Source organism: Oncorhynchus nerka, linkage group LG22, assembly GCF_034236695.1.
Source record: "Oncorhynchus nerka isolate Pitt River linkage group LG22, Oner_Uvic_2.0, whole genome shotgun sequence".
Taxonomy (NCBI): domain Eukaryota; kingdom Metazoa; phylum Chordata; class Actinopteri; order Salmoniformes; family Salmonidae; genus Oncorhynchus; species Oncorhynchus nerka.
Genome location: NC_088417.1, coordinates 86,164,686 through 86,453,043, shown reverse-complemented (window position 1 = coordinate 86,453,043; position 288,358 = coordinate 86,164,686). Strand labels below are relative to the sequence as shown.

Sequence of the window (288,358 nt, the reverse complement as noted above, 5' to 3'; positions counted from 1 at the left end):
TGTGTTACAGCCTGAGTCAGGGCTAAATGGCTAATGGTGTGTTACATCCTGAGTCAGGCTAAATGGCTAATGGTGTGTTACAGCCTGAGTCAGGGCTAAATGGCTAATGGTGTGTTACATCCTGAGTCAGGGCTAAATGGCTAATGGTGTGTTACATCCTGAGTCAGGGCTAAATGGCTAATGGTGTGTTACAGCCTGAGTCAGGGCTAAATGGCTAATGGTGTGTTACAGCCTGAGTCAGGGCTAAATGGCTAATGGTGTGTTACAGCCTGAGTCAGGGCTAAATGGCTAATGGTGTGTTACAGCCTGAGTCAGGGCTAAATGGCTAATGGTGTGTTACAGCCTGAGTCAGGTGCTAAATGGCTAATGGTGTGTTACAGCCTGAGTCAGGGCTAAATGGCTAATGGTGTGTTACAGCCTGAGTCAGGGCTAAATGGCTAATGGTGTGTTACAGCCTGAGTCAGGGCTAAATGGCTAATGGTGTGTTACAGCCTGAGTCAGGGCTATATGGCTAATGGTGTGTTACATCCTGAGTCAGGGCTAAATGGCTAAATGGTGTGTTACAGCCTGAGTCAGGGCTAAATGGCTAATGGTGTGTTACAGCCTGAGTCAGGGCTAAATGGCTAATGGTGTGTTACAGCCTGAGTCAGGGCTAAATGGCTAATGGTGTGTTACATCCTGAGTCAGGGCTAAATGGCTAATGGTGTGTTACAGCCTGAGTCAGGGCTAAATGGCTAATGTGTTACATCCTGTGTTATGGCTAATGGTGTGTTACAGCCTGAGTCAGGGCTAAATGGCTAATGGTGTGTTACAGCCTGAGTCAGGGCTAAATGGCTAATGGTGTGTTACATCCTGAGTCAGGCTAAATGGCTAATGGTGTGTTACAGCCTGAGTCAGGGCTAAATGGCTAATGGTGTGTTACAGCCTGAGTCAGGGCTAAATGGCTAATGGTGTGTTACATCCTGAGTCAGGGCTAAATGGCTAATGGTGTGTTACAGCCTGAGTCAGGGCTAAATGGCTAATGGTGTGTTACAGCCTGAGTCAGGGCTAAATGGCTAATGGTGTGTTACAGCCTGAGTCAGGGCTAAATGGCTAATGGTGTGTTACAGCCTGAGTCAGGGCTAAATGGCTAATGGTGTGTTACAGCCTGAGTCAGGGCTAAATGGCTAATGGTGTGTTACAGCCTGAGTCAGGGCTAAATGGCTAATGGTGTGTTACAGCCTGAGTCAGGGCTAAATGGCTAATGGTGTGTTACAGCCTGAGTCAGGGCTAAATGGCTAATGGTGTGTTACAGCCTGAGTCAGGGCTAAATGGCTAATGGTGTGTTACATCCTGAGTCAGGGCTAAATGGCTAATGGTGTGTTACAGCCTGAGTCTAATGGTGTGTTACAGCCTGAGGCTAAATGGCTAATGGTGTGTTACAGCCTGAGTCAGGGCTAAATGGCTAATGGTGTGTTACAGCCTGAGTCAGGGCTAAATGGCTAATGGTGTGTTACAGCCTGAGTCAGGGCTAAATGGCTAATGGTGTGTTACAGCCTGAGTCAGGGCTAAATGGCTAATGGTGTGTTACAGCCTGAGTCAGGGCTAAATGGCTAATGGTGTGTTACAGCCTGAGTCAGGGCTAAATGGCTAATGGTGTGTTACAGCCTGAGTCAGGGCTAAATGGCTAATGGTGTGTTACAGCCTGAGTCAGGGCTAAATGGCTAATGGTGTGTTACAGCCTGAGTCAGGGCTAAATGGCTAATGGTGTGTTACATCCTGAGTCAGGGCTAAATGGCTAATGGTGTGTTACATCCTGAGTCAGGGCTAAATGGCTAATGGTGTGTTACAGCCTGAGTCAGGGCTAAATGGCTAATGGTGTGTTACATCCTGAGTCAGGGCTAAATGGCTAATGGTGTGTTACAGCCTGAGTCAGGGCTAAATGGCTAATGGTGTGCTAAATGGTGTGTTACAGCCTGAGTCAGGGCTAAATGCTAATGGTGTGTTACAGCTGAAGGGCTAATATGGCTAATGGTGTGTTACAGCCTGAGTCAGGGCTATATGGCTAATGGTGTGTTACAGCCTGAGTCAGGGCTAAATGGCTAATGGTGTGTTACAGCCTGAGTCAGGGCTAAATGGCTAATGGTGTGTTACATCCTGAGTCAGGGCTAAATGGCTAATGGTGTGTTACAGCCTGAGTCAGGGCTAAATGGCTAATGGTGTGTTACAGCCTGAGAGGGCTAAATGGCAGGGTTACATCCTGAGTCAGGGCTAAATGGCTAATGGTGTGTTACAGCCTGAGTCAGGGCTAAATGGCTAATGGTGTGTTACAGCCTGAGTCAGGGCTAAATGGCTAATGGTGTGTTACATCCTGAGTCAGGGCTATATGGCTAATGGTGTGTTACAGCCTGAGTCAGGGCTAAATGGCTAATGGTGTGTTACAGCCTGAGTCAGGGCTAAATGGCTAATGGTGTGTTACAGCCTGAGTCAGGGCTATATGGCTAATGGTGTGTTACATCCTGAGTCAGGGCTAAATGGCTAAATGGTGTGTTACATCCTGAGTCAGACCTATATTGCTAATGGTGTGTTACAGCCTGAGTCAGGGCTAAATGGCTAATGGTGTGTTACAGCCTGAGTCAGGGCTAAATGGCTAATGGTGTGTTACATCCTGAGTCAGGGCTAAATGGCTAATGGTGTGTTACAGCCTGAGTCAGGGCTATATGGCTAATGGTGTGTTACAGCCTGAGTCAGGGCTAAATGGCTAATGGTGTGTTACAGCCTGAGTCAGGGCTAAATGGCTAATGGTGTGTTACAGCCTGAGTCAGGGCTATATGGCTAATGGTGTGTTACAGCCTGAGTCAGGGCTAAATGGCTAATGGTGTGTTACAGCCTGAGTCAGGGCTAAATGGCTAATGGTGTGTTACAGCCTGAGTCAGGGCTAAATGGCTAATGGTGTGTTACATCCTGAGTCAGGGCTAAATGGCTAATGGTGTGTTACAGCCTGAGTCAGGGCTAAATGGCTAATGGTGTGTTACATCCTGAGTCAGGGCTAAATGGCTAATGGTGTGCCTGAGTAAATGGTGTGTTACATCCTGAGTCAGGGCTAAATGGCTAATGTGTGTTACAGCCTGAGTCAGGGCTAAATGGCTAATGGTGTGTTACAGCCTGAGTCAGGGCTAAATGGCTAATGGTGTGTGTTACATCCTGAGTCAGGGCTAAATGGCTAATGGTGTGTTACAGCCTGAGTCAGGGCTATATGGCTAATGGTGTGTTACATCCTGAGTCAGGGCTAAATGGCTAATGGTGTGTTACAGTCCTGAGTTACAGCCTGAGTCAGGGCTAAATGGCTAATGGTGTGTTACAGCCTGAGTCAGGGCTAAATGGCTAATGGTGTGTTACAGCCTGAGTCAGGGCTAAATGGCTATGGTGTGTTACATGGCTAATGGTGTGTTACAGCCTGAGTCAGGGCTAAATGGCTAATGGTGTGTTACATCCTGAGTCAGGGCTAAATAGCTAATGGTGTGTTACAGCCTGAGTCAGGGCTATATGGCTAATGGTGTGTTACATCCTGAGTCAGGGCTAAATGGCTAATGGTGTGTTACATCCTGAGTCAGACCTATATTGCTAATGGTGTGTTACAGCCTGAGTCAGGGCTAAATGGCTAATGGTGTGTTACAGCCTGAGTCAGGGCTAAATGGCTAATGGTGTGTTACATCCTGAGTCAGGGCTAAATGGCTAATGGTGTGTTACAGCCTGAGTCAGGGCTAAATGGCTAATGGTGTGTTACAGCCTGAGTCAGGGCTAAATGGCTAATGGTGTGTTACAGCCTGAGTCAGGGCTAAATGGCTAATGGTGTGTTACAGCCTGAGTCAGGGCTATATGGCTAATGGTGTGTTACAGCCTGAGTCAGGGCTAAATGGCTAATGGTGTGTTACAGCCTGAGTCAGGGCTAAATGGCTAATGGTGTGTTACAGCCTGAGTCAGGGCTATATGGCTAATGGTGTGTTACATCCTGAGTCAGGGCTAAATGGCTAAATGGTGTGTTACAGCCTGAGTCAGGGCTAAATGGCTAATGGTGTGTTACATCCTGAGTCAGGGCTAAATGGCTAATGGTGTGTTACATCCTGAGTCAGGGCTAAATGGCTAATGGTGTGTTACAGCCTGAGTCAGGGCTAAATGGCTAATGGTGTGTTACAGCCTGAGTCAGGGCTAAATGGCTAAATGGTGTGTTACATCCTGAGTCAGGGCTAATGGTGGCTAATGGTCAGGGTGTTACAGCCTGAGTCAGGGCTAAATGGCTAATGGTGTGTTACAGCCTGAGTCAGGGCTAAATGGCTAATGGTGTGTTACAGCCTGAGTCAGGGCTAAATGGCTAATGGTGTGTTACAGCCTGAGTCAGGGCTAAATGGCTAATGGTGTGTTACAGCCTGAGTCATGGGGCTAAATGGCTAATGGTGTGTTACAGCCTGAGTCAGGGCTAAATGGCTAATGGTGTGTTACATCCTGAGTCAGGGCTATATGGCTAATGGTGTGTTACATCCTGAGTCAGGGCTAAATGGCTAAATGGTGTGTTACAGCCTGAGTCAGACCTAAATGGCTAATGGTGTGTTACAGCCTGAGTCAGGGCTAAATGGCTAATGGTGTGTTACAGCCTGAGTCAGGGCTAAATGGCTAATGGTGTGTTACATCCTGAGTCAGGGCTAAATGGCTAATGGTGTGTTACAGCCTGAGTCAGGGCTAAATGGCTAATGGTGTGTTACAGCCTGAGTCAGGGCTAAATGGCTAATGGGTGTGTTACAGCCTGAGTCAGGGCTAAATGGCTAATGGTGTGTTACAGCCTGAGTCAGGGCTAAATGGAGTTACAGCCTGAGTCAGGGCTAAATGGCTAATGGTGTGTTACAGCCTGAGTCAGGGCTAAATGGCTAATGGTGTGTTACAGCCTGAGTCAGGCTATATGGCTAATGGTGTGTTACAGCCTGAGTCAGGGCAGCTAATGGTGTGTTACATCCTGAGTCAGGGCTAAATGGCTAATGGTGTGTTACAGCCTGAGTCAGGGCTAAATGGCTAATGGTGTGTTACAGCCTGAGTCAGGGCTAAATGGCTAATGGTGTGTTACATCCTGAGTCAGGGCTAAATGGCTAATGGTGTGTTACAGCCTGAGTCAGGGCTAAATGGCTAATGGTGTGTTACAGCCTGAGTCAGGGCTAAATGGCTAATGGTGTGTTACATCCTGAGTCAGGGCTAAATGGCTAATGGTGTGTTACAGCCTGAGTCAGGGCTAAATGGCTAATGGTGTGTTACAGCCTGAGTCAGGGCTAAATGGCTAATGGTGTGTTACAGCCTGAGTCAGGGCTAAATGGCTAATGGTGTGTTACAGCCTGAGTCAGGGCTAAATGGCTAATGGTGTGTTACAGCCTGAGTCAGGGCTAAATGGCTAATGGTGTGTTACATCCTGAGTCAGGGCTAAATGGCTAATGGTGTGTTACAGCCTGAGTCAGGGCTAAATGGCTAATGGTGTGTTACATCCTGAGTCAGGGCTAAATGGCTAATGGTGTGTTACAGCCTGAGTCAGGGCTAAATGGCTAATGGTGTGTTACAGCCTGAGTCAGGGCTAAATGGCTAATGGTGTGTTACATCCTGAGTCAGGGCTAAATGGCTAATGGTGTGTTACAGCCTGAGTGGCTAATGGTGTGTTACAGCCTGAGTCAGGGCTAAATGGCTAATGGTGTGTTACAGCCTGAGTCAGGGCTAAATGGCTAATGGTGTGTTACAGCCTGAGTCAGGGCTAAATGGCTAATGGTGTGTTACAGCCTGAGTCAGGGCTAAATGGCTAATGGTGTGTTACAGCCTGAGTCAGGGCTAAATGGCTAATGGTGTGTTACAGCCTGAGTCAGGGCTAAATGGCTAATGGTGTGTTACAGCCTGAGTCAGGGCTAAATGGCTAATGGTGTGTTACAGCCTGAGTCAGGGCTAAATGGCTAATGGTGTGTTACAGCCTGAGTCAGGGCTAAATGGCTAATGGTGTGTTACATCCTGAGTCAGGGCTAAATGGCTAATGGTGTGTTACAGCCTGAGTCAGGGCTAAATGGCTAATGGTGTGTTACAGCCTGAGTCAGGGCTAAATGGCTAATGGTGTGTTACAGCCTGAGTCAGGGCTAAATGGCTAATGGTGTGTTACAGCCTGAGTCAGGGCTAAATGGCTAAATGGTGTGTTACATCCTGAGTCAGGAGCCCTAGGGCTAAATGGCTAATGGTGTGTTACAGCCTGAGTCAGGGCTAAATGGCTAATGGTGTGTTACAGCCTGAGTCAGGGCTAAATGGCTAATGGTGTGTTACATCCTGAGTCAGGGCTAAATGGCTAATGGTGTGTTACAGCCTGAGTCAGGGCTAAATGGCTAATGGGTGTTTCCTGAGTCAGGGCTAAATGGCTAATGGTGTGTTACAGTCTGAGTCAGGGCTAAATGGCTAATGGTGTGTTACATCCTGAGTCAGGGCTAAATGGCTAATGGTGTGTTACAGCCTGAGTCAGGGCTAAATGGCTAATGGTGTGTTACATCCTGAGTCAGGGCTAAATGGCTAATGGTGTGTTACAGCCTGAGTCAGGGCTAAATGGCTAATGGTGTGTTACAGCCTGAGTCAGGGCTAAATGGCTAATGGTGTGTTACAGCCTGAGTCAGGGCTAAATGGCTAATGGTGTGTTACAGCCTGAGTCAGGGCTAAATGGCTAATGGTGTGTTACAGCCTGAGTCAGGGCTAAATGGCTAATGGTGTGTTACATCCTGAGTCAGGGCTAAATGGCTAATGGTGTGTTACAGCCTGAGTCAGGGCTAAATGGCTAATGGTGTGTTACAGCCTGAGTCAGGGCTAAATGGCTAAATGGTGTGTTACATCCTGAGTCAGGGCTATATGGCTAATGGTGTGTTACAGCCTGAGTCAGGGCTAAATGGCTAATGGTGTGTTACAGCCTGAGTCAGGGCTAAATGGCTAATGTTACAGCCTGAGTCAGGGTTATGGCTAATGGTGTGTTACAGCCTGAGTCAGGGCTAAATGGCTAAAGGGTTACAGCCTGAGTCAAATGGCTAATGGTGTGTTACAGCCTGAGTCAGGGCTAAATGGCTAATGGTGTGTTACAGCCTGAGTCAGGGCTAAATGGCTAATGGTGTGTTACAGCCTGAGTCAGGGCTAAATGGCTAATGGTGTGTTACAGCCTGAGTCAGGGCTAAATGGCTAATGGTGTGTTACATCCTGAGTCAGGGCTAAATGGCTAATGGTGTGTTACAGCCTGAGTCAGGGCTAAATGGCTAATGGTGTGTTACAGCCTGAGTCAGGGCTAAATGGCTAATGGTGTGTTACAGCCTGAGTCAGGGCTAAATGGCTAATGGTGTGTTACAGCCTGAGTCAGGGCTAAATGGCTAATGGTGTGTTACAGCCTGAGTCAGGGCTAAATGGCTAATGGTGTGTTACATCCTGAGTCAGGGCTAAATGGCTAATGGTGTGTTACATCCTGAGTCAGGGCTAAATGGCTAATGGTGTGTTACAGCCTGAGTCAGGGCTAAATGGCTAATGGTGTGTTACATCCTGAGTCAGGGCTAAATGGCTAATGGTGTGTTACATCCTGAGTCAGGGCTAAATGGCTAATGGTGTGTTACAGCCTGAGTCAGGGCTAAATGGCTAAAATGGCTAAATGGCTAATGTGTTACAGCCTGAGTCAGGGCTAAATGGCTAATGGTGTGTTACAGCCTGAGTCAGGGCTAAATGGCTAATGGTGTGTTACAGCCTGAGTCAGGGCTAAATGGCTAATGGTGTGTTACAGCCTGAGTCAGGGCTAAATGGCTAATGGTGTGTTACAGCCTGAGTCAGGGCTAAATGGCTAATGGTGTGTTACAGCCTGAGTCAGGCTAAATGGCTAATGGTGTGTTACAGCCTGAGTCAGGGCTAAATGGCTAAATGGCTAATGGTGTGTTACAGCCTGAGTCAGGGCTAAATGGCTATATGGCTAATGGCTAATGGTGTGTTACATCCTGAGTCAGGGCTAAATGGCTAAATGGTGTGTTACATCCTGAGTCAGACCTATATTGCTAATGGTGTGTTACAGCCTGAGTCAGGGCTAAATGGCTAATGGTGTGTTACAGCCTGAGTCAGGGCTAAATGGCTAATGGTGTGTTACATCCTGAGTCAGGGCTAAATGGCTAATGGTGTGTTACAGCCTGAGTCAGGGCTATATGGCTAATGGTGTGTTACAGCCTGAGTCAGGGCTAAATGGCTAATGGTGTGTTACAGCCTGAGTCAGGGCTAAATGGCTAATGGTGTGTTACATCCTGAGTCAGGCTAAATGGCTAATGGTGTGTTACAGCCTGAGTCAGGGCTAAATAGCTAATGGTGTGTTACAGCCTGAGTCAGGGCTATATGGCTAATGGTGTGTTACAGCCTGAGTCAGGGCTAAATGGCTAATTGTGTGTTACAGCCTGAGTCAGGGCTAAATGGCTAACGGTGTGTTACAGCCTGAGTCAGGGCTAAATGGCTAATGGTGTGTTACAGCCTGAGTCAGGGCTAAATGGCTAATGGTGTGTTACAGCCTAAGTCAGGGCTATATGGCTAATGGTGTGTTACATCCTGAGTCAGGGCTAAATGGCTAAATGGTGTGTTACATCCTGAGTCAGGGCTATATGGCTAATGGTGTGTTACAGCCTGAGTCAGGGCTAAATGGCTAATGGTGTGTTACAGCCTGAGTCAGGGCTATATGGCTAATGGTGTGTTACATCCTGAGTCAGGGCTAAATGGCTAAATGGTGTGTTACAGCCTGAGTCAGGGCTAAATGGCTAATGGTGTGTTACATCCTGAGTCAGGGCTAAATGGCTAATGGTGTGTTACATCCTGAGTCAGGGCTAAATGGCTAATGGTGTTACAGCCTGAGTCAGGGCTAAATGGCTAATGGTGTGTTACAGCCTGAGTCAGGGCTAAATGGCTAAATGGTGTGTTACATCCTGAGTCAGGGCTATATGGCTAATGGTGTGTTACAGCCTGAGTCAGGGCTAAATGGCTAATGGTGTGTTACAGCCTGAGTCAGGGCTAAATGGCTAATGGTGTGTTACATCCTGAGTCAGGGCTAAATAGCTAATGGTGTGTTACAGCCTGAGTCAGGGCTAAATGGCTAATGGTGTGTTACATCCTGAGTCAGGGCTAAATGGCTAATGGTGTGTTACATCCTGAGTCAGGGCTAAATGGCTAATGGTGCGTTACAGCCTGAGTCAGGGCTAAATGGCTAATGGTGTGTTACAGCCTGAGTCAGGGCTAAATGGCTAAATGGTGTGTTACATCCTGAGTCAGGGCTATATGGCTAATGGTGTGTTACAGCCTGAGTCAGGGCTAAATGGCTAATGGTGTGTTACAGCCTGAGTCAGGGCTAAATGGCTAATGGTGTGTTACATCCTGAGTCAGGGCTAAATAGCTAATGGTGTGTTACAGCCTGAGTCAGGGCTATATGGCTAATGGTGTGTTACATCCTGAGTCAGGGCTAAATGGCTAATGGTGTGTTACAGCCTGAGTCAGGGCTAAATGGCTAATGGTGTGTTACAGCCTGAGTCAGGGCTATATGGCTAATGGTGTGTTACAGCCTGAGTCACATAACATTGCAGGCTGCAGCACATAGAACTAACTAACAGCTCCGCTCTGCTCTGTGTGTTGCACTGCAGTCAGATGTAGAAACACCCCATACTCTGAAGCAATTTGATAAATCATGTTATAACAACCAATTACACCTAGAACAACGCTGTAATTACCGGGATTAGAACCAAAGTACACAGCTCTCTGCCCTTGAACACCCCCTTTGTAACATAAATTGAAAAAGTACTTCAGAATGTGTTTATAAAAAACATTGGCACGCTGTTTCCCTCCGTAAAAACCCACAACAAAACCAATTAACCAAATATGACAACTTGGCACACTCCGGCAAGAAACACCGATTTGATAAATGCAGAGTGTGATGTCAAGATATCAAATACGTCTAGCAACTTACAAGATTACACTCCAGATACATTTCAGTTTTGTCCATTTTTGGTACTATTAAAATGGTCAGAGGCGAAACAGACCTAATTCAACGTATGATACTGTACATTTGGTCGCAGCAACAGTAATACATGTTTTTCTCCACGTAATTGTGATTGGCACAGAGGAACAGAGCTTTCTTCTTGTTCTGAGATGTTTCAAACTAAAAGAGGGGGATGAGAGGGGGATAGGGTGATAAGAGGGTGGATAATGTGGTATAAGAGGGGGGATAAGAGGAGGTATACGAGGGGGATAAGAGAGGGGATAAAAGGGGGATAAGAGTTTGGCCAGTCTGTCAGTGGTGAGTTTTAATGAAGACAGTCTGGCAGTCTATCAGTGGTGCGTTTTAACAAAGACAGTCTGGCAGTCTATCAGTGGTGAGTTTTAACAAAGACAGTCTGGCAGTCTATCAGTGGTGAGTTTTAATAAAGACAGTCTGGCAATCTATCAGTGGTGAGTTTTATTGAAGACAGTATGGTAGTCTATCAGTGGTGAGTTTTAATGAAGACAGTCTGGCGGTCTATCAGTGGTGAGTTTTATTGAAGGCAGTCTGGTCAGTCCATCAGTGGTGAGTTTTAACAAAGACAGTCTGGTCAGTCTATCAGTGGTTAGTTTTAACAAAGACAGTCTGGTCAGTCCATCAGTGGTGAGTTTTAACAAAGACAGTCTGGTCAGTCTATCAGTGGTGAGTTTTAATGAAGACAGTCTGGCAGTCTGTCAGTGGTGAGTTTTAACAAAGACAGTCTGGTCAGTCTATCAGTGGTGAGTTTTAATGAAGACAGTCTGGCAGTCTGTCAGTGGTGAGTTTTAACAAAGACAGTCTGGTCAGTCTATCAGTGGTGAGTTTTAATGAAGACAGTCTGGCAGTCTATCAGTGGTGAGTTTTATTGAAGACAGTCTGGCCAGTCCATCAGTAGTGAGTTTTAACAAAGACAGTCTGGTCAGTCCATCAGTGGTGAGTTTTAACAAAGACAGTCTGGTCAGTCCATCAGTGGTGAGTTTTAACAAAGACAGTCTGGTCAGTCTATCAGTGGTTAGTTTTAACAAAGACAGTCTGGTCAGTCCATCAGTGGTGAGTTTTAACAAAGACAGTCTGGTCAGTCTATCAGTGGTGAGTTTTAATGAAGACAGTCTGGTCAGTCCATCAGTGGTGAGTTTTAACAAAGACAGTCTGGTCAGTCTATCAGTGGTTAGTTTTAACAAAGACAGTCTGGTCAGTCTATCAGTGGTGAGTTTTAATGAAGACAGTCTGGCAGTCTGGCAGTGGTGAGTTTTAACAAAGACAGTCTGGTCAGTCTATCAGTGGTGAGTTTTAATGAAGACAGTCTGGCAGTCTGTCAGTGGTGAGTTTTAACAAAGACAGTCTGGTTAGTCTATCAGTGGTGAGTTTTAACAAAGACAATCTGGTCAGTCTATCAGTGGTTAGTTTTAACAAAGACAATCTTGGCAGTCTATCAGTGGTGAGTTTTAATGAAGACAGTCTGGCAGTCTGTCAGTGGTGAGTTTTAACAAAGACAGTCTGGTCAGTCTATCAGTGGTGAGTTTTAATGAAGACAGTCTGGTAGTCTATCAAGTCTATCAGTGGTGAGTTTTAATGAAGACAGTCTGGCAGTCTATCAGTGGTGAGTTTTAATGAAGACAGTCTGGCAGTCTATCAGTGGTGAGTTTTAATGAAGACAGTCTGGCAGTCTGTCAGTGGTGAGTTTTAACAAAGACAGTCTGGTTAGTCTATCAGTGGTGAGTTTTAATGAGGACAGTCTGGCAGTCTATCAGTGGTGAGTTTTAATGAAGACAGTCTGGCAGTCTGTCAGTGGTGAGTTTTAACAAAGACAGTCTGGTTAGTCTATCAGTGGTTAGTTTTAACAAAGACAGTCTGGTCAGTCTATCAGTGGTTAGTTTTAACAAAGACAGTCTGGTCAGTCCATCAGTGGTGAGTTTTACCAAAGACAGTCTGGTCAGTCTATCAGTGGTGAGTTTTAATGAAGACAGTCTGGTCAGTCTATCAGTGGTGAGTTTTAATGAAGACAGTCTGGTAGTCTATCAAGTCTATCAGTGGTGAGTTTTAATGAAGACAGTCTGGTCAGTCTATCAGTGGTGAGTTTTAATGAAGACAGTCTGGTCAGTCCATCAGCGGTGAGTTTTAACAAAGACAGTCTGGTCAGTCCATCAGCGGTGAGTTTTAACAAAGACAGTCTGGTCAGTCCATCAGTGGTGAGTTTTAACAAAGACAGTCTGGTCAGTCTATCAGTGGTGAGTTTTAACAAAGACAGTCTGGTCAGTCCATTAGTGGTGAGTTTTAACAAAGACAGTCTGGCCAGTCTATCAGTGGTGAGTTTTAACAAAGACAGTCTGGCCAGTCCATCAGTGGTGAGTTTTAACAAAGACAGTCTGGCCAGTCCATCAGTCTAAGATCAACACCTTTAAGAGTAACAATACCTAAGCTTTGATTAGCTGCCTCGTTAAGGCCCACAGAAAGCAACACAATCCCTTTCTTTATTTTTTTCACTGGAGAAACTCAAGCCCCGTTCATAACCTCCTTGTCCAGTCCCTTACCTCCAAACAGACACGTCTCATAGATCTGACACTACCAGATAGTCCTGGGCTGGGGCTGTGTGGAGCTATTACCATATCGCCTGCACTCATCCATCCAACCTCTTCAGATCTACAACAAATGCCTAGGGGTAAGTTAGGGGCTAGGGGTTGATTTGGGACTGGGCATTAGTTTATCTGGGGAAACTGAAACCTGAGGAAAAGTTTGATGCATCCCCAAAACAAGAGAGTTGGTCCTGACTGTTTAGTAAGAAAACAGAAAGACAGCCCTGCATGTTTACTGTCACGGTCCATTGAGAAGGATAGGTGTGGGGTACACTATGGTGAACTGACTGGCTGGCTGGCTGCCTGGCAATGTGTTAGGTTCTTTATAGTGGGCAGACTAACTGGTTGGCTGGCTGGTTTCTGGCTGGCTGCATATTAGGTTCTTTATAGTCGGTGGACTGGCTGGCTGGATGGCTTGCTGGCTGTGACTAAAGCTCTGATGATCCTGTAGAGAACTTTCCTCATCAGCCTTATCTTACTGTGCCCTATCCTAACAGTGTCACTGTTCCCTATCCTAACAGTGTCACTGTGCCCTATCTTAACAGTGTCACTGTGCCCTATCCTAACAGTGTCACTGTTCCCTATCCTAACAGTGTCACTGTGCCCTATCCTAACAGTGTCACTGTGCCCTATCTTAACAGTGTCACTGTGCCCTATCTTAACAGTGTCACTGTGCCCTATCCTAACAGTGTCACTGTGCCCTATCCTAACAGTGTCACTGTGCCCTATCCTAACAGTGTCACTGTGCCCCTATCCTAACAGTGTCACTGTGCCCTATCCTAACAGTGTCACTGTGCCCTATCCTAACAGTGTCACTGTGCCCTATCCTAACAGTGTCACTGTGCCCTATCTTTAACAGTGTCATGCCCCTAACAGTGTCACTGTGCCCTATCCTAACAGTGTCACTGTGCCCTATCCTAACAGTGTCACTGTGCCCTATCCTAACAGTGTCACTGTTCCCTATCCTAACAGTGTCACTGTTCCCTATCCTAACAGTGTCACTGTGCCCTATCCTAACAGTGTCACTGTCACTGTGCCCTATCCTAACAGTGTCACTGTTCCCTATCCTAACAGTGTCACTGTTCCCTATCCTAACAGTGTCACTGTGCCCTATCCTAACAGTGTCACTGTGCCCTATCCTAACAGTGTCACTGTGCCCTATCCTAACAGTGTCACTGTGCCCTATCCTAACAGTGTCACTGTGCCCTATCCTAACAGTGTCACTGTGCCCTATCCTAACAGTGTCACTGTTCCCTATCCTAACAGTGTCACTGTGCCCTATCCTAACAGTGTCACTGTGCCCTATCCTAACAGTGTCACTGTGCCCTATCCTAACAGTGCCACTGTGCCAGGTGGAGGGAGGCCAACATGCTATTTAGCAAACTACACTCTGTCTAATCCTGTAGAGCTGTGGGTTTGTCTGAGGTAAGCAGAGCAGAGCAGAGAGACGGCATAGTATTAACTCTCTGTGACTCAGACAGGGAGAAGACTGGTCAATGGGGGCCTCCTGGCCTCCTCACAAAACAGGTCCTTGAGTACTATTCAAACACACTCAAATATACACAAATACACTCAGACATACTCAAAACTAAAGTCACAGAAAGCTATGAAGGGGAGTAGAGTGGTGGTGGGTGTTCTACGAAACACAAAGATCAGGTTGTCCTCTCTTCCATCCCATCATCACACATTCCAATACTGCTTGGCTACTACATACAGCAACTTCCTTCCAACACAACGCCGAACCAAACACATCCCATGGTACTCACCAAGCCCTTACAGTTACTGAGCGCTACTCTGGTGGAGCTGTACTGATCCTGCAGGTATCCTACATAGTGGCAGTTCTCCACCATGTCATGTCTCCACTCCAGGCCCTCTCTCCCCCAGTACTCCACCGTGAAATGTTTGGACACCAGGTGGGGGTTGAGGGTCAGGTTTAAGTGAAAGTGCTTTCCGTAAGCCGACAGTCTGTAGAAGAGCCGGGACTGGACCGGGTCCTGTTCGGCGTGGTCGGTTGGCTCTGGGCCAATGGTTGTGTTGGTGGCGTCGGCGGTTCGTCTCCTGCGACCGGGCTTGTGATGTTTCACAGTGTAGCTGAGGAAGTCCCCGTTCTCGTCCACTCGCACTGGCACAGTCAGCTGGAAGTGCTGCAAGTAGGACAGGTACTCGTCTTTTACAGAAAAGAATGAATGGGGGGATGGAGGGACGAGCCATCGGAGGAGGGGTGTATGAGGAGGAGAAAGAGACAAATGAGAGGGATCTAGCCATTGCAGAATACATACAGGATACACACTACAGATAGTAGGACTCATAGAAAGTAGAATGTCAGTGTATGTCTATAGTGGAACTCAGACAGTGACAGGACAGACATGACCTCACAGTGTGCCAGAGCTAGCAGGTTGTGATTCATCCCTCTAAAACAACAGTGAGGTCAGGATCACCAGATGTTACAGATGTCTCAATGACTGACTGACCACTGACCATGTGCAGCAACCATGCCTACACCTGCCTCACTGCTTAGAGAAATCACTTTCTCTAAAGGAGAGCATTTCTAGTACCTTGATAGATGTGCACAAACCCCTTTTATGCAGTCTATCACGAATAGTGTCCTCTAGTGGCCACATGGATGGAATGTTATTCATAATTTTCATAATTTCATAATTAATAAAGGTTATAAAAAATAAAAATGGTATTTCTATGTCAAACAGTTTTGGTATATTTCAATCTTCTGTGATGTATATAAAGTGTAATATTGGGATGCAAACTCAAAATGGAATACATTTCTACTCTATATCTAACATGGTACAGGTGTCGTCTTTTTTTAAGCCAATAACCATTTGTTTGAGGTGTATCCTTTTGTTTCAAATTAGATCTGTTTAAGACGACCATGAATCACTGTATGAACCAGATTTAGCCCACTGCAGTAAAAGGTTATTAAGCAATGCGCAATCATACCTTGTGAGTTGTGCGAAAGTCTTTGAAATTCAGAGGAAGCCATGACCACCACCATACTCAATATCAATATCCAAGTCAGCGTCTTCCACAAAATGTCCATAATTTAGAGAAAGGTCTGACATGGGGTTGGGGGGAGGAGGGTTGAGGGAGGTGGTGGTGCTATTGATGGGCTAGGAAAACACGTTCAGTCTGGCGTGCCTGGCACCATAACAAGCCCATGGTTTTAGGTTCTCTGTGTGGGAAATGTTATCACTACTTCTCCTTCTCTTCTCGTCTCATCCAGGTCTCACACGGAGAATGTCTCAGAGACACTCAGCTTCTTCCTGAGGGCAACTGACACTTCCAGACCTCACTGGCGTTTCCCTCTGAGCTCATGTCAGCCACGCGGTGGTGATGCTAGAATCCAGCAGTAGATCAGTCAGTCTCTTCAAACACATCCCATGCAGCAGATCTATAGATCTAGATCTATATTGGAAGCTTGTCTTGACCAATCCATATGCATACCTGTGAATACATAATTTCATAGGTAAATAAGCATACCTGCTACAAAATAACTGATAAACCAGTACTGATAAACCAGCCTGATAAACCAGCCTGCTAAACCAATACTGATAAACCAGCCTGCTAAACCAGTACTGCTAAACCAGCCTGCTAAACCAGCCTGATAAACCAGAGGCGTGTGTTTAAGGACGTTTATGACACAATACCATCTCCACAACCTAAGGAGAAGTCAGCCTCTCAGACGTTCAACAGCAAGTCAACAACCACAACAACCCATTGATCAAGTACAAAAGTAGCGTGTGCTGATGTCCACCAGCCTCCCCAGTCAACACAGCACCTGTCTCTATAACAGGTTGCACACATTCATCACATTCATCCATTATTAACCTATCAAGCAATTGATCAATAAATCAATAAAAACATTTATATTTCAAATCACTTACCGGATATTCTTCAAGAAAGAGAAGGTCACTCACTCACACAGCTCATAAATTGCATGTCATACTGTTAGAACCAAGCGCAGGCGAGGTTCCAAGTTTAGGTCCTAGCGAAAATGACGCGTAAATTCCACCAATCACCTCTGATCTATCGGATGCGCGTAAAGACAGTACGGGTGGGTATCTGTCTGTGGATGAGATCCATATTGTTGGAAGCGGCGTGTTGTATCTTCTCTAAAGGCTATATAACCAACATAGCTGCACATATCCAGACAGCAGCGCTAAATCTACTTGGCCACTCCGTCTGACCCAGACAGTTGGCACTCGGCCCGAATACATCAGACTACAACGACCGACCAAGCGACCAACCGATCGCTCAAATAAAAACAAGTGACTTTACACTGCTCCTGTTAATCTAGGAGGCTATGTAATTCAACTACAACTGGAATGTAATACAAACAGTCAAGCGCTGTTCTTATTTTAGGGATTTCGAAAAGAGTTTGAAAATGCCGGGAATCATTATTGTTAGTAGCCTAGCCTAGGCACTCTATCTCGGCAAGTAATTTGGGTTTGTTTGACTTTGCCGACACAGACAGACTGTTCTTACAGATGTGGATCTGTTTCAGTGAGTTACAAATGTAACAGTGCAAGTTAAAGTAGCCTGGGCTATGCCAAGTGCTCATAGGCATCAAACCAGTTTTAAAAAATACACTGTTCTATAAAAATGATGGAATAAATAGTGGATGCAAGTTTGCAACTTTAACCAACATTTAGGCTACTCACCAAACACTGTGTCAGGAATTGTAAGCGCCTATAGGGTATACTTTTTCACTTTTGATCTATTTCTCGTGTTGTTAAAATCACAAAAGAGATTTTCCAAAATATGTAGTCCACAATGTGAAAGATGAGTCATTGCATTTTCTGTTATTTTCTAAAGATGGATAGCCTACAGGTTTTAAAGAAGAGGGATCTGCGTTGGCTCCATTAAACGTGCATGAGTTGTGTCTATGGAGTGCTGATAGACTTCAAGCAGATAGTTACCGTCTTCATTTTCATTGGCAGCGACAAAACCCAACTGTGGAGAGTAGAGTACAGATTGCAGACAATAGACTTCGTCTGCACTGAGTTCCGTGGTAGCCAGATCACTTCTCTCCTCTGTGCATCTCTTCTCGGTTTATGCCATTCTCTTTTTCTTGGACTCTCATACCGCTACTGCAGTGGCTCGCTCCCCTTGAGAAAACAGAGGAGCACAGGCTAAAATACAACCCACTTTGCAGAAAATAGTCTATCCCCAAGAATAAGGATACCTAATTTATAGCCCAACTGTCCTTTTTAAAATAGACTTGGTGTGTTTGCTGAGTTGTTACTTTTGGATAACGCAGGTAGTACTCTGCTTAATAATAGCAAATAGACTAGGTCTAGGACAGTGCATGTAACACAGCTAAATTGAGATGAAGTATAGCTCCCTTTAATACAGTATACCCGGTCTGGAACCACAGCCAAGTTCCGAGCTGCTTCAAATTGGCAGCTTTTTCAGGCTGGGCGGTTCAGTTTACGTCATTGCAGATGTGCCTAGTCTAACCATGTGTGCGCATGCTCCGATCTAATATCACGTGCGGGGGGGGGGGGGTAGAAATAGGGCGCAAGAACCGTCAGCGCAAAGTGTAGCTTTATTTTTATTTCACCTTTATTTAATTCTTATTTACAATGAAGACCGAACAAACGGCAAAAGGCCTCCTGCGGGAACGGGGGCTGGGATTGAAAAAAATAAAAACATGTAAATATAGAACAAAACATACATCATGACAAGAGAGACAACACAACACTACATAAAGAGAGTCATAAAACAACAACATAGCAAGGCAGCAACACACGACAACACGGTAGCAACACGTGACAACAACATGGTAGCAACACAACATAGTACACACATTGGACACAGACAACAATACATCACGCAAATCAGCCAAAACTGTCAGTAAGAGTGTCCATGACTGAGTCTTTGAATGAAGAGATTGAGATAAAACTGTCCAGTTTGAGTGTTTGTTGCAGCTCGTTCCAGGGGCTGCAGCGAACTGAAAAGACGAGCGACTCAGGGATGTGTGTGTTTTGGGGACCTTTAACAGAATGTGACTGGCAGAACGGGTGTTGTATGTGGAGGATGACGGCTGCAGTAGATATCGCATTGACAGTATATGCCAACAATCACAGTAAGAACAAAGAACATGTGGCATACTTAAAAGTATTTATTGCAACAAAGATAAACACAGACCTAGACCTAGCTAATATGTAAAGTGTAATGAAATTGGTCAGCTTTAATAGCCTGCCCTAGACCTTGGCACCTTTTGGTATATCCATCTATACACTGTAAAATATGTAGAATTCTATATGCCTACTTTTTGACAAAACTAACAATAACCTGCATTTAATCTTAATACTACACTGACACTCCAACACACATAACCTTTATTTAACTAGGCAAGTCAGTCAAGAAAAAATTCTTATTTACAATGACGGCGTATCCCAGAACAGTGGATTAACTGCCATGTTCAGGGGCAGAACATTTTTTTTTACATTGTCAGCTCGGGGATTCGATCCAGCACCCTTTAGGTTACTGGCCCAACCCCCTAACCACTAAGCTACCTCTTCTGATGATTAAACGCATAACTATTTGAAGGACTGTTGCGCCATCAAGTGTTCAAAAACTATATAGCAACTTTCACATTTCACAATTAACTGTCATCATTACCTGATTGAATTCCAGCCTAAATAGCAAAACTGAAATGTACATAATCCTCCAGGGAGTCTTTGATCAAAGGGAATCCCCTCCAGTTCTCTCTCTCTCTCTCCCACACACACGCACACCTGTAATCAGAGTATCCCTCCAAAAAACATGATCCACTATGCTTATGGTAGATATGTGACTAGGGTTAGGTGGTTTAACCCCAGTCCACATGTGTATTACAGACACCAACACATGGGGTGCAGCTGCCAGTTTGAACCTAGACCTCATAAATTCAAATTACCTGCCAAAAAATCAATACAGGGATCCTTGGGGATTGTTATCGGTTTGTAAGGTTAGCCCCTTTAGTCGTGGTCCTTAACCTGGTACTTACTCACCCTCATGCATATACAGTGCTTTTGGAAAGTATTCAGACCCTTTCCCTTTTACCAAATTTGGTTACGTTATGCCTTATTCTAAAATGGATTAAATAAAAAATAATCCTCTTCGATCTACACAGAATACCCCATAATGAAAAAGTGAAAACAGGTTTTTAGACATTTTCGCAAATGTGTAATAAAAAAATAAAGCTCAAGTGCGTCCTGTTTCCATTGATCATCCTTGAGATGTTTCTACAACTTGATTGGAGTCCACCTGTGGTAAATTCAATTGATTGGACATGATTTTGAAAGGCACACACCTGTCTATAAGATCTCACAGTTGACAGTGCATGTCAGAGCAAAATCCAAGCCATGAGGTCGAAGGAATTGTCCGTAGAGCTTTGAGACAGAATTGTGTCCAGGCACAGATCTGTGGAAGGGTACCAACAAATTTCTGCAGCATTGAAGGTCCCCAAGAACACAGTAGCCTCCATCATTCTTAAATGGAAGAAGTTTGGAACCACCTAGACTCTTCCTAGAGTACTCAACCAATCAGGCCTTTATGCTAGAGTGGCCAGATGGAAGCCACTCCTCAATAAAATGCACATGACAGCCCGCTTGGAGTTTGCCAAAAGGCACCTAAAGGACTCTCAGACCATGAGAAACAAGATTCTCTGGTCTGATGAAACTTTGAAAGTTTCTTCAAGTGCAGTCGCAAAAACCATCAAGTGCTATGATGAAACTGTCTCTCATGAGGACCGCCACAGGAAAGGAAGACCCAGAGTTATCTCTGCTGCAGAGGATAAGTTCATTAGAGTTACCAGCATCAGAAATTGCAGCCCAAATAAATGCTTCACAGAGTTCAAGTAACAGACACATCTCAACATCAACTGTTCAGTTGATGTTCACGCAGAATCAGACCTTCATGGTCAAATTGCTGTAAAGAAACCACTAATAAAGGGCACCAATAAGAAGAAGATACTTGTTTGGGCCAAGAAACACGAGCAATGGACATTAGACCAGTGGAAATCTGTCCTTTGGTCTGATGAGTCCAAATTAGACCTTTTTGGTTCCAACCGCCGTGTCTTTGTGAGACGCAGAGTAGGTGAATGAATGATCTCCGCATGTGTGGTTCCCACCGTGAAGTATGGAGGAGGAGGTGTGATGGTGTGGGGATGCTTTGCTGGTGACACTGTCAGTGATTTATTTAGAATTCATAGCCCACTTAACTAGCATGGCTACCACAGCATTCTGCAGTGATACACCTTCCCATCTGGTTTGCGCTTAATGGGACTATCATTTGTGTTTCAACAGGACAATGACCCAACGCACCTCCAGGCTGTGTAAGGGCTATTTGACCAAGAAGGAGAGTGATGGAGTGCTGCATCAAATCATCTGGCCTCCACAATCACCCGAACTCAACCCAATTGAGATGGTTTGGGATGAGTTGGACCGCAGAGTGAAGGAAAAGCAGCCAACAAGTGCTCAGCATATGTGGGAACTCCTTCAAGACTGTTGGAAAAGCATTCCAGGTGAAGCTGGTTGAGAGAATGCCAAGAGTGTGCAAAGGTGTCATCAAGGCAAAGGGTGAAATGCCTGGAAATTCCCTTGTCTGGAACAAAGGATCCCATTTTCAAACTCTCAAAAAATAGAAAATGGACTATTCAAAAAAATTGCTATTAACTGAAAAATAATTGGATGTAGTTTCTTGCAATAGTCCTTTGTGACTAGAGAATATTGATCTCAAAACTGTGATTCCTGAAAGATTTGGTTTACTCCATCAGATTTGTCTATAATCCAAATTGAATCAGGAATGAGCAGGGTCGGCTATACCATAAAGACCCCTTCTTCCTGTCCTCATTACATGTAGTGCAACAAATCAAATCAAATCAAATTTATTTATATAGCCCTTCGTACATCAGCTGATATCTCAAAGTGCTGTACAGAAACCCAGCCTAAAACCCCAAACAGCAAGCAATGCAGGTGTAGAAGCACGGTGGCTAGGAAAAACTCCCTAGAAAGGCCAAAACCGAGGAAGAAACCTAGAGAGGAACCAGGCTATGTGGGGTGGCCAGTCCTCTTCTGGCTGTGCCGGGTGGAGATTATAACAGAACATGGCCAAGATGTTCAAATGTTCATAAATGACCAGCATGGTCGAATAATAATAAGGCAGAACAGTTGAAACTGGAGCAGCAGCACGGTCAGGTGGACGGCAAGGAGTCATCATGTCAGGTAGTCCTGGGGCATGGTCCTAGGGCTCAGGTCAGTTGAAACTGGAGCAGCAGCACGGCCAGGTGGACTGGGGACAGCAAGGAGTCATCATGTCAGGTAGTCCTGGGGCATGGTCCTAGGGCTCAGGTCCTCCGAGAGAGAGAGAGAAAGAAAGAGAGAAGGAGAGAATTAGAGAACGCACACTTAGATTCACACAGGACACCGAATAGGACAGGAGAAGTACTCCAGATATAACAAACTGACCCTAGCCCCCCGACACAAACTACTGCAGCATAAATACTGGAGGCTGAGACAGGAGGGGTCAGGAGACACTGTGGACCCATCCAAGGACACCCCCGGACAGGGCCAAACAGGAAGGATATAACCCCACCCACTTTGCCAAAGCACAGCCCCCACACCACTAGAGGGATATCTTCAACCACCAACTTACCATCCTGAGACAAGGCTGAGTATAGCCCACAAAGATCTCCGCCATGGCACAACCCAAGGGGGGGCGCCAACCCAGACAGGATGACCACATCAGTGAATCAACCCACTCAGGTGACGCACCCCTTCCAGGGACGGCATGAGAAAGCCCCAGTAAGCCAGTGACTCAGCCCCTGTAATAGGGTTAGAGGCAGAGAATCCCAGTGGAAAGAGGGGAACCGGCCAGGCAGAGACAGCAAGGGCGGTTCGTTGCTCCAGAGCCTTTCCGTTCACCTTCCCACTCCTGGGCCAGACTACACTCAATCATATGACCCACTGAAGAGATGAGTCTTCAGTAAAGACTTAAAGGTTGAGACCGAGTTTGCGTCTCTGACATGGGTAGGCAGACCGTTCCATAAAATGGAGCTCTATAGGAGAAAGCCCTGCCTCCAGCTGTTTGCTTAGAAATTCTAGGGACAATTAGGAGGCCTGCGTCTTGTGACCGTAGCGTACGTGTAGGTATGTACGGCAGGACCAAATCAGAGAGATAGGTAGGAGCAAGCCCATGTAATGCTTTGTAGGTTAGCAGTAAAACCTTGAAATCAGCCCTTGCTTTGACAGGAAGCCAGTGTAGAGAGGCTAGCACTGGAGTAATATGATCAAATTTTTTGGTTCTAGGCAGGATTCTAGCAGCCGTATTTAGCACTAATTGAAGTTTATTTAGTGCTTTATCCGGGTAGCCGGAAAGTAGAGCATTGCAGTAGTCTAACCTAGAAGTGACAAAAGCATGGATTAATTTTTCTGCATCATTTTTGGACAGAAAGTTTCTGATTTTTGCAATGTTACGTAGATGGAAAAAAGCTGTCCTTGAAATGGTCTTGATATGTTCTTCAAAAGAGAGATCAGGGTCCAGAGTAACGCCGAGGTCCTTCACAGTTTTATTTGAGACGACTGTACAACCATTAAGAATAATTGTCAGATTCAACAGAAGATCTCTTTGTTTCTTGGGACCTAGAACAAGCATCTCTGTTTTGTCCGAGTTTAAAAGTAGAAAGTTTGCAGCCATCCACTTCCTTATGTCTGAAACACATGCTTCTAGCAAGGGCAACAAGACCCCTCATGGTCTGTATAGTTTTCTACTTTTGATAGATTTAAGCAAAACATATTGGAATCACCATGGTCACAAACATAAACTGTCAACTCCATCTGCCTGAGAGATTAAAATTGAATATGAATTTTGGTTTGAATATGTTACATTTAATTCGGTTTTAGAGATATAAAGCAACTGTGGAAAAACAAAATTGCTACTGTGTATACCACTTGAATGAAGAAGAAAAATTACATAAACGCTGTCAGATTGTTGTCTAACATAAACTCTGTCAGATTGCTGAAAGATCTTATAGAATGGTTATGTTTTTATTGGGGATTTTCAAATAAATAATTTTCCATATTTTACAAATATTTGTATTGAACTTTTATTTTTAGAGGCAAAAAATATGTCTGTTTTAAGTGTCTGTTGTCAACTCCGTCACTGATGGCTAACTCCTTTAAGATGTTTTTTTTGTGTCAATATTATGGAGTTGGCAGACAGCACAAACAGATCTGGTACCAGAGTACATATAGAGTACATATACAACACATCATAAACACCTGTTATTTCCATAACATAGACTGACCAGGTGAATCCAGGTGAAAGCTATGATCCCTTATTGATGTCACTTGTTAAATCCACTTCAATTAGTATAGATGAAGTGGCGGAGACAGGCTAAATAACGATTTTTAAGCCTTGAGATAATTGTGATATGGATTGGGTATGTGTGTTATTCAGAGAGTGAATGTGAAAAACATAAGATTTAAGTGCCTTTGAACAGGGTATGATAAAGGTGAGGGTTTTTTGCTTTGGGGAGGGTTGTGTGGTTTTTTATTGGGCACAGGGGAGGGTAGTGTGTTTTTTATTGGGCACAGGGGAGGGTAGTGTGTTTTTTATTGGGCACAGGGGAGGGTAGTGTGTTTTTTTGGGGCACAGGGGAGGGTTGTGTGTTTTTTATTGGGCACAGGGGAGGGTAGTGTGTTTTTATTGGGCACAGGGGAGGGTAGTGTGTTTTTATTGGGCACAGGGGAGGGTAGTGTGGTTTTATTGGGCACAGGGGAGGGTTGTGTGTTTTTTATTGGGCACAGGGGAGGGTAGTGTGTTTTTATTGGGCACAGGGAGGGTAGTGTGTTTTTTATTGGGCACAGGGGAGGGTAGTGTGTTTTTTATTGGGCACAGGGGAGGGTTGTGTGTTTTTTATTGGGCACAGGGGAGGGTAGTGCGTTTTTTATTGGGCACAGGGAGGGTAGTGTGTTTTTTATTGGGCACAGGGGAGGGTTGTGTGGTTTTTATTGGGCACAGGGGAGGGTTGTGTGTTTTTTATTGGGCACAGGGGAGGGTAGTGTGTTTTTTATTGATTGGGCACAGGGGAGGGTAGTGTGGTTTTTATTGGGCACAGGGGAGGGTTGTGTGTTTTTTATTGGGCACAGGGGAGGGTAGTGTGTTTTTATTGGGCACAGGGGAGGGTAGTGTGTTTTTTATTGGGCACAGGGGAGGTAGTGTGTGTTTTTTATTGGGCACAGGGAGGGTTGTGTGTTTTTTATTGGGCACAGGGGAGGGTGTTTTTTTTATTGGGCAGGGAGGGCACAGGGAGTGTGTGTTTTTATTGGGCACAGGGGAGGGTTGTGTGGGCACAGGGGAGGTAGTGTGTTTTTATTGATTGGGGGAGGGTAGTGTGTTTTTTATTGGGCACAGGGAGGGTAGTGTGTTTTTTATTATTGGGACAGTTTTTATTGGGAGGGGGTAGTGTGTTTTTTATTGGGCACAGGGGAGGGTAGTGTTTTTATTGGGCACAGGGAGGGTAGTGTGTTTTTATTGGGCAGGGGAGGGTAGTGTGTTTTTATTGGGCACAGGGGAGGGTAGTGTGGGCACAGGGAGGGTTGTTTGTTTTTTTATTGGGCACAGGGAGGGTAGTGTGTTTTTTATTGGGCACAGGGGAGGGTAGTGTGTTTTTTATTGGGCACAGGGGAGGGTAGTGTGGTTTTGTATTGGGCACAGGGGAGGGTTGTGTGGTTTTTTATTGGGCACAGGGGAGGGTAGTGTGGTTTTGTATTGGGCACAGGGAGGGTAGTGTGTTTTTTATTGGGCACAGGGGAGGTTTGTGTGGTTTTTTATTGGGCACAGGGAGGGTTGTGTGGTTTTCTATTGGGCACAGGGGAGGGTTGTGTGGTTTTTTATTAGGCACAGGGAGGGTTGTGTGGTTTTCTATTGGGCACAGGGGAGGGTTGTGTGTTTTTTTATTGGGCACAGGGGAGGGTTGTGTGGTTTTTTATTGGGCACAGGGAGGGTAGTGTGTTTTTTTATTGGGCACAGGGGAGGGTTGTGTGTTTTTCTATTGGGCACAGGGGAGGGTTGTGTGTTTTTTTATTGGGCACAGGGGAGGGTAGTGTGTTTTTTATTGGGCACAGGGAGGGTTGTGTGGTTTTTTATTGGGCACAGGGGAGGGTTGTGTGGTTTTTTATTGGGCACAGGGGAGGGTTGTGTGGTTTTTTATTGGGTCTAACGGTCTATCCTGCCCTCTATCCACCATTCATAGTGACAGTAGTGGTAGGTGGATCGTTTGTCCAGATATGCATTAGGCTAACTAAAAATATATTACCCATAAAAGCATTCAAAACTGCATCAATTTTCAATATGAATTCACAAGAACAAATACGAATAGCTGATAGGCAGTGGAGAGGCAAGGTGCATCATTGAGCATGAAAGAATATCAAAGACACAGAAAGGCACAGTAGCAGGCCAGTCTGGCTGTATTTTTATTTCTGATACTGAATGCGCTGTCTGTTGCAAATCATTATTCTCCCAAGCCCTATAATCATATGGCCACATAGATAAACAAAGATAAATCACATAAAGAATTATATAAAAATGTGAGTAAAAAGCTTAAATGAAAATTTGGGCAAAAAGGCAAACTCAGCTCCATCATTCAATTAATCAAATGGCTCATTCATCACAAAACCCACTGATATGACCAATTACTTTAATTACCTTTTTAATTGGGAAGATTAGCAAACTTAGGCATGACATGCCAGCAACAAACACTGACACTAAACGTTGAAGCATAACTGATCAAATTATGAAAGACAAGCCTTGTAATTTTGAATTCTATAAAGTGAGTGTGGAAGAGGTGAAAAAAATATTGTTGTCTATCAACAATGACAAGCCACTGCGGTCTGACAACGTTGATGGAAAATTACTGAGGATAATAGTGGACGATATTGCCACTCCTATTTACCATAGTCATAGTCTGCTGATGGAAAAATGTATGTGTTATGGCTTTACACCCTTGCTATATTGTGGATAAAGAGTTACCTGTCTAACAGAAAACAGAGTTATTTAATGGAAGCCTTTCTAACATAATCCAGGTAGAATTAGGAATTCCCCAGGGCAGCTGTCTAGGCCCCTTAACTTTTTTAATCTTTACTATTGATATATGCAGGTCAATCTCTCATGGCTCAAAGTGGAGGGGAGATTGACTTAATCACTACTTGTTTTGTAAGAAGTGTTGACATGCTGAATGTACCGAGCTGTCTGTTTAAACTACCAGCACACAGCTCGGACACCCATGCATACCCAACAAGAACATTCCACAAGAGGTCTCTTCACAGTCCCCAAGTCCAGAACAGACTATGGGAGACGCACAGTGCTACATAGAGCCATGGCTACATGTAACTCTATTCCACGTCAGGTAACTGATCCAAGCAGTAGAGTCCGATTTTAAAAGCAGATAAAAATACAACGTATGGAAAACCAGGGACTGTGAAGAGACACACATACGGACACAGAAACACATACAGTTGAAGTCGAAAGTTTACATACACTTAGGTTGGAGTCGTTAAAACTCGTTTTTCAACCACTCCACAAATTTCTTGTTAACAAACTATAGTTTTGGCAAGTCGGTTAGGACATCTACTTTGTGCATGACACAAGTAATTTTTCCAACAATTGTTCACAGACAGATTATTTCACTATATCACAATTCCAGTGGGTCAGAGGTTTACATAAACTAAGTTGACTGTGCCTTTAAACAGCTTGGAAAATTCCAGAAAATGATGTCATGGCTTTAGAAGCTTCTGATAGGCTAATTGATATAATTTGAGTCAATTGGAGGTGTACCTGTGGATGTATTTCAAGGCCTACCTTCAAACTCAGTGCCTATTTGCTAGACATCATGGGAAAATCAAAAGAAATCAGCCAAAACCTCAGAAGAAAAATTGTAGACCTCCACAAGTCTGATTCATCTTTGAGAGCAATTTCCAAACGCCTGAAGGTACCACGTTCATCTGTACAAACAATAGTACGCAAGTATGAACACCATGGGACCACGCAGCTGTCATACCCCTCAGGAAGGAGACGCATTCTGTCTCCTAGAGATGAACGTACTTTAGTGCAAAAAGTGCAAATCAATCCTAGAACAACAGCAAACGACCTTGTGAAGATGCTGGAGGAAAAAGGTACAAAAGTATCTATATCCACAGTAAAAACAAGTCCTATATCGACATAACCTGAAAGGCCGCTCAGCAAGGAAGAAGCCACTGCTCCAACACCGCCATAAAAAAGGCAGACTACGGTTTGCAACTGCACATGGGGACAAAGATCGTACTTTTTGGAGAAATATCCTCTGGTCTGATGAAACAAGAATAGAACTGTTTAGCCATAATGACCATCGTTATGTTTGGAGAAAAAGGGGGAGGCTTGCAAGCTGAAGAACACCATTCCAACCATGAAGTACGGGGGTGGCAGCATCATGTTGTGGGGGTGCTTTGCTGCAGGAGGGACTGGTGCACTTCACAAAATAGATGGCACCATGTGGATGAAAAATTATGTGGATATATTGAAGCAACATCTCAAGACATCAGTCAGGAAGTTAAATCTTGTTCGCAAATGGGTCTTCCAAATGGACAATGACCCCAAGCATACTTCCAAAGTTGTGGCAAAATGGCTAAAGGACAACAAAGTCAAGGTATTGGAGTGGCCATCACAAAGCCCTGACCTCAATCCTATAGAACATTTGTGGGCAGAACTGAAAAAGCGTGTGCGAGCAAGGAGGCCTTACACACCTGACTCAGTTACACCAGCTCTGTCAGGGTGAATGGGCCAAAATTCACCCAACTTATTGTGGGAAGGTTGTGGAATGCTACCTGAAACGTTTGACCCAAGTTCAACAATTTAAAGGCAATGCTGCCAAATACTAATTGAGTGTATGTAAACTTCTGACCCACTGGGAATGTGATGAAAGAAATAAAAGCTGAAATAAATCATTCTCTCTACTATTATTCTGACATTTCACATTCTTAAAATAAAGTGGTGATCCTAACTGACCTAAAACAGGGAATTTTTACTAGGATTAAATGTTAGGAATTGTAAAAAACTGAGTTTAAATGTATTTGGCTAAGGTGTATGTAAACTTCCAACTTCAACTGTGCAAATGATGACACGCACTCTACACATGTGCACACATGGACCTTGAATTGTAGATATGTGATAGTAGAGTAGGGGCCTGTGGGAACACACTTAATGTGTTGTGAAAAGTGTTATGAAATGTAATGTAATATTTTAAACTGTATATTATTATTACCTTTATTTAACTAGTCAGTTAAGAACAAATTCTTATTTTCAATGACAGCCTAGGAACTGTTCAGGGGCAGAACAACAGATTTGTACCTTGTCAGCTCGGGGATTTGAACTTGCAACCTTCCGGTTACTAGTCCATCGCTCTAACCACAAGGCTACCCTGCCACCCTGCTTTAATGTTGCTGCACCCAAGGTATCCTTAATAAATACAAATACTCCTGGCAGGCCCAGTTATTCAGGAAAGCTTACACATCTCTCCAATTCCCGAGCTATTCCTTGTGAACCTAACACTTCAATATAACCTAAATATGTCACGGGCGTCGTAAGAAGTGGACCAAAGTGCAGCATGGTGAGCGTACATTACTTTATTTCTAATGTCGCCAACAAAACGACCGTGAAGCTGAAGCAGGCTATAGTGCCACTAACAAAGTCAACTACCCACACTGAAAGGAGGGAGAAAAAAGGGCTACCTAAGTATGATTCCCAATCAGAGACAACGATAGACAGCTGTCCCTGATTGAGAACCATACCTGGCCAAAACATTCCTTTCACTTAGCTTATACTGTAACAGTCATAGGCTGCTCTAGGTCTGTTATTCTGTCACATGAAACATTCTAATCAGATGGAAAGGCTCTGGTGTATGTATGATGACGCTCTCCCTGTCTCTCCCCTGACCTGGACTAAGCGTCTTGTTTGGTTTGGTGTCTCCCTGTGTGGGGACTTCTGTGCCGTCTTGTGGTGTCAGCTGTGCTCTACCTGTCAGCTGATAAGAGACATAGATCTACGTAAGGAGCAGCGGATCTTCTGGGCTAAGGTACAACCACAAGTCTGTTCATGTTTCACAGAGCAATACACTGAATATCCCGTAGTTCTGTGGAAACTGTAGTGGCACCTGATTACATAGCTTTAGACCTACTGACACTTGAACCTTACTGTATAAAGTAATGTTTGACTATAAGTGTAAGACAGTGAGTCATTTTAGTACTTTGTGGTATGGGTCATCGTTGTACAGTAGAGTAGGTCAAGTGTTTCAGGCAAAAACGAAAATGAAAAAGAGTGTTGTGGTATTCATGTCTATTTTCCTCTAGATGGCGTCAGAGATCTGAAGAAAAAAATCTGAGATCGAATTCCGTTATCCTGAATACGTTTTTACTTTTGAATGATATTTTCTTGATGTAGGAAATACATTGCAATAAATATCATTTTTGCCGATTTGTTAATATGAATGCTATAGAAATGCTAAAATGGGACATACATTGTGGCTTGATCATTCAGTAATTCCTAGAAAGTGTATATCATCAGTAAAAGATATTCTGAGCATCAACATAACTCCAACACACCTCGGGCCAGGGTGAAGCACTGAACACATGTATTGGTTAACCTGGTAATGATTACTATAGGACTACTAGCTACTCATGGTTTGTCATCCAGATAAAGTCAGTGAGAAACTATGGAAACCACGTGTGGACAGGATGAAGCTGTAGAGAGCCCATTAGAGATAAATGAATCATTGACTTGTCAAACGGAGCCCTATACCATGCAGGTCTGTTTGAAATGTTCCCCTCTGTTGTGTGTGATTTGTGTACCCCTGACATGATCATACTCAATAAGTACAAAACTATTGTTTGTCCTTCTGAATATTGCCTTGAAGAGACATCATAACAGCTAGCTGAATGAATGAACAGAGAGTGTGGTTGTAACAATAGTAATGTTCAACATTGGTCTTCACAAGAGCTTGGATATCTGCATGGTGCTACTGTTTGACATTTTGTTTTAAGACTAGAGACAAAAATGTGTCACTGTCAATAGAACCGAAGGGGGACTTTGGCCAGAAATGAGGTCATTGAAGTTTCCCAAAACACTAATAGAGTATATAGACATTTATTACTAGGAGAAACACTCACTGTAGCGAACTACTGCAGTTGCCAATATGCCTGGAAAACCTACTTTTTTCCTTCTTCTCATCATATCTTGCCTCTCAAGTAAGCATACTTCTTCACCATTGAAATGTACTTTTAGTATGTATTGTTAATGTTGTGTCACTATATCAATGACAATGTTTTGTCCAACAGATGTGCAGGGGGCAAATTATAAGAAGGTAATGTATCCAGTTATTCATATTTTGACACAAAGAGTTAACTAGTTTTTCTTGTGTAACTGATCATAATGGTCCATTCAAATGAATTAAAACTGGGCGGAAAGACAAAGCTCACAACACTTAAACATCTTTCCTTTAGCCAGCGTGCTACAACTATCAGCAGCCTGGCTGTCCCTTCCACTTTGAGCCTGTGTGTGGATCCAACGGAGTCACTTACACCAACGAGTGTGTGTTGTGTGACACCGTAAGGTACAACAAAGAAACACTATCAGTCATTGTTGTTATAAAAGGAGTTGTTTGGATCCTGTATGCTGATTATAAAGAGGGACTGGAGATGGAAAGTACATGGTTAAATCTAGTTGTAAAACCTTATGTTACCTGATTACTATATGCAAGTCATCATCTATAAGCTGACTATCTCTATCCTGCTGATTCCAATCAAACTGGTGAGAGTACAATGTCATTTATACTGACAGGGTCTAAGGAAATTGCAATTCATTTTTCCTCTTGCAGAGAAACCAGGAAGAAGATACTTATTGTCAAACATGGACCTTGTTGAAGAAGTCAGATACGGCAAATTCAACAGTATAAACCATGGCTGAAACACAAATAGTGATGAAAAAGAGCTTTTCAGAAGAAATAAAACATGTACACCGACTTATTTTTTGATTTATTCATCTCTTTGTTGAAGTTGCACTCCAGGTCTGACAAAATGTTTCCAAACAGAATGTAACAAAATCATTGTACAAGAATACAGCAACAAATTAAGTGGCGGTAGGCATGGCCTGTGAGTCTTTCACATTTCAAATAGAATCACTAACACCTTCGTCGTGGGACATCAGTGTTTGCGTTCTCTGGTTTGTATTACATGAAATCAAAGTATATATGAGATTGCAACCACTGGTAACTTGATGAGCCTATGGATTCAAGTATCCATTTATTAGTCCTAGAAAGATTAATGGTAAACTCCAAGCATAATATACAGCAGCCTTCTTCTGAGAAACATGCTAGAGAAGTACCAGATTGGAACATGTCTCACACTTAACTGGGCGAGACAGTGAGAGAGTGAGAATGTGGGGAGGAGTGGCCAGTGTTTCCCCTACCACTACTAAGGCCGGGCGCTCGGCTAAACTCTATTAACCCCTGCCAAAATACAACAGAATTTGGCTTCAGCTGGTTTCAACTGAACAATTTCGTGTTTGCAGTCTTCAGTACAGTACGATCTTACAAAACTTTGCACTTAGCCCAGCCACCCAGCCAAAATCGCACCCTCCATAGTGAATAGGGAGTAGGGTGCCATGTGAGATGTGCCCTGGTGTGTGGGGTATTCCAGGCCAGGTGTGCCCTGGTGTGTGGGGTGATGTGAGATGTCCTAGGCCAGGGGGTATGCCTGGTGTGGGTGGTCATGTGAGATGTCCCAGGCCAGTGGGTGTGCCTGGTGTGGGTGGTCATGTGAGATGTCCCAGGCCAGGGGGTGTGCCTGGTGTGGGTGGTCATGTGAGATGTCCCAGGCCAGGGGGTGTGCCTGGTGTGGGTGGTCATGTGAGATGTCGCAGGCCAGGGGGTGTGCCTGGTGTGGGTGGTCATGTGAGATGTCCCAGGCCAGGGGGTGTGCCTGGTGTGGGTGGTCATGTGAGATGTCCCAGGCCAGGGGGTGTGCCTGGTGTGGGTGGTCATGTGAGATGTCCCAGGCCAGGGGGTGTGCCTGGTGTGGGTGGTCATGTGAGATGTCCCAGGCCAGGGGGTGTGCCTGGTGTGGGTGGTCATGTGAGATGTCCCAGGCCAGGGGGTATGCCTGGTGTGTGGGGTGATGTGAGATGTCCCAGGCCAGGGGATGTGCCTGGTGTGGGTGGTCATGTGGAGTGTTCCAGGCCAGGGGGTGTGCCTGGTGTGGGTGGTCATGTGGAGTGTTCCAGGCCAGGGGTTGTCAGTCAGTCTACTGGGTCATCTGAGCCTCCATGGCCTGGGCTGTCCACTCAGGAGCAGCAGCAGTGATCTTTTCCAGCAGGTTGTTCACCTGAAAACATAGAGACTGGATCTGCTTGTCCCAGGTGGGCAGGGGCTCCCGTGCTGAGAGACAGAGAGGAAGGGAGAAAGAGGGTTAGGTATCTAATTGAAAATAAATAACACATTTTAATAATAACATTTTAAAAAGCATAGGATTACATTAGCTAGAAAAGCAGAAACTTAAAAAGGAACCATGGAATCTTACGCTGACAGGAATTAACCAAGAGGAACCAGGCCCTAGCCTAGAGAGAGAGGCATTTCATCCTCCTAGAGCTAACTGAGCAGTGGGCATAGCCTTCTGTAAATAGAGGAGTCCATGCACAGCTAACGGCTAAGAACTCACTCTCAAAGTGGACGATTCCGTCTATCTGGTCAATAAAGCCGTTCATGCGTCCCTCTGTTATCATCTGGGAGGCGATCTTCTCAGCCTGGGGACAGGGACAGACACACAGGGATAGTTCACTGGCATCGCCATGTCACACACACTATACTACCAACTACACATAGCAACATGTCAGTAACAAGTTAACAGTCCTGTCCAGAAACAACCGTAGCCTCATGTGCTATTAGCCATACTGCTAAGTAGTGTTTGGTTTTTCTTCGGGACCCAAATTGAATCAGGTTGTTTGTCTTGACCCAATTTTTTGAGGTTCAAAATACAATCTGAATGTTTGTATTTTTATGCTATATTGATAGTAAATGTAGCAATTATATGATAAGGGAACAACATTCCCACCTTTTTTGTTGTCAATAATTAAATATTGAATTCAACTTATATTTTGTTAAATGCAGGTTCATGATAATTTCTACACACCTACCTGGTTTTAGTTTTTCTTTTTACTCAGACACCCCTGACCAATCGACCCAAATTTGGGTCACAACCCACCAGTTGAGAATCACTGGCTTATGGTACAATCCTTTCAGGTCCCCATGAAGTGGGTAGTGGTAGGTACTAGGGGTTGTTTCTGGATCAGGCCAGTGAAACATGGTCAAATTCATTTCAGGCCAATACGACAAGTGTTGTTAAGTGCTAGTTAGTCTGTGTACATAACTACTGTAATATTTCACAATACAGCCAACATGTACAGGTAACTGCCAAAATACAGGAAACATTTGAGTAAATTAAGTATATTGAACAAAAATTTAAAAAACGCAACATGCAACAATTTCAACGATTTTACAGTTCAGTTAATCTACATCTTTCACACCTGACAGGCGCAGCCATGAGTGGGCATAGGCCCACCCACTGGGGAGCCAGGCCCAGCCAAACAGAATGATTTTTTCCCCCACAAAATGAGCTTTATTACAGACAGAAATACTCCTCAGTTTCATCAGCTGTCCGGGTGGCTGGTCTCAGACAATCCCGCAGGTGAAGAAGCCGGAAGAGGAGGTCCTGGGCTGGCGTGGTTACACGTGGTCTGCGGTTGTGAGGCCGGTCAGACGTACTGCCAAATTCTCTAAAATGCCGTTGGGGGCGGCTTATGGTAGAAAAATTAACATTCAATTCTCTGCCAACAGCTCTGGTGGACATTCCTGCAGTCAGCATGCCAATTGCACGCTCAATCAAAACTTGAGACATCTGTGGCATTGTGCTGTGTGACAAAACTGCACATTTTAGAGTGGCCTTTTATTGTCCCCAGAACAAGGTGCACCTGCGTAATGATCATGCTGTTTAATCAGCTTCTTGATTATGTCACACCTGTCAGGTAGATGGATTATCTTGGTAAAGGAGAAATGCTCACTAACACGGATATAAACAAATGTGTACAGAACATTTGAGAGAAATAAGCTTTGTGCATATGGAACATTTCTGGGATCTTTTATTTCATCTCATGAAACATGGGACCAACACTTTACATGTTGTGTTTATATTTGGTTCAGTATATATTGAAAGCAGGTGTTTCCACACACGTTTCCTTAAATAATTAAGAAATTAACTTCCAATCATGCTTAGGGTCATGTATACCATGGCTAGAATAGATCTCAGTGACTTTGAAAGCAGGTTCCCAAAGGAGCATAGGGGTTTAAATTGTGTGCGTGTGTCAGTCACCAGATTTCAATCTAATTGAACACTTATGGGAGGTTCTGAAGCGGCAACAAGACAGTGTTTTCCACCACCATCAACAAAACACTTCTCGTGGAAGACTGGTGTCGCATCCCTTCAATAGAGTTCCAGACACTTGTAGAATCTATTCCCAATGCCCTTAAAGTTGTCGTTTCCTTTATTTTGGCAGTTACCTTTATGCGTCAGCAGTAAATGTATGCATTACCTACAAATTACAATGTCTTTTGGTCTAACCCAGCCCAATGGAGAACTGTAGTGTAGCGTCTCACTCCCGTTATAATTGACTAACACCATCCCACTTTTCAATTCAATATGTACACTAAGTCCACTGTAACCAGACATGCAGTTCACAATCTTTCAACAACAAATATCTCATAGGTTTACTCTTTATTTAGATGTTGTAACCTAGTGCACTAACACACAAACCAATGAGTAGTTCACATAGCTAACTAATATTTTCAATTCAGCAGAGTTGAAAAAGTCATACTGGGGAGAATAGCAACAGAAACGTTCTGTACTTGAAACATACTGTGGAATATAAGATATGCATGCAATAAATGACTGGGTAATAAGAATAAACTAAATATACAATAGGGTGGAATTCAGTTGGCGCTGTTCCATGATAATAGAACAGAAATACTAAGCTACCTTTCTAATGCCTGTATCATTAAACTTTAACAATCTCCACAGCTTTCCTATCATTGCAACACAGGCTATTTATTTGTACAGTACAAGGTTTGTTTTCAGTAGAAACCTAATTTACTACTTACCACAGAAACAATAAATTACAGATCAATGTCTTACCTAGGTGCCCCTTATCAACTTGATCATCAAATAAGACTACAATTTCACATGGTTATGAGTAATGTATCCCCAATCCCACTACCCGAAGTAGCCTACTTCCCTAAATATGACACAATATGAGTCTTTAGGAATTACAAGAACACCCTTTATGTTAACAAAAACATCAGCCACAGCATTTAGCTGGTATTATAAGGGGAGTGCACATTCCGTTCTGATTACCTCTATCTTCAACCAAGAAGTTGCGAGAGAGAGAGCCAACAAGGCTTTATTTCACTGTATTTTAGTTGTGTATTTTTGGTTTCACACCCCATTCATTAGTAAAGTAGTGATTATGTTCCCTACCAGACTGCATCTGTAACCAGGGACCTCACCATGGAGATAATCGTCCTGCACAACAACATGTATATTCAAAATACAAGCCTTCTAGGTAATGCTGCTGCTTTAAAACTGACACTTCAACTTTCATAATAACGGACCACAAAATATTATTCTGTTTATATTTTGGGATAAATACTGCATGCCTGTGAAAATACTATAAATCGTTTTTTAACTTCAACCTCTCATACTAAAGGTGTTGGTTATGCCCTCAAACGCTACATTCATCATAAATTACATCCCGAACTCTTTCCCTGAAAAGTGATTTTCTCCATCAGATACTTAACGTCTTGAGGAATAAGATGATATGCATACACCAACTGTCAATCTTGATAACAAATTAAAGAATAGTTTAACACCAACTATCATTCTTGATAACAAATTAAAGAATTGTTTAAAACGCACCTGATTTTCAACATTTACAAATACACTAAATTAAAGGATGCATTACCAAAACCCTAGACCTACCTACCTACACCCCCGGGAAAAAACGTACACCTGTGAAAGTGCTACTGAGTCTTGTATGTTGAAATCCATCTTACCTTAGCGGGAGGGATCTCCAGAAGCGCCCCTAGCTCTTCAAACGTGATGTTGTTGTAAAGTTTGCTAGCAGACAGCAGGTTGTGTTCAATAACAGCTCTGTCCAATATGCTGGAGCCTAAAAACAGAATCCCACAGTAATGCAGCAGAGCATATTTTCTTATTACACAATCAATTAAATAACTAGGGACTATGGAGAGGATGAGTTGGGAGACTGACCATCCCCAGTGGTGGCTTTCTGGTGGGGCATAAGCATGGCAGCAAACTCCTGCAGCTGGTTCCCCCTGATTATGCGGTCCAGGTACATCTTCTCTAGGATGCCGTAGGCCGCCAGCTGCTGACAGCGCTCGTCTTTAAACAGGGTGGCTAACATACGGGAGCGCTGCTGGCCTGGAGAGAAAGAGGAGAGGGAGGGAGAAGAGAGAAGGAAGAGGGAGAGTGAACTTTACTGTTAATACCTTGCAGTCCAAATATAGTGCAACAAAAAACTGGAGCCAAAAAAGCAACGACAGTTAGAGCTGCTTTGACTACACGCCTTTCACAATATTGTGAAAGACAATAGACAAACCAGTGGCAGGTACCTGCTGATGCCAGGATGGTGCAATGAAGAGCGTGCTTCAGGGCCTCTAGACGCTCTGTCTCGTGGACGATGGACTTGTAAGAGAGCTCGTTGTACCGCTGTGCAGCCTCGATAAACTTCCTCCTGTAGTCCAACACTCTGGCGTAGCACACTTTGTAGTGGACCTGTAGCTGTTCGTTGGTGGACTCGTTCTGGAGCAGAGAGGCTCTGTTGATGTAGGCCTCGGCCTGAACAGGGTCATCATCCTCCAGGTACAGACGGGCGATCTTCAGGTACGTGTCCAACTTATAGTCTACGTTGTACTGCCTGACCAAGAGGACAAGAGGGTTTATAAGTTGAATCAGACGTGTTAGTGCTCAGCTAGAACCAAATTGTACACTCCCGGCGAGTCGCGCAACATTATATTGGGGAAACACTGGAGTAAATTGACTTACTTCTGTCCTGTCTCCAGAGGAATGCCCACTAGAACCTGAGCAGCGTTTCTCCAGTCCTCCTCCTTCTCATAGATGGTGGATAAGTGCTGTCTGATGGAGGCCACCTGGGGGTAGACATGGGATTTAAACATAGGATAGACATTTGTGTTATTTATTTCAAACCAGTCTCTAGGCTAGATCTGGGAAACCAGGTGTGTGCAATGTACACAGTACTCACCTGTTCTTCAAATGAGATGACCCTGGGCTGGATCTTCTCTAGTGTGAAGTGGTAAACTGACTTGGCTGTGCTGTCAGGAAGACTGGGTATGTTTGTGCAGAAGTCTGTCAGCAGCTGTCTAGAGATCACTAAGCTGACATTCTCATTGACCACTGCAGGACAGGAGAGGATTAGTTAGAAAGGATATACAGTAATGTGATTTATGAGTAATGATTGTACAAAGGAAAAGGGGGACTTTATGTAACAGGTGAGTAAATGGTAAGCAGGATTTATTCCATCCTGTACTTTATACAGGATACGTACTTGCTTCGACGAATGCTTTTAATGATTCCAATTGTTCTGCATCTGTAAATTGGATGGCCTTCTCCAGAATCTGTCGATATCTACAATTGATCAAACAAGGGGTGTATTAGCTAGCTAACTATCTTAAATGAAAAATGATATTCATGACTTGAGAATTTACCATTATTTTCAATTACAATGGAAATGGAATAGCAAGCCTGCAATACCAAATGCAAATCAATACACACATCAAATCAAAAGCCAACTACAGTTAGCTAGCTATATTTAGCTATCCATCTACATTACCAAAAGCCATAGCTAGCTGACGTTAATAAACTAAACTGTAGCTAATCGACTAGTGCACACTGTTGACAACACAATATATTTGGCAATCATTTTATCCAGACACTGTCTAGCTAGCTTGCTGATAATTAACATTAGCTAACATACCGGTAGATAACGTTAGATACATACAGTACCGGTAAAACGTCTAACCTATGCTAGCCGCAGTGTGATGCTAATAGCTATTGCTAGCTAGCATCGGCGGGCTGCTCATTGACACTTTTATAATTCACTGTAAACGTCACACTCAGGTCTAAAGTAATGTATATCTCCACGCACATATATTTTCATCTATTTTGGCCAATACATACTTTCCAGCGAGATCTTTGTGAGATCCGCTTGAATTCATAAGTTGTGCAAGCTCCTGTCTCACTCCAGCCGCCATTTTCTCCGACGAAGTGTCAACGAGAATTATCAGCCGACAAGAGGGTATGCTGTCCACGATACACTGGGAACGCCTAGAAGGTCCTCCCAGACTTGTAACAGATCTGTACAGCAGATTTAGACGTTGGTCTCTAAAACAGATATTCGTTTGCTCTTTAGACTTTTCTGATATTACTATGCAACAGCGCAACGTCTAACAACGTTTTACTGAATAAAAAGTTATTTTCGTGTCTGTATTTTCCAAATAATTAGACTCGTGTGCCTGGTTACGTTTTATGCTTAGGCAGCTGTCATTTTATTATGTTAATTAACACAGGTGTGATTTAAAAATATATTGGTCAACCTTGACACAACACACCTTAAGATAGATAGAGCCCATACAGTATCTGTATCTGTACAGTATCTAAATGAGACATGAGAAAAGAATGACTGTATGCCAAAACAAACAATGTGACAAGGCACAAGAGTAATTGCCAGCTGAAAGGTAAAAAGTTAGCTCTTAAGTTATAACCCAAATGGTACCATATTCCCTATGTAGTGCACTACTTTTGACCTGGTCATAAGTGTTACACTTTATAGGGAATAAAGTGCTATTTGGGACAGACACTTAGATCAGGTGGCAGGTAGCCTAGTGGTTAGATCGTTGGGCCAGTAACCAAAAGGTTGCTAGATCCAATCCCCAAGCTGACAAGGTAAAAATCTGTCATTCTGCCCCTGAACAAGTCAGTTAAAACACTGTTCCTAGGCCGTCGTTGTAAGAATTTCTTCTAAACTGACTTGCCTAGTTAAATAAAGGTTAAAAAAAAATCTAATCAAAATGTATTTCCTGAATACAACCTTACCATGAAATGCTTACTTACAAACCCTTAACCAACAATGCAGTTAAGAAAATATTTACTAAATAAAAATAGTAACACAATATAATAACGAGGCTATATACAGGGGTACCAGTACTAAGTCAATGTGCAGGATACAGGTTGAGTGTGGTAATTAAGGTAATATGTACATGTAAGGGTAAAGTGACTATGAACAGATAAACAGTGTGTAGCAGTGTGAAAAAAACAACAATGCAAATAGTCCAGGTAGCCATTGGATTAACTGTTCAGCAGTTTTATGGCTTGGTGGGTACAAACTGCTAAGAATCCTTTTTGACCAAAGACTTGGCACGCCGGTACTGTTTTCCGTGCGGTAACAGAGAGAACAGTCTATGACTAGGGTGGCAGTAGTGCTTGACCATTTTTAGGGCCTTAGATGAAATAGAACAAAAGAGGGGCATCTTTGGACAATATCATAATCCATAATGCTTCAGGAAGGGTCATATTTCTGGACAACACAAGTATTACAGTACAGTATAGTGCTCAACTAGCAATAACCATAGTTTGAATTTGACAAAAGCATCTTCCCTGTGTTCTTTGTCTGAAAATGTCTTGTTGCAGTTCAGCAGAACACCATTTTTTTAAAATATAAACTAAAACCACACACATCTGAACACCCTCCCCATTCCCTGTATTTTCTAAAGAATCATACTAGGACGGACAAAATACATGCCTATGTGAACCCTATGTGCCCTGGTAAAGTTTCACTAGAGGCAAGAAAAAGTATGTGAACCCTTTGGAAATAGCTGTATTTCCACATAATTTGATCTGATCTTCATCTAGGTCACAACAATAGACAAACAATCAGCTTAAACTAATAACAAACGATTATATGTTAATGTCTTTATTGAACACACCGTGTAAACATTCCTAGTGCAGGGTGAAAAATGTATGTGAACCCTTGGATTTAATAACTGGTTGACCCTCATTTGGCAGCAATAACCTCAACCAAATATTTTCTGTAGTTGCGGATCAGACCTGCACAACGGTCAAGAGGAATTTTGGACCATTCCCCTCTACAAAAAAACTCTTTCAGTTCAGCAATATTATTGGGATGTCTAGAGTGAACTGCTCTCTTGAGGTCATGCCACAGCATCTCAAATCGGGTTGAGTTCAGGACTGACTGGGCCATCTCAGAAGGCATTTCTCTTATGCGTTTTGGGTCATTGTCCGGTTGAGTCACCCGACTTCTGTTGAGCTTCAATTGGTCGGACAGATAGCCTAACATTCTCCTGCAAAATGTCTTGATAAACTTGGGAATTCATTTTTCCGTCAATGATAGCAAGCTGTCCAGGCCCTGAGGCAGCAAAGCAGCCCCAAACCATGATGCTCCTTCCGACATACCTAGGGCTGTGGAACATCCAGGTGTAATTTTGCAAACTTCTGACATGCAGCAATGTTGTTTTTTTGGACAGCAGTGGCTTCTTCCATGGTGTCCTCCCATGAACACCATTCTTTTTGAGTGTTTTACGAATTGTAGACTCAGAGAAGTTAGCATGTTCCAGAGATTCATGGAAGCCTTTAGCTGACATTCTATGATTCTTCTTAATAACCTCATTGAGCATTCTTCACTGTGATCTTGCAGTCATCTTTGCAGGACAGCCACTCCTTGGGAGAGTCGCAACAGTGCTTTCTCCATTTATAGACAATTTGTCTTACCGTGGGCTGATGAACGTCAAGGCTTTTAGAAATACTTTTGTAACCCTTTCCAGCTTCATGCAAGTCAACCATTCTTAATCTTAGGTCTTCTGAGATCTCTTTTGTTCAAGACATAATTCACATCAGGCAATGCTTCTTATAAATAGCGAACTCAATTTTGTGAAAACATTTTTATAGGACAAGGCATCTCTAACCAACATCTCCAATCTCGTCTCATTGATTGGACTCCAGGTTAGCTGACGCCTGACTCCAATTAGCTTTCGGAGAAGTCATTAGCCTAGGGGTACACATACTTTTTCCAACAAACACTGTGAATGTTTAAATGATATATTCAACATAGACAAGAAAAATACAATAATGTGTGTGTTATTAGTTTAAGCACACTATGTTTGTCTATTGTTGTGACTTGGATGAAGATCAGATCAAATTTGATGATCCAGGTAATTCCAAAGGGTTCATATACTTTTTCTTGCCACTGTATATAAAGGGAATAGGGTGCCTGCCTGTAAATAGCCTCATTATAGTTATTTTATTGTGTTATTTTATTGTGTTATTATTTTTAAAATATTTGTTAATTTGTATACTTTTTAACTGCATTTGTGGGAAAGGGCTCGTAAAGTAAGCATATAATGATAAAGTCTACACTTGTGGTATTCGGCGCATGTGACAAATTTGATTTGAGACCCATCTCTCTATCTTTGTCACAGTAGCAGTGTGGTACAGAGAGCCTGCAAGACCATGAGGGCAGAGGCCCCAGGGCCCCAACCTGGGAACGCTAAAGATGGTGTTTAGCCTATACTGAATTCAGTGTTTTTACATTGACTACTGTATGTACATGTTGTTACATCAGCGGTTAAATGTGACCAAATAACTAATTATTGATTTATATTCCAAAATTGTTCTTTTTGTGAACTGTACAGCCTTACTGATCTACAGGTAACTGCCAAAATAAAGGAAACACCAGCATAGAGCGCCTTAATAGGGCGTTGAGCCACCATGAGCCGCCAGAACAGTTTCAATGCGCCTTTGAGACCCCTCTTTCAAAGTCACTGAGATCTCTTATTCTAGCCATGGTAGCCATAATATTGGGAAACTGTATATTTTTATACATGATCCTAAGCATGATGGGATTTTAATGAACTAAAACCACACCTGTGCAGAAGCACCTGCTTTCAATATAGTGAGGGGGTTAGATTATCTGTCCCAGGTTACCCTGGTGGGAGGCTAAACATCAATACATATTTATTTGTCACATGTGCCAGAAACAACAAGTGTAGACTAACAGTGAAATGCTTACTTACAGGCCCTTCCTAACAATGCAGAGAGAAAAATAGAGAAATAATTGAAAAATACTCATGTACAGAATAAATACAGAATGAGTAACGATAACTTGGCTATATACACGGGGTAGCAGTACTGAGTCAATGTGCAGGGGTATGAGGTAATTGAGGTAGATATGTACATATAACCAGGAATAGGGTGACTATGCAACAGGATAGCAAATTAACAGTAGCAGCAGCATATGTGATGAATCAAAAAAGTTAGTGCAAAAAGGGTAAATGCAGATAGTCCGGGTAGTTATTTGGTTAACTATTTAACTAACTATTTAGCAGTCTTATGGCTTGGGGGTAGAAACTTTTCATGGTCCTGTTAGTTTCAGACTTGGCATGACATTTCCACCTTTAGATTTTGTGGCATAGAGAAAGTTAAGATATCAGACAGGGGAGGAGATATTAATATTAATAAAAGAGAATGTTTTTGGATTTTCACCCTCCAGACATTATTTCCTAAAGGACTTAATGATGAAATGCATATGTATGTTATGTTGTGAATTTGCACATGAAATATGTGTCTCTTGTAGATTATTCTGATGTTTTTCGGATGATGTACCCTATGACTAATGAAAGCTTGCTATGTCGTCATTGAGATTTTACAGACGTGTTTAATACGCCTTATTTATACACTTTTGTAATATTTATGAAATGCATATTGTTATATTCCTCAGGCAGTTAGAAAAGCCAAGGCTAGCTTTTTCAAGCAGAAATTTGCTTCCTGCAACACTAACTCAAAAAAATTCTGGGACACTGTAAAGTCCATGGAGAATAAGAACACCTCCTCCCAGCTGCCCACTGCACTGAAGATAGGAAACACTGTCACCACTGATAAATCCACCATAATTGAGAATTTCAGTAAGCATTTTTCTACGGCTGGCCATGCTTTCCACCTGGCTACTCCTACTCCGGTCAACAGCACTGCACCCCCAACAGCAACTCGCCCAAGCCTTCCCCATTTCTCCTTCTCCCAAATCCGTTCAGCTGATGTTCTGAAAGAGCTGCAAAATCTGGACCCCTACAAATCAGCCGGGCTAGACAATCTGGACCCTTTCTTTCTAAAATTATCTGCCGAAATTGTTGCCACCCCTATTACTAGCCTGTTCAACCTCTCATTCGTGTCGTCTGAGATTCCCAAAGATTGGAAAGCAGCTGCGGTCATCCCCCTCTTCAAAGGGGGGGACACTCTTGACCCAAACTGCTACAGACTTATATCTTTCCTACCATGCCTTTCTAAGGTCTTCGAAAGCCAAGTCAACAAACAGATTACCGACCATTTCGAATCTCACCATACCTTCTCTGCTATGCAATCTGGTTTCAGAGCTGGTCATGGGTGCACCTCAGCCACGCTCAAGGTCCTAAACGATATCTTAACCGCCATCGATAAGAAACATTACTGTGCAGCCGTATTCATTGATCTGGCCAAGGCTTTCGACTCTGTCAATCACCACATCCTCATCGGCAGACTCGACAGCCTTGGTTTCTCAAATGATTGCCTCGCCTGGTTCACCAACTACTTCTCTGATAGAGTTCAGTGTGTCAAATCGGAGGGTCTGCTGTCCGGACCTCTGGCAGTCTCTATGGGGGTGCCACAGGGTTCAATTCTTGGACCGACTCTCTTCTCTGTATACATCAATGAGGTCGCTCTTGCTGCTGGTGAGTCTCTGATCCACCTCTATGCAGACGACACCATTCTGTATACTTCTGGCCCTTCTTTGGACACTGTGTTAACAACCCTCCAGGCAAGCTTCAAAGCCATACAACTCTCCTTCCGTGGCCTCCAATTGCTCTTAAATACAAGTAAAACTAAATGCATGCTCTTCAACCGATCGCTACCTGCACCTACCCGCCTGTCCAACATCACTACTCTGGACGGCTCTGACTTAGAATACGTGGACAACTACAAATACTTAGGTGTCTGGTTAGACTGTAAACTCTCCTTCCAGACCCATATCAAACATCTCCAATCCAAAGTTAAATCTAGAATTGGCTTCCTATTTCGCAACAAAGCATCCTTCACTCATGCTGCCAAACATACCCTTGTAAAACTGACCATCCTACCAATCCTCGACTTTGGCGATGTCATTTACAAAATAGCCTCCAATACCCTACTCAACAAATTGGATGCAGTCTATCACAGTGCAATCCGTTTTGTCACCAAAGCCCCATATACTACCTACCATTGCGACCTGTACGCTCTCGTTGGCTGGCCCTCGCTTCATACTCGTCGCCAAACCCACTAGCTCCATGTCATCTACAAGACCCTGCTAGGTAAAGTCCCCCCTTATCTCAGCTCGCTGGTCACCATAGCATCTCCCACCTGTAGCACACGCTCCAGCAGGTATATCTCTCTAGTCACCCCCAAAACCAATTATTTCTTTGGCCGCCTCTCCTTCCAGTTCTCTGCTGCCAATCAAATCAAATCAAATGTATTTATATAGCCCTTCGTACATCAGCTGATATCTCAAAGTGCTGTACAGAAACCCAGCCTAAAACCCCAAACAGCAAACAATGCAGGTGTAAAAGCACGGTGGCTAGGAAAAACTCCCTAGAAAGGCCAAAACCTAGGAAGAAACCTAGAGAGGAACCAGGCTATGTGGGGTGGCCAGTCCTCTTCTGGCTGTGCCGGGTAGAGATTATAACAGAACATGACCAAGATGTTCAAATGTTCATAAATGACCAGCATGGTCCAATAATAATAAGGCAGAACAGTTGAAACTGGAGCAGCAGCACAGTCAGGTGGACTGGGGACAGCAAGGAGTCATCATGTCAGGTAGTCCTGGGGCACGGTCCTAGGGCTCAGGTCCTCCGAGAGAGAAAGAAAGAGAGAATTAGAGAGAGCATATGTGGGGTGGCCAGTCCTCTTCTGGCTGTGCCGGGTGGAGATTATAACAGAACGTGGCCAAGATGTTCAAATGTTCATAAATGACCAGCATGGTTGAATAATAGTAAGGCAGAACAGTTGAAACTGGAGCAGCAGCATGGCCAGGTGGACTGGGGACAGCAAGGAGTCATCATGTCAGGTAGTCCTGGGACATGGTCCTAGGGCCCAGGCCAGTTGAAACTGGAGCAGCAGCATGGCCAGGTGGACTGGGGACAACAAGGAGTCATCATGTCAGGTAGTCCTTGGGCATGGTCCTAGGGCTCAGGTCCTCCGAGAGAGAGAGAAAGAAAGAGAGAAGGAGAGAATTAGAGAACGCACACTTAGATTCACACAGGACACCGAATAGGACAGGAGAAGTACTCCAGATATAACAAACTGACCCTAGCCCCCCCGACACATAAACTACTGCAGCATAAATACTGGAGGCTGAGACAGGAGGGGTCAGGAGACACTGTGGCCCCATCCGAGGACACCCCCGGACAGGGCCAAACAGGAAGGATATAACCCCACCCACTTTGCCAAAGCACAGCCCCCACACCACTAGAGGGATATCTCCAACCACCAACTTACCATCCTGAGACAAGGCCGAGTATAGCCCACAAAGATCTCCGCCACGGCACAACCCAAGGGGGGGGCGCCAACCCAGACAGGCTGACCACAACAGTGAATCAACCCACCCAGGTGACGCACCCCCAGGGACGGCATGAGAGAGCCCCAGTAAGCCAGTGACTCAGCCCCGTAACAGGGTTAGAGGCAGAGAATCCCAGTGGAAAGAGGGGAACCGGCCAGGCAGAGACAGCAAGGGCGGTTCGTTGCTCCAGAGCCTTTCCGTTCACCTTCCCACTCCGGGGCCAGACTACTCTCAATCATATGACCCACTGAAGAGATGAGTCTTCAGTAAAGACTTAAAGGTTGAGACCGAGTTTGCGTCTCTGACATGGGTAGGCAGACCGTTCCATAAAAATGGAGCTCTATAGGAGAAAGCCCTGCCTCCAGCTGTTTGCTTAGAAATTCTAGGGACAATTAGGAGGCCTGCGTCTTGTGACCGTAGCGTACGTGTAGGTATATACGGCAGGACCAAATCAGAGAGATAGGTAGGAGCAAGCCCATGTAATGCTTTGTAGGTTAGCAGTAAAACCTTGAAATCAGCCCTTGCTTTGACAGGAAGCCAGTGTAGAGAGGCTAGCACTGGAGTAATATGATCAAATTTTTTGGTTCTAGTCAGGATTCTAGCAGCCGTATTTAGCACTAACTGAAGTTTATTTAGTGCTTTATCCGGGTAGCCGGAAAATAGAGCATTGCAGTAGTCTAACCTAGAAGTGACAAAAGCATGGATTAATTTTTCTGCATCATTTTTGGACAGAAAGTTTCTGATTTTTGCAATGTTACGTAGATGGAAAAAGCTGTCCTCGAAATGGTCTTGATATGTTCTTCAAAAGAGAGATCAGGGTCCAGAGTAACGCCGAGGTCCTTCACAGTTTTATTTGAGACGACTGTACAACCATTAAGATTAATTGTCAGATTCAACAGAAGATCTCTTTGTTTCTTGGGACCTAGAACAAGCATCTCTGTTTTGTCCGAGTTTAATAGTAGAAAGTTTGCAGCCATCCACTTCCTTATGTCTGAAACACATGCTTCTAGCGAGGGCAATTTTGGGGCTTCACCATGTTTCATTGAAATGTACAGCTGTGTGTCATCCGCATAGCAGTGAAAGTTTACATTATGTTTTCGAATAACATCCCCAAGAGGTAAAATATATAGTGAAAACAATAGTGGTCCTAAAACAGAACCTTGAGGAACACCGAAATTTACAGTTGATTTGTCAGAGGACAAACCATTCACAGAGACAAACTGATATCTTTCCGACAGATAAGATCTAAACCAGGCCAGAACATGTCCGTGTAGACCAATTTGGTTTTTTTTTTTGCCAATGACTGGAACGAACTACAAAAATCTCTGAAACTGGAAACACTTATCTCCCTCACTAGCTTTAAGCACCAACTGTCATAGCAGCTCACAGATTACTGCACCTGTACATAGCCCACCTATAATTTAGCCCAAACAACTACCTCTTTCCCAACTGTATTTAATTAATTAATTAATTTTGCTCCTTTGCACCCCATTATTTTTACTTCTACTTTGCACATTCTTCCATTGCAAAACTACCATTCCAATGTTTTACTTGCTATATTGTATTTACTTTGCCACCATGGCCTTTTTTGCCTTTACCTCCCTTCTCACCTCATTCGCTCACATTGTATATAGACTTGTTTATACTGTATTATTTACTGTATGTTTGTTTTACTCCATGTGTAACTCTGTGTCGTTGTATCTGTCGAACTGCTTTGCTTTATCTTGGCCAGGTCGCAATTGTAAATGAGAACTTGTTCTCAACTTGCCTACCTGGTTAAATAAAGGTGAAATAAATAAAATAAAATAAATATTTGGTAGCACTTATTTATTTTTCCTTTGCCTCCAACTCCCTTCGATGTGTAGAACGGATGTGGGTGGGGCCAGATCCACATAATGGTGCAACTTTCAAAAAATCCCCAAAGCTCTGACGAAGGCCGTGTGGCCGATACATAAGCTTATTAAAGATCGGTGATACTATCAAGAGCAGTGTGCGGTTTCCTTTTTCCTTCAGTTTCAGACTTGGTGCATTGGTACCGCTTGCCGTGCGGTAGCAGAGAGAACAGTCTATGACTTGGGTGACTGGAGTCTTTGATATTTTTTTTAGCTTTCCTCTGACACTGCCTGGTATAGAGGATGGCAGGAAGCTTGGCCCCAGTGATGGTCTGGGCCGTACGCACTACATTCTGTAAAGCCTTGCGGTCAGATGCCAAGCAGTTGCCATACCAAGCAGTGATACAGCCAGTCAAGATGCTCTCAATGGTGCAGCTGTATAACTTTTTGGGGATCTGAGGGCCAATGCCTAATATTTTCAGCCTCCTGAAGGGGGAAGAGGCGTTGTCTTCAAGACAGTGTGGGTGTTTGTAGACCATAATAATTCCTTAGTGATGTGGACACCGAGGAATTTGTTAATTATATGACCATCCTACCTTAAATTATTGGGCTTGAGTTACTGTAATGATGTTTTCCGTAATGTTTAATTAGCATATTAACTGCCTAATTTGCATAATACCGCATATTCATTTAATACATTTGACTTGTATTTGAATCATCTCTGTGTTCTACTCCAACCCTGAAAGTGTCATAACAATATGACCACCCTATCTGGAAATATTGGACAAAAAGTGTTGAATTTAAGATTTCAGACAGGTGCCTTATTGATAACAGATTATCAATGACCTGTCCGCAACCTTTTCCGATCACTTAAAAAAAATCTCAGCAATGGTAAATCCTATCCTCATGAAATAAATTGTGTTCCCAAGAAGCTGGTCTACAACATGGAATACAAAGTATCCCCCTGGGAACACACTGGTTGAATCAATGTCTTTTTCACTTCATTTAAAAGACGTTGAAACAACGTGGAATAGACCTTGAATTGACGTCTGTGCCCAGTGGGATAACACCATAACCACATTGAGTAGGATTATGTTTTCACATGCAAATGTGATCGCTTTTGATAAAAAAAAACACGATTTTTCAGCCTTTCCAGTGAAAAAAGGACCGACAATAAGAACATATGTTTGATGGAAAATAAATGTTTGTTTCTGGACGATGCATCATGCTACCTTGATAACATGCCCAACTGGCGCAGATTACTGTTCGATTTGAGGATGGCCAACACCCTTACCGCTTTTACCCGTTTACGTCATGGGTCTAGACTGGTAAACCTATGATGTATGTAAACCCTGAATTGCTGAAGCTGTGTATTGGCTTTGGAGCCAACGGTCGGACATATTGGCACTCCCTAGTAAGAGTAGTTCATGTTTTAAGGACAAAATGACATGTCTTTTTTTGTTGCAGTTGGGCCTGTAACATTAGTCATCTCTAAAAATTATACTTATATTTTTTTCTGTTTAGCTCACATAATATCATTCAACAGTATGCATGAAGGTGTCTGTAATATAATACATGTGGCAAAAACGAATGTAAACGTTAACAAATGATGACGGCACTGTGGCTTCAACATAGCGCCCCTTATTAGAAATCTAGTCTATATATACATAATTTGGTGCACCGCGGCTCAGGTTAATACAATTTGCCTCGCTCTGTAACCCTCATTTATTCAAGTGTTTCCTTTATTTTGTCAGTGCCTACGGAGTTGTTGTGTAGATCTATCACACGCTGAGAGCGAGGCCGGAAGTACTTCGATTAATGACGCGCCATGTGGTTGTCAAGGAGTGCGTGACATTATTATGGGATGTTGGGGGTGAAATGGCGCTCGGCGCGGTATTTTGAACAATCGTCTACGTTTCTGTGCTTTTTACCGATATGTTGCTCCGCCTGTATGGACCGGTGAAAGAGTATGTGAGTTAAGGCGTTTCGAGACACTAAAAATCATAGCTTCAAGGGGAAAAACAAACCACGTAAGAATCTGTTCGCTGTGTGAAAGGGGCAATACTTTGTGTTGCTGCTGGCTAGGCTTGCTAGCTAGCTAACAGCTGATGATATCAATTTGGCCAGTTAGCAGACAGCTAGCAGCATATGAAGATAGAATATATAGTAACGTTACTTGTAGTATGTACTTACAAACTGTGGAAATACCTTATTCTAGTTAGCTAACGTAGCTTTGTTATAGGATTCATGTTGTTGAAGCAATATGAAGTTGGAAAATATCCATTAACTTTATTCACCATTCATTCGGATAAAGGAAACTAACGTTGCATATATTTCATAGATAATTATTATTTTACTGATGTTTGAGAGTTACATTGATTATTCAGCCTGTAGCTTTGTGTGATTTATAATGACCTACAATTCATTGCAAATGCAGCCCTCTAGATAGTTTCCAGCACTCCGACAGATGGACAGCAATTTCTGATTTTGCTAAGCCAGTTTGCCATTAGGGCCTGTCATTGTTTAGCTTCCAGAGGTTAATGCCGCTGTAGTAATCCTGTCTATTCAATATTGGCTAGACGGAAAAATACCTTCCTAGTATAGTCTGTGTGTCTGCTTTGTGAAATGACTTGAAGGCAGCTGGGGCTTTGACTGTCAAATAGTCAGATTACGTCGAGGGTTCCTCTCAAGGTTTCTTTCTTCCAAAAGGAAGTCATATCCCCATTTGATGTAGGTCTCTGGGGGTTTGTTATTTGACAAATGACTATTAAGCGTTGGTCTAATGAATGTTCTTATTCTACATTTGAATAGGTTTACCAAAAACACATAACAGTTAACCAGTTGTCTTCAAATGTGGACATTTGAGAGAATTTAGAATTATTATTCGTGACGTTATTTACGTAAGTTGTATAGTTCTACACAGTACACAGAGTATCATGCAATTATTTACAGGCTCATAAGGCTTGTTACAGTATGTGACACAAGGCGGATAGCTCTTAATATTATTACTGTTTTGCACTACCAGGTAATCTATCGCAAGCTGTGACCCCATTACTTTTTTGGGAAACAAGATTCCTGACATGGGCGTTCATATCTATTGCTCGTTCTTCCTCTCATCTCTTTAGTTGAACTCATGACGAGGTGAAAATGGCGGATATTTCGAAATCCAACCCGGCCTGAAAATAGAAACGTAGCTAGCAAGCTATAGCTGGTCGTTTTCACAGTGCTGCTCCTGTCACAAATTCATGATTTTGACAGGCTGCTTAATAGTTGAGAGAACAAAAAGCAGGCCCCGATCATATATCCTATCGAAAATTGAGGGGATGAACATCGACCCCCTCCCCCCTAGTTTATCAACTTGTATATTATCCTGTCTTATTTTGCGTATGCCGGAGGTAGGACAAAGATTTATTTTCTGGGATGTCCAAAGCGGCCTAGCCAAGCTAACTAACCAGCTATCTACACCTCCGCTATGCAATCCATGACATGTTAGCCAAACTATTTAATTGGCACCGTTCGAGATTCGGCGGATTGTGTTGCAAAGTAGGCTTTTGATCTAGTTGTGTTGCAATCAAAGTTAGGATCATAACGTCGTTGCATAAACATGTTTGTTATTGTTCTTGGTGGCTAGCTAAACTAACGTTAGCGTATTCAGCTTCGTTTAGCTAGCTAGCTAGTGTTAACAACTATAGAAAGCACTGTTAGTTACCGCTGCAGAGCCATTGCAACACTGCTAATGCTAGCTAAACAGATTATTTATGAATTTATATTGTAACGTCAAGTACTTGATTTTCTATTGCCTGTGTGTGTGTTCTGTAACACCCTTTTCATTGCTTATGAATTCATCGCTGTCTTTGAAACTATTTGGTGTATTTGCGCTTGTGTTTTTGATAGTAGATGTATAAATCTAATATATTCACTAATGTCACACACTGCATGTTTTGGCTGTGTATTGTGACAATAACATCATTCAAATCCATGGTGATTTGCGCCTTCCATTGTCTTTGCAGTGGTGTGTGTGTGCAACATCATATGCAGGAATTGGTCATTCTGTTTTAGGCTTCTCACTGTATTTTGTTCACATAGAAAATACTTTTGTAATTGTTCTTGGTTGCAATTGCTTATGGGCACTAACCAATAGGTATATAAACCTATTGTTATAAATGCACGTTTATAGCCCAAGTAGCAGTTATCTATATCTGTTTTATAATGTACTGGTACTTTCCTGTCAGTCATTCTACTGAAAGAAAAGTTGTTTAACACATCCAATGGCTTGGTGGAGCTATTGGACTGACATTCTGATGCTTCCTGTTCTGTTTCCAGTAGTGACTGAGCTGAGTGTAAACCTACAGACATGGACGTGGTGTCGCCAGAGCTGAACAGTCTGCTCCCTGATGAGATCATGGACACAGAGGCCATCATCATGGATGACGACCCCCCCGCCGAGTCCCCTGCAGCCTCTGGCCAATCACAGCCTAGTGACGACTCACCAGTCCCCATGGAAACGGATGTGCCCGCTGTCCCAGAGATCGTAAGCCTGTGTTCGGACGCCCCTCCAACCCAGCTGACCCAAGCCGGGACCACCTCCACCCCCACAGGTTCCACCCTCTGTAGCACCACCTCTGCTACCCAGCTCCTCCTCACCTCTTCCACGGTTTCATCCTCCTCCCTCACCTTGCGACCCGCCACAGCCTCCACCCTAACCTCAACCACCCCTAAAACCACCAGCAGCCTCTCCCGGGTTAGTCTGACCTCGGGGGGCTTACAGAAGCTCTCAGCCCCCTTCACCCTCTCAGCCAACCACCAGATCATCCTCAACAAGGTGGCCTCATCCCCAGGCGCAGACACCACCAGGTCTCAAGGCACCACCACCACTTCCACTACTCCAGGGGGCCAGCAGTTCATGGTGACGGCCATAGGAAAGTCTGGCCAGCCTATTGTGCTGCAGCTGCCCCACACAGGCTCCAAGTCTGCCTCAGTGCAGGGTCTTGGGGAGGCCAAGGCCAACCCGCAGCATTTCAAGGTGGTGACGGTCAGCTCAGCCAGTCAGGTATCCACCCTGCAGGCCCAGCAGCTGAAGACTGTACAGGTGAGACCTGTTTGTTTACTTGTTTATTGACTTGTTTACCTTTTTGTCTCAAGGGTCTGGATTCTTTGCAATTCATCAGAAAGTAATTCAGTGGCTTTGCTATGCTGTGCTCACATTGTGTAGTGAGGAGATTAATTTAGTTATGTGTTGTCTTGAAGAGCCTTATAAGGCTGGAAATCAATCCTCAACTGTAACCCCTCCACAAACACCATATGTGATCATCTTCATTTCAAGTACACTCACATGCATTTACTTGGTTGGTGAAAGGAGAGGTTTACACTTCCACATCATTTCTATTTACATGGAGAAAAAATACATTTATTGGCATGTCCAAACCTAAGTGTTGAAATTACTAAATAAACATTCTGAAGCAAATACTATAACAATTTTTTATGGTGGATGAAGTTGACGGGATTTATAGGTCTGGGCTTTATCTCTAAGCTGTAGTTTGTGCAGTGAAGGTAAATGAACATATTTCTCAATAGATTGCTAAGAAAACTCAGGTGTCTTCGGCTGGACCAATCAAGTTTGTCTTCACTAAAGCTGTCAACAACAAAGGTCTGACTGCCCAGACATCAGTATCCAATGTCATTACAGGTAATCCCCCTGACATGCTCTTCATATTGACATCTTCATAGAAAGAATGCTTGGTTTCCAATGTGCAACACACACCCATGGATAGCTGTGTAATTGAAAGTTCAGACTATTATAACTGCTTTGAGCCATAGAAATGTATATAGACTTTGATCCCTGCCCCAATTAGTTCTGACCTTATCGTTGTGATTCTGTGCCCTCCCCTAACCCCACCCACCCAGGTCGGGTCCTGTCCACAAGCAGCCCGGTGACCCCCCGCGGACCATCACCCTCTCTGAGACCCTCGGCTCCAGCAACAAGATCGCCATCTCCCCCCTCAAGTCGCCCAGCAAGGTCAGACATGCTGCCATTCAATCCCTCTGACCCCACTGAGTGAGGGAGAGAGAACAAGTGCAGTTTCAGGGTCTGACATTAGAGTGGCCTACTGGCCCAGGGCCAGTAAACGCATTTCCAGTCAGTGGATCTCCTTTTTGCGTTCCAGTTCAACATATACTTGCTCTGTTGCAGTCTACCATTGAAGACTACATACGTAAAAGTCATGTTATTTCTATTTGCGCAATATGATTATGATTAGCCATTCACTAAAGCACCACCACGCTGCCGTGAGTCACAACGTCTTGAGAAGTACAAGAGTTCGGCACACGCAAGCACGGCGCATGGTGTCCAGAGCAAAAACAAGCACCCATCAATCTACTCGCTCAGCTTATTTATTTTAACTAAGGAAAGTGATTTACAAAAGTGAACATACTAGCAATATACTGGCTACTGTTGATAGTCTGCAAAAGACACTTTAGCATTTGTCTTGGCTAGTCTACCGTAGCCAGGTCAATATCTTTTGAACCCAATTCTCTTAAAGGAGCATTGTCCTATTTTGAGATGATACATTTTTGTTAGAAAATCATCTCAAAAGTACATGCTTAAGAAACAAAAATGAATGCAGTTAATACATTTTTAAATTCTAAATAATAGAGTAATGACTTGCATTGTACAAAACGTTAGGAACACCTTCCCACTTGAGTTGCGCTCAGAACAGCCTCAATACGTTGGGGTATGTACTCTACAAGGTGTCGAAAGCGTTCCACAGGGATTCTGGCCCATGTTGACTCCAGTGCTTCCAACAGGTGTGTCAATTTGATTGGATGTCCTTTGGGTGGTGGACCATTCTGAATACACACAGGAAACTGTTGAGTGTGAAACCCAGCAGCATTGCAGTTCTTGACACACTCAAACCGGTGCACCTACTACCATACCCTATTCAAAGGCACTTAAATCTTTTCTTTCCCATTCACCTGCTAAATGGCACACAAACACAATCCATGTCTTAAGGCTTGAACATCCTTATTTAACCTGTCTCCTCTTCATCTAGACTGATTGAAGTGTATTTAACAGGTGACATCAATAAAGGATCACAGCTTTCACCTGGATTCACCTGGTCAGTCTGTCATGGAAAGAGCAGGTGTTCCTAATGTTTTGTACACTCAGTGAATATTACACCACTATTTAATACATTTACATTTACATTTAAGTCATTTCTAGCATATTTAATAGCTGCAAATAAAGAGAAAGCATGCCAACCTATAGGTCCCGCATGACCCCAATCCATTTAGAGACTATACCATGTCTGGGCCAGTGAGTGGGACCCTGAGTTTTCTCCCATTTTGTGTTTGGATGACAACTTGGAGCTATTGACATGTATTACTAAACATATCATTCTGTTTTCTCTTTGTGTGACAGTTGACGGTGGTGTCGGTGGCCTCACAGGTCCCCAACTCCCCTCAGAAGTCAGTGTCTCTGCCTCTCAACATGGCCCACCTGGGACATCAGATACTATTACAACAGTCTACAGCCACCTCCCCAGCCAAGGTAGTCTCAACCCATTCTACTGAGCGGCTACAACTAGCTTTTATAACAGTGTTTCTCAACTGTGGTCCTCTCTGACCCCCAGAACTGCACATTTTTTGTTTTATTCAAACACTGGAACACCTGATTCAACTAGCCAACTAACCACCAAGACCCTGATCATCAGGTATGCTACTGCTGATGCTCTTGGAAATAATCTTGACTGTTTTCTTCCCTCCTCACAGACCATGAAGCCTGTGCAGACTGTGACGGTGGGAGGGGTGGGCGCCACCCAATTTAAGACCATCTTTCCCCTGTCCAACCCATCCAACGTGCAGCAGATCCAGGTGCCAGGCAGCCGCTTCCACTACGTCAGGCTGGTCACTGCCACCACGGGCAGCAGCACGGGACATGCCGGCAGCCCCATCACTAACTCATCCATGACAGGTAGGAGCCAGACTCCCAACTCACCATCCATACAGAGTGGCAGGGAAAGGATTTTAGGTCCAAACAGTGCTATAAATATATAGTGTATGTACAACGGTATATAAGGACCTGTTTTCCTTCCACAGCCAAGCCCATGGTGGTTAACACAACCCAAGTCAGGATGTCTGTCCCCATTGTCCCAGCACAGACAATGAAGCAGGTGAAACACGTGACACGAACACACTACTTACTTACAGATTGAATTGCTCCCCTAATCATACATTCACTCAGCCACGACAACATGCACTATCAATAAGGTGAGTGTAATTGAACAAACCTTCATTGTTCTCCTCCTCTCTCAGGTGGTGCCTAAGCCCTTGACATCGTCAGGCCAGGTGCTGACCACTCAGACCCAGCAGAGGTTGATCATGCCCGCCACATCGCTACCTCAGATTCAGCCCAACCTCACCAATCTACCCCCGGGTACCGTATTGGCGCCTGCCCCTGGCTCTGGGAACATGGGCTACGCCGTGCTGCCCGCACAATACGTCACACAGGTACAGGGCTGGAATGTGTGTTGAATGCATTTTAAACGTGTGTGTTTGTGCTCTCACACTTCTCTCTCTCTTCTCCAGCTCCAGCAGTCGGCGTATGTGACTCTGGCCAGCAGCTCTGGGTTCTCCACCCCTACAGGCATCCAGACTCAGGCCAGACTGCCTCTCAATGGGTAAGCACAACACCACACAGGAAATCCCCAGCTGGAGTATGATCTGTGGTTTGATGGCAAAGAAGTCCTTGTCAGTAGAATAAGTCAGTACAATAAAGCACCTTTGTTTGAAGGTTTTAAATTCCTTTTGATATGAAATGTTATGACAACGTTGAAATAAACTCACTGACCTGACTAATTATAAGCATATTCCCTTCTCCCACAGCTTATCAACATCAGGCGCTGCTTTCAGACCACGGAAGCCCTGTAACTGCACCAAATCTCAGTGTCTCAAACTGTACGTACTATAATAACTTACAGGGAACGCAACCTACTCAACTATTGATGTTTAACAGGATTCCTGCTTTAAAAAGTAAATGTCCTGTATTTAGACGTGTAGACGTCATTTGAGATGGGCCTAACCTCTAGCTGTCTATGTTGTGTCTGAATGCTCTCTCTGCAGGTACTGTGACTGTTTTGCCAACGGGGAGTTCTGTCAGAACTGTAACTGTACCAACTGCTTCAACAACCTGGAACACGAGACGGACCGAGCTAAAGCCATCAAGGTGAGGAACAAGACCTCAGATTTGACTCAACTTTATTTGTCTCACCTTATTCTTCCTTTGTGTGAAAGAAAAGCTTGGTGTGACAAATGTACTCTTTGATTTGTAATATGATTTGGCCTTGTGTAATATATCTGACTCCTTGTGTACAGAGTTGTTTTAAAAGGAGTGTATCATTTCCCCAGGCGTGTCTGGACCGCAACCCGGAGGCGTTCAAGCCGAAGATCGGTAAAGGTAAAGAGGGCGAGTCGGACCGCAGACACAGCAAAGGCTGCAACTGTAAACGCTCAGGCTGCCTGAAGAACTACTGCGAGTGTTACGAGGTGGGTCTCTCTCGCTCTCTCTGTGTCAAGCAAGTGAAATGGTACAAGCAGTAAACATTACACTCACAAAAGTTTCAAAGCAATGGAGATGTCATATTATGGCTATGTACAGTGTTGTAATGATGTACAAAAGGGAAAATAAATAAACATAAATATGGGTTGTATTTACAATGGTGTTTGTTCTTCACTGGTTGCCTTTTCTTGTGGCAACAGGTCACAAATCTTGCTGCTTTGATGGCACACACTCTTTGTGGGTCTGTGCAATCTTTATTTTTTATTTTATTTAACTAGTCAGTTAAGAACAAATTCTTATTTACAATGATGGCCTTACCGGGGAACAATGGGTTAACTGCCTTGTTCGAGGGCAGAACACCAGATTTTTACCTTGTCGGGGATTCGATCCAGCAACTTTTCGGTTACTGGACCAACGCTCTAACAAATTAGCTACCTGCCACCCAAATCTTAGAGAAATATGTGTCTAATATGGTCAAACATTTGGTGGGAGGTTAGGAAGTGCAGCTCAGTTTCCACTTCATTTTGTGGGCAGTGAGCACTATGTGCCTACTGCGATCTCTCTGAATAGCAAAGCTATGCTACTGTCTGTACATAGTCAAAGCTTTCCTTCATTTTGGGTCAGTCAGTTTAGGGCCAAATAGCATTCTAGTTTGTTCTCTTTTTTGTAAACTCTTTCCAATGTGTCAAGTAATTATCTTTTTGGCTCTGTGGGGTGTGTTTGTGTTTGTGCACAGAGTCCCAGGACCAGCTTGCTTAGGGGGCTCTTCTCCAGGTTCATCTCTCTGTAGGTGATGGCTTTGTTATGGAAGGTTTGGAAATCGCTTCCTTTTTAGGTGGTTGTAGAATTTAACGTCTCTTTTCTGGATTTTGATAATTAGGGGATATCGGCCTAATTCTACTCTGCGTAAATTATTTGGTGTTTTACGTTGGACATGGAGGATGTTTTTGCAGAATTCTTCATGCAGTGTCTCAATTTGGTGTTTGTCCCATTTTGTGAATTATTTTTGTTGGTGAGCGGACCCAAACCGTAGAGGGCAATGGGTTCTAAAACTGAGTCAAGTATTTTTTTCCCAGATGGGTTGTTGGTTTTTATGTTCCTGGAGAGTCCAGTTGGTTCTGGTATTCTTTAATAGCTTATTCTAAGATATGTATTTGATCATGGACATGTTTTTTGCTGTTTGAATTTTGTTATAGAACCAAAAGGATTGGAGAAGTGGTTATCCATACATCTCCATTTTGAATAGATGCAGTGCATTCCGAAAGTATACAGACCCCTTGACTTTTTCCACATTTTGTTACGTTACAGCCTTATTCTAAAATGGATTCAATTGTTTTTTCCCCCCTCATCAATCTACACACAATACCCCATAATGACAAAGCAAAAACAGGTTTTTAGAAATTTTAGCAAACTTATAAAAAATAAAATGGAAATATTACATTTACGTAAGTATTCAGACCCTTTACTCAGTACTTTGTTGAAGCATCTTTGGCAGCGATTACAGCGTTGAGTCTTCTTGGGTATGACACTACAAGCTTGGCACACCTGTATTTAGGGTTTCTCCTATTCTTTTCTGCAAATCGTCTCAAGCACTGTCAGGTTGGATGGAGAGCGTTGCTTGTCGTATAATATTCTAATCAAGTGAGGGAGACTCATTTCTTCAAGAATCCCCCGATGGAGGCCACTGTGTTCTTGGGGACCATCAATGCTGCAGACATTTTTTGTACCCTTCCCCAGTTCTGTGCCTCGACACGATCCTGTCTCGGAGCTCTATGGACAATTCCTTCTACCTCATGGCTTGGTTTTTGCTCTGACATGCACTGTCAACTGTGGGACATAACGTCCCACAGTTGACAGTGCATGTCGGAGCAAAAACCAAGCCATGAGGCCATAGACAGGTGTTATAAAAACATCTCATGGAAGACCAGTGGAAACAGGATGCACCCGAGTTCAATTTCAGGTCTGAAAGCAAAGGGTCTAAATATTTATGTAAATACGGTATTTCTGTTTTGCAACAACAAAAAAGTCCATAAACCTGTTTTCGCTTTGTCATTATGGGTTATTGATTGAGGATTGTATTTAATCCATTTTAGAATAAGGCTGTAATGTAACAATGTGGAACATGTGAAGGGGTCTGAATACTTTCTGAATTAACTAACTCTTCGTGTTTGTTCCAATTTTCCCGGAAGTGGTTAGATTCCATGGATTCTTGAATTACATTGTGTTGATTTCTGACGTGATGTTCCTTTTTCTGTAGTGTTTCATTGATTCACCATAGTGAAGGTGTAGGCTCAGGTTTTCTGCATCTGTTTTTGGTTGGACAGGTTTCTCCATTTCTTTCGTAGGTTTTGCATTCTTCATCAAACCATTTGTCATTGTTTTTTTATTTTCTTATGTTGCCTGCTCTCAATTTTTAGGTTTGGGAAGCTGAAATGTCAAATATACTGTTTAGGCTTTCTACTGCCAAGTTTACACCTTCACTAAATACAGTGAAATGTTTTGTCCAGGAAGTTATCTAAAAGGAATTCAATTTGCTGTTGCCTAATTGTTCATTTTTTTTTTCGGTAGGTTTCTACAGTACTTTCATTCCATCTATAGCATTTTTGTTATATTGTGCAGTTCCTTTGGCTTTGATGCCTCTACTTGAACAGAGCAATATTCAATCATAACTATGATTTTGCTGATAGGGGTGTCAGTGGGCTGACTGAACACTCTGAGAGACTGGGTGGAAGTCAGTGATAAAGTAATCTACAGTACTACTGCCAAGGGACGAGCTGTAGGTGTACCTACAATAGGGGTCTCCTCGAAGCCTACCATTTACTATGTCCACACCCAGCGTGTGACAGAGCTGTAGGTGTACCTACCATAGGAGTCTCCTCGAAGCCTACCGTTTACTATGTACACACCCAGCGTGTGACAGAGCTATAAGTGTACCTACCATAGGAGTCTCCTCGAAGCCTACCATTTACTATGTCCACACCCAGCGTGTGACAGAGCTATAAGTGTACCTACCATAGGAGTCTCCTCGAAGCCTACCATTTACTATGTACATACCCAGCGTGTGACAGAGCTGTAGGTGTACCTACCATAGGAGTCTCCTCGAAGCCTACCATTTACTATGTACACACCCAGCGTGTGACAGAGCTGTAGGTGTACCTACCATAGGAGTCTCCTCGAAGCCTACCATTTACTATGTACATACCCAGCGTGTGACAGAGCTGTAGGTGTACCTACCATAGGAGTCTCCTCGAAGCCTACCATTTACTATGTACACACCCAGCGTGTGACAGAGCTGTAGGTGTACCTACCATAGGAGTCTCCTCGAAGCCTACCATTTACTATGTACACACCCAGCGTGTGACAGAGCTGTAGGTGTACCTACCATAGGAGTCTCCTCGAAGCCTACCATTTACTATGTATACACCCAGCGTGTGACAGAACTCCAGGAGTTGTTTTATTTTCTTATTGAACCTTTATTTAACTAGTTGGGGGGGGGTTGATTGGGCGGGGCCCATATAGGGTGTGGCCAGGGTTTGTTGGGGGGGGGGGGGGTCTCAGCTGGTTGGGGGTAAGGGCTGTGATCTGGGTGTATGTCCTCTTGGCGTGGCTTCTCTTGATGCAGGTCCTTCTGGAAGGGGTCTCGCAGGTCTGAGATGGTGTCTTGGCAGGATATCTGTTGCTCCTGTGTGAGGTGCTGGGGCTGCGGTTGAGGGTGACTTCCTTCAGGGTCCTGGCAAAAGTTGGCATTGCTGCCTTGTAGAGGTGGACCTGGTCGTAAAGACTGTTCAAGTCCAGGGTGGACTATAACGTTGTACTCTGTTCTATTATATGTTGCACGCCACTTTACATCAGGAGTGGCCAGTCTTATCCCTGAAGCGGTGGGTGCAGGCTTCTGGTCCGACCTTCTAGTAGCGCACCACGTTCTTGGTCACGCCTGCTTATTTATTGAGACTCTCTCTGCCAGGCCAAGATCATGTGCTCGTCTACCTGTAAGTGTGTGGGCTGTAAGAACTTTGAAGAGAGCCCTGAGAGGAAGACTCTGATGCACCTGGCCGACGCAGCTGAGGTCAGAGTTCAACAACAGACTGCAGCCAAGACCAAGCTGTCATCACAGATCTCAGACCTGCTTACACGGACCACTCCCGCCATCACCAGCGGAGGGGGGAGGTAAGACTCCCACCCTCTCTACACTCGCCCTCTCCAGCCTCACCCCCTCTCTACTCACCCCCTCTACCTACCCCCTCTCCTCAACAAATCTTCTCTAGATTTATTTTCTCTATCCTTAACGCCTCCTCCCTCTCACCCCCCTCTCTCCAGCCTCGGCTCCCCCTCTCTCCAGCCTCGGCTCCCCCTCTCTCCAGCCTCGGCTCTGTACTCCCCATCTATGCTGTATCTTGTTCTAGAGCAGTGGCTAATCTCTTCATCCTCTCTCAACCAGGATGCCCTATACGTTTGTGACGAAGGAGGTGGCGGAGGTGACGTGCGAGTGTCTGCTGGAGCAGGCTGAGCAGGCAGAGCTGAACCAGCAGCCCCAGGCCACCGCAGAGAGGATGATCCTGGAGGAGTTTGGACGCTGCCTCATGAGGATCATCAGCTCGGCGGGCAAGACGGACTGTCCCTCCATCAACTGCTAGGCTAGGTCCAAGGGCTCTCTCGATTTGCCTCTCACCCAGCGCAGAGAGAACTCGTTCCTGGGATACTGAAAGGGTGGCCCCCTTTCTCCCCAAGCCCCAGAGCTAAACATTGGTACTGGCGAGTGGTGGTGATCCCTGGGAGGTCCTTGGTTTCTCTGTCTCCCAGGCTAGCTATCCCCATAGACATTGGATTGGGAGGAGAGTAGACTGCCCCGTCAACTGTTATCTAGCTAGACCCAGCACCAGGAGGCAAGGAGGACAGCCCTGTGCAATGCTTACCCAGCCTCAGAGCTCTAGCATTGGGAGAACTAAGGGACATTAATTGCTATGGCGCTGGTGCTGCTCCTTCTTCACAGTTAGTGGGAACAGCCTTGGCTGAAGGGAGGGGCTGTCCCCATGCCTGCCTGAAAAAACAAGGATTGTGGGAGAGACTTGGCAGAGAAAGAGGTGCAAAGGTAGAGCAAACGAGCGGGACCAGGATTTGGGTTTTAACCAGTTCTTGGTTTCGGTGCACCCTCTGACTGAGTGGAATAGCACAGTTTGTTTGTGTTTTTGGAAGGGGGTTGTTTTAGACTTACCGTGCACACTTTTTGATAATAGGTATTTTTACATGTTTTGTTTTTTTCTTCTAATGTATTTTTTTCTACCATCCTATCATGGCTCTGTTTGTCCCTCTCCTTCTCTCTGGTGTGATATTAACATGTTTTAATCATTTCTGATGATTCTTCAGTTAGTAGCCCAGGTTCTAATCATGATGCTGATCTCTCTACAGTTGCTAGCTTTTACTGTAGCCCACAAGATACCCCCACTATTTATTTTCCTCAACCACCGTTTCAACTTGTGCTTATAAAAATGTCTAGGAACAAATTCTAAATTCCCGCTTTTGATTTTATCATGGATATGGATTCTATTTACCATTTTTAAACAAATAATTGGTAACTATTTAAATGTACATTCACCAGACTGGGTTTTGGGGTAGCATACAGTCCTGTTTCTGACACTTTCAGGTAGGGTAAAGTTTCACAATATCAAATCCAAGTTATTTGATCTGCTAAAGTGCTTATGGTACTCTAAACTCTAAATTAATTGTGAAGGTAGGAAAGTTGTCCACTTATTAGGTAAATAGGAATATTGGAATCTAAGTGACCCTACTTTAACTTCTTTGTGAATAACAAAGATGTAGAGTAATGTATGTAGAATAGTGCACACACATCCATGTTGGATCACTGTCAAGGGGCAGATTGTTTGATTGGATAATGAATCTAGCCATCGTATCACCGTATGTCAGGAGCACTGCAACTATTTTAGCATAGCAGAGTGCCTTTAGTCTACAGTGAGCTGATGATTGGGCATGGTAACATTTGTCTACAATGTCATCATGGATTAGGCTACCAGGTAACACATGATTTGGCCTCTGTGTGTCACACTAACTCTTCCCATCAGGTATGTGTTCAACAGCATCTGGGTGGTGTTTCTAAAACCCCTATTATCATGTCCACTCGTCTGGCTAACACACAACTCTCAAGTCCCCCTGACTTCAGTCTGGAATGGCTCCTCCATGTTGGCACAATGTGTCGATAATGAAGAGGGCTGTGTTTTTACTCTTCTGTATTATTCTCACTCAAACACCAACATGCATGGCCACACAGCCCCCTGAGCGCTGCCCCTTCCATTACAATGGTTGTATTTTAAAAACAACGAGAGGTCTCAACCTCTGAGGGGGAAAAATCACATTTGATTGAACCAATCAAAGCCATCGCTCAATTTCTGAGTGAATATTGCATTTAACGGCCTTCTTTCCAGACCAGTGTACGACAGCTGTCCCTGTGTTGTGAGTCGTGGGTCGCGCCAGGCTACATTTCCCCTCACAAAGCCAATCCCTCTCTGTTTTTGTATTGGGGTGAGTCTTGTGTGTGTTTGGGTGTTGTTTTTAAAATACTGTTATTAGTAGATGTATTTCCCCCCAGGATACCTTTGCCTTACGTTCCCCAGTCTGCTCAGGGCATTGAAGGACTTTTACTACGTTGTCAATTGTTTCCCCCAATGTTGTTGAAGACGCACACATCTAAATAAAACATAAATAAACATAAAACACGCTCAAGATCTATCAAAAAGCAGCCGTTTGTTGATATAGATATATATATATATATATAGATTGCCCTTGTCCAAAAGAGCATGACCATGTTATACACCATCACACATCCTTTTTAAAGTTGTAATCATCCCTATGCACTGAAAACTTTGTTTATTGTATGGATGATCTTGCAGGTTATTACAAAATTGCTGTACAGGAGCATCAACAATTGGTTTGAGCAGTGTGATGCATCCCTAATAAAACACATTTCTCTAGGCCCTGTTCAGGAGGGTGCAATGTTACAGAACGTTCAGATAGAAATGTATTGTGTAGAACTAATACAGTGGTATTTCAGGTAGAGGATTGGAATTATTGGCACTATGTAACATTTCTATTTGTAACATTTGTTGAGTCTCCCCTCATTGAATACAGCCCTAGTATCCATTGTCAACCCACAAAGTGGGATGTTTCAAAGGGCTTCCAATAGTTGAGCACAAACAGAACGCTGCTCTGAAAGTGCTCTGCCCAGCTCACTCCCTTAATCTGATGTTGAAAGGTGGTGGGAAATTGGTTTTACATTGTCTTCTAACAGAGAGAAATGTAACAAAAAATACATTTATATTATCAATAAAACTAAACAGCAAAGTTGTGCTCTGTCTGTGAACAGAAAAGTTCTTATCAAATCTATATATTTCAGGAGAAACCTAGCCTTCTATCAGGTAACCTAACCCATGGCATCTGGCAGTGCTCTGTACACTAGACAAAACAATAAACCTTCTTTGTACCTTCTCAATGTTTGCAATATCAGGCTTTTTTCACGGAGGGAATCTCTGTACTGAACTGATCTGTGTAAATCTGTTACCTGCTGCCCCTCCATGTATAAAAGCCCCTGTGCAACAGCTTAGTAGTACTACTTGGTTGTTTGATTGTATATCGTATGTTAAGTGACCATTGCCTGTATTGCTTTTTAGGTGAAATCATGTTTGTCTTTTTTCTTATGTCACCGTTCTTGTAAACATCTTTCTGTCTGGAATTATTTATCTCATGTTATCCTGACTATAACACAGTATCACCAAAATTAAAGTACTTTTAATTATTTTCAGATTTATATTGAGTAAAGCCTATGTAAGATGTTGTGACTGTAATGTAAGCAAAATACAAAGCAAATAAAATTTATACAGTTCTGTAAAAAAATGTTTTCTCAATCTTTGCACTACATTTACATTTACATTGCATTCATAATTTACTAATTACATAGAATAGGGCGCTCAGATATTTCCATATTTCTGATAAGCTAATTTTCTGATTTCAGATGTCTGATTGTTTTAGACAACATGAAGTTGATTTGTACGTGATTGATGCTATGCATTAACACTACACTGTAATTGTAACACTTAGATGTGTAAGATATTTTATGATCAGATGAATTGCAATTAATTGCAAAGTCCCTCTTTGCCATGCAAATGAACTGAATCCCCCCAAAAAAGATTTCCATTGCATTTCAGCCCTGCCACAAAAGGACCAGCTGACATGTCAGTGACTCTCTCGTTAACACAGGTGTGAGTGTTGACGAGGACATGGCTGGAGATCACTCTGTCATCCTGATTGAGTTCGAATAACAGACTGCAAGCTTCAAAAGGTGGGTGGTGCTTGTAATCATTCTTCTTCCTCTGTCAATCATGGTTACCTGCAATGAAACACATGCCGTCATCATTGCTTTGCAGAAAAAGTTCTTCACCGGCAAGGATATTGCTGCCAGGAAGATTGGGGCGGAGCTTCTGGAGAAAACACAGAGGAAGTACTTAACCAAGACTCCCAGCAAGATCACCAAGGTAACTAACACAGTAACATAACGTGACATGCTGGTGTGAATGACCAATGCAACGGTGTTGTAGCAAGGTGCTTCCCACTGGGCAGCAGTTGCTTAACAGGGAGACTGTATCCTAGGTGGCTGGTGGTAGCTAATGTGGAACATTTTGTTCCATACTCAATTACATTTTGAATAGTATAGCAGCCTACAGGAGAAATAACTTGTAATATTGGAAGTAACCATCTGGATGTCACCGTGATAGTCTACTGCTCAATGGGGAGAGTTTGCGCTGCAAGCCAGGAACACAACAGCACCGTGCAGTATCCTTCGCTCCCGGGTCCCGCTTGCCAAGGACTTCTGTCTTGCAGTAACTTAGAGGGAAGTAGCTAGATAGTGTAGCTAATGTCAGGCCAGGGTGACAGACAGCTAAAGCACATTTATTGCTTTAGCAGTTCAGTATAAACAGAATGATTCTGAACACCCCCAACTTCAGCAGACCAGTTTTAAATTGTCTCTGAAGTTTCTAGCCGCAAACCTAAACTATCTATCTTGGGAGGGCTCATCAGGATGACTGACTGAGCTGATTGAACCGAATCCGTTAGTCTCCACTTAACTTGTGACATACGTCATGAATTTTGGGTCTGTCCGTATAGCCTCTCCCATCATAAGAGTACCTCTATCATGATGAGTGCCACGGCCATGTGATCAGGTAGTTCTTAATGCATGGTATTGGCTACTGTTCTACTCATTGATTATTGACAACATATCATTCTTCAGCTGATCAGTGGGGGTGTTGAGGAACTGGCAGAGGGAGGTGTATTATCATATTGATAATTGGTTATTGATTTGCAGCTGATCAGTGCAGTGGTGATGAGGGCCTGGCGTGATGTCCAAAATCCCAGAGTATCCCTTTTAAAGGTAAATTCCACAACTTTCAACTTCATATTCATTATCTCCAGCACCATACCTGTGTCTACATGTGACATATCAGCATGTTTCTATAATCTGTGGTTGAAAATATATTTTTTTAATTCTTTAAAAATGTGAAGTAAAATACGGTATCGTCTTGCTCGACATGTCACCGCGAATCTGTGCTTGAAAATATATATTTGAACTTTTGTTGTCATTGGGTATAACCTTTGAACTTTATATATTTTTTATTACAAGATGTAGAAACGTGCACTTTTCACACATGTATACTCTGGTATTGTGCTGGAGGTAATGAATATGAGTTTGAAAAGTGGTGGAATTGCCCTTTAAGACATAGGAGAGGGAACGTCTCAAGTTGGGGTTACATAAAGATTCACCGATATGCATCGGTCCAGTGTTCAGATGCCAATGCAACCGATCCAAATGAAGCATAAGTCCGTTAGTTGAGTGACAACCAATGTTATTTGTTAGCTTATTTTCTATCAAATGAGTTGTTGAAAATAGTACATTAAGCTTCCACCTGGAGACCACTCTCATCTGGCTGTAGGTAGGCTACATGCTGATCGAGGCTTACATTAGAATTTTTGCTTGAATCAATCATTGTGTATGGTCATTTTTAGATATACAGAGTCAAGTTGATAATTTCATAACGAGGAGAGCAAACTTTTGCGAGGCACACTGCATGTTCGAAGCGGGAGAAGAAGAGAAGCTCACTCCAGCAGGGTTGCTAGGTCTAGTAAAAATTCCTTAACCCATGACCTTTCTGAACCCTCCCTAAATGCCTGAACTAGCCCAACATTTGTTTTGCAGCAAGAGAGGATGTCCCGCATTTATACAATAAACCCTTTCCCCAGCATGTTATCGACGTAACCTGTAACAATGTTAGAAACTAAATTAGTTTATTATCAAAATAATTATTGTTGTGACATAAATGAATTTTAATATGTTGCATGATTGAACATAATTCACCCTTTATAAAACTTGCAAAATCCTTTTCCATCAATGGATGTCGATTTAACTCGTTTGACTGTTATGATTAAGAAATAAGACACAAGGAGGTATGGTATATGTCCAATATACCACGGCTAAGGGCTGTTCTTATGCATGATGCAATGTGGAGTACCTGTATACAGCCGTTAGACGTGGTATATTGGCCGTATACAACAAACTCCCGGGGTGCCTTATTGCTATTATTAACTGGTTACCAACATAATTAGAACAGTAAAAAGTTTGTTGTCATACCTGTGGTATAAAGATGCTTTCCAGTGATTTGCCGACATTATTTCTTGAAGGACATCAGTTCTAGCATGTTAATATGTTTTTGGGGAAAAAAATAGGTGTGTCCAAAATGACAATCTAAATAGCCTACCTACAACTGTTAAAAAGTCATGACGCGTGCTGCTCTGTCTCCTCTCTCACTCATGTGACTCAGCCATTAGGGGACTAAGCTGCCTGCTGCAGTGATCTCAACACACACACACACCTGCAACAGTTTTCAAAGTAGCCTAATCTAACTGATAGTGGGGTGGTAGATGCCCAGTTTCCCTTATGGCTCAGGTCAGGTGCTTACAGTGCATACACCATAGACATACACTACATGACCAATAGTATGTGGACACCTGCTTGTCAAACATCTTATTCCAAAATCATGGGCATTAATATGGAGTTGGTCCCCCCTTTGCTGCTAGAACAGCCTCCACTCTTCTGGGAAGGCTTTCCACTAGATGTTGGAACATTGCTGCGTGGACTTGCTTCCAAAAAAAACTGATCGTTATAGTATAACAAAACAAAAAAACTGATCGTTACAGTGTAACAAAACAAAAAGCTGATAGTTACAGTGTAACAAAACAAAAAGCTGATAGTTACAGTGTAACAAAACAAAAAACTGATCGTTACAGTGTAACAAAACAAAAAGCTGATAGTTACAGTGTAACAAAACAAAAAGTTGATAGTTACAGTGTAACAAAACAAAAAAACTGATCGTTACAGTGTAACAAAACAAAAAGCTGATAGTTACAGTGTAACAAAACAAAAAACTGATCGTTACAGTGTAACAAAACAAAAAAACTGATCGTTACAGTGTAACAAAACAAAAAAACTGATCGTTACAGTGTAACAAAACAAAAAGCTGATAGTTAGTGTAACAAAACAAAAAGCTGATAGTTACAGTGTAACAAAACAAAAAGTTGATAGTTACAGTGTAACAAAACAAAAAAACTGAGTTACAGTGTAACAAAACAAAAAAACTGATCGTTACAGTGTAACTAAACAAAAGGCTGATAGTTACAGTGTAACAAAACAAAAAACTGATCGTTACAGTGTAACAAAACAAAAAGCTGATAGTTACAGTGTAACAAAACAAAAAGCTGATAGTTACAGTGTAACAAAACAAAAAAACTGATCGTTACAGTGTAAAACAAAAAGCTGATAGTTACAGTGTAACAAAACAAAAAACTGATCGTTACAGTGTAACAAAACAAAAAAACTGATAGTTACAGTGTAACAAAACAAAAAAACTGATCGTTACAGTGTAACAAAACAAAAAGCTGATAGTTACAGTGTAACAAAACAAAAAGCTGATAGTTACAGTGTAACAAAACAAAAAGCTGATAGTTACAGCGTAACAAAACAAAAAAGCTGATAGTTACAGTGTAACAAAACAAAAAGCTGATAGTTACAGTGTAACAAAACAAAAAGCTGATAGTTACAGTGTAACAAAACAAAAAGCTGATAGTTACAGTGTAACAAAACAAAAGGCTGATAGTTACAGTGTAACAAAACAAAAAACTGATCGTTACAGTGTAACAAAACAAAAAGCTGATAGTTACAGTGTAACAAAACAAAAAAACTGATCGTTACAGTGTAACAAAACAAAAAGCTGATAGTTACAGTGTAACAAAACAAAAAGCTGATAGTTACAGTGTAACAAAACAAAAAAACTGATCGTTACAGTGTAAAACAAAAAGCTGATAGTTACAGTGTAACAAAACAAAAAACTGATCGTTACAGTGTAACAAAACAAAAAAACTGATCGTTACAGTGTAACAAAACAAAAAGCTGATAGTTACAGTGTAACAAAACAAAAAGCTGATAGTTACAGTGTAACAAAACAAAAAGCTGATAGTTACAGCGTAACAAAACAAAAAAGCTGATAGTTACAGTGTAACAAAACAAAAAGCTGATAGTTACAGTGTAACAAAACAAAAAGCTGATAGTTACAGTGTAACAAAACAAAAAGCTGATAGTTACAGTGTAACAAAACAAAAAGCTGATAGTTACAGTGTAACAAAACAAAAAGCTGATAGTTACAGTGTAACAAAACAAAAAGCTGATAGTTACAGTGTAACAAAACAAAAGGCTGATAGTTACAGTGTAACAAAACAAAAAGCTGATCGTTACAGTGTAACAAAACAAAAAACTGATCGTTACAGTGTAACAAAACAAAAAGCTGATCGTTACAGTGTAACAAAACAAAAAGCTGATAGTTACAGTGTAACAAAACAAAAAGCTGATAGTTAGTGTAACAAAACAAAAAAACTGATAGTTAGTGTAACAAAACAAAAAACTGATAGTTAGTGTAACAAAACAAAAAACTGATAGTTACAGTGTAACAAAACAAAAAAACTGATCGTTACAGTGTAACAAAACAAAAAGCTGATAGTTAGTGTAACAAAACAAAAAAACTGATCGTTACAGTGTAACAAACCAAAAAACTGATAGTTACAGTGTAACAAACCAAAAAGCTGATAGTTACAGTGTAACAAAACAAAAAAACTGATAGTTACAGTGTAACAAAACAAAAAAACTGATAGTTACAGTGTAACAAAACAAAAAGCTGATAGTTGCAGTGTAACAAAACAAAAAGCTGATAGTTACAGTGTAACAAAACAAAAAGCTGATAGTTACAGTGTAACAAAACAAAAAGCTGATAGTTAGTGTAACAAAACAAAAAAACTGATCGTTACAGTGTAACAAAACAAAAAGCTGATAGTTACAGTGTAACAAAACAAAAAAAACTGATCGTTACAGTGTAACAAAAAAAAAAACTGATAGTTACAGTGTAACAAAACAAAAAAACTGATAGTTACAGTGTAACAAAACAAAAAAACTGATTGTTACAGTGTAACAAAACAAAAAAAACTGATCGTTACAGTGTAACAAAAAAAAAAACTGATAGTTACAGTGTAACAAAACAAAAAAACTGATTGTTACAGTAACAATCAGCTTTTTGTTTTGTTACACTGTAACTATCAGCTTTTTGTTTTGGTACACTGTAACTATCAGCTTTAGATACAGTAATTCCTATGATTTCATAACTAAAAGGTATTCTCATGTAAGAGGTGTTACATCCAAGTCAACAAATATGTAGAAATGTTGATGTATAATCTTTTTGCTGTGAGAGCTTTTCAGATGACAATTGAACAGCATGAACAGATTGTGCCTTTAAAGTGTAATGGCATCAAGTACTCTCCATGTCAGAAACAGCGGGCATCTGAATTGGGGGACTCGCTATACAACCAGGGTCTTGTTTTATAAGCATTTCTAAATTAAACCTGTTAAAAAGATCAAGTGAGGAAGTGTATTGATTACCTAAAATATGAATATATGGTAGGCAATATCCAGAACTAATTTAAACTCATTTAAAATCAAGTTGTGTTATCGTCTGCCAAATGAGCATATTATTATTGGCTACATCCCCATTTTGAACTATTAAGATATTAAGGGATTACCATAATCTGTCATTTGTTTATTTTCCTGGAAAGCGTTGAAGCTGAACCAATCCGTTTGTCCGGCCCTCTATGGGCAGTGTCTGTCTGGGTCGCACTCTGGATGGGTGTTTGTCAGTCAGTCAGTCATAGTGATGCACAGTTCCTGGAATCACTATTTTTAGCTGCATAGCCACCACTATATGAGGCCACATCAGAGACGGAAGAGGAAGCGAGACACCCCACTTGCTGTATTTTTTTTTATGGTTCAATGAATGTCAGTTAACTAAGTATACCAGACCCAGCTGCTATAAAGACATCCATTTAAGTAGACCAGAACCAACCATTTTTGTTCAATGACAAACTGCCTGAGTGAACTATCTTCATTTATCAATCATCTATGGCCACGTTATTCAAAAGCACCTATTTTTGTGACCTGTGTGCCTTACAGAGAGATTTGGTTAAGCCTAAACTCTCAGCCTGGTATCCACCTGTAACATGTAATACACTGCTGACCCTGCCTCTCTTGCAAAAGCGATTTAATTTCAGTGAGACTAATCTATACTGAACAAAAATATAAACGCAACATGTAAAGTGTTGGTCTCATGTTTCATGAGATGAAATCAAAGATCCCAGAAATGTTACATACGCACAAAAATGGTATTTCTCAAATTTGGTGAACAAATTTGGTTACATCCATGTTAGTAAGCACTGCTCCTTTGCCATGATAATCCTTCCACTTGACAGGTGTGGCATATCAAAATGCTGATTAAGCAGCATGATCATTACACAAGTGCACCTTGTGCTGGGGACAATGAAAGATCACTCAAAAATGTGCAGTTTTGTCACACAACACAATGCCACAGATGTCTCAAGTTTTGAGGGAGTGTGCAATTGACATGCTGACTGCAGGAATGTCCACCAGAGCTGTTGCCAGATAATTGATTGTTAATTTCTCTACCATAAACTGCCTCTAATGTTGTTTTAGAGAATTTGTCAGTACATATACAACTGGCCTTACAACCACAGACCACATGTATAGCGTTGTGTGGGCAAGAGGTTTGCTGGCTCACTTGAACCTGGTATGTTCTGGGTCCCGTTTGTGTCTGTACGGCCACATTCTAACAGACCCGTCATTGTGAACAGAATGCCCCATGGTGGAGGTGGGGTTATGGTGTGGGCAGGCATAAACTACGAACAATGAACACAATTGCATTTTATTGATGGCAATTTGAATGCACAGAAATACCGTGAAGAGATCCTGAGGCCCATTGTGAGGCCCGTTTTTGTAAGGTATCTGTGACCAACAGATGCATATCTGGATTCCCAGTCGTGAAATCCATAGATTAGGTCCTAATACATTTTTTTCAGTTGATTGATTTCCTCATATGAACTGTAACTCTGTAAAATCTTTGAAATTGTTGCATGTATATTTTTGTTCAATATCTATAGATACAGTGCTTAAATAGAAAGTCTACCCCCCCACCCCCCTTTGTCACGATCGTCGTAAGCATTCTCAGACCAAAGTGCAGCGCGATATGGGTTCCACATGTTTATTTAATGAAACGCACAAAAACAATAAAGAACAAATGAAGCATGACGTTCCAGAGTGCTCACAGGCAACAACACAAAAACAAGATCCCACAAAACACAGTGGCGAAATGGCTGCCTAAATAGGATCCCCAATAAGAGACAACGACAAACAGCTGCCTCTGATTGGGAACCATACCAGGCCAACATAGACATAAACAACCTAGATTAAGTACACCCCCCCTAGTCACACCCCAACCTAACCAAAATAGAGAATAAAAAAGTATATCTATGGTCAGGGCGTGACACCCTTGGATTTCTTCACATGTTATTGTGTTACAAAGTGTTACAAATTTTTTTTTTTTTAGTAATGTACACAAAATAATTTGCAATATTAAAGCGGATGTAAAATTAAACAATAATATTCCTCCCGAGTCAATATATGTTAGAATCACCTTTGACAGCGATCACAGCTGATTCTTTCTGGGTAAGTCTTTGACAGTGATCACAGCTGAGTCTTTCTGGGTAAGTCTTTGACAGCGATCACAACTGAGTCTTTCTGGGGAAGTCTTTGACAGCGATCACAACTGAGTCTTTCTGGGTAAGTCTTTGACAGCGATCAAAGCTGAGTCTTTCTGGGTAAGTCTTTGACAGCGATCACAGCTGAGTCTTTCTGGGTAAGTCTTTGACAGCGATCACAGCTGAGTCTTTCTGGGTAAGTATTTGACAGCGATCACAGCTGAGTCTTTCTGGGTAAGTCTTTGACAGCGATCACAGCTGAGTCTTTCTGGGTAAGTCTTTGACAGCGATCACAGCTGAGTCTTTCTGGGTAAGTCTTTGACAGCGATCACAGCTGAGTCTTTCTGGGTAAGTCTTTGACAGCGATCACAGCTGAGTCTTTCTGGGTAAGTCTTTGACAGCAATCACAGCTGAGTCTTTCTGGGTAAGTCTTTGACAGTGATCACAGCTGAGTCTTTCTGGGTAAGTCTTTGACAGCGATCACAACTGAGTCTTTCTGGGGAAGTCTTTGACAGCGATCACAACTGAGTCTTTCTGGGTAAGTCTTTGACAGCGATCACAGCTGAGTCTTTCTGGGTAAGTCTTTGACAGCGATCACAGCTGAGTCTTTCTGGGTAAGTCTTTGACAGCGATCACAGCTGAGTCTTTTTGGGTAAGTATTTGACAGCGATCACAGCTGAGTCTTTCTGGGTAAGTCTTTGACAGCGATCACAGCTGAGTCTTTCTGGGTAAGTCTTTGACAGCGATCACAGCTGAGTCTTTCTGGGTAAGTCTTTGACAGCGATCACAGCTGAGTCTTTCTGGGTAAGTCTTTGACAGCGATCACAGCTGAGTCTTTCTGGGTAAGTCTCTAAGTGTTTTGCTCCCCTGGATTGTGCAATGTTTGCTCAATTATTATTTTCTAAATGATTCAAATCATATCAAATCAAATGTAATTTTTTTTGTTACATGCGCCGAATACAGCAGGTGTAGGTAGACCTCACAGTGAAGCTTACTTACAAGACCTTAACCAACAATGCTTTAAGAAGTTAAGAAAAAATTGTGTTACGTAAAAAAGCTCTGTCAAAGTGTTGGGGATCATGGCTAGGACAGCCATTTTCAAGTCTTGCCATAGATTTTCAAGGAGATTTTATTTTAAAAAATGTAATTAGGTAACTCAGGAGGATTCACTGTCTTATGTACTGTATATACTGCTATTTCTATTGTTGTATTTTAATTAACATTTGAATTGTTTTATTTAACTTAGTCCTGCATGTTCGGGCTCAGAGCCTAAGATGTTCACTGTACCCTGCAATCACACATGCATCCCTGTACATGTGACTATTAAACACTGTCAAACTGAATCGAGTGCAGATTTGTTGTAGGTTGTTGTCTTTCTGAAAGGTGAATACCTCTCCCAGTGTCTGGTGTAAAGCAGACTGAAGCAGGTTATTGTCCTGCTGAAAGGTGAATACCTCTCCCAGTGTCTGGTGGAAAGCAGACTGAAGCAGGTTATTGTCCTGCTGAAAGGTGAATACCTCTCCCAGTGTCTGGTGGAAAGCAGACTGAAGCAGGTTTTCCTCTAGGATTTTGCCTGTGTTTAGCTCCATCCTGTTTCTTTTCCTCCTGAAAAACTCCCCAGTCTTTGCCGATGTCAAGCATACACATACCATGATGCAGCCAACCCCATGCTCGAAAATTACTCAGTGACGTGTAGTGTTCGACTTGCCCAAAACATAAGGCTTTTTATTTAGGCAAAAAAGTGTATTCCTTAGCCGTGCTTTTTTTTCCAGTATTACTTTAGTGCCTTGTTGTATACATAACCATGTTTTGGAATATTTATATATTGTTTCCTCTGGTGTGTAACAAGCTGGTATTCACCCTTTCGGTTTTTAAATGGCTCTGTTGTGTTTTCTGATGTGTGTGTTACAGCCTATGTGTGTTTCATCGTGACAGCCCTGGGAGTGACAGCAGGGGTCCATCGGCTGTGGAGCCACCGCTCCTACAGAGCCAAGCTCCCTCTCAGAGTCTTCCTCGCAGCCGCAAACTCCATGTCCTTCCAGGTTAGTGCAAGTTCATTTTCTTATTATTTCTTATTCACATTAAGTGATGAATGCATACAATAATAAAATTACAGCAGCAACCTAGCAACCCTTCAGCATCCAACCATAACAACAGGATGTAACAACAGGGTTTATTGGCTTAATCAACAATTGTTTTCCAAATCAAATACTGTCGAAGTACCTCTTCTCCTCCTTTATTCTACTCTTCCTCTTTTCTCAAGTGTCCTCCATCCCTCTCTCCCTCAGCTGTTGAAGTGTCCTCCATCCCTCTCTCCCTCAGCTGTTGAAGTGTCCTCCATCCCTCTCTCCCTCAGCTGTTGAAGTGTCCTCCATCCCTCTCTCCCTCAGCTGTTGAAGTGTCCTCCATCCCTCTCTCCCTCAGCTGTTGAAGTGTCCTCCATCCCTCTCTCCCTCAGCTGTTGAAGTGTCCTCCATCCCTCTCTCCCTCAGCTGTTGAAGTGTCCTCCATCCCTCTCTCCCTCAGCTGTTGAAGTGTCCTCCATCCCTCTCTCCCTCAGCTGTTGAAGTGTCCTCCATCCCTCTCTCCCTCAGCCATTCAAGTGTCCTCCATCCCTCTCTCCCTCCGCCGTTCAAGTGTCCTCCATCCCTCTCTCCCTCAGCCATTCAAGTGTCCTCCATCCCTCTCTCCCTCAGCCATTCAAGTGTCCTCCATCCCTCTCTCCCTCAGCTGTTGAAGTGTCCTCCATCCCTCTCTCCCTCAGCCATTCAAGTGTCCTCCATCCCTCTCTCCCTCAGCTGTTGAAGTGTCCTCCATCCCTCTCTCCCTCAGCCGTTGAAGTGTCCTCCATCCCTCTCTCCCTCAGCCATTCAAGTGTCCTCCATCCCTCTCTCCCTCAGCTGTTGAAGTGTCCTCCATCCCTCTCTCCCTCAGCTGTTCAAGTGTCCTCCATCCCTCTCTCCCTCAGCTGTTCAAGTGTCCTCCATCCCTCTCTCCCTCAGCTGTTCAAGTGTCCTCCATCCCTCTCTCCCTCCGCTGTTCAAGTGTCCTCCATCCCTCTCTCCCTCAGCTGTTCAAGTGTCCTCCATCCCTCTCTCCCTCCGCTGTTCAAGTGTCCTCCATCCCTCTCTCCCTCAGCTGTTCAAGTGTCCTCCATCCCTCTCTCCCTCCGCTGTTCAAGTGTCCTCCATCCCTCTCTCCCTCAGCTGTTGAAGTGTCCTCCATCCCTCTCTCCCTCAGCCATTCAAGTGTCCTCCATCCCTCTCTCCCTCAGCTGTTCAAGTGTCCTCCATCCCTCTCTCCCTCAGCTGTTGAAGTGTCCTCCATCCCTCTCTCCCTCAGCCATTCAAGTGTCCTCCATCCCTCTCTCCCTCAGCTGTTCAAGTGTCCTCCATCCCTCTCTCCCTCAGTTGTTGACAACCTCTGAAGATATTTGTTAATTAGTCCAGGTGGGAATCTGTCACGGTAGACTAGGTGTGAGAGGTAGGAATCGGGAGCAGAGAGTTCCAAGGGAGAAGTGCACTTTAATGTGGCACCAAAATACAATGCCCAAACACAGGGCGCAAAAATACGGACCAACCTAAAACACAGGGTACCAGATCCGGAGCACGAACACACCCAACAACACAACACGTAACACTAGAATAATCCCGCACAAAACAAGGGCGGGTTTGCTAGCCTTAAATAAGGGACACCCATCAGGAAAACATCATAGGACACAGGTGCAACTAATAAAACAAAACAAACAGAAAAGGGAAAAGGGATCGGTGGTGGCTAGTAGGCCGGTGACGACGACCGCCGAGCACCGCCCGAACAGGCAGGGGAGCCAACTTCGGTGGGAGTCGTGACAGAATCACTATAGAGAACCTTCATAAAGCACAGGGATGAAGATACAGCTTCAATGTAGTATCGCTGGTCTTTCTGCCCTTTCAGACACATAAAAGACATAAAAGAAACAGGTAGATATTAATTATTTACTTGTACTTCTACAAATCAAAGCTATTTCTTCCAAAATGTCTCTGAGAGGCGGCAGGTAGCCTAGTGGTTAGAGTGTTGGGCCAGTAACCGAAAGGTTGTGGGTTCGAATACCTGAGCCGACAAGGTGAAAAATCTGTCGATGTGCCCTTGAGCAAGGTACTTAACCATCATTTGCTCCAGGGGCACCATACTACTATGGCTAATCCTGTAAAACAACAACTATAGACAAAACTCCCCTCTGGAACCTATGACTCCATTTGATTTGAGTTTCAGGTTAATGATTCTAATTAAGTTGCTGACCACTGTGCTCTCAGTCTCGTCCCAGGACCTGAACTATATTACATCACTGGTTTCTAATTATGACAAAGCAATAGGGCCATCTAACGCAGGGAGACGATGGCTGCTGTGGGGGGTCTGCTGGACAGAAAGAATAGTAGTGTTGTCATGACTACCAAGGTGCACTGTGAGAGACTGTCCTCTTTATGGAAAATTTGCCTGAATGCAAGATTCAAAAAGTTCACTTCACACATTTCCACACATCTTTTTCCTCCTCTCTCCTCCAAAGAATGACATCTATGAGTGGGCAAGAGACCACCGTGTGCACCACAAGTTCTCAGAGACAGATGCAGACCCCCACAATGCAACACGAGGCTTCTTCTTTGCTCACATTGGCTGGCTGTTTGTGCGTAAACACCGTGATGTCATCGAGAAGGGAAAGAAGCTGGACGTTACTGACCTCTTGGCTGATCCCATCGTCCAGTTTCAGAGGAAGTGGGTCCACTGCCCCATTTCACATTGACCCCTAGCTCTAGCCCTGTTTGATTGATCAGAACACAACACCACCCTAGCTTTGCACTTGTCTTCCTGGAAGTCAGGGTTCCCCAACTGGCCCACGGGTGGTTTTATTTGGCCCCCCAATGTTGTTGTTTTTTGTAGAATTTTCATTGTTGGACATAAAAGACTATAAAAAAAATCACCAGGTGATTTTCCTTTAAGAAATCTGTTTCCAAGTATTCCCACGCATAATAGAGTGACATGACGTGATCGTATACAAATGTAATCGAGGTTTGAAATTATTATGTTTTAGTCAAACATAAAATTTGTTTGGGCTTCTTCCGGACAATTTGCAGTCTACAAATTATTTGTAATTATGTTCCGGTCCCCTGATTATCCGCTCAAGAAAAAATCATCCCATGGCTGAATCTGCTTGATGATCACTTCCGTAAGTCATAAGTTACTCTGGATAAGCCCTATAAGATATTCTCCTCTCCTCTCCGCTCATCTCTGCTCATCTCCTCTCCTGTCTTCCATCGACTCTCCTTTCATCTCTTCTCCTCTCCTCTCTTCTCCTCTCCTCTCTTCTCCTCTCCTCTCTTCTCCTCTCCTGTCTTCCATCGACTCTCCTTTCATCTCTTCCCTCTCCTCTCTTCTCCTCTCCTGTCTTCCATCGACTCTCCTTTCATCTCTTCCCTCTCCTCTCTTCCCTCTCCTCTCTTCTCCTCTCCTGTCTTCCATCGACTCTCCTTTCATCTCTTCTCCTCTCCTGTCATCTCTTCTCCTCTCCTGTCTTCCATCGACTCTCCTTTCATCTCTTCCCTCTCCTCTCTTCTCCTCTCTTCTCCTCTCCTCTCTTCTCCTCTCCTGTCTTCCATCGACTCTCCTTTCATCTCTTCCCTCTCCTCTCTTCTCCTCTCCTGTCTTCCATCGACTCTCCTTTCATCTCTTCCCTCTCCTCTCTTCTATCGACTCTCCTTTCATCTCTTCCCTCTCCTCTCTTCTCCTCTCCTCTCTTCTCCTCTCCTGTCTTCCATCGACTCTCCTTTCATCTCTTCCCTCTCCTCTCTTCTCCTCTCCTGTCTTCCATCGACTCTCCTTTCATCTCTTCCCTCTCCTCTCTTCTCCTCTCCTGTCTTCCATCGACTCTCCTTTCATCTCTTCCCTCTCCTCTCTTCTCCTCTCCTCTCTTCCATCGACTCTCCTTTCATCTCTTCCCTCTCCTCTCTTCCCTCTCCTCTCTTCTCCTCTCCTGTCTTCCATCGACTCTCCTTTCATCTCTTCCCTCTCCTCTCCTCTCTTCTCCTCTCCTCTCTTCTCCTCTCCTCTCTTCCATCGACTCTCCTTTCATCTCTTCCCTCTCCTCTCTTCTCCTCTCCTGTCTTCCCTCTCCTCTCTTCTCCTCTCCTGTCTTCCATCGACTCTCCTTCCATCGACTCTCCTTTCTTCTCTTCCCTCTCCTCTCTTCTCCTCTCCTGTCTTCCCTTCCCTCTCCTCTCTTCTCCTCTCCTCTCTTCTCCTCTCCTGTCTTCCCTCTCCTCTCTTCTCCTCTCCTCTCTTCCATCGACTCTCTTCTCCTCTCCTCTCTTCTCCTCTCCTGTCTTCCCTCTCCTCTCTTCTCCTCTCCTCTCTTCCATCGACTCTCCTTTCATCTCTTCCCTCTCCTCTCTTCTCCTCTCCTGTCTTCCCTCTCCTCTCTTCTCCTCTCCTCTCTTCTCCTCTCCTCTCTTCCATCGACTCTCCTTTCATCTCTTCCCTCTCCTCTCTTCTCCTCTCCTGTCTTCCCTCTCCTCTCTTCTCCTCTCCTCTCTTCTCCTCTCCTGTCTTCCATCGACTCTCCTTTCATCTCTTCCCTCTCCTCTCTTCTCCTCTCCTGTCTTCCATCGACTCTCCTTCCATCGACTCTCCTTTCTTCTCTTCCCTCTCCTCTCTTCTCCTCTCCTGTCTTCCATCGACTCTCCTTTCTTCTCTTCTCCTCTCCTGTCTTCCATCGACTCTCCTCTCTTCTCTTCCCTCTCCTCTCTTCTCTTCCCTCTCCTCTCTTCTCTTCCCTCTCCCGTCTTCCATCGACTCTCCTCTCTTCTCTTCCCTCTCCTCTCTTCCCTCTCCTCTCTTCCCTCTCCTCTCTTCTCCTGTCTTCCCTCTCCTCTCTTCTCCTCTCCTGTCTTCCCTCTCCTCTCTTCTCCTCTCCTGTCTTCCCTCGACTTTCTTCTCCTCTCCCGTCTTCCATCGACTCTCCTCTCTTCTCTTCCCTCTCCTCTCTTCCCTCGACTCTCCTCTCTTCTCTTCCCTCTCCTCTCTTCCCTCTCCTCTCTTCTCCTCTCCTGTCTTCCCTCTCCTCTCTTCCCTCTCCTCTCTTCTCCTCTACCTTTCTTTTGACACTATTCTATCCCACTATAAGACCACGGTCCTGATAATGTGCTTCCTGGTTCCCACTGTGGTTCCCTGGTACTTCTGGGGCGAGACACTGTGGAACTCCTACTTCCTGGCGTCCATCTTGCTTTACACCGTCTCGCTCAATGTCACCTGGCTGGTGAACAGCGCCGCCCACATGTACGGGAACCGACCGTACGACCAGAACATCAGCCCCCGGGAGAACCACTGGGTCACCTTCGGAGCCATCGGTGAGTCTGGCTATGACCTGTTATAACATGTTATTAACTCATAAACAATTTATTCTACTGTAGTGTCTCATAATGTTGTTATATCTATGGTCCCTCCTTTCGTGATTCTACTTTGTATTGTCAGATATTGTAAGATTCAAATTAATGGATTGAAATGATTGGAATTGAATGCAAAAGAATGCATCTAACATTTGTACTTCCACTCCCTACCCATCCCCCATCCACATCCCCCTAGGTGAAGGTTTCCATAACTTTCACCACACATTCCCCTTTGACTACTCTGCCAGTGAGTTCGGGCTGCGTTTCAACCCCACCACATACTTCATCAATCTCATGTGCTGGATGGGCCTGGCCAGCAACCGCAAGAAGGCATCCGTGGAAATAATACAGGCCAGGAAATTAAGGACAGGGGGTGGTAGCTACGGGCCAGTCAACACTAGACAAGAGAAAGAAACATGAGTGGTGCTTCTCACTGAACCAAGTTGTGGTTCAGAAGTCCATGATGAAGACGGCAATATTTTCTTATGCCCGCCATGCATTATGATTTCTAATCATGATTTGCCTGCTATATTTTCTACTTTGTTCTTTTTGGTCCCCACAATTGCATATTATGTTCTGACACAAAGGTGTAGTTTTTGACTCCCTGGTTAGTTAATCCAAGGATTGATGTGGAAACCAAAGACAACCAGACACCTTTTGAAATCAGAATATCAAATCCTAGCATTGATACTTACCTGTTGCAAGAGCTTCCACAAGCTAGGTTCTACAGTGCAATACCCTGTGGAGAAGGGTTTCTACTGCAGGGTGACTGGTGGTGAGACATGACCACTCCTGCATTTAGGAGACACGTGCTGTTTATTGTCAACATCTTGGTTGTCGTGGCTTGGAAAAAGGTCACAGAATGAAACGTGGACAGTAAATGTCACATGCAGAGGTAATGGTGTGTGGGAGTTTACTCCTGTCACCTGTACCAAGTCACCCCACCCCCTCCAATCCCTCATCACATCTAGAGATCAACATAGGTGGTGTGAAAAATGTGTTCTGGGTACAGCCTATCAGACACCCAGACATACAGAATACATGAACGTCTAAATATGTTTATTGCTAGTGTCAGCACTCTGACTGAGTGACTGACTCACTGACTGACTGGCTGATGACTGAGGACTGACTGACTGAGGACTCACTGACTGAGGACTCACTGACTGAGGACTGACTGACTGAGGACTGACTGACTGACTGGCTGATGACTGAGGACTCACTGACTGAGGACTCACTGACTGAGGACTGACTGACTGAGGACTCACTGACTGAGGACTCACTGACTGAGGACTCACTGACTGAGGACTGACTGACTGAGGACTCACTGACTGAGGACTGACTGACTGAGGACTGACTGACTGACTGGCTGATGACTGAGGACTCACTGACTGAGGACTGACTGACTGACTGACTGGCTGATGACTGAGGACTCACTGACTGACTGAGGACTGACTCACTGACTGACTGGCTGATGACTGAGGACTCACTGACTGACTGAGGACTGACTCACTGACTGACTGACTGATGACTGAGGACTGACTGACTGACTGAGGACTGACTCACTGACTGACTGACTGATGACTGAGGACTGACTGACTGACTGAGGACTGACTCACTGACTGACTGGCTGATGACTGAGGACTGAGGACTGACTGAGGACTGACTGACTGACTAACTGACTGAGGACTGACTGAGGACTGACTGACTGAGGACTCACTGATTGACTGAGGACTGACTGACTGACTAACTGACTGAGGACTGACTGAGGACTGACTGACTGAGGACTGACTGAGTGACTGACTCACTGACTGACTGGCTGATGACTGAGGACTCACTGACTGAGGACTGACTGACTAACTGACTGAGGACTGACTGACTGAGGACTGACTTACTGAGGACTCACTGACTGACTAACTGACTGAGGACTGACTGACTAACTGACTGAGGACTGACTGACTGAGGACTGACTTACTGAGGACTCACTGACTGACTAACTGACTGAGGACTGACTGACTGACTAACTGACTGAGGACTGACTGACTGACTGATGACTGAGGACTGACTGAGGACTGACTGACTGACTGATGACTGAGGACTGACTGACTGACTGAGGACTGACTGATGACTGAGGACTGACTGAGGACTGACTGAGGACTGACTGACTGAGGACTGACTGACTGAGGACTGACTGACTGACTGACTGACTGACTGACTGACTGACTGACTGACTAACTGACTGAGGACTGACTGACTGACTGAGGACTGACTGATTGACTGAGGACTGAGGACTGACTGAGGACTGACTGACTGAGGACTGACTGACTGACTGACTGACTGAGGACTGACTGACTGACTGATGGCTGATGGCTGAGGACTGACTGACTGATGGCTGAGGACTGACTGACTGACTGAGGACTGACTGACTGACTGACTGACTGACTGAGGACTGACTGACTGACTGACTGAGGACTGACTGACTGAGGACTGACTGACTGACTGAGGACTGACTGATCTTTACTAATACTGGTCTTTAACTGATCAGTCTTGAATGATAAGAGGAGTTGAACTATTTTTTCAGAGAATCTAACAGACTGTGGTAGAAGTGTTTGACAGATATTCAATATGTACTTCAGAGCAAGGACATACTGTAGTTTTAAGTTTTGCAGGATAACTTTTCTCATCACCAGCTGGCATAGCCACAAAGTAATAAAATATTATTTAAAACCTAACTTTCAATTTAACCACACTGCTAACCCTAATGCCTAACCCTACCCTACCCTAAATCAAATCAAATGTATTTATATAGCCCTTCGTACATCAGCTGATATCTCAAAGTGCTGTACAGAAACCCAGCCTAAAACCCCAAACAGCAAGCAATGCAGGTGTAGAAGCACGGTGGCTAGGAAAAACTCCCTAGAAAGGCCAAAACCTAGGAAGAAACCTAGAGAGGAACCAGGCTATGTGGGGTGGCCAGTCCTCTTCTGGCTGTGCCGGGTGGAGATTATAACAGAACATGGCCAAGATGTTCAAATGTTCATAAATGACCAGCATGGTCGAATAATAGTAAGGCAGAACAGTTGAAACTGGAGCAGCAGCATGGCCAGGTGGACTGGGGACAGCAAGAAGTCATCATGTCAGGTAGTCCTGGGGCATGGTGCTAGGACTCAGGTCAGTTGAAACTGGAGCAGCAGCATGGCCAGGTGGACTGGGGACAGCAAGGAGTCATGTCAGGTAGTCCTGGGGCATGGTCCTAGGGCTCAGGTCCTCCGAGAGAGAGAAAGAAAGAGAGAAAGAGAGAAGGAGAGAATTAGAGAACGCACACTTAGATTCACACAGGACACCGAATAGGACAGGAGAAGTACTCCAGATATAACAAACTGACCCTAGCCCCCCGACACATAAACTACTGCAGCCTAAATACTGGAGGCTGAGACATTACATTAAGACCAAAAAGCAATTTTTGTTTTCATGAATTTTTACAATATAGGCCATTTTGACTTTGCAGCTAGCCCATCTAATGGAAATTGCTCAGTTCTGCCTCAAGGACAAGACTCGTCCAAATAATTGTCAACCTGCTCAAGTTTCAAAGTTTCTTTGTCACGTGCAAAGGATGCAAGCTTTTCCCAACAATGAATGCAGTACTCAATTACAACGTGAGAGGAAATGTGTAACGGGGTGAGTGACTGGTTGCCGGGAAGTCAGGCACAGGAGAGCAGAGATGGGTGATAACAGTAGAACTTTAATATACACCCTGGCTCAAAGGCACAGGCGAGGCAGCACAAAGCACAACCACGGTAACATGAACCGGATTAAACAAAACAGGTTATAAACAAACCTAGCACAAGCCAGCCTGTAGCGTAACACCCTACACAAAGAACAATTCCACACACAGACATGGGGGAAACAGAGGGTAATGTACATTTAGTCTGATGAGGGAATGTGAACCAGGTGTGCGGGAGAACAAGACAAAACAAATGGAAAATTAAAGGTGGCGCGGCGATGGCTAGAAGACCGGTGACGTCGACCGCCGAACGAACAAGGAGAGGGACCGACTTCGGCGGAAGCCGTGACAAAATGATATAAAGTAATAATCTAAAGTAAACATGAGAACGCAAGCTACAGTGGCAAGAAAAAATGTGAACACTTCGGAATTACCTGGATTTCTGCAAAAATCAGTCATAAGATTTGATATGATCTTCATCATAGTCACAACAATAGATAATCACAGTGTGCTTAATAAACTGACAACAATAAATGAGACGAGATTGGAGATGTTGGTTAGAGCTGCCTTGCCCTATAAAAAACACTTACAAAATTTGAGTTTACTATTCACAAGAAGCATTGCCTAGTGTAAACCATGCCTCGAACAAAAGAGATCTCAGAAGACCTAAGATGAAGATTTGTTGACTTGCATAAAGCTGGAAAGGGTTACAATAGTATCTCTAAAAGCCGTGATGTTCATCAGTCCACGGTAAGAGACATTGTCTATAAATGGAGAAAGTTCAGCACTGTTGCTTCTCTCCCTAGGAGTGGCTGTCCTGCAAAGATGACTGCAAGAGCAGAATGCTCAATGAGGTAAAGAAGAATCCTAGAGTGTCAGCTAAAGACTTACAGAAATCTCTGGAACATGCTAACATCTCTGTTGATGAGTCTACGATACGTAAAACACTAAACAAGAATGGTGTTCATGGGAGGGCACCACGGACGAAGCCACTGCTGTGCAAAAAAAACATTGCTGCATGTCTGAAGTTCGCAAAAGAGCACCTGGATGTTCGACAGCGCTTCTGGCAAAATATTCTGTGGACAGATTAAACTAAAATTGAGTTGTTTGGAAGGAACACAACACTGTGTGGAGAAAAAAAGGCACAGCACGCCAACATCAAAACCTCATCCAAATTATAAAGTATGTTGGAGGGAGCATCATGGTTTGGGGCTGCTTTGCTGCCTCAGGGCCTGGACAGCTTGCTATCATCGGCGGAAAAATGAATTCCCAAGTTTATCAAGACATTTTGCAGGAGAATGTAAGGCTATCTGTCTGCCAATTGAAGCTCAACAGAAGTTGGGTGATGCAACAGGACAATGATCCAAAACACAGAAATAAATCAAGAACAGAATGGCTTGAACAGAAGAAAATACGCCTTCTGGAGTGGCCCAGTCAGAGTCCTGACCTCAACCCGATTTAAAATGCTGTGGCATGACAACGAGAACAGTTCACACTAGACATCCTAAGATTATTGCTGAACTGAAACAGTTTTGTAAAGATGAATGGTCCAAAATTCCTCCTGACCGTTGTGCGGGTCTGATCCGCAACTACAGAAAGCGCTTGGTTGAGTTTATCGCTGCCAAAGGAGGGTTAACCAGCTATTAAATGCAATGGTTCAAATACACTTTCCACACTTCACTGTGAATGTTTACACAGTGTGTTCAATAAAGACGTAAAAACGTATAATTGTTTGTGTGTTATTAGTTTAAGCAGACTGTGTTTGTTGTTGTGACTTGATGAAGATCAGATAAAATGTTATGCAGAAATCCAGGTAATTCCAAAGGGTTCACATACTTTTTCTTGCCACTGTATATACAGGCTCAGTGTCAGTACCAAAATTACAATGTGCAGGGGTAGTTGAGTAACTGTTGCTTCGATGGTGATGAATTCATCTCCAACAATAATTTAAAAAAGGAATATTTTTAACAGGTGCCCTTATACTTATAGATGTTGTACTTTCACTGATTATGCAAAATAAGTTAGTTTATCTACTCTGTATGCTGAAAGTTAATTCTCCATATTTACTTCAGCTTGAAACAGGTTGACAACTTCACATTCTTAAATTCTTTGCACTAATTGGTATTTTTTTTGTAATCAGATCAGATCTGCAATAGATCTGATGTGATAAGATCTAATGTTATTGGTCAAAATACCAATTAGTGGAAAAAATATCTGAATTTGTCTGCCTGCGTAAACTCAGCCATAATGGGGTTAGATTGTGCTTGGAATATTCTCAGTAACTATTCGTTTTTATCCAACTCTTCATGATGCATACTGATATAATAGAATGTTAATACGGTTTCCCTGTTTGAATCAGTTTGGTTTCCCTGTTTGAATCAGTTTGGTTTCCCTGTTTGAATCAGTTTGGTTCCCCCTGTTTGAATCAGTTTGGATCCCCCTGTTTGAATAACACAAAACCGCACCACTACTCTCAGGAAGACGTGTCTGTCATTCTGTCATGATGTACTTTATAGTGGGAGTAATTCAGATTTAATTAAATGCAAGACAGAATGTGACAAAAAGCTATATGAGAGCATCTACCAAACTTTTAATCTATCCATTTGATTCATTGGAAATATTAATTTCACTCTACTGTTATGTATAGTGAGAGTTAGCGTTGCCGTAGTGCTTCTAGCTATTACAACGGTACTGTGTTTATATCAGAGTATCTTTGACAATTGAGCTTGTGTTATATGCTTGTATTTTCCTGTCAGTTGTGGAGGGACTGTTTTGGTTGTATTCTGTACCTGTCTTCTGCAGGCTTTATACTGGGTCTATATCAATAGCCTAAACTGTATATTTCTGGTTTAGTTGTTTATACACTGTCTGATTGGGGGGACACACAGAGTATGGTGGAGTTTCCTTTGTGATGATTGGATCTGGCTGAGATGATGCATATGATTAATCTGATGTGACTGAATGTACGTACAGTTGAAGTCGGAACTTTACATACACCTTAGCCAAATACATTTTAACTCAGTTTTTCACAATTCCTGACATTTAATCCTAGTAACAATTCCCTGTCTTAGGTCAGTTAGGATCACCACTTGATTTTAAGAATGTGAAATGTCAGAATAATAGTAGAGAGTGATTTATTTCAGCTTTTATTTCTCTCAACAAAGTCCCAGTGGGTCAGAAATTTACATACACTCAATTAGTATTTGGTAGCATTGCCTTTAAATTGTTTAACTTGGGTCAAACATTTGGGCTAGCCTTCCACAAGCTTCCCACAATACGTTGGAGGAATTGTGGCTCATTCCTCCTGATAGAGCTGGTGTAACGGAGTCAGGTTTGTAGACCTCCTTGCTCGCACACGCTTTTTCAGTTCTTCCCACAAGTTTTCTATAGGATTGAGGTCAGGGCTTTGTGATGGCAACTCCAATGCCTTGACTTTGTTGTCCTTTAGCCATTTTGCCACAACTTTGGAAGTATGCTTGGGGTCATTGTCCATTTGGAAGACCCATTTTCGACCAAGCTTTAACTTCCTGACTGATGTCTTGAGATGTTGCTACAATATATCCGCATAATTTTCCATCCTCATGAATCCATCTATTTTGTGAAGTGCACCAGTCCCTCCTGCAGCAAAGCACCCCCACAACATGATGCTGCCACCCCCAAGCTTCACAGTGGGGATGGTGTTCTTCAACTTGGAAATTGCTCCCAAGGATGAACCAGACTTGTGGAGGTCTACAAATTGAAATACATCCACAGGTACACCTCCAATTGACTAAAATTATGTCAATTAGACTATCAGAACCTTCTAAAGCCATGACATCTTTTTCTGGAATTTTCCAAGATGTTTAAATGCACAGTCAACTTAGTGTATGTAAACTTCTGACCCACTGGATTTGTGATACAGTGAATTATAAGTGAAATAATCTGTCTGTAAACAATTGTTGAAAAAATGACTTGTCATGCACAAAGTAGATGTCCTGACCGACATGCTGCCAAAACTATAGTTTGTTCACAAGAAATTTGTGGAGTCTTGTGACTTCAACTATATGTACGCATGTGTATCATCATCATTATTATAGCCAAGATAAATTATTTTATAGATATACTTCATGTGTGTTAGTCGACTTTGTGCCATTCATTAGAGAGGCCTTTTTCAATAATAAACTGTTGGATATGAAAGTTCGGTGTTTATGTTTATTGCCTGGAAAATAAGCAGATTTTCCTCCCAATTCCTGTGAGGGTCGAGGTACATTTATTCATTTGCTTTTTCAGTTGAATCACAGAAGATCCATGATGTTTTTCTTAAATGAACAACATGCCAACGTAACATGATGCTATTATAGTAGCATTATTTCATTAGCATAATTGAATAACATTAGCTGAATTGAATAAACCAGAAATCCACATACAGTGCATTCGGAAAGTATTCAGACCCTGAATGAAGCATGGTGGTGGGAGCATCATGCTGTGGGGATATTTTTCAGTGCCAGGGACTGGGTGACTAGTCAGGATCGAGGGAAAGATGAACAGAGCAAAGTACAGAGAGATCCTTGATCCTTGATGAAAACCTGCACACCTTCCAACAGGACAACGACCCTAAGCACACAGCCAAGACAACGCAGTAGTGGCTTCGGGAAAAGTCTCTGAATGCCCTTGAGTGGTCCAGCCAGAGCCCGGACTTGAACCCAATCGAACATCTCTGGAGAGACCTGAAAATAGCTGTGCACTCCCCATACGACATGACATAGCTTGAGACAATCTGCAGAGAAGAATGGGAGAAACTCCCCAAATACAGGTGCCAAGCTTGTAGCATCATACCCAAGATTCAAGGCTGTAATCACTGCCAAAGGCGCTTCAACAATGTACTGAGTAAAGGGTCTGAATAGTTATGTAAATGTGATATTTCAGTTTTTTATTTTTAATACTTTTGCAAAAGTGTCTAAAAAACTGTTTTTGCTTTGTCATTATGGGGTATTGTGTGTAGTTTGATGAGAGGGGATTTAAAAAAAAAAAGTCTAATGTAACAACATTTGGATAAAATGAAGGGTTCTGAATACTTTCTGAATGCACCCTACCTCTTAGTGAAGTGTCCACAGCAGAGCAGCTACAGGTTGCCTACTATCATGTCACAGGTTATAGTGTAGGATAGGACAGTTTACATGCTGGAAACGAGGCTTACTGCTATTGCTCTTTCCTACGGTAGAAGGCTCTTTCCTCGCTCGCCTAAATATTCAGTGCTGCAAAGAAAAGGTTCGCCCATGGCCACAGTGTATGTTCGCGACTGCACACTCCATTTCACTATCTCCGGATTTAGTGCTCTCAGGCACATGTTTATATGACCATTTGTGACTACGACTGATAACAAAACTGCGTGTTTCAGTCAATTATGAAATTAGAAGAAGACTGAATCTAAATCCAACAGGCGCTGGCTGGCAACGAGGTATTTCATTTTTCTGTCTGACGATTGATCAGAGACAGATAGAGGGGGGTATTGGGATTGGGGAAGCCAGTTAGGGAAGGGAAGGTATCCTCCATTTTAAAGGTTGTGGGGAACAATACAATAAAACACTGTTTGGGAAAGTGAGCTGTTATCAGTGACCTACATGTCAATCTGTCGCTGTTGTGAAAGTATCATTGTAGAAATTACATAATATATTGACAGGGTAGGTGTTAAATACCTAACCGGCCCGCGGTAGAATGTAAAATGTAGGCCTACATGCTCGCTACATCGTTTTCATTCAAGGCTATGCACTAGGCAAACACATTCACCTATCTATGCAGTCATCACAAAAATATACATTTTCTTGGCTCAATCTGATGCACGTGCAAATTGAATGTCAGTGAGTGATTGTTGTTGCTGTTGCTGTACTGAGTGGCTGTAATAAATAGTGTTTTGTTGGTCGTCCTTGGCAATTTGCATTCCCCAGCTTTGTAGACACGGGAGCTGTCCAGTAGCAGTGGTGCTGAAATCAACGGCTGCAGAACATTGGCCCAATGGGCTTTTCGCCGCTATCCAGTGCTGAAATTATTCCGTTTACATGTCAGTTAATTCAAGGTTTTAATAAGTGCAATTAATTACACGAGCCTTACGTTAACTAATTGTTGTAAGAGCCTAGCAAGCTACTAACCATTAGGTTAATCCGGAAGAGGTAACTGCAGTCTCAAATTGTAAAAACACATAATATTGTGTTTTTCTTCTGTAGATTAACCCCCGGACCTGACTTTGGCTTGGGCTTATCATTCGTAAGTGTGGCATTGGAACAGAACAGCATTCCTGTACTTCTATTTTGAGTTACAGTAATTCCCTCAAACATCTCAGGACAGGTTTTACATGTTCTGCCGCAGGTGGTTCTAAAACAGTTCTACCTCCTTCCATTTCCTGTCTCACCATTTCCAGGGAGTGGAGAAGTTTAAAATGTTTTTTTGTTTACAGGAGACACCATGAGGAAGTGCAGTCCCTGGACGTTTCTCCCTATCATGTACTCTCTCTTCACAGCCGCTGGACTCTGGGTTGTGTAAGTGTCTTATTTTTCCAGATCAGTTATCTCACGCACCATTCGGCTTTACAGCTGTGTGTGACTTTAACATAAATTACTTTGGTTACAGGTATTTTATAGCTGTTGAAGATGAGAAGATAACACCCCTGAGTTCAGAATACAAGTAAGGTGGAATATAAATGAAGAACGTAGAAATATGTTATTCCAGTCATTATGACCATGCACTATTTCTAAACATTAGATGCAATTTTTCACAGGCGATCTGGAACTAAATCCCCTCCATATATAAGGTACACAGCCTATGAGTACCAACCTAATTGGTTAGTGATCTTTACCTAGGATTTGTGCTTCCTGTCAATACAATTCTCTCTCTCTCAGCATTGCAGGCAATGCTCCCCCAGCCAGCTGTGTTTTTAGCCAGGTCATGAACCTGGCTGCCTTTGTAGGTAAGCCTGATGCATGTTCTCCTATCTTCTATCATATAAAGTTTACATGTACATGAAAACATATTGGACATTGTACCATAATAATGGCAGGATATGAGATGGACGATAGAGACAAGAATAGAAACAACAGGATGCATATTATAAAATGGGGAAGTACTGTCTATTGATTTGGATGGATTTACAGTCAGCAGTTCCAGCAGCAGAACATGTAATGCTCATTACAAAGTTATTGATGAGGTTAGTATTGAGCAGAAACAAAAGCCTGCACACCCTGTGGGTCCCCAGTACAAGGAATGAAATGGCTAGAGAGACTGCCAGAACAGAGAGATCCCTTATGGGTCTTCTCCTTTCAGGGTTCATCATTGGTGTCCTCAGATACCTGCAGCTGAAGCCCCGGGTCCATAAACCCTGGCTCAATATTGGCAGTCTGGTGGCCCTGTCCCTGGCCTGCTTCGGCATGACCTTGGTGGGAAACTTCCAGGTAGGAGTCGCTGGCTCTGTCCAGATTATAAACCTTCAGCCCCTAGACACTTCCCCTTTCCCAAACTTGGTCCTCGGGACCCAAAGGGGTGCACGTTTAGTTTCTTGCCCTAGCACTACACAGCTGATTCAATCAATCAACTAATCATCAAGCTTTGATTATTTGAATCAGCTGTGTAGTACTAGGGCAAAAACCAAAACATGCACCCAGGGTGGGCCCCAGGACCGAGTTTGGGAAACACTTCCTTAACCGCTAGACCAGGGCTCTCCAACCCTGTTCCCAGAGAGCTACCCCCCTGTAGGTTTTCGCTCCAACCCTGTTCCCAGAGAGCTACCCCCCTGTAGGTTTTCGCTCCAACCCCAGTTATAACTAACCCGATTCAGCTTTTCAACCAGCTAATTATTATAATTAGGTGAGCTAAATTTGGGTTGGCACGAAGGAGGTAGGCACTCCAGGAACAGGGTTGGAAAGCCCTGCCCTAGACTGTCCCTGGCGTACTTTGTAGGAGTCACTAGTCTTACACAACCCTTAGCCCCTACATACAGACCCAAAACCTCATCTTGGTTTGCAGTGATAATCAGATTTTTATCAGTGTGTGTAGCAGGGTCACAGTAATGAAATGAAACAGATAACAGCCATGTCTGTAATGTGTCTGATCCAGCTGTCAAATGACGAAGAGCTCCACAACATTGGGACGTCCATGACGTTTGGCCTGGGGACGTTGTTCTGCTGGGTGCAATCTGTCATCACCCTGAAGGTCAACCTGAGGAACGAGGGCCAGAGGGCGGGCATCCCTCGCTTCCTACTGTCAGGGGCTGTCACTGCCTGCATGCTGCTCTGTATCCTTCCTCTGGCTTGCACCAGGGACTCACGGTACAGTGAGGGCATTACTATGGGTATGTTGGCTGGATACAGCTGTAGTGGTGGAAACCTTTCACTTATTCAGTTAAATTAGTGTTTACCATGAAAGAGGAAGCCAGGAATTACGCATTTTGAAAGTACATTTTGTAAAGTGTTTGTTTGACCCTTAACCCCCACCCCGTTCAGACTTTGCCCTGATGGCGCAACGTCTTCACATGCACGCGGCGCGGGCGCAATGGGCGCTGGTCATGTTCTTCCTGGGCTTCCTCGCCACCTTTGCCATCGAGTTCAGACACTACCACTTCGAGATTGTCTGCACCGACGACCGTGATCCACCTCTCAGCCTCTCAGAAACCTTCTCCGAGGTGTCAGAGTACCAGTCGGACCAGCTATAGGGCGGCTCCAGAGGACAGAAGCAGCTATAGGGCAGCTATAGGGCGGCTCCGGAGGACAGAACCAGCTATAGAGCTTTGGCGTACTAGAAAACAGTTAGCTTGCCTGTGGTTGTCAGTTGGGGGTCATTTACAAATTAACATATTTGTAAGGGCTCCAGTTTGTCTCTGTTAGTTACTGAAGAAGAGTTAGTCAAAAACTACTGCATGTCTGCCTGTTTGAACACAGCCTGTGAACGACTGTCTTTCTACTACTACTGTACCTTGAGGTGATATTTCAAAAGCAACAAACTCTTTCCATGAGCACAAAGAAGGCATCATTATCTTTGTCAACTCATCAACAGTAACAGGGATGTTCGCTAAAAGTTGCTAAATGGTTTAATTGAAGATGGATGTGCATGAAGATGGCTGTTTTATGTAGCTGTGAGTTGTAGAAGGATAGATAACTCATCTCAGATTGATAGTGACACTACCCCACTGACCTTCCTTTCATATGAATGCAGCCAAATCCTCAATAGAATGTGTGATGGGAGTCATCACCACTCCCATTTTGATTCTTCTCATTCTACCGACAGAGGTATTCTGCTGCGTTCTCTCTATTTCCTGTCCGTCTGTCTACCTCTATTTTCAACCTAAATTAAGACAGACAACAGTTTGTGATGAAGCAAATCTCAGCTTCTCTGTGAAGATGAGTAGTACAGTAGTATTATCATCCAGGTACAATGATGCCATTTTGAACCATATCACTGTTGCACCCATTAAACACTAGTCATGGGAACCTTTTTCAGTGTTCTCTCTATTTCACATTTCTTAGTACAACACTAGGCTTTATCATTACCATTCAAGCATAACAGACAAATGCATCTTAGTGTTGTACTGCTGTTTGTTAGAACATTACAATTATATTTTACAATAAAACTTGTCTTTGCATTCTGATTGATGGACTTGTTGAGTATAGCCCAATCCTGTTTCATGTACAAAACCCGCTGTGCAGTGATGTAGCACTCAACTTCCAAGAGCCTATTTAACCATATTACAGTTAAAGAAATACAAAGTGATCAACTTAAATAGTTTTTATTTAAAATTTTGAAAAAAAGAAGCCCTGTCATGTCCCTTAAACGTGCAGTCTGCAGACTGGTACGGCTCTTAGTGCTTGTTGCCCACCACCCACCCTGTGCGTAGCCTGAATACCCGACAGTTCCTGTGTTCAACAACAGAGGAGCGTCCATCACGTGGCTCTTACCGTTCCAGTCCTTTCATTAGACCTAAGGGCAGCAGGTGCTAGGGGAAGCGGGAACTTGATAGAACAGGGCCAGTGAGTGAGTGTATTCTCCCACTCTCTGGTTGTGTTCTGTTTCTCTACCCTTCTTCTCCCTGAAGTGTGCATTCGTTACTCCCCCTCAGATTTAAAAACAATGCAAAGGTGTAATATTTATGGTGAAAACTCCCAATCATTTTTTATATCCCCAAGGGGGAGTCAATGAGCATACACTTTGGGGAGGTGAAGGGGAAAATCAGACGGCAGCATTTCTACCCCCTCCCCCTACCCTCTTCTCCAGTGTTAAGCGCTGCCATTCACTTCCAGTTGGCTGAAGGTTGTAATGAGGTTATAGTGAGACCTTTCTTCCTCTGTCAACTCCATGTTCCCTGGCCGCACCACTACAGCCACGTTCACACCAGCATCCTCCGCTGCCTTGGCCTCTGCAGGGAAGAACAAAACACACTACTGTAATATCCTCCTCTCAGTCATCCATGTTCCATGAGCTACACTAGGATCCCACAACAGCAGGCTTAGTCAAGTCCCAGTCATAGTTTAACAGAATGTTTTAAGTTAACATTCTACACAACAAAGGAAAGTAGAACATGTGACATGGAGGCCTCATGGTGGTTGTGGTCCCAGCCCCTGAGGTAACTGTATGACTCTCTATGCGTTAGCGCACCGCTACACTAACATGATGGCATCTGCATTCCCTCAGGGGGAGGCCCTCGCTGCAGTGCAGTAGAGCACTAATACAGTACTGATTTAACTCTGATACAACAGCCTTTCCAAATGCTATTCTGGATTAGTGCAGGGCTAGCTACATGGCTTTGGATATAAACATCTGGTCAATGTATCATTTCCCTTCCTTCATGTTAACCAGTAGGTTATTGGGAACATGTGTGTACATAAAACAATTCATAATATAGTCAAATAAAAAAGTTCAAATATGCCTAATTGATATTCTATAAGAAGCAGCTCTACTGGCCTAATGCTGGCTGGGTTGTTGTAGTTCAGGACAAGCCCTTTGACTAGCTAGTGGAAAAATCCACTGTTGAATTCAGAGTAACAGCTAAGGCTGGTAAGGCTTCGGCGGGTGATCCTGCTAGGTAGAAAGGCTCTGGCTCAGTCTGATTTATGTAAATGTAATTCAGTGTTAAACTAATCCGCCTGCTACAACACTTACCTCGTGTGACATCTGTCAGGAACATGATTTCTTCAGGTGGGCAGCCCATTCTCTCTGCAATCCTCACATAGCTTTTGCTTTCTACTTTAGTGCCTATGTTGGTGTCGAAGTGGCCATCAAATAACTGAAAGGAAGAGAGAATCTGAATTTAGCTGGGAGTGTATTACAATGAAGATTAGTGTGTGTTCTAAACAGTGTATAAAAGAGAAGAGTTCCTTACATCTAGTACGTCTCCCTCTACAGAGTATCCAAACAGTAGTTTCTGAGCCTCCACACTGCCAGAGGAGTAGATATAAACCTTCAGGCCCTGCCGTCTCCACCTCCTGATGGATGGAACCACGTCCTGGTACACCCTGGTTCACACACACACACACACACACACACCTTAGTAATCCTGTGTTTTCATCGGGATGAGTCATCGGGTTTGAAGGTCACATTTGGAAGAAATGCGACAGTACAATAGGACTTGATCCTCCCACAGGCGGTTTAGAAGCCATCACCTTGAGTACAATAACATAGGGCTACACATTCATGCAGGGAAGAATCTAATCTTGCAATCTGTGCACACATATCTCTGATTTATGTTAACCATGAAGTGAGATTTGCACTAAGATTGATTAAGGATTCATCCCTCCTACAATAGTACCCTCAGACAGTAGTAACCTTTAGTCATTTTCAGCAGATGCTCTTAGGTTAAGTGCCTTGCTCAAGGGCACAGATAGATTTTTCACCTAGTTGGCTCAGGGCTTCGAACCAGCGACCTTTAAGTTACAGGCCCAATGCTCTTAACCGCTAGGTTACCTGCCACCAGTAACCTCCTACATCCCCATCCGTCCAATAGAAGGAACACTCCCAGCTACTTACTCGCCTTTGATTCTCCCGGCAGCGTAGGCCGCCCTCCACATGTGTCCCTGCAGCTGTTTCAGAGCCGTGGACTTCCTGTCCGAAGCCATCTGCCACAGCACGTTGTCCACCACCTCCCTGATGGCTTTCTCCTCGTCCGTGTGCCCAGACTGGTCCAGGGAGTGCTGTGCACAAGCCCGGTGCAGACGCAGGTCCTCCTCAACCTAACATGATGACCGGGACAGGACATGGTCAATCAGGTCATGTTCATTAGGAAGCAGGGTTTGATTACACATTGACAGCGCTTGGGGTTGTCCAACATAGATATATTGAACAACATTTCTGGGGCTTGTTTGGTGCAGTGATATTTCAAGGCTGGCCTCTGCCCTCCATCAACCACCCCCATCAAGGACGGAGACAGGCAGCTCCTGGCAGACAGGAAACTGTTCATTCCAGTCAATTACATATGGAAATCACCATGCTATAATGAGAACTGATCATCGTTCTGCCTTCTCCAATTCAGTAAGCTCATTGGAGAAAAGATCTCATAGCTCAGACCTCCTGGCTGCATATCTTATTGAGGAACCTAATAATGTTCACTAATTTACTTTAAAATCAGTTTGTCTATGAATGTAGATAGCCATGAACTATGTCAGTGTCCATCAACCTCCTGGTTCTGGTCCCCCAGATGACCGATCTAGTCAGCTTTCAAGTGAAAGTTTTGATTTTAGGCAAGTTGTCCTTAAAAAGGAGTTAAATCACCTTAGTTTGCCAGTCCCTGGTGAAAAAAAAGCAGCATCCTGTAGTAGCCAGTGAATATGAATGCAGCTCTGAAAGCTTGTCTCATCTCCTGCACTCACATCATCCCATATGACTTCTATGGTCGGTAGCTAATCAAATACACCCATTATCTGTGACCTACATAGCTATATACAGTGGGACAAAAAGTATTTAGTCAGCCACCAATTGTGCAAGTTCTCCCACTTTAAAAAGATGAGGCCTGTAATTTTCATCATTAGGTACACTTCAACTATGACAGACAAAATGAGAAAAAAAATCCAGAAAATCACATTGTAGGATTTTTAATGATTTTATTTGCAAATTATGGTGGAAAATAAGTATTTGGTCAATAACAAAAGTGTATCTCAATACTTTGTTATATACACTTTGTTGGCAATGACAGAGGTCAAATGTTTTCTGTAAGTCTTCACAAGGTTTTCACACACTGTTGCTGGTATTTTGGCCCATTCCTCCATGCAGATCTCCTCTAGAGCAGTGATGTTTTGGGGTTGTTGCTGGGCAACACAGACTTTCAACTCCCTCCAAATATTTTCTATGGGGTTGAGATCTGGAGACTGGCTTCAAGGCCACTCCAGGACCTTGAAATGCTTCTTACGAAGCCACTCCTTCGTTGCCTGGGCGGTGTGTTTGGGATCATTGTCATGCGGAAAGACCAAGCCACGTTTCATCTTCAATGCCCTTGCTGATGGAAGGAGGTTTTCACTCAAAATCTCACGATACATGGCCCCATTCATTCTTTCCTTTTCACGGATCAGTCGTTCTGGTCCATTTGCAGGAAAACAGCCCCATGCTTCTCAGTAGGTATGGTGTTCTTTGGATGCAACTCAGCATTCTTTGTCCACCAAACACGACGAGTTGAGTTTTTACCAAAAAGTTCTATTTTGGTTTCATCTGACCATATGACATTCTCCCAATCTTCTTCTGGATCATCCAAATGCTCTCTAGCAAACTTCAGAAGGGCCTAGACATGTACTGGCTTAAGCAGGGGGACATGTCTGGCACTGCAGGCTTTGAGTCCCTGGCGGCGTAGTGTGTTACTGATGGTAGGCTTTGTTACTTTGGTCCCAGCTCTCTGCAGGTCATTCACTAGGTCCCCCATGTGGTTCTGGGATTTTTGCTCACCGTTCTTGTGATCATTTTGACCCCACGGGGTGAGATCTTGCGTGGAGCCCCAGATCGGGAGAGATTATCAGTGGTCTTGTATGTCTTCCATTTCCTAATAATTGCTCCCACAGTTGATTTCTTCAAAGCAAGCTGGTTACCTATTGCAGATTCAGTCTTCCCCTGGTGCAGGTCTACAATTTTGTTTCATGTGTCCTTTGACAGCTCTTTGGTCTTGGCCATAGTGGAATTTGGAGTGTGACTGTTTGAGGTTGTGGAAAGGTGTATTTTATACTGATAACAAGTTCAAACAGGTGCCATTAATACAGGTAACGAGTGGAGGACAGAGGAGCCTCTTAAAGAAGAAGTTACAGGTCTGTGAGAGCCAGAAATCTTGCTTGTTTGTAGGTGACCAAATACTTATTTTCCACCATAATTTGCAAATAAATTTATTAAAAATCCTACAATGTGATTTTCTGGATTTTTCCCCCTCATTTTGTCTGTTATAGTTGAAGTGTACCTAATGATGAAAATTACAGGTCTCATCTTTTTAAGTGGGAGAACTTGCACAATTGGTGGCTGACTAAATACTTTTTTGCCCCACTGTATGTATTAGAGGTCGACCGATTAATCGGAACGGACGATTAATTAGGGACGATTTCAAGTTTTCATAATCGGAAATCGTCTTTTTTTACACTTTTATTTAACTAGGCAAGTCAGTTAAGAACACATTCTTATTTTCAATGACGGCCTAGGAACGGTGGGTTAACTGCCTTGTTCAGGGGCAGAAAGACAGATTTTTACCTTGTCAGCTCCGGGATTCAATCTTGCAACCTTACAGTTAACTAGTCCAACGCTCTAACCACCTGCCTCTCATTGCACTCCACGAGGAGCCTACATGTTACGCGAATGCAGTAGAAGCCAAGGTAAGTTGCTAGCTAGCATTAAACCGAACTACTTCCGGGTTGGAGCGAGCCGGTCGCATCCGCGCTTCGGTCTGCAGGTTGTATAACTTTTTCATTACATTTCATTACATTTCATTATAGTACAACGGTCTGATTTGTCTAATCTTAGCAATTTCTTCTTAGCTAGCTACATAGTCGTCGTTGTATCAAAGATAATTGCGTAATTATCGTATTTCGTCGTCCTCCTATCTGCCCAACACGTTCACCGTCTACCGTAGCACTGTAGTAACTATCACACTCAACTGAACGACTTGATTAGTGTAGTATTAGCTAGCTACATAGTTGTCTTTGCTGTCTTCGTATCCAAGATAATTGTGTAGTTTAGAGTGTGTAGTCTTAGAGTGATTATCTTAATTTACCGAGGTTAGCTAGCCAGCTATTTTGTCGTCCTTAACGTAGGAGACACTCCTAGCTAGCCAACAGCCAGCCAACGTCTACTGAATAGAACTTTCGCATTCGGTCGCATTCCGCTTCGCTCCACAGGTAGTATCACATTTTCATTTCATTTCATTACAGTCCCAACGGTGTGATTTGTTTGATCGTAGCTAGCTACATAGCTAGCTACATAGCCGTCTTTGTTTCAAAGATAATTGTGTAGTCTAGAGCGATTTTCTAGGTTAGCTAGCCAGCTATTGTCGTTCTCCTAACGCAACGTAACGTAACCAACACTGCTAGCTAGCCAGCTAGCCCCTAAAAGCAGCATTGTAGAAACTTCACACTCAACGGAACGACTTGATTAGGGTAGTGTCAACAACGCAGCTAGCCTACCTCAGCAGTACTGTATCATTTTAATAATTTTAGTCAATTAGATTCTTGCTACGTAAGCTTAACTTTCTGAACATTCGAGACGTGTAGTCCACTTGTCATTCCAATCTCCTCTGCATTAGCGTAGCCTCTTCTCTAGCCTGTCAACTATGTGTCTGTCTATCCCTGTTCTCTCCTCTCTGCACAGACCATACAAACGCTCCACACCGCATGGCCGCGGCCACCCTAATCTGGTGGTCCCAGCGCGCACGACCCACGTGGAGTTCCAGGTCTCCGGTAGCCTCTGGAACTGCCGATCTGCGGCCAACAAGGCAGAGTTCATCTCAGCCTATGCCTCCCTCCAGTCCCTCGACTTCTTGGCACTGACGGAAACATGGATCACCACAGACAACACCGCTACTCCTACTGCTCTCTCTTCGTCCGCCCACGTGCTCTCGCACACCCCGAGAGCTTCTGGTCAGCGGGGTGGTGGCACCGGGATCCTCATCTCTCCCAAGTGGTCATTCTCTCTTTCTCCCCTTACCCATCTGTCTATCGCCTCCTTTGAATTCCATGCTGTCACAGTTACCAGCCCTTTCAAGCTTAACATCCTTATCATTTATCGCCCTCCAGGTTCCCTCACAGAGTTCCTCAATGAGCATGATGCCTTGATAAGCTCCTTTCCTGAGGACGGCTCACCTCTCACAGTTCTGGGCGACTTTAACCTCCCCACGTCTACCTTTGACTCATTCCTCTCTGCCTCCTTCTTTCCACTCCTCTCCTCTTTTGACCTCACCCTCTCACCTTCCCCCCCTACTCACAAGGCAGGCAATACGCTCGACCTCATCTTTACTAGATGCTGTTCCTCCACTAACCTCATTGCAACTCCCCTCCAAGTCTCCGACCACTACCTTGTATCCTTTTCCCTCTTGCTCTCATCCAACACTTCCCACACTGCCCCAACTCGGATGGTATCGCGCCGTCCCAACCTTCGCTCTCTCTCCCCCGCTACTCTCTCCTCTTCCATCCTATCATCTCTTCCCTCTGCTCAAACCTTCTCCAACCTATCTCCTGATTCTGCCTCCTCAACCCTCCTCTCCTCCCTTTCTGCATCCCTTGATTCTCTATGTCCCCTATCCTCCAGGCCGGCTCGGTCCTCCCCTCCCGCTCCGTGGCTCGACGACTCATTGCGAGCTCACAGAACAGGGCTCCGGGCAGCCGAGCGGAAATGGAGGAAAACTCGCCTCCCTGCGGACCTGGCATCCTTTCACTCCCTCCTCTATACATTTTCCTCCTCTGTCTCTGCTGCTAAAGCCACTTTCTACCACTCTAAATTCCAAGCATCTGCCTCTAACCCTAGGAAGCTCTTTGCCACCTTCTCCTCCCTCTTGAATCCTCCTCCCCCTCCTCCTCCCTCTCTGCAGATGACTTCGTCAACCATTTTGAAAAGAAGGTCGACGACATCCGATCCTCGTTTGCTAAGTCAAACGACACCGCTGGTTCTGCTCACACTGCCCTACCCTGTGCTCTGACCTCTTTCTCCCCTCTCTCTCCAGATGACATCTCGCGTCTTGTGACGGCCGGCCGCACAACAACCTGCCCGCTTGACCCTATCCCCTCCTCTCTTCTCCAGACCATCTCCGGTGACCTTCTCCCTTACCTCACCTCGCTCATCAACTCATCCCTGACCGCTGGCTACGTCCCTCCCGTCTTCAAGAGAGCGAGAGTTGCACCCCTTCTGAAAAAAACCTACACTCGATCCCTCCGATGTCAACAACTACAGACCGGTATCCCTTCTTTCTTTTCTCTCCAAAACTCTTGAACGTGCCGTCCTTGGCCCTCCCGCTCTCCCGCTATCTCTCTCAGAATGACCTTCTTGATCCAAATCAGTCAGGTTTCAAGACTAGTCATTCAACTGAGACTGCTCTTCTCTGTATCACGGAGGCGCTCCGCACTGCTAAAGCTAACTCTCTCTCCTCTGCTCTCATCCTTCTAGACCTATCGGCTGCCTTCGATACTGTGAACCATCAGATCCTCCTCTCCACCCTCTCCGAGTTGGGCATCTCCGGCGCGGCCCACGCTTGGATTGCGTCCTACCTGACAGGTCGCTCCTACCAGGTGGCGTGGCGAGAATCCGTCTCCTCACCACGTGCTCTCACCACTGGTGTCCCCCAGGGCTCTGTTCTAGGCCCTCTCCTATTCTCGCTATACACCAAGTCACTTGGCTCTGTCATAACCTCACATGGTCTCTCCTATCATTGCTATGCAGACGACACACAATTAATCTTCTCCTTTCCCCTTCTGACGACCAGGTGGCGAATCGCATCTCTGCATGTCTGGCAGACATATCAGTGTGGATGACGGATCATCACCTCAAGCTGAACCTCGGCAAGACGGAGCTGCTCTTCCTCCCGGGAAGGACTGCCCGTTCCATGATCTCGCCATCACGGTTGACAACTCCATTGTGTCCTCGTCCCAGAGCGCTAAGAACCTTGGCGTGATCCTGGACAACACCCTGTCGTTCTCAAATAACATCAAGGCGGTGGCCCGTTCCTGTAGGTTCATGCTCTACAACATCCGCAGAGTACGACCCTGCCTCACACAGGAAGCGGCGCAGGTCCTAATCCAGGCACTTGTCATCTCCCGTCTGGATTACTGCAACTCGCTGTTGGCTGGGCTCCCTGCCTGTGCCATTAAACCCCTACAACTCATCCAGAACGCCGCAGCCCGTCTGGTGTTCAACCTTCCCAAGTTCTCTCACGTCACCCCGCTCCTCCGCTCTCTCCACTGGCTTCCAGTTGAAGCTCGCATCCGCTACAAGACCATGGTGCTTGCCTACGGAGCTGTGAGGGGAACGGCACCTCAGTACCTCCAGGCTCTGATCAGGCCCTACACCCAAACAAGGGCACTGCGTTCATCCACCTCTGGCCTGCTCGCCTCCCTACCACTGAGGAAGTACAGTTCCCGCTCAGCCCAGTCAAAACTGTTCGCTGCTCTGGCCCCCCAATGGTGGAACAAACTCCCTCACGACGCCAGGACAGCGGAGTCAATCACCACCTTCCGGAGACACCTGAAACCCCACCTCTTTAAGGAATACCTAGGATAGGATAAAGTAATCCTTCTCACCCCCCCCCCCCTTAAAAGACCTAGATGCACTATTGTAAAGTGGCTGTTCCACTGGATGTCATAAGGTGAAAGCACCAATTTGTAAGTCGCTCTGGATAAGAGCGTCTGCTAAATGACTTAAATGTAAATGTAAACTTATCTTATAAAAAAATCTATCAATCATAATCACTAGTTAACTACACATGGTTGATATTACTAGTTTATCTAGCGTGTCCTGCGTTGCATATAATCGATGCAACGCAGGGGGATGATTTAACAAAAGCACATTTGCGAAAGAAGCACAATCGTTGCACAGCTGTACCCAACCATAAACACCAACGCCTTTCTTAAAATCAGTACACAGAAGTGTATATTTTTTAAACCTGCATATTTAGCTAAAAGAAATCCAGGTTAGCAGGCAATATTAACCAGGTGAAATTGTGTCACTTCTCGTGTTCATTGCACGCAGAGTCAGGGTATATGCAACAGTTTGGGCCGCCTGGCTCATTGCGAACTAATTTGCCAGAATTGTACGTAATTATGACATAACATTGAAGGTTGTACAATGTAACAGGAATATTTAGACTTAGGGATGCCACCCGTAGATAAAATACCGAACGGTTCTGTATTTCATTGAAATAATAAAAGTTTTGTTTTCAAGATGATAGTTTCCGGATTCGACCATATTAATGACCAAAGGCTCATATTTCTGTGTGTTATTATGTTATAATTAAGTCTATAATTTGATAGAGCAGTCTGACTGAGCGATGGTAGGCAGCAGCAGGCTTGTAAGCATTCATTCAAACAGCACTTCCGTGCGTTTTGCCAGCAGCTCTTGGCAATGCTTCAAGCATTGAGCTGTTTATGACTTCAAGCCTATCAACTCCAAAGATTAGGCTGGTGTAACCGATGTGAAATGGCTAGCTAGTTAGCGGGGTGCGCGCTAATAGCGTTTCAAACGTCACTCGCTCTGAGACTTGGAGTAGGTGTTCCCCTTGCTCTGAATGGGTAACACTGCTTCGAAGGTGGCTGTTGTCGATGTGTTCCAGATAGGAGCGAGGAGAGGGACGGAAGCTATACTGTTACACTGGCAATACTAAAGTGCCTATAAGAACATCCAATAGTCAAAGGTATATGAAATACAAATGGTATAGAGAGAAATAGTCCTATAAATACTATAATTACAACCTAAAATCTCTTACCTGGGAATATTGAAGACTCATGTTAAAAAGGAACCACCAGCTTTCATAAGTTCTCATGTTCTGAGCAAGGAACTTAAACGTTATCTTTTACATGGCACATATTGCACTTTTACTTTCTTCGCCAACACTTTGTTTTTGCATTATTTAAACCAAATTGAACATGTTTCATTATTTGAGGCTAAATTGATTTTATTGATGTATTATATTAAGTTAAAATAAGTGTTCATTCAGTATTGTTGTAATTGTCATTATTACACAAAAAAAAAGAAGGTCCAATTAATTGGTATCGGCTTTTTTTGGTCCTCCAATAATCGGTATCGATGTTGAAAAATCACATATATATATATATATATATATTTGTGCTAAACCAAAACCAAAACCCACTGGATTACAGCAAACAATGAAAACACAGGAAATCTCAAATCCATGTAGGCCTCGCTCTTTAGAAAAAAATAAAAACATTGTTTAAATATTTTAAAACAGGCGACAATAATAGTTAACTACACGAGATGAGGTTGCTATGGCTGTTGACACCAAACTCTGAACAGCAGTCGTTTAATGTACTAATCTGTACTAATCATACCACACAAGCAATCATTAACTGGTTCAACAAATCAAAATGTACAGGTTTTCAACCTAAATTAATGCATGGGTGTTGCATATTCTGTCTGATATTGTGTGCAGTCACTGCTGACTGGTCATCATTGTCCACGGTTTGCAGCAAACCAGTTACCTGTTTCTTAAGGAGATGCACGTCTTGTTTGCATTCATCTTCTTCCCAGTGCGCCGACAGATACTCCTCGAGATGATCTTTGATGTATGGGAATAAAATGTCCTATAGTAGAGAAATAGCACCGTTATCATGTAGCTAGTTAACAGTCAAACCATCGGTCTACCAAAAGAAACACCACAAAAGCCATGCATATGTCTCGGTTTGTTGTCCTAGCTACCTTTACAAACGTTATTGGTGTCGTAGTTCCTTCAATATCCAGCAAAAGTGCGGTAGTGTTTTCAGGGATTGAAACACTGGCCATTTTCCTGTCTGAAGCCGTCTACTGTAGTTAGTAGCTAACTGTTAGCTTGGCTACCTAACGTTACCCCGCTACACAGGCTGGAGAAAAGCGAGCAAACCCTAACAGGGGATTACCAATTACTTTCCAAATATATATATAGTTTTAGGTTACGTTTCAATTAGCTATTGTTGGGTAGAGCAGACTCGTCAGCACACATAAAGCAGCCAGACCCATTGAACGTGCTCAAGAGCAAAGAAAGTCTTCTGTTTCCAGGAAGGCGTGATAATGACGACCACGAGGGTAAAGCACTGCTACTTATAAAATGTTAAATGACAAAACCAAACATTTAGCTAGGTTAGGAAAATAAAAAAGGACAGTGTGCTGCAATATCATAACATTGCCCATTTCGCTACAATAGTTGTATTTACTGGTGGGTGGGGCACAGGCCATGCGCAGTCGAATGTCCCATTCCACATATTCTAGAATGTGTGAAGCGTTGCATAACCATATCAAGAGATTCTCTGCTCTGTCGTAGCTAATTATAAGGCCAGTGTTTGGGCACAACATGTGTACAGTGCTTTCAATATCTTTGGCTGGTACTGTATGAGTATGACCGGTGTGAAATGGCTAGCTAGTTAGTAGAGCGCTAGTAGTACTTTATAAAAAAAACTTCGTTAGTAGCGTTTAAATCGGTGACGTCACTCACCCTTGAGACCTTGAAGTAGTTTCCCAGACCGCGGCTTTGGTGGCGACATAGGCAACGATGCTTCGAGCGCCACTGTCTGAAAAGTAAACCTAGATGGCGACAGAGCCACATGCGTTTGCGCAGATATCATACTCTCCTGGGTAAATATTACAGTATCTGACAGAAGTGTTTGCAGAGATGTTTGAAACCTCTGTTCAGTCTCTTTGGTGTTTGTTGATAATAATGGAAATCATATGCAGTATTTCGTTTTGAGTAAACAAAAAGGTCATTTACTGTGTTGCTTTTAATTTTCGAACCATAATGAAGAAAATAAAATCAGAGATTTTAGAATAAATTGACATTGGTAAAATTGTATTAAACCCAGGAAGTTGTTTGTAATGATGATCATCTGTGATCAGCTGTAACATTACCAATCAGTAATTTCCGTAAAAAAGTGCTTGTAGCAAAGACAACAGCGCCTCCCCCACTGAGCCGCCTCAAACAAACCACATCATCTGCGTCACTCCCCGCAACCCAGTCCGCCCTTGATGTCAGCCATTTTACATAGCAATCGCGACTGAATTCGTCCCCAAAAGTATTTAGCAATCAGGCCTAACGTTAAATACACATTTCTATTTAACAACCGGGTGACATTCGAAAATGGAGACCGAAGGCCAGGTTGACTTCAGTACAGACGAGTTTCCAGAGGGCTCCAAGATAAATGCAAGCAAAAACCAGCAGGACGACGGGTAAGCGGCTTGACGTTAGCCTAGCTGGCTACTTTCAGCAAGAGTAGCTAGCTAGTAGGTGTAGCTAACCAGCTACTGTTATTTCTGCCAGCTGGAGACAACCTACGTTATCTTTGATTCAAACGTAGCGTGTTATTGGAGTGGTAACACGCTAACGTGTATTCGGTTACTAGCCAATATTAGCCAGACCCTGTTGTGATCATGCATGCATAGCTAGCTAACGTTAGCAAACTAACTGGCGTCATGTCATTCAGGCCAAGTTCCCTAAGTGGCTAAGTGGGCAAACGGGGTTGGCTATGTGCTGTGAAACATGTTGTCACCGCGTTATTTGTAGTTAGCTAGTTTATCATCAGATTGACTTCGTTGGTTATTGGCGCTCTTTTTTTCTCTTACACTACGTTAACGTTACTGCTTGTTTTTCGAATACTGACAGACAGAACAACAATAGCTACACATGTCCTGTACATGCACTCAGTGGCCACCCAAGCTAGAATCAGAAGTGTGTGTGTAGTATCTAGTTAGATACACTTCACTGATCTAGCTGTTGCCTTTATAGCTAACCGTTCTATACAGTTTGAATCGTTAGGCCTAATCAGCTTGCTGGTGACAACCGCTTGACCTAAAGTAAATTAGGCATTTATTTAACTAAGCAAGTCAGTTAAGAACAAAGTCATAGCTAGTGACTCAGGTTGTTAGGGATGTATAACAAAGACGTAGTTATGACTGTCTGATAGACTGCATTTGTCTTCTTGATTCTCCATTTACAGCAAGATGTTCATTGGAGGGCTCAGTTGGGACACCAGCAAAACAGACCTCACGGATTACCTGTCGAAGTTTGGAGAGGTTCTGGACTGCACCATCAAAACAGACCTGATGACGGGCCGGTCCCGGGGCTTCGGCTTTGTTCTCTTCAGAGACTCAGAGAGTGTAGACCGGGTAAGCACTAGAACAGACTCAATGAGCAGAGAACAGGACAGGCTGTCTCTTCTTGTCTTGCTCTCTTAATTCTGAACAAAATCATTTCAAGACATACATAGTTGGCATCCACTCACATCACTTGATCACACACACACCCTGTTTTACTGACACATTATCCTGTATGCAGGTGTTGGAGCTGAAGGAGCACAAGCTGGACGGGAAGCTGATCGATCCAAAGAGGGCCAAAGCCATGAAGGGGAAGGAACCGCCCAAGAAGGTGTTTGTTGGAGGCCTCAGCCCAGATACCCCAGAGGAGGAAATCAGAGAATACTTTGGTGCTTTTGGAGATGTAAGAGTGACAGAATGAGTGCACTGTCAACGTATTCATATGTTTTATTTTACGTTTTTAGATATGGTAAACCCACACTTTTTTAGGAAGCTGTAAGTCCACTGAGCGAGTGTGGCAATGGAGCTAGAGCTGATGCTATTGTAAAATTTACCGCCTTCACATGGTACAAAGACTGAGGTACGCAGAATTATATGATTACTGTCTTCATTAGCCACTGAGAGAAACCTTGTTTCCAGATTGACAGCATCGAGCTTCCCATGGACACCAAAACCAACGAGCGACGTGGGTTTTGCTTCGTGACCTACTGTGAGGAGACTCCTGTTCAAAAGCTGTTGGAGTGCAGATACCACCAAGTTGGGAGTGGAAAGGTAGCTGAATTCCGCTTATTCACAATGACCATTTGAACGCTGTTACACATCTTGCGCTGATAGGCAAAGCTATTATTTCTATGCTATTTAACAAACTTAGTTTAGACAGCCATTTTGAAGAATGTTGGCAGTCAAATAGCATGTGACTGTAGGTACTTGAAGAAAGTGTCATCACTGTTTTCCACAAGTGTCTTGGTTAATGGGCTGATTTCTCTGCAGTGTGAAATCAAAGTGGCCCAGCCCAAAGAAGTGTATAGACAGCAGCAACAACACAGAGGAGAGCGGGGAGGCTACGAAGGAGGGAGAGGAGGTGGCGGATACAGGGGCCGGGGACGAGGAGGTACATCTACCCTATGACCCTGAAGAATGCACACACCCCCCCCGTCCGTCCGTATCATTATTTATTCTTCCAACAAGGAATTTCTTGTGTGGCATTTGACACATGCAACAATGACAGTACTGACAACTGAAAAGGACATGCATTACAGTACAAAAAAAAGAAAATCAAGACATACAAATGCCTTTGAAACTACAATATAGGCTTGTCACACTGAACCTCTCCATTATCTCTGTGCAGGTCAGAGTAACTACAACCAAGGTTACAACGGCTACTACAGCCAGAACTATGGTAGCTACGGCAATGGATACAACCAGGGCTACAATGGCTACGCGGGCTATGACTACTCTGGCTACAACTATAATAGTTATGGTTATGGACAGGGATACGACGACTACAATGGTAAGCTACACTATTGATGCCAACTATCGAAACAAGCAGTGCCTTTCAGCCCCCAACAACAACTCATGTACTTCTAGCTAAGACAACAACAGGCGGAAAAAAGTATCCTTGTATGTAATCAATAGCTCTGGAAAAAAATAAAACAGATGTCTGTAATGCTGCCTGCCTTGGGTCTCTTTGCTCTGGTGCATGTTTGAGGGGTCCTCCATATCCAGGCAATGCACTTTTATTTTACGGGGAACACTTGTAACATTAATGATCATTCAGCCCATGTAACGTTCTAAGATTACATTTGTATTGCACACACTTCTGAGAGTACTTGTAGTTCAATTCCTGGGTATATAATATAAAACACAGCTGAGCTTAGAGTTTTTGGTACATATGTCTTGACACATGATTGTGCATCTCAATACTGATACAATAACATTGAATTTGAAAGTCCAAGCAAAAATAACACAACTGGGTTAAAACACTGCAGACTACATCCCACTGATATGTGATTACTGCTCCCATGCACCGTGACTGCCATGTCAACTAAACTCCATTGATAAAACCTTGGTAGGATTTCCTTTTGCTACGTTTTTGTTTAGTTAGCCTGTGACACTCATCTTCCTGATCTCTAACCCTTGACCTTCCCATAGGCCAGCAGAGCAGCTATGGGAAGGCCTCTCGAGAGGTCACAACCCACCAGAACAACTACCAGCCTTACTGAGCTGATCTGATCCAACAGGACCTGCTTAGAATTCTGGTAAGACAACACTCCCACCCAAGGCTTGATTTTTAAAACAAAACTTCAAAATTTAAAGATCAATAGACACTAAACAATTACTCAAACCTATCATGAGAGAAAGCAAGTGGTTACTATTACGATGCACACCCCCATTTTGACAAAACTAAAAAGTAATGTCTATAGATCTTTAATTGCAAAAATGCTTGTGCAGCGTTTTATTTTTATTAAGCTCCAGAAAAAAAACGTATGCTTTTTTTTCTGTAGATTCTCCTTTTTCCCTTGCTTTTTAACAGGTGTTCATAAGGAAATAACATAAAGAGACTTGATAGCATTGTTAACAGGTAAAGTACTGCTAAGGGTACAGAGTAAGGACCTATCCTTAGTTTTCCTTTTCCTAACTCTGATGTTGTACCTTGTTTGTACCTGCCAGCGGGGACTTCATTGCAGGCCGTGTGTCGCCTGATCACGACAATCTCTGGGCGACGCACATAGCGGGCAGAGAGCACGGCATGCACAAGAAAACGCTGTCCTGTGGTATGGTCTCTTCACACTTCCTGTAACCAGCGATAAACAAAAAGAAACATAAGAGAAAGGAAATGAATCTCTTTTCAGTTTTTAAAGTGTTTGCTATAACGATTTGTCTGAAATTGATTTTTTACAGGATATTAATATGAAAGTGTAAAAATGTACGTTTGACTTGTATGTGTTTCTCTTAATTTTAGTGGTCTTGTTTCAGTTCTGGACCAACAGTGTTTTTTCTATAATGAACCCCTTTCTTAAATTGCTAAAACTCATAATGATTTCTTTTTCTTTATAGCCCTTAGAGAACTTCACTTGATAAACACCAAAACACTTTTTATTTTATTTTTTACTTAGGTGTTACCAAAGATCATATGTAAACCAGCTTTATGGTGCCATAAAAAGCTGACAACTCAAAATATATTATGAGCTATTTGTGTATCTGTCTTTAAATGTCCACCAAAGTTATCTTTTAGTTTAGATAGGGTCACATTTGGGCTTGGTCCTTAATGGTCCTTAAATTTACTCACCAATTCATTGGAGCTGAAGCTTTTGCTGGCCGGTGAGCTGTTACAGGACCGGTTACAGAACCTTGGTGAAGCTGAGTTCTACACATGATCTTTAAAACGGAATGGGGAAAAATAAACTAATAGTTTAAGTTGACGACACAAGCAGAAGTTAAACAGTGAAACATGGACGTGCAAGGTTCACTGTGCCCTGCAGAGCTCCAAAGTTGGTAACATCTACTGTGTTGTGTTGTGTCCTTGTTTGCAGACGGGCTGGCTGGAGAATGACCCTGTACCCAGGTGGAAGCTTTGGGGGCTGAATCCTGTCCTGTCCTCAGATCAGCTCATGTTTTAAACACCAGGCCCTCATTTCGTTGTCCTCTTCCTGAGTTGAAGCTGGCATGCTGTGTGTCTGACTTTGTAAATAGCGAGGTTGCTGCTTTTTGGTTCCAGTCCCCCCCTTCCCTTCATCTTGTAGGTCTAGGTTTCATGTAATGTGTTCTTATCACCTTGATTTTCAACCTGTCCTGCTTTTGTTTTAAACGTGAATTTTCTGCAGTTTTTTGGATAAAGGGATTATTAAAGAGGGCACAAAACTCAAGAGCTTGACTTTGTCATACTTGATATTCTGTTTTGCATTTCATAACACCGAACTATAGCTGTCGCGTCATTCTTTGACTTGAACATTTAGGCCTGTAGGTACTTCAGCCTAGGAGCAGTCATCGATACACACAACAGTAATGTACTAAGAGTTTGTTTATCGTGACATGAGAATAAACCCTGCCATATTTTCTAGATCTGTTTAGCGATATTATTGCGTATGTAACCTGTCAAATTCAGTCAGTGCGAAAAATATCAACCTGCTGTTAAACAAACCAGACGGTTATATAACATACTGCAGTGCAATACGTTTCAAAGCATAGCAAAGGTTGTTCTATTTGAGAATTGCTTTCAATAGTCTGGAAATACACCTCCCTGAAGCAAGTCCCACCATTTTATACATGACGCCATTATGTTTACGTAGCTGGCTAGCAAAATAGCAAGCTGCCAACAGCTGGTATCTTGCAAACATATAAAATAAAGTGGTACAGTTGGTCATTGTCAGCAAATGCAGAGTGGGTGGTTCTGTTGTGACTGTTTTATGCCTAGTGTCTGATCTTTAGCAACCTACTAACCTGGGGCAAAATAAAACGAGTCCCATTTCGAACGCAAACGAGACAGACAGCAGCTGTAGTACGCTCGCGTTAGCACGCAACCTCGACAGCAGCTGATTAGCTAGCTACCTTTAGCAATTTGTGCCACATAAAAAAATGTCGGACCTTGAAACCGGTGAAGATCCAACTGTGGTGAAAATGGAGGAGGACGGAGAGGCTAGCACCGAAGAGCAGACGCCGACTGTTGCAGAGGGCGGCCAGGCAGGAGAATCCGAGGGATCAAAGATTGATGCCAGCAAAAACGAAGAGGATGAGGGGTGAGACCGCTAACTAGCTAGCCTAGCGATAACTATCGTTCCCTATATGGCTAGCTAGTTAGCTCAGTTTTGAAGAAGGGACAAGTAGCTAATTGTTATAATTTTGACATTTCCTCGCATCGTTGGCAAGCTTAAATGAGGAATAACTTGAGTTGAATGCCGATACCTAAATATTACAGACAGGGTACTGATGATGGAGGGATGGATGATCCCTTCAGGGCAGGTCAGTCAGGTCAGCAGCATCACTGTCTCTCTGTTGTGGCTGTCATTCTTCAGCTCTCAGGCGACCAGAACCTTCCATTTGGCTAACATAGACAGACGGTGCTTGCTGGATTTAGAGTTGTGTATGTGAGAAATGGGTAGAAATAGGATACTGCTAGGCAGATGCTGGGGTGGCCTAGGGATGCTGTCTCTGGGTAAGTTTTAGTGGCGACCTGGGAGATGTTAGTTAAATCATCCACTACAAACATACAGCTTGTAAAAGCTACAGCATTATCAAATGATGTCTTTGCTAATTGTCATAATCATAGCTATAATGATAACGTTGACCCTAAACCAGGACTTTGGCTATGTTCCCTCTCTAAAGGTTTTAACTCTTTCTTTCCTTCTTTCCTACTGACGGGTGAAAGGAAAGCATATGAGAAAATAACATTATTAGAGATAATTGGAACACAGCTGCAGTCTGAGAATTTGTATGCAGAATGGAAATATCCGTATCTGTCTCAAAATGCAGGAAAATGTTTGTTGGTGGTCTGAGCTGGGACACAACAAAGAAGGATTTGAAGGATTACTTCTCCAAGTTTGGGGAGGTGGTAGACTGCACCCTGAAGCTTGACCCCATGACAGGCCGGTCCCGAGGGTTCGGATTTGTTCTGTTTAAAGCAGCTAACAGCGTTGATAAGGTATTCCTGATTGTGTTCAATGGTATTGATCATGCTGGATGATTGTGATATATTATTTTATATCTATCTCTCTTATATAGTGTGAATATGGTATTATGTTTACATTTTAGTCATATAGCAGAAGCTGTTATCCAGAGCGACTTACAGGAGCAATTAGGGTTAAGTTCCTTGCTCAAGGGCACATCAACAGATTTATCACCTAGTCAGCTTGGGGATTCGACCTAGCATTGTTCTGGTTACTGTCCCAGCACTCTTAACCTCTATAGCATGGCAGCAATGGGATGGGAATCTTTTTTTGCTCTATCAGTTTCTTTATTATAATGCTGTTTTATCTGTGGCTTGCCTCTGGTAGGTAGTTTTACAGAAGGACCACAAGCTGAATGGGAAGGTGATCGACCCTAAGAAGGCCAAGGCCATGAAGAACAAGGAGCCCATCAGAAAGGTCTTTGTAGGAGGTCTTTCTCCAGATACTCCAGAGGAGAAGATCAGAGAATATTTCGGTGCCTTTGGAGAGGTAGGCTACTACAGTAGACTTAAAAATATATATATATATATATATATTACGTTGTCAGATGTTCTGTAGAGTTTTCTAGCCTGGGTGCCATTCTGAATGATCGGATCAGACCAAACTAGTTAGCGAAACGAGCTGATATTGAGTGTTTGTTTCCTCACAAGTCGACAAGCCTTCTAAATACTTCCAAACTTCCAAACCTTAATAAGAGGTTATTATATTCCTGTGTTGTCTGTGTGAACAGGTGGAGTCCATTGAGCTCCCCATGGAAACCAAAACCAACAAGAGACGAGGCTTCTGCTTCATCACCTTCAAAGAGGAGGAGAGAGTGAAGAAGATCATGGAGAAAAAGTACCATAATATAGGATTAAGCAAGGTACAGTACATCATGGCTTGCCCTGCTAATACTTCCCACAGAATATGTTTGGTAGCTCAAAACTTTTCCTTCAATGCATGTTTTTCAGATGGCATTTCCTTGCCAGGTCCAGTTGGTGATCTATTAGTATTATTAATGAGAATACACTGCAGTGTAATGTCAGAGTTTGAAGCTTTAAAGCATGGTTATTGAAACGTTTTATTCCTGTCTTCAGTGTGAGATTAAGGTGGCCATGTCCAAGGAGCAGTACCAGCAGCAGCACTGGGGGGGAGGAGGCAGAGGGGGATACCCCTCCAGGCCTCCCGGCAGACAGGGTAAGTTGGCTGGATAGAATAGGTTGTTTCCTGCACCAATACTAGTACTGTATTACATTTGAGTAATGATATGTATGATGTTGTTTGTTAAATCATATGTTTTTGGTCAATTCAATAATACCAAATGGACAATTTGTTTTATTTCAGGACCCAATCAGAATTGGAACCAGGGATATGGCAACTACTGGAACCAAGGTTACGGCAACAATTACGGCAACAACTACGGCAACTATGGCTACAACAACCAAGGCTACGGTGGCTATGATTACTCTGGTTACAACAACTATTACGGCGGATATGGTGACTACAGCAGTATGTAATCTTTTTGGTGAAGGCACACTAAGAAAACAACTTATTAAGTATGTAAATAACATGTATGTATGGATAATTTGACAATGGATTTTTTTCTCTTTAATCTTATTGATTAACTGTATGGTTTATATTTTAGTATTTGAGTGAAGTTCCATCATGCTGTACATGCTGTAAATAAATATTTAAAAAATGACATTAAAACCAACAATATTGTTAAAAACGCATTACCTTTATTCATTGTTTTCTGTTTCCTAAATTACTAAATATTCAACACAACAAAGGAAATATGTAATGAAAATGACTGATTTAGAATATGTACTACTATCTTTACTAAGAGCTAGAACTATCATTTACTCATATAATTATGTTTTTTCTGTGTGTGTTTGTGTCCAATCAGCAGACCAGCAGGGCGGTTATGGGAAGTCCCCCAGGCGAGGTGGTCACCAAAACAATTACAAGCCGTATTGATGTAACAGAAGTACCACACCCACAGACAGGTATGTTTTATAAGTCACCTACAACAAGCCTAGATCATGTGCAATGTATCTACCTCTGTATAATAATAATAATAAACCCTCATAATGTTTTTCTCTTTATAGTTTTTCACAGCACCTGAAAAGTGCTTTACAGTAGTCTTAACATAGAGGCTACAGTCTTTTTTTGGTGAATTATTTCTGCTGCCTCTTATAAGCCATTTTGTAACTGTAAAGTTAACAGGTATAGTACTACTATTACTACAGTAAAATGGATACCAAGAGTTAAGGATTTACAAGGGAAAAGAGAGTGAAAGAGAGAAAATAATAATGTTGTCTCCTAACTCTGACATATACCTTGTTTGTACCTGCCAGCGGAGATTCCTTGCAGGCCATGAGCTGACCTCCCCGGTACTCTCTGGCCCGCTCAATGCGGACCGGGTACGAGAGGCGTACGCTCTCGAATGCTGCCATTTGGTATGGTCTTCCAACATCCTGTCTCAGCATTGTAAATAAAAACTAAGTGGGACATGTCCGGCTTTGTCCACTTTTTTTATTTTCATTTGTTTAATTTCTGTAATGTGTTTTTTTGTAATGTAAAACTTAAATACAAATTATGTAATTTTAATGCCATTTTTTACAGGCCCTTACTCCCCCGTCAAGTAATGGTAAATTACAACATGATACTGAGAAAATAACTATTTACTTTTCAAAGGACACGGCTTTCTCTGGACTTTCCAGTGTCTTTTTCATTCCTAATCATACCTGTAATTCTTGCTTTTCTTTATTTAGCTCTTGTAGCAGTAATAGCCAGTAGTCCATGAGCTAAAACCTGGTTTGTACTTGGATGCTACTGCGTTGGAGAAGTGCGTTATTTTTGTACTTGTATTGTTTGCTTGTGTTACTGACAGCGGTGGGAAAACTTCTCCTTTAAACGTTAATTTTCCTCTAACAAAATTCTCTTTTTAACCTTTTGAGAAAGTATCAAAGTATCTCTACGTTTCCTGGAAATTTGCATGTAATGCTTTCTTTAATGTGTATCTTTTTGACCAATTGAAGGCTTTACTCATTGGTTTTGTATTTGGGCTTTGAACTCTTTAATTTGTCACACTTCAGGATTTCTAGCTTATGGACTAACTTGTTTTTAATTCTTAATTGTAAGACATATTTTTATCTATTGTATTGTGTTTTCTTAATGGAAATGGTAAAGACGGGATTCCTTTGACATTTAGTTGTAGCCCTACTAGTAGTAACCTTCATCATTAACAGTTTGACTTGTTTTGTCTTTTTCAGGATGGAAGATTGAAGGATATCTTGTGAAGGAGCGTTGGCAGACGAAGTGACAGGTTTCAGTCAAGAGTTTCCTTTATTATGGACGGCTTGAGACAGGACACAATCAGACTATTCAGTTGATCTACGCACATTGAATTTATGTTCAGTGTTGTATTTCGTTGTTTCTTCTTGCAAAGCTTTTAAAAGTTTCCTATTCGTCTTGTATTGAGTTACACTGTGTGAAAGGAATATATGCAGAATTATATTTAAGAGTTGATTGTTCACTTACGCTCAGTGTTATCCCTTTTGTTAAATGTGTGTAATATTCTATGTAAATTGCTTTTTGTTAAGGCATAAATTACCATTATTGAAACCCAAATAGGACTAGGATACTTAATTGTCCCTGAGGTGGAAATTTGTCTTCGATAAATAAAATTGGATTGGTCAGGGCCAGAAAATAAATGATTTATATTGCGGTCAAAAGCAAATGGGCCCTTAAATAAATCTACATCCTTTATCGTAGTTATCACAAGTAAACATTTTGTTCATATATATTTGACATGGTACACAGAAATATAGAACATTCAGAAATCATCAAAACATTTAAATAAAAAAACGTATCTGAAATTGAAATGGATTATTTTTTTACAGTGTGAACTGTTTGTTACATTAAGCTTTACCCTTGGACAGTATTATATTGCTAGTGGAGTGTAACTGTATACTGTAATGAAGTGAACTATTGTGGCCATCATTTCTAAAGCAGTAAATCAGCAGTTGAAACAATAACAAAGCGACCCCCCCCCTGTTTCGGTTAAAAGTTGAGGGATGGGGTTGGAGAAATGTAACTACTCAAATTCATAGACGGTGCCATGGATGAAAGGACTGACTATCCATGATATAGCATTTGTAGTTTTAACCATGGTTTGAGGATATAGTGTTTGTTTACAAACATTGAAGTAAAACAAGCTAATATTTTGGGTTCTGATGGGGTACGACAGTTGAACTAAGCTCATGAGGCATTTATAAGTTATATTCTTCAAGAATCAATGGGTATAAATCATTAACTTATAAATCAGAAAATGTATGTAGCAACTGCAGATTGCCCCTTTAAGCACAAATATAAAGCATTCAATGAACCCTAATGCTGTGGGAAGAGGCTCCTTACCTGTAATGTTTCTCTTGGGACAAAAATACACAATCAAATGTATCTACAAAAATGATGAGATGTATGTTATTAAACATCAAATGAACAGATATAATCTAAAAACAATCAAACAAATTCCAGGATGCTTATTTACAGAAGTCATAATGTGAAATGTTATATTTTGTCACGATACTATACATAATCCACCTTGAGCCTTGGGGAGAAGACCAGAATGAAACTACAGTTTCATCAAATTCAAAACATGACTGTTGGTGATTGTGGTTCATCCTATTCCTTTTAGCGAGAATGTAGTACTGTAGGAGTCTGTGAGGCAATTTAACTGGGGATGACACCTGTAGCAAACAGGATGATGAGGATGAGGATGATCAGAACTATCACTCCAATGATGATCATCATCTTGGCGTTCTTCCACCAGTACTTCCGGGCTACCCGCGTAGATGTCCTCTGGAAGGAGTCTGCCTGAAAATTCAAGGAATTATGGAAGGTTAAGTCACATATAATTGGGTTTCAAGCAAGTTTAAGCAGAAACAGACAGGCAAACCAGAAGCATATGGGCTGTTCAACACCTTTCTCTAGACTAGAGGGACCACTACTTATCACCTCAAAAAATACTATTGTCTTTCTCTTATAATACTTACGGTTGCTTGTAGGTCATGTGTCTTGTCAACCAAGTCATCTAACCTCTCTCCCCTCTCCAGTACTTTGTTGATGTTGTCTTTGAGTATAACTTTAACTTCATTGACTTGGCCCTGCACTGAGTCCATCTTAGAGGATGCTGGCTGTTGAGAACTGTAGTCAGCCTACGGAGAGGAAGAGGAGAGAATCTGCTCTGAATATTATCAATATATTAGGTATGACATACCATAGTTTTCAGAATAACATGACACTTTGCTACTGTATGATGGGGAAATGTTAATCTGACTTAATCTGACGCAAAAAAAAACAAGACTCATTCATATCAATTCACACAAATACAGGAGCCAATACACAGGGCAGAATGCAATTCAACAACACCAGGATATACAGTATAATTTGAACATATCTGAAAGCAAATATTGCTCTATCGCTCAGCCTCAGCCATTCCTGTATTGACACATTCCCGACTAGACAGTTTTTTTAATCACTTCCTACAAAACAGCTAGGTCACTGCTTTCTTTAGTCCCAAAGGTTATTGGACTGTCAGACATTTACTTACACGGAAGTCACATGTAAATAACTATATTCACAGCCTAGCCTGCCTGATCCTGTTGTTTATAGTCTTTGTTCCTTTAATACCACTGCTCTACTCACTGTAGTGCTTATAGTTCAGATCATTAGTGTGCCCTCAAGGCATATGACTGCCTCACATTCACAGGTTCCACATGACAAAGTAAATACACTTACCATGTCAGAACAAATTAATTTATCCACAAAACAAAGAACTACTCCACTTCAGAGGGTAAATGTTTCACAAAGATGTATTATCCAGACGAATTACTAGCATAGAAAATAAAGAGACAAGTAAAGTATGCTTCAGACAGCTGTAGATTGAGACACAGGCGAACAGGCAGGTACAGACACAGGTTCCACACAGCGCTGCCCCTCCCTGTAGTTACACATTAACTACTTCTGCTGCACTGGAGCTCTACCATTGGCCTGACGTTAGTCACTCATCTCTTTACATAGAACTAGGATTAGTAGAATTGAGATTGCTCTGAAACCCCCCAGATGCCAATGGTCCACCCCATAGTGCACATATAGCACTTGAGATAGAAACAAGATTTGGAGAAATGACATGACAAGCTGAACTTCTGAATTTGAATGCCCATTCTACCTATTCTGATTCTATGTGTCTTTGGGACATACCATCAGCTGTCCTAGCACCTGATGCAGGTCAGCACTGGTCAAAGGTCACTTTATTTATCAGGGGGCTGTTAGCAAAGGAACTGCAGATCTTGAAGGCAATAAAAAGTGAAGTCACTTGCTTGCTACATAAGCTACATCTGATTTCATAAGACTGCTAAATAGTTAGTTAAATAGTTACCCTGACTATCTGCATTGACTCTTTTTGCTCTAACTTTTTTGATTCATCACACTCTGCGGCTACTGTTTACTATATGTTACTTTATTCCTATTCATATGTACATATCTACCTCAATTATGTACCTTGTAGCCTTGCACATTGACTCGGTACTGGTATCCCCTATAGCCACCTTATCGTTCCTCATTGTGTATCTATTATTACGTGTTTTATTTTATTATTTCTCTATTTTCTTTCTCTCTGGAATGTTGGAAAGGGTCAGTAAGCATTTCACTGTTAGTCCACACTTGTTATTTATGAAGCATGTGATTAATACAATTTGATTTGATTTCCATGGCTGGCCATGTTGTTCAGATCGCTCTGTTCCAAACATGAGGCTAGTACCAGGAAGAGGAGGGCATACACTTATTTATGGAAATAAGCTCCACTCTTGTTATTTTAAAGAGACAGATATTCCCTCCCTCAAAGCAGTCTAAATGTTTTGACATGTTTGAGTGTTACTGTATTTTATAGTAAAACTGAATCACTCTTCTTCTCTAAATAGGGTATAACTTGAAGAAAATAAACAATTTCACATGAAACGTTCCCCTTTCTTTGGCCATCAAACAGTAGGAAAAGACTACTGTAGGTATGTGTAACCCATATGATATCCCCTTGATTTGTGGTTAAATCTGTCCTTGTAACTCCATCTATTCCAGTACAGTATAAGGTTGTAAATGGATATTGTTAAGAAATTGATGGGCCCTACTGGACTCATACTGTAGCTGAGCTCTGTGACACAGATTTAGACACCCCATCCTCTGACAGGATGTGGTATCTGAACCTGATTGCCAGCACATGGAATTACACATACTGTAGTGTAGTAATAGTTTGCTCACCCATCCAATGGAATGGTTCTTCGATACAGAGCTCCAAACGGCAGTTGGGTTAGGAATAATTGACCCCTACACCCCCCCTCTCTCTCACACACACACACACACACACACACACACACACACACATAAAATATTGCACATCTGACAGCAAGGTCAGCAAGGATGATCTAGCTTCTAGCTACAATGCAGTACACTATTGGCATGGTCTTGGTTGATAGGCTACAACAAGTTAAAACTGCCGCATTTATGCTGCAATAGTTTGTGTCGGGGGGCTACGGTCAGTCTGTTATATCTGGAGTATTTCTCCTGTCTATCTGGTGTCCTGTGTGAATTTAAGTATACTCTCTAATTCTTCCTCTCTTTCTCTCAGAGGACCTGAGCCCTGGGACCAAGCTTCAGGACTACCTGGCCTGATGACTCCTTGCTGTCCCCAGTCTACCTGGTCGTGCTGCTGCTCCAGTTTCAACTGTTCTGCCTGCAGCTATGGAACCCTGACCTGTTTACTGGACGTGCTACCTGTCCCAGACCTGCTGTTTTCAACTCTCTAGAGAGGAGCGGTAGAGAAACTCTGAATGATCGGCTATGAAAAGCCAACTGACAATATACCATGGCTGAGGGCTGTTCTTATGCATGTCACGGAGTGTCTGGATACAGCCATTCGCACTGGTATATTGGCCATCAAAGCAGTAAAAATACATGTTTTGTCATACACATGTTATATGGTCTGATATACCACGCTGTCAGCCAATCAGCATTCAGGACAGGACTCGAACCACCCAGTTTATAATAATTACATAACCAACATCTCTAGTAATACCTGTCCAATAGGGCTATAACATAGCACATAATAGGGTTATCAGCGTGGAGTGCGCCGGGGGATCAGTCAAGGCTGAACAGCATGAATATAACTGAAATATTGTAGTTCTTACACATCACCTATATTCAAACAGGATAGGCCTTCTATAGACTAAATTGATGAGCAAATGGGCAGCATCATGCACGTGTCAGTCCTCCAGAACGCAAATGTGTAGTCTTCCTAGTAGGACTCTGCAATAATGAAGTGGTGTGTACGTGTTTGCACAACCGTTTCAACGTGTTTTGGGAGTCGAGCAAGAGTCGATTCCAACCAAAGGAGTCGGGGTCGACTCCAACAATCCTGGAGTCGTGCATCACTATACATTTCCAGTAGGCGGCGCTAGATCAGAAGCAGAACTTAAAATATTGTCGCCTACTGTAGGTTAATCATAAGTCGATACGATAGTAAGTAGCCTATTATTATAGCATCTGTTTCAGTTCTAACTTCAAATTCAACAAGCTTTTGATTGTAGCACTTGTTCAACCGACCAACTGAAGATGAATCCCAGCGGCAACAGACCCAGTGGGAAAACATTCCTTTTTACATCGGAGTCAGTTGGAGAGGGACATTCTGGTTGGTGGTTACTTCCCATGCGTTTGTAGGCTATGTTGTATCTAATGCTGTTGTACGAGTGTAGCACATTTAGCCGACTGAACTATCACACGTAGCTTTACTCGTGCATGACATGTGCTCTTTCTCTGTTATGGATGTCAGTTTGAGGGCTAATACCAGCATTGCATACTGTTAAGCATGGATAGTAGTGTCTGTTTTTATTATCGGATCGTGCTTACTGTTTAAACTGGGACACATTCTTTTCACGCCACCCCATATATGGAGGATTATTGCTAACCCTTAACCTAATAGCCCTAACCTGCTACGAAAAAGTCACTTCCGGTCGTAGCTGTATCGAAGTGTCGTGAAGCGAGTGTTTCTCACGTAAACTTTCACTTCCACATGCGCATCTGCAGTAGTAAACTCGCAAGACTTTCAGATGATTGTACGATGTTACATCATCTGCAGGGCTTTGGAAAAATGTCTGTCAACCCTCTTCAGTTGGGTCCATACTATCCGGGAACCTTGGGACGTCCCTAACCTTAACCCTACCCTTACCCAACCTTAACCATTTTAAATGTCAACTTCAATGGGGGTAGGGATGTCCTAAGGTTTCCAGATAGCATGGACCCTTCAGTTTCGGGTGGATTCACAATAGTTTTAAAGCTAATTTCCTGCAATTCTACACATTTTGCCATGATTTATGCCAGAGTGAGAGTGACTAACAAAATCAATGGGGGGCCCCATGGAGGTCATGGCCCCTGGGCACCTGTACTGCGTGCCTGGTTGGTATTTGGCCATGATTACTACAAGTTTAGATAGCTGGCTAGACACATTTACCAATAAATAAAACATTGCTTCGCTGACTATGCTAATTGAGTGACTGTCAGTGACTAAAATAACAACAGAAAAATTGCTGATGCACAACTACATTTCGAACTTGCACCTTGTGTATTTTACTATTCTAACTCTCAACAGTAAGTTGAGACCCCGACTGAGTTCCTAAAAAATATATATATACACTGCTCAAAAAAATAAAGGGAACACTTAAACAACACAATGTAACTCCAAGTCAATCACACTTCTGTGAAATCAAACTGTCCACTTAGGAAGCAACACTGATTGACAATAAATTTCACATGCTGTTGTGCAAATGGAATAGACAACAGGTGGAAATTATAGGCAATTAGCAAGACACCCCCAATAAAGGAGTGGTTCGGCAGGTGGGGACCACAGACCACTTCTCAGTTCCTATGCTTCCTGGCTGATGTTTTGGTCACTTGAATGCTGGCGGTGCTTTCACTCCAGTGGTAGCATGAGACGGAGTCTACAACCCACACAAGTGGCTCAGGTAGTGCACCTCATCCAGGATGGCACATCAATGCGAGATGTGACAAGAAGGTTTGCTGTGTCTGTGAGCGTAGTGTCCAGAGCATGGAGGCGCTACCAGGAGACAGGCCAGTACATCAGGAGACGTGGAGGAGGCCGTGGGAGGGCAACAACCCAGCAGCAGGACCGCTACCTCCGCCTTTGTGCAAGGAGGAGCACTGCCAGAGCCCTGCAAAATGACCTCCAGCAGGCCACAAATGTGCATGTGTCTGCTCAAACGGTCAGAAACAGACTCCATGAGGGTGGTATGAGGGCCGACGTCCACAGGTGGGGGTTGTGCTTCCAGCCCAACACCGTGCATGACGTTTGGCATTTGCCAGAGAACACCAAGATTGGCAAATTCGCCACTGGCGCCCTGTGCTCTTCACAGATGAAAGCAGGTTCACACTGAGCACATGTGACAGTCTGGAGACGCCGTGGAGAACGTTCTGCTGCCTGCAACATCCTCCAGCATGACCGGTTTGGTGGATGGTCAGTCATGGTGTGGGGTGGCATTTCTTTGGGGGGCCGCACAGCCCTCCATGTGCTCGCCAGAGGTAGCCTGACTGCCATTAGGTACCGAGATGAGATCCTCAGACCCCTTGTGAGACCATATGCTGGTGTGGTTGGCCCTGGGTTCCTCCTAATGCAAGACAATGCTAGACCTCATGTGGCTGGAGTGTGTCAGCAGTTCCTACAAGAGGAAGGCATTGATGCTATGGACTGGCCCGCCCGTTCCCCAGACCTGAATCCAATTGAGCACATCTGGGACATTATGTCTCGCTCCATCCACCGACTGTCCAGGAGTTGGCGGATGCTTTAGTCCAGGTCTGGGAGGAGATCCCTCAGGAGACCATCCGCCACCTCATCAGGAGCATGCCCAGGCGTTGTAGGGAGGTCATACAGGCACGTGGAGGCCACACACTCATTTGGACTTGTTTTAAGGACATTACATCAAAGTTGGATCAGCCTGTAGTGTGGTTTTCCACTTTAATTTTGATTGTGACTCCAAATCCAGACCTCCATGGGTTGATAAATTTGATTTCCATTGATCATTTTTGTGTGATTTTGTTGTCAGCACATTCAACTATGTAAAGAAAAAAGTATTTAATAAGAATATTTCATTCATTCAGATCTAGGATGTGTTATTTTAGTGTTCCCTTCATTTTTTTGAGCAGTGTATATATGTATGTGGTTTGTTTTTTGGTCAGAGGGCCCCCCTAATGGCCTAGGGCCCTAAGCGACTGCTTATGTCGCTTATGCTTGGAGCCGGTCCTGCTATAGAGAGCCATAGTAATGGTGTATTTTTGTAGGCACTAACTCCGTCACGTCTTGTTGCCCAAAGCCTATGGAGAAATTAATGGGATTTTGGGATAGATGCCCAAAATAAGGTCTGTGGTAAGCACAGGCTTAGGAGATCTTATACATTTTGTTCCATGAGCTAATCTTCATCAGCAAATGTCCCTTTTTTGTGCATTTTGAAGCATTTATTCAATCAAAACAAGCACATAAAGGCTTCATAGTTTATTAAGGTCATGTTAACTGACTGATATGATCTCATAGAACAAAATGTAGATCTCATAAGCCTGTGTGAACCTCAGACCTAATTTTCGGCATTTATCCCATAACCCCATTCTTGCCCCATTAATTTTCCCCATAGGAATGGCTGAACGAACCAAAGGTAACTAATTTCTGTTTTTTAGGACTACAAACTGGCGAGCTCTCAAGTAGCTCTGTATGAATGCAAATGACTTTACATTAATTACTGTCACACAGAATATATATTTATTTTTTAGCACATAGGATATCAATATTTATTAAACCATATAATCTTTCCCCAGACAAAATGTGTGACCAAATAAGTGATGCTGTCCTTGATGCATACCTAACTCTGGACCCTGACTCCAAAGTGGCTTGTGGTAAGTTTGTCCAGTTTTACATTCTCTAAAGCTCTTATATGTTAATAGACAAACAAGACTTTATCAATAGTTGTTTTTCATTATTTCATATCTGAATGACCTTTCACCTCAACATTACTGACCTCTTTCTGCACTAGAAACTGTTACGAAGACTGGTATGATCATGCTGTGTGGAGAGGTCACCTCCAAGGGTGTAGTGGACCTCGTGGAGGTGGTCAGGAACACCGTTAAGAAGATTGGTTACGATCACTCCTCCAAAGGTACAGTCACTCACAGAGCAGATTTAGCCTCAGCCAGGGTTACCAGCCTGTTCATGCATTTAGCAGTGGTACATCTAATCTGTGCAAGAGAACATCCACAATTTAATTAGAAAATACAGTAATTTGGTTTTGACAGATCCAGCATGAGGTGAAAGACTAAGTGAAAGCGACTTATATGTAGGGCTGGTGTTTCTTCCAGGATTTGACGATAAGATGCAACTGTGTAACTGTCTGCTTCTATTTGACTACTGTCTCCTACACTACATGATGTGACTTACAATGTAGGATCTTAATATTAGCCAATTTGCTACAGCAAGTTAATTGTCCTGCACTAACAAGAAATGTGAATTATTATGTGGAATATAATTAATGGATATGTTTGTAGGTGTTGATACATTTTTCGTTGGGGCATATTCAATTCTGAAATTTTGAAAGTGGAAATTAAAACTTTAGAACCTTTTTTAAAGCTAAAATACACTACAAGTTTGCAGCAACAAAAGAGTGATCAAATTAACATACTACATCTGTAAGGTCCATGTGCTAATGGATAATTCCTTTTTCTTATTATCTTGTCAAGGCTTGTGCTTGTCAAGGCCAAACAAGGAAATTAATAATTGTAGTTGAAAACGGAAATCGGATATCAGCTTATTTTTTCGTTTATGGTGTCCAATTTCGGCTTCGAGTAACAGAAAACAAATAACAACATTTATCCCATTTTTCGTTTAATTCATACCTGGAAGTACACACCGCCTAATATAATATTAACAGTGCATAGCAGGTATTTGCTTAGTCTGGGTTGAGCTGCAGTGTTGGCAGCAGAGTGCTAGGGACGAACAAAATCTGAATACAAGCTTTGGGTGGATAGGCAATGGCATGGCGAGAGAGCTTGGGGTTGTTTGGGAGGGAGTTTAGCCCCTCAGTGGTTCTTCCTGCTATTCTACCTTGGTTTCTCCCTCAGCCAGTGATAGATCTAAGGTTGCTTGAGAGGCTAAGAGTTGAGGAAGGAGTAGATTCAGTTGTAAGTGAACATTTAAGAACACAGTACTATGCTTTTTTAGATCCATCCAGACCCTAAAACAGGCAGGACAGGTGCAGCTTTTGGTGTTCCTGAGTTTAAGGTGGCAGTGACAAAAAGAGCCACAGATCATTTATCTGTTTACACAATGGAGTTGTTGGTCATACTATTGGCTTTAGAGTAGGTGGAGGAGGTGAGGCCAGACAGAGTAGTCATCTGCTCTGACTCCTGTGCAGCATTGATGAGCTTAAATTAATTTGTGTCTCAGAGCAGACAGGATGTGTTGTATGAGGTTTTGCAGTGTTTGTATAGGGTGAAACAGATCGTGGTATTTGTGATGTTCTTCTGGGTACCAGCTCATGTGGGAGTAGAAGAGAATGGTGAGGTGGATGTTATCACCAAGCAGGCTCTTAAACATCCTAGTGTTGAGATGGAATTGTCAATCAGTAAAGCAGAAGCCAAGGGGTTAATAAGAACAGTGGTTAAAAACAAATGGCAAGAGTTGTGGAATCAGGGAGAGAAAGGGAAGTCACCTGTATAAGATCCAGGAAAACAAATGGCAAGAGTTGTGGAATCAGGGAGAGAAAGGGAAGTCACCTGTATAAGATCCAGGAAAACAAATGGCAAGAGTTGTGGAATCAGGGAGAGAAAGGAAGTCACCTGTATAAGATCCAGGAAAACAAATGGCAAGAGTTGTGGAATCAGGGAGAGAAAGGGAAGTCACCTGTATAAGATCCAGGAAAACAAATGGCAAGAGTTGTGGAATCAGGGAGAGAAAGGGAAGTCACCTGTATAAGATCCAGGAAAACAAATGGCAAGAGTTGTGGAATCAGGGAGAGAAAGGGAAGTCACCTGTATAAGATCCAGGAAAACAAATGGCAAGAGTTGTGGAATCAGGGAGAGAAAGGGAAGTCACCTGTATAAGATCCAGGAAAAGTTGGTGGCAGGGAGGTCCTCAGGTCGAAGGGAGGAAAGTGTAGTCACAAGGCTGAGACTGTTGACAGTTGAAAACATGTTCAGTTTCAGTGCAAGGAATATGTGAGGAAAAGGGATGGATTGTTATTAGATTTGAGGAATAATGGGGTTAAATGAACTGGGGAAATCTTCAGGTGCTGTAGTATTTAATTATGTATTTCGTTTCATTAGGGAGATGAGATTATTGGGTATGATTTAGACCTTCACTGTCTCTGGTCCAAACTCCAGTCAATTTGGTGGCGGTAATGCACCTGAAAGTTGGTTGCCAACCGCCATATAAAATCCGCAGGAGTAGAGCGCTCGTCAAAGGAGTCAGCTCATGGGTGACGACTGATGGTCATGTTGAATACATGAAGAGAATTCCTGGTGCCCGGTGTCTGACCCGCTGGGTGAATGGGGAAAAAGAAGGAAGTCTTTCGGTCCTGTTGTTTTTTTTAATAAAGAGCAAATACCTACGCATGTGAAGCTTGGTTACGTAAGATACGCCGTAAGAACTTTCGTCCAAAAACCACTGCCGTTTAAGAATTGTAAAGGATTTTGCCATGTTTCAAGTGTGTGCAGACTAACAGAGTATAGTGAAGAACGGTGTGCAGAAGGAGAACAGTATTGCAATTGTGGTAGGGATCATGTTCCTGGAGTGCCATGTAAGGGTGAAGGAAATTGAGGTGGCAAGTGTTAAAGCGGTCAAATCGAATCGCTTATGCGGAGGCGATTAAAATAATTGAGGAAACAAGTGATGCTAGTGAAGATATGGTAGTGGAAACACCACAGCCTTAAGTAAATGTTTGCTGTCAGACAGAATAAACGCTGTGTGTCTTTTAAAAAGGTGATTTTTGTTTTTTTGAGTTCATTGCCACAGTTACAAATTGTAGAGCACAAGTCATAAATAACAAAAAAACAACAACTGGACATTATTGTGGCTGTGGCAGAAAAGTTTTTGGGACTCAAGGATTTTACATCTGAAGACTTGCAAGAGGTACTGGAGCGGGAAGACCTGCCCTCCCAGGTTCCCATTGAGCCTGTGTAGGGATCAGATCTGTTTCATTAATTTATTTTTAACAGAAAAGTTATATTTTTTTAATTGGGGGGGGGAATCCTGTTTTCCATCCCGTGTCGTTGTTGTCGGTATGCACATTAAATTGTGTGGTCGCCAAGATGCCGTAGAAACGTTTCGGGCAGGACAGAGAAAGGATTAAGCAATTTTGTGACAGCCAGGAAGATACAACTTGGAATGTTAGCTAAGATGCTTAACTTATCATGAAGTTAGCATGCCAATAGGACGAACTCCACAACAACTGAACATAGTTGCTTGCACCACCTGGATAACTAGCATTAGCCGGCTAACGTTACTGCTGACTGGTAGCAAGCTAGCAGGCTGGCTAGCTAGCCCTACCTGGCTACTGGCTATAGTCATGTTAGCTAGTAGTAGCTAGTGGAAGTAAGTTAGTCCCTCGACCAGCTACAAGAAGAGGTACCTGCTGCAGAAAGGTGAGATTTCTACAGTACTTTCTGTAGCTAATTTAGCTAGATAGTCTGTCCGGCTGGTGCTTATTGACTGAGTAGGCTAATAATGAACTGCAGTTATTGTGAATGGTTACCCATCTGGCCCTTTGCATAGCTATTTCTTACACATTCAATACAACTATATCCATTTAAGCTACAGTCAATGCTGATATTTGTGTGTGTGTGTGGGGGGGTGTCAGAACGTGCCTGCAAAAGGACAGTCCGCATCTGAACAGATCATCAACTTCATCCAGTTACATCAGCCAATACAGTAAGTTACAATCGGGGTCTGCCCTGACAGTCCTGAAGAACGACGGAGAGGACTACATCTTCACCACGGCAAACCGATCCCTCTGTCCAGACCTTCAGTTCTGCTACCGGTAAGTTAGGGAAGGTGCCTAAGAAACTGGGTGATAGTTTTAGAATTCAGGACAGTCTTGTGTTATGATGATCATCATCATTTCCTTTTGTATCCTGGTACGTTTTACAGTATTAGTAGTGAACTTGTGGACACATCATTGTGCTACTTTTACTTTTTGCACAGATTGTACCACAGTGTGTTCAGGCAGGCATATTGGGGAACAGAATGGGCCTGAGAGGCATGTTGAGGAGTATATTCTTAGGTGCTGGCGATATCTGTGCCAAGATTGAGAACCTCTTGTAGGAACACCTCGCGTGGCTATCTACTCCCCACTGATGAAACGTGTCCATCAGGCCAGACACAGTGAGAACCTCTGTAAGAACACCTCGCGTGGCTGTCTATTCCCCACTGATGAAGCGTGTCCATCAGGCCAGACACAGTGAGAACCTCTGTAAGAACACCTCGCGTGGCTGTCTATTCCCCACTGATGAAGCGTGTCCATCAGGCCAGACACAGTGAGAACCTCTGTAAGAACACCTCGCGTGGCTGTCTATTCCCCACTGATGAAGCGTGTCCATCAGGCCAGACACAGTGAGAACCTCTGTAAGAACACCTCGCGTGGCTGTCTATTCCCCACTGATGAAGCGTGTCCATCAGGCCAGACACAGTGAGAACCTCTGTAAGAACACCTCGCGTGGCTGTCTATTCCCCACTGATGAAGCGTGTCCATCAGGCCAGACACAGTGAGAACCTCTGTAAGAACACCTCGCGTGGCTGTCTATTCCCCACTGATGAAGCGTGTCCATCAGGCCAGACACAGTGAGAACCTCTGTAAGAACACCTCGCGTGGCTGTCTATTCCCCACTGATGAAGCGTGTCCATCAGGCCAGACACAGTGAGAACCTCTGTAAGAACACCTCGCGTGGCTGTCTATTCCCCACTGATGAAGCGTGTCCATCAGGCCAGACACAGTGAGAACCTCTGTAAGAACACCTCGCGTGGCTATCTACTCCCCACTGATGAAGCGTGTCCATCAGGCCAGACACAGTGAGAACCTCTGTAAGAACACCTCGCGTGGCTGTCTATTCCCCACTGATGAAGCGTGTCCATCAGGCCAGACACAGTGAAAACCTCTGTAAGAACACCTCGCGTGGCTGTCTATTCCCCACTGATGAAGCGTGTCCATCAGGCCAGACACAGTGAGAACCTCTGTAAGAACACCTCGCGTGGCTGTCTATTCCCCACTGATGAAGCGTGTCCATCAGGCCAGACACAGTGAGAACCTCTGTAAGAACACCTCGCGTGGCTTTCTATTCCCCACTGATGAAGCGTGTCCATCAGGCCAGACACAGTGAGAACCTCTGTAAGAACACCTCGCGTGGCTGTCTATTCCCCACTGATGAAGCGTGTCCATCAGGCCAGACACAGTGAGAACCTCTGTAAGAACACCTCGCGTGGCTGTCTATTCCCCACTGATGAAGCGTGTCCATCAGGCCAGACACAGTGAGAACCTCTGTAAGAACACCTCGCGTGGCTGTCTATTCCCCACTGATGAAGCGTGTCCATCAGGCCAGACACAGTGAGAACCTCTGTAAGAACACCTCGCGTGGCTGTCTATTCCCCACTGATGAAGCGTGTCCATCAGGCCAGACACGGTGAGGAGCTCTGCTTCATTGATTTCTCTGGGAACATGGAACAAGAGAACTGCAGAGGTTTACTTTTTTTCTTCTCTTACCCACATCTGTGCTGGTGGTCTCCCCCTTGGGGTTTCCTGATTCAATCTGAGGATGAGGCCACAATCCTCCTGGAGTGTCAACTGTTGAAGGACATCCTTAGGGAGGATGCCTTTGCAGGGAGTGGTCAGGCTGATCCTCGCTTCATTACAGATGACTGCAAGGCAGAGAGGGGAGCATTAGGGAGGCCATTTCCAGGGTCCAAACTGCTCCTCTGCACCTTCCACCTACTCCAGGCAGTGTGGCTATGGAGAGAGGCATAGACCTGAGAGACAGGCAGACCCTCTTCGCTGTCCCAAAGACATCATGTATGACAGGGAAGAGATGGTTGAGCCCCTCTATCAGCAGGCAGATCAAAACACATTTGTAGCCAGGTTAGTGTAGTATAACAGTATAATGAGGTGCAGTCAATTAACTTATGCTTTATTCTCAGTAACTATTCAGTTTTAGTATTTTCTCATTTAAATTGACCCAGTCCTTGTTTGGGATATGTTGTTATTTGGGATACATTTTCCCTTTATAGTTTGTAACCAGGATGTGATAGTTCAAGTACATATTTTACTCTAATTACAGGTACAAGAAATTCACGACCTACTTCCATTGACTGTTCACTCGTCTAGAGTGTTGGGCATTGAGCTGCCAACCTGAGGGAGTGACACCAATAAGGCAGCATGCGGATCCTTAAGGGTAAACTCTTCCAGAGGACGAAAGTGTTAAATCTCCCTGCGCCTGAAGGCTTACTATGAGGCACGGGTGACTGACATTGTCCTTGGCCGCTGGGAAATGTTCCAGCAACTTCCTCCTGACAACATTGGAGATGAGGGATTTGATGAGGGAGTTGCTGAAGACAACAGGAGGTAAAATAGTGGCAATTTTATTGTTGTTTATGGTTACACAATCATTTTCATGTGAATATTTGATGTACCGAAGCAGAGTGCTGAAGTTGATTAAATATCTCTTACAGCAGTAAAACCTCTATTTACTGCAGCCACTGAGACAGCCCAGTCAGTCACTAGGGGGCGAGAACAGCCCAGTCAGTCACTAGGGGGCGAGAACAGCCCAGTCAGTCACTAGGGGGCGAGAACAGCCCAGTCAGTCACTAGGGGGCGAGAACAGCCCAGTCAGTCACTAGGGGGCGAGAACAGCCCAGTCAGTCACTAGGGGGCGAGAACAGCCCAGTCAGTCACTAGGGGGCGAGAACAGCCCAGTCAGTCACTAGGGGGCGAGAACAGCCCAGTCAGTCACTAGGGGGCGAGAACAGCCCAGTCAGTCACTTGGTGGGCGAGAACAGCCCAGTCAGTGACTAGGGGGCGAGAACAGCCCAGTCAGTGACTAGGGGGCGAGAACAGCCCAGTCAGTCACTAGGGGGCGAGAACAGCCCAGTCAGTCACTAGGTGGGCGAGAACAGCCCAGTCAGTCACTAGGGGGCGAGAACAGCCCAGTCAGTCACTAGGGGGCGAGAACAGCCCAGTCAGTCACTAGGGGGCGAGAACAGCCCAGTCAGTCACTAGGGGGCGAGAACAGCCCAGTCAGTCACTAGGGGGCGAGAACAGCCCAGTCAGTCACTAGGGGGCGAGAACAGCCCAGTCAGTCACTAGGGGGCGAGAACAGCCCAGTCAGTCACTAGGGGGCGAGAACAGCCCAGTCAGTCACTAGGTGGGCGAGAACAGCCCAGTCAGTCACTAGGTGGGCGAGAACAGCCCAGTCAGTCACTAGGGGGCGAGAACAGCCCAGTCAGTCACTAGGGGGCGAGAACAGCCCAGTCAGTCACTAGGGGGCGAGAACAGCCCAGTCAGTCACTAGGGGGCGAGAACAGCCCAGTCAGTCACTAGGGGGCGAGAACAGCCCAGTCAGTCACTAGGGGGCGAGAACAGCCCAGTCAGTCACTAGGGAGCATATGAGGCGACAATACAGAATGTAATCTTATTATTTGATTTATTAATCTATTTAAGCGTTTCACAATGAAAACATGCAACTGGTTTGAAGAGTTTCATATCTCCATTTGAATCATTCATCAGCATCTGGACAATTTGGTGATGTCACACCCCAGCTGGTGACTGAAGTAGTAACGACGAGTGCTTTTTTTACTTTAGCATTACCACAGCTATGTTACTTATTTGCTTTATGAAAGAGTATTATAAGGTACAACATTTTTTAAAATGTATTATTGAATATATACAGCTACAGTTTAGGTGACGCAATGACTTCAACAAGAGGACCTTGCAAAAGGTTCGTTAACAGATTAATAATCTAATCATCTCTACATATCTAGATTATAGACCAGGGTTCCCCAACTAGCAGCCCACAGTGATTTTATTTGGTCTCCCAAATATTCTGAGCAAAAAATATATACAATTATTTATTTTTTGTTTTTATGTTGTTGAACATAAAATACTATAAAAACACTAGCAAATCAGCTCGAAGTGATTTTAATTGAGGAAATATGTTCCAAAGTATTCCCACGCATATTAGAGATACAGTTCCTTCGGAAACTGTTCACACCCCTTGACCTTTTCCACATTTTGTTGTTACAGCCTGAATTTAAAATGGATTATATTGAGGTTTTTTTTGTCACTGGCCTACACACAATACCCCATAATGTCAAAGTGGAAGTATGTTTTTCGAAATGGTTAACATTTTAATAAAAAGCTGAAGTCTTGAGTTAATAACTTTTTGAATGAGTACCTCATCTTTAGACCCCACACTTACAATTATCTGTAAGGTCCCTCAGTCAAGCAGTGAATTTCAACCACAAAGACCAGGGAGGTTTTCCAATGCTTCACAAAGGACACCTATTGGTAGATGAGTAAAAATTAAAACAGCTGATATTGAATATGCCTTTTTAGTATGGTGAAGTTATCAATTACACTTTGGATAGTGTATACATACACCCAGTCACTACAAAGATACAGGCGTCCTTCCTAACTCAGTTGCTGGAGAGGAAGGAAACCACTCAGAGATTTCACCAAGAGGCCAATGGTGAGTTTAAAACAGAGTTTAATGGCTGTGATAGGAGAACTGAGGATCGATCAACAACATTGTAGTTACTCCACAATACTGACCTAATTGACATGGTGAAAAGACACCCTGTACAGAATAAAAAAGATTCCAAAACATGTATCCTGTTTGTATCAAGGCACTAAAGTAATAATGTAAAAAAATGTGGGAAAGCAAATAACTTTTTGTCCTGAATACACATTGTTGTGTTTGTGGCAAATCCAATACAACACTTTACTGAGTACCACTCTCCATATTTTCAAGAATAGTGGTGGCTAAATAATGTTATGGGTATGCTTGTAATTGTTAAGGACTGGGGAGTTTTCCAGGATAAAAAAATAAGCACAGGTAAAATCCTAGTGGAAAACGTCTTCAGTCTGCTTTCCAGCAGACATTGGGAGATTAATTTACCTTTCAGCAGAACAATAACCTTAAACACAAGGCCAAATCTACACGGGAGTTGCTTGCCAAGAAGACTGTAAATGTTCCTGGGCAAATGTTGCACAATCCAGGTGTGGAAATCTCTTTAAAATTGACCCAGAAAGACTCACAGCTGTAATTGCTGCCAAAGGTGCTTCTACAAAGTATTGACTCAGTGGTGTGAATTATTGTCATTATGGGGTATTGTGTGTAGATGTTGAATTCAGGCTGTAACAGCAAAATGTGGAATATGTCAAGGGGTATGAATACTTTCTGAAGGCACTGTATTTATGATTATGTACAAATATAAGCAAGGCTTGAAAATGTATTATTATTGATTATCATCTTGTGGTCAATTTGCAGAATACAAATGATTTTCAATTATGTTCCGGACCCCTGACTATCCTCTAAAGAACAAAAAATAATATTCCCGCGGCTGAATCTAGTTGATGATCCCTGACATATTTTGTTGGTATGTCACACTCACTGTTTACGAACTGACTCGGTTGGAGTTGCAAAAGACACCCATTGGCCCACACCACAGAAGAAGTACAAACTTCCTCTTCGGAGTTCATACTGTTAGGTGACCTAAACTGGGATATGCTTAACACCCCGGCCGTCCTACAATCTCAGCTAGATGCCCTCAATCTCACACAAATGATCAAGGAACCTACCAGGTACAACCCTAAATCTGTAAACATGGGCACCCTCAGAGATATCATCCTGACCAACTTGTCCTCTAAAAACACCTCTGCTGTCTTCAACCAGGATCTCAGCGATCATTGCCTTCGTCCGTAATGGGTCCGCGGTCAAAATACCACCCCTCATCACTGTCAAATGCTCCCTAAAATACTTCAGCGAGCAGGCCTTTCTAATTGACCTGGCCCGGGTATCGTGGAAGGATATTGACCTCATCCCGTCAGTAGAGGATGCTTGGTTGTTCTTTAAAAGTGCTTTCCTCACCATCTTAAATAAGCATGCCCCTTTCAAAAAAATATACCTGCTGGAGCGCGTGCTGCTATGGTGACCAGTGAGATGAGAAGGCAGGGCTTTACCTAGCAAAGACTTATAGGTGACCTGGAGCCAGTGGGTTTAGCGACGAATATGCAGCGAGGGCCAGCCAACGAGAGCATACAGGTCGCAATGGTGGGTAGTATATGGGGCTTTGGCGACTAAACGGATGGCACTGTGATAGACTACATCTGATTTGCTGAGTAGAGTGTTGGAGGCTATTTTGTAAATGACATCGTCAAGGATCGGTTGGATAGTTTTACGAGGATATTTTTATTTTTTTTACGAAAAGGAAGCTGATTTTCTAGATTGAATTTTGGATTGGAGATGCTCAATGTGAGTCTGGAAGGAGAGTTTAGTCTAACCAGACACCTAGGTATTTGTAGTTGTCCACGTTAGAGGTCGGCCGATTAATCGGAATGGACGATTTAATTAGGGCCGATTTTCAAGTTTTCATAGCAATCGGTAATTTTGGACGATTAAAAAAAAGAAAATATAAATATATATATATATTTTTTACACCTTTATTTAACTGTGCAAGTCAGTTAAGAACACATTCTTATTTTCAATGATGGCCTTGGAACGGTGGGTTAACTGCCTTGTTCAGGGGCAGAACGACAGCTCAGGGATTCAATCTTAAAACCTCACGGTTTACTAGTCCAACTGTCTAACCACCTGCCTCACGAGGATCCTGCCTGTTACGCGAATGCAGTAAGAAGCCAAGGTAAGTTGCTAGCTAGCATTAAACATAATAAATCATAATCACTAGTTATAACTACACTTGGTTGATGATTTTACTAATTTATCTAGCATGTCTTGCATTGCATATAATCGATGCAGTGCGCATTCGCTAAAAAGGACTGTCGTTGCTCCAACGTGTACTTAACCATAAAGACCAATACCTTTCTTAAAATCAATACACAGAGTTATATATTTTTAAACCTGCATATTTAGCTAAAAGAAATCCAGGTTAGCAGGCAATATTAACCAGGTGAAATTGTGTCACTTCTCTTGCGTTCATTGCACACAGAGTCAGGGTAAATGCTACAGTTTGGGCCGCCTGGCTCATTGCGAACTAATTTGCCAGAATTTTACATAATTATGATATAACATTGAAGGTTGTACAATGTAACAGGAATATTTAGACTTAGGGATGCCACCCATTAGATAAAATACCGACCGGTTCTGTATTTCACTGAAATAATAAACGTTTTGGTTTTCGAGATGATAGTTTCCAGATTCTACCATATTAATGACCTAAGGCTCGTATTTCTGTGTGTTATTATGTTATAATTAAGTCTATGATTTGATAGAGCAGTCTGACTGAGCGATGGTAGGCACCAGCAGGCTCATAAGCATTCATTCAAACAGCACTTTTGTGTGTTTTGCCAGCAGCTCTGCTGTTTATGACTTCAAGCCTATCAACACCCGAGATTAGGCTGGTGTAACGATGTGAAGTGAAATGGCTAGCTAGTTAGCGGGGTGCGCGCCAATATTGTTTCAAACGTTACTGGCTCTGAGACTTGGAGTAGTTGTTCCCCTTGCTCTGCATGGGTAACGCTGCTTCGAAGGTGGCTGTTGTCATTGTGTTCCTGGTTCGAGCCCAGGTAGGAGCGAGGAGAGTTACGGAATCTATACTGTTACACTGGCAATACTAAAGTGCCTATAAGAACATCCAATAGTCAAAGGTATATGAAATACAAATGGTATAGTCCTATAATAACTACAACCTAAAACTTCTTACTTGGACTCACTCATATTGAAGACTCATGTTAAAAGGAACCACCAGCTTTCATATGTTCTGAGCAAGGAACTTAAACGTTAGCTTTCTTACATAGCACATATTGCACTTTTACTTTCGTCTCCAACACTTTGTTTTTGCATTATTTAAACCAAATTGAACATGTTTCATTATCTGAGGCTAAATTGATTTTATTGATGTATTATATTAAGTTAAAATAAGTGTTCATTCAGTATTGTTGTAATTGTCATTATTACAAATACATTAAAAAAAATCTGATTTAATCGGCATCTGCTTTTTTGTCCTCCAGTAATCGGTATCGGCTTTGAAAATTCATAATCGGTCGACCTCTAGTCCAGATATTCTAGGTCAGAACCGTCCAAAGTAGTGATGCTAGTCGTGCGGGCGGGTGCAGGCAGCGATCAGTTGAAAAGCATGAATTTAAGGGCCACCCGGGTGGTGCAGTGGTTAAGGGTGCTGTACTGCAGCGCCAGCTGTGCCACCAGAGACTCTGGGTTCGCGCCCAGCCTCTGTCGTAACCGGTTGAGACTGGGGGGTCCGTGGGGCGACGCACAATTGGCCTAGCATCGTCCGGGTTAGGGAGGGTTTGGCCGGTAGGGATATATCCTTGTCTCATCGCGCACCAGTGACTCCTGTAGCGGGCCGGGCGCAGTACGGTTGCCAGGTGTATACTGTGTTTCCTCCGACACATTGGTGCGGCTGGCTTCCGGGTTGGATGCGCGCTGTGTTAAGAAGCAGTGCGGCTTGGTTGGGTTGTGTATCGGACCTTCGTCTCTCCCGAGCCCGTACGGGAGTTGTAGCGATGAGACAAGATAGTAGCTACTAAAACAATTGGATACCACGACAAATCCTAGATTCAACAAAAGAAAAGCATGCATTTAGTTTTACTAGCAGTTGGAGGTCACGGAAGGAGAGTTGTATGGCATTGAAGCTAGAGGTTTGTTTACACAGTGTCCAAAGATTTTATTGATGTATTATACAGAATGGTGTCGTCTGTGTAGAGGTGGATCAGAGAATCACCAGCAGCAAGAGCGACATCATTGATATATACAGAGAAAAGAGTCAGCCTGAGATTTGAACCCTGTGGCACCCCCATAGACTACCAGAGGTCCGGACAACAGGCCTGCTGATTTGACACACTGAACTCTGTCTGATAAGTAGTTGGTGAACCAGGCGAGGCGGTCATTTGAGAAACCAAGGCTGTTGAGTCTGCCGATAAGAATGCGATGATTGACAGAGTCAAATGATTTGGCCAGGTCGATGAAGATGGCTGCACAGTACTGTCTTTTATCGATTGCTGTTTAGGACCTTGAGCGTGGCTGAGGTGCACCCATGACTAGCTAAGCCCAATCTCAAAGAACACCTAGACCCTGTGCACTTGTGGAGATCTGTAAGGATTTGATTGGTATAAGCAATATGGTGAAGCTTCAACTTTCAACCTATCAGAGGACAACAAGGTGGAAACATTATCATATTGATTGCACCTGTCAAGTTTATATGGTCTGGGGGTCCATTTGGGATTGTGCCTTAGTCTGAAACCAGTCTCTCCAATTGTGGACTCAGGTGCTCTCTATACTCCTACCTCTAAAACGTTGTGGTAGGTTTGATCACACACAGCTAAACGTTTGGTAAACCTTTCTACATAATTTTACAGTTACATTTGTCATGTTAGGAGGCGGAAGGTGGCCTAGTGGTTAGAGCGTTGGGCCAGTAACCAAAGTTTCTAGTTTTAATCCTAGAGTTGACAAAGTGAAAAATCTGTCTGACAAATCTGGCAAAGTTCAGGATACCCAATACTGTGTGCTCTGGGCGGTTGGCTTTCACTTTTGCTAATTGGTTGTTCTGCCAGTCCTTGATAAACAAGTGTTCTGAAAAAGCTTGTTCTTGTTTCAGTTAATCAATAAGCATCTTCATAGATCCACACTTTCATACAAAATGTAACTTTTTTATGGTGTACTCTTGTTTCCATTTGTTACTTTTTGTCTGCCAATCTATCTTTTCCACTCTACATCGGTGTCCTTTTTTAGGAGGGGGACAATACATGGCTCTGCTGTATGGACACCACAATCCTTGCACTGATACACTTAGGATAGTGGGAATCATTCCCTGTAGTTCTCACACATAATGACACTGCTGAATGCTTACACCCCTTTTATGGTTGGTGAATGTCTGCTCACCAGGTGTCCATTTGCTGTCTGTCATTTCAGTTTTGATATTTTCATTGTATTCGTAGAGGCAACCCACAAGTGTTGCACTTCTCTGTGGCTTAATGGTCCTTGGTCCAAATCTGTGAAATATAGCAGCTCCTATTGAGATACCATGGTTGGCTTTGAGACATTTTTAGTGCAGTGGAGGGGTCAAGAAAGCTGGTTGCCTTACCAGTCTTCTTGCTCACCTTTTTCTTATCTGGCATTTTGAAACTGCTTCATATCATTTTTCCACTGCTGAGACTCTATGTCAATCTCTTGTTTTTTTTTAAGCTTACCTTTAAAAGTTTTCTACTGACCCCAAATCATTTTGCAAACTGTCTCTGTAGTTTGTATTTCAAGATCATATTCAGTGAACAAGCCAAAGCCTTTCTAGTTGGAGATTGTCTAAACTCTGACAGGCCATTGGCTACTGCTTCAACAACTGCCACTTCCAACTTCCCCTCTGTGGTTCTGATGTTTTTCTGACAGAAAATAGCTGCTTTGTCAATAAGGGTCCATGGTAGTAGTGATATACTGTGCTGCCTGTTTTGGAATACAGGCTTTAGCCCTTTTGAAGGGTCATCCTTCTGGCAGATGGACCCCGTACATCTTGCTTTGCTGTCTGCAAGGCTCTTTCAGAATGTTCAAGTTGCTTTCTCTGTTCCTCTAATTTATTCTCTAGTTCCTTGAGACGAATCCTCTCTGCCTCCAATTTCTCTTGTGCTTTCACCTGCTTTGCCTGTTCTTTGTTCTGACCATATTTTCCCTGTCTTTTTGATTTCTCTTTCATGCTCTTTTGACCTAGCTGCTCTCTGTTCACATTTTTTTTAAAGCCGTCTTTGCATTCTTATTTTTCTGCTATTCTGTGACGTGTTTTCTTAACACATTTCTGGTTTCTCTTTCTCTCCTCGCTTTGCTCTCATCTTCCGCATTCTCTGGGAAAGGCTTTTCTGCCTTCTCCCTTTCTTTGCATGAATGTTCCTCTTTTTTTAGGATACTCTCAGCAAGAGACATCATGTCTGTTTTGTCCTTTGTTAAATATTCCAATTTTTTTTAGGGTTTTTAATCTTCATGCTGGTTCTCCAACTTGGCTTTCTAGTTCCACTATTTATTTTCGGAGAGGATGGGACTCGTTCTTCTACCTTATTGCATCTTATGTGTAGCATGTACAGCACTTTTTAAGGAGCCATTCTGCAACTTTTTGAGCTTTGAACCTGTAAAAATCTAAATAAAGTTTGATTGTAAATACCACACACAATTACATCAAATGCAATAAAAAGTGAATTTTAGAGCTGTCTAACTAACTTCTGTCAGGCTATTTAAAATAATGTCATTGATTCATCATAAAGGACAATGAGTAGACCTATAGGGAAAACTGCAGATTTTAGAAAATGTTAAATTTCTTTTTTTTCTCACAATTTTTTTCTCTCTAAAAACTAGAACATTGGTTGTTCTATATCCACAACAATTCTTAAACCACATCAGTAAAACATTTATAAAAATAGGTGTAGTTCTCTTTTTATTCAACTGTGCACCTCCGTTCCCCTTTTAATTCAACTTCCCACCTCTCAATTAACCATTGTGTTTGGCTAGGTTGTTTCTGTAGGCTACTAGACATGTGATGGGAGAGTTTGCAAAACAAACAAATGCCCACCCAATTGATATAAAGCATCATATCAATCTGCTAGGTATGCTTTCTTTGCAGTCAACATTTAATTGGGGAAGTTTTGGGGGAAAGCCATTAGAAATTATTTATGATTGTGCATGGCACTCATGTTGTGCACGATGATGGCTCTATGTAACACACTCTGTTTTTCAAGCCAGTCATAAACAGTTACCACACATTGTTTGTACATTTCCAAACAATAATAAGTTAAATTAAAAGCTAAAACCTTTTAACAAAAATGTGGGTACTTGAATTAGTTCAATTGTATTTTCTCTAGTATTTTGATGCCAGTCTCAGCACGCGTCGCTGTCTTTGATGGGGTTTAATGGCAGTTGGCATCAAATATTAATGGTGCATTACTGCCACCAGCTGGACGGGGTATTAAACGAGAAAATAAACATCCATTGTGGGAGAGAGGGAAAACAACATCATACAAAAAAGACATGTTAGCAAACACAATATCACACTTCTTCAATCAGTCCATTCCAAAATACATCCCTACACAGGCTAAGGGGTCTGTGAGGGTGGAACATTCAGCAACAGGATTTCTTGCAAGGCCTCTGCTGTGAAATCATGAAGTCCCAAGAAACGTTCAGCTGCATTCACAATTATTCTAATTTCTCTGCTTGTGCTGTACAGTTTCACAATTTGCAATGAATAATACAAGGTCCACCTTGTTAACATGCAACATTTCACAGTCCCTCGGTTGATTGGAAAAACCTTCACTGGTCGTGGTGGCTCTGCCAGTGGCGGTCGGTGCCGTTTTAAGATGAGGAAGGACTTTTTCCTTTTTAGCATGGCCTTATTTCTATTACAACTTATTGGATGACTGCCATTCATATTCCATTCACCCAGCTCAATGTAACATCAATATGTTTAGGGTACTACATGATACTCAAGTTTTCCCTAAACCTATTATGAGGTTGCTACAACCTATCCCACGAATGAACGTTTACAATTTAGATGCACAGGTTGAGAAAATTGAGTAATTAAGGTGACAGACAGTGACATATTATTAAATACTGCCTTGCACAATCTTGACTGCATCTAGATGATCTAGGTTGTAATCTTAGTCCAACAGTTACAAACAAGAGTTCCTAGTGGACAAATTCAGGTATGTTTATCCCCGTTTGCTTCTCTTTTCAGAAACATTTTTCAACAGAATCGTTGGAATGAATATACCCCTGATCACATGCAAACACAGAACTAGCAGCCACATACAAACAGAATGATCACTTTTCTTGTTGTGTGTGTATATATAATTCCTTTTCGCATCTACAAGCTCGCTCACTTTTTCCCCTATGTTTGTGGAGTTCAGTGCACAATACAACAATTGTCTGTGACCAGGCAAAACATTTTTTCATTGTCACCATATTACCTAACGTCATAGTCAACATAGTTATAGTAACTAACGCGCTAGTCAACCCTCTACAATCATGCAATACAGTGTACAGCAAGCAGTTTAGTCAAATACTCACCACGTTTTATGCACTACAGTGCTATCTAGCTGTAGCTTACCATGATGCTACACCAGAGTGCTGTTGAGACTACTGTAGACCTTCATTGCAAAACAATGTTTTATCAATTTAAAATACATTTGAATATACTTACCAAAGTTTTTATCTTAAAATTATAACTTTTTATTCTTCTGAAATTCACTGAGTAGTATGGTTCTCCCCTTCTTCCTATGAGGAGCCTCCACTCGGCTCTACTACCAACTAAGGGGCCTAGCCCGAGCCATAAACAGCCCCAGACTATTATTCCTCCTCCACCAAACTTTACAGTTGACACTATGCATTGGGGCAGGTAGCGTTCTCCTGGCGTCCGTCCGACTGCCAGATGGTGAAGCTTGATTCGTCATGGTGACGAGCTTTACAACACTCCAGCCGACACTTGGCATTGCGCATGGTGATCTTAGGCTTGTGTGCGGCTGCTCGGCTACTTGGTATTGAGTGTTATGCCCGAGGATAGACTATTCAGCACTCTGCGGTCCCATTCTGTGAGGTTGTGTGGCCTACCACTTCGCGGCTGAGCTGTTGTTGCGCCTAGAGGTTTCCACTTCACAATAACAGCACTTACAGTTGACCGGGACGGCTCTAGCAGGGAGGAAATTTGACTAACTGACTTGTTGAAAAGGTGGCATTTCATGACGGACACACGTTGAAGGTCACTGAGCTCTTCAGTAAGGCCATCCTGCTACCAATGTTAGTCTATGGAGATGAATGGCTATGTACTCGATTTTATACACCTGTCAGCAACGGTGTGGATGAAATGGCCAAATCCACTCATTTGAAGGGGTGTCCACATAATTCTTGCGCCACCCCAGAAATAACCCCCTTGATAGGCACCATGCTTTGAAAATCCAAACAGTAAACATTCCACTCTAATATCTTTTTGTCTTAAAACATGATTCTTCTCTGCCGCAGACACACATCTAAAGACCACTTCTTTTGACTGCACACTTTCCTCCAACACATTCCCGATTTTCCTCGAGACATTAAACAGATTTTCAGGTAGCATTGGTCCAACATCCTCACCCCCCCGACTAAAAACGAGTGTAGGGCTTACCTAGTTTCCACTACAACTTTACTTCTCATTTCCTTTCTTCGCCACGGTAACACATTCTCTCACTATGCTATTTTCATCGATAAGCACCTTTTTCCCTGTCTTTTGACAGGCGTGCGCTTGGCTGAGGCTCTCTGTGGGGGGGAGACATGCAGCATCCTCATGCTTATCAAACTTTGTGGCTGTGTTAGCACAGCAGGCTCTGGGGCCTTCTTGCCATGGGCACAAAAGGAGAACATCATACCTACAGTAATTGTGTAGTACTTCATGTGTTCTCCTTTTTGTTTTGTCAACTTTTCTGCATTTTCTCTGTGAAGTGGGCTACTGGACTTTTGTTTCTTTTTCCACCTTGGCTTAGTATTAGCACGCGAGATATCTGACGTCTATCTAGTTTAGATTTTTCTCGCTATAGCTATTAGATTTTCCTCATTCTCCCTCAGCCTGGTGAATTGCATGCCTCCCCCTTGCTTTGGTAGCTAACTCAGCCTGCACTCTTTTAAAAATAAGTTTTCCAATCGGATGGGGCCCAGCAATTAATCTGTAAGTCTCTGCTCTCTCTTTGCTTCATGTTTTAGTTGTGTTCTAGCTGGTTTCCAGTTGTTGGGCTCTGGCTTGCCGACCAAAACCGTGGTGGTTGGCTAGGCTAATAGCATGTTGTCTAAATGGCTAACGGTAGCTGGCTGGATAACTTCATATAGCGATCATTCTTTGATAACTGGTTAATGGCATTATGTATTTCCAAAACTTTCGTTTACTTTAAGGTAGCTTTAAGCTAGCTGTTGATATTAACTGGCTGACTTATGCAGTGGTAACTTAACATTAGCAGGCTGGTAGGGCTAACGTTAGCAGGTCAGTAGGACTAATGTTAGCAGGCTAGTTGCTAGCAACCTTGCAATTTGTTTGTAAATACATTCATAAAGTCTTTGCTTGTAAGTTGGCAGAAAATGTAATTGAAACCAGTAGTCATGAGTGCAGACAATTTGGTTTAATTTGAAGTTATACATTTTGAAGTTATTTCTGTTTACATTCTAGGGAATTGTCTGGCTTGCCGGGTCCTCCATATTACATTACACCCAGGAAAACATTTTCTGACATGACTTCGGCATTCTCATTGGTTTGATGTAGCTAATAACTTAAAAGTTGAAAAGTGAGATATAACTTTAACTAGCTAGCTAACTAATGATTTGCCTCAACACTTAGCTATATATTTGGGGTGAATAAGTTGCTGTACCAATAACATGCTGTCAATATGCTAGTGTAACTATTCAGAAGCATGTTAGTTAGCACAACAATATGAGCTGACTTGACATCAAAGCAAAACTTCACTTTTGCAGATGGATACCCTTTCACTACCTGTGGTGTGGGAAAAGGATACATCAACACCCTGAAGAGATGTTTGTGGTGTACTCACTCATAACATGTTTTTGAGTGATTAATGACTATCATCTTCAAGGTTGACAAGGTAAGCAAATGCATGTATTATTCTCATAAATGTATATATGAATTTGTAACAATTGGATCTTTCATTGCTTTAAACTAGTAACTAGCTCATCCTGATCATGTGTTGTTCCTTTCTTTCTAGAAGCAATCAGTTACAAGTCAAAAAGACAGATTGAGGCCTTCAATCGAACTGAGGACAGAGAAATATGTGTGAACCGGGTCAAGGCTTCTTGCATGCATAACTTTTAGATGTAAGTTATTTAATTCATTTTGGAAAAATAATATGAATTGTCATATTTCTTCTGCCCAAGCCTCATACACCTTAGTCAGGAAGAAGAGAATACTAGTAGACGACTGGCTCTTAATGATTAAGTCTAGATTGAAGATCATAATTAGTTAATTAGTTTGAATCAATTGTGTTGAGGCTTGGCTGTAGAAAAATATTGTATGTGGCTCTCTAAGACAGGGGACACCAATGTTTTGTGGGAGGGTGCGGGACCTTCCCTGATTTGAGGGAACAATATATTTTTTACGAATTTACGTTTCGGTTATACCGATTTTTAAAACAATGCATAAATGCGCTATGCTTTAGGCTAAAAACAGGTGGTTAAATGCCTGAGGAAGATGTGACTCTGCACATGGGAGTATCTTTGGTATGTCTCTGACATTCAGAAGCTGAGGTAAGACCTTCTGAAGTCGAGGAGTCAAAAGAAATTATACTTATACAATGTGTGACTGTCGCTATCAATTGTTCGATTGATCTGTATTAAAAATGGTGCCGGAGAAGAAGGCAGACGTTTTACGTGTCCCCAACCGATTTTGGTTTTTTGTTCGTTTATTTGCGTTGTTTGTAACTTACTTTTTAAACTTATTTTGTATGTAATATTACCGCTACCATCTCTTATGACCGAAAATAACTTCTGGACATCAGGACTGAGATTACTCACCACGGACTGGCAGAATCCTTTTTTTCCTTTAATGAGTCTGATGAGGCCGACTCGAATGATATACTGCTTTCTCGGGAACAGGCCCAGATCCCGGTGATTTGCGTGAAGAGGAGAAAGAGAGAGGGGCCAGAGGGCAGGCGGCCTTCTGAGAATTCATAGGTGATCGAATAAACCCCCACTTCCTTCCATTCTATAGCAAACGTGCAATCTTTGAAGAATAAAATCGATGACCTACGCGCGAAGATTCAACTACCAACAGGGACATATCTTATGCTTCACAGAGTTGTGGCTGAATGACGACACTATCAACATACAGCTGGCTGGTTAAACACTGTAGATAGAACAGCAGTATCTGGTAAGCCAAGAGGTGGCGGACAATGTATTTTTGTAAATAACAGCTGGTGCACAATATCTAAGTAAGTCTCGAGCTATTGCTCGCCTTAGGTAGTGCGGTCTATAGCTTATGAGATACTCTATCTACCTAGAGAGTTTCAATATGTATTTTTCGTAGCTGTTTACATACCACTAAGACAGTGTTGCATGAGCAGTATTCTGCCATAAGCAAACAAGAACAAGGCCCTCCTAGTAGCTGGGGACTTTAATGCCAGGAAACTTAAATCCGTTTTACCAAATTTCTATCGGCATGTTAAATGTGCAACCAGAGGGGGGGGGGACTCCACCTTTACTCCACACACAGAGACTCATACAAAGCTCTCCCTTGCCCTCCATTTGGCAAATCTGACCATAATTATATCCTCCTGATTTCTGCTTACAAGCAAAAATTAAAGCAGGAAGCACCAGTGACAAGATCCCGGAATATGTTCCGGGATTCTTCTGATGGGATTGAGGAGTACACCACATCAGTCATTGGCTGTAGAAGCCAATGACGTCATCCCCACAGTGACCGTACGTACATACCCCAACCAGAAGCCATGGATTACAGGCAACATCCACACTGATCTAAAGGCTAGAGCTGCCGCTTTGAAGGAGCGGGACTCTAACCCAGAAGCTTATAAGAAATCCTGCTATGCCCTTTGACGAACCATCAGACAGGCAAGGCGTCAATACAGGACTAAGATTGAATTCTACTACACTGGCTCTGACGCTCATTGGATGTGGCAGGGCTTGCAAACCATGACAGACTACAAAGGGAAGCACAGCCAAGAGCTGTCCAGTGACACAAGCCTACCAGATGAGCTAAACTACTTCTATGCTCGCTTCAAGGCAAATAACACTGAAACATGCATGAGAGCACCATCTGTTCCGGAAGACTGTGTGATGACACTCCACAACCGATGTGAGACCTTTTAAACAGGTCAACATTCACAAGGCTGCAGGGCCAGACGGATTACCAGGGACGTGTACTGTGAGCCTGTGCTGACCAACTAGCAAGTGTCTTCACTGACATTTTCAGCCTCTCCATGTCCGAGTCTGTAATATCAACATGTTTTAAGCAGACCACCATAATGCCTGTGCCCAAAATTACTAAGATAACCAGCCTAAATGACTACCGACCCGTAGCATTCACGTCTGTAGCCATGAAGTGCGTTGAAAGGCTGATCATGGCTCACAGCAACCCCATTATCCCAGAAATCTTAGACCCTCTCCAATTTGCATACTGTCCCAACAGATCCACAGATGAAGTGATCTCTATTGTACTCCACACTGCCCTTCTCCACCTGGACAAAAGGAACACCAATGTGAGAATTCTATTCATTGACTAGAGCTCGGTGTTCAACACCATAGTGCCCTCAAAGCTCATCAATAATCTAAGGACCCTGGGACTAAACACCTCCCTTTGCAACTGGATCCTGGACTTCCTGATGGGCCACCCCAGGTGGTAAGGGTAGGCAACAACACATCTGCCACACTGCTTCTCAACACAGGGTCCCCTCAGGGGTGCGTGCTCAGTCCCCTTCTGTAATCCCTCTACACTCATGACTGCACGGCCAGGCACGACTCTAACACCATCATTCAATTTGCCTATGACACAACAGTGGTAGGCCTGATCACCGACAATGATGAGACAGCCTGTAGGGAGGTCGTCAGAGACCTGGTCGTGTGGTGCCAGGACAACAACCTCTCCCTCAACATGATCAAGACGAAGGAGATGATTGTGGACTACAGGAAAAAGAAGACCGAGTGCACGCCCCCATTCTCATTGACGGGGCTGCAGTGGAGCAGGTTGAGATCTTCAAGTTCCTTGGTGTCCACATCACCAACAAGCTATCATGGTCCAAGCACACCAAGACAGTCATGAAGAGGGCACGACAACCTATTCCCCCTTAGACTGAAAAGATTTGGCATGGGTCCTCAGATCCTCAAAAGGTTCTACAGCTGCACCATCGAGAGCATCCTGACTGGTTGCATCACTGCCTGGTATGGCAACTGCTCAGCCTTCGACCGCAAGGCACTACTGAGGGTAGTGCGAACGACCCAGTACATCACTGGGGCCAAGCTTCCTGCCATCCAGGACCTCTATACCAGGCGGTGTCAGAGGAAGGCCCTAAAAATGGTCAGACTCCAGCCACCCTAGTCATAGACTGTTCTCTCTGCTACTGCACGGCAAGCACTACCGGAGCGCCAAGTCTAGGTCCAAGAGGCTTCTCAACAGCTCCTACCCCCAAGCCATAAGACTCCTGAACATCTAATCAAATGGCTACACAGACCATTTGCATTGCCCCGCCTCTTCTCTTTTACACCGCTGCTACTCTGTTGTTATCTATGCTTAGTCTTTTTAATAACTTTACCTACATGTACATATTACCTCAACTAACTGGTGCCGCACATTGACTCTGTACTGGTACCACCCTGTATGTAGTCTCGCTATTGTTATTTTACTGCTGCTCTTTAATTACTTGTTACTTTTATTTCTTATTCTTATCCGTATGTTTTGTACTGCATTGTTGGTTAGGGGCTTGTAAAGTAAGCGTTTCACACCTGTTGTATTCGGCGCATGTGACTAATAAAATATAGATTTTTATTCACTTTATGTTAGAAAATATGTATAATTAAATTTAGATTTCATATAAATTATCATAATAAAAAAAATTGGTAGTGGAATAACATTTCATATGGGGAGATTGTGTGTAGATTTTCTTTCTTTATTATTGTTATTATTATTAAATGGAATTGCAGGAAATGGGCATCAAAATGACATTTTTCAAACGTTAAAAGGGGGAGAGGGGGGTTGGGGAATCCCTGCTCTCTGAATAGTTTGCTATACATTCACTTGAAGTTAGGCCTACTAAATCTATGTCCCAGTTTATGCTAGCTACATTTGTTTTTATATATTTATAACTGGCAGAAACATTGTTTCCTTGCTGAAAAATACTGTATATACAGTTGAAGTCAGAGGTTTACATACACTTAGGTTGGAGTCATTAACTCGTTTTTCAACCACTCCATTCATTTCTTGTTAACAAACTATAGTTTTGGCAAGTTGGTTCTTGTGCATGACACAAGTCATTTTTCCAACAATTGTTTACAGACCTATTATTTCACTTATAATGATGTCATGGCTCTAGAAGCTTCTGATAGGCTAATTGACATAATTTGAGCCAATTGGAGGTGTACCTGTGGATGAATTTCAAGGCCTACCTTTCAGACTCAGTGCCTCCTTTGCTTGACATCATGGGAAAATCAAAAGAAATCAGCCAAGACCTCAGAAAAAAATTGTAGACCTCCACAAGTCTGGTTCATCCTTGGGAGAAATTTCCAAATGCCTGAAGGTACCACGTTCATCTGTACAAACAATAGTACTCAAGTATAAACACCATGGGACCACGCAGCCGTCATACCGCTCAGGAAGGAGATGCTTTCTGTCTCCTAGAGATGAACGTACATTGTTGCAAAAAGTGCAAATCAATCCCAGAACAACATCAAAGGACCTTGTGAAGATGCTGGAGGAAACGGGTACAAAAGTATCTATATACACAGTCAAACGAGTCCGAAATCGACAACCTGAAAGTCCTCTCAGCAAGGAAGAAGCCACTGCTCTAAAACTGCCATTAAAAATGCCAGACTACGGTTTGCAACTGCACATGGGGACAAAGATCGTACTTTTTAGAGAAATGTTCTCTGGTCTGATGAAACAAAATAGAACTGTTTGGCCATAATGACCATCGTTATGTTTGAAGGAAAAGGGGAGGCTTACCTGAAACGTTTGACCCAAGTTAAACAATTTAAAGGCATTGCTACCAAATGCTAAATGTATGTAAACTTCTGACCCACTGGGAATGTGATGAAATAAATTAAAGCTGAAATAAATCACTCTCTACAATTTTTCTGACATTTCATATTCTTAAATTAAGTGGTGATCCTAACTAACCTAAAACAGCGAATCTTTACTAGGATTAAATGTCAGGAATTGTGAAAAACTGAGTTTAAATGTATTTGGCTAAGGTGTATGTAAACTTCTGTCTTCAACTGTATAATGCCAGTTTCAGTGAGAAGCATAGCAACATCAAGGTAACTTTGTAACAGCTGACCCCATTTTTCCAAAGCCAAACCCGACCATTAGCCACTGAGTACCTTTTTTAAGATGCCAAAATAGAAAATGCTTTCAGTAACCATAATGTTGTTTTTGTTTTCTGATTGTTTCAGTGCATGTATTCAAAAATCTTTGGACGACGTACTTCCACAGGGCTGCCATCTACAAAGTTCACTCAAAAAGGCTATAGTTCTGAACCAAGTTAGATTTTTAGTTTTAATTCACATTCTCATCTCTTAAGCTTCAATTGGTTAATGGCTAATTGCTCAGTTATGACTTGGCTCATGTAAATTCTGTAGTTTCCCCTTTAAACATCCTAAAGTCAACATCCTCATAGTGTTCACATTTCTCATGTAAATGTTGTTGCTACATAAAAATATTAAATAAACAATTTATTTGGGAAATATTCAGTCTTTGCTTTTTTCTTCATTAGCATGCTGATGATTTGAAGTGTTGGATTTATTTTGTTCTGTTAAGACATTGAATGTTGTTTAGTACATTTTGTATGTTTAGTTTTCGGTGAGAAGCAAGATAATTCCAAGTTATATATGAATCGGTTTGTGTAGATATGGCATTTCAATGTTAAAACACAAAGTAACTAAAAAAAAGTAACATTAGCATATTCATAAGGAGTTTACAGCAAATTTGCACAATTTCCCAGGATTGTTTGCCAGATGTTCACAAGTCGCTGCAAGTTTGCCACGACTCCTTTTGTATGTGAAAATATGAGCTTGCCGCTGTCTGTTTCTACAGGTTATTACTATGACGTGTAACTGTATACAGTGTCTTCAGAAAGTACTCGCACCCCTTGACTTTTTCCACATTTTGTTGTTACAACCTGAATTTAAATTGAAAAAACAAGTGTCACTGGCCTACACATAATACCTCAATGACAAAGTGGAATTATGATTTAATAAGTTAACAAATTCTTAAAAAGTGAGCAAGCCTAAATTAGTTCAGGAGTCAAAATTTGCTTAACAAGTCACAGAATAAGTTGCATGGACTCACTGTGTGTGCAATAATAGGGTTTAACATGATTTTTCATTGACTATCATCTCTGTACCCCACTCATACAATTATCTGTAAGGTCCCTCAGTCGAGATGGGTGACAATACAAAAAGCAGACATTAAATATCCATTTGAGCATGGTGAAGTTATTAATTACACTTTGGATGGTGTATCAATACACCTACTCACTACAAAGATACAGGCATAGTTCCTAACTCAGTTGCCGGAGAGAAAGGTAACCCCTCTGGGATATGTGGGACGGTAGCGTCCCACCTCGCCAACAGCCAGTGAAAGTGCAGGGCGCCAAAATCAAAACAACAAAAATCTCATTAAAATTCCTCAAGCATACTCGTTAATCCAGCCACAGTGTCTGATAAAAAAATGCTTTACAGCGAAAGCACCACGATTATGTTAGGTCACCACCAACTCACAGAAAAACACAGCCATTTTTCCAGCCAAAGAGAGGAGTCACAAAAAGCACAAATAGAGAGAAAATTAGTCACTAACCTTTGATGATCTTCATCAGATGACACTCATGCTACACAATACATGTATGTTTTGTTCGATAAAGTGCATATTTATATCAAAAAATCTCATTTTACATTGGTGCGTTACGTTCAGTAGTTCTAAAACATGCGGTGATTGTGCAGAGAGCCACATCTATTTACAGAAATACTCATTATAAATGTTGATGAAAATACAAGTGTTATACATGGAATTAGAGATATACTTCTCTTTAATGCAACTGATGTGTCAGATTAAGGAAAATGGAAAAAGGAAAAAGCAAACCATGCAATAATCTGAGTACAGCTTTCAGACAACAAAGCAGCCCAAAAGGTATCCGCCATATTGTGTTGTCAACATTAGTCGGAAATAGCATTATAAATATTCACGTAACTTTTTTTTCCTTTTTTGGGGGGAATTTTACCCCCTTTTCTCCCCAATTTCGTGGTATCCATTTGTGAATTGATCGCCCCCCATCTAGCTTCAGAGTTTGTTCTGTTAGGTGACCTAAACTGGGATATGCTTAACACCCCGGCAGTCCTACAATGTAAGCTAGATGCCCTCAATCTCACTCAAATCATCAAGGAACCCACCAGGTACAACCCTAACTCTGTAAACAAGGGCACCCTCATAGACGTCATCCTGACCAACTGGCCCTCCAAATACACCTCCGCTGTCTTCAACCAGGATCTCAGCGATCACTGCCTCATTGCCTGTATCCGCCACGGAGCCGCAGTCAAACGACCACCCCTCATCACTGTCAAACGCTCCCTAAAACACTTCTGTGAGCTGGCCTTTCTAATCGACCTGGCCCGGGTATCCTGGAAGGACATTGACCTCATCCCGTCAGTTGAGGATGCCTGGTCATTCTTTAAAAGTAACTTCCTCACCATTTTAGATAAGCATGCTCCGTTCAAAAAATGCAGAACCAAGAACAGATACAGCCCTTGGTTCACTCCAGACCTGACTGCCCTCGACCAGCACAAAAACATCCTGTGGCGGACTGCAACAGCATCGAATAGCCCCCGTGATATGCAACTGTTCAGGGAAGTCAGGAACCAATACACGCAGTCAGTCAGGAAAGCTAAGGCCAGCTTCTTCAGGCAGAAGTTTGCATCCTGTAGCTCCAACTCCAAAAAGTTCTGGGACACTGTGAAGTCCATGGAGAACAAGAGCACCTCCTCCCAGCTGCCCACTGCACTGAGGCTAGGTAACACGGTCTCCACCGATAAATCCACGATTATTGAAAGCTTCAATAAGCACTTCTCAACGGCTGGCCATACCTTCCGCCTGGCTACTCCAACCTCGGCCAACAGCTCCGCCCCCCCCCGTAGCTCCTCGCCCAAGCCTCTCCAGGTTCTCCTTTACCCAAATCCAGATAGCAGATGTTCTGAAAGAGCTACAAAACCTAGACCCGTACAAATCAGCTGGGCTTGACAATCTGGACCCTCTATTTCTGAAACTATCTGCCGCCATTGTCGCAACCCCTATTACCAGCCTGTTCAACCTCTCTTTCATATCGTCTGAGATCCCCAAGGATTGAAAGCTGCCGCAGTCATCCCCCTCTTCAAAGGGGAGACACCCTGGACCCAAACTGCTATAGACCTATATCCATCCTGCCCTGCCTATCTAAGGTCTTCGAAAGCCAAGTCAACAAACAGGTCACTGACCATCTCGAATCCCACCGTACCTTCTCCGCTGTGCAATCTGGTTTCCGAGCCGGTCACGGGTGCACCTCAGCCACGCTCAAGGTACTAAACGATATCATAACCGCCATCGATAAAAGACAGTACTGTGCAGCCGTCTTCATCGACCTCGCCAAGGCTTTCGACTCTGTCAATCATCATATTCTTATCGGCAGACTCAATAGCCTCGGTTTCTCGGATGACTGTCTTGCCTGGTTCACCAATTACTTTGCAGACAGAGTTCAGTGTGTCAAATCGGAGGGCATGCTGTCCGGTCCTCTGGCAGTCTCTATGGGGGTGCCACAGGGTTCAATTCTCGGGCCGACTCTTTTCTCTGTATATATCAATGATGTTGCTCTTGCTGCGGGCGATTCCCTGATCCACCTCTACGCAGACGACACCATTCTATATACTTTCGGCCCGTCATTGGACACTGTGCTATCTAACCTCCAAACAAGCTTCAATGCCATACAGCACTCCTTCCGTGGCCTCCAACTGCTCTTAAACGCGAGTAAAACCAAATGCATGCTTTTCAACCGATCGCTGCCTGCACCCGCATGCCCGACTAGCATCACCACCCTGGATGGTTCCGACCTTGAATATGTGGACATCTATAAGTACCTAGGTGTCTGGCTAGACTGCAAACTCTCCTTCCAGACTCACATCAAACATCTCCAATCGAAAATCAAATCAAGAGTCGGCTTTCTATTCCGCAACAAAGCCTCCTTCACTCACACCGCCAAGCTTACCCTAGTAAAACTGACTATCCTACCGATCCTCGATTTCGGCGATGTCATCTACAAAATGGCTTCCAACACTCTACTCAGCAAACTGGATGCAGTCTATCATAGTGCCATCCGTTTTGTCACCAAAGCACCTTATACCACCCACCACTGCGACTTGTATGCTCTAGTCGGCTGGCCCTCGCTACATATTCGTCGCCAGACCCACTGGCTCCAGGTCATCTACAAGTCCATGCTAGGTAAAGCTCCGCCTTATCTCAGTTCACTGGTCACGATGGCAACACCCATCCGTAGCACACGCTCCAGCAGGTGTATCTCACTGATCATCCCTAAAGCCAACACCTCATTTGGCCGCCTTTCGTTCCAGTACTCTGCTGCCTGTGACTGGAACGAACTGCAAAAATCGCTGAAGTTGGAGACTTTTATCTCCCTCACCAACTTCAAACATCAGCTATCCGAGCACCTAACCGATCGCTGCAGCTGTACATAGTCTATTGGTAAATAGCCCACCCATTTTCACCTACCTCATTCCCATACTGTTTTTATACTGTTTTTTTTAAATTTATTTACTTTTCTGCTCTTTTGCACACCAATATCTCTACCTGTACATGACCATCTGATCATTTATCACCCCAGTGTTAATCTGCAAAATTGTATTATTCGCCTACCTCATGCCTTTTGCACACATTGTATATAGACTGCCCATTTTTTTTCTACTGTGTTATTGACTTGTTAATTGTTTACTCCATGTGTAACTCTGTGTTTTCTGTTCACACTGCTATGCTTTATCTTGGCCAGGTCGCAGTTGCAAATGAGAACTTGTTCTCAACTAGCCTACCTGGTTAAATAAAGGTGAAATAAAAAAATAAAAAAAATATCCAATTGTTAGTAGTTACTATCTTGTCTCATCGCTACAACTTCCGTACGAGCTCGGGAGAGACGAAGGTCGAAAGCCATGCGTCCTCCAAAACACAACCCAACCAAGCCGCACTGCTTAACACAGCACACATCCAACCCGGAAGCCAGCCGCACCAATGTGTCGGAGGAAACGCTGTGCACCTGGTGACCTGGTTAGCGTGCACTGCGCCCGGCCCGCCACAGGAGTCACTAGTGCGCGATGAGACAAGATATCCCTGCCGGCCAAACCCTTCCTCACCCGGACGACGCTAGGCCAATTGTGCGTCGCCCCACGGACCTCCCGGTCGCGGCCGGCTGCGACAGATATTCACTTACCTTTGTTGATCTTCATCAGAATGCACTCCCAGGAATCCCAGTTCCACGATAAATGTTTGATTTGTTCGATAATGTCCATTTATGTCCAAATAGCTTCTTTTGTTATCGCGTTTGGTAAACAAATCCAAACACGCGTTCAGGTCCAGCCGAACGTTGGACGAAAAGTTCAAGAAGTTATATTACAGCCCGTAGAAACTTGTCTAACTAAGTATAGAATAAATCTTTAGGATGTTATCATAAATGTTCAATAATGTTCCAACCGGAGAATTCCTATGTCTGTAGAAAAGCAATAGAACGAGAGCCAACACTCGTGACCGCGCATCAGACTTTGGCACTCTGCCAGACACCTGGCTCAATCAGCTCTCATTCGCCCCTACTTCACAGTAGAAGCCTGAAACAACGTTCTAAAGACTTGACATCTAGTGGAAGCCTTAGGAAGTGCAATATGACCCCATTTACACTGTATATTGGAATGGCAAAGAGTTGAAAAACTACAAACCTCAGATTTCCCGATTTCTGGTTGGATTTTTCTCAGGTTTTTGCCTGCCATATGAGTTCTTTATACTCAGACATTCAAACAGTTTTAGAAACTTCAGAGTTTTCTATCCAATACTATTAACCTCTAGCGTCGAGCAATCCCGTATCCGGGAGCGTAATCATAGCCTCAAGCACATTACCATAACGCAATGTAACTATTCATGAAAATCGCAAATGAAATGAAATAAATATATTGGCTCACAAGCTTAGCCTTTTGTTAACAACACTGTCATCTCAGATTTTCAAAATATGCTTTTCAACCATAGCTACACAAGTATTTGTGTAAGAGTATTGATAGCTAGCATAGCATTAAGCCTAGCATTCAGCAGGCAACATTTTCACAAAAACAAGAAAAGCATTCAAATAAAATAATTTACCTTTGAAGAACTTCAGATGTTTTTAATGAGGAGCCTCTCAGTTAGATAGCAAATGTTCAGTTTTTCCAAAAAGATGACTTGTGTAGGAGAAATCGCTCCGTTTTGTTAATCACGTTTGGCTAAGAAAAAAATCAGAAAATGCAATCTCTACAACGCCAAACTTTTTACTAAATTAACTCCATAATATCGACAGAAACATGGCAAACGTTGTTTAGAATCAATCCTCAAGGTGTTTTTCACACATCTATTCGATGATAAATCATTCGTGGCAGCTGTGTTTCTCCTCGAAGCAAACGAAAAATACACGCAGCTGGAGATTACGCAATAATTGCAACGGAGGACACCAAGCGGCCACCTGGTAGATGTAGTCTCTTAAGGTCAATCTTCCAATGATTTGCCTACAAATACGTCACAATGCTGTCGACACCTTGGGGAAACGACAGAAAGTCTAAGCTCATTTGTGACCCATACACAGCCATATAAGGAGACATTGGAACACAGCACATTCAAAATCTGGGGCACTTCCTGTATGAAATTTCATCTTGGTTTCGCCTGTAGCATTAGTTCTGTGGCACTCACAGACAATATCTTTGCAGTTTTGGAAACGTCAGAGTGTTTTCTTTCCAAAGCTGTCAATTATATGCATAGTCGAGCATATTTCCGTGACAAAATATCTTGTTTAAAACGGGAACGTTTTTTTATCCATAAATTAAAAGAGCGCCCCCTATATCCAAGAAGTTAATAATATGCATAAAATAGCATCTGACAGAATAGCAGGCAGTTTACTCTGGGCACCTTATTCATCCAAGCTACTCAATACTGCCCCCCTGTCACCAAGAAGTTAATGCAGTTAGATTTTAATGGCTGTGACAGGAAAAAACTGATGCAATTTTAAAAACATAACAATACATTCACAGATTTCACAACACACTGTATTCCCTCAGGCCCCTACTCCACCACTACCACATATCTACAGTACTAAATCCATGTTATCGTGTGTGCGTATGCATGTGTATGTGCCTATGTTTGTGTTGCTTCACAGTCCACGCTGTTCTATAAGCAGTGGTGTAAAAGTACTACTTAAGTCGTTTTTTGGGTTATCTGTACTTTACTATTTATGTTTGACTACTTTTACTACCAAGTGACTAAAGATTGAAAAAAGTAATGGGCCTAGACAGCTGCCCTGGGGAATTCCTGATTCTACCTGGATTATGTTGGAAAGGCACGCTGTGTTCTGTTAGACTGGTAACTCTTTATCCACAATATAGCAGGGGGTGTAAAGCCATAACACACACGTTTTTCCAGCAGACTGTGATCAATAATGTCAAAAGCTGCACTGAAGTCTTAACAAAACAGCCCACAATTGTATCATCAATTTCTCTAAGCCAATCATCAGTGCTGTGCTTGTTGAATGTCCTTTCCTATAAGCATGGTGAAAGTTTGTCAATTTGTTCACTGTAAAATAGCATTTTTAAAACACAATTTTTTCCAAAAGTTTACTAAGGGTTGGTAACGGGCTGATTGGTCGGCTATTTGAGCCAGTAAAGGGGGCTTTACTTTGGTAGCGGAATTACTTTTGCTTCTCTCCAAGCCTGGGGGTACACACATTCTAGTAGGCTTAAATTGAAAATGTCAAATATGAGTGGCAATATCGTCTGCTATTATCCCCAGTAATTTTCCATTCAAGTTGTCAGACCCCAGTGGCTTGTCATTGTTGATAGACACCAACATTTTCTCACCTCTTCCAGACTCACTTTATAGAAGGCAAAATTACAATGCTTGTCTTTCATAATTTGGTGAGATAGATATCTGTCTGGATATGTAAGTGTCATCATTTGTTGCTGGCATGGCATGCCTAAGTTTGCTAATCTTGCCAATGAAAAAAATCATTAAAGTAGTTGGAAATATCAGTTGGTTTTGTGATGAATGAGCCATCTGATTCAATGAATGGAGCTGAGTTTTTTTTTACTATCATTCTTTGTCATTTATCTTTGTTTCATGTGCCTTTTGCTGAGGAGTGGCTTCCGTCTGGCTACTCTACCATAAAGGCCTGATTTGGTGGAGTGCTGCAGAGATGGTTGTCCTTTTGGAAGGTTCTCCCATCTCCACAGAGGAGCTCTGTCAGAGTGACCATTGGGTGACCAGGTCTTGGTGACCAGTTTACAATCTGTGTTAAGGAGAGAGATTGGTCTATAGGAGGCGCACTTTAGCGGGTTTTCCCCTCTCTTGTGGATTACAGTAATCACTGCTTGAGAGAGAGACTCTGGAAAGCGGTTGTCTTCCCTGGCTTTTTTAAGTACCTCCATAAGGTAGGGGACCAACAGCTCCCTAAATTCTTTATAGAACTCTGGAGGGAAGCCATCCTCCCCAGGAGATTTATTAGAAGTTAAGGATTTAATGGCCTCCAACAATTCAGGAACTGAGAAGTGTTCACTCAGGCGCTCTCTGTCTTCCTCTGACAGGCATGGGAGGTTGAGAGAGGAGAGAAAGGAGTCGATCTTTGATAGATCATCGCTTGATTGGGAAGTGTAGAGGTTGTTAAGATAATTTTGTTCTCAATGTTCATAAACTGAACTTCAATTAACTTCTCAGTCTGTAACCCAGAATTGGTAAGATACTGGTTGAAATGAAAACAGACAGAGGCCCAGCCTACAATAGTCAAATGTTTATTCACGAGAACGTTCTGAAGTCCACAATACAAAGACATCAATTTTATAGCGGCGCACATACTTCCACACAAACATTAGGTATCCTACGCACACACTGTCCTTCTACCCAGCCGACAAAGATTAGGGGAGGCCGTGAGAATCACTCCCTGTTCTCCCTCAAGATAGGGAGACCGTGGGAAGTACTTCCCGTTCTTTACCCAATCTCTGAGGCCCTAGCCAGGTCGGCACCGAATTCTGCTACTACAGTCTGTGTTTAAGATACTGTAGAGACATATTTGTACATACATATTGTTTTACTGACTAAAACTACACCCATCATTAATTATTTATGATTATAATCAATTTCATACAATTATATGGTTTCAGGGTGGAGTATTCTAATCATTCATTTAAACCTATACATTCCGTCAACAGAGGTCTTCATAGTATTTCTTTAAAGTATTATTAATTTCAGTAGGGTCGAAAGATATCTCATTAGTAAGAGTTTCTATAGCATTAATTGTCCTCTTATTTTCCTCTGCTTTCAGTTGCCATGCCAATACTTTGTGAGCTTTCTCTCCAAGCTCTTAATAACACTGTTTTGATTTAGTGATGGCCCTCTCAGCTTGATATGTGTTCAGAATATTATATTTCAGTTTTTTTTTACCAAAAGCCTGTATAGATAGATCTTTAGTCGGGCCTCTTTGGTAGGTTTTCTCTAGCTCGGAGATGTCAGATTCAAGGGCACTCAGTTCTGCACTGTTTTCTCTTCAGCCCTTTAGTATAGGAAATTATCTGTCCCCTCAGATAGGCTTTCAATGTGTCCCAAAGAATGAAACTTTGATGAATGCACAAAATTCAGGTTGCTTTAGGGGTGTAGAATTTAGTCTCCATCTATATGCCCCATTTACCTTGGTAGGAATGGAGATTGATAATACCAGAGGAGAATGGTCACTAAGCAATCTGGGGACATACTTGATATCTAACACTATGAAATAGTTGGGTCGATAGTAAAAAGTTATCTATGCATGTGTGTGTGTGGGTGTGAATAAAAAGAGTAGTCCCTATCCTGTGGGTGCATCTGTCTCCAGATGTCTAGCAAATTGAGATCTTTCATGAATGACATGGTGAGCTTGCCGGCTTTGGTAAGAAGTGAGGGTTTATCAGAGGACCTATCAAGAACTGTATCTAAACAAAAATTAATATCTCCTCCAACCAGTAGCCATCCTGGTGGTGCTTGAGCGACCTGAAGGAAGACATTCTATGACATATGGTCATCGAAGTTAGGAGCATAAATATTCAATAGGGTCCAAGACTCTGAAAACATATGCCCCTGCACCAAAACAAACCTGCCAGAGGGATCTGAGGTGGTGTTGTTGACACAGAAGGGGATGTGTCTACTTATCAAAATTGCAGTTCCTCTTGCTTTGGAGTTAAAAGAGGATGCAAAAACTTGTCCTACCCATTCCCTCTTCAATTTCTTGTGTTCACTGGCTGTAAGATGTGTTTCTTGTAAAAACACAATGTCAGACTTTTATTTCTTAAGGTATGTATAGACTCTTTTCCGTTTAATCGGGCTGTTAAGAACTTTTACGTTGAATGTAACATATTTTAGTGGATTAAACAGGTTGGGTTTCAAATGTGTAACCGAATGGAAATCTCTCATGTGTAAATAGTCAGGAAATGTGTCAACTTTGGTTTGAACACAGGAGTGACCTATGTGTCTCTTTAGGAAGGAAACAACAATAAACATAGAAAAAAAAGAAAGGAAAAAAAATCCCGCCCACCCCGATTGTCAGACTAAAACAACAATCAAACATGAATAGACTTGTAGAGATACGTTACTGCTCGCTTTCCATCTTGCTCTTACTAGCTAAACCTTTGCGTAAACGAAAACCTGCGAGCTCTCTAAGTTGAAAACAAACGTTGTGAATAGACATTTATGGCTGAATATTTACTGCCCACGGTAAGGGCTGCTTGAGTCTCTTTTCGGAAGAAAAACAAATTGGGGGGAAAGCAGTGGGCCTGAGCCCACTTATTTGCTTCGCCCAGTGGATATTGACTAAACCAAAATATACTCTCCTGTAAATGTAATAGAACTCACCCCGGGGAAAAAAACGTTTAGTTGAAAATGTACAAATCAATTATAGCGACCGGATATCGGGGTAAACGGATCCAAATTCCAAGAAGATATCAGCAGTTCATAAGAGAAAACAAACAAACTACATCTTATCCCCCAGAGAGACCGTCCTGGTTCAGACGCGGTTCAGTTCTTTGAGAAAAGTGAACACTTCTCCCGGTGTGTTGAAGAGATGCCTTTGAACTGAACTTTCATCCGCACAGGGTGGATGAGGTAGCCGGTGATGTTCTTCTCCTTCAGTGCTTTGGCGGCAGGTCTGAACTGCTTGCGTCTGGCGAGATCCGGGAAAAGGCTGACCCTCTTGCCATCGATGGTGATGTCCCCTTTGGCTCTTGCGAGTTGCAGTATCTTCTCTCTGTCTTGGAAACGGAGGAACCTGTTCAGGACGGCTCATCTGGCCAGGGTTTCTGCGCTGATGTTCTGTGGGCGCGTTCGATTTCCAGCGGCTTGGTGAAGTTGATTATGCCTAGGACATCCGGGATCCATTGAGTGAAGAAACGGACCGGGTCAAGGCCCTCGCTGTCCTCTTTCAATCCCACCACACGGATATTACTACGTCTGCTCTGGTTCTCCATCTGGTCTACCTTGTTTTTGAGGTAGGCATTGTCCTTCTTGCAGTTGTATCAGAACCTGGTCATGTCGAGGGATGGTGTCTTCAACTGTACTAATGCACAACCCTGCCTCAGTCGTTCTCAAAAGGAGATCATTCATGGAGGATTTCAGGTCGTCAATGGAAGAATGGAGTTCAGCCGATTTCTTGTCAATTTTCATAGAAAGACCTTTGTTACCATCCTGAATTTCCCGGAGGAGTAGCCAGCATGCGAGCTTGCCAAGAGCAACAGTCTGGAACTATCGTCTGAGTTATGCTAATCTTGCTAGCTGTAGCGTTATCATTATCTTGGGAATCAACAACGTTTTGGTCGTTCTTCTTGTCTCTCGGTTGGAGGTCCATGCCTCTTTGGGAAGGTAAGTACTTGACAATTTATCAGCCGATGTTAGAATATTGTTTCAACGTTATTTAGGTAATAATAGAATAACTTTGAAGAGCTCGGATTGTCAACGTCTGCTCAGCTCTGCGTCATCACGTGCTCCTTTTTTACTTTATTTAATCTATTTTAGAATAAGGCTATAACTTTGAAAAAGTCAAGCGGTCTGAATAATTTTCGAAGACACTAAAAGAGATATTTCTGTTTTTAATTTTCAATGCATTTGCAAAAATGTCTAAAAACATATCACTTTGTATTGTGTGTAGCTGCGTGAGAGGTAGGATAAAAACTATTTAGTCAATTTCAGGTTGTAACACAACAATGTGGAATAAGTCAAGGGGTTTGAATACTTTCTGAAGGCCCTGTAACTGTCTTTCTACAGGGTTTGACTATAAGACGTGTAACGTGCTGGTGGCCCTAGAGCCCCAGGCAGAGGAGATATCAGTATGTATGTTTGAAGGCAAGGATCAGGATGACATCGGAGCCGGAGATCAGGTACACTTTAAATTACAGTTCCACCAATTGAGAAATGTAACTTTGTAAAATAAAATGTTTGATTTCAACAAATTTTAACATTGTCATAGAGACACATTTTCAACTTCATAAAAAAAACAATTTTTCCCATCTCAAGAGGTTAAATTAAACTATATTAAGTGCCAAATAAAGTAACATGGTTGAATGTAAGAGGGTTGATTTTATCTTAAATCGGACAAAAATCCCCTTGTGACGGGGAATGGAAGGAAGATAGCGTTTTTCATTATGAATCTGGCAACTCTGCAGAGTGGTCACTAGCTGGCACCCAACATGAACCCCACTGCTCACCCTAATGCCTAACCTTAAATTAAGACTAAAAAAAGTTACAAATATATATATATATATATATATATATATATATATATATATATATATATTCATACATTTTTACAATGCACCCAATTTTGACTTTGCAGCTGGCCTATCCAATTTGCTCAGTTCTGCCTCCAGGACAATGGCAATAAACGTCAACCTCCATTTGTCAGCTTTATGTGTACAACACGGTGTGGTAGTTGAATGCAAGCTTCACCCCAAAATTGTTTTTGTTAAAAACATTCTAGTCTATCTATGGGTAACAGGGTTAACATGTTATTCTCTACCAACCCTCTCAGTTTTCCAACACAAAACACCACAAAACAACATAAAAGAGTAGAACCAGCTCACCTGGTTTTACTCTATGATTTGACTATTAGATGTTCAATGTTTCTTTGGCAAAAAGGGATAGTTTCACCTTATTAAAATGAGAGTTCAGTTCACGTAACAGGGTTGACCTTAAAATGAAAGACAAACGTATGTGAATTACTAATCACATAAAATAAATAATATTCAGAAATGACTTTCTCAAAGCAGCAAGATAACTAGCTTTACAATGATGGGTGAAAACTCAGTGAAATCTTGGTGATGTGGGTTAAAATCTTAGAAGTCATAGGGTGCACAAAGGGGCATGTCAAAATGCTGAATTTTGGCAATTTAGCATGTCTTTATTCATACCATATAGTATTAATAGAAGATGTTCTGAATGAGCTGCAAAACCTGGACCCGTATAAATCAGCTGGGCTAGACAATCTGGACCCTCTCTTTCTAAAATTATCCGTCGCCATTGTTGCAACCCCTATTACTAGTCTGTTCAACCTCTCTTTCGTACCGTCCGAGATTCCTAAAGATTGGAAAGCTGCCGCGGTCATCCCCCTCTTCAAAGGGGGTGACACTCTAGACCCAAACTGTTACAGACCTATATCCATCCTGCCCTGCCTTTCTAAAGTCTTCGAAAGCCAAGGTAACAACCAGATCACTGACCATTTTGAATCCCACCATACCTTCTCCGCTGTGCAATCCGGTTTCCGAGCTGGTCATGGGTGCACCTCAGCCACGCTCAAGGTACTAAACGATATCATATCCGCCACCGATAAAAGACAGTACTGTGCAGTCATCTTCATCGACCTAGCCAAGGCTTTCGACTCTGTCAATCACCACATTCTTATCGGCAGACTCAACAGCCTTGGTTTCTCAAATGACTGCTTCACCTGGTTCACCAACTACTTCTCAGATAGTGTTCAGTGTGTCAAATCGGAGGGCCTGTTGTCCGGACCTCTGGCAGTCTCTATGGGGGTACCACAGGGTTCAATTCTTGGGCCGACTCTTTTCTCTGTATATTTCAATGATGTCGCTCTTGTTGCTGGTGATTCTCTGATCCACCTCTACACAGACGACACCATTCTGTATACTTCTGGCCCTTCTTTGGACACTGTGTTAACAAACCTCCAAACGAGCTTTGATGCCATACAACACTCCTTCTGTGGCCTCCAACTGCTCTTAAACGCTAGTAAAACTGAATGCATGCTCTTCAACCGATCGCTGCTCGCACCCGCCTGCCCGACTAGCATCACTACTGTGGACAGTTCTGACTTAGAATATGTGGACAACTACAAATTCCTAGGTGTCTGGCTAGATTGTAAATTCTCCTTCCAGACTCATATTAAGCATCGCCAATCCAAAATGAAATCTAGAATCAGCTTCCTATTTTGCAACAAAGCATCCTTCACTCACGCTTTCAAACATACCTTCGTAAAACTGACTATCCTACCGATCCTCGACTTTGGCGATGTCATTTACAAAATAGCCTCCAACACTACTCAGCAAACTGGATACAGTCTATCACAGTGCCATCCATTTTGTCACCAAAGCCTCATACACTACCCACCACTGCGACCTGTATACTCTCGTCGGCTGGCCCTTGCTACATATTCGTCGCCAGACCCACTGGCTCCAGGTAATATATAAGTCTTTGCTAGGTAAAGCTCCTCCTTATCTCGGCTCACTGGTCACCATAACAACACCCACCCGTAGCACACGCTCCAGCTGGTATATCTCACTGGTCATCCCAAAAGCCAACACCTCCTTTGGCCGCCTTTCCTTCCAGTTCTCTGCTGCCAATGACTGGAACGAATTGCAAAAAATCATTGAAGTTGGAGACTTATATCTCCCTCACTAACTTTAAGCATCAGCTGTCAGAGCAGCTCACCGATCGCTGCAGATGTACACAGTCCATCTGTAATAGCCCATCCAACTACCTACCCTCATCCCCATATTATAGTTTTTATTTACTTTTTTTTGTTGCTCTTTTGCACACCAGTATATCTACTTGCACATCCTCATCTGCACATCTATCACTTCAGTTTTAATTGCTAAATTGTAATTACTTCACTACTATGGCCTATTTATTGCCTGACCTCCTAACTCCATTTACACACACTGTATATAGATTTTTCTATTGTGTTATTGACTGTATGGTTGTTTATCCCACGTGTAACTCTGTTGTTTTTTGTCGCACTGCTTTGCTTTATCTTGGCCAGGTTGCAGTTGTAAATGAGAACTTGTTCTCAACTGGCCTACCTGGTTAAATAAAGGTGAAAAATACAATTTAAAGGTTACTTAATTTAAAGTAACCGGCTTAAAATTCTATATTGGTACACAAATCCTACTTAAAATGTCAAAGGGATACAAAATGCAATCATTTCGCGGAACAACCCATTTACACACACGTGCATTCACACACTGCCTTGGCTTAAGTGAATGTCTAATGATCTAGCCTGTGGTCCTGCCAGGGCCTGATGTTTGGCTATGCTACAGATGAGACAGAGGAATGTATGCCTCTCACCATCTTACTGGCCCACAAACTCAACCACAAGATGAAGGAGCTGTCTGCCAACGGGGAGTGTCCTTGGATCAGACCGGACTCTAAAACTCAGGTGAGCCCTCTAGTGATGAGGCCAGTCTATCAGAATGAGTGACGTAGAACCTAGTTAGTGAATGTCCCCAATCCTGCACAAATCATGTAACGACAGAAATACAAGTGGATTGGAGACAGATGGAGGTGATGCATATTTATCCCCAATATTAAATTGGTTTGAAATTAGTTTCAGATCAGATGAAATACTAATACAGGGGTCTGACATAATGTATTTTATTTCACCACCACTAATGAGATTGGTGTGCTTGATGCATGTTGTGTCGGAGCTTCTCAAAGTCAGGGGGCGTGGTCGACAGTGCGTACCTCATCTCTCCTATCGCATCTAACTATGATCGATATTTGTTTTTATTGCAGAGGAGAGCACTGAATTAGCGTGCCATGAGTTTTTTTTTATGCTTGAAGGGAGATGGCACGGTATTCCCTTTTGAGTCAGGAACCAAAAGTCATCCAAAATGACTGGTGAATGCGTTGTCTGCAGCATTTGGTCACATGACAGCTCCATCCGCTGTTTGATTTCACTTACCAGCATGTCAACTGAGCCAGGATCACAGTCAAACAGATTTAGCTGATTCAGTCACTCATCTATCATTTTTTTTGTATTTCGCTTGTATTCAGTTTGTTCAGTTTCTCAAATAGGCTAGGTTCAGTCATTTTCCTCTTGATTGCCAGCTATAGCATCTATTCTTAGTTTCACAGTGTTATCTGACAAAGGTATTGATGTGAGTTTCTGTGCCTCTGCCTCCCCACACATTGTTTTCATCATATCAATTGTGGCCGGTGAAATCGAAGTCTCTGCAATAGTGTGTGGTTCATAGCGTAGCAGGCCTAGCTATTTCATATCAGTTGTGACCCTTTGTTTGGGAACCGCTGTACTAATACAACTAAACATGAATCATTAAATGTTTTTGAATATTTTTTGCATAATATTTTTGCATACAACTTCAAAAATATTTCTTCAGATAACTTCTGTCTTGTCCTCTTGTCAGTTATAACCAAACTCTGACCTTTGAACTGTCCCTCTGTCTCCAAGGTTACAGTGGAGTACCGTGATAACAGTGGGGCCATGGAGCCGGTGCGTGTCCATACAGTGGTCATCTCTGTGCAGCATAGCCCTGATGTCAGTCTGGAAGAGATACGCCGTAGCCTGATGGACAGCGTGGTCCGGAAGGTCATCCCTGCCCGTTACCTAGACGACAAGACCATCTACCACCTCCTGCCAAGTGGGAAGTTCCTTCTGGGCGGACCTCAGGTAAGAATGGGGCTTTCAAATAATACACCATTATTCCCTAACCAAGTTAGTTAAATAAAATAAAAATAAATTCCCTAACAAAATCAAATGCCTTATACATGGTTTAAATGCTTGTAAATGTTTATACATGTGGAGTTGCTAATTTGTTGATATGTTCACATACTGTAACTTCTTTTGTTTATAGATTCTTATCAATTCAAGGATACATCCTTGCAGGATTGCTGGTTTTACAATGTATGAATCATCTCCCAGGCAATTAGATGTGTGGTGTGTGTATTTTATGTTTTGTATTTGTACTCTTCTGGACAGAGTGATGCAGGACTGACAGGTCGTAAGATCATAGTGGACACGTATGGAGGGTGGGGAGGGCATGGTGGAGGGGCCTTCTCTGGAAAGGACTACTCTAAAGTGGACCGCTCTGGGGCCTATGCAGCCCGCTGGGTGGCCAAGTCTCTGGTGAAAGCCAAGCTCTGCCGGAGAGCCTTGGTTCAGGTCAGTCAAAATCCTTAAAAGTATGTACTAAAATTATGCATTCAATGTCTGGCTGTATAGTAATAAGAATAAGAAGAATAGTGTGTGACTTTTTTTTAAACCTTGTTAATCTTTTTTGGGAGTGTGAATCTTCTCTTTCTGCTGTCCCAGGTTTCATATGCCATCGGTGTGGCTCACCCTCTGTCCATCTCTGTGTTCCACTATGGAACGTCCACCAGGCAGGAGGATGAACTGCTGCAGATCGTCAACAACAACTTTGACCTCAGGCCTGGGGTAATTGTCAAGTAAGTACAATATCACTGTCTTGTGATCTGTGGCTTTTTATCAAATTGAGATACTAAGCTATTTGACTAATTGATCTTGCTGATGAGCTGCTTCTGCTTTGGGTCAAGTTGGGGCATTTGGGAATCACAACGATTATGCCAAAGAGAGGTGGAGAATCTTATGCAGCAGGCTAATTTATGGCACATTCTGATGTGTTAACATATTCCCTCTTCTCCAGAGAGCTGGGTCTGAAGCGGCCTATCTACCAGTCCACTGCCTGCTATGGACACTTCGGCCGGGACGAGTTCCCCTGGGAGAAGCCCAAGCCACTGCAGTTCTGATGGAAACAACCACTCTTATCACCTGGCTGTTTCTTGTAAATCTGACTGCCAAATAACACTATCAGATAAAAAGTGTAGATCCTTTCTCTTTATGATTGAACATGTAATTGTCAACTGTGAATCATGGGCCAAATTCTATCTTTTATCCTACTGAACATATAAATTGACATTTCAGCAACACTGTGTGACACTTGGTTGTGTAATTTAAGCAAGGTTTGTAATGGCCTCCAGAAAAGTGAAAGGCGCAATATTCACCATTACCTCTAGAGGGAAGTAGTCATCTGTTGAATACTCAACGGCATCCGGGAGGGAGAGAAAAAAGTATCAAATCAAAGTGTATTGGTCCGTCACAGATGATCCATTATATTGACCAGATGCTCAAGTGGTCACTCTAACAATGAGAAAAAAAAACGTCTGAAAAAATGGAAGGCTATTGAGTCGGGAGCAGGCAAGGTCAGATGGGACCATTCTAGCCAATGAGAGGGCAGATATGCTTGTAAAGAACAGGTACAACTCTGATATATAGTATTTTTTCAGGGATGTCACGTGTCCTACTCATATCAGTACACTAACAACCTAAGCATTACGCAACTTCTATTCTATCATATAAGCCCAATATAGAAAATAAGCCTTTACATTTTTTCTTAACCCAATTCGACACTCATTGACCTCCATACAAAAAGTTCTTGCTTGGTGAGCGGAGAAAAAAACCGGACAAAACACCACGTGCTGGAGGAGACAGGTTTTGGGCACAGTTATCCCTCTGCTTCGCCTCTTACACCTCGATCACACCCGATAGTGTTTATTAATTTCCAATGGAACGTTGCGTCAGCATTGCGTTGCAGAGGCAGTTGCAGTGCGTTCTATGTGGTGCATACGTTGTATTTATCCAACGTATGCTAGACAGCTTGACAGAAATGGTAGCAGAAGATGAATGTCCAGATGATTCTGCATACCATTTTGCGTAATGGTATGCAGCATCTGAATATGTGCAACAAAAATGTAACATTCACCTTCTGCTACCATTTCTGTCAAGCTGTTTACACAGTTTTTGTTCGATAAATCCAACAGGAGGTTGGTGGCACCTTAATTGGGGAGAATGGGCTCGTGGTAATGGCTGGAGTGGAATCAGTGGATTGGTATCAAATACATCAAACACATGGTTTCTAGGTTTTTGATGCCATTCCATTCGCTCAGTTCCAGCCATTATGTTGAGCTGTCCTCCCCTCAGCAGCCTCCACTGGTATGCACCACACAGAACACACTGCAACTGCCTCTGCAATGCTGCAAGGCAAACACAGCATTCCATCGGAAATGAATGTACTTCTGGTGTACCGAAACGCAAAACTCTTGTCTGTGTGAGTGAGGCTTATGAGGCGAAGCCAGAGGGATAACTGCGCCCGAAATCTGTCTTCTCCAGCAGGTGGCGTCAGGTGGCGTTTTGTAATACACTGTCGGTGTGTTCTAGGCGTTACTATATGGGCGCTACGGTTTAGCAGGTGTTAGCAGATATTGCGAAAAGCTTTATACTAGCTCATAACAATGCAGTAAAAATGTCAAACAGTATACAAATGATAAAAAACTAGACCCAGAACTGTTCGGTAAAAGTTTCCTGTTTGATGAGATATTGCATAGTTTGTTACTTTGACGAAACATGTCAAACATCCGATTCGGGTCGACTGTTTCAGAATTCTTTGAAGTTGTTTCTTTCTGTTGCTTATGAAAGATGGTAATGAGAGAGTTCTATTAACCTGAACGGGGCTATTGCCAATAACCTGACATGAGGAAGCCGGTGAGGTGAGGCGCGCCCTGATCGATCAAATCGAACGATAATCTGCGCCACTCGTTCATATTGTAAACATTACAACATGCTGCATCATGCAGGAAAAATACATATATTTTAAAACTAGTTTTCATTGTATGCAATCAACACCCGGCTCACCCGGGGCATGAATAGAATCCCCCCTATATTAGTGAATGTACACCAATAATATTCGGTGTGACAGAGCGCTATATGTTACAGTGATTTCGATTGGTTGAAACCTATTGCGAGAAAGAAGACTTCTTACGTATCAGGTCGAGTTTACTTTGAGGAACCGGAGGGACAACTTTCACATTGCATTTCGATGAACGAGGGTAGTGATAAACGTGGTTTGGGACTGGACTCAAGTGTAGTTTTCATGACTTTGTAGGACCTCGGACCCCACGCTCCGACCAACATTTTATCGACCTCAGAATAGCAGAGCAGATAGCATGGGTCTCTTTGGACCAGCAACAAGCATGCTAACTTCTCTGTTTGCATTTGGAACTGTTATTCGTGCTTGTTATGCGTATGTTTTTTTTGAAGTTCGTGGGTAATCGGGGGAGGAACATTTAAACTAGATATTTTTTTATTTAAAAAAAAGTCAAAATAACTATGTTGGGGAATGAGGGGATCTATGCAGCGAAGAAGAGGAAGAAACCCGTCCAGAAAAGGTAATAATATTTGTAGGCTAAGATGTATTCACTGCTTTCTGCTTCTGAATGCATGCCTAATTCTTATATATAATTAGTGGGCGTGATGGTGGGAGGAGGGTGTACAACATCAACACAGCATCATAATCATTTCAATTTAAGGGCTTTATTGGCATGGGAAACGTATGTTTCACTGCCAAAACAAGTGAAATAGATAATATGTTTAGGCCGATGTATGTATAGTTTTTTGTGTGCTCTCGGGCAAGTGTCTAGATGGAATTTGTATTCGTGGTCCTGGGAACTGGACCTTTTTCAGGAACACCATTATTGTTGTCTTACTGAGATTTACTGTCAGGGTCCAGGTCTGACAGAATCTGTGCAGAAGATCTAGGTGCTGCTGTAGGCCCTCCTTGATTGGGGACCACAAGCGCTATCCCAATTCCCGTCTTGAAGATTTGGTCCAAAGTCAATAGTCTACCTAGTTGAGGAAGCTCAACTCTGTTCTCTTATATCGAGGCAGAGTTGATTTTGAATAACTGGTCGCTCGATTTGCTAGAAACAAGCTGGGCCAAAGTGTAGTTTACTACAGCAGAGCAGAGGTGGCACATGGTTTTCCTCCCCGAGTACAGGCTGCTGACTGGGAGTCTACGGACAAACATCTTCAGGACAACTTTTTTTTTTTTTAACAGTAACAACAATGTAAAGTAGACTATTATAAAGTCACTGTAGTGTGTTAAAATAACTTTCCTCTGGTGAGAATGAGAGGTGTGCGTTGACACAGCCTCTGTTGTTCCCCCTCAAACAAACATTTAAAGTGACTCCAAGGAGGGATTTTAACATCTGTATGAGTGTGATGATGTTTACCTGGCTGGCTTCCTCACACACAGACTTGACCTGCAGACAGACAGACAGGCAAGAAGGCAGACAGACATGACAGCTATTCAGGCAAAAAGACAGACAGACCGGCAAGAGGGCAGACAGACATGGCAGACAGACAGGCGGAAACCTCACACCAAATAGCTCAGGGGGCTGGGATTCATTTACACTAAGCCACAATTTACAGTAAGACTCAACTAGGGTAGTTTGCTCTTTCCTCTTTCTTTCTCTTTTTTACTAAGGACATTAACCACTGTGAGCGAATGGAAGCTCCAGAAAATGATCCAACCAGTGTTGATCTATCTGGTATAATTCACAATGCACGTACAGCCTATCCTCATGCTTTTATTCCATGTTCTCCAGGCCCTGCTTTCTCTTTCCTCTGTATTTCTTTATTCCCTTATCTTCTCTTTCCTATATCTCTTCTCCCGCCCTCTCTCTCTCTCTCTCTCTCTCTCTCTCTCTCACTTTGTCTCTCTCTCTGTGTCTCTCTCTGTGTCTCTCTCTCTCTCTGTGTCTCTGTCTGTCTGTCTGTCTGTCTCTCTCGCTCTCTCTCTCTCTCTCGCTCTCTCTCTCTCTCTCTCTCTCTCTCTCTCTGTGTCTCTCTCTGTCTCTGTGTCTCTCTCTCGCTCTGTCTCTCTCTCTCTCTCTCTGTGTCTCTCTTTCTCTCTCTCTCTCTGTGTCTCTCTCTCTCTCTTTCGCTCTCTCTCTGTGTGTCTCTCTCTCTCTCTCTGTCTCTCTCTCGCTCTCTGTCTTTCGCTCTCTCTCTCTGTGTCTCTCTCTCTCTCTCTGTGTCTCTCTCTCTCTCTCTCTCTGTGTCTCTCTCTCTCTCTCTGTGTCTCTCTCTCTCTCTCTCTCTCTCTGCGTCTTGTCGTGGCATTTTTCTGCTTTACCAAATTAGTTAAACTTCACACACCCGTCAGAGTTATACTTAAACTACATATTTTTTAATAATAAGCTTTGCAATAGCCTTTTTGACTTTCAATGATGCGCTATCTCTAATGAACCATTGAAAAGTACCACCAGAAAAGTACAAAGATCTTTTATAGCCAAGATACACCCCTCTCAACTTACACTGACAAACCACAGATCTTAGGAACAGTTCACAAAGGTTAAGATTTGCTGTGTCAACAGTTCTCATTGTAAAGACCAGTGTCTGGCCCCTCACTCAAATCAAATCAAAATCAAATGTATTTATTTAGCCCTTCGTACATCAGCTGATATCTCAAAGTGCTGTACAGAAACCCAGCCTAAAACCCCAAACAGCAAGCAATGCAGGTGTAGAAGCACGGAGGCTAGGAAAAACTCCCTAAAAAGGCCAAAACCTAGGAAGAAACCTAAGAAAGGAACCAGGCTATGAGGGGTGGCCAGTCCTCTTCTGGCTGTGCCGGGTGGAGATTATAACAGAACATGGCCAACATGTTCAAATGTTCATAAATGACCAGCATGGTCAAATAATAATAATCACAGTGGTTGTCGAGGGTGCAGCAAGTCAGCACCTCAGGAGTAAATGTCGGTTGGCTTTTCATAGCCGATCATTAAGAGTATCTCTACCAACTCTCTCTAGAGAGTTGAAAACAGCAGGTCTGGGACAGGTAGCACGTCCGGTGAACTCCACTCACTCCAAAAGGGAGCCGTCTCTCCCTGATACGGCATAGAACAGAACCATTAGCTCATGTTATCTGGAATGCTCTTTAGGCTTTATTACCCAAAGACATCGTAAATCTCCTCTGTCAGTGCTATCTCATAGAGGCCCATCCTCAGTGGAACACACACACAATACTATATTCTGTCGAATGTAACAACTATTATAATGCAATACAAAGATTATAATATAATCTTACAAGCATTATAACATAATCGTTCATTTTTCCACGACAGTCTCTCTGTCTCTCTCTGTGTCTCTCTCTCTATGTGTGTGTGTGTGTGTGTGTGTGTGTGTGTGTGTGTTATGGGAGGGAGTGTTGGCAGACTGTGTGTCGTGTCCAGGCCTGTTCTAGCAGAGTAATCCTACTGTAATGTGTTGTAGTTACACTGGCAGAGCCCCGGTAGACCCCATGATGCTGCAGGCTCGCAATGATGACATCACTCCTTTTTAGGATGTTTTTATGGTTTCTTTAGTGCACAATCAATGCTTCGAAAGAAAAGCCCTTGTCTAAGGCACTGCATCTCAATGCTTGAGGCATCACTACAGACACCCTGGTTCGATTCCAGGCTGTATCACAACCGGCCGTGATTAGCAGTCCCATAGGGCGGCACATAATTTACCCAGCGTCGTCCAGGTTTGGCCGGTGTAGGCAGTCATTGTAAATAATAATTTGTTCTTAACGGACTTGCCTAGTTATATAAAAGATAAAATAAAATAAAAAGTTGTGTACTTTCCCCCTCTTGAAATTGTATTGGCCCTGTCAGATGTCTTTGAAATTGACCTTAATTGGGACTCTAGAAGGCATCACTGGTTAAGGATCGTGAAATGCTATGCTGAAATAAATCATCCTGTAATTCAGAACCAACCTGAGTATGAGTTCCATGCGTTTCCCAAAGGACATACCATGGGTTCAGTAACCATGCCTCCTCCCCTCCTCCCCAAGGTATAGAGGAGCCAGCCAGTCGGCAGCAGTGGAACAGAAATCCTGTTTGTCCTTAGCTATGCTGCCTGGGGCTGCAGGCTGCAGGATGGCCTCTGGATTAGACATCACACAGGCTGCATCTCTATAATGGAAAGTTATTTTCTCTCCTGTCCCTCAATTTTATAATCTGAAGGGGCTTGTCTCTTTCAAGCCCCTGAAAACATATTGTAAATGACAGCAATAGCCAGATGATTACCAGTGTAAAGACAGACATTGGGAAACGAGAAGCAAGTACAGGGAGTGAACATTTATTAAGCAACGGACATGAAACAGAACACAGATAGCGCATGGACATGGGAAAAATAACATCAATGTTGACACTGGGAACAAACTGAGGAACAGCGATAAAGAGGGGCAATCAACAAAGTGAAGGAGTCCAGGTGAGTCCAATATATTGCGCTGATGCGCGTAATGACGTTGACAGAGGAGCGGGAGCTGGTGTGACAACCAGACCTGTCATGAAGAATGGACTCTGTTTCCCAAAATCTGTTACTGCATTCATTTTACATGTCCTGATATGCTTATAGAAGTGAGTCTTTGTTGTCTATTCATGGAACTGGTGTTGAGAAATTGACCCGAAACAGCTTCTTATTCTCAGCCATGTGTTTACTACAGGGGCAGGGCATTTCAGGACAGATTACATACAGTACCATTTAAAAGTTTGGACACACCTACTCATTCAAGTGTTTTTCTTTATTTTTACTATTTTCTACATTGTAAAATAATAGTGAAGACATCAAAACTATGAAATAACACATGGAATCATGTAGTAACCAAAAGAGTGTTAAACAAATCAAAATATATTTTCTTCAAAGTATCCACCCTTTGCCTTGATGACAGCTTTGCACACTCTTGGCATTCTCTCAACCAGCTTCATAAGGTAGTCACCTGGAATGCATTTAAATTAACATATGTGCCTTGTTAAAAGTTCATTTGTTGAATTTTTTTCCTTCTTAATGCATTTGAGCCAATCAGTTGTGTTGTGAAGAGGTAGATGGCCCTATTTGGTAAAATACCAAATCCATATTAGGTCAAAAACAGCTCAAATAAGCAAAGACAGTCCATCATTACTTTAAGACATGAAGGTCAGTCAATCCGGGAAATGTCAAGAACTTTGAAAGTTTCTTCAAGTGCAGTCGCAAAAACCATCAAGCGCTATGATGAAACTGTCTCTCATGAGGACCACCACAGGAAAGGAAGACCCAGCGTTACCTCTGCTGCAGAGGATAAGTTCATTAGAGTTACCAGCCTCAGAAATTGCAGCCCAAATAAATGCTTCACAGAGTTCAAGTAACAGACATCTCAACATCAACTGTTCAGAGGAGATTGAGTGAATCAGGCCTTCATGGTCGAATTGCTGCAAAGAAACCACTACTGAAGGACACCAATAAGAAAAAGAGACTTGCTTGGGCCAAGAAACATGAGCAATGAACATTAGACTGGTGGAAATCTGTCCTTTGGTCTGATGAGTCCAAATGTGAGATTTTTGGTTCCAACCGCCTTGTCTTTTTGAGACACAGAGTAGGTGAATGGATGATCCCTGCATATGTGTTTCCCACTGTGAAGCAGGAGGTGTGATGTTTGGGGGGGTGCTTTGCTGGTGATACTTTGATTTTTTTTATTTATTCAAGGCACACTTAACCAGCATGAGTACGACAGCATTCTGCAGCAATACACCATCCCATCTGGTTTGCGCTTAGTGGGACTATAATTTGTTTTTCAACAGGACAATGACCCAACACACCTCCAGACTGTGTAAGAGCTATTTGAATAAAAAGGAGAGTGATGGAGTGCTGCATCAGATGACCTGGCCTCCACAATCACCAGATCTCAAATCAGTTGAGATGGTTTGGTATGACTTGGACCACAGAGTGAAGGAAAAGCAGACAAAAAGTGCTTAGCATGTGGGAACTCCTTCAAAACTGTTGGAAAAACATTTCAGGTGAAGCTGGTTGAGAGAATGCCAAGAGTGTGCAAAGCTGTCATCAAGGCAAATGGTGGCTACTTTGAAGATTCTCAAATATAAAATATATTTTGATTTGTTTAAAACTTTTTGGGTTACTACATGTGCTATTTCCTAGTGTTGATGTCTTTGCTATTATTCTCCAATGTAGAAAATAGTTTTAAAAAATAAAAATAAAAAACCTTGAATGAGTAGGTGTACCCAAACTTTTGACTGGTACTGTAAGTGTGACTGACCAGGTTTCCAATCTATTACACTTCACTTCCTTTGACCACCTCCTCTCCGGAATGACCCCAGCAGCTGATAGGCATCACCTGACAGAATTTGTGTCATGGCACCAATGTGACTGACTATTGTCTGACTGGTTTTGAACCTGAGTTGTCTGTTCACCACAAGACTGTGTTAGCTTTCTACTGACAATCATATACTCTAGTAGTCCAAAGTCTGTGTTCAGTAGATTCCTAACCTTCCCTTGTCCTCTCTGGTCTGTTAACCTCTGCGCTAAAGCCTCTGACAATCAGCTGCAGTTCAGCTCTGTTCAGTAGATTACTAATTCCTCCCTCTCTCCTCCTCTCCTGTCCCCAGTCTGAAGCATGCTCCAGGTGACGGTGTGGTAAAGACCAACCCTTCAAAACGTCACCGGAATCGTCTGAACGGGGAGCTTGACCGGCTGACCAGCCTGCTGCCCTTCTCCCCAGAGGTCAGGGGTAGGTTGGACAAATTGTCTGTCCTGCGGCTCAGCGTGGGATATGTCAAGGTCAAGAGCTTCTTTCATGGTGAGTGGGGTTGGAGGTGCACACACAGACGCACGCACACACCATACATACAGGCACGCACACACACACACACACACTACGTTTATCGTTAAACTCACTGTTGGAAAGTAATGCACAGGCTATTAACCTCTTCAACCTATGGGGGCGCTATGTCATTATTGGATAAAAAAAACGTGCCCGTTTTAAGCGCAATATTTTGTCACGAAAAGATGCTCGACTATGCATATAATTAGCAGCTTTGGAAAGAAAACACTGACGTTTCCAGAACTGCAAAGATATTATCTGTGAGTGCCACAGAACTCATGCTACAGGCGAAACCAAGATGAAACCTCAAACAGGAAATGAGCAGAAAATTTGAGGCTCTGTTTTCCATCGTCTCCTTATATGGCTGTGAATGTGCCATGAACGAGCATAAGCTCTCTGCTGTTCGTCCAAGGTGTCTGCAGCATTGTGACGTATTTGTAGGCATATCATTGGAAGATTGGCCATAAGAGACTACATTTGCCAGGGGTCCGCCCGGTGTCCTTTGTCTAAATTGGTGCGTAAACTTCAGCTGCAGGCATTTTGCCATGGGATTCAGAGGGGAAAGCACACTTTCACGAACGATATATCATCGAAGAGATATGTGAAAAACACGTTGAAGATTGATTCTAAACGTTTACCACGTTTCAGTCGATATTATGGAGTTAATTTGGAAAAAAGTTTGGCGTTTTGACGAATGAATTTTCGTTTTTTTTTGGTAGCCAAACATGACGCAGAAAACGGACCGAGTTCTCCTGCACAAATAAGCTTTCAGGAAAAACGGAACATTTGCTATCTAACTGAGAGTCTCCTCATTGAAAACATCCGAAGTTCTTCAAAGGTAAATTATTTTATTTGAATGGTTTTCTGTTTTTTGTGAAAATGTTGCCTGCTGAATGCTAACGCTAAATGCTAATGCTAGCTATGAATACTGTTACACAAATGCTAGTTTTGCTATGGTTGAGAAGCATATTTTAGAAAATCTGAGATGACAGTGTTGTTAACAAAAGGCTAAGCTTGAGAGCTAGCATATTGATTTCATTTCATTTGCGATTTTCATGAATAGTTAACGTTGCGTTATGGTAATGAGCTTGAGGCTGTATTCACGATCCCGGATCCGGGATGGCTCGCCGCAAGAAGTTAACATGCTCTACAGCAGGGATCATCAACTAGATTCAACTTGAGTGGATGGTCAGGGGGCCGGAAACATAACTGCAAATCATTTGTAGATTGCAAATTGACTGCAAGTGTTTCCAAGCGTGTGAATGAGAGCACGTTCTTTGGTATTTTTCTCTGGTAAATACAATAACGATTCTTCGTCTTAAATTGTATCGTTTATTTGCATATTAGGGTACCTAAGGTTTGATTATAAACGTTGATTGACTTGTTTGGATAAGTTTATTGGTAATGTTTGGGATTCATTTTGTATGCATTTTGAAAGAGGGAAACCGAGTGGATTATTGACTGAAGCGTGCCAGCTAAACTAAGTTTTTATGGATATAAAGACTGACATTACCGAACGAAATGACCATTTGTAATGTAACTGTGACCTTTGAGTGCCAACAGAAGATCTTCAAATGTAAGGCATGTATTATAATCGCTATTTCTGACTTCCGTGTCGCAACTCCCTGGTTGAAAGTGATTTGTTATGCATTTGTGTGCTGGGCGCGGTCCTCAGATAATCGCATGGTTTGCTCTCGCCGTAAAGCCCTTTTGAAATCTGAACAAGTTAAGCTTTATTTTGTTGTATTGCACTTGTGATTTCATGAAGGTTTAATATTTATAGTAATTTAATTTGAATTTGGCGCTCTGCAATTTCACCGGAAGTTGTCGAAATGGGACGTTAGCGTCCCACTGATCCGCAAGAAGTTAATGTTGCTCGACCCCAGGAAGAGTAGTGGGGATCCATAAATACAAAATTTTAAAAATACTATTTTAAGCAATGAGCCTAACGCAACAGATGAGAACGTTTAGCTTAAAATGTTGATAAACTATTGGTCTATTTCTTCACAGAATAAGCACAGCAATGCGCTCATAGCAATAGGCTATAAGCGCAAATGTTCAATTAGCAGGAAAACACCATTCTCAAAAGTGACCACAAATGCAATTATGCATGTAATGCTTTTATTATAAAGGTGCATTTTTATGGTGAAAATGATCTTCTCCAACTTGAAACTCACACGCTGTATGTGTTTGCCAGTTAGGCTCTACACCTTTTGTAAAGCGGTGGCATGTCGCTAGTAAAGATTGATAAAAAATAAGGGGCCTAGACAGCTGCCCTGGGGAATTCCAGATTCTACCTGGATTATGGAGAGGCTTCCATTAAAGAACACCCTCTGTGGTCTGTTAGACAGGTAATTCTTTATCCACAATATAGCAGGGGGTGTAAAGCCATAACACATACGTTTTTCAAGCAGCAGACTATGATCCATAATGTCAAAAGCCACACTGAAGTCCAACAAAACAGCCCCACAATCTTGTTATCTTTCATAATTTGGTCAGATATACAGTACCAGTCAAAAGTTCACACACCTACTCATTCCGGGGGTTCTTTATTTTTACATTGTAGAATAATGGTGAAGACATCAACTATGAAATAACACATATGGAATCATGTAGTAACCAAAAACATGTTAAACAAATCAAAATATATTTTATATTTGAGATTCTTCAAAGTAGCCACCCTTTGCCTTTGACAGCTTTGCACACTCTTGGCATTCTCTCAACCAGCTTCATGAGGTAGTCACCTGGAATGCATTTAAATTAACAGGTGTGCCTTGTTAAAAGTTCATTTGTGGAATTTCTTTACTTCTTAATGCTTTTGAGCCAATCAGTTGTGTTGTGACAAGGTAGGGGTGGTATAAAGAAGATAGCCCTATTTGGTAAAATACCAAGTCCATATTATGGCAAGAACAGCTCAAATAAGCAAAGAGAAATGACAGTCCATCATTAATTTAAGACATGGAGGTCAGTCAGTCCGGAAAATGTCAAAAACTTTGAAAGTTTCTTCAAGTGCAGTTGCAAAAACCATCAAGCGCTATGATGAAACTGGCTCTTATGAGGACTGCCACAGGAAAGGAAGACCCAGAGTTACCTCCACTGCAGAGAATAAGTTCATTTGTTCAATCACCCGACCTCAACCCAATTGAGATGGTTTGGTATGAGTTGGACCGCAGAGTGAAGGAAAAGCAGCCAACAAGTACTCAGCATATGTGGGAACTTCTTCAAGACTGTTGGAAAAAGCATTCCAGGTGAAGCTGGTTGAGAGAATGTCAAGAGCTTGCAAAGCTGTCATCAAGGCAAAGGGTGGCTACTTTGAAGAATCTCAAATATAAAATATATTTTGATTTGTTTAACATTTTTTTGGTTACTACATGATTCCATATGTGTTATTTCATAGTTTTGATGTCTTCACCATTATTCTACAATGTAGAAAACAGTAAAAATAAAGAACCCCCGGAATGAGTAGGTGTGTACAAACTTCAGGAAAAGGGGCCGAGCTGGACCCAAGGAAAGAAACAATAAATATTTTTTTTTAAACTAAGCTAGACTAGCCTACTTTAACAACAGCTAACTAACCAAAAATACAGTGGGTGGTCCGCCCAGTTCTAACTAGTGTATTTAACAAAGTTTACCTACGGGTAATGTATGCCCATGGGCGACTTGTCTTGGTTTCCTCTTTTCCCACAAGCAAACAAACACCATAACCAAAAACAATACTCACAGGTGAGGACAAAGTGCTATGGAGGTGCTCAAACAAAAGAGAGGTTCATACACAACGAGAGAGTGAAACACAGACCTACAGACATGGCATTTACAGAGAGATTGAGCTCTAGAGCAAACAACTGATGGGGTTTTTAAACCAAGGGAAAGGAACTGTGATTGGGTAGGAAACAGGTGGTGTGTCTTCTGATTGATGATTGTTGACTGATTGGGGAGTGATGATTTTCACCTGTGAGGGGAGAAGGAGAGAAAAGAAACACACACACACAGGATACTTGTATCCGTAACAGTGTTATTTCATTGTTTTGATGTCTTCACTATAATTTTATAATGTAGAAAATAAAGAAAAACCCTTTAATGAGTGTCCAAACTCTTGACTGGCACCGTACCTGGATGTGTAGTGTTAGCTTTTGTTGCTGGCATGTCATGCCTACGTTTGCTTATCTTGCAAACCAAAATCATTAAAGTGGTTGGCAAAATCAGTTGGTTTTGTGATGAATGAGCCATCTGATTCCATGCCTTTTTTGCCATGCTCCAAAGTTTTTTTTATCATCATTCTTTATGTAATATATCTTTGTTTCAAAGTGTAGGTTCTTCTTTTTAATTCAGTTTAGTCATATGATTTCTCAATTTGCAATGCGTTTGCCATTCGGTTGTGCCGCCAGACTTATTTGCCATTCCTTTTGCCTCATCCCTCTTAACCAGACAATTTTTCAATTCATCCTCAATCCACAAGGATTTAACCGTCTTTACAGTAATTTTCTTAATGGTGCATGCTTATTAGTCATTGGAATAAGTAATGCAGCGTCTGTTTGCTCCTCATTACACACCACGGACCAACAACTGTTCTTTACATCAACAACATAGGAATCACTACAAAACTAATTTTATGCTAATGGTTGTATCAATTTGGGATCTATTGCATCCCACAAGTTTCCCAGACTATGTTTGTAACATTTATTTCTAGCACAGAATAGAAAAGGTCAACTTTTGTACGATGGGGATAGTAGATTGACATAGGCTATTGCTTTTTCTGTTCGTTATGCCTACTGATCTTGTTGGCTGACAAAAATGTGCACAGTTCTTCCAATATCTTCAATATGTGGTTCGGATTTGGATAAGGATAAGGATGAGTGCAGTTGCGTCCTCGATGTGTCTGTTTTCACTTGTAGCCTGTGAGAAAGACCTGATCACGTGACAGAGAGCTATGTGAGTGAGAGGTGCTTTGGCACGCAGCCAGGAGAAGGGAATTATAGTATTCAGCCACTGGCCACAAGAGGCATGGGAGGATTACGGCTACACGAAGGGGATGCAGCGGGGAGATTTGAGGTATTATCAACTGCTTGTCACTAATACTAATATAGTTGCTCATGGAAAAAGATTTTGTTTAACAAGTAATATTTTTTTATATCTGAAGTTAGGATTCAGTCTTTCAAGTTGAGTGTTTTTTCCTCTGAGTTTAGGTGCAGCTCTTAAGGATCTGCATGGTGAATGGTTGTGTAGTTTCCATGTCTATGTCCTGTTGTCTGTCTGAGGTGGCTGAAGCCTAGCTGTCTGTTGTCTGTCTGACTCAAAGGAGAACAGAGAGATTGAAATAAGAGTTGACACGGAATCCTTCTGACACAGATTTGTTTCAGCGTGTCGGTTGATGTGTGTGTATTTGTGCCTGGGCCTTTTTATTGGCCCTGTGTGTGTGTGTTTTTCTGTAGTAATTGTCTGTGAGGAGCATGTCTGTACTGCCAGGGTACAATGCCATCCCATGTCTATGGTATACTGCCAGGGTACAGTGCCATCCCATGTCTATGGTACACTGCCAGGGTACAGTGCCATCCCATGTCTATGGTACACTGCCAGGGTACAGTGCCATCCCATGTCTATGGTACACTGCCAGGGTACAATGCCATCCCATGTCTATGGTACACTGCCAGGGTACAATGCCATCCCATGTCTATGGTACACTGCCAGGGTACAATGCCATCCCATGTCTATGGTACACTGCCAGGGTACAGTGCCATCCCATGTCTATGGTACACTGCCAGGGTACAGTGCCATCCCATGTCTATGGTACACTGCCAGGGTACAGTGCCATCCCATGTCTATGGTACACTGCCAGGGTACAATGCCATCCCATGTCTATGGTACACTGCCAGGGTACAGTGCCATCCCATGTCTATGGTACACTGCCAGGGTACAGTGCCATCCCATGTCTATGGTACACTGGCAGGGTACAATGCCATCCCATGTCTACGGTATACTGCCAGGGTACAGTGCCATCCCATGTCTATGGTATACTGCCAGGGTACAGTGCCATCCCATGTCTATGGTACACTGCCAGGGTACAGTGCCATCCCATGTCTATGGTACACTGCCAGGGTACAGTGCCATCCCATGTCTATGGTACACTGCCAGGGTACAGTGCCATCCCATGTCTATGGTACACTGCCAGGGTACAGTGCCATCCCATGTCTATGGTACACTGCCAGGGTACAGTGCCATCCCATGTCTATGGTACACTGCTAGGGTACAATGCCATCCCATGTCTATGGTACACTGCCAGGGTACAGTGCCATCCCATGTCTATGGTACACTGCCAGGGTACAATGCCATCCCATGTCTATGGTACACTGCCAGGGTACAATGCCATCCCATGTCTATGGTACACTGCCAGGGTACAGTGCCATCCTATGTCTATGGTACACTGCCAGGGTACAATGCCATCCCATGTCTACGGTATATTACCAGGGTACAGTGCCATCCCATGTCTATGGTACACTGCCAGGGTACAGTGCCATCCCATGTCTATGGTACACTGCCAGGGTACAGTGCCATCCCATGTCAAACACACCGCCCGGGCAACGAAGGAGTGGCTTCGTAAGAAGCATTTCAAGTTCCTGGAGTGGCCTAGCCAGTCTCCAGATCTCAACCCCATAGAAAATCTTTGGAGGGAGTTGAAAGTCCGTGTTGCCCAGCAACAGCCCCAAAACATCACTGCTCTAGAGGAGATCTGCATGGAGGAATGGGCCAAAATACCAGCAACAGTGTGTGAAAACCTTGTGAAGACTTACAGAAAATGTTTGACCTCTGTCATTGCCAACAAAGGGTGTATAGCATAGTATTGAGATAAACTTTTGTTATTGACCAAATACTTATTTTCCACCATAATTTGCAAATAAATTCATTAAAAATCCTACAATGTGATTTTTTCTCATTTTGTCTGTCATAGTTGAAGTGTACCTATAATGAAAATTACAGGCCTCTCTCATCTTTTTAAGTGGGAGAACTTGCACAATTGGTGGCTGACTAAATACTTTTTTGTCCCACTGTACATATCCAGTTCCTCAGATCTGCAGTTGTTTTGGGACTGAAACCTCATTATGATGTTTTTGTTGTTGTAGCCCACTGGTTACAGTCACTTCTTGCTTGTTTATGGTGTTACAGCCTCCAGGGCCAATCAGATGTTTATCAGGCTTTTGGTGCTGCTGTGTGTGCAATGGCTTGGCTGGCTGATCATCAGGCCTGTTTCCTGTGTTTGTTGATAAGGAGGGGTGAGGGAGGGAGAGCTGAGGAAGGGGGGATTGAGCTGGGTTGAATCCCAGTCAGTCCAGTCATTAACCTAACTCTTGCCTACCTAACCATTGGTTTCCTCTGGAGTGAGTGGTCCACTTTTACACTCCTCTAATTGATTGGATATTGTTAAGATGTACAGTCAACTGACAAGTGCAAGCTCTGTTAAGTGTAATACAAATTTAAACTACTTGTATTTTAATAGCTCCTGATAACTGCATGCTCTGGTCTAGTGCACGCTGACTGTCACAACTGCCTCAGCTGCCTCAGTTTCCAGGACTTGACTGTCATAACAAGTCTTCAAAGTGCCGGTACATTGTATGGAGGGAACTCATCTATTAGCCTACCAATGTTTATCACCAACTCTCTCTCTTTCTGTGTGTGTGTGTCTTTAAGGGAGGCAGAAGTCAAATTCTGTTTCTCACAAAAATAGACATGCTGTTCTATCCACGAAGTTCCTCCTTTTCTGAGCTCTGATAATGTTTCTGACCCTAACCTTGACCCGAGAACCAAAGTGGTGGCTGATATCAGTCCCTAGCAGCCACTGTGGTCAGGAATGAGAAGCAGGATGTGTGTATGTGGCCTGTTTGGGTGATAAGCAGAAACCACACTCAGAGACACACACAGGCTACAGCTAAAATGTTTTTGTAAAATCATCTTATTTAATTATTTCATATAATTGACATGTGATAAGGCCACACAGAGAACCAGAGATAATTACAGACACCTGTGATAATCTGAAGTACCCATAAGGGCCACTAGATGGCTTGTGATATATTATATGGAATGCTTGAAAGATGACACAATTCTGGTAGTTTACTGGGAAAGTTTCCAGTAATATACCCTCCCTTTGCGACCCTAGACAGGACAAGGGAGGACAGGACAGAGCAGGGCAAGATGGGACGGGCCGGATAGGGGAGGACATGACAGGGCAGGAGGACAAATTGTGTAGTTAGGTTAGTCTGGAGACAGGGAGGGCTTACACTCAAATGACTACAGGAGTACAGTCAGAGACAGTCATCTATACACACGCGCACACACACACACTCCTGGCTGGACCACATGAAAGGGATGGCAGGTGTGTGTGACTGTGTGTGTGTATCTGTGTATATGTGTGTGTGTGTGTGTGTGTGTGTGTGTGTGTATATATATATATATATATATATATATATATACACTGAACAAAAAAAATAAAGGGAACACTTAAACAACACAATATAACTCCAAGTCAATCACACTTCTGTGAAATCAAACTGTCCACTTAGGAAGCAACACTGATTGACAATACATTTCACATGCTCTTGTGCAAATGGAATAGACAACAGGTGGAAATTATAGGCAATTAGCAAGACACCCCCAATAAAGGAGTTGTTCTGCAGGTGGTGACAACAGACTACTCCAAATTACTTCACAGATCCAAATTAAAAATCCAAATTACTTCACAGATCTTCATTGTAAAGGGTTTAAACACTGTTTCCCATGCTTGTTTAATGAACCATAAACAATTAATGAAGATGTGCCTGTGGAACGGTCGTAAAGACACTAATAGCTTACAGACAATAGGCAATTATGACCACAGTTATGATCTTAGGACACTAAAGAGGCCTTTCCCCTGACTCTGAAAAACACCACAAGAAAGATGCCCAGGGTCCCTGCTCATCTTCGTGAACATGCAAGGAGGCATGAGGACTGCAGATGTGGCTAGGGCAATAAATTGCAATGTCCGTACTGTGAGACGCCTAAGACAGCGTTTACAGGGAGACAGGACGGACAGCTGATCGTCCTCGCAGTGGCAGACCACGTGTAACAACACCTGCACAGGATCGGTACATCTGAACATCACAGCTGCGGGACAGGTACAGGATGGCAACAACTGCACGAGTTACACCAGGAACGCACAATCCCTCCATTAGTGCTCAGACTGTCCGCAATAGGCTGAGAGAGGCTGGACTGAGGGCTTGTAGGCCTGTTGTAAGGCAGGTCCTCACCAGACATCACCGGCAACAACGTCACTTATGGGCACAAACCCACCGTGGCTGGACCAGACAGGACTGGCAAAAAATGCTCTTCACTGACAATTTGCGGTTTTGTCTCACCAGGGGTGATGGTCGGATTCCCGTTTATCGTCAAAGGAATGAGTGTTACACCGAGGCTTGTACTCTGTAGCGGGATCGATTTGGAGGTGGAGGATCCGTCGTGGTCTGGGGCGGTGTCTCACAGCATCAACAGACTGAGCTTGTTGTCATTGCAGGCAATCTCAACTCTGTGCGTTACAGGGAAGACATCCTCCTCCCTCATGTGGTACCCTTCCTGCAGGCTCATCCTGACATGACAACGCCACCAGCCATACTGCTCGTTCTGTGCGTGATTTCCTGCAAGACAGGAATGTCAATGTTCTGCCATGGCCAGCGATGAGCCAGGATCTCACGTCTGGGACCTGTTGGCTCGCAGGGTGAGGGCTAGGGCTTTTCCCCCCAGGAATGTGGGAACTCGCAGGTGCCTTGGTAGGAGAGTGGGGTAACATCTCACAGCAAGAACTGGCAAATCTGGTGCAGTCCATGAGGAGGAGATGCATTGCAGTACTTAATGCAGCTGGTGGCCACACCAGATACTGACTGTTACTTTTTATTTTGATCCCCCCTTTGTTCAGGGACATTATTCAATTTCTGTTAGTCACATGTCTGTGGAACTTTTTCAGTTTATGTCTCAGTTGTTGAATCTTGTTATGTTCATACAAATATTTACACATGTTAAGTTTGCTGGAAAAAAATACAGTTGACAGTGAGAGGAAGTTTCTTTTTTTGCTGAGTTTATATATATAGGTGAAGTCAGAAGTTTACATACACTTAGGTTGGAGTCATTAAAGCTAGTTTTTCAACCACTCCACAAGTGTCTTGTTAACAAACTACAGTTTTGGCAAGTCAGTTAGGACATCTACTTTGTGTATGACACAAGTCATTTTTCCAACAATTGTTTACTGACAGATTATTTAACTTATAATTCACTATATCACAATTCCAGTGGGTCAGAAGTTTACATACACTAAGTTGACTATGCCTTTAAACAGCTTGGAAAATACCAGAAAATGATGTCATGGCTTTAGAAGCTTCTGATAGGCTAAGGTGTACCTGTGATGTCATGGGAAAATCAAAAGAAATCAGACAAGACTTCCACAAGTCTGGTTCATCCTTGGGAGCAATTTCCAAATGCCTGAAGGTACCACATTCATCTGTACAAACAATAGTACGCAAGTATGAACACCATGGGACCACGCAGCCGTCATACCACTCAGGGAAGAAGACGCGTTCTGTCTCCTAAAGATGAACGTACTTTGGTGCGAAAAGTGCAAATCAATCCCAGAACAACAGCAAAGGACTTTGGGAAGATGCTGGAGGAAACAGGTCAAAAGTATCTACAGTGCCTTGCGAAAGTATTCGGCCCCCTTGAACTTTGTGACCTTTTGCCACATTTCAGGCTTCAAACATAAAGATATAAAACTGTATTTTTTTTGTGAAGAATCAACAACAAGTGGGACACAATCATGATGTGGAACGACATTTATTGGATAATATCAAACTTTTTTAACAAATCAAAAACTGAAAAATTGGGCGTGCAAAATTATTCAGCCCCCTTAAGTTAATACTTTGTAGCGCCACCTTTTGCTGCGATTACAGCTGTAAGTCGCTTGGGGTATGTCTCTATCAGTTTTGCACATCGAGAGACTGAAATCTTTTCCCATTACTCCTTGCAAAACAGCTCGAGCTCAGTGAGGTTGGATGGAGAGCATTTGTGAACAGCAGTTTTCAGTTCTTTCCACAGATTCTCGATTGGATTCTGGTCTGGACTTTGACTTGGCCATTCTAACACCTGGATATGTTTATTTTTGAACCATTCCATTGTAGATTTTGCTTTATGTTTTGGATCATTGTCTTGTTGGAAGACAAATCTCCGTCCCAGTCTCAGGTCTTTTGCAGACTCCTCCAGGTTTTCTTCCAGAATGGTCCTGTATTTGGCTCCATCCATCTTCCCATCAATTTTAACCATCTTCCCTGTCCCTGCTGAAGAAAAGCAGGCCCAAACCATGATGCTGCCACCACCATGTTTGACAGTGGGGATGGTGAGTTCAGGGTGATGAGCTGTGTTGCTTTTACGCCAAACATAACGTTTTGCATTGTTGCCAAAAAGTTCAATTTTGGTTTCATCTGACCAGAGCACCTTCTTCCACATGTTTGGTGTGTCTCCCAGGTGGCTTGTGGCAAACTTTAAATGACACTTTTTATGGATATCTTTAAGAAATGGCTTTCTTCTTGCCACTCTTCCATAAAGGCCAGATTTGTGTAATAAACGACTGATTGTTGTCCTATGGTCAGAGTCTCCCACCTCAGCTGTAGATCTCTGCAGTTCATCCAGAATGATCATGGGCCTCTTGGCTGCATCTCTGATCAGTCTTCTCCTTGTATGAGCTGAAAGTTTAGAGGGACGGCCAGGTCTTGGTAGATTTGCAGTGGTCTGATACTCCTTCCATTTCAATATTATCGCTTGCACAGTGCTCCTTGGGATGTTTAAAGCTTGGGAAATGTTTTTGTATCCAAATCCGGCTTTAAACTTCTTCACAACAGTATCTCGGACCTGCCTTGTTCTTCATGATGCTCTCTGCGCTTTTAACGGACCTCTGAGACTATCACAGTGCAGGTGCATTTATACAGAGACTTGATTACACACAGGTGGATTGTATTTATCATCATTAGTCATTTAGGTCAACATTGGATCATTCAGAGATCCTCACTGAACTTCTGGAGAGAGTTTGCTGCACTGAAAGTAAAGGGGCTGAATAATTTTGCACGCCCAATTTTTCAGTTTTTGATTTGTTAAAAAAGTTGTAAATATCCAATAAATGTCGTTCCACTTCATGATTGTGTCCCACTTGTTGTTGATTCTTCACAAAAAAATACAGATTTATATCTTTATGTTTGAAGCCTGAAATGTGGCAAAAGGTCGCAAAGTTCAAGGGGGCCGAATACTTTCGCAAGGCACTGTATATCCACAGTAAAACGAGTCCTATATCGACATAACCTGAAATGCCGCTCAGCAAGGAAGAAGCCACTGCTCCAAAACCGGCATAAAAAAGCCAGACTACGGTTTGAAACTGCACCTGAGGACAAAGATCGTACTTTTTGGAGAAATGTCCTCTGGTCTGATGAAACAAAAATAGAACTGTTCGGCCATAATGACCATCATTATGTTTGGAGGAAAAAGGGGGACGCTTGCAAGCCGAAGAACACCATCCCAACCACAGCAACATCTCAAGACATCAGTCAGGAAGTTAAAGCTTGTTCGCAAATGGGTCTTCCAAATGGACAATGACCCCAAGCATACTTCCAAAGGTGTGGCAAAATGGCTTAAGGACAACAAAGTCAAGGTATTGGAGTGGCCATCACAAAGCCCTGACCTCAATCCTATAGAAAATTTGTGGGCAGAACTGAAAAAGCGTGTGCGAGCAAGGAGGCCTACAAACCTGACTCAGTTACATCAGCTCTGTCAGGAGGAATGAGCCACAATTCACCCAACTTATTGTGGGAAGCTTGTGGAAGGCTACCCAAATGTTTGACCCAAGTTAAACAATTTAAAGGCAATGCTACCAAATACTAATTGAGTGTATGTAAACTTCTGACCCACTGGGAATGTGATGAAATAAATAAAAGCTTAAATAAATCATTCTCTCTACAATTATTCTGACATTTCACATTCTTAAAATAAATTGTTAATACTACCTGACCTAAGGCAGGGAATTCTTATTCGGATTAAATGTCAAGAATTGTTAAAAACTGAGTTTAAATGTATTTGGCTAAGGTGTATGTAAACTTCCGACTTCATACATACATACATTTTTTTATTTCACCTTTATTTAACCAGGTAGGCAAGTTGAGAACAAGTTCTCATTTACAATTGCGACCTGGCCAAGATAAAGCAAAGCAGTTCGACACATACAACGACACAGAGTTACACATGGAGTAAAACAAACATACAGTCAATAATACAGTAGAAACAAGTTTTATTTATTTATTTTTTATTTCACCTTTATTTAACCAGGTAGGGAAGTTGAGAACAAGTTCTCATTTACAATTGCGAGTCTATATACGATGTGAGCAAATGAGGTGAGATAAGGGAGGTAAAGGGGAAAAGGCCATGGTGACAAAGTAAATACAATATAGCAAGTAAAACACTGGAATGGTAGATTTGCAGTGGAAGAATGTGCAAAGTAGAAATAAAAATAATGGGGTGCAAAGGAGCAAAATAAATAAATAAAATAAATACAGTAGGGAAAGAGGTAGTTGTTTGGGCTAAATGATAGGTGGGCTATGTACAGGTGCAGTAATCTGTGAGCTGCTCTGACAGCTGGTGCTTAAAGCTAGTGAGGGAGATAAGCGTTTCCAGTTTCAGAGATTTTTGTAATTCGTTCCAATCATTGGCAGCAGAGAACTGGAATGAGAGGCGGCCAAAGAAAGAATTGGTTTTGGGGGTGACCATAGAGATATACCTGCTGGAGCGCGTGCTACAGGCGGGTGATGCTATGGTGACCAGCAAGCTGAGATAAGGGGGGACTTTACCTAGCAGGGTCTTGTAGATGACATGGAGCCAGTGGGTTTGGCGATGAGTATGAAGCGAGGGCCAGCCAAAGAGAGTGTACAGGTCGCAATGGTGGGTAATTTATGGGGCTTTGGTGACAAAATGGATGGCACTGTGATAGACTGCATCCAATTTGTTGAGTAGGGTATTTGAGGCTATTTTGTAAATGACATCGCCGAAGTCGAGGATTGGTAGGATGGTCAGTTTTACAAGGGTATGTTTGGCAGCATGAGTGAAGGATGCTTTGTTGCGAAATAGGAAGCCAATTCTAGATTTAACTTTGGATTGGAGATGTTTGATGTGGGTCTGGAAGGAGAGTTTACAGTCTAACCAGACACCTAGGTATTTGTAGTTGTCCATGTATTCAGAGCCGTCCAGAGTAGTGATGTTGGACAGGCGGGCAGGTGCAGGCAGCGAACGGTTGAAGAGCATGCATTTAGTTTTACTTGTATTTTAGAGCAATTGGAGGCCACGGAAGGAGAGTTGTATGGTATTGAAGCTTGCCTGGAGGGTTGTTAACGCAGTGTCCAAAGAAGGGCCAGAAGTATACAGAATGGTGTCGTCTGCGTAGAGGTGGATCAGAGACTCACCAGCAGCAAGAGCGACATCATTGATGTATACAGAGAAGAGAGTCGGTCCAAGAATTGAACCTTGTGGCACGCCCATAGAGACTGCCAGAGGTCCGGACAGCAGACCCTCCGATTTGACACACTGAAATCTATCAGAGAAGTAGTTGGTGAACCAGGCGAGGCAATCATTTGAGAAACCAAGGCTGCCGAGTCTGCCGATGAGGATGTAGTGATTGACAGAGTCGAAAGCCTTCTCCAGATCAATGAATACGGCTGCACAGTAATGTTTCTTATCGATGGTGGTTAAGATATCGTTTAGGACCTTGATCGTGGCTGAGGTGCAACCATGACCAGCTCTGAAACCAGATTGCATAGCAGAGAGGTTATGGTGATATTCGAAATGGTCGGTAATTTGTTTGTTGACTTGTCTTTCGAAGACCTTAGAAAGGCAGGGTAGGATAGATATAGGTCTATAGCAGTTTGGGTCAAGAGTGTGTCCCCCTTTGAAGAGGGGGATGACCGCAGCTGCTTTCCAATCTTTGGGAATCTCATACGACACGAAAGAGAGGTTGAACAGGCTAGTATTAGGGGTGGCAACAATTTTGGCAGATTGTTTTTAGAAAGAAATGGTCCAGATTGTCTAGCCCGGCTGATTTATAGGGGTCCAGATTTTGCAGCTCCTTCAGAACATCAGCTGACTGGATTTGGGAGAAGGAGAAATGGGGAAGGTTTGGGCGAGTTCCTGTGGGGGGTGCAGTGCTGTTGACCGGGGTAGGGGTAGCCAGGTGGAAAGCATGGCCAGCCGTAGAAAAATGCTTATTGAAATTCTCAATTATAGTGGATTTATCAGTGGTGACAGTGTTTCCTATCTTCAGTGCAGTGGGCAGCTGGGAGGAGGTGTTCTTATTCTCCATGGACTTTACAGTGTCCCAGAACTTTTTTGAGTTAGTGTTGCAGGAAGAAAATTTCTGCTTGAAAAAGCTAGCCTTGGCTTTTCTAACTGCCTGTGTATAATGGTTTCTAGCTTCCCTGAAAAGCTGCATATCACGGGGGCTGTTCGATGCTAATGCAGAACGCCATAGGATGTTTTTGTGTTGGTTAAGGGCAGTCAGGTCTGGGGAGAACCAAGGGCTATATCTGTTCCTGGTTCTAAATTTCTTGAATGGGGCATGCTTATTTAAGATGGTTAGGAAGGCATTTAAAAAAAATAACCAGGCATCCTCTACTGACGGGATGAGATCAATATCCAATATCCAGGTTGATTAGAAAGGCCTGCTCGCTGAAGTGTTTCAGGGAGCGTTTGACAGTGATGAGTGGAGGTCGTTTGACCGCTGACCGATTACGGATGCAGGCAATGTGGCAGTGATCACTGAGATCTTGGTTGAAGACAGCAGAGGTTTATTTAGAGGGCAAGTTGGTTAGAATGATATCTATGAGGGTGCCCGTGTTTACGGCTTTGGGGGGGTACCTGGTAGGTCCATTGATAATTTGTGTGAGATTGAGGGCATCAAGCTTAGATTGTAGGATGGCTGGGGTGTTAAGCATGTTCCAGTTTAGGTTGCCTAGCAGCACGAGCTCTGAAGATAGATGGGGGGCAATCAGTTCACATATGGTGTCCAGAGCACAGCTGGGGGCAGAAGGTGGTCTATAGCAGGCGGCAACAGTGAGAGACTTGTTTTTAGAGAGGTGGATTTTTAAAAGTAGAAGTTCAAATTGTTTGGGTACAGACCTGGATAGTAGGACAGAACTCTGCAGGCTATCTTTGCAGTAGATTGCAACACCGCTCCCTTTGGCAGTTCTATCTTGTCTGAAAATGTTGTAGTTAAGGATGAAAATTTCAGAATTTTTGGTGGTCTTCCTAAGCCAGGATTCAGACACAGCTAGAACATCCGAGTTGGCAGAGTGGGCTAAAGCAGTGAATAAAACAAACTTAGGGAGGAGGCTTCTAATGTTAACATGCATGAAACCAAGGCTATTACGGTTACAGAAGTCATCAAAAGAGAGCGCCTGGGGAATAGGAGGGGAGCTAGGCCCTGCAGGGCCTGGATTCACCTCTACATCACCAGAGGAAAAGAGGAGGAGTAGGATAAGGGTACGGCTAAAAGCAATGAGAATTGGTCGTCTAGAACGTCTGGAAGAGAGAGTAAAAGGAGGTTTCTGGGGGTGATAAAATAGCTTCAAGGTATAATTTACAGACAAAGGTATGGTAGGATGTGAATACAGTGGAGGTAAACCTAGGTATTGAGTGACGAGAGAGATATTGTCTCTAGAAACATCATTGAAACCAGGAGATGTCATCGCATGTGTGGTTGGTGGACCTAATAGGTTGGATAAGGTATAGTAAGCAGGACTAGAGGCTCTTCAGTGAAATAAGCCAATAAACACTAACCAGAACAGCAATGGACAAGGCATATTGACATTAAGGAGAGGCATGGTTAGTCGAGTGATCAAAAGGGTCCAGTGAGTAGTGAGGTTGGTTGGGGTCACGGCGATTCAGACAGCTAGCCGGGCCATCGGTAGCAAGCTAGCATAGGATGGAGGTCTGTTTTTAGCCACCTCGTGTATTTCCGTCGGTAGGATTAGTGGGGTTCCGTGTGGTAGAGGGGACCAATCCAATTCGCTAAAAAAATAATAGATATAGTTATAGAAGCCCAAGAAAAAAATTGTCAGATAGGTCTATTCAGATAGCAGCCGATAAGACCGCTAACGATTAGCAGACCGCAGATGGGCATTCAGGTAACGTCGCGACGGAGGAGCCAGCTGGATAAGGCCCGGTGGGGCTCCACGTTGGCAGTAAAACGGGTCCGGATAGGTGATTGTAGCCCAGGAGTGACTGTTGGAACTCTTCAGCTGGCTAGCTCCGGAATAATTGATGTTTGCTCCGGAATCGACGTAAGCCAATAGTCACACGGATAACAGCTAGCTAGCTGCGAGATCCAGGTATAAATGTTCAGAGCTTGGGGGGAACATGGAGAGAAAAATAGGTCCGGTATGTTCCGAGCCGCGCCGTACAAAACTGCCAATAGATTTAGCTGATGACCACAAACCGTGGTTAGCTGAATACTAACGTTTAGCCAGTAAAGAAGCTAACTAGCTTCTAGCTCTGGCTAGCTTCTGGCTAGCTTCTATGGAGGATTACAGATTTGAGGTAAATAATACTTTCTTTCTTTTTTATATAAATTGGTAAGGCGGGTTGCAGGAGAGTGTTTTGAAGATGAATTTATGGAAAATAAATTTTAAAAAATATAAAAAAGTTATAAATATATATATATATATATATACATACATACACACGGCTGATATGAAGCTCTCCTTTCTCTCCTTTCTTTTGTGTCCTGTTGTCCTACTTACAGATGGAATGACTGCAGGTGTTTGTGTGTGTTTTTTGTGTGTATGCGCATGTATACATGCCCACATGTTTGTGTTATCCCTGTAGGAAGTCACTGATACTCTGTTTGTTCCAGAAATAGCCCAGGGATGCAATGATAATGATTATCAGTGTACTGTATGTGCTCTGTAGTTAGCGACCATCCTAAGAATAGCAGAAACATGGAATCTAGAATATGTGGCTGTGGAGACATCTAGCACATATCCGCTCTCATCGGGACGCCTGATGTCAAAAATCTCATGTAGAGTGTCTGTCCTGTCCTGTCTGTCTCTGTCTGTCTGCCTCTGTCTGCCTGTCTCTGTCTGCCTCTCTGCCTGTCTGTCTGTCTGTCTGTCTGTCTGTCTGTCTGTCTGTCTGTCTGTCTGTCTGTCTGTAAGGTTTGTTCAGTCAGTGGAGATTAGTTGAGTTAATGTAATGACGTTTAAAGGACTGTGTGTGGATCTATCCTACAGTCTGTGTAGAGTAGACTGCGTGGGTGGTTTGTTGATGAGAAAACCATAAAGTCTGTGTCTCTCAGGACTTGGCAGAATGTAATGTAGGATAATTGATGATGATTGACTTGTCACTTTGATGTGACATGTATGTACAGTATAGAACGTATGCCAAGCTTTTCATCACAGTAGTTCTCAGTTGTAGTACATTTATTAAAGACTGTGGAAATCATCATGCCAGTCTTTGGCAGGCCTTGGTGTTGTTCTGGGTAACTGTATGTTTTGCTGTCATGAGTTGGGTCTTGGTCTGACTCACAAAGGCTCCAGACAGTCCTGTCTCCTCTTTGTCTATGGTGTGGACTGTACACTGCAAATAAATCTAAGGACTAAGAACTAAATCTGAGGACCAGTGTTTCCTCTGGGAAAAACAATTGGCCATGTGGGGAAAAGGTTGCGGATGAACCCCCCTCTGATCATTTTTATGTAGAAGGATTGAGTTCTGGTGACCTTTTAAAATAACATTTTACACCCAAAATAAAATGATGCTGACATAATTTCCACCTCCAGAAATAACCAATGTACATATTGGTACAATCATTTGTAAATGTGTAAAATTATTAAAGATAATACACTTTTTAATAACCCATGAGCTTGTTGTGTTGCGAATTCCATTCTGTGAGCAGTGAGGCAGACCGAAGGCTATCAGCCACGCATGCATTAAGAGTGAGTGTGTGGAGCCGTGAACTGTCCCTTATTTGTGTGGTGCTAAAAGGTTCTAATTTGTCCACATGCAGAGTTTATGTTCCCTTTCCCCACGTGAAAATAAGACATGTTGCCAAGTTCACTTTAACTGGATAGCCTATAAGCAGACAATGAAAGCTCTTACAATATTCGATTATTACATTTCTCTAAAACAAGTTATAGGCTACAGTAGAACAGTTATAACAGTAGGTGAAAACTAAAAGGGGTAAATAGACCAAATGATTAGGGTGAGGCACATGGGCTACTAACATCTTTCTACACAACATACACTTAGTATTACTGTCTTAGCTACAGTATATATATACAGTGTATATATATCTCCCTGGTATATTACATCATTTATGAAGCAGCATACAATACATTTTTGGACTCACATTGTTCATGCTGTGCTCACTTGAACAGGAAGGTGGTCCTCCGAGTTAACAGTTGTTTTGAGTGCGGCACAAATCATGCTTCATTGACAGCATGTCCAATGTTGAATGTTATATCATTTTAAATTTCAAAAGAGCCCCTTAATCCCAGACTTGGAACCAAAGAGCCACTGTCGCTGATTCCTTCCAAACCACTCGTTGAATTTACGATTTCCAACTTGTGTAATGTTTATGTCCAATGGCCGATGAGCACCAATACGTTTTATCTATAATTTCCCTTCATTATTTCTCTTCATATGACAAGGATTAAAAAGTATTTGCCAGTAGTTTGTCGACCTGATTCATGATGATGACTGCTAGCTAAGATTGTGAAAGTATGATGTTGACTAGAGGTCGACCAATTCTGATTTTTCAACGCCGATACCGATACCTATTATTGGAGGACCAGAAAAAGCCGATACCAATTAATCGGCCAGTTTTTTTTACATTTATTTGTAATAATGACAATTACAACAATACTGAATGAACACTTATTTTAACTTAATATAATATATCAATAAAATCAATTTAGCCTAAAATAAAGGGAAACATGTTCAATTTGGTTTAAATAATGCAAAAACAAAGTGTTGGAGAAGAAAGTAAAAGTGCAATATGTGCCATGTAAGAAAGCTAACGTTTAAATTCCTTGCTCAGAACATGAGAACATATGAAAGCTGGTGGTTCCTTTTAACATGAGTCTTCAATATTCCCAGGTAAGAAGTTTTAGGTTGTAGTTATTATAGGAATTCTAGGACATTTTCTCTCTATACGATTTGTATTTCATATACCTTTCACTATTGGATTGGATGTTCTTATAGGCACTTTAGTATTGCCAGTGTAACAGTATAGCTTCCGTCCCTCTCCTCGCCCCTACCTGGGCTCGAACCAGGAACACATCGACAACAGCCTCCCTCGATGCAGCGTTTCCCATCGCTCCGCAAGGGGAACAACCACTCCAAGTCTCAGAGCGAGTGACGTTTGGACCATGATAGTTTGTTGGTGATGTGGACACCAAGAAACTTGAAGCTCTCAACCTGCTCCACTGCAGCCCCGTCGATGAGAATGGAGGTGTGCTCGGTCCTCCTTTTCCTGTAGTCCACAATCATCTCCTTTGTCTTGATCAGACTAAATTCAATTCTGGGAATTCTCTCCCTATGGCACTTGTAACTTAAATGCGCCATCGAGAGAAATATTTATCTAGAGCACACAACAACAAGCCGATTAGGTAAATAGATAAACTATTCTACTATGGGGTTGTCTGATTTTTATATTCATTACTTGTTTTGTTTGCAGAGGAAAAGTAAATGTGGACTGTTCCAGCATCTTCAAAAATACACAATCCTTTTTTCAGTTACATTTTCTGTGACATTAGATTATTCCAGTTACCATCGCCATGGCATTTTCCATTAGCTGTTATAAGAGGTACTATTTTTTTCATGTTCCATATTTTGGGTGCGTGGCGGCATTGATTGCAGCCGAAACACTGCTAAGGACTAAGAACTAAATCTAAAAACTAAGTTTAAGGACGAAGAACAAATAAGTAAATCTAAGGACTAAGAAGTAAATCAAAGGAATAAGAAGTGAATCTAAGAACTAAGCCATGTTCTCCTCTCTTGTGTTCCAGCGACCCTCCAGAAGAAGTGTGAGTGGCCGGCCCCCCCTCTCAGTGGGAACTGTAGGAACGGACGGACAGCCACTTCTATAGACGGAGTCAGCCTCTCCGAGGGAAACCTACTGCTGCAGGTATACAGAGTGTGTGTGTGTAGGGTTTGTCTGCATCAAAAAGGGGCTTAGGTGGTGTGCGTGACAGGGGGCGTGGCAATGAGCGCAGTTGGCTGTTGGTGAGGCTAAATTGTAGAGCATTTTAGAGGCGCCCATCTTGGCGGTGTAGAGAAATTTCCTACAATTCTACACATTTTGCTATGCAGCTGAGAGAAGGTAATTTCCTGTAATTTGACGGATTTTGCCATGATGCTGAGAGAGGAATTGCAATTTTAAAGGTAATTTCCTGCAATTTTATGCATTTTGCCATGGCTATTGCTGTGTTCTTCTGCTCAAACATAATAACAAAATTAAATGTTTTGATCATTTTCAATTTGGACTTTTATTTTATTTTGATGATTGTTAGTTCACAAAGATTATATTATAAAAATATATGTAGGTCCATAATCTGTTCCACATGCTTTATATCTGATTTTAGTCATTTAAGTTTACACTGAAAGCTTTTTACCAAATGTTTTTCACTGTTTGGACTTCGGCGACCACAAAAAATGCTTAGGCGGTCCGCCCTAGGATTACAAGGGTTGTGTGTGTCCATGCTTGTGTGTGTACGTGCGTGTGTGTGTGTGTGTGCGTGCGTGCGTGCATGTGTGTGCGTGCGTGTGTGTGTGTGCGCGCGCGTGTGTGTGTGGTGTGCGTGTGTGTGCATGCGCGTGCGCTCTCTCTCTCTGTGTAGGCCCTGAATGGTTTTGTCCTGGTGGTCACCACTGATGACTCTATCTTCTACGCCTCTCCAACCATCCAGGACTACCTGGGCTTCCACCAGGTACAACATTATTATTACTTATTGATTATGCTTATACAGTGCATTCAGAAAGTATTCAGACCCCTTGACCTTTTCCAAATTTTGTTACATTACAGCTTTATTCTAAAATGGATTAAATATCAATCTACACACAATACCCCGTAATGACAAAGCACATTTTTATACATAAAAAAATAAAAAAAACTGAAATATCACATTTACATAAGTATTTAGATCCTTTACTCAGTACTTTGTTATAGCACCTTAGCGATTACAGCCTCGAGTCTTCTTTTTGGGGAGTTTCTCCCATTCTTCTCTGCAGATCCTCTCAAGCTGTCAGGTTGGATGGGGAGTGTCGCTGCAAAACTATTTCCAGGTCTCTCCAGAGATGATTGATCGGGTTCAAGTCCGGGCTCTGGCTGGGCCACTCAATGACATTCATAGACTTGTCCCGAAGCCACTCCTGCATTGTTTTGGCTGTGTGCTTAGGATCATTGTCCTGTTGGAAGGTGAACCTTTGCCCGAGTCTGAGGTCCTGAGCGCACTGGAGCAGGTTTTCATCAAGGATCTCTTTGTACTTTACTCCGTTTATCTTTCCCTCAACCCTGACTAGTCTCCCAGTTCCTGCCGTTGAAAAACATACCATCAGCATGATGCTGCCACCATCATGTTTCATTGTGCCAGGTTTCCTCCAGACGTGACGCTTGGCATTCAGGCCAAAGAGTTCAATCGCAGGTTCATCAGACCAGAGAATCTTGTTTCTCATAGTCTGAGAGTCCTTTAGGTGCTTTTTGTCAAACTCTAAGAGGGCTGTCATGTGCCTGTTATTGAGGAGTGGCTTCTGTCTGGCCATTCTACCATAAAGGCCTGATTGGTGGAGTGCTGCAGAAATGGTTGTCCTTCTGGAAGGTTCTTGCATCTCCACAGAGGAACTCTGGAGCTCTGTCAGAGTGACCATCAGGTTTTTGGTCACCTCCCTGACCAAGGCCCTTCTCCCCCGATTGCTCAGTTTGGCCCGGCGGTCAGCTCTAGGAAGAGTCTTGGTGGTCCCAAACTTCCTCCATTTAAGAATAATGTAGGCCACTGTGATATTGGGGACCTTTAATGCTGAAAAAATGTTTTGGTACCGTTCCATAGATCTGTGCCTCGACACAATCCAACACAATTCTGACCTGATGGCTTGGATTTTACTCTGACACGCACTGCCAACTGTGGGACCTTATATAGACAGGTGTGTGCCTTTCCAAATCATATCCAATCAAATTAATTTATTTACTACACGTGGACTCCAATCAAGTTGTCGAAACATCTCAAGGATGATCAATGGAAACAGGATGCACCTGAGCTCAATTTCAAGTGTCATAGCAAAGGTTCTGAATTCCTTTTTCTTTTATTTTCTTTTTGATAAAAACCTGTTTTCGCTTTGTCCTTATGGGTATTGTGTGTAGATTGATGAAGAAAAATAGATTTAATCCATTTTAGAATGAGGTTGTAACGTGTCAAAATGTGGTAAAAGTCAAGGGGTCTGAATACATTCTGAATGCACTGTAGGATTATTGATTATAGGATTTTGACAACTCAGGCTGCTTTCTATCTCATTATTTAGGACTAACTGTACTTTGAGGATTCTGAATATCACTCCGGGTATTAATGTGTTTAGTAATGTACACAGTACCAGTCTAGTTTGGACACACCTACTCATTCAAGGGTTTTTCTTTACTTTGACTATTTTCTACATTGTAGAATAATAGTGAAGACATCAACACTATGAAATAACACATATGGAATCATGTAATAACCAAAAAAGTGTTAAACAAATCAAAATGTATTTTATATTCTTCAAAGTAGCCACCCTTTGCCTTGATGACAGCTTTGCACACTATTGGCATTCTCTCAACCAGATTCATAAGGTGGTATGCATTTCAATTAACAGGTGAGCCAAAGTTAATTTGTGTAATTTTCTTCTTTAATGCATTTGAGACAATCAGTTGTGTTGTGACAAGGTAGGGATGGTATACAGAAGATAGCCCTATTTGGTAAAATACCAAGGCCATATTATGGCAAGAACAGCTCAAATAAGCAAAGAGGAACAACAGTCCATCATTACTTTGAGACATGAAGGTCAGTCAAAACAGAAAATCTCAAGAACTTTTACATTTTCTTCTAGTGCAGTTGCAAAAACCATCAAGCGCTATGATGAAACTGGCTCTCGTGAGGACCGCCACAGGAAAGGAAGACCCAGATTTACTTCTGCTGCAGAAGATAAGTTCATTAGAGTTACCAGCCAGAAAAATTGCAGCCCAAATAAATGCTTCACAGAATTCAAGTAACAGACACATCTCAACATTAACTGTTCAGAGGTGACTGCGTCAATCAGGCCTTCATAGTCGAACTGCTGCAAAGAAACCACTACTAAAGGACACCTATAAGAAGAAGAGACTTTGCTGGGCCAAGAAACACGAGCAATGGACATTAGACCGGTGGAAATCCGTTCTTTGGTCTGCTGAATCCAAATGCAAGATTTTTGGTTCCAACCTCCTTATCTTTGTGAGACGCAGAGTAGGTGAACAGATGATATCTGCATGTATGGTTCCCACCGTGAAGCATGGAGGAGGAGGTGTGATGGCATGGGGGTGCTTTGCTGGTGACACTGTCAGTGATTTATTTAGAATTCAAGGCACTGTTAACCAGCATGGCTACCACAGCATTCTTGCAGCGATACGCCATCCCATCTGGTTTGTGCTTAGTAGGACTATCATTTGTTTTTCAACAGGACAATGACCCAACACACCTCCAGGCTGTGTAAAGCCTATTTGACCAAGAAGGAGAGTGATGGAGTGCTGCATCAGATGACCTGGCCTCCACAATCACCCGACCTCAGCCCAATTGAGATGGTTTGGAATGAGATGGACCGCAGAGTGAAGGAAAAGCAGCCAAAAAGTGCTCATCATCAACTCCTTCAAGACTGTTGGAAAAGCATTCCTCATGAAGCTGGTTGAGAGAATGCCAAGAGTGTGCAAAGCTGTCATCAAGGCAAATGTGGCTACTTTGAAGAATCTCAAATATAAAACATATTTTGATTTGTTTAACAGTAACACTTTTGGTTACGACATGATTTCATAATTGTTATTTCATAGTGTTGATGTCTTCACTATTATTCTACAATGTAGAAAATAGTAAAAATAAAGAAAAACCCTTGAATGAGTAGGTGTAGGTGTTTGAGGAGGTGTTTGACTGGTACTGTGTATTTCTGTCCAGTCTGATGTGGTGCACCAGAGTGTGTATGAGCTGATACACATGGATGACAGAGCCATGTTCAGGTGTCAGCTTCAATTCGCCCTCAAGCCCAACCAGCCCGACTCAGAGGCCGGACCAGATGGTATGTTCAGTATATTTATTTATTTATTTATTTTAATTAACCTTTATTTAACTTGGCAAGTCAGTTAAGAACAAATTATTATTTACAATAACAGCCTAGCAAAATGCCTCCTGCGGGGACGTGGGATAAAATATATATGTATATATTTTATATATATACAGTGGGGAGAACAAGTATTTGATACACTGCCGATTTCACAGGTTTTCCTACTTACAAAGCATGTAGAGGTCTGCAATTTTTATCATAGTTACACTTCAACTGTGAGAGACGGAATCTAAAACAAAAATCCAGAAAATCACATTGTATGATTTTTAAGTAATTCATTTGCATTTTATTGCATGACATAAGTATTTGATACATCAGAAAAGCAGAACTTAATATTTGGTACAGAAATTTTTGTTTGCAATTACAGAGATCATACGTTTCCTGTAGTTCTTGACCAGGTTTGCACACACTGCAGCAGGGATTTTGTCCCACTCCTCCATACAGACCTTCTCCAGATCCTTCAGGTTTCGGTGCTGTCGCTGGGCAATACGGACTTTCAGCTCCCTCCAAAGATTTTCTATTGGGTTCAGGTCTGGAGACTGGCTAGGCCACTCCAGGACCTTGAGATGCTTCTTACGGAGCCACTCCTTAGTTGCCCTGGCTGCGTGTTTCGGGTCGTTGTCATGCTGGAAGACCCAGCCACAACCCATCTTCAATGCTCTTACTGAGGGAAGGAGGTTGTTGGCCAAGATCTTGCTATACATGGCCCCATCCATCCTCCCCTCAATACGGTGCAGTCGTCCTGTCCCCTTTGCAGAAAAGCATCCCCAAAGAATTATGTTTCCACCTCCATGCTTCACGGTTGGGATGGTGTTCTTGGGGTTTGTACTCATCCTTCTTCTTCCTCCAAACATGGTGAGGGGAGTTTAGACCAAAAAGCTCTATTTTTGTCTCATCAGACCACATGACCTTCTCCCATTCCTCCTCTGGATCATCCAGAGGGTCATTGCAAACATCAGACGGACCTGGACATGCGCTGGCCCTGAGCAGGGGGACCTTGTGTGCGCTGCAGTATTTTAATCCATGACGGCGTAGTGTGTTACTAATGGTTTTCTTTGAGGCTGTGGTCCCAGCTCTCTTCAGGTCATTGACCAGGTCCTGCCGTGTAGTTCTGGGCTGATCCCTCACCTTCCTCATGATCATTGATGCCCCACGAGGTGAGATCTTGCATGGAGCCCCAGACCGAGGGTGATTGACTGTCATCTTGGCCAATATGGAGTGGTTGGAGTCTGTTTGATTGAGTGTGTGGACAGGTGTCTTTTATACAGGTAACGAGTTCAAACAGGTGCAGTTAATAAAGGTAATGAGTGGAGAACAGGAGGGCTTCTTAAAGAAAAACTAACAGGTCTGTGAGAGCCGGAATTCTTACTGGTTGGTAGGTGATCAAATTCTTATGTCATGCAATAAAATGCAAATTAATTACTTAAAAATCATACAATGTGATTTTCTGTTTTTTTAGGGTTCTCCCCACTGTATATACACATACAGTTGAAGTCGGAAGTTTACATACACCTTGGCCAAGTACATTTAAACTCAGTTTTTCACAATTCCTGACATTTCCCTCCTCATGATGCCATCTATTTTGTGAAGTTGCACTAGTCCCTCCTGCAGCAAAGCACCCCCACAACATGATGCTGCCACCCCCGTGCTTCACAGTTGGGATGGTGTTCTTCGGCTTGTAAGCCTCTCTCTTTTTACTCCAAACATAACAATGGTCATTATGGCCAAAAAGTTATATTTTTGTTTCATCAGACCAGAGGACATTTCTCCAAAAAGTATGATCTTTGTCCCCTTGTGCAGTTGCAAACCGTAGTCTGTCTTTTTTATGGCGGTATTGGAGCAGTGGCGTCTTCCTTGCTGAGCGGTCGTTCAGGTTATGTCGATATAGGACTCGTTTTACTGAGGATGTAGATACTTTTGTACCGGTTTCACCCAGGATCTTCACAGGGTCCTTTGCTGTTGTTCTGGGATTGATTTGCACTTTTCGCACAAAAGTACATTCATCTCTAGGAGACAGAATGTGTCTCCTTCCTGAGCGGTATATCGGCTGCATGGTCCCATGGTGTTTATACTTGCGTACTATTGTTTGTACAGATGAACATGGTACCTTCAGGCGTTTGGAAAAGTTCTACAAATGTTTTTCTGAGGTCTTGGCTGATTTTCTTTTGATTTTCCCATGATGTCAAGCAAAGAGGCACTGAGTTTGAAAGGTAGGCCTTGAAATACATCCACAAATGATGTCAATTAGCCTATGAGAAGCTTCTAAAGCCATGACATAATTTTCTGGAATTTTCCAAGCTGTTTAACCTTTCTAGCGCAGGCGGAACCCCTCAACAACATTCCGCTAAAAAGGCGGCGCGCAAAATTCTAAAATATTTTTTAGAAGTATGTAACTTTCACACATTAACAAATCCAATACAGCAAATGAAAGATCAACCTCTTGTTAATCTACCCATCGTGTCCGATTTAAAAAATGCTTTACAGCTAAAGCACAACATATGATTATGTTAGGTCATAGCCAAGTCGAAAAAACACAGCCAAAGATTGAAGTCACAAAAAGCAGAAATATAGATCAAATGAATCACTAATCACTAACACTCATAGGACATCATGTTACACAATACATGTATGCTTTGTTCGATAATGTACATATTTATATCCAAAAACCTCAGTTTACATTGGCGCATTACATGCAGTAATGTTTTGATTCCAAAACATCCAGTGATTTTGCAGAAATACTCATAATAAGCATTGATATTGAACATTGTTATTCACAGAATTAAAGATAGACTTCTCCTGAATGCAACCGCTGTGTCAGATTTCAAAAGAACTTTACGGAAAAAGCATAATCTGAGAACGGCGCTCAGAACCCAAAACAGCCAGAGGAATATCCGCCATTTTGGAATCAACAAAGTTAGAAACAACACCATAAATATTCACTTACCTTTGATGATCTTCATCAGAAGGAACTCCCAGGAATCCCAGTTCGACAATAAATTACTGATTTGTTCCATAAAGTTCCATCATTTGTGTCCAAATAGCCACTTGTTGTTAGCGTGTTCAGCCCAGTAATTCATCTTCATGAGGCGCAGGCACTTCATCCAGACAAAAAATCAAAAAGTTCCATTACAGTCCTTTAGAATCATGTCAAACGATGTATGGAATCATTCTTTAGGATGTTTTTAACATAAAACATCAATAATGTTCCAACCGGAGAATTCCTTTGTCTTCAGAAAAGCACTGGAACGAGAGATAATGCGTCATGAGACCAAGGCTCTCTGCCAGACCACTGACTCAAAGAGGTCTCATGAGCCCCTCCTTTATATTAGAATCCTCAAACCAGTTTCTAAAGATGGTTGACATCTAGTGGAAGCCGTAGGAAGTGCAACCTTATCCATATCTCAATGTGTATTCGGTAGGCCAAACTTTGAAAAACTACAAACCTCAGATGTCCCATTTCCTGGTTGGATTTTTCTCAGGTTTTCGCCTGCCATATGAGTACTGTTATACTCACAGACATCATTCAAACAGTTTTAGAAACTCCAGAGTGTTTTCTATCCAATACTAATAATAATATGCATATATTAGCATCTGGGACAGAGTAGGAGGCAGTTCACTCTGGGCACGCTATTCATCCAAGAGTGAAAATTCTGCCCCCTATCCCAAAAAGGTTAAAGGCACAGTCAACTTAGTGTATGTAAACTTCTGACACACTGGAATTGTCATATAGTGAATTATAAGTGAAATAATCTGTCTGTAAACAATTGTTGGAAAATTGACTTGTCATGCAAAAAGTAGATGTCCTTAACCGACTTGCCAAAACTGTAGTTTGTTAACAAGAAATTTGTGGAGTGGTTGAAAAACGAGTTTTAATGACTCCAACCTAAGTGTATGTAAACTTATATATAAAATATATAAGCAACTTCCTCTCACTGTCAACTGTGTTTTTTTCCCAGCAAACTTAACATATGTAAATATTTGTATGAACATAACAAGATTCAACAACTGAGACATGAACTGAACAAGTTCCACAGACATGTGACTAACAGAAATGGAATAATGTGTCCCTGAACAAAGGAGGGATCTAAATAAAAAGTAACAGTCAGTATCTGGTGTGGCCACCAGCTGCATTAAGTACTGCAATCCATCTCCTCCTCATGGACTGCACCAGATTTGCCAGTTCTTGCTTTGAGATGTTACCCCACTCTTCCACCAAGGCACCTGCAAGTTCCCGGACATTTCTGGGGGGAATGGCCCTAGCCCTCACCCTCCGATTCAAAAGGTCCCAGACGTCCTCAATGGGATTGAGATCCTGGCTCATCGCTGGCCATGGCAGAACACTGACATTCCTGTCTTGCAGGAAATCACGCACAGAACGAGCAGTATGGCTGGTGGCATTTTCATACTGGAAGGTAATGTCAGGATGAGCCTGCAGGTACCACATGAGGGAGGAGGATGTCTTCCCTGTAATGCACAGTGTTGAGATAGGCTGCAATGACAACAAGCTCAGTCTGATGATGCTGTGACACACCACCCCAGACCATGACGGCCCCTCCATCTCCAAATCGATCCCGCTCCAGAGTACAGGCCTCGATGTAACGCTCATTCCTTCGACGATAAACGCAAATCCGACCATCACCCCTGGTGAGACAAAACCGCGACTCGTCAGTGAAGAGCACTTTTTGCCAGTCCTGTCTGGTCCAGCGAGGGTGGGTTTGTTCCCATAGGCCACGTTGTTGCCGGTGATGTCTGGTGAGGATCTGCCTTACAACAGGCCTACAAGCCCTCAGTCCAGCCTCTCTCAGCCTATTGCTTACAGTCTGAGCACTGATGGAGGGAATGTGCGTTCCTTGTTTAACTCAGGCAGTTGTTGTTGCCATCCTGTACCTGTTCCGCAGGTGTGATGTTCGGATGTACCGATCCTGTGTAGGTGTTGTTACACGTGGTCTGTCACTGCGAGGATGATCAGCTGTCCGTCCTGTCTCCCTGTAGCGCTGTCCTAGGCGTCTCACAGTATGGACATTGCAATTTATTGCCCTGGCCACATCTGCAGTCCTCATGCCTCCTTGCAGCATGCCTAAGGCACGTTCACACAGATGCAGGGACCCTGGGCATCTTTCTTTGGGTTTTTTTCAGAGTCAGTAGAAAGGCCTCTTTAGTGTCTTAAGTTTTCATAACTTTGACCTTAATAGTCTACCGTCTGTACGCTGTCAGTGTCTTAACGACCGTTCCACAGGTCGCATGGTCATTAATTGTTCATGGTTCATTGAACAAGCATGGGAAACAGTGTTTAAACCCTTTACAATGAAGATCTGTGAAGTAATTTGGATTTTTATGAATTATCTTTGAAAGACAGGGTCCTGAAAAGGGGACTGAGTTTATATATATATAAAGGACCAATCACACATCACGGCAAGAGAGACAGGACAACACTACATAAAGTGAGACCTAAGACAACAACATAGCAAGGCAGCAACACATGACAACACAGCATGGTAGCAACACAAAGTCATAACAACATGGTAGCAACACAACATGGTAGCAGCACAAAACATGGTACAAACATTATTGGGCACAAAGGGCAAGAAGGTAAAGACAACAATACATCACGCAAATCAACCACAACTGTCCAGTCGCTGCAGCGAACTGAAAAGATGAGCGACCCAGGGATGTGTGTGCTTTGGGGACATTTAACAGAATGTGACTGGCAGAACGGGTGTTGTATGTGGAGGATAACGGCTGCAGTAGATATCTCAGATAGGGAAGAGGGAGGCCTAAGAGGGTTTTATAAATATGCATCAACCAGTGGGTCTTGCGACGGGTATACAAAGATGACCAGTTTACAGAGGGGTATAGAGTGCAGTGATGTGTCCTATAAGAAGCATTGGTGGCAAATCTGATGGCTGAATGGTAAAGAACATCTAGCCGCTCGAGAGCACCCTTACCTGTCGATCTAATAATTATGTCTCCGTAATCTAGCAAGGGTAGGATGGTCATCTGTCATCTGAATCAGGGTTAGTTTGGCAGCTGGGGTGAAAGAGGAGTGATTACGATAGAGGAAACCAAGTCTAGATTTAACTTTAGCCTGCAGTTTGATATGTACTGAGACAGTGTACCATCTAGCCATACTCCCAAGTACATGTATGAGGTGACTACCTTAATCTCTAAACCATCAGAGGTTGTAATCACACCTGTGGGGAGAGGTGCATTCTTCTTACCAAACCACATGACCTTTGTTTTGGAGGTGTTCGGAACAAGGTTAAGGGTAGAGAAAGCTTGTTGGGCACTAAGAAAGCTTTGTTGTAGAGCATTTAACACAAAATCCGGGGAGGGGCCAGCTGAGTATAGGACTGTATCATCTGCATATAAATGGATGAGAGAGCTTCCTACTGCCTGAGCTATGTTTTTTTATTTAGGTATTAACCATTCCACCCCCCCCCCACCCTTTGGAGGACAAATATCTTTGTTTTTTAACAGCTTTTCTGCTACATATACATACATTTTACGTATACATTTTATATAAAGCAATCGCATAACAATAATATATGACCAAACATAAGCTCTTTAATCCCACCCGTTAGTCACTCTCAGCCCATCACACCTATCACCACAGACCACCCTCGTTTGGTTTCCATGTGCCATGTATTTTTCAATTGTGCTGTGAAGTTTTACATACATTTGAACCTTTCTAATTGTATAGTATCCACAGATTGTGAGATAAAGATGAAAATATTTCCTACAAGTATTATATTATTTATTGACTGACAATGGCTTTCCAAATCGCTCAACACTTCTATTTGTAAGGTTAATTTTAAGTGTATGTTGTGATTTTTTTTTTTAACCATTCCTGAACCTGAGCCTGAGCTATGTTGTAGATGTAAATTGAGAAGAGCGTGGGGCCTAGCATCGAGCCTTGGGGTACTCCCTTGGTGACAGGCAGTGGCTGAGACAGCAGATATTCTGACTTCATACACTGCACTCTTTTGAGAGAGGTAGTTAGCAAACCAGGCCAAAGACCGCTTAGACACTAATACTCCTTAGCCAGCCCATAAGAATGGAATGGTCTACCGTATCAAAAGCTTTGGCCAAGTCAATAAAAATAGCAGCACAACATTGAATCAAGGGCAACGGGCAAATAACAAATATTCTGTGTAGCCATTTAATTAGCTGTTCAGGAGTCTTATGGCTTGGGGGTAGATGCTGTTTAGAAGTCTCTTGGACCTAGACTTGGTGCTTTGGTACTGCTTGCCATGCGGTAGCAGAGAGAACAGTCAATTACTAGGGTGGCTGAAGTCTTTGACCATTTTTAGGGCCTTCTTCTGACATCACCTGGTACAGAGGTCCTGGATGGCAGGAAGCTTGGCCCTGGTGATGTACTGGGCTGTACGCACCACCCTCTGTAGTGCCTTGCGGTCGGAGGCCGAGCAGTTGCCATGCCAGGCAGTGATGCAACTCATCAGGATGCTCTTGATGGTGCAGCTGTAAAACCTTATGAGGATCTGAGGACCCATGCCAATCTTTTCAGTCTCCTGAGGGGGGATAAGTTTTGTCGTGCCCTCTTCACGATCGTCTTGGTGTGCTTGGACCGTGTTAGTTTGTTGGTGATGTGGACGCCAAGGAACTTGAAGCTCTCAACCTGCTCCACTACAGCCCTGTCAATGAGAATGAGGGCGTGCTCGGTCCTCCTTTTCCTGTAGTCCACAATCATCTCCTTTGTCTTGATCACATTGAGGGAGAGGTTTTTGTCTTGGCACCACACGGTCAGGTCTTTGACCTCCCTATAGGCTGTCTCATCGTTGTCGGTGATCAGGCCTACCACTGTTGTGTCATCAGCAAACTTAATGATGATGTTGGAGTTATCCCTGACCGTGCAGTCATGAGTGAACAGGGAGTACAGGAGGGGACTGAGCACACACCCCTGAGGGGCTCCTGTGTTGAGCATCAGCATGGCTGATGTGTTGTTACCTACCCTTACCAGCTGGGGGCGGCCTGTCAGGAAGTCCAGGATCCAGCTGTAGAAGGAGGTGTTTAGTCCCAGGATCCTTAGCTTAGTGCTGAGCTTTGAGGGCACTATGGGGTTGAACACTGAGCTGTATTTAATGAATAGCATTTTCACATAGATGTACCTTTTTTCCAGGTGGGAAATGGCAGTGTGGGGTGCAATAGAGATTGCATCATCTGTGGATCTGTTGGTGCGGTATGCAAATTGGAGTGGGTCTAGAGTTTCTGGGATAACACATACATAACCTGAGCGTTAACCAGATTGCATACCAGAGAGAATACTATAGACATCAAGAAAGCCAGTCAGTTGATTATTGACAAGTTTTTCCAACACTTTTCCAATATAAACATGGCAAAATAGAAATATGCCTATAACTGTTAGGATCAGCTTGATCTCCCCCTTTAAATAAAGGACAACAGTGGCTGCCTTCCAAGCAATGGGAACCTCCCCAGAAAGGAGAGATCGGCTTGACGATGATAGGGGCAGCAACCTTAAAGAAGAAAGGGTCTAACCATCTGACCCAGATGTTTTTTTGGGGTCAAGCTTCAGGATCTCCTTTAGCACCTCGGACTCAGTGACCGCCTGCAGGGAGACACTTTCTTGCGAGGCAGAGGAAAAAGAGGGAGAAACGTCAGGGTTGGTCACATTAGAAGGGGTGGGAGATGAGGGAATGTTGGACGGGCAAGGAGGCATGGCTGAGTCAAATAGGAATCCAGACTTAATGAAGTGGTGATTAAAGAGCTCAGCCATGTGCTGCTTGTCAGTAACAACCACATTAACTTTACGGTACATGGGCAGCTGTGAGGGGGGTTTATTCCCCAGGTCAACTTTGGCCTTCCTGCTAGCCTGAGTACACTTATTTCTCATTTGCCTGGACGAGAGCCAGTCAACCTGAGTATGCATATGCCAAGCTTTTCGCCACAGCCCTCTTAATATGCTGTTTCTTTTAGTGATTGGTCATTTATTGATTAAACAGTCCAAAGATCTCAAACATGTATCTGATGGTAATGTCCTCTGTCCTATGTAGCCATCGAGTCTAGCAGCAGGCCCCACAGTGAGTCTATGAGCTACCCGCCCCAGCACATCCCTGAAGAGAACAGGTCCTTCCTAGAGAGAAGCTTCTGCTGTCGCTTCCGCTGTCTCCTAGACAACTCCTCCGGCTTCCTGGTAGGACAGCATGAAAATAAATAGATATGACTAATATATGAAATATAATCCATAGATCCATATATTACATAGATACATTATCCATTTAATCCATAAATGACATGGACGTTATTCATAATCTACTCTCCCAAAATCTATTCAAATTATTAATTGTATACAACACTCTCCCTCCTCTAGGCGTTGAACTTCCAGGGACGTCTGAAGTATGTTCGAGGCCAGGGAAGGCTGGGGGATGACGGGGCCTCGGTCCCCGCTCAGCTGGCCCTGTTTGCCATCGCCACACCCATGCAGACCCCAGCTGTCATGGAGATCAGGACCAAGACACTCATTTTCCAGACCAAACACAGACTCGACTTCGCCCCCATAGGCATAGATACTAGGTACCATTACGACAGGGAAACTCTGAATGTACTCCTTCATCACATCTCATAGCACCACTGGGAACACAATACCCTCCCAGGGTCTTATAAAGAGGGAACTTGAGAGGACAAATGTTTGTTCCCTGAGAGATATTTGTGTGTGTGTGTGTGTGTGTGTGTGTGTGTGTGTGTGTATGCACACACATCTGTCTGTGTGTCTGTTCTTCACCCTTCAGAGGTAAAGTGGTGCTGGGTTACTCTGAGACAGAGTTGGTCACTCCAGGCTCAGGTTACCAGTTCATCCATGCTGCTGACATGATGTACTGCGCAGACAACCACATCAAAAGTGAGTTACACTATAGTTACTCATTACACACACATCTGAGTCTTATCTTATTAAAGGTTTGATCTGGTATTTCGCAAGCGAACATTCACTATGATGCAGACGGACTCCCTCTCTCTCTCTTGCTCTCTCTCTCTCTCCTCTATCTCTCTGTAGTGATAAAGACAGGAGAGACTGGTTTCACCATCTTCAGGCTGCTGACCAAGGCAGGTGTGTGGGTGTGGGTTCAGGCCAACGCCAGGGTCGTCTTCAAGGCAGGGAGACCCGACTTCATCATCGCTCGACAGAAAGCCCTAACGTGAGTCCACTGTTGATATTACGATTTACAACAGTTATAGTTGTATCATATATACGCTTACATACAGTATGTTTTAGTGACCTTTGTCACCTTTCTACAGAAACGAAGAGGGTGAGGAGCACCTGCATCAGCGGAGAATGCAGCTTCCCTTCAACTTTGCCACTGGGGAGGCTCTGCTGTATGAGTCCTGTCCCTTTGTGAATACTGCCATTATGCCTACAGGACCACCCATCCCCCCTGGCCTCACTCCCCCAGGCTCCTGCCCTGAGGACAAGCCCCTGGACCCTGCGTCTCTCCTGGGGTCTCTACTCAGTCAGGACCGCTCTGTTTATACTCAGCCCCAGGACGCTAACCCTAACCTGGACCTCCAGGTCTTTTCCCCCAACCTAGACACAGCCTTCCCCCAGGAACAGGACCCAGGCCTGGAGAGAGCCTTCCTGGACAGCCACGCTCTGCTGAGTGTCCCTGGGGAGCTCCAGGGGCCCCAGAGGCCCAGCAGGGGAGACCCCACAGCGCAGGCCATGATGGACTCTCTGGGGGAGATCCTGGAGGAGATGGGGGCGGGGGGCTTGGAGGGGCTGGAGGTGGAGGAGACAGAGCTGAGGGAGTGGGAGAGCACTCTCCTCAGGATCAACATGGAACAGCAGGATGTGACGGGGGAGTTGTATGATATCTTAGCCAATGATGTGTTCTCCTACGTGGAGGAGGCTCTGATGAGAGAGTGTGATGATGGATGTGTGATGGGCAGCTTGGGACAGGGCACTGAGCCAATCAACAGACTTTCTGCTCACATCACTGCCAATCAAAACATACTACGTGAGTTCCCTCACTCCCAGAGTTCCATATTGCCAGGCAACCAGGGGTTCAATGGCCGGAACGGCTCCCACAATGAGAACCAATGGCAGTTGTCTGGTCCACACATGACCTCTAACCTCAACAGCTTTGGAGAGCAGAGGTTGCTAGGAAATGGAGTTGTTGGTGCTGTGGAGCAAGGGCTGGGTTGTAGTCCTGGGACTGTGAGACAGCCACGGAGGACTGTAAACACAAACACACTACCCAGAGCTGCTCAGACCGTTGCAAGGCAATGGACTCAAGGAAGCTGTGCGGATCTCCATGGCAACCAAATGGTCCCACAACCTTCTCATACTATCAACCAACCAGAGTCCTGGATACCCTCCATCCAAAATATAAATGATAATAACCACATCTCTCTCCCTGTCCCTCTCCCAAACTTTAACAACTATCTCCCAGAGGCCTTTGACCAAACCATGCAGCCCAGCCGGGAGTTATACCACTCTGAGACTGGAGATGCAAACAGGCAGTTCTCAGGGAAGCCCTATCCAGGTCTGTCATATCAGGACCCAAGGCAGTCTTGGCAACAGCCACATCAACACACACAATGGCAACCACGGCAGATACCACAGGGTTTTCCTGCAAAGCCAGTAAACAGACATCGTCACACACACCCCAAACACAGCACACACATACTGTCCAATAACGCACCCAGAACTCAAACACTCAGACACACCACACACACACCCTCAGGCAGCTGTATGTTTGACAAGACGACTCCAAATGTCTCCAATCCCTCCAGCCCCCTTACAACTGCCCCAAGGAGATCACACGGTCTCATACCTGCCCCCACTTACTACAATGAAACCAGACCCTCTCCCACTCTTTCCAATGACTGTAAAACCAGCTCTTCAACCCAGGCCCCCAAAGTCTTTACGACTTACCCTCAAGCATCCATAATCTCAAGATCTACCAAATCTTATCCCCAAGACTCCATTCCTAACCTAACCTACCCCCCAGCCTCCATCCCCACCCCCATCCCCGCCCTATCCAGAGGGGCTCAGATGGATAAGGACACAGGAGCTATCCCTGCCTGGTCTGGGGCTCCGTACCTGGGCATGAAGCAGCTCCCAGGCCCCTTTCCCAGCCCCAAGCAGGTTCCCCAGAGCACCAGGGGAAATGGCAGCTGTAGTGATCCCAGTGAAGGAAGCTTGATGCTGGGTCAGAGGGGGTTGGAAGAAAGCCTCCTTCCTGGAGGTCCGACGCCAGGATTTCCTCCTGAGAGAACGGATCTGTAGAGTCATCTTTATTCTACTGGAATGGACAAACACAGGTGAGACAGTGCCGAACTTCATCTCACTACTGTTTTAACAAGATTCTGGGGGCCTCCCATCCTCACAAGTTTAGATACTGGAATGTGACCTAAAATGACCCTCCAATGTGATCGGTCTTTAACTCATCTGTCCTTCCATAGGTCCCTACCGGTCCTAATGGTGATGCGGATCCTTTTCTCTTCACTGGCAACATCTTCTAGATTCTCTAGGACTAAGAGGAACCTACAAGTAACCATCTCCACAATGGAACCACAACATCTTTTGGAATATAGGACCTACCTTGGAACCACCAACATCTTCTGGAATCTAGGACCTACCTTGGAACCACAACATCTTTTGGAATCTAGGACCTACCTTGGAACCACAACATCTTCTGGAAGAATACAACTGTACAAAAACCAGCACCTCTATCGAAGACTGTTCCTTGGAGCTGGATAATATTCTATATTATATTTAATTTCCTTGTCTGGTTGAAGGGTGCTGGTTTCCAGCCATGTACAGCCACCGGTTTAATGTTCAGACTAGGGCTGTTACGGTGACCATATTACTGCCACACCGGCAGTCACTAGTCATGACCGCAGTCAATTTCCATGTGACCGTTTAGTCACGCTAACTAGGCTTCTCCCAGCTCTGATTCTGCTGATGGTCATAACTGCTTGGCACTCAGCACTTTATTGTCCCTCTAATCACTCTGGCATCAATGCAAATATAATTGAAAATCCAATCAAACACTTCATGAGAGCCCATGAGCTATGGAATTGCATGAGAAAACAGAGTGATGGCCTCTATTAAAAAGAGGAGGATCCCATCAGCTTTCTGTTTTTCAACTTTCCTAATATTAAGCACATTGCTTTGCTTTACAACAGGAGTATAGCCTACCTGGCTGGCATGAAAATGAACCACGTAAAATCATCTTCCATTTGCTATTTAAGTGCGTAGATGACATGTATTTGTTTCCCCTGCCCCTTGTTTTCCGAAACAGGTGCATGATCATGGTCCATTCTAAATCCAAACTAATTTCACACATATATTATTTAGTATATGTAAAGACAATATCAAATTAAGAATAGTCTGAATATTAGCCTTTCACTTGTGAATGATGTATTATCACTTGTGAATGATGTATTATCACTTGTGAATGATGTATTATCACTTGTGAATGATGTATTATCACTTGTGAATGATGCCCAGCATGTGTAGTAAGGCAAGAAACAGCGCATTCCTTTTTTGTTGTTGTCTTTTTCAAATCATAGTCAAACACCTCATGTAGCCTAGCCCATATGCCTATATATGTTGAAAGGGTTTGTATCACAAGTAAAGTTGCCAAAGAACTTCTTAAAATGAAGAACATTAATCCACTTTACAACTGGTGAAGAGCATACATGGAATACATAGGCGGCACATGAGTTTCAAGTTTGGGGAAGATAATTTCCCCCATAAAATGCACTTTTATAATAAAGCATTACATGCTATTGAGAAGCCTTTGTTGAGAAGCATTTGAAGTCACTTTTTAGAATGGTGTTTTCCTGTCAATTGATTGCATTTTGGAACATTCATGTTTATAGCGTACTGCCGTGTGTGCATTGCTGTGCTTATAATGTGAAGAAATAGCCTAATAGTTTATCAACATCTTAAGCTAAACTTTCTGAACTTTCTAATCTGTTGCCTCATTGCTTTTAAAATGTTTTATTAATTTGGGATCTAGTGCATCCCACAACTGTTCCAGACTATGTTTTGAATATTTATTTCTCACACAGAATAGAATAGGTCTACTTCTGTACTATGGGGGATAGTAGATTGACATAGGCTAGTGCTTTTGCTGTTGGTTAGGACGACTCCTCTTGTGTGCTGATGAAAAGTCAATGTGGACAGTTCTTCTAACATCTTCAAAATGGGCCTGGGAATTTGATGAGAAGGAAGAACTCCGTTGCGTCCTCAATATGTCTTCACTTGTAGCCTACTTCAGAGCTGAGATGCCTGTGAGAAGGACCCGATCACCGTGACGGGCATTGCCTAATAAGAATTGATAATATCTGAGAGAGCCATGTGATTGAGAGATGCTTCGGAGAGAGCGGTGATTTACAGCCGGGAGAAGGGAATTATTATTATATTCAGCCCAAGGGCAAAAGGCATGGATATTGTTAGAGGGCATTACGGCCACCCAAAAGAGGGTGCCGCCGGGAAATTCTAGGCCTGGTGAGAATATTATCAAGTGCATGTCAAATTGTGAATGAAGGGGCCTCCCGAGTGGTCTAAGACACTGCATTGCAGTGCTAGCTGTGCCACTAGAGATTCCGGGTTCGAGTCCAGGCTCTGTCGCAGCCGGCTGCGACCGGGAGACCCATGGAGTGGCGAACAATTGGCCCGGGTTGGGGGAGGGTTTGGCTGGCAGGGATATCCTTGTCCCATCGTGCACTAGCGACTCCTCTGGCGGGCCGGGTGCAGTGCATGCTGACACGGTCACCAGGTGTACCGTGTCTTCTCCAACACATTGGTGCGGCTGGCATCCGGGTTAAGTGGGCATTGTGTCAAGAAGCAGTGTGGCTTGGTTAGGTTTTGTTTCGGAGGACGCACGGCCCTCGACCTTCGCCTCTCCCGAGTCCATACGGGAGTTGCAGTGATGAGACAAGACTGTAACCGCCAATTGGATACCATGAAATTGGGAATAATTTTTTATTTTATTTTTTACAAAAATAAAAAAAACATCAAATGTTTCATACAACTTTTTTCAAATCATCATTAGTCACATCATGTAGCCTTAGAATGTATGAAAATCTAAACATACAGCCCAGCGTTTGTATCACAACTAAAGTTACATAACTCTAAATGAAGCATATAGGAGGACCAGTTTCTTTGTTAACCCCTCAACACTCCCTCAGAAATTGCTTGGTGAAAATATCCTTTATATTTTATTTAATTATGTTCAATTGTATTCTTCATACTATAAAATAATTCCAAGGAATTTTAAGTAAATCTTGTCTGCTAAATTATCTAGTGTAGCCCACAGCCATATGGCATAGCCTGATCAGGACCTAACATAAGGACAACTCAGAGTATGCTATTCTGTTCTTCTGAAATAGACTACATTTTCTTCATATCATGTTTCTTTAGACCTGTCTAAAATAAATAATGGATTTATTGTGAAGGTGTAGGCTATCTTACATTGATTTATTATACTTTTTTTAAATGTAGTTCCAAAATTCTGCATAAGTGGCTTGTAGACTATGTGTGGAAGCCAGGAGATGCTAAGTATGTTTATATTAATTAACGGTAAATTACCGTGAGTCCGCCAGTTATTTGCTTGACAATCACCGGCTGACAAAATGTCAGCCCTAGTTCAGACTGTGTGTTAGTGGCATAGTGGCTGCAGCTGAGGGTCCATTCAGATGGACAGAAGATGTGTTTACGTATATGAAATGTCATCATCGATACAAAGGACTTCACTCTCCCCACCACATGACAATGTGAATTTATCAACACAACATCTGTTTGAGCAGGATCTGTTTATGTTTTCAAAGTCATTTTCTCTCCCACTCTAGCCTGGCCATTCTGTCAGCTCAACTTGAGTTTCTTGTGCACTTCTCATCATGTTTTCTTTTTTGTCTGTTTCCATTCCAAGAAACAAGAAGGCTGAACCTCTAAGCTTTAAAGACAGACAGGAGGTAATGTTTTTTGGAAGTTGCAAAGGCTTTTAAAAAAACGTTTTAAACCCAAATACAGCAGTTTGAGTATGATTGAGTGTCCATGTTGATACGATAAGCTTCAAAAGGAGTGCATTGTGTTCATGCTTCATCATGTTTGTTTGCTTTTAACTTGTTTCAAAGACATGTTATTGTGTTGATATGATTGTTTCTGTTCAAGCTTTAGCTGACGAGCCTGTAGCCCTAAGGAACATCACTATTACCAGGGAAACAGCCTGCCTGCTGCTTGTGCATTGGCCATAGACTGTTTGTCCCAATATGTTAGAGATCACATATAGCACTTAATTGGTCAACCATTGACTTTATTACATTATGATTGCTTTACCTGTGTAACTATTTAAAATTACCCAACAAATCATGCTTAACGTGTCATTGACTTATACGATAAGTATGTATAACATTAAATGTGTAACATATTGTATTTGAATATTGGAGGTTATGAATGGTTGGACAGGTTTCTAGCTATTCACTAAGTAAGCAATTTTTACATTTGGTGATCATTTTGAGATTTTTATATAAGTTGCACAAAGATGTTTTGAAGACACCAGCCCAGATCCGCATTCTGTATTTTGATATAAACTGTACTAATGTCCAGTAGTCATAGGAGTTAGAGGACTTTCTACTGTATCTGACACATAAACTATCTATCCCCTTCATCCCTGGATACTGGTTGATCACAGTATCCTGCATTATTGTAAAAAGAGAAACCTATTTAATGACTCAAATGCACTAATTTATATATTTTTGATATGTTATATTGGAACCCTGGTGAGCAGAGGAGGGGTAGTTTGATATGTTATATTGGAACCCTGGTGAGCAGAGGAGGGGTAGTTTGATATGTTATATTGGAACCCTGGTGAGCAGAGGAGGGGTAGTTCGACATGTTATATTGGAACCCTGGTGAGCAGAGGAGGGGTAGTTTGATATGTTATATTGGAACCCTGGTGAGCAGAGGAGGGGTAGTTTGATATGTTATATTGGAACCCTGGTGAGCAGAGGAGGGGTAGTTTGATATGTTATATTGGAACCCTGGTGAGCAGAGGAGGGGTAGTTTGATATGTTATATTGGAACCCTGGTGAGCAGAGGAGGGGTAGTTTGATATGTTATATTGGAACCCTGGTGAGCAGAGGAGGGGTAGTTCGACATGTTATATTGGAACCCTGGTGAGCAGAGGAGGGGTAGTTTGATATGTTATATTGGAACCCTGGTGAGCAGAGGAGGGGTAGTTCGACATGTTATATTGGAACCCTGGTGAGCAGAGGAGGGGTAGTTTGATATGTTATATTGGAACCCTGGTGAGCAGAGGAGGGGTAGAAAATAACCATTGTGTAGCTCTTTCTTTCTCATATTCTTTGCATTTTGTCAGTTTTGACAAACTAGTGACTATATACTTCTAAATAATATCTGGTTCACTCATGACTGCATGGCCAGGCACGACTCCAACACCATCATTAAGTTTGCAGATGACACAACGGTGGTAGGCCTGATCACCGACAACGATGAGACAGCCTATAGGGAGGAGGTCAGAGACCTGGCCGTGTGGTGCCAGGACAACAACCTCTCCCTAAACGTGATCAAGACAAAGGAGTTGATTGTGGACTACAGGAAAAGGAGGACTGAACAGGCCCCCATTAACGTCGACGGGGCTGTAGTGGAGCAGGTCGAGAGCTTCAAGTTCCTTGGTGTCCACATCACCAACAAACTATCATGGTCCAAACACACCAAGACAGTCGTGAAGAGGGCAAGACAACCTATTCCCCCTCAGGAGACTTAAAAGGTTTGGCATGGGTCCTCAGATCCTCAAAAAGTTCTACAGCTGCACCATCGAGAGCATCCTGACTGGTTGTATCACTGCCTGGTATGGCAACTGCTCGGCCTTCGACCGCAAGGCACTACAAGAGGGTGTACGGCCCAGTACATCACTGGGACCAAGCTTCCTGCCATCCAGGACCTCTATACCAGGCAGTGTCAGAGGAAGGCCCTAAAAATGGTTAAAGACTCCAGCCCCCTAGTCATAGACTGTTCTCTCTGCTACCGCACGGCAAGCGGTACCAGAGCTCCATGTATAGGTCCAAAAGGCTTCTCAACAGCTTCTACCCCCAAGCCATAAGACTCCTGAACAGCTAATCAAATGGCTACCCAGGCTATTTGCATTGTCCCCCATCCCCTGCTGCTGTTCTCTGTTTATTATCTATGCATAGTCACTTTAACTCTACCTACATGTACATATTACCTCAATTACCTGGACTAACCGGTGCTCCCGCACATTGACTCTGTACCTGTACCCCCTGTACATAGCCTCACTATTGTTATCTACTGCTGCTCTTTCATTATTTGTTACTTTTCTTTCTTATTTTTTACTTAACGTATTTTTCTTAAAATTGCATTGTTGGTTAAGGGCTTGTAAGTAAGTATTTCACTGTAAGGTTGTTACCTGTTGTATTTGGTGTATGTGACAAATAACATGTGATTTGATTTGATTCAACACTGACCAACTTTGAGCGACTTTAACACTGACCACTTTAACACTAACTGACTTGCATCCAGACTCTGCTGATACTGGTTAGTTAGCATGTTTCCACTGTTTGTTTTATTTTCTCTTCCTTCTCCCTCATCACTCTTTCTCAGGAGACTCTGTTCCCACAACAGCCTTATGTAACTGCCTGCATTACTCTCTCTCTCTCTCTCGCCCCTTACCCATCCACTATCAGTGTCTGTGTCCTCAGAGCGCGCTCCTGGCCTAGTCTCTGATTGGCTCTGACAAAGTAAACATGGCTGCCATCAGAGCCCTTGTAAGTGGAGGAAGGAGGAGGGGGAGATATGGAAATCACTAGATGGCCACGCTAGAAACAACATCAGCTATTTCACATGACCTGTTGAGATAGTACATGAGCTATCTGCTCTGAATCTACATCTAGGGTTATGTCTAAGATTAGGATATAGGTTTATGGTTAAAGTAAGAGGTTAGACAAAACATAGTAAATGTAAATCCGACACTTTTTAGTATGATATGTTACGTTTGGTAAACAACACTTTTTAGTATGATATGTTACGTTTGGTAAACAACACTTTTTAGTATGATATGTTACGTTTGGTATTACATAAGAGAGAAGTTTACTTAATGCAAAAACAAAAGTAGGGTGGATTGATGGACATATAACACTAAAGTTTAGCAACTGAAGGTTGCGTGTTTGTATCTCATCACAGACAACTTTAGTATTTTAGCTATTTAGAAACTTTGCATCTACTTAATACTTTTTAACAACTTTACAATTACTTAGCGTGTCAGCTAACCCTTCCCCTAAACCAGCGGGCGGTTCCCAAACTAGGGGTTGGGAGAATTTCCAAAATCCGGATGAAAATAAATATACACACAGTACCAGTCAAATGTTTGGACACCCCTACTCATTCAAGGGTTTTTCTTCATTTGTACTATTTTCTACATTGTAGAATAATAGTGAAGACATCAAAACTATGAAATAACACATATGGAATGTAGTAACCAAATGAGTGTTAAACAAATAAAAAACACTTTAGATTTTAGATTCTTCAAAGTAGCAACCATTTGCCTTGATGACAGCTTTGCACATGCTTGGCATTCTCTCAACCTGCTTCATGAGGAATGCTTTTCCAACACTCTCCAAGGAGTTCCCACATATACTTAGCACTTGTTGGCGGCTTTTCCTTCACTCTGCGGTCCAAGTCACCCTCAACCATCTCCTCCTCCATGCATCACGGTGGGAACCACACATGCAGAAATCATCTGTTCACCTACTCTGCATCTCACAAAGACAGCAGTTGGAACCAAAAATAGCAACTTTGGACTGATCAGACCAAAGGACAGATTTCCACCAGTCTAATGCCCATTGGTTGTGTTTCTTGGCCCAAGCAAGTCTCTTCTTATTATTAGTGTCCTTTAGTACTGGTTTCTTTGCAGCAATTCGACCACGAAGGCCTGATTCACACAGTCTCCTCTCCTCTGAACAGTTGATGTTAAGATGTGGCAGGTACTTGAACTCTGTGAAGCATTTATTTGGGCTGCAATCTGAGGTGCAGTTAACTCTAATGAACTTGTCCTCTGCAGCAAAGGTAACTCTGGGTCTTCCTTTCCCGTGGCGGTCCTCATGAGAGCCAGTTTCATCATAGCGTTTGATGGTTTTTGCAACTGCACTTGAAGAAATGTTCAAAGTTCTTGAAATGTTCCCGGATTGACTGACCTTCATGTCTTAAATTAATGATGGGCTGTCGTTTCTCTTTGCTTATTTGAGCTGTTCTTTTCAAAATACGGACTTGGTCTTTTACCAAATAGGGCTATCTTCTGTATACCACCCCTACCTTGTCACAACACAACTGATTGGCTAAAAGGCATTAAAACCTCTTAGGGATAGGAGTCCTGCTTAAATTCTTGTTACTTTAACTGCACTGTCCGATTTACAGTAGCTATTACAGCAAAAACATGCCTATGAGATTGTTTGAGGTTGGCGTCCCACATCAAAATATTTTTCCACCTGCACAGGTTTCATACATTCACAAATAACGATTAAATATTCACTTACTTTTTGAAAATCTTTCTCTGATTTGTCATCCAAAGGGTCCCAGCTATAACATGTAGTGTCGTTTTGTTAGATAAAATCCTTCTTTATATCCCAAAAAATCTGTTTAGTTGGTGCCATCGATTTGAGTAATCCACTCGTTCAACGTGCAGAAAAAGGAATCCAAAAATCTACCCCTAAACTTTGTTTCAACAAGTCAAAATCCGTTTCTATTTAAACCTCGGATACCCTAAAATGTAATCAAACTATAATTTTTCTTACGGAAAGAAGTATGTTCAATAGGAAATTGATTTAGCAGGTGCGTATTGTCTTCATGGCGCGCGCAAACATGAATTTCCAAGACTGTGTCCTTTTGCTAAAACTGATATTTCTTATTCGTTTTTGAAGTTACAAGCCTGAAACCCTGAACATAGACTGCTGACACCCTGTGGAAGCCATAGGAATTGCTTCCAGGGAGCTCATTTTCAATATGACCTTACACTAACGTTCTGACCTTAGTTCCTTTGTTTTGTTTTTGTTTTAGTATGGTCAGGGCGTGAGTTGGGGTGGGCAGTCTGTTTGTTTTTCTAGGTTGATTTTTGAATTTGGCCTGGTATGGTTCTCAATCAGAGGCAGGTGTCGTTAGTTGTAGCCTTTTTCCACCTGTGTTTTGTGGGTGTTTATTTTCTGTTTTGTGTGTCATCACTAGACAGGACTGTTTCATTTGTTCGTTCTTCCTAGTTGTTATTTTGTTTCGTGTTCAGTTTTGCTTATATTCAATATCATGAACACTTACCACGCTGCACCTTGGTCCTCACCTTCTTCCACCGACGACGGCCGTTACACTTACTCTTGCATTTCTATTCTCCTACAATATTTGTATAAGTGTTTTCTTTCAAATGGTACTAATCAAATCAAATCACATTTATTTATATATTGATATAAGCTAATTATATGCATATCCTAGCTTCAGGGCCTGAGCTACAGGCAGTTTACTTTGGGCGTGACAGAAAGTGGAGGAAAAAGGGGCATAGCCCTAAGAAAGGCATTAAGAAGGAAAGAAATTCCACAAATGAACTTTTAACAAGGCACACCTGTTAATTGAAATGCATTCCAGGTGACTACCTCATAAAGCTGGTTGAGAGAATGCCAAGAGTGTGCAAAGCTATCATCAAGGCAAAGGGTGGCTACTTTGCAGAATCTCAAATATAAAACATATTTTGATTTGTTTAACACTTTTTTGGTTACTACATGATTCCATATGTGTTATTTCATAGTTTTGATGACATCACTATTATTCTACAATGTAGATAATATTAAAAATAAAGAAAAACCCTTGAATGAGTAGGTGTGTCCAAACTTTTGACCGGTAGTGTAACGTTATATATATATATTATAATACCGTCTTTGTGTCTCAAAAGCATTTTAATGTGGTTAACCTTAAACATTTAAATTATTCAAATCTGAAAGATCAAATTCAACAAGATAGCGCCCTTAGATAATGGGAATTGGCCGCACTTGACCGTTGCACTTGAATCATTCCCACAGTGAATGTTTAGGCCCAGTACGCTATGAAACCTCACACTATTGCAGAGACTTTGATATTACTGGCCGCAATTGATATGGCGAAGACAATGTGTGGGGAAGCAGAGGCACAAGAAACTCACATCAATAGCTTTTTTCAGATAACACTGTTAAACAAAGAATTCATGCTTTGATTGAACGACTCAAAAACTCCTCAGCTTATACTCACCAAATGGACTTTAGCTATGAGGGCCGAGATGCATTGACTTTTGTTTACTACACATGTCGAGGGATGCTATTCACAAGGACATATTGATCTGTCTCACCATTCCCGAACATGAAAAGGCACAGGGGATGTTCAGTGTGCTGCATGGCTATATTGATGAAAAACAGATTCCATGGAATCGAACGGTGGGCTTTTGCATAGATGGGGCTCCATCTATGGCGGGACGGCGGGCAGGCCTCTGCACTCTAGTTTTGAATGCGTCTCCCTCTGCCATTGTATCATACACTGAGAGCAACTGGCGGCAAAAGAGATGAGCACAGAACTGAGATACACTGCAACAGGTAACTTCGATTGTAAACTACATCAAAAAAGTTATTGGCACGCATGCCTGTTCTCAAAACTGTGGATTTACACTGAGGCTTTGGTGACTAGATTTTTCGAATTGAGAGGGGAACTGTTGTCATTCTCAATGGATGTAAAAAAAAACTGACTTTCTTGACTCTGTGTAATGAAAATAAAATAACAGGAAACAGCATCAGTAAGTGTCCCACATGAGTGATGACTGCTCACCTCCAATTCTCCCGCCTGTCCGGCGCTGCCGGAGTCTCCCGCCTGTCCGGCGCTGCCGGAGTCTCCCGCCTGTCAGGCGCTGCCTGAGTCTCCCGCCTGTCCGGCGCTGTCTGAGGCGCCAGAGCCCCTCAGCCCAGAGGCGCCAGAGCCCCTTATTGAAAACAAAACATGAATTTCAACCACGCTGCATTTTGGTCCTCCTCTCCTTCAACGGAAGAATCCCGTAACAGAATCACTCACCACAACAGGACCAAGCGGTGTGGTGACAGGCAGCAGCAGCAGGAGCAGCGCAAGGAGGACTGGACATGGGAGGATGAGTTGGATGGAAAAGGACCCTGGGCACAGCCTGGAGAATATCGCCGCCCCAAAGAAGAGCTGGAGGCGGCGAAGGTAGAGAGGCGCTGGTATGAGGAGGCAGCACGGCGACGCGGATGGAAGCCCGAGAGTCAGCCCCAAAAATGTATTGGGGGGAGGCACACAGGGAGTATGGCGAAGCCAGGTAGGAGACCTGCGCCAACTTCCTGTGCTTACCGGGGGGCTAGAGGGACCGGGCAGGCACCGTGTTATGCTGTGAAGTGCACGGTGTCCCCAGTGCAGGTGCATAGCCTGGTGCGGTACATTCCAGCTCCGCGTATCGGCCGGGCTAGAATGGGCATCGAGCCAAGTGCCATGAAGCCGGCTCTACGCATCTGGTCTCCGGTGCGTCTCCTTGGGCCGGCTTACATGGCACCAGTCTTGCGCATGGTGTCCCCGGTTCGCCTGCATAGCCCAGTGCGGGCTATTCCACCTCGCCGCACTGGCAGGGCGACCGGGAGCATTCAACCAGGTAAGGTTGGGCAGGCTCGGTGCTCAAGAGCTCCAGTGCGCCTGCACGGTCCGGTCTATCCGGTACCACCTCCACGCACCAGCCCTCCGGTGGCAGCCCCCCCCACCAGGCTGTCTCTCCATCTCATCCTTACAGGTGCTCCCGCCTGTCCAGCGCTGCCGGAGTCTCCCGCCTGTCCGGCGCTGCCGGAGTCTCCCACCTGTCCGCCGCTGCCGGAGTCTGAGGCGCCAGAGCCCCTCAGCCCAGAGGCATCAGAGCCCCTCAGCCCAGAGGCGCCAGAGCTTCTGCCCCTCTGTCCCGAGCTGCCCCTCTGTCCCGAGCTGCCCCTCAGTCCAGTGGGGTCATCTAGAAGGGTCGCCGTGGTTAGGAGGCCACGGAAGCGGACAATGGAATCCGCACCTTGGGGGGGGGGGGGGGGGGGGGGGGGTACTGTCACACCCTGACCATAGCTTGCTTTGTATGTCTCTATGTTTTGTTTGGTCAGGGTGTGATCTGAGTGGGCATTCTATGTTGTGTGTCTAGTTTGTCTGTTTCTGTGTTTGGCCTGATATGGTTCTCAATCAGAGGCAGGTGTTAGTCATTGTCTCTGATTGGGAACCATATTTAGGTAGCCTGTTTGGTGTTGGGTTTTGTGGGTGATTGTCTCCTGTGTCAGTGTTTGTACCACACGGGACTGGTTTCGGGTTTTCACATTTATTGTTTTTGTAGTTTATTCATGTATAGTTTTCTTATTAAAAACAAACATGAATTTCAACCACCACCATTTTGGTCCTCCTCTTCTTCAACGGAAGAATCCTGTAACAACGGAGTAGTTTTGGTTTCTGACGTCTCCCTCTGAGCATTAATGTCGCATTCAGAACAACGTGGAACTGGGAACTCGGAACTGGGAACTCGGGAAAGAAACAAACTCTGAATGGGAAAAATCATTTTTAACAGTTATCAGACTCTGAATTCTAACTTAAGAACTCAGGGCTCTTTCTATAGCTCAGACCTTTCGACCTTAAGATCCCTGATGTCATGATTTGACCTTGTATTTTTCGTAGTTCCCAGGTGTCTTGAAAGCAGATCTGTGTGAAGCTGGATTCAGTGCTCTCGTCTGCATTAAACCAAAGATCAATCCAGGTTGGATGTGACAGCAGAGATGAGGTGCACGCTGTCGACCACACCCCCTGATTTTGAGAAGCTCCGACGCAACATGCATCAAGCACACCAATCTCATTAGTGGTGTTGAGATAAGAGACGTTATGTCAGACTAATTTTAAATTGACTGTCATCGACCCACATTAAAAGTATGTGATGGTGAGTTGAGAAGACAATCAGAAATACTGTTAGAAGGTTTTTGAATTGACTGTCATAAATTTAAAAAATATAAAAAATCACATGGTTGGGGTCGTGAGTATTTTCAGATATCAAAATGGAGTCATGGGTCAAAAGAGTTTGTGAATACCCTGCCCTAACCCTTGTAACCTAACTCCTAACCCAAACCTTAACCCAAATTGTAATTAGTAACATATCACAAGTTTTGCAAATTCCTAACATATTGTACGAATTGCAATTCTTAACATATCATATGAAATGGATGATGGACATCCATAAATTGAGATCTACCATATGAAACGTAACATATAATACTAATTGGAGTGTCCCGGATTTACTATGTTACATCTACCCCTGAGTCCAGGTTGCAGCTTAATGTTTTAGTTTAGAAGTTTGGTTAGTAGTTAAGAGGAGGTTTTGGTTCAGTGGGGTCCTCCTTAGAAGTTAAGTATTGAAATCCAATTGGATCTACCTAACTCCATCCAGGATCAGGTTCAAATTCTCCAAAGTTTGACAAGCACATGGAAAAATAGCTAGAATGTAAAACAAGTCAAATACATTTGGTTAATGTTACTGGATGTCAAATGGAGTTAGATCAGTTTGTTAAGAAACTCATCCTCAAGTCTACCCCTTTGGTCTAGAGAGCCATGTGAATTGGTTTATTCTTTATTTTTTCCTTGTTTTCTTTCTTTCTTTCTCTTGTTTGTTTGTTTTCTTTCTGTCTTCATTTCTTTCCTTTTTTCTGTATTTCTTACATTAAGCTTTCATGATGATTTCTAGTAGCTTACATTTATCAGAACTGCAGAACAGTACAGTTGTGTGTGTTATGTTGAGAAGTTTCCTATGGGTTAAAACTACCAATGAGTTTTGACTAAATGAGCAGTCACCTGATGGAACACTAAACCAGGAATCTTCTGTGGTAGAAAATATGCCAAAAGAGCTGCATGTTTTGAAGCGTGAGTGTAAATCCAGGACTGTAACCTTAGCTGTCCCCATAGAGCAGCTCCATTGGTCTGGCTGAATGAGGGATTCATTTAAAGGAAAATAGTGAAATGTTATATCAACATCAACTGGACCTAATGCCATGGTCTCACGCAAGGAATCTGATTCTCTGTCAGTCTGAGAGAGAGCGGAAAGAAAGAGACAAAGGGGAAGAGAGAGAGTGGAAGAGAGAGAGTGGAAGAGAGAGAGTGGAAGAAAGAGAGTGGAAGAGAGAGTGGAAGAGGGAGAGAGAGAGTGGAAGAAAGAGAGAGTGGAAGAGAGAGAGTGTGGAAGAGAGAGAGAGGGGAAGAGAGAGAGAGAGAGTGTGGAAGAGAGAGTGAGTGTGGAAGAGAGAGAGAGGGGAAGAGGGAGAGAGAGGGGAAGAGAGAGAGAGAGTGAAAGAGAGGGGAAGAGAGAGTAAGTGTGGAAGAGAGAGGGGAAGAGAGAGAGAGTGGAAGAGAGAGCGAGAGAGGGAGGGGAAGAAAGAGAGAGTGTGGAAGAGAGAGAGAGAAAGGGGAAGAGAGAGTGACTTCTGTTCTGTTAGTTCTGGGAGAAAAGTGGTTTATGAAATCTGAGGTTGAGGAGATATTAGCTGTTTGTAGACAAAGCGAGAGAGCGAGAGGGAAGAGGAGTGTTTGGACAGGAGGAGGAGGGGTAGAGATACTATCTTGACCCTCTTGAAGAAGGAAAAGTCTAATGCTGTTTTACGATGAAGTAAACCTTGAATGTTTGACAAACATATAGGCCTATGATTCATGAATGTCTTACGAACATGCATTAACTCCTTATGAGTCCTTATGACCATGTATAAGCTCTTATAACTATGTTAACTAACTGCATGTCAATGTTTCACTCATGATGAGCAACTGTTAACTCCTCAACTTTCTTCTCAAACAGGTCTGTGTTCTGTGTTAATGCTGCCCTCTGGTTGGCTGATAAAATGTCTCTCTGGAGAGTTCGGTCCTCTCTCTCTCAATTCAATTTCATTTTAAGGGGCTTTACTGGCATGGGAAACATGTGTTTATATTGACAAAGCAAGTGAAATAAATCATAAACAAAAGTGAAATAAACAATAAAAATGAACAGTTAACTTTACACTCACAAAAGTTCCAAAATAATAAAGGCTTTTCAAATGTCGTATTATGCCATATGTCTATACACAGTGTTGTAACGATTTGAAAATAGTTCAAGTACAAAAGGGAAAATAAATAAACATTAATATTTACATATTGTGTTGTATTTACATGGTGGCAACAGGTCACAAATCTTGCTGCTGTGATGGCACACTGTGGTATTTCACCCAGTAGATATGGGAGTTTATCAACATTGGGTTTGTTTTCTAATTCCTTGTGGGTCTGTGTAATCTGAGGGAAATATGTGTCTCTAACATGGTCATACATTGGGCAGGAGGTTAGGAAGGGCAGCACAGATTCCACCTCATTTTGTAGGCAGTGTGCACATAGCCTGTGTTCTCTTGAGAGCAAGGTCTGCCTATGGCGGCCTTTCTCAATAGCAAGGCTATGTTCACTGACTCTGTACGTAGTCAAAGCTTCATTTCCTTAGTCTCTCCTTTGAACAATGATCCCATTGTCTTCTAACTAGCCCTCCTCCACTGTCAAGCTAAAAGGTGAACTCATGTTGAGCTTTTGCATTGTTAATGGTTAACTTTGCTATTTGTCATGACTCCTGATACAACAAACCTTTGACCAGGCTATTTTATGCTTAGTCACACTGCCTTTCATTCTCAATCTGTCTAACTCTTGCTTACTGTAAAGGCTCCATGTAGAAATGACACATAAACACACCCGCCCCTCAGCAGTCAGTCCTACTCTATAGTGATTCAGTGAGAAGTCATCTTCATCTTCTGTACACCATTGCTGCCCTCTTGTGGGCACGGGGTATAATCCCATTGCACTGCCTGGGAATGTTTGTTTTTTTTAACACAAGGGATACAGTGCCATCAGAAGGTATTCACACCCCTTAATTTTTCCAAAAATATGTTGTGTAACAAAGTATGATTAAAATGAATTTACTCTTCTTTTTTGACAACAATTTTCACAAAATACTCTCTAATGTCAAAGTGGAGAAAAACATTTCTAACACTTGTAAAATATAGCTACTCTTCCTGGGGTCCGAACAGGAAACAACACAAATAAAATACATAATATACTGTACATAAATATACTTACATAGCACTACATTTACAGTACAATTTAGCCATTCTTTGCTAGGTAAAGCCCCGCCTTATCTCAGCTCAATGGTCACCATAGCAGCACCCACCCGTAGCACTTGCTCCAGCAGGCATATTTCACTGGTCACCCCCAAAGCCAACTCCATCTTTGGACATTGTTACGGATACAAGTATCCTGTGTGTGTATCCTGTGTGTGTGTTTCTTTTCTCTCCTTCTCCCCTCACAGGTGAAAATCATCACTCCCCAATCAGTCACCAATCATCAATCAGAAGACACACCTCCTCCTGTTTCCTACCCAATCACCGTTCCTTTCCCTTGGTTTAAAAACCCTGTCAGTTGTTTGCTGTGGAGCTCAATCTCTTTGTAAATGCCATGTCTGTAGGTCTCGCTGTTTCACTCGCTATGTATTGAGCAATCTTTTGTTTGAGCACCTCCATATCACTTTGTCCTCACCTGTGAGTATTGTTTTTGGTTATGGTGTTTGTTTGTTTGCTGGTGGGAAAAGGGGGAACCAAGACAAGTCGCCCATGGGCATACATTACCCGTAGGTAAACTTTGTTAAATACACTAGTTAGAACTGGGTGGATCACCCACTGTATTTTTGGTTAGTTAGCTGTTGTTGAAGTAGGCTAGTCTAGTTTAGGGGTGTTTTTGAATACTTATTATTTCTTTCCTTTGGTCCAGCTCAGCCCCTTTTCCTGCTCCCCCCATTACCGTGTGTTTTCCAATAAACCCTGAGTTTGACAGACTTCAGTAGTCGTGGTTATTTCGTTCTCACTTTTTTACTTTGTCACTATTATAAATTGCGTGAGTTGGTACGGGTCTCATTACCACCCCCCCCCTAGACTGTCGGGCCAAAAGGGATTCGTAACAGCCATCTTTCCTTCTAGTTCTCTGCTGCCAATGACTGGAACGAATTGCAAAAATCACTGAAGCTGGAGACTCATATCTCCCTCAATAACTTTAACCATCAGTTGTCAAAGCAGTTTACTGAGGCTATGTACAGGTGCAATGATATCTGTAAATAGCCCATCTGTAAATAGCCCACCCAACTACCTCATCCCCATATTTTTTTTTTTGCTCCTTTGCACCCCAGTATCTACTTGCACATCTATCACTCCAGTGTTTAATTGCAAACTTCTAATTATTTTGCCACTATGGCCTATTTATTGCCTTACCTCCCTAATCTTACCGCATTTACACACACTGTGTATATATATATACTTTTCTATTGTGTTATTGACTGTACGTTTGTTTATTCCATGTTTAACTCTGTGTTTGTCGCTTTGCTTTATCTTGGCCAGGTTGCAGTTGTAAATGAGAACTTGTTCTCAACTGGCCTACCTGGTTAAATAAAGGTGAAATAAAATTTTAAAAATAATCAAAAAACAGCTATACGTTTGATACCAGTTGGTATTGAACGCCCTCACCTTTCCATCCTCCTTCATGAAACTGATCTCAGCCAGAGTTCGACCCTCACTTTTAATTCGTACCTTTTCCGTTTACTCCAGATAATGAAAGGGGTTCTTCAACAAAGTTCACAACATTTTCAGGAGCATTGGCCATTCTACCATTCTGGCAGAGAATTGCACACTCCTGCTGGTAGCTAGCAAGCTACTGATGTTAGCAAGTCAACTTTAAATAAATTGCTCTAACTGGACACACAAAGTTCTAAACCCAAGAAGCAATTTATAGTATACCTCCATCTCCCGTAATTTGGAAAAACAATTTTGAATTTAATGTCCCAATGCTCAACTATCACTCTTCACTCTTAATCTCTATCCAACAATGCCACAAGGTTTCTAAAAGACCCCCCCCCCCCATAATGCTGTGTGTGGCCTACCAGCCTCCTAGATTTTGTATTGAAGTCAATGTAGCCAGAGGTGTCACATGCAAAATACAATACAAAATGCATAAAAATGTCTCTTAACTGTTCCCGTCATGCCATAAGGTTTTCTTTTATCTGTTTTCTTTATCAGATTGTATTGCTAGCTTGAGTTACCTGGTGTGGCAGAGTTCCATTTACTCATGGCTTTATTTAATACTGTCGTTTCCTAGCCTCCGTTCTGGACCTGGGTAGTGTGAAGAGACCTCTGGTTGCATGTCTTGTATGATGCTTATGAGTGTCTGAACTTTGTGGCAACTGCTTGAACAGACATTTTGGTACCTTCAACACCTTGCACCAAGACCAATAGCGATGCAGTAAATCTCCCCTCAACTTTGAGCCAGGGTAGATTGACATGCATGTAATTGACATTCACCCTCTGTGTACATCCAAGTGCAATACATGCTGCTCTGTTCTGGACCAACTGCAATTTGCCTATGTCCTTCTTTGCTGCACCTGACCACACAACGGGACAGTAGTCCAGGTGTGACAAAATTAGGGCCTGTAGGACCTGTCTAGTTGACTGAGACATCAAGAAAGCAGAGCAACGCCTTATCATGGACAAACCTCCCATTTTAGTAACCATCTTAGTAATCTATATGTTTTGACCATGATAGCTTTGTATCTAGGGTGACACCCAGCAGTTTAGTCTCTTCAACCCGGGCGGCAGGCAGGCTAGTGGTTAGAGTGTTGGGCCGTAACCAAAAGGTTGCTAGATCAAACCCCCAAGCTGACAAGTCAGTTAACCTGCTGTTCATAGACAGTCAATGGAAATAAGAATTTGTTCTTAACTAACTTGCCTAGTTATAAAGGTCAAATGAAAACTTCCTCAATTGCCACATTATTCAATAATAGATCCAGATTAGGGTTGAGTGAGGGATTTGTCCCAAAAATGATTCTTTTAGTTTTTTGATATATATTTACCCATTCTAAAACTGACTGGAGCTCCTTGTGAAGGATGTCAATCATTTCTCTTACTGTTGCAGCCAACGTGTATACTGTTGAGTCGTCAGCGTACAGACACACAGGCTTTATTCAAGGTCAGTGGAAGGTCATTAGCAAACACAGAAAATAACGGTCCAAGCCGGCTGCTGTGCAGTACGCATTGGAGAGGCTTCCATTAAAGAAAACCCTCTGTTCTATTGGATAGGTAACTGTCCATCCATAATAAGGCAGAGGATATTAATCCATAACACATGTTTTTTAGCAATATGTTATGATCAATGATATCGAAGGCTACATTGAAGTCTAACAAAACAGTTCTTATTATCAAATTCTTTCATTTTTTCCAAAAGTTTGCTAAGCACCGGTAACAGGCTAATGGGTTTGCTACTTTTGGGTAGCGGAATGACCTTGGCCTCTCTTCAGCCCTGAGGGCACACTCAATCTTCTAGGCTTAGATTGAAGATGTGGCAAATAGGAGTGACAATGTATAGACCTGGGACGATAAACAAATGTATAGACACCGACCATACCAATCATTTACCGCAGGCATTTTTCTGATATCGTTTTCATTATGATAAGTAGCCTTTAATAGAGAAATGTGACTTGAAATTAAATACATGTGCTAATATGGTTGATTGTTAATGGGAAAATGGATGGCTACAACCATCAAAATATTTGTTGTAGTAAAGGATTATACAAAAAAACTTGTTATAAACTTATCGTTCTATTTATCATTATCGCATTAATTCAGGCAATTTATTGCGATATACATTGTTGTCCATATTGCCCAGCTCTTATCAATCTAATCCGCTACCAACCTCAGTAATACAAGTTGTCGGTTCCAAGTGGTTTGTCCTTATTTATAGATGGCAATCATTTTTTCACCTATTCAACACTAACGTTGCGAAATTCAAAGCTACAGTGCTTGTCTTTCATTATTTGGTCTGTTATGCATGAATTTGAAGGCTCAATATTTGTTGTTTGCATGTCATGCCTAAGTTTGCTAATCTTGTCAACAAAAAATGTATTTAAGTGGTTGGCAATATCAAAGGCTTTTATGAATGAGCCAACAACCTCAATGAAGGAGAGAGCTGAGTTAGCTTTTCTGCCTAGAATTTCATTGAATGAACTCCAGAGCTTTTTACTATCATGCTTTGTATCATTTATCTTTGTTCCATAATATTTTATTTTATATTTTTAACCTTTATTTAACTAGGCAAGTCCGTTAACAAATTCTTATTTTCAATGAAGGCCTAGGAACAGTGGGTTAACTGCCTATAGTTTCTCATTATTTTTGTTTAGTTTAGTTATGTGATTTCTGTATGTTTGCCAATCTGCTGTGTTGCCAGAAGTACAGTCTTGTCCCATCGCTGCAACTCCCCTATGGACTCGAGAGAGGCGACGGTTGAGAGCCATGCATCCTCCAAAATCCTTGACACACTGCTTGCTTAACCCGGAAGCCAGCCGCACCAATGTGTCGGGGGAAACACCGTCCAGTTGGCAACCAAAGTCAGCTTGCAGGCACATGGTCCACCACAAGGAGCTGCTAGAGCGCTATGGGACAAGGAAATCCCGGCCTGCCAAACCCTCCCCTAACCCGGACGATGCTGGGCCTAACCCGGACGATGCTGGGCCTAACCCGGACGATGCTGGGCCTAACCCGGACGATGCTGGGCCTAACCCGGACGATGCTGGGCCTAACCCGGACGATGCTGGGCCTAACCCGGACGATGCTGGGCCTAACCCGAACAACGCTGGGCCAATTGTGCGCCACCTCATGGGTCTGTGACACAGCCTGGGGTCGAACCCGGGTCTGTACTGACGCCTAAAGCACTGTGATGCAGTACCTTAGACCATTGCGCCACTCAGTTAGGGGGATTTGGCAGTTTTAACAGTCAGTTTCTGTGTGGGCGCATGCTTGACAGGAACCCGAAGAAGCAATTTCATAAATGTTTCAAGTGCAGCGCCAGGATGTTCCTCATTACATAGACCAACAAATAGTTTTCACTTCTTCAACATGCTGTAGGAATCATTGCAAAACCTCTTGTATGATCGCTTCAACACTATTTTAGGTCCAGTCTTTGGAACTATGGTTTTCCTAAATATCAAATTAAATTAAATGTTATTGTTCATAGACACATATTTAGCAGATGTTATTGCGGGTGTAGCGAAATGCTTGTGTTCCTAGCTGCAACAGTGTAGTAATATCTAACAATTCACAACAATACACACAAATATAAAAGTAAAATAATGGAATTAAGAAATGTAATAAATATTAGGACAAGCAATGTTGGAGTGGCATTGACTGAAATACAGTATGTAAACATTATTAAAGTGACCAGTGATGCCATATCTATGTACATAGGGCAGCAGCCTCTAAGGTGCAGGGTTGAGTAACAGGGTGGTAGCCAGATAGTGAGGGCTATTTAACAGTCAGATGGCCTTGAGATAGAAGCTGTTTTTCATTCTCTCGGTCCCAGCTTTGATGCACCTGTGCTGACTACGCCTTCTGGATGATAAGGAGTTGACCAGGCTCTGTGGTTGATGTCCTTGATGATCTTTTTGGTCTTCCTGTGACATTGGGTGCTGTAGGTGTATGGAGGTCAGGCAGTCTGCCCCTGGCGACGCTTTGGGCAGACCCACCACCCTCTGGAGAGCCCTGTGGGTGTGGACGGTGCAGTTACCGTACCAGGCGGTGATAAAGCCCGACAGGATGCTTTCAATTTTGCATCTGTAAAAGTTTGTGAGGGTCTTAGGCGCCAAGCTAAATTGGAAACTACTATGGGGCATTCTACTCAAATGTGGCTGTCCAGGCAAATTTGTCTACATCCTTTGCCAGTTCCATGGTGGCTCGGGTGGCCATAGGAAGGCAGGAGTCAGTGCCCTTTGGAGTAAGCATTGGTGTGAGGCAGAGGTGTGTGCTGGCACAGGTACTCTTTAACACATTCATCCTATGTGTCACCCAAATTTCTTCAGCATCCACTGTGTGGTGGACCATTTCAGTTTGTCAGTGATGTGTACACAGAGAAACTTGAAGCTTTTCACCTTCTCCCACAGCGGTCTGTCCGATGTGGATAGGGGCTTGCTCCCGCCAGGTCCCTTACCTCCTCGCTGTGGTAATCAGGCCTATTACTGCTGTGTCGTCCGCAAACTTGATGATTGCGTTGGTGTGCGTAGCCACGCAGTCATAGGTGAACAGTGAGTACAGGAGGGGGCTGAGCACGCACCCTTGTGGGGCCCCTGTGTTGAGGATCAGCGTAGTGGAGGTGATGTTTCACACCTTTACCACCTGGGGGTGTCCGTCAGGAAGTCCCGGACCCAGTTGCACACGGCGAGGTTAAACTCTCCAGCCAGCTGGTCTGCGCATACTCTAAGGATGTGGCTAGGAATAACGTCTGGGCTGGCGGCCTTGCGAGGGTTAACATGCTTAAATGTCTTACACACTTCAGCCACGGAGAACGAGAGCCCACAGTCCTTGGGAGCGGGTTGCATCAGTGGCACTGTTATTCACAAAGCCGGCAAAGAAGGTGTTTAGCTTGTCCGGGATCAAGGCGTTGGTGTCCGCAACGTGGCTGGTTTTCCCTTTGTAATCTGTGGTTGTCTGTAGACCCTGCCACATACGTCTCATGTCTGAGCTGTTGAATTGCGACTCCACTTTGTTTTTGTTCTGATGTTTTGCCTGTTAGATTGCCTTTCAGAGGGAATAACTACACTGTTTATTTGACCATATTCCCAGTCACCTTGCCATGGTTCGTGCTTTCAGTTTTGGCTATTATAATATGATCACTACATCCAATGGATGTGGATACTGCTTTAGAGCATATTTCTGCAGCATTAGTAAAGATGTGGTCAATACAAGTGGACAATTTAGTTCCTGTTCTGTTTGTAAATACCCTGGTATTTTGACTGATAACCTGAACCAGGTTACAGGCACTAGTTACAGTTTGGAGCTTTTTCTTGAGTGGACAGCTTGATGAAAGCCAGTCAATATTTAGGTCACCCAGAAAATATACCTCTCTGTTGATGTCACATACATTATCAAGCATTTCACACATGTTATCCAGATACTGACTGTTAGCACTTGATGGTCTATAGCAGCTTCCCACAAGAATATGCTTTAGGTGAGGCAGGTGAACCTGTATCCATATGACTTCTACAGCATTTGAAATGAGATCCTCACTATGCTTTACAGGAATATAAACAGCAATACCTTCTCCATTGGCATTACTGTCTCTTCTGTAGATGTTATAGCCATATATTGCTACCACTCTATCATCAACAGAATAATCTAAGTGAGGTTCAGAGATAGCCAGTATATAAATGCTTTCTGTTGCTAGTTAATATATATTGATTAGATAAGTATGCAGTACATGTTAGAATCACATTTGGCAGTGATTACAGCTGTGAGTCTTCCTGGGTAAGTCTCGAAGAGCTTTCCACACCTGGACTGTGCAACATTTTCCCATTATTCTTCAAGCTCTGTCAAATTGGTTGTTGATCACTGCTAGACAGCCATTTTCAAGTCTTGCCACAGATTGCCATGCAAATTTAAGTCAAAATTGTAACCAGGCCACTCAGGAACATTCTCTGTCTTGGTAAACAACTTGGGTATTTCAAATCAAATCAAAGTTTATTTGTCATGTGCGCGGATTACAACAGGTGTAGACCTTACAGTGAAATGCTTACCTAAAGGCTCTAACCAATGGTGCGGAAGAAAAACAAAATGTGTGTGTGTGTGTGTGTGTGTGTGTGTGTGTGTGTGTGTGTAGGGAAGTAAAGAAATAAAACAGTAAAAAGACATTTGAAAAAAGAATAGCAAGGCTATATACAGACACCTGTTAGTCAGGCTTATTGAGGTTGTATGTACATGTTGGTATCGTTAAAGTGACTATGCATATATGATGAACAGAGAGTAGCAGAAGCGTAAAAAGAGGGTTTGGCGGGTGGTGGGACACAATGCAGATTGCCCGGGTTAGCCAATGTGCGGGAGCACTGGTTGGTCGGGCCATTTAGGTAGTATGTACATGAATGTATAGTTAAAGTGACATTGCATATAAGATAAACAGAGAGTAGCAGCAGCGTAAAAGAGGGGTTGGGGGGGGGCACATAATGCAAATAGTCCAGGTAACCATTTGGTTACCTGCTCAGGAGTCTTATGGCTTGGGGGTAAAAACTGTTGAGAAGCCTTTTTGTCCTAGACTTGGCACTCCTGTACTGCTTGCCATGCGGTAGTAGAGAGAACAGTCTATGACTGGGGTGGCTAGGGTCTTTGACAAATTTTAGGGCTTTCCTCTTGACACCGCCTGGCATAGAGGTCCTGGATGGCATGCAGCTTTGCCCCAGTGATGTACTGGGCTGTACGCACTACCCTCTGAAGTGCCTTGTGGTCGGAGGCTGAGCAATTGCCGTACCAGGCAGTGATGCAACCGGTCAGGATGCTCTCGGTGTTGCAGCTGTAGAACCTTCTGAGGATCTCAGGACCCATGCCAAATCTTTTAGTTTCCTGAGGGGGAATAGGCTTTGTCGTGCCCTTTTATTTTTTATTTTTTATTTCACCTTTATTTAACCAGGTAGGCTAGTTGAGAACAAGTTCTCATTTGCAACTGCGACCTGGCCAAGATAAAGCATAGCAGTGTGAACAGACAACACAGAGTTACACATGGAGTAAACAATTAACAAGTCAATACAGTAGGAAAAAAGGGGAGTCTATATACATTGTGTGCAAAAGGCATGAGGAGGTAGGCGAATAATTACAATATTGCAGATTAACACTGGAGTGATAAATGATCAGATGATCATGTACAGGTAGAGATATTGGTGTGCAAAAGAGCAGAAAAGTAAATAAATAAAAACTGTGGGGATGAGGTAGGTGAAAATGGGTGGGCTGTTTACCAAGCTGCTCAGATAGCAGATGTTTGAAGTTGGTGAGGGAGATAAAAGTCTCCAACTTCAGCGATTTTTGCAATTCGTTCCAGTCACAGGCAGCAGAGAACTGGAACGAAAGGCGGCCGAATGAGGTGTTGGCTTTAGGGATGATCAGTGAGATACACCTGCTGGAGCGCGTGCTACGGATGGGTGTTGCCATTGTGACCAGTGAACTGAGATAAGGCGGAGCTTTACCTAGCATGGCCTTGTAGATGACCTGGAGCCAGTGGGTCTGGCGACGAATATGTAGCGAGGGCCAGCCGACTAGAGCATACAAGTCGCAGTGGTGGGTAGTATAAGGTGCTTTAGTGACAAAACGGATGGCACTGTGATAAACTGCATCCAGTTTGCTGAGTAGAGTGTTGGAAGCAATTTTGTAGATGACATCGCCGAAGTCGAGGATCGGTAGGATAGTCAGTTTTACTAGGGTAAGCTTGGCAGCGTGAGTGAAGGAGGCTTTGTTGCGGAATAGAAAGCCGACTCTTGATTTGATTTTCGATTGGAGATGTTTGATATGGGTCTGGAAGGAGAGTTTGCAGTCTAGCCAGACACCTAGGTACTTATAGATGTCTACATATTCAAGGTCGGAACCATCCAGTGTGGTGATGCTAGTCGGGCATGCGGGTGCAGGCAGCGATCGGTTGAAAAGCATGCATTTGGTTTTACTAGCGTTTAAGAGCAGTTGGAGGCCACGGAAGGAGTGTTGTATGGCATTGAAGCTCGTTTGGAGGTTAGATAGCACAGTGTCCAATGACGGGCCGAAAGTATATAGAATGGTGTCGTCTGCGTAGAGGTGGATCAGGGAGTCGCCCGCAGCAAGAGCAACATCATTGATATATACAGAGAAAAGAGTCGGCCCGAGAATTGAACCCTGTGGCACCCCCATAGAGACTGCCAGAGGACCGGACAGCATGCCCTCCGATTTGACACACTGAACTCTGTCTGCAAAGTAATTGGTGAACCAGGCAAGGCAGTCATCCGAAAAATCGAGGCTACTGAGTCTGCCGATAAGAATATGGTGATTGACAGAGTCGAAAGCCTTGGCAAGGTCGATGAAGACTGCTGCACAGTACTGTCTTTTATCGATGGCGGTTATGATGTCGTTTAGTACCTTGAGCGTGGCTGAGGTGCACCCGTGACCGGCTCGGAAACCAGATTGCATAGCGGAGAAGGTACGTGGGATTCGAGATGGTCAGTGACCTGTTTGTTGACTTGGCTTTCGAAGACCTTAGATAGGCAGGGCAGAATGGATATAGGTCTGTAACAGTTTGGGTCCAGGGTGTCTCCCCATTTGAAGAGGGGGATGACTGCGGCAGCTTTCCAATCCTTGGGGATCTCAGACGATATGAAAGAGAGGTTGAACAGGCTGGTAATAGGGGTTGCGACAATGGCGGTGGATAGTTTCAGAAATAGATGGTCCAGATTGTCAAGCCCAGCTGATTTATACGGGTCCAGGTTTTGTAGCTCTTTCAGAACATCTGCTATCTGGATTTGGGTAAAGGAGAACCTGGAGAGGCTTGGGCGAGGAGCTGCGGGGGGGCCGGAGCTGTTGGCCGAGGTAGGAGTAGCCAGGCGGAAGGCATGGCCAGCCGTTGAGAAATGCTTGTTGAAGTTTTCGATAATGATGGATTTGTCTGTGGTGACCGTGTTCCCTAGCCTCAGTGCAGTGGGCAGCTGGGAGGAGGTGCTCTTGTTCTCCATGGACTTCAGTGTCCCAGAACTTTTTGGAGTTGGAGCTACAGGATGCAAACTTCTGCATGAAGAAGCTGGCCTTAGCTTTCCTGACTGACTGCGTGTATTGGTTCCTGACTTCCCTGAACAGTTGCATATCGCGGGGACTGTTCGATGCTATTGCAGTTTTACAGGATGTTTTTGTGCTGGTCGAGGGCAGTCAGGTCTGGAGTGAACCAAGGGCTGTATCTGTTCTTAGTTCTGCATTTTTTGAACGGAGCATGCTTATCTAAAATGGTGAGGAAGTTACTCTTAAAGAATGACCAGGCATCCTCAACTGACGGGATGAGGTCAATGTCCTTCCAGGATACCCGGGCCAGGTCGATTAGAAAGGCCTGCTCACAGAAGTGTTTTAGGGAGCGTTTGACAGTGATGAGAGGTGGTCGTTTGACTGCGGCACTGTAGCGGATACAGGCAATGAGGCAGTGGTCGCTGAGATCCTGGTTGAAGACAGCGGAGGTGTATTTGGAGGGCCAGTTGGTCAGGATGACGTCTATGAGGGTGCCCTTGCTTACAGAGTTAGGGTTGTACCTGGTGGGTTCCTTGATGATTTGTGTGAGTTTGAGGGCATCTAGCTTAGATTGTAGGACTGCCGGGGTGTTAAGCATATCCCAGTTTAGGTCACCTAACAGAACAAACTCTGAAGCTAGATGGGGGACAATCAGTTCACAAATGGTGTCCAGGGCACAGCTGGGAGCTGAGGGGGGTCGGTAGCAGGCGGCAACAGTGAGAGACTTATTTCTGGAGAGAGTAATTTTCAGAATTAGTAGTTCGAACTGTTTGGGTATGGACCTGGAAAGTATGACATTACTTTGCAGGCTATCTCTGCAGTAGACTGCAACTCCTCCCCCTTTGGCAGTTCTATCTTGACGGAAGATGTTATAGTTGGGTATGGAAATCTCTGAATTTTTGGTGGCCTTCCTGAGCCAGGATTCAGACACGGCAAGGACATCAGGGTTAGCAGAGTGTGCTAAAGCAGTGAGTAAAACAAACTTAGGGAGGAGGCTTCTGATGTTGACATGCATGAAACCAAGGCTTTTTCGATCACAGAAGTCAACAAATGAGGGTGCCTGGGGACATGCAGGGCCTGGGTTTACCTCCACATCACCCGCGGAACAGAGAAGGAGTAGTATGAGGGTGCGGCTAAAGGCTATCAAAACTGGTCGCCTAGAGCGTTGGGGACAGAGAATAAGAGGAGCAGGTTTCTGGGCATGGTAGAATATATTCAGGGCATAATGCTCAGACAGGGGTATGGTGGGGTGCGGGTATGGCGGAGGTAAGCCCAGGCACTGGGTGATGATGAGAGAGGTTTTATCTCTGGACATGCTGGTTGTAATGGGTGAGGTCACCGCATATGTGGGAGGTGGGACAAAGGAGGTATCAGGGGTATGAGGAGTGGGACTAGGGGCTCCATTGTGAACTAAAACAACGATGACTAACCTGAGCAACAGTATACAAGGCATATTGACATTTGAGACAGACATACAGCGAGGCATACAGTAATCACAGGTGTTGAATTCGGAAAGCTAGCTAAAACAGTGGGTGAGACAACAGCCAATCAGCTAGCATAACAACAGCAGGTGAAATGGCATTGACTAGGCAACGGGGCCGACAGATAAAACAAACAGAATGGAGTACCGTGATTAATGGACAGTCCAGCGTGCATCAGCTATGTAGCCAAGTGATCAGAGTCCAGGGGCAGCGGTGGATGGGACAGGGGGGCTGGACTGGCGAGTGTTATCCAGGTTAAGAAACTAACAATGACTAAATAGCTTGTAGCTAGTTAGCTGGTTAGCTTCTGGAGGTTCTTGAGTGTGTTCTAAGAATTAAAAATAATAGCGATTCCGTATCACATTGGGTGAGGCAGGTTTCCGGAAGGTATAAACAAATATTTTAAAAATCGGGAAGAGATAGAAAGTACATATAGGCCACTGCGTGTTTGGGACGCGGCGATGCAGACGGTTAGCAGGCCTGTGCTAACAGATTAGCAGGCCGGGGTAAACAAGGTAGTAAGCGGACCTGGGTTAAACAAGCTAGCAGTTAGCATGCCAAATTAGCAAGCAAGGAGATAGCGAGGGCTAGAGTTAGCCTTTGGAGGACGTCGTGGTGAGGTGAGTCTGTTTATTCCTCTTAATGCAGTGACATCGATAGACCGGTCGTGAGTCCGGGTATTGTAGCCCAGGAGTATGCTAGGAGCACAGGAGGTCTGGCCGGGTTAGCTTCAAGCTACGTGGGTGGAAACGCTAGCCAGGAGTAATCAACCAGGGTTTCTGTTTAGCTCGATAGCTAGTTGTGAAGATCCAGCTGAAAAATGTTCCGTGTACGGTGGGAATCCGGGGATAAAAAATACGACTGTCTTGGTGTGTTTGGACCAATCTAGTTTGTTGTTTATGTGGACACCAAGGAATTTGTAGCTCTCAACCTGCTCCACTACAGTCCCATTGATGAGAATGGGGACGTGCACAGTGCTCCTTTTCCTGTAGTCCACAATCGTCTCCTTAGTCTTGGTTACGTTGAGGGAAAGGTTGTTATTCTGGCACCACCCGGCCAGGTCTCTGACCTCCTCCCTATCTCGTCATTGTTGGTGATCAGGCCTACCACTGTTGTGTCGTCAGCAAACTTAATGATGGTGTTGGAGTCGTGCCTGGCCATGCAGTCATGGGTGAACAGGGAGTACAGGAAAGGACTGAGCACGCACCCCTGGGGAGCTCCAGTGTTGAGGATCAGCGTGGCAGATGTGTTGCTACCTACGCTCACCACCTGGGGGCGGCCTGTCAGGAAGTCCAGGATCCAGTTGCAGAGGGAGGTGTTTAGTCCCAGGATCCTTAGCTTGGTGATGAGCTTTGAGGGTACTATGTTGTTGAACGCTGAGCTGTAGTCAGTGAACAGCATTCTCACATAGGTGTTCCTTTTATCCAGGTGGGAAAGGGCAGTGTGGAGTGCAATAGAGATTGCATCATCTGTGGATCTGTTTGGGCGGTATGCAAATTGGAGTGGGTCTAGGGTTTCTGGGATGATGGCCTTGTGTTTTAGGTTACTGTCCTGCTGAAAGGTGAATTCATCTCCCAGTGTCTGGTGGAAAGCTCCTTTAAGATTACAGGCATACCAATAACATGATACAGCCACCACTATGATTGAAAATATGGAGAGTGGTACTCAGCCATGTGTTATATTGGATTTGCCCCAAACATAACACTTTGTATTAAATTATTTTGCATTATTGCTTTAGTGCCTTGTTGCCAACACGATGCATGTTTCGGGAATATATTTGAATGTATTCTGTTCACAGTTCAGTTCTCCTATCACAGCCATTCAACTCTGTAACTGTTTTAACGTTGCCATTGACGTCATGGTGAAATCCCTTATCGGTTTCCTTCCTCTCTGGCAACTGAGTTAGGGACAACGCCTTTATCTTTAGTAGCTGGGTGTATTGATACACCATCCAAAGTGTAATCAATAACTTCACCAATAACTTCACCACACCATAGGGATATTCGTTGCCTGATTATTATTACATTTTTACCCATCTACCAATAGGTGCCTTTCTTTGTGAGTCATTGGAAAACCTCCCTGGTCTTTGAGTTAAATCTGTGTTTGAAATTCGCTTCACAGACTGAGGGACCTTGTAGTTAGTTAATTGTATGTGTGGGGTACAGAGATGAGGTAGTCATTAAAAAAAAACATGTTAAACAGTATTATTGAGTCCATGTGTAGCGATCGTCTGTGGTGGAAGAAGGTGAGGACCAAAGCTCAGCGTGGTAAGTGTTCATGTTTTTTAATAAAGTAATGAACACCGAACAAAAGCAATAAATGTGAAGTAATCAAACCGAAACAGTCCCGTGTGGCACCAACACTAACACGGAAAATAAACACCCACAACTCAAAAGTGAAACCAGGCTCCCTAAGTATGATTCTCAATCAGGGACAACGGTTGACAGCTGCTTCTGATTGAGAACCATACCAGGCGGAACACAGAAAATCCCAAATTATAGAAAAAAGAACATAGACAACCCACCCAACTCATGCCCTGACCATACTAAAACAAAGACATAATAAAAGAACTAAGGTCAGAACGTGACACCATGCAACTTATTATATAACTTGTTAATGCATGTTTACTCCTGAACTTATTTAAGCTTGCCATAACAAAGGGGTTGAATACTTATTGATTCAAGACATTTCAGCTTTTCATTTTTAATGAATTTGTAAAAATGTCAAAAAACATAATTCCACTTTGACATTATGGGGATCAGTGACATCTACATTTAATCCATTATACATTCAGGTTGTAACACAACATTTGGAGAAAGTTAAGGGGTGTGAATATTTTCTGAAGGCACTTAAGGTGCAGTGAAATGTGTGAAAATTGGTCTACCCATGAATGAACTGGAATACCTTAAGACCATTGAACCATTGAAGGCATAACTGTGTGTGTGAGACTTGAGAAATAAATGTGTGTGGGAACATTTTCTGATGGAAGTTATTTCAGCAGGACGTTCAAGGACCCTGTCTCTGTCTGTGTGTCCTCTTCAGTAATGAGGCACTCTGTCCCCACGTGACCCAGACAAACTGGGAGTCATGAATCAAATCATCAAATCAAATGTATTTATATAGCCCTTCGCACATCAGCTGATATCTCAAAGTGCTGTACAGAAACCCAGCCTAAAACAGCAAGCAATGCAGGTGTAGAAGCACACAAGTGACGCAGTCAAACTCTGACCTTTGACCTCCGGGATGGACAGAGAGAGAGAGAAAGGGAAGGATGTAATAAACATGTCAGAGAGAGCATGTGACATGGGAGGAGGAGAGCAGAAGGAATGACTGTACAGAAGTTTTCCTTTCTCTCAGTGAAAGGAAAAGTATTTGAGTATTTGTTTTTTGCATACAATTTTTTTTGTGGGGAGATACTGCAGATAATTGTTTTCAAATCGAATTAAATTGTATTGTCACACGTGTCGAATACAACAGGTAACTTTATCATGAAATGCTTGCTTACGAGCCCTTCCCAACGATGCAGAGTAAAAGAATTGTAAAATAAGAGGAATAAAATACACAAGAGTACCAGTAGCAGATCAATGTGCAGGGGTACAGGGTACAGTATCTGAGGTAGATATGCACATGAAGGCGGGGTAAAGTGACTGCATCAGGATAGATAGTAATAAGAGTAAAATAAAGAACAGAGTAGTAGCAGTGTGTGTGTGTATGTATGTAGTGTATGTCAATGTGTGTAGGTTTTGTGTCCGTGTGGTGTTTGTGAGTGCAGTGCCTTCAGAAATAATTCATGCACCTAGACTTATTCCACATTTTGTTGTGTTACATTATTAATAAAAAAATATTTACAAACAAAATTCCACTTTGACATTATGGGGTACTGTGTGTAGATCAGTGACACAAAATCTCAATTTAAACCATTATAAAATCAATCTGTAACAACATGTGGAACAGTTAAAGGAGTGTGAATACTTTCTGAAGGCATAGTGTGTATATACAGTCTTGTGAGTGTGCAAGATGTGGTTAATGCACATAGTCCAGGTAACCATTTAATGAACTATTTAGCTTCTACCTCACTCCATAAGACTGCTATCTCAGAACCTGTTGGTCCGAGAGCCGATGCTCTATGTACCGTTTGCCGGACTGTAGCAGTGAACTTTGTCTTTGGCAATTTTTTGGTCCTTCCTCTGACACCGACCTGATATGGAGATCCTGGACGGCAGGGAGCTCTGCCCCAGTGATGCATTGGGCTGTCTGCACCACCCTCTATAGAGCTTTGCAGTCGAGATGCTCTCAATGGTGCAGCTATAGAACGTTTTGAGGATCCGAGGGCCCATGCCAAATCTTTTCATCCTCCCGAGGGAGAGGAGGTATTGTCGTGTCCTCTTCACGACTGTGCGGGTGTGTGTCGCCCATGTTAAGTCCTTAGTGATGTGGACGCCAAGGAACTTGAAGCTCTTGACCCGCTCCACTACAGCCTTGTCGATGTGGATGGGGGCGTGCTCTCCCCTCTTTCTCTAATAGTCCACAGTCAGCTCCTTGGTCTTACTGATGTTGAGGGAGAGGCTGTCGTCCTGGCACCACACTGCTAAGTCTCTGGCCTCCAATCCTGTAGGCTGTCTCATTGCCATCGGTGATCAGGCTTACCACCGTCATGGAAAACGTGATGATGGTGTTGGAGTCATGCGTGGCCACACAGTCATGGGTTAACATGGAGTACAGGAGGGGACAAAGCACAGACATCTGAAGGGCCCCCTTGTTGAGGATCAGCTTGGCGGAGGTGTTGTTGGCTACCATCACCACCTGGGTCCGGCCGCCAGGAAGTCCACGATCCAGTTGCAGAATTTTGTGTAAACTTTATACAAGCTTTTGTTAGACTTTTGTGTCTGTATAGACTGCCACCTTTCTGTGCTGTCGCCAGCTTGTTGTTGGCAAGGCAACAGTGTAACATGGGTCAAAGCTGAACAGGAACAGACAGCCAGGTACCCAGGCTGGGCTTTGTCTAGAGTTACTGCAGTTGACGCCTTGGCCACTAGGGGCGATGTTCACCATTCTCTCCCAGTGAACCGTGAGTCCTATAGCGTCTAGCCACACTGTGTGATGAAGAACAAGGCTCTCCAACCCTGTTCCTGGTGAGATATCATCCTGTAGGTTTTCACTCCAACTCTAATTTAGTGCACCTGATTCTAATAATTAGTTGGTTAATAAGCCGAATCAAAGTAGTTACAACTGCGGATGGAGCAAAAACCTACAGGGTGTCACGCCCTGATCTGTTTCACCTGTCCTTGTGATTGTCTCCACCCCCTCCAGGTGTCGCTTATTTTCCTCAGTGTATTTATCCCTGTGTTTCCTGTCACTCTGTGAAAGTTTGTCTTGTCTGTTTCAAGTCAACCAGTGTGTTTTTCCCATGCTCCTGCTTTGCTATTCTCTCTTTTGCTAGTCCTCCCGGTTTTGACACTTGCCTGTTTTCTGGACTTCGTACCCGCTTGCCTGACCAGTCTGCCTGCCCTGACCTTGAGCCTGCCTGCCACTCTGTACCTCCTGGACTCCTGATCTGGTTTTGACCTTTTGCCTGTCCATGACCATTCTCTTGCCTGTCCTTTTTGGAACTAATAAATATAAAATACTCAAACCATCTTCCTCCCGTGTCTGCATCTGGGTCTGGCCCTGAGCCCTTATAGTACGAACTGGCCCTGAGCCCTTGTAGTACGAACTGGCCCTGAGCCCTTGTAGTACGAACTGGCCCTGAGCCCTTGTAGTACGAACTGGCCCTGAGCCCTTGTAGTACGAACTGGCCCTGAGCCCTGATACAGGGGTTGGAGAGCCCTGATGTAGAATATGTGTTGTCATTTTAATGTCTGAAAATCAAAGCATTATATTTTATTCTAAAAAAGAAACAGCTAAAGACAGATATGCATTTTTGTTTTTACAACAGATATGAGATATAATAACTTATTTTAAAACAATTTTAATTGTTGCCTCTCAGTTCTGTCTGCAGCCAGAGAATAGGACTGAAGGTTTGTTTTCCACACAACAACAGATGGCAGACTGTCACCACACACACACACACACACTCTCAGAAAGGAAATATACAAATACAAAGAGACAGACTCTGTCAGCTGCAGCTCTGCCCCTTGGGTAAAATTAAGGACAAGTAGCTTTCACTGAGGTGCCAAAACTAGGATGATTATAGGGGGGGGAAATTCCACCATTCAGCAATATACTGCATCAGTCATTCTCTAACTTGTTTATGGAAAGTTTGAGTTTGGTGATGTATGGTTGTGTATAAAAATCTCATAAAAATGGTATATCACTCTAAGGTCAAGCTACAATAAGACAACACCAATAGGAAAAACCTGTAGTACGCCTACAGCTACAGAATACGCATAGTGCGCACACACACACACACACACACACACACACGGGTACTGGAACACGGGAGGAGACCTGAACATAGTGACATTTTTATAGTCTGCCTCTGTGATAATCATGTAAATCCTCTTCACCTGTTCTGATGAGAATAACAGAGCTATTTTGTCATTATTATTTTGTAATTGCGTCTTTTCGTTTGTGCAATTTCAACATTCCTGATGTATTTATTTTCTCTACAGAAAAACACAGACAGCTAAGTACAAGCTACCAAGACAGCTAGGTACTAGAAACCAAGACAACTAGGCACTAGAATCCCAGACAGCTAGGTACTAAAAACCCAAACAACTAGGCATAAGAAACCCGGACAGCTAGGTACTAGAAACCCGGACAGCTAGGTACTAGAAACCCGGACAGCTAGGTACTACAAGCCCAGACAGCTAGGTACTACAAGCCCAGACAGCTAGGTACTACAATCCCAGACAGTTAGGCACTAGAATCCCAGACAGCTAGGCACTAGAATCCCAGACAGCTAGGCACTAGAATCCCAGACAGCTAGGCACTAGAATCCCAGACAGCTAGGCACTAGAATCCCAGACAGCTAGGCACTAGAATCCCAGACAGCTAGGCACTAGAATCCCAGACAGCTAGGCACTAGAATCCCAGACAGCTAGGCACTAGAATCCCAGACAGCTAGGCACTAGAATCCCAGACATTTTAGTGCTAGATACCCAGACAGATAGGTGCTAGAAACACACATCTAAGTACTAGAAAGTCAGATAACTAGGCACTAGAAACCCAGACAACTAGGGACTAGAAACCCAGACAACTAGGGACTAGAAACCCAGACAGCCAGGTCCTGGGTAGTACTGGAAGGTAGGTTCTTGTTCAGAAAATCAACATTTGGGACATTAATTGGTTGCTTTCATCCATGTGAAAAGTGTTTCTTTAGTTCACCGTCTCTGTGTGCCACTCACTCCCACTTCATTTCTCTCAGAGACATTGAAATTATTCACCTATTTTCAATCAGCGTTTAACCGTAATTTCATTTTGAGTTTTGGGCATGTATTACCCATTTAATTAAGGATATTTGCATTCATTTGAAATATTAATGTTTTCTTTTGGTTGAGTGGAGAGATGAGAATTTGGCCACCGAGGACCCTCCCCTCCCCATCCAGGCATATCTAGTCCCATTACCCAGTGTGCCCTGCAACGAGATAAGGGTGTAAATTCAAAACAGAGTTCTCTCTGCTGGACTCTGTATTGAATATAGAAATTGAATTATAGAAAGTGGGGGTAGTGATAATAGAATGGTGTCAGGCAGACATAATAGTTTATCTGCACTGGCCTTTGCAACATGACTACATAATAGAGGGGATTGAGGGGTGTGAGGGGATCAGGATGTGAGGAGTGTGAGGATGTGAGGGGTATGAGGGGTGTGGGGGGATTAGGGGTGTGAGGTGGTGAGGATGTGAGGGGTGTGAGGGGATTAGGGGTGTGGTGGTGAGAATGTGAGGGGTGTGAGGGGATTAGGGGTGTGAGGTGGTGAGAATGTGAGGGGGGTGAGGGATGTGAGGGGATTAGGGGTGTGAGGTGGTGAGAATGTGAGGGGTGTGAGGTGGTGAGGATGTGAGGGGGATGAGGGGGTGTTCAATAAGCATGAGAGGCGGTCATACATAATATTAGTGAGAAGGAGAGGGTTTCAGGCCATTTCTCGTCATATTTTCTGATTCAGTGCCCGCCATGCTGTGTCAGACGTCACAGAAGAGATTGTTTTGACACGGCCGGCTCATAAAATTTGCAGCCCGATTGAATTGATCATATTTTCATAAGGGCCATCAACTCTGTCTGCCTGCCAGGCCAGACTAGCTGACAGAGAGGAGGGGGAGGGGGGGGGGGGGGGGGGGGGCATGGAGGTGGACACAGAGGAGAGGGGGATAAGGGAGAGGGGGATCTTTCCGTCTTTCTCTGCTTCCCTCCCTCCCTCCTAAATCTGTTCCCTCCTGCACTTCTCAGCCCCCTGCATCTGATTCCTCTTGAGATTTCTTCCGTCTAGGGAGTTTTTGCTTGCCACTGTACTGCTGCTGATGCTACTACAAATATTGTTTCTATCTTTCTGCCAGTTTGAACTTCGAACGGAGTGAAGTATGGTTTCTGACCCATATGTCTGCAGGGCTCTCCCTCCCTCTCTCCCTGATCCCTCTTTTTCTCCCCTCTACTCTCTCCCTCCCTCTCTCCCTGATCCCTCTTTTTCTCCCCTCTACTCTCTCCCTGATCCCTCTTTTTCTCCCCTCTACTCTCTCCCTGATCCCTCTTTTTCTCCCCTCTACTCTCTCCCTGATCCCTCTTTTTCTCCCCTCTACTCTCTCCCTGATCCCTCTCTCCCTGATCCCTCTTTTTCTCCCCTCTACTCTCTCCCTCATCCATCTTTCCCTCCATTCCTCTTTCTCTCCCCTCTACTCTCTCCCTCCCTCTCTCCCTCCATTCCTCTTTCTCTCCCCTCTACTCTCTTCCTCCCTCTCTCCCTCCATTCCTCTTTCTCTCCGCTCTACTCTCTTCCTCCCTCTCTCCCTCCATTCCTCTTTCTCTCCCCTCTACTCTCTTCCTCCTTCTCTCCCTCCATTCCTCTTTCTCTCCCCTCTACTCTCTTCCTCCTTCTCTCCCTCCATTCCTCTTTCTCTCCCCTCTACTCTCTTCCTCCTTCTCTCCCTCCATTCCTCTTTCTCTTCCTCCTTCTCTCCCTCCATTCCTCTTTCTCTCCCCTCTACTCTCTTCCTCCTTCTCTTCCTCTTTCTCTCCCCTCTACTCTCTTCCTCCTTCTCTTCCTCTTTCTCTCCCCTCTACTCTCTTCCTCCTTCTCTTCCTCTTTCTCTCCCCTCTACTCTCTTCCTCCTTCTCTTCCTCTTTCTCTCCCCTCTACTCTCTAGTCCCGTTTCTAACTATTTCTAACCTGCGTCCACATATTCTGACTGTGCCCACATTTCTAGATAGGTGTAGATTAAAAGACACATTGTGATCTGATTGTGATCAGATCTTTCTGACGCATTTTGTCTGGATATCTTACAAGTGTAAAGGGATCTGGACAGAAAAAAAACATTTCAATGATAATTATATTGCTGTTGAAAACCATTGACAGGATGCACCATTGACTTTATGCCGTTAATGTTTCTTAAAATAGATCATTCAATATTATTTTTAAAGAATATCTGTCACATAATGTGCATACAGGGAGGAGCCATGATATCTGGTCACTATGCAGACACAGTGGACGAGGACCATGTGTAGACGCATGTCTTGAAATGTGGGCACAATCAGAATGTGGACAAGATAAGGACAAAGGACACGTTTGTACCAGGGATAATCAAGGCTTATGTCTCAACTCCCTTCTTGCCTCTTGCCCCAGAGTGCCTTTGTCTATGAATCTTAATGGGTTCTCTCTATGTAAATGATATACTGTATAAGAGATGATAAAATAATACATTTCTAATGTCCCTCCCAGACCTGCCTCTCTCTCTGTACCCTATCATCTCAGATTAGTTTGTCTGCTAGGCCCCCCGCCCAAACACTCTGACTTAATTATTTAACTAAGTTATTTAACCACAAATAAAATTAAAATAAATAAATAAAAAAACTGGCAGAACATTTCATATCACACACCTTGTTTGGGTGCAAACACCATCATTCACACTGTGAAACTGAGGGAGGAAGAGTCGGAAGAAGAAGTAAAAATGAAAAATGTAGGGATGCACAATCCTTTCAATTATTTTCCTGATGGTTTAATGAAAAAAAAAAACAGATCCACAATGAAATGAGCAGCAGCATTTTAAGGTAGTATAGCTGAGGAGTTTCTAACCGCAGTATAATATAACATTGTTAATTATTCACACTACACTCCAGTGTCCCCCAGCCAGATGCATTATACATTTATGTTTCATTACATTCTCGGAATTTAAATACAATAGTTTTGCCTGTCATTTGTTTTTCCCCTAGCCTTGCAATTAAAGAGTTTTAAAACGTTTACACAAACAACTCAAAAGGATGAAAAAAGTGAAATATTATTGTGAGGATAAGTTACTGTGCAAGAGGAGTTTTCCGCTTACACACGCTCACATGTACACACACACACACACACACACAGAAGGAGAGAGAGAGTTGGTGCTGGTACGGTAACCAGTAAATTGTTCCCCTCACATCCACATTGTCTGCTTCCTTCCCCAGTAGATTCTCCCAGTCACATCCACATTGTCTGCTTCCTTCCCCAGTAGATTCTCCCAGTCACATCCACATTATCTGCTTCCTTCCCCAGTAGATTCTCCCAGTCACATCCACATTGTCTGCTTCCTTCCCCAGTAGATTCTCCCAGTCACATCCACATTGTCTGCTTCCTTCCCCAGTAGATTCTCCCAGTCACATCCACATTGTCTGCTTCCTTCCCCAGTAGATTCTCCCAGTCACATCCACATTATCTGCTTCCTTCCCCAGTAGATTCTCCCAGTCACATCCACATTATCTGCTTCCTTCCCCAGTAGATTATGTCACCTGAGTGGGTTGATTCACTGTTGTGGTCATCCTGTCTGGGTTGTCTCCCCCTTGGGTTGTGCCGTGGCGGAGATCTTTGTGGGCTATACTCAGCCTTGTCTCAGGATGGTAAGTTGGTGGTTGAAGATATCCCTCTAGTGGTGTGGGGGCTGTGCTTTGGCAAAGTGGGTGGGGTTATATCCTTCCTGTTTGGCCCTGTCCGGGGGTGTCCTCGGATGGGGCCACAGTGTCTTCTGACCCCTCCTGTCTCAGCCTCCAGTATTTATGCTGCAGTAGTTTGTGTCGGGGGCCTAGGGTCAGTTTGTTATATCTGGAGTACTTCTCCTGTCCTATTCGGTGTCCGGTGTGAATTTAAGTGTGCGTTCTCTAATTCTCTCCTTCTCTCTTTCTTTCTCTCTCTCGGAGGACCTGAACCCTAGGACCATGCCCCAGGACTACCTGACATGATGACTCCTTGCTGTCCCCAGTCCACCTGGCCATGCTGCTGCTCCAGTTTCAACTGACCTGAGCCCTAGGACCATGCCCCAGGACTACCTGACATGATGACTCCTTGCTGTCCCCAGTTCACCTGACTGTGCTGCTGCTCCAGTTTCAATTGTTCTGCCTTATTATAATTCAACCATTTATGAACATTTGAACATCTTGGCCATGTTCTGTTATAATCTCCACCCAGCACAGCCAGAAGAGGACTGGCCACCCCACATAGCCTGGTTCCTCTCTAGGTTTCTTCCTAGGTTTTGGCCTTTCTAGGGAGTTTTTCCTAGCCACCGTGCTTCTACACCTGCATTGCTTGCTGTTTGGGGTTTTAGGCTGGGTTTCTGTACAGCACTTTGAGATATCAGCTGATGTATGAAGGGCTATATAAATAAATTTGATTTGATTATCCTAGTCACATCCACATTGTCTGCTTCCCCCGTAGATTCTCCCAGTCACATCCACATTGTCTGCTTCCCCAGTAGATTGTCCCAGTCACATCCACATTGTCTGCTTCCCCAGTAGATTCTCCCAGTCACATCCACATTGTCTGCTTCCCCAGTAGATTCTCCCAGTCACATCCACATTGTCTGCTTCCCCAGTAGATTGTCCCAGTCACATCCACATTGTCTGCTTCCCCAGTAGATTGTCCCAGTCACATCCACATTGTCTGCTTCCCCAGTAGATTGTCCCAGTCACATCCACATTGTCTGCTTCCCCAGTAGATTCTCCCAGTCACATCCACATTGTCTGCTTCCCCAGTAGATTCTCCCAGTCACATCCACATTGTCTGCTTCCCCAGTAGATTCTCCCAGTCACATCCACATTGTCTGCTTCCCCAGTAGATTCTCCCAGTCACATCCACATTGTCTGCTTCCCCAGTAGATTCTCCCAGTCACATCCACATTGTCTGCTTCCCCAGTAGATTCTCCCAGTCACATCCACATTGTCTGCTTCCCCAGTAGATTCTCCCAGTCACATCCACATTGTCTGCTTCCCCAGTAGATTCTCCCAGTCACATCCACATTGTCTGCTTCCCCAGTAGATTCTCCCAGTCACATCTACATTGTCTGCCTCCCCAGTAGATTGGTTTCCATCAATGTTTAACAGACTAACTTTACCCTTTCCCTCTGTGTCTGTCTGTCTCTGTCTCTCAATCTCTCTCACTCTCACTCACTCTCTGTTTTTCATTGTCTTCTCTGTGCAGTTGTCCCTCCTGCTGAAGTTGTATGGACAGTGTGTGTTCAACTCCTATCACTTATCACAGAGAAAAAGATAGTTGGAATAAGATAGAGAAGGAGAGAAAGAGAACGACCGAACAGAATGTGTAGGCATGTCTGTATGTGTTCATATTGTGTGCACTGTCTATGTCTCCATCTGTTTGTGGGGGGCAGGGTAGAAAGAGGGGTGGAGGGATGGAAGGAAGAGGGGCTGAAGAAAATATGTTTAAGACATAAACTGCATGGAGAATTTATGGTGACATGTGGCTGCTGTGACAATGATTGGCTTATGAGGCCCTATAGGTCCACGCGCACACACACACCACACACCGCGCACACACACACACACACACACAGGAACGCGCACACGTAATCACACACCTCTGTGCAATTGCAGATCTGTAGTGAGGAGAGAAAAGGACAAAGGAAGTGTGTGTGTGTGCCGAGGCATATTGCGGAGAAACAAAGAGAGCTGTAAATTCTTCTGTCTTGACGGACACATGGTGGAATTGTATATTGAGGCATAATTGTATAACATACACACCATGCAGACAATAGCAACAAAGGGATTCCAACTTAATTGATTGAATACATTTTTGCCAGTTGAATGTAGACAGAAATAAAATACTTTTTTGTATTACAATTTTTCTGAGATTGTGTATTAAAATATGCAAATTAGGCGATATCTCATTAAATATGTTAATATTTGCATATCCTGCAAATACATTTTTCTGAACACTGGATGAAGTTCAACCAATATTTTGGTTTTATTTTATTGGGACACTCCAGGACCGAACTTTTACAGAGAAGATTGGTGGAAAAAACTTTTTCCATCTTTCTATCTGTAAAATACTGAACACGAATGTAAAAAGCATTGGCACATTTTTCTGAAGATAATAAAAAAAATTGACAAAATATGCCTCTGAAATTCTGGAGAATATATCTAAGGGTAACCACACCAAATGTACTATATAAACTCAGCAAAAAAAAGAACATGTGACTAACAGAAATTGAATAATGTGTCCCTGAACAAAGGGGGGGGGTGTCAAAATCAAAAGTAACAGTCAGTATCTGGTGTGGCCACCAGCTGCATTAAGTACTGCAGTGCATCTCCTCCTCATGGACTGCACCAGATTTGCCAGTTCTTGCTGTGAGATGTTACCCCACTCTTCCACCAAGGCACCTGCAAGTTCCCGGACGTTTCTTGGGGGAATGGCCCTAGCCCTCACCCTCCGATCCAACAGGTCCCAGACGTGCTCAATGGGATTGAGATTCGGGCTCTTCGCTAGCCATGGCAGAACACTGACATTCCTGTCTTGCAGGATATCACGCACAGAACGAGCAGTATGGCTGGTGGCATTGTTATGCTGGAGGGTCATGTCAGGATGAGCCTGCAGGAAGGGTACCACATGAGGGAGGAGGATGTCTTCCCTGTAATGCACAGCGTTGGGATTGCCTGCAATGACAACAAGCTCAGTCCGATGATGCTGTGACACACCGCCCCAGACCATGACGGACCCTCCACCTCCAAATCGCTCCTGCTCCAGAGTGCAGGCCTCGGTGTAACGCTCATTCCTTCAACGATAAACGCAAATCCGACCATCACCCCTGGTGAGACAAAACCGCGACTTGTCAGTGAAGAGCACGTTTTCCAGTCCTGTCTGGTCCTAGCGACGGTGGGTTTGTGCCCATAGGCGATGTTGTTGCCGGTGATGTCTGGTGAGGACCTGCTTTACAACAGGCCTACAAGCCCTCAGTCCAGCCTGACTCAGCCTATTGCGGACAGTCTGAGCACTGGGGAGGGATTGTGCGTTCCTGCTGTAAGTGGGCCACAAACAGGCAAATAAAGGTGCAATACAACAGTTGTGTGCAGAACGGCATCTCAGAACGCACAAGTCGTTGATCCTTGTCACGGATGGCTCTATTGCAGCAGATGAAGAAGCGGCTCCAGTGGGCAAACATTCACCAACACTGGACAATTAATGGGTGGAAAAACATTGCCTGGTCTGACACATCCCAGTTCCTGTTGCGTTGATGGCAGAGTCAGGATTAAGCATAAGCAGCATGAGTCCATGGCCCCATCCTGCCTGGTGTCAACAGTACAGGCTGGTGGCGGTGGTGTAATGGTGTGGGGAATGTTTTCCTGGCACACGTTAGGTCCCTTGATACCAACGTTTGAACACCACAGCATAACTAAACATTGTTGCTCACCAGGTGCATCCCTCCATGGCTACAGTGGGGTCCGACTCAGTACTAGATGGGCGCAACTACTAAACTGGCCACTGAGTGTATATTTCAGTTTGTAGCATTTTCTATGAAATGGGCTTTAAAATGATGTGGGATTCAATGGTTGTGAGCGTTGACATCTTAAAATATGGCTGTATAGTACCAGTTAAAAGTTTGAACACAAGGGCCTCCCGGGTGGCACAATGGTTAAGGGCGCTGTACTGCAGCGCCAGCTGTGCCATCAGAGTCCCTGGGTTCGCGTCCAGGCTCTGTCGTAACCGGCTGCGACCGGGAGGTCCGTGGGGCGACGCACAATTGGCCTAGCGTCGCCCGGGTTAGGGAGGGCTTGGTCGGTAGGGGTGTCCTTGTCTCATCGCGCACCAGCGACTCCTGTGGCGGGCTGGGCGCAGTGTGCGCTAGCCAAGGTGGCCTGGTGCACGGTGTTTCCTTTGGTCGCATTGGTGCGGCTGGCTTCCATGTGCACTGTGTTAAGAAGCAGTTTGGTTGGGTTGTGTATCGGAGGACACATGACTTTCAACCTTCGTCTCTCCCGAGCCCGTACGGGAGTTGTAGCGATGAGACAAGATAGTAGCTACTACAACAATTGTATACCACGAAATTGGGGAGAAAAAGGGGTAAAATTCAAAAAATATAAAAATAAATAAAAGTTTGAACACACCTACTCATTCAAGGGTTTTTCTTTAGTTTGACTATTTTCTACATTGTAGAATAATAGTGAAGACATCAAAACTATGAAATAACACAACTAGAATCATGTAGTAACCAAAAAAGTGTAAACCAAATAAAAATATATTTTATATTTAGATTCTTCAAAGTAGCCACCTTTTGCTTTGATGACAGCTTTGCACACTCTTGGCATTCTCTCAACCAGATTCATGAGGTAGTCACCTGGAATGCATTTCAATTAACAGGTATGCCTTGCTAAAAGTTCATTTGAGGATTTTTTTCCTTTTTAATGCATTTGAGACAATCAATTGTGTTATGACAAGGTAGGGGTGGTATACAGAAGATAGCCCTATTTGCTGCAAGATCAAGTACATATTATGGCAAGAACAGCTCAAATAAGAGAAGACAGTCCATCATTACTTTAAGACATGAAGGTCAGTCAATCCGGGAAATGTCAAGAACTTTGAACATTTCTTCAAGTGCAGTCGCAAAAACCATCAAGCGCTATGATGAAACTGGCTCTCATAAGGACCACCACAGGAAAGGAAGACCCAGAGTTACCACTGATGCAGAGAATAAGTTCATTAAAGTTACCAGCCTCAGAAATTGCAGCCCAAATAAATGCTTCAGAGTTCAAGTAACAGACACATCTCAACATCAACTATTCAGAGGCTACTGCATCAATCAGGCCTTCATGGTCGAATTGCTGCAAAGAAACCACTACTAAAGGACACCAATAAGAAGAGGACACTTGCTTGGGTCAAGAAACATGAGCAATGGACACTAGAATTCAATCAAGCATGATGGTCTTATGACTTTAAAATGTTAGTTTTTACGATGGTCGTTTACTACGGTAATGCAATGGTAATAGTGCATGTGAGTGTGAATGTGTGTGTGTACATGTGTATGTGGATGTGTTTGTGACTTCTCTAACACTCTCTCTGCACACTGAGATGAAGACTATCTGTATCCAGCAAGGTGACTACAGATCCAATACATTATTCAATATCCGTCCAGGTCCCTAGGACATCGGGAGAGGACTTCAATACCTGCCACTAGGGGCATCGGTGAGCTCCGGCTCTGAGGACCACGGGTTCAATCCCAGTGCTAAGCACCTGTTTGAATAGTTTTTTGTTTTAACCCTATCCTAAACCTGAACCGGCTCCACAAGTCGGCAAAATGGGGCTTATCCCCCTCAGTTTTACTTTTATGTCCTTATATAAAAATGGCAAAAAAAGAACAAACCATCGAGTGACAGGTTGACGCAAAATCTGTATCTCTGCTGCGCTGTGTCAACGCACTGGATAGGGCGCAACACGGTGTGTGTAGGGGGGCTAAGGAAAGGTACTGGGGTGGTTAAAAAACGCTTTTCATCTGTGGTAGGCTACGTGAATAACGTGGTACGCCTCCACCTGTAATATTTGATTTTGATTTATAAAGGCAGGGTCAAGTTTACCATTGAAGCTCCTTCACTGAACTCTGCCTCACGCCCCACTACAAGTTTAGTTAGCTTCTTAGCTAGTTATAAAAAAGTGTTAGTGTTGTTAGCCTTAGCCTAGTTAGCTAGCTCGAACTAGCTAATCTAACTGCCAGGATGGGTTTCAGAAATTAGCTTTGCCAAAGTACCCAAATAAAGCAAAAAGGAGAAGGAGAGTGATGAGCAACAGCAGCATCAAACCACCAAGGCCACCGCCAAGCACAGCAGCGATGACGCTGCTCCTTGTGCAGAGCCTACCCACCCTTCTACAAGCGCCACCAGGATAACGACTCCACAGCCCCTCCACCTACAAATGTTCCTGACAGGTTTACTGTGTTTTCTCTGCTGCCGCACGGCAAGCTGTACCTGAGCGCCAAGTCTAGGATCAAAATGCTCCTCGACAGCTTCTACCCCCAAGCCATAAGACTGCTGAACAATTAATCGAATGGCCACCGGACTATTTACATTGACCCCCCTCCATTTGATTTGTACACTGCTGCTACTAGCTGTTTATTATCTATTGTTAGAGTTGCGTAAATTCGAATCTGGTATCAGGATAAATATAACAATGAGTCACCGATTGTATACTATGTATTTTTTATTAGCTAAGTAATAAATGGCAAATGTAACTTTCGTATATACGGGCTCACTGTAATACCACGCAGGGCAGAACAGAGAACTGACAAGATGTATGTAAACAGTATTCTTTATACTGTGATAGACAGTTCCAACCCGTCTGTTGGCCTATCACAGTAGAGGCTGGGCGTGGTTTAAACTTGCTCAGCCTATTGCAGGCGCTCAGGCGGGTCCTCGCCTCTTGGCGCTTCTGTTGATAGATGTAACTGTTGCTGTGAAGAACATCCATGCGCTCATGCTCCATACTGTTATCTCGCACCTGGCTCCTGTTATCTAACAAAAGACCGCTTGTTCTGCAACCCCACGCTCTGAATGTGCCCCCCCCCCCCCCCCAACTCATTGCATAATGCTATAATGTAAAACACAGGATCCAACACTATGCATAGTCACTTCACCCCTACCTACATGGACAAATGACCTCAGCTAACCTGTACCCCCGCACACTGACTCGGTACCGGTACCTCCTGTATATAGCCTCGTTATTTTGTATTAGTGTGTTAGTGTTACTTTTTTTAAATTTGTAACTTTAGTTTATTTGGTAAATAATTTGAACTGCACTGTTGGTTACTGGCTTGTAAGTAAGCATTTCACGGTAAGGTCTACATTTGTTGTATTCGGTGCATGTGACAAATAAATCAAATCAAATTTATTTATATAGCCCTTCGTACATCAGCTGATATCTCAAAGTGCTGTACAGAAACCCAGCCTAAAACCCCAAACAGCAAGCAATGCAGGTGTAGAAGCACGGTGGCTAGGAAAAACTCCCTAGAAAGGCCAAAACCTAGGAAGAAACCTAGAGAGGAACCAGGCTATGTGGGGTGGCCAGTCCTCTTCTGGCTGTGCCGGGTGGAGATTATAACAGAACATGGCCAAGATGTTCAAATGTTCATAAATGACCAGCATGGTCGAATAATAATAAGGCAGAACAGTTGAAACTGGAGCAGCAGCACAGTCAGGTGGACTGGGGACAGCAAGGAGTCGTCATGTCAGGTAGTCCTGGGGCACGGTCCTAGGGCTCAGGTCTGGAGCAGCAGCATGGCCAGGTGGACTGGGGACAGCAAGGAGTCATCATGTCAGGTAGTCCTGGGGCATGGTCCTAGGGCTCAGGTCAGTTGAAACTGGAGCAGTAGCATGGCTGTTTGACTTGATTTGATTTGTTGGGTCTAACGTTAATGCAGACAAGGACTTCACCCAAGCTAGGTATTCTAACTGGAGGCATGATATTGATAGTACCAAAGTATTCGCTAAGCACGCGTCAAGCAAAGAGCATTTGAAATGCACTGCCCTGTGGAAAGAAACTGTTTAAAGTGCTGTACTGAGGTATCAACACTTTTTAAGGATGGGCAGCTGGCAAGAAATCGCATGTGTCAGCGATTGTGGACATTGTTGAGTTCCTTGTTTCAAACCAGCAACCACTGTGGGACATTGGATGTAACAAACGTGTTCAGTCAGCACATGCTACACCTGAGGAAAACTCAACTATAACAACTGGCATTTGAGGAGATCTTACAATACATTTTCGGGGAGAATGGAATGATCGATTAAGCATATCCAACTGATAATCTCTTAGAAAAAATATTAATTATTGGAACCAAGACATAAAAATAACTGATGTTGGCACTAGCCGTATATATCCCCCCCCAAGCAGACACATCGATGGCTCTGAACAAACTTTATTTAACTCTTTGCAAACTGGAAACCATTTATCCGGAGGCTGCATTCATTGTAGCTGGGGATTTTAACAAAGCTAATCTGAAAACAAGACTCCCTAAATTTTATCAGCATATCGATTGCGCAACCAGGGGTGGTAAAACCCTGGATCATTGTTACTCTAACTTCCGCGACGCATATAAGGCCCTGCCCCGCCCCCCTTTCGGAAAAGCTGACCACGACTCCATTTTGTTGATCCCTGCCTACAGACAGAAACTTAAACAAGAGGCTCCCACGCTGAGGTCTGTCCAACGCTGGTCCGACCAAGCTGACTCCACACTCCAAGACTGCTTCCATCACGTGGACTGGGACATGTTTCGTATTGCGTCAGATAACAATATTGACGAAGACGCTGATTCGGTGTGCGAGTTCATTAGAACGTGCGTTGAAGATGTCGTTCCCATAGCAACGGTAAAAACATTCCCTAACCAGAAACCGTGGATTGATGGCAGCATTCGCGTGAAACTGAAAGCGCGAACCACTGCTTTTAATCAGGGCAAGGTGTCTGGTAACATGACCGAATACAAACAGTGCAGCTATTCCCTCCGCAAGGCTATCAAACAAGCTAAGCGTCAGTACAGAGACAAAGTAGAATCTCAATTCAACGGCTCAGACACAAGAGGCATGTGGCAGGGTCTACAGTCAATCACGGACTACAAGAAGAAACCCAGCCCAGTCACGGACCAGGATGTCTTGCTCCCAGGCAGACTAAATAACTTTTTTGCCCGCTTTGAGGACAATACAGTGCCACTGACACGGCCTGCAACGAAAACATGCGGTCTCTCCTTCACTGCAGCCGAGGTGAGTAAGACATTTAAACGTGTTAACCCTCGCAAGGCTGCAGGCCCAGACGGCATCCCCAGCCGCGCCCTCAGAGCATGCGCAGACCAGCCGGCCGGTGTGTTTACGGACATATTCAATCAATCCCTATACCAGTCTGCTGTTCCCACATGCTTCAAGAGGGCCACCATTGTTCCTGTTCCCAAGAAAGCTAAGGTAACTGAGCTAAACGACTACCGCCCCGTAGCACTCACTTCCGTCATCATGAAGTGCTTTGAGAGACTAGTCAAGGACCATATCACCTCCACCCTACCTGACACCCTAGACCCACTCCAATTTGCTTACCGCCCAAATAGGTCCACAGACGATGCAATCTCAACCACACTGCACACTGCCCTAACCCATCTGGACAAGAGGAATACCTATGTGAGAATGCTCTTCATCGACTACAGCTCGGCATTCAACACCATAGTACCCTCCAAGCTCGTCATCAAGCTCGAGACCCTGGGTCTCAACCCCGCCCTGTGCAACTGGGTACTGGACTTCCTGACGGGCCGCCCCCAGGTGGTGAGGGTAGGCAACAACATCTCCTCCCCGCTGATCCTCAACACGGGGGCCCCACAAGGGTGCGTTCTGAGCCCTCTCCTGTACTCCCTGTTCACCCACGACTGCGTGGCCACGCACGCCTCCAACTCAATCAACAAGTTTGGGGACGACACCACAGTGGTAGGCTTGATTACCAACAACGACGAGACGGCCTACAGGGAGGAGGTGAGGGCCCTCGGAGTGTGGTGTCAGGAAAATAACCTCACACTCAACGTCAACAAAACTAAGGAGATGATTGTGGACTTCAGGAAACAGCAGAGGGAACACCCCCCTATCCACATCGATGGAACAGTAGTGGAGAGGGTAGCAAGTTTTAAGTTCCTCGGCATACACATCACAGACAAACTGAATTGGTCCACTCACACAGACAGCGTCGTGAAGAAGGCGCAGCAGCGCCTCTTCAACCTCAGGAGGCTGAAGAAATTCGGCTTGTCACCAAAAGCACTCACAAACTTCTACAGATGCACAATCGAGAGCATCCTGGCGGGCTGTATCACCGCCTGGTACGGCAACTGCTCCGCCCTCAACCGTAAGGCTCTCCAGAGGGTAGTGAGGTCTGCACAACGCATCACCGGGGCAAACTACCTGCCCTCCAGGACACCTATACCACCCGATGTTACAGGAAGGCCATAAAGATCATCAAGGACATCAACCACCCGAGCCACTGCCTGTTCACCCCGCTATCATCCAGAAGGCGAGGTCAGTACAGGTGCATCAAAGCTGGGACCGAGAGACTGAAAAACAGCTTCTATCTCAAGGCCATCAGACTGTTAAACAGCCACCACTAACATTGAGTGGCTGCTGCCAACACACTGACATTGACACTGACCCAACTCCAGCCACTTTAATAATGGGAATTGATGGGAAATGATGTAAATATATCACTAGCCACTTTAAACAATGCTACCTTATATAATGTTACTTACCCTACATTATTCATCTCATATGCATACGTATATACTGTACTCTATATCATCGACTGCATCCTTATGTAATACATGTATCACTAGCCACTTTAACTATGCCACTTTGTTTACTTTGTCTACATACTCATCTCATATGTATATACTGTACTCGATACCATCTACTGTATGCTGCCCTGTACCATCACTCATTCATATATCCTTATGTACATATTCTTTATCCCCTTACACTGTGTATAAGACAGTAGTTTTGGAATTGTTAGTTAGATTACTTGTTGGTTATTACTGCATTGTCGGAACTAGAAGCACAAGCATTTCGCTACACTCGCACTAACATCTGCTAACCATGTGTATGTGACAAATAACATTTGATTTGATTTGATTTAGATGGAGGAAAAGTTGGAGCATAACTAACGAAATTAAAGTTAACCAAGGCACGGGGACGAAGACCAAACGAACACCATACGAAACACAGGGTTGAAACCCAAACATAAGTGCGAGGAGCACCTCGAAAAAATAACACAAGCGCACGATGATTAACACACGGGACGAGACCCGTAATCATCTGCGCAATCCACAATGGCACTAATGCCAAAATACACAGCACAGGTACTCACACGCACCAACGTACATAGTAACAATAATCAACAAGACACTGGTAAACCAAGGGCACACTTATACAATTACTAATCACTGGGAATAGGGGCCAGGTGTGCGTAATGAAAGTTCCGGAGGGATCCGTGACAGTGTGAGCATGTGGGTCTGGGCAGATAACATGTAGTCGTTGTTTCTCTGCATATGTAAGTTGTTGTTCCTATCTATAAGTTTGTATTTGGAGAAAAAAAAGAAGGAATGATCAATTAATCAAGAATTTCCACAGGGTATCAAGAAAGCAGGCTCCAAATCTTCTGAAAAGGTTAGAAACAATCTAGATGGTTGGCTTTTATCAAAATCAAACTTTAGTGTGTAGGGCGCTGTCCATGGTGCTGATAGAGAACAGCGGAGATTTCGCGCCAACTTCTTGATCAAAAGCATTTCAACTTTGATGTTTATTGTGGTATATATTGGCTTCAGAAAGTTTATACCCCTTGACTTACTCTACATTTTGTTATTTACAGCCTGAATTCAAAATGGATTAAATTATTGTTTTTTTCACCCATCTACACACAATACCCCATAATGAAAAAGTGAAAGCATGTTTTTTGACATTTTTACTAATTTATTGAAACTGTAATAGAGAAATATCTCATTTGCATAAGTAATCACACCCCTGAGTCAATACTTTGTAGAAGCACCTTTGGCAGCGATTACAGCTGTGAGTCTGTCTTGGTAATAATGGGTAACTATTGGCTAACGTGTAATCATTGGAAAATAAAATTGATGACCTACAATTAAGATTATCCTACCAATGGGACATTAAAAACTGTAACATCTTATGTTTCACAGAGTTGTGGCTGAACGACGACATGGATAATATAGAACTGGCAGGATTTTCCATCCACAGGCAGAACAGAGAAGCTACGTCTAGTAAGACGAGGGGTAGGGGTGTGTGTCTATTTGTCAATAACAGCTGGTGCGCAATGTCTAATATTAAAGAAGTCTTGATAAGATGTAGACCACACTATCTACCAAGAGAGTTATCATCTATATTATTCGTAGCCATTTATTTACCACCACAGACCGGTGCTGGCACAAAGACCACACTCAACCAACACTATAAGGCCATAAGCAAACAAGAAAATGCTCAACCAGAAGTGGCACTCCTAGTGGCCGGGGACTTTAATGCAGGCAAACTTAAATCAATTTTACCACATTTTTACCAGCATGTCACATGCACAACCAGAGGGAAAAAACTCTAGACCACCTTTACTCCACACACAGAGATGCATACAAAGCTCTCCCCCGCCCTCCATTTGGCAAATCTGACCATAATTCTATCCTCCTGATTCCTGCTTACAAGCAAGAACTAAAGCAGGAAGTACCAGTGACTCGCTCAATACGGAAGTAGTCAGATGACGCGGACGCTACACTACAGGAATGTTTTGCTAGCACAGACTGGAATATGTTCCACGATTCACTCGATGGCATTGAAGAGTATAGCACCTCAGCCATCGGCTTCATCAATAAGTGCATCGACGATATCATCCCCACAGTGACCGTACGTACATATCCCAACCTGATGCCATGGATTACAGGCAACATCCACATCAAGCTGAAGGCTAGAGTTGCTGCTTTCAAGGAACGGGACACTAATCTGGACAATTATAAGAAATCACACTATTCCCTCAGATGAACCATCAAACAAGCAAAGCGTCAATACAGGATTAAGATTGAATCCTACTACACTGGCTCTGACGTTCGTCGGATGTGGCAGGGCTTGAAAATGATTACGGACTACAAAGGGAAACCCAGATGCGAGCTGCCCAGTGACGCGAGCTTACCAGATGAGCTAAATGCCTTTCATGCTCGCTTTGAGGCAAGCAACACTGAAGCATGCACGAGAGCACCAGCTGTTCTAGATGACTGTGTTATAACACTCTCGGTAGCCAATGTGAGCAAGACCTTTTGTTACGATAATCATGTTCTCAAGGTTCATAACCCAATTCAATTATACTACTCAGTCTGCAACTTAAACCTAGAATTTGTATGATCCTGGTCGAATGAAACAGATGGAGGCCCAGCTAAATAGTCAAAAAGGTTTATTCATGAGAGCGCTGGTTAGTTGTACAAAACCATTCATTTAGGTATCCTACGCCCACAATGTCCTGCTACCCAGCCGACAAAGATTAGGGGAATCCGTGAGAATCACTCCCCTTCCTCCCTCAAGATAGGGAGACCCTGGGAAGTACTCTCAGTGGCCCCCAGCCAAGGTCGGCACCGAATCTTGCTCAGACAGTCTGGTTTTAAGATACTATTATAGACACATCGTACAGATATATTGTTATACTCTAATTCTGACTAAAAACTACACTCGTGGATATATAATTCTATTGACTAAAACCACACACATCGTTAGAATAATCACGATTGTAATCAATTTCATCATGATTCTTAATTCATTTCATGCAATCATATGGTTTCAGGCTGGAATATTCTAATCATTCATATGAACATATAAATCCCATTACACCTTTAAACAGGTCAACATTCACAAAGCCACTGGGCCAGACAGATTACCAGGACGTGTACTCAAAGCTTGCGTGAACCAACTGGCAAGTGTCTTGACTGACATTTTCAACCTCTCCCTCATTGAGCCTGTAACACCTACATGTTTCAAGCAGACCACCATAGTCCCTGTGCCCAAGGAAGCGAAGGTAACCTGACTAAATGATTACCGCCCCGTAGCACTCACATCGGTAGCCATGAAGTGCATTGAAAGGCTGGTCATGGCTCAGAACAACAGCATCCTCCCGGATACCCTAGACCCACTCCAATTCACATACCGCCCCAACAAATCCATAGATGACGCAATCTCAATCGCACTCCACATTGCCCTTTCCCACCTGGACAAAAAGAGCACCTATGTGAAAATGCTGTTCATTGACTACAGCTCAGCATTCAACACCAGTGCCCACAAAGCTCATTAATAAGCTAAGGACCCTGGGACTAAACACATCCCTCTGCAACTGGATCCTGGACTTCTGACAGGCCGCCCCCAGGTGGTAAGTGTAGGTAACAACACATCCGCCACGCTGATCCTCAACACTGGGGCCCCTCAGTGGTGTGCTTAGTCTCCTCTTGTACTAAAGTAATACTGGAACAAATGTGGCAAAGCAATTCACTTTTTATCCTAAATACAAAGTGTACAAAGCAAATCCAATACAACATATTACTGAGTACCACTGTCCATATTTTTAAGCATTGTGGTGGCTGCATCATGGGTATGCTTGTAATCGTTAAGGACTGGGGAGTTTTTCAGGATAAAAAATAAATGGAATGGAGCCAAGCACAGGCAAAATCCTAGAGGAAAACCTGGTTCAGTCTGTTTTCCACCAGACTGGAAAATGAATTCACCATCCAGTAGGACAATAACCTAAAACATAAAGTCAAATCTACACTGGAGTTGCTTACCAAGAAGACAGTGAATATTGGTGACTGACCAACAGGGCTGACGTTGTGGGTGGGCCTTAAGGGGCCTGGCCCGCCCTACCGTACATCCTTGCCCGTTCAAATAAAATATTGAAATATTGATCATTTATTTGAACGAGACGCGCGCCAACAGAAAGACGCATCAATCTCAGATAAAGCATCTGAGTGACTGAAATAGCACCCCTCTGTCTCACTATGTGTATACCATGTAAACATGCTTTATCTGGACAAAAATGTCTGAACATAAAAAGTATGGCATGTCATACTCTATCTGGCCAGACAGAATCAGATACATGAGATACATATAGTAAGACAGAGGGGTGCTGTTTTGCTCACTAGGATGCTTTCTCCATTGAGAGAATTTCAAAGCAAGAGGGCTCATTCTCTCCAAAATCTGTCCAGAATAAGCCCAATATGTTTCTATGGGCATAATATGCAGAACCTAAGCTTGTCGCCTGCCTTTCTGCCTGTGGGACAACGACTCCCATTGTTAGGTCGGAGACATGAGCATCTCCTCATTATATACAGATCTCTGGTTTCAGCCTCTTGTGAATGGTAAAGGAAAGTTGACGGGTGCACAGTGCACTGTTAGGATGCCCAAATGATATAGTTACTTGTGTCTAAATAAAAACATTCAAAATACTTCACCAGAGAGTATGATTTAGCCACAGAGGATCAATAGCTTATTTTAAAAAATAGCTGTGGATTGTTTCAAATGACAAGTGTAGGCCTATGCCTAATTTGGGAAGCCTGCAATTTGGGCAGCGCGAGTGTCAATTTGGTAAAACATGTCCCTAGGGGGAGCTATCAATCTCTATCAATCTCTCTAACAATATTTCTATCAATCTTTCTAACAATCTCTCTATCAATCTCTCTAACAATATCTCTAGCAATCTCTCTAACAATCTCTCTAACAATCTCTCTATCAATCTCTCTAACCATCTCTCTATCAATCTCTCTATCAATCTTTCTAACAATCTCTCTAACAATCTTTCTAAAAATCTCTCTATCAATCTTTCTAACAATCTCGCTATCAATCTATCAATCTCTCTATCAATATCTCTAACAATCTCTCTATCAATCTTTCTATCAATCTCTCTAACAATCTCTCTAACCATCTCTCTATCAATCTCTCTAACAATCTCTCTAACAATCTCTCTATCAATCTCTCTAACCATCTCTCTATCAATCTCTCTATCAATCTCTCTAACAATCTCTCTATCAATCTCTCTAACCATCTCTCTATCAATCTCTCTATAAATCTCTCTAACAATCTCTCTATCAATCTCTCTAACCATCTCTCTATCAATCTCTCTATCAATCTCTCTAACAATCTCTCTATCAATCTCTCTAACCATCTCTCTATCAGTCTCTCTATAAATCTCTCTAACAATCTCTCTAACAATCTCTCTAACAATCTCTCTAACAATCTCTCTATAAATCTCTCTAACAATCTCTCTATCAATCTCTCTAACAATCTCTCTAACAATCTCTCTAACAATCTCTCTATAAATCTCTCTAACAATCTCTCTAACAATCTCTCTAACAATCTCTCTATCAATCTCTCTAACAATCTCTCTATCAATCTCTATATCAATCTCTCTATCAATCTCTCTAACAATCTCTCTAACAATCTCTCTATCAATCTCTCTAACAATCTCTCTATCAATCTCTCTATCAATCTCTCTAACAATCTCTCTATCAATCTCTCTAACAATCTCTCTATAAATCTCTCTAACAATCTCTCTAACAATCTCTCTATCAATCTCTAAATCAATCTCTCTAACAATCGTCTATCAATCTTTCTACCAATCTCTCTATAAATCTCTCTAACAATCTCTCTATCAATCTCTCTATCAATCTCTAAATCAATCTCTCTAACAATCTCTCTATAAATCTCTCTAACAATCTCTCTATCAATCTCTCTATCAATCTCTAAATCAATCTCTCTAACAATCTCGCTATCAATCTCTCTATCAATCTCTCTAACAATCTCTAAATCAATCTCTCTATCAATCTCTCTATCAATCTCTAAATCAATCTCTCTAACAATCTCTCTATCAATCTCTAAATCAATCTCTCTATCAATCTCTAAATCAATCTCTCTAACAATCTCTCTATCAATCTCTAAATCAATCTCTCTAACAATCTCTCTATCAATCTCTCTATCAATCTCTAAATCAATCTCTCTAACAATCTCTAAATCAATCTCTCTAACAATCTCTCTATCAATCTCTAAATCAATCTCTCTAACAATCTCTCTATCAATCTCTAAATCAATCTCTCTAACAATCGTCTATCAATCTTTCTACCAATCTCTCTAACAATCTCTCTAACAATCTCTCTAACAATCTCTCTAACAATCTCTCTATCAATCTCTAAATCAATCTCTCTAACAATCGTCTATCAATCTTTCTACCAATCTCTCTATAAATCTCTCTAACAATCTCTCTATCAATCTCTCTATCAATCTCTAAATCAATCTCTCTAACAATCTCTGTATCAATCTCTCTATCAATCTCTCTATCAATCTCTAAATCAATCTCTCTAACAATCTCTCTAACAATCTCTCTAACAATCTCTCTAACAATCTCTCTATCAATCTCTAAATCAATCTCTCTAACAATCTCTCTATCAATCTCTCTATCAATCTCTCTATCAATCTCTCTATCAATCTCTCTAACAATCTCTCTATCAATCTCTCTATCAATCTCTCTAACAATCTCTCTAACAATCTCTCTATCAATCTCTCTAACAATCTCTCTATCAATCTCTCTATCAATCTCTCTATCAATCTCTCTATCAATCTCTCTAACAATCTCTCTAACAATCTCTCTATCAATCTCTCTAACAATCTCTCTATCAATCTCTCTATCAATCTCTCTAACAATCTCTCTATCAATCTCTCTAACAATCTCTCTATAAATCTCTCTAACAATCTCTCTAACAATCTCTCTATCAATCTCTAAATCAATCTCTCTAACAATCGTCTATCAATCTTTCTACCAATCTCTCTATAAATCTCTCTAACAATCTCTCTATCAATCTCTCTATCAATCTCTAAATCAATCTCTCTAACAATCTCTCTATAAATCTCTCTAACAATCTCTCTATCAATCTCTCTATCAATCTCTAAATCAATCTCTCTAACAATCTCGCTATCAATCTCTCTATCAATCTCTCTAACAATCTCTAAATCAATCTCTCTATCAATCTCTCTATCAATCTCTAAATCAATCTCTCTAACAATCTCTCTATCAATCTCTAAATCAATCTCTCTATCAATCTCTAAATCAATCTCTCTAACAATCTCTCTATCAATCTCTAAATCAATCTCTCTAACAATCTCTCTATCAATCTCTCTATCAATCTCTAAATCAATCTCTCTAACAATCTCTAAATCAATCTCTCTAACAATCTCTCTATCAATCTATAAATCAATCTCTCTAACAATCTCTCTATCAATCTCTAAATCAATCTCTCTAACAATCGTCTATCAATCTTTCTACCAATCTCTCTAACAATCTCTCTAACAATCTCTCTAACAATCTCTCTAACAATCTCTCTATCAATCTCTAAATCAATCTCTCTAACAATCGTCTATCAATCTTTCTACCAATCTCTCTATAAATCTCTCTAACAATCTCTCTATCAATCTCTCTATCAATCTCTAAATCAATCTCTAACAATCTCTCTAACAATCTCTCTAACAATCTCTCTAACAATCTCTCTATCAATCTCTAAATCAATCTCTCTAACAATCGTCTATCAATCTTTCTACCAATCTCTCTATAAATCTCTCTAACAATCTCTCTAACAATCTCGCTATCAATCTCTCTATCAATCTCTCTAACAATATCTCTATCAATCTCTATATCAATCTCTCTATCAATCTTTCTAACAATCTCTCTAACAATCTCTCTATCAATCTTTCTAACAATCTTTCTATCAATCTCTCTAACAATATCTCTATCAATCTCTCTATAAATCTCTCTAACAATCTCTCTATCAATCTCTCTAACAATCTCTCTAACAATCTCTCTATCAATCTCTCTAACCATCTCTCTATCAATCTCTCTATCAATCTTTCTAACAATCTCTCTAACAATCTTTCTAAAATCTCTCTATCAATCTTTCTAACAATCTCTCTATCAATCTCTCTAACAATCTCTCTATAAATCTCTCTAACAATCTTTCTAACAATCTCTCTATAAATCTCTCTAACAATCTCTCTAACAATCTTTCTAACAATCTCTCTATCAATCTTTCTAACAATCTCGCTATCAATCTATTAATATCTCTAACAATCTCTCTATCAATCTCTCTAACGATCTCTCTATCAATCTTTATATCAATCTTTCTAACAATCTTTATATCAATCGTTCTAACAATCTCTCTAACAATCTCTCTATCAATCTTTATATCAATCTTTCTAACAATCTTTATATCAATCGTTCTAACAATCTCTCTAACAATCTCTCTATCAATCTTTCTAACAATCTTTCTATCAATCTTTCTAACAATCTCTCTATCAATCTCTCTAACAATCTCTCTATCAATCTCTCTAACAATCTCTCTAACAATCTCTCTATCAATCTCTCTAACAATCTCTCTATCAATCTCTCTAACAATCTCTCTAACAATCTCTCTATCAATCTCTCTAACAATCTCTCTAACAATCTCTCTATCAATCTCTATCAATCTCTCTAACAATCTCTCTAACAATCTCTCTATCAATCTCTCTATCAATCTCTCTAACAATCTCTCTAACAATCTCTCTATAAATCTCTCTAACAATCTCTCTATCAATCTCTCTAACAATCTCTCTATCAATCTCTCTAACAATCTCTCTAACAATCTCTCTATCAATCTCTCTAACAATCTCTCTATCAATCTCTCTAACAATCTCTCTATCAATCTCTCTAACAATCTCTCTATAAATCTCTCTAACAATCTCTCTATCAATCTCTCTAACAATCTCTCTAACAATCTCTCTATCAATCTCTCTATCAATCTCTCTAACAATCTCTCTAACAATCTCTCTATAAATCTCTCTAACAATCTCTCTATCAATCTCTCTAACAATCTCTCTAACAATCTCTCTATAAATCTCTCTAACAATATTTCTATCAATCTTTCTAACAATCTCTCTAACAATCTCTCTATCAATCTTTCTAACAATCTTTCTATCAATCTCTCTAACAATATCTCTATCAATCTCTCTATAAATCTCTCTAACAATCTCTCTATCAATCTCTCTAACAATCTCTCTAACAATCTCTCTATCAATCTCTCTAACCATCTCTCTATCAATCTCTCTATCAATCTTTCTAACAATCTCTCTAACAATCTTTCTAAAAATCTCTCTATCAATCTTTCTAACAATCTCTCTATCAATCTCTCTAACAATCTCTCTATAAATCTCTCTAACAATCTTTCTAACAATCTCTCTATAAATCTCTCTAACAATCTCTCTATCAATCTCTCTAACAATCTTTCTAACAATCTCTCTATCAATCTTTCTAACAATCTCTCTATCAATCTCTCTATCAATCTTTCTAACAATCTCGCTATCAATCTATTAATATCTCTAACAATCTCTCTATCAATCTCTCTAACAATCTCTCTATCAATCTTTATATCAATCTTTCTAACAATCTTTATATCAATCGTTCTAACAATCTCTCTAACAATCTCTCTATCAATCTTTATATCAATCTTTCTAACAATCTTGATATCAATCGTTCTAACAATCTCTCTAACAATCTCTCTATCAATCTTTCTAACAATCTTTCTATCAATCTTTCTAACAATCTCTCTATCAATCTCTCTAACAATCTCTCTATCAATCTCTCTAACAATCTCTCTAACAATCTCTCTATCAATCTCTCTATCAATCTCTCTAACAATCTCTCTATCAATCTCTCTAACAATCTCTCTATAAATCTCTCTAACAATCTCTCTATCAATCTCTCTAACAATCTCTCTAACAATCTCTCTATCAATCTCTCTATCAATCTCTCTAACAATATCTCTATCAATCTCTATATCAATCTCTCTATCAATCTTTCTAACAATCTCTCTAACAATCTCTCTATCAATCTTTCTAACAATCTTTCTATCAATCTCTCTAACAATATCTCTATCAATCTCTCTATAAATCTCTCTAACAATCTCTCTATCAATCTCTCTAACAATCTCTCTAACAATCTCTCTATCAATCTCTCTAACCATCTCTCTATCAATCTCTCTATCAATCTTTCTAACAATCTCTCTAACAATCTTTCTAAAATCTCTCTATCAATCTTTCTAACAATCTCTCTATCAATCTCTCTAACAATCTCTCTATAAATCTCTCTAACAATCTTTCTAACAATCTCTCTATAAATCTCTCTAACAATCTCTCTAACAATCTCTCTAACAATCTTTCTAACAATCTCTCTATCAATCTTTCTAACAATCTCTCTATCAATCTCTCTATCAATCTTTCTAACAATCTCGCTATCAATCTATTAATATCTCTAACAATCTCTCTATCAATCTCTCTAACGATCTCTCTATCAATCTTTATATCAATCTTTCTAACAATCTTTATATCAATCGTTCTAACAATCTCTCTAACAATCTCTCTATCAATCTTTATATCAATCTTTCTAACAATCTTTATATCAATCGTTCTAACAATCTCTCTAACAATCTCTCTATCAATCTTTCTAACAATCTTTCTATCAATCTTTCTAACAATCTCTCTATCAATCTCTCTAACAATCTCTCTATCAATCTCTCTAACAATCTCTCTAACAATCTCTCTATCAATCTCTCTAACAATCTCTCTATCAATCTCTCTAACAATCTCTCTATCAATCTCTCTAACAATCTCTCTATAAATCTCTCTAACAATCTCTCTATCAATCTCTCTAACAATCTCTCTAACAATCTCTCTATCAATCTCTCTATCAATCTCTCTAACAATCTCTCTATAAATCTCTCTAACAATCTCTCTATCAATCTCTCTAACAATCTCTCTAACAATCTCTCTATAAATCTCTCTAACAATCTCTCTATCAATCTCTCTAACAATCTCTCTAACAATCTCTCTATCAATCTCTCTAACAATCTCTCTATCAATCTCTCTAACAATCTCTCTATCAATCTCTCTAACAATCTCTCTATAAATCTCTCTAACAATCTCTCTATCAATCTCTCTAACAATCTCTCTAACAATCTCTCTATCAATCTCTCTATCAATCTCTCTAACAATCTCTCTAACAATCTCTCTATAAATCTCTCTAACAATCTCTCTATCAATCTCTCTAACAATCTCTCTAACAATCTCTCTATAAATCTCTCTAACAATATTTCTATCAATCTTTCTAACAATCTCTCTAACAATCTCTCTATCAATCTTTCTAACAATCTTTCTATCAATCTCTCTAACAATATCTCTATCAATCTCTCTATAAATCTCTCTAACAATCTCTCTATCAATCTCTCTAACAATCTCTCTAACAATCTCTCTATCAATCTCTCTAACCATCTCTCTATCAATCTCTCTATCAATCTTTCTAACAATCTCTCTAACAATCTTTCTAAAAATCTCTCTATCAATCTTTCTAACAATCTCTCTATCAATCTCTCTAACAATCTCTCTATAAATCTCTCTAACAATCTTTCTAACAATCTCTCTATAAATCTCTCTAACAATCTCTCTATCAATCTCTCTAACAATCTTTCTAACAATCTCTCTATCAATCTTTCTGTTATGCAGATGAGTAAGGACCCAACAGCGATTCAACAGAAACAGAGTCTTTTAATGTCCAAACAGGGAAAACATAAATCCTCAATCTTTACAGGAGATGTCCAAACAGGGAAAACATAAATCCTCTATCTTTGCAGGAGAGTCCTCCTTCTAGTAGTAGAGGAGAATTGCAGGGCTAGCGGCAACCGACTGCAGGTCCCTCTGGGTAGGCGCGGGCCGTAGAGGACAGAGACACCTGCTCACACGCAGCATCTGAAGAAGAGGCAGATTACGACAGGACGGGACAAGGGCAAAGCAAACAAGAATCCGACAAGGACAGAAGCAGAAACAGAGAGAGAAATAGAGACTTAATCAGAGGGCAAAAGAGGGGACAGGTGTGAGAGAGTAAACGAGGTCGTTAGGAGAATGAGGAACAGCTGGGAGCAGGAACGGAACGATAGCGAGAGAGAGTAACCAATACGACCAGCAGGGGGAAACGAAGAGAAGGGAAAGCACAGGGACAAGACATAACATGACAGTACCCCCCACTCACCGAGCGCCTCCTGGCGCACTCGAGGAGGAAACCTGGCGGCAACGGAGGAAATCATCGATCAGCGAACGGTCCAGCACGTCCCGAGATGGAACCCAACTCCTTTCCTCAGGACCGTAACCCTCCCAATCCACTAGGTACTGATGACCACGGCCCCGAGGACGCATGTCCATAATCTTCCGAACCCTGTAGATAGGTGCGCCTCGACAAGGACGGGGGGAGACGAACGGGGCGCGAAGAAAAGGCTTGACACAGGAGACATGGAAGACCGGGTGGACGCGACGAAGATGTCGCGGAAGAAGAAGTCGCACTGCGACAGGATTAACGACCTGAGAAATACGGAACGGACCAATGAACCGCGGGGTCAACTTGCGAGAAGCTGTCATAAGGGGAAGGTTACGAGTGGAGAGCCATACTCTCTGACCGCGACAATACCTAGGACTCTTAGTCCTACGCTTATTAGCGGCTCTCACAGTCTGCGCCCTATAACGGCAAAGTGCAGACCTGACCCTCCTCCAGGTGCGCTCACAACGTTGGACAAAAGCCTGAGCGGAGGGGACGCTGGACTCGGCGAGCTGGGACGAGAACAGAGGAGGCTGGTACCCGAGGCTACTCTGAAAAGGAGATAGCCCGGTCGCAGACGAAGGAAGCGAGTTGTGAGCGTATTCTGCCCAGGGGAGCTGTTCTGCCCAAGACGCAGGGTTTCGAAAAGAAAGACTGCGTAAGATGCGACCAATCGTCTGATTGGCCCGTTCTGCTTGACCGTTAGACTGGGGGTGAAAACCGGAAGAGAGACTGACGGAAGCCCCAATCAAACGGCAAAACTCCCTCCAAAATTGAGACGTGAATTGCGGACCCCTGTCCGAAACGGCGTCTGACGGAAGGCCATGAATTCTGAAAACATTCTCAATGATGATTTGTGCCGTCTCTTTAGCAGAAGGGAGTTTAGCGAGGGGAATAAAATGAGCCGCCTTAGAGAACCTATCGACAACCGTTAGAATAACAGTCTTCCCGCTGACGAAGGAAGACCGGTAATAAAGTCTAAGGCGATGTGAGACCACGGTCGAGAGGGAATGGAAAGCGGTCTGAGACGGCCGGCAGGAGGAGAGTTACCGGACTTAGTCTGCGCGCAGTCCGAACAAGCAGCCACGAAACGACGCGTGTCACGCTCCTGAGTGGGCCACCAGAAACGCTGGCGAATAGAAGCAAGCGTACCCCGAACGCCGGGATGGCCGGCTAACTTGGCAGAGTGAGCCCACTGAAGAACGGCCAGACGAGTAGGAACGGGGAAAAAGAAGGTTCCTAGGACAAGCGCGCGGCGACGGAGTGTGAGTGAGTGCTTGCTTTACCTGCCTCTCAATTCCCCAGACAGTCAACCCGACAACACGCCCCTCAGGGAGAATCCCTCGGGGTCGGTGGAGGCTACTGAAGAACTGAAGAGACGGGACAAAGCATCAGGCTTGGTGTTCTTTGAGCCCGGACGATAAGAAATAACGAACTCGAAACGAGCGAAAAACAGCGCCCAACGAGCCTGACGAGCATTAAGTCGTTTGGCAGAACGGATGTACTCAAGGTTCTTATGGTCAGTCCAAACGACAAAGGAACGGTCGCCCCTCCAACCACTGTCGCCATTCGCCTAGGGCTAAGCGGATGGCGAGCAGTTCGCGGTTTCCACATCATAGTTACGTTCCGACGGCGACAGGCGATGAGAAAAATACGCGCAAGGATGGACCTTATCGTCAGAATGGGAGCGCTGGGACAGAATGGCTCCCACGCCCACCTCTGACGCGTCAACCTCGACAATGAACTGTCTAGAGACGTCAGGTGTAACAAGGATAGGAGCGGATGTAAAACGCTTCTTGAGGAGATCAAAAGCTCCCTGGGCGGAAACGGACCACTTAAAGCACGTCTTGACAGAAGTAAGGGCTGTGAGAGGAGCTGCCACCTGACCGAAATTACGAATGAAACGACGATAGAAATTCGCGAAACCGAGAAAGCGCTGCAGCTCGACACGTGACTTAGGGACGGGCCAATCACTGACAGCTTGGACCTTAGCGGAATCCATCTGAATGCCTTCAGCGGAAATAACAGAACCGAGAAATGTGACGGAAGAGACATGAAAAGCGCACTTCTCAGCCTTCACATAAAGACAATTCTCTAAAAGGCGCTGGAGGACACGTCGAACGTGCTGAACATGAATCTGGAGTGACGGTGAAAAAATCAGGATATCGTCAAGGTAAACGAAAACAAAGATGTTCAGCATGTCTCTCAGTACATCATTACTAATGCCTGAAAGACAGCTGGAGCGTTAGCGAGACCGAACGGCAGAACCCGGTATTCAAAATGCCCTAACGGAGTGTTAAACGCCGTTTTCCACTCGTCCCCCTCCCTGATGCGCACGAGATGGTAAGCGTTACGAAGGTCCAACTTAGTGAAAAACCTGGCTCCCTGCAGGATCTCGAAGGCTGAAGACATAAGGGGAAGCGGATAACGATTCTTAACCGTTATGTCATTCAGCCTCGATAATCCACGCAGGGGCGCAGGGTCCCGTCTTTTTCTTAACAAAAAAAAACCCCGCTCCGGCGGGAGAGGAGGAAGGGACTACGGTACCGGCGTCGAGAGCTACAGACAAATAATCTTCGAGAGCCTTACGTTCGGGAGCCGACAGAGAATATAGTCTACCCCGGGGGGGAGTGGTACCCGGAAAGAGATCTATACTACAATCATACGACCGGTGAGGAGGAAGGGAGGTGGCCCTGGACCGACTGAAGACCGTGCGCAGATCATGATATTCCTCCGGCACCCCTGTCAAATCACCAGGCTCCTCCTGTGAAGAGGGGGCAGAAGAAACAGGAGGGATAGCAGACATTAAACATTTCACATGACAAGAGACGTTCCAGGAGAGGATAGAATTACTTGACCAATTAATAGAAGGATTATGACACACTAGCCAGGGATGGCCCAAAACAACAGGTGAAAAAGGTGAACGAAAAATCAAAAAAGAAATGGTTTCGCTATGATTACCAGAGACAGTGAGGGTTAAAGGTAGCGTTTCACGCTGAATACTGGGGAGAGGACTACCATCCAAGGCGAACATGGCCGTGGGCTCCCCTAACTGTCTGAGAGGAATGTCATGTTCCCGAGCCCAGGCTTCGTCCATAAAACAGCCCTCCGCCCCAGAGTCTATCAAGGCACTGCAGGAAGCTGCCGAACCGGTCCAGCGTAGATGGACCGACAAGGTAGTACAGGATCTTGAAGGAGAGACCTGAGTAGTAGCGCTCACCAGTAGCCCTCCGCTTACTGATGAGCTCTGGCTTTTACTGGACATGAAATGACAAAATGACCAGCGGAACCGCAATAGAGACAGAGGCGGTTGGTGATTCTCCGTTCCCTCTCCTTAGTCGAGATGCGAATACCCCCCAGCTGCATGGGCTCAGCACCTGAGCCACTGGAGGAAGATGGTAGTGATGCGGAGAGGGGGGAAACGGAATACGCGAGCTCTCTTCCACGAGCTCGGTGACGAAGATCTACCCGTCGTTCTATCCGAATAGCGAGTTCAATCAAAGAATCCACGCTGGAAGGAACCTCCCGGGAGAGAATCTCATCCTTTACCTCCGCGTGGAGACCCTCCAGAAAACGAGCGAGCAACGCCGGCTCGTTCCAGTCACTGGAGGCAGCAAGAGTGCGAAACTCTATAGAGTAGTCCGTTATGGATCGATTCCCTTGACATAGGGAAGACAGGGCCCTGGAAGCTTCTTTCCCAAAAACTGAACGATCAAAAACCCGTATCATCTCCTCCTTAAAGTTCTGATACTGGTTAGTACACTCAGCCCTTGCCTCCCAGATTGCCGTGCCCCACTCACGAGCCCGTCCTGTAAGGAGAGATATGACGTAGGCGATACGAGCTGTACCCCTGGAGTACGTGTTGGGCTGGAGAGAGAACACAATATCACACTGGGTGAGGAACGAGCGGCATTCAGTAGGCTCCCCAGAGTAACACGGTGGGTTATTAATTCTGGGCTCAGGAGACTCGGAAGCCCTGGAAGTAGCCGGTGGATCAAGGCGGAGATTGTGAATATGTTTCGAGAGGTCGGAGACTTGGGCGGCCAGGGTCTCAACGGCATGTCGAGCAGCAGACAATTCCTGCTCGTGTCTGCCTAGCATCGCTCCCTGGATCTCGACGGCTGAGTAGAGAGGATCCGAAGTCGCTGGGTCCATTCTTGGTCGGATTCTTCTGTTATGCAGATGAGTAAGGACCCAACAGCGATTCAACAGAAACAGAGTCTTTTAATGTCCAAACAGGGAAAACATAAATCCTCAATCTTTACAGGAGATGTCCAAACAGGGAAAACATAAATCCTCTATCTTTGCAGGAGAGTCCTCCTTCTAGTAGTAGAGGAGAATTGCAGGGCTAGCGGCAACCGACTGCAGGTCCCTCTGGGTAGGCGCGGGCCGTAGAGGACAGAGACACCTGCTCACACGCAGCATCTGAAGAAGAGGCAGATTACGACAGGACGGGACAAGGGCAAAGCAAACAAGAATCCGACAAGGACAGAAGCAGAAACAGAGAGAGAAATAGAGACTTAATCAGAGGGCAAAAGAGGGGACAGGTGTGAGAGAGTAAACGAGGTCGTTAGGAGAATGAGGAACAGCTGGGAGCAGGAACGGAACGATAGCGAGAGAGAGTAACCAATACGACCAGCAGGGGGAAACGAAGAGAAGGGAAAGCACAGGGACAAGACATAACATGACACTTTCTAACAATCTCTCTATCAATCTCTCTATCAATCTTTCTAACAATCTCGCTATCAATCTATTAATATCTCTAACAATCTCTCTATCAATCTCTCTAACAATCTCTCTATCAATCTTTATATCAATCTTTCTAACAATCTTTATATCAATCGTTCTAACAATCTCTCTAACAATCTCTCTATCAATCTTTATATCAATCTTTCTAACAATCTTGATATCAATCGTTCTAACAATCTCTCTAACAATCTCTCTATCAATCTTTCTAACAATCTTTCTATCAATCTTTCTAACAATCTCTCTATCAATCTCTCTAACAATCTCTCTATCAATCTCTCTAACAATCTCTCTAACAATCTCTCTATCAATCTCTCTATCAATCTCTCTAACAATCTCTCTATCAATCTCTCTAACAATCTCTCTATAAATCTCTCTAACAATCTCTCTATCAATCTCTCTAACAATCTCTCTAACAATCTCTCTATCAATCTCTCTATCAATCTCTCTAACAATCTCTCTAACAATCTCTCTATAAATCTCTCTAACAATCTCTCTATCAATCTCTCTAACAATCTCTCTAACAATCTCTCTATAAATCTCTCTAACAATATTTCTATCAATCTTTCTAACAATCTTTCTATCAATCTTTCTAACAATCTTTCTAACAATCTTTCTATCAATCTTTCTAACAATCTTTCTATCAATCTCTATCAATCTTTCTAACAATCTCTCTATAAATCTCTCTATCAATCTCTCTATCAATCTTTCTAACAATCTCGCTATCAATCTATTAATATCTCTAACAATCTCTCTATCAATCTCTCTAACAATCTCTCTATCAATCTTTATATCAATCTTTCTAACAATCTTTATATCAATCGTTCTAACAATCTCTCTAACAATCTCTCTATCAATCTTTATATCAATCTTTCTAACAATCTTTGTATCAATCGTTCTAACAATCTCTCTAACAATCTCTCTATCAATCTCTCTAACAATCTCTCTATCAATCTCTCTAACAATCTCTCTATCAATCTCTCTAACAATCTCTCTATCAATCTCTCTAACAATCTCTCTAACAATCTCTCTATCAATCTCTCTATCAATCTCTCTAACAATCTCTCTATCAATCTCTCTAACAATCTCTCTATAAATCTCTCTAACAATCTCTCTAACAATCTCTCTAACAATCTCTCTAACAATCTCTCTATCAATCTCTCTAACAATCTCTCTATAAATCTCTCTATCAATCTCTCTATCAATCTCTCTATCAATCTCTCTATCAATCTCTCTAACAATCTCTCTATAAATCTCTCTATCAATCTCTCTAACAATCTATCTATCAATCTCTCTATCAATCTCTCTATAAATCTCTCTATCAATCTCTCTATCAATCTCTCTAACAATCTCTCTATAAATCTCTCTATCAATCTCTCTATAAATCTCTCTAACAATCTCTCTATCAATCTCTAAATCAATCTCTCTAACAATCTCTCTATCAATCTCTAAATCAATCTCTCTAACAATCTCTCTATCAATCTCTAAATCAATCTCTCTAACAATCGTCTATCAATCTTTCTACCAATCTCTCTAACAATCTCTCTAACAATCTCTCTATCAATCTCTAAATCAATCTCTCTAACAATCGTCTATCAATCTTTCTACCAATCTCTCTATAAATCTCTCTAACAATCTCTCTATCAATCTCTCTATCAATCTCTAAATCAATCTCTCTAACAATCTCTCTAACAATCTCTCTAACAATCTCTCTATCAATCTCTAAATCAATCTCTCTAACAATCGTCTATCAATCTTTCTACCAATCTCTCTAACAATCTCTCTAACAATCTCGCTATCAATCTCTCTATCAATCTCTCTAACAATATCTCTATCAATCTCTATATCAATCTCTCTATCAATCTTTCTAACAATCTCTCTAACAATCTCTCTATCAATCTTTCTAACAATCTTTCTATCAATCTCTCTAACAATATCTCTATCAATCTCTCTATAAATCTCTCTAACAATCTCTCTATCAATCTCTCTAACAATCTCTCTAACAATCTCTCTATCAATCTCTCTAACCATCTCTCTATCAATCTCTCTATCAATCTTTCTAACAATCTCTCTAACAATCTTTCTAAAAATCTCTCTATCAATCTTTCTAACAATCTCTCTATCAATCTCTCTAACAATCTCTCTATAAATCTCTCTAACAATCTTTCTAACAATCTCTCTATAAATCTCTCTAACAATCTCTCTAACAATCTTTCTAACAATCTCTCTATCAATCTTTCTAACAATCTCTCTATCAATCTCTCTATCAATCTTTCTAACAATCTCGCTATCAATCTATTAATATCTCTAACAATCTCTCTATCAATCTCTCTAACGATCTCTCTATCAATCTTTATATCAATCTTTCTAACAATCTTTATATCAATCGTTCTAACAATCTCTCTAACAATCTCTCTATCAATCTTTATATCAATCTTTCTAACAATCTTTATATCAATCGTTCTAACAATCTCTCTAACAATCTCTCTATCAATCTTTCTAACAATCTTTCTATCAATCTTTCTAACAATCTCTCTATCAATCTCTCTAACAATCTCTCTATCAATCTCTCTAACAATCTCTCTAACAATCTCTCTATCAATCTCTCTAACAATCTCTCTATCAATCTCTAACAATCTCTCTATCAATCTCTCTATAAATCTCTCTAACAATCTCTCTATCAATCTCTCTAACAATCTCTCTAACAATCTCTCTATCAATCTCTATCAATCTCTCTAACAATCTCTAACAATCTCTAACAATCTCTATAAATCTCTCTAACAATCTCTCTATCAATCTCTCTAACAATCTCTCTAACAATCTCTCTATAAATCTCTCTAACAATCTCTATCAATCTCTCTAACAATCTCTCTAACAATCTCTCTATCAATCTCTCTAACAATCTCTCTATCAATCTCTCTAACAATCTCTCTATCAATCTCTCTAACAATCTCTCTATAAATCTCTCTAACAATCTCTCTATCAATCTCTCTAACAATCTCTCTAACAATCTCTCTATCAATCTCTCTATCAATCTCTCTAACAATCTCTCTAACAATCTCTCTATAAATCTCTAACAATCTCTCTATCAATCTCTCTAACAATCTCTCTAACAATCTCTCTATAAATCTCTCTAACAATATTTCTATCAATCTTTCTAACAATCTCTCTAACAATCTCTCTATCAATCTTTCTAACAATCTTTCTATCAATCTCTCTAACAATATCTCTATCAATCTCTCTATAAATCTCTCTAACAATCTCTCTATCAATCTCTCTAACAATCTCTCTAACAATCTCTCTATCAATCTCTCTAACCATCTCTCTATCAATCTCTCTATCAATCTTTCTAACAATCTCTCTATCAATCTTTCTAACAATCTCTCTATCAATCTCTCTAACAATCTCTCTATAAATCTCTCTAACAATCTTTCTAACAATCTCTCTATAAATCTCTCTAACAATCTCTATCAATCTCTCTAACAATCTTTCTAACAATCTCTCTATCAATCTTTCTAACAATCTCTCTATCAATCTCTATCAATCTTTCTAACAATCTCGCTATCAATCTATTAATATCTCTAACAATCTCTCTATCAATCTCTCTAACAATCTCTCTATCAATCTTTATATCAATCTTTCTAACAATCTTTATATCAATCGTTCTAACAATCTCTCTAACAATCTCTCTATCAATCTTTATATCAATCTTTCTAACAATCTTGATATCAATCGTTCTAACAATCTCTAACAATCTCTCTATCAATCTTTCTAACAATCTTTCTATCAATCTTTCTAACAATCTCTCTATCAATCTCTCTAACAATCTCTATCAATCTCTCTATCAATCTCTCTAACAATCTCTATCAATCTCTCTAACAATCTCTCTATAAATCTCTCTAACAATCTCTCTATCAATCTCTCTAACAATCTCTCTAACAATCTCTCTATCAATCTCTCTATCAATCTCTCTAACAATATCTCTATCAATCTCTATATCAATCTCTCTATCAATCTTTCTAACAATCTCTCTAACAATCTCTCTATCAATCTTTCTAACAATCTTTCTATCAATCTCTCTAACAATATCTCTATCAATCTCTCTATAAATCTCTCTAACAATCTCTCTATCAATCTCTCTAACAATCTCTCTAACAATCTCTCTATCAATCTCTCTAACCATCTCTCTATCAATCTCTCTATCAATCTTTCTAACAATCTCTCTAACAATCTTTCTAAAAATCTCTCTATCAATCTTTCTAACAATCTCTCTATCAATCTCTCTAACAATCTCTCTATAAATCTCTCTAACAATCTTTCTAACAATCTCTCTATAAATCTCTCTAACAATCTCTCTATCAATCTCTCTAACAATCTTTCTAACAATCTCTCTATCAATCTTTCTAACAATCTCTCTATCAATCTCTCTATCAATCTTTCTAACAATCTCGCTATCAATCTATTAATATCTCTAACAATCTCTCTATCAATCTCTCTAACGATCTCTCTATCAATCTTTATATCAATCTTTCTAACAATCTTTATATCAATCGTTCTAACAATCTCTCTAACAATCTCTCTATCAATCTTTATATCAATCTTTCTAACAATCTTTATATCAATCGTTCTAACAATCTCTCTAACAATCTCTCTATCAATCTTTCTAACAATCTTTCTATCAATCTTTCTAACAATCTCTCTATCAATCTCTCTAACAATCTCTCTATCAATCTCTCTAACAATCTCTCTAACAATCTCTCTATCAATCTCTCTAACAATCTCTCTAACAATCTCTCTAACAATCTCTCTATCAATCTCTCTATCAATCTCTCTAACAATCTCTCTAACAATCTCTCTATAAATCTCTCTAACAATCTCTCTATCAATCTCTCTAACAATCTCTCTAACAATCTCTCTATAAATCTCTCTAACAATATTTCTATCAATCTTTCTAACAATCTCTCTAACAATCTCTCTATCAATCTTTCTAACAATCTTTCTATCAATCTCTCTAACAATATCTCTATCAATCTCTCTATAAATCTCTCTAACAATCTCTCTATCAATCTCTCTAACAATCTCTCTAACAATCTCTCTATCAATCTCTCTAACCATCTCTCTATCAATCTCTCTATCAATCTTTCTAACAATCTCTCTAACAATCTTTCTAAAATCTCTCTATCAATCTTTCTAACAATCTCTATCAATCTCTCTAACAATCTCTCTATAAATCTCTAACAATCTTTCTAACAATCTCTCTATAAATCTCTCTAACAATCTCTCTATCAATCTCTCTAACAATCTTTCTAACAATCTCTCTATCAATCTTTCTAACAATCTCTCTATCAATCTCTCTATCAATCTTTCTAACAATCTCGCTATCAATCTATTAATATCTCTAACAATCTCTCTATCAATCTCTCTAACAATCTCTCTATCAATCTTTATATCAATCTTTCTAACAATCTTTATATCAATCGTTCTAACAATCTCTCTAACAATCTCTCTATCAATCTTTATATCAATCTTTCTAACAATCTTGATATCAATCGTTCTAACAATCTCTCTAACAATCTCTCTATCAATCTTTCTAACAATCTTTCTATCAATCTTTCTAACAATCTCTCTATCAATCTCTCTAACAATCTCTCTATCAATCTCTCTATCAATCTCTCTAACAATCTCTCTATCAATCTCTCTAACAATCTCTCTATAAATCTCTCTAACAATCTCTCTATCAATCTCTCTAACAATCTCTCTAACAATCTCTCTATCAATCTCTCTATCAATCTCTCTAACAATATCTCTATCAATCTCTATATCAATCTCTCTATCAATCTTTCTAACAATCTCTCTAACAATCTCTCTATCAATCTTTCTAACAATCTTTCTATCAATCTCTCTAACAATATCTCTATCAATCTCTCTAT

At 42.9% G+C, this 288,358-nt stretch overlaps 11 protein-coding genes and 1 long non-coding RNA gene across 23 annotated transcripts; 9 read left to right on the top strand and 3 right to left on the bottom strand.

The window, feature by feature from the left end:
* Positions 1-30,753: 30,753 nt before the first annotated feature.
* Positions 30,754-31,666, top strand: LOC115105933 (serine protease inhibitor Kazal-type 1-like). Its single transcript, XM_029628448.2, has 4 exons — positions 30,754-30,893; positions 30,984-31,009; positions 31,149-31,258; positions 31,523-31,666. Exons 1-4 carry the CDS (start codon positions 30,842-30,844, stop codon positions 31,566-31,568), a joined length of 234 nt encoding a protein of 77 aa, XP_029484308.1. The 5' UTR covers positions 30,754-30,841; the 3' UTR covers positions 31,569-31,666.
* A 1-nt stretch (position 31,667) lies between these two features.
* Positions 31,668-39,244, bottom strand: LOC115105932 (COP9 signalosome complex subunit 4). 3 transcript variants are annotated; one of them, XM_029628446.2, is made up of 10 exons: positions 38,967-39,244; positions 38,335-38,414; positions 38,032-38,183; positions 37,815-37,918; positions 37,382-37,686; positions 37,020-37,190; positions 36,803-36,918; positions 36,228-36,272; positions 33,360-33,444; positions 31,668-33,079 (listed from the first exon to the last, which is right to left on the bottom strand). In XM_029628446.2, the coding sequence occupies exons 1-10, from the start codon at positions 39,038-39,040 to the stop codon at positions 32,946-32,948; spliced, it is 1,266 nt and encodes a 421-aa protein (XP_029484306.1). In that variant the 5' UTR covers positions 39,041-39,244; the 3' UTR covers positions 31,668-32,945. The 3 variants fall into 3 exon arrangements, with proteins under 3 accessions (XP_029484306.1, XP_029484307.1, XP_064863601.1); XM_029628447.2 differs by lacking the exon at positions 36,228-36,272; XM_065007529.1 differs by lacking the exons at positions 31,668-33,079; positions 33,360-33,444; positions 36,228-36,272 and adding an exon at positions 33,451-34,494.
* Positions 39,245-50,113: 10,869 nt separating this feature from the next.
* Positions 50,114-65,614, top strand: LOC115105931 (protein lin-54 homolog). Its single transcript, XM_029628440.2, is given in 15 exon segments — positions 50,114-50,281; positions 52,575-53,340; positions 53,826-53,937; positions 54,156-54,182; positions 54,185-54,267; positions 55,669-55,797; positions 56,019-56,220; positions 56,346-56,419; positions 56,562-56,756; positions 56,835-56,926; positions 57,132-57,203; positions 57,369-57,471; positions 57,654-57,791; positions 61,769-61,971; positions 62,243-65,614. Coding segments are annotated over 14 exon segments (2,361 nt in total). The 5' UTR covers positions 50,114-50,281; positions 52,575-52,605; the 3' UTR covers positions 62,439-65,614.
* Positions 65,615-66,191: 577 nt separating this feature from the next.
* On the top strand, positions 66,192-81,842 carry LOC115104820 (stearoyl-CoA desaturase 5-like). Its single transcript, XM_065006833.1, has 6 exons — positions 66,192-66,344; positions 66,585-66,642; positions 75,919-76,049; positions 78,551-78,758; positions 81,153-81,383; positions 81,619-81,842. Exons 1-6 carry the CDS (start codon positions 66,192-66,194, stop codon positions 81,840-81,842), a joined length of 1,005 nt encoding a protein of 334 aa, XP_064862905.1.
* Positions 81,843-90,306: 8,464 nt separating this feature from the next.
* On the top strand, positions 90,307-94,753 carry tmem150c (transmembrane protein 150C). The gene is made up of 9 exons (XM_029628436.2): positions 90,307-90,580; positions 91,344-91,383; positions 91,574-91,655; positions 91,747-91,800; positions 91,895-91,927; positions 92,016-92,083; positions 92,437-92,564; positions 93,226-93,403; positions 93,612-94,753. Exons 3-9 carry the CDS (start codon positions 91,582-91,584, stop codon positions 93,818-93,820), a joined length of 744 nt encoding a protein of 247 aa, XP_029484296.1. The 5' UTR covers positions 90,307-90,580; positions 91,344-91,383; positions 91,574-91,581; the 3' UTR covers positions 93,821-94,753.
* Positions 94,754-94,875: 122 nt separating this feature from the next.
* Positions 94,876-107,126, bottom strand: LOC115105928 (enolase-phosphatase E1-like). 2 transcript variants are annotated; one of them, XM_029628434.2, is made up of 6 exons: positions 106,742-107,126; positions 105,756-105,857; positions 97,126-97,328; positions 96,482-96,614; positions 96,262-96,385; positions 94,876-95,518 (listed from the first exon to the last, which is right to left on the bottom strand). In XM_029628434.2, exons 1-6 carry the CDS (start codon positions 106,850-106,852, stop codon positions 95,379-95,381), a joined length of 813 nt encoding a protein of 270 aa, XP_029484294.1. In that variant the 5' UTR covers positions 106,853-107,126; the 3' UTR covers positions 94,876-95,378. The 2 variants fall into 2 exon arrangements, with proteins under 2 accessions (XP_029484294.1, XP_029484295.1); XM_029628435.2 differs by lacking the exon at positions 106,742-107,126 and adding an exon at positions 105,973-106,710.
* Positions 107,127-107,370: 244 nt separating this feature from the next.
* LOC115105927 (heterogeneous nuclear ribonucleoprotein D-like) lies at positions 107,371-112,199 on the top strand. Of its 2 annotated transcripts, XR_003859946.2 has the most exons (9): positions 107,371-107,469; positions 108,237-108,405; positions 108,575-108,736; positions 108,973-109,104; positions 109,324-109,444; positions 109,682-109,843; positions 110,485-110,591; positions 111,004-111,107; positions 111,867-112,199. XR_003859946.2 is itself a non-coding variant. In XM_029628432.2 (8 exons), exons 1-7 carry the CDS (start codon positions 107,381-107,383, stop codon positions 110,553-110,555), a joined length of 906 nt encoding a protein of 301 aa, XP_029484292.1. In that variant the 5' UTR covers positions 107,371-107,380; the 3' UTR covers positions 110,556-110,591; positions 111,867-112,199. The 2 variants fall into 2 exon arrangements, 1 of the variants encoding a protein (XP_029484292.1); XM_029628432.2 differs by lacking the exon at positions 111,004-111,107.
* Positions 112,200-112,614: 415 nt separating this feature from the next.
* On the top strand, positions 112,615-117,862 carry hnrnpd (heterogeneous nuclear ribonucleoprotein D). Of its 7 annotated transcripts, none has more exons than XR_003859944.2 (8): positions 112,615-113,069; positions 113,803-113,971; positions 114,324-114,485; positions 114,727-114,858; positions 115,073-115,172; positions 115,320-115,484; positions 115,882-116,434; positions 117,251-117,862. XR_003859944.2 is itself a non-coding variant. In XM_029628428.2 (8 exons), exons 1-7 carry the CDS (start codon positions 112,909-112,911, stop codon positions 115,950-115,952), a joined length of 960 nt encoding a protein of 319 aa, XP_029484288.1. In that variant the 5' UTR covers positions 112,615-112,908; the 3' UTR covers positions 115,953-115,981; positions 117,251-117,862. The 7 variants fall into 7 exon arrangements, 5 of the variants coding, with proteins under 5 accessions (XP_029484288.1, XP_029484287.1, XP_064863598.1 ...); XR_003859943.2 differs by having other exon boundaries at positions 115,882-116,823; XM_029628428.2 differs by having other exon boundaries at positions 115,882-115,981.
* LOC115105930 (vesicle-associated membrane protein 8-like) lies at positions 115,693-119,964 on the bottom strand. Its single transcript, XM_029628439.2, has 3 exons — positions 119,778-119,964; positions 119,033-119,194; positions 115,693-118,853 (listed from the first exon to the last, which is right to left on the bottom strand). The coding sequence occupies exons 1-3, from the start codon at positions 119,778-119,780 to the stop codon at positions 118,710-118,712; spliced, it is 309 nt and encodes a 102-aa protein (XP_029484299.1). The 5' UTR covers positions 119,781-119,964; the 3' UTR covers positions 115,693-118,709.
* Positions 119,965-122,478: 2,514 nt separating this feature from the next.
* mat2al (methionine adenosyltransferase II, alpha-like) lies at positions 122,479-169,489 on the top strand. Of its 2 annotated transcripts, XM_029628425.2 has the most exons (9): positions 122,480-122,718; positions 125,907-125,984; positions 126,122-126,244; positions 163,564-163,676; positions 166,820-166,963; positions 167,996-168,214; positions 168,524-168,706; positions 168,857-168,990; positions 169,209-169,489. In XM_029628425.2, exons 1-9 carry the CDS (start codon positions 122,643-122,645, stop codon positions 169,309-169,311), a joined length of 1,173 nt encoding a protein of 390 aa, XP_029484285.1. In that variant the 5' UTR covers positions 122,480-122,642; the 3' UTR covers positions 169,312-169,489. The 2 variants fall into 2 exon arrangements, with proteins under 2 accessions (XP_064863595.1, XP_029484285.1); XM_065007523.1 differs by lacking the exon at positions 169,209-169,489 and having other exon boundaries at positions 122,479-122,718; positions 168,857-168,994.
* LOC115105924 (uncharacterized) lies at positions 127,917-151,726 on the top strand. Its single transcript, XR_003859942.2, has 5 exons — positions 127,917-130,117; positions 132,405-132,688; positions 145,776-145,903; positions 146,024-146,132; positions 151,434-151,726. It is a non-coding gene; the product is annotated as an uncharacterized LOC115105924 (long non-coding RNA).
* Positions 169,490-171,395: 1,906 nt separating the features above from the next.
* LOC115105898 (uncharacterized) lies at positions 171,396-218,893 on the top strand. Its single transcript, XM_029628377.2, has 11 exons — positions 171,396-171,786; positions 177,820-178,010; positions 199,130-199,248; positions 199,961-200,050; positions 203,288-203,408; positions 212,483-212,622; positions 212,800-213,002; positions 213,218-213,327; positions 213,481-213,622; positions 213,723-215,747; positions 215,889-218,893. The coding sequence occupies exons 1-10, from the start codon at positions 171,728-171,730 to the stop codon at positions 215,710-215,712; spliced, it is 3,165 nt and encodes a 1,054-aa protein (XP_029484237.1). The 5' UTR covers positions 171,396-171,727; the 3' UTR covers positions 215,713-215,747; positions 215,889-218,893.
* Positions 218,894-288,358: the final 69,465 nt, after the last annotated feature.

Bases quoted from the DNA above. Each gene is read 5' to 3' on its own strand.
- LOC115105933 (XM_029628448.2), top strand. From the start codon at position 30,842: ATGCCTGGAAAACCTACTTTTTTCCTTCTTCTCATCATATCTTGCCTC. The intron at 31,010-31,148 runs GTAATGTATCCA...TCTTTCCTTTAG, and splicing joins AGGGGGCAAATTATAAGAAG to CCAGCGTGCTACAACTATCA. The intron at 31,259-31,522 runs GTACAACAAAGA...TTCCTCTTGCAG, and splicing joins GTGTTGTGTGACACCGTAAG to AGAAACCAGGAAGAAGATAC.
- LOC115105932 (XM_029628446.2), bottom strand. From the start codon at position 39,040: ATGGCGGCTGGAGTGAGACAGGAGCTTGCACAACTTATGAATTCAAGC. The intron at 37,191-37,381 runs GTACCTGCCACT...CTTTCTCTCCAG, and splicing joins CACCATCCTGGCATCAGCAG to GCCAGCAGCGCTCCCGTATG. The intron at 36,919-37,019 runs GTCAGTCTCCCA...TTCTGTTTTTAG, and splicing joins GAAAGCCACCACTGGGGATG to GCTCCAGCATATTGGACAGA.
- LOC115104820 (XM_065006833.1), top strand. From the start codon at position 66,192: ATGGTTACCTGCAATGAAACACATGCCGTCATCATTGCTTTGCAGAAA. The intron at 66,345-66,584 runs GTAACTAACACA...TCACCGTGATAG, and splicing joins CTCCCAGCAAGATCACCAAG to TCTACTGCTCAATGGGGAGA. The intron at 76,050-78,550 runs GTTAGTGCAAGT...TCTCCTCCAAAG, and splicing joins CAAACTCCATGTCCTTCCAG to AATGACATCTATGAGTGGGC.
- tmem150c (XM_029628436.2), top strand. From the start codon at position 91,582: ATGAGGAAGTGCAGTCCCTGGACGTTTCTCCCTATCATGTACTCTCTC. The intron at 91,801-91,894 runs GTAAGGTGGAAT...AATTTTTCACAG, and splicing joins CCCCTGAGTTCAGAATACAA to GCGATCTGGAACTAAATCCC. The intron at 93,404-93,611 runs GTATCCTTCCTC...CACCCCGTTCAG, and splicing joins CACTGCCTGCATGCTGCTCT to ACTTTGCCCTGATGGCGCAA.
- LOC115105928 (XM_029628434.2), bottom strand. From the start codon at position 106,852: ATGTGGCTCTGTCGCCATCTAGGTTTACTTTTCAGACAGTGGCGCTCG. The intron at 96,615-97,125 runs GTAAGTAGCTGG...TGTGTGAACCAG, and splicing joins GCCGGGAGAATCAAAGGCGA to GGTGTACCAGGACGTGGTTC. The intron at 95,519-96,261 runs GTAAGTGTTGTA...TCTTCCCTGCAG, and splicing joins CCTGACAGATGTCACACGAG to AGGCCAAGGCAGCGGAGGAT.
- LOC115105927 (XM_029628432.2), top strand. From the start codon at position 107,381: ATGGAGACCGAAGGCCAGGTTGACTTCAGTACAGACGAGTTTCCAGAG. The intron at 109,105-109,323 runs GTAGCTGAATTC...ATTTCTCTGCAG, and splicing joins ACCAAGTTGGGAGTGGAAAG to TGTGAAATCAAAGTGGCCCA. The intron at 109,445-109,681 runs GTACATCTACCC...ATCTCTGTGCAG, and splicing joins CAGGGGCCGGGGACGAGGAG to GTCAGAGTAACTACAACCAA.
- hnrnpd (XM_029628428.2), top strand. From the start codon at position 112,909: ATGTCGGACCTTGAAACCGGTGAAGATCCAACTGTGGTGAAAATGGAG. The intron at 113,070-113,802 runs GTGAGACCGCTA...CTCAAAATGCAG, and splicing joins AAAAACGAAGAGGATGAGGG to GAAAATGTTTGTTGGTGGTC. The intron at 115,485-115,881 runs GTATGTAATCTT...GTGTCCAATCAG, and splicing joins CGGATATGGTGACTACAGCA to CAGACCAGCAGGGCGGTTAT.
- LOC115105930 (XM_029628439.2), bottom strand. The intron at 118,854-119,032 runs GTAAGTATTATA...TTGAATTTTCAG, and splicing joins CACATGACCTACAAGCAACC to GCAGACTCCTTCCAGAGGAC.
- mat2al (XM_029628425.2), top strand. From the start codon at position 122,643: ATGAATCCCAGCGGCAACAGACCCAGTGGGAAAACATTCCTTTTTACA. The intron at 168,707-168,856 runs GTCAGTCAAAAT...CTGCTGTCCCAG, and splicing joins GCCGGAGAGCCTTGGTTCAG to GTTTCATATGCCATCGGTGT. The intron at 168,991-169,208 runs GTAAGTACAATA...CCTCTTCTCCAG, and splicing joins AGGCCTGGGGTAATTGTCAA to AGAGCTGGGTCTGAAGCGGC.
- LOC115105898 (XM_029628377.2), top strand. From the start codon at position 171,728: ATGTTGGGGAATGAGGGGATCTATGCAGCGAAGAAGAGGAAGAAACCC. The intron at 171,787-177,819 runs GTAATAATATTT...TCCTGTCCCCAG, and splicing joins AAGAAACCCGTCCAGAAAAG to TCTGAAGCATGCTCCAGGTG. The intron at 213,328-213,480 runs GTGAGTTACACT...ATCTCTCTGTAG, and splicing joins CGCAGACAACCACATCAAAA to TGATAAAGACAGGAGAGACT.